The sequence below is a fragment of the Centropristis striata genome, chromosome 11 (genome assembly GCF_030273125.1).
Source record: "Centropristis striata isolate RG_2023a ecotype Rhode Island chromosome 11, C.striata_1.0, whole genome shotgun sequence".
Taxonomy (NCBI): Eukaryota; Metazoa; Chordata; class Actinopteri; order Perciformes; family Serranidae; genus Centropristis; species Centropristis striata.
Window position 1 is genome coordinate 32,283,167 of NC_081527.1, and position 237,226 is coordinate 32,520,392.

General features: G+C 38.6%; 4 protein-coding genes across 4 annotated transcripts; 3 read left to right on the forward strand and 1 right to left on the reverse strand.

The window, feature by feature from the left end:
* The first annotated feature begins 11,713 nt into the window (after positions 1-11,713).
* On the forward strand, positions 11,714-120,611 carry LOC131980442 (piezo-type mechanosensitive ion channel component 2). The gene is made up of 53 exons (XM_059344684.1): positions 11,714-12,249; positions 20,513-20,608; positions 27,417-27,542; positions 36,562-36,604; positions 41,809-41,971; positions 44,943-45,207; positions 46,058-46,271; positions 53,473-53,647; positions 57,826-57,945; positions 60,827-60,947; positions 62,824-63,005; positions 63,683-63,913; positions 64,754-64,874; positions 66,056-66,249; positions 66,883-67,031; positions 69,183-69,356; positions 72,526-72,821; positions 75,396-75,556; positions 78,963-79,139; positions 79,242-79,361; positions 80,821-81,021; positions 81,101-81,305; positions 82,056-82,157; positions 82,951-83,116; positions 87,313-87,556; positions 88,520-88,622; positions 88,833-88,983; positions 90,750-90,839; positions 92,635-92,756; positions 94,628-94,696; positions 96,699-96,802; positions 97,023-97,121; positions 97,980-98,100; positions 98,200-98,274; positions 99,028-99,194; positions 100,691-100,881; positions 101,839-102,012; positions 103,306-104,046; positions 105,068-105,326; positions 105,429-105,611; positions 106,335-106,647; positions 108,248-108,380; positions 109,676-109,823; positions 109,906-110,117; positions 111,073-111,231; positions 111,939-112,086; positions 112,917-113,105; positions 114,109-114,201; positions 115,101-115,270; positions 115,700-115,834; positions 116,065-116,144; positions 116,412-116,598; positions 118,867-120,611. The coding sequence occupies exons 1-53, from the start codon at positions 12,186-12,188 to the stop codon at positions 119,117-119,119; spliced, it is 8,979 nt and encodes a 2,992-aa protein (XP_059200667.1). The 5' UTR covers positions 11,714-12,185; the 3' UTR covers positions 119,120-120,611.
* A 3,440-nt stretch (positions 120,612-124,051) lies between these two features.
* On the reverse strand, positions 124,052-132,009 carry napgb (N-ethylmaleimide-sensitive factor attachment protein, gamma b). The gene is made up of 12 exons (XM_059345250.1): positions 131,851-132,009; positions 131,519-131,586; positions 130,408-130,492; positions 130,310-130,327; positions 130,187-130,217; positions 129,983-130,092; positions 129,684-129,750; positions 129,507-129,577; positions 128,561-128,639; positions 126,386-126,465; positions 126,022-126,151; positions 124,052-125,269 (listed from the first exon to the last, which is right to left on the reverse strand). Exons 1-12 carry the CDS (start codon positions 131,904-131,906, stop codon positions 125,132-125,134), a joined length of 933 nt encoding a protein of 310 aa, XP_059201233.1. The 5' UTR covers positions 131,907-132,009; the 3' UTR covers positions 124,052-125,131.
* A 2,148-nt stretch (positions 132,010-134,157) lies between these two features.
* On the forward strand, positions 134,158-142,431 carry rab12 (RAB12, member RAS oncogene family). Its single transcript, XM_059345061.1, has 6 exons — positions 134,158-134,563; positions 135,558-135,618; positions 138,228-138,366; positions 139,514-139,603; positions 140,004-140,108; positions 140,259-142,431. Exons 1-6 carry the CDS (start codon positions 134,338-134,340, stop codon positions 140,364-140,366), a joined length of 729 nt encoding a protein of 242 aa, XP_059201044.1. The 5' UTR covers positions 134,158-134,337; the 3' UTR covers positions 140,367-142,431.
* Positions 142,432-142,937: 506 nt separating this feature from the next.
* LOC131980080 (microtubule cross-linking factor 1) lies at positions 142,938-231,884 on the forward strand. Its single transcript, XM_059344238.1, has 14 exons — positions 142,938-144,251; positions 149,176-149,400; positions 150,864-151,022; positions 184,973-185,032; positions 186,526-187,908; positions 198,195-198,296; positions 199,386-199,610; positions 203,103-203,273; positions 207,516-207,683; positions 213,680-213,952; positions 218,541-218,879; positions 220,091-220,167; positions 220,681-222,250; positions 230,559-231,884. The coding sequence occupies exons 1-14, from the start codon at positions 143,391-143,393 to the stop codon at positions 230,760-230,762; spliced, it is 5,817 nt and encodes a 1,938-aa protein (XP_059200221.1). The 5' UTR covers positions 142,938-143,390; the 3' UTR covers positions 230,763-231,884.
* Positions 231,885-237,226: the final 5,342 nt, after the last annotated feature.

Genomic DNA, 237,226 nt, shown 5'->3' on the forward strand with positions numbered 1-237,226 from the left:
AATTTTACACACTATATATCCAACAAATTTATATTTCTCTAATTTTTTAAATATTGAAAACAAAGGCATTTTTGCAAAATGGAACCAGAAACCTTGACTCATTTATTCTACCACTGTACCCAATCTATCAATTTCTGGACTCAACTTGAACAATATATAGTGTGTTAAATCAAGATAAACATCTTAATTGATTGTAGAAGTGTGATAATGTATTTTGTCAAGGGAGAAAATGACATCACTTTTATTACAAACCTATTCATTTTGTATTGCAAATTTCACATACACAAACACAAAATAAAGTTTTTGCATGAGTTTAAAGAGTACATGAAATCCCTTACACTAATTGACACTAAACAAAGCACGACGTCCACAGATATATATGAAAGGTTTTTATAAAGAAGAAGACTATAGGTACATTCTGTTCCCTTTTTTGTTGATTTTTCCTCCCTTTCCGGTCATTTTATTTATTTATTTATTTATGATCCTCCCTACTTTTTAAGTTTACTGGCATTACTAATAATAACCTAAATTTACTGTGATTTATTTATTATTTATTTATTTCTCATGATACATATAAATTGGAGCACCTGTCTGCTGTTCTATATACGACTGTTTGTATGTACAACCTGTTTTAATAAAGTTCATTAAATAAAATAAAAGAATGAACTGTCTTCATTATAAACTTGCTAATTTATAGTATAGTAAGGCCAGACATTACAGGCAAAAACATTTTATACACTGGTCAGTTTTAAGTTTTTGGGCTATTTTGCTTCTATAACATGTCTTCTTTCAGACAAGTGTAAAAGAAACATCCTAAAAAACACATTTAGGTGTGTTAGGGTTAGGTATTTTACTACACTTTGTCCATTTTCCTCTGTAGATTTCTCATAAATTCACCTAAAGTTGGGATTAAATATTAAATGTCAAGCATCATATTTCAACAAAACTTCTGAAAACTTGTAATACAAAATGAATTCTCTTAATGCAAGTTATCAACTAGGGAACTACCCGATTTACCTGTAGTGTCCTGCACAATTTATAGAATAGTATTTTTAAAGGCTTCTTAAAATTAGGTTTTTAATGATGTACTTTTTCAGAAATTGTAATACTAATTTTTAATATTTAAGTGTTTCTAAGTACACATACTCCAGTACTTTAACTACTACTGTATTTCAGTACTTAATAATAATCCATTCCTAGAATTAAAGAGTTAGCATCTACTTTTAATTTGTATTGTTTCAAGTAGTTTATTATTTCTACTTTTTTACATTTCTGTTGGTGCTTTATATTCTTATATTTCTTTGCATCTGCTGACTGAGATTTTTTGCTTTTCACCACACTGATCAATAAATAAATGTCTTCTGAATATAAACAGGTGTTGGCGCAGAGCAGGTTTTGCAGGGTCAGCAGGAAACTTTTAAATAACAGTTACAATCACATTACACCTAATGCAGGGCCTGATGATTGGTTGAGTTTTCAAGGATAATACGCAGCTCTTAACAAGGTTATTATATCACAGGAAGGAGCTCAACTTCAATCAGGGTCTGTTTTTGTGAGGGGGAGGCGCTGTTATTTGTGCTTTTAATGATTAAAAGTAGAATCAGATTAGATGTGCATTAGGCACCTAATGAACTCTCTGCAGGAGCAAGATAAATCACTCACCAGTTGTTGTTTGTTGTGTGATCCATCTGCAGATTGGGATGATGATGATGCTGAGCAGCTCGTGTAAAAGCTGCTGAGCGGTAAGAGGAGGTGCATGTGTTGATGTCAGTGTAAAATGGAGAGGATGGGCTCTAAAAATAAGAGATGGACGCAGTGATGGGAAAGTAGGGGCCTTCTCCACCTTCTAGCAGGTCCAATAGGTTGTTATCAGTTCATATGTCTGGTCCCTGTTTCCTTACATTTTACTTTCACTTCTGTTTAAGTTTAGGCACTGGAAAAAAGGCTACAAAAATACTTCTTAATTAAAGGTTAGAGCAAAAAAGTTCCTGGTTATAGGTTAGAAAAGATAGTTTAAAAACTACAATAAATGCACCTAAATGCCAAATTAACTGTCAGAATTTTGCCAAATGCCAAATTTTTATTCATTATTAAAAAGTAACCCAAAAAAAAAACGTAAAATTGCGATGTTTCTGTCAGAGTCACTTTATTCTACAGGCCTTATTAAAAATATAGCCAAAATCAAACCTTTTGGAATATTTAGATCCTGTTAAATACATTCAATTCTGTGCTCCTAAGTGACACAGTGAAGCCATGATTGATTCTGATTCAACTAACGGTCATGTGACAAAGATTTACTGAAAATTGGCCATACCTGCAGGCTGTTTACACAGAGCAGAGAGGAGAGGACAGGAGAGGTTGCAAGTAGAGTAAATTATTCAATATAGTATATAGCACTAGGAGACCTAATATATTTTTCCAATATTCATGAAACTTGTGGGCACTTGGAGAAGTGTTGTATATATAAATTCCATTTTATTCCAATTTAAAGAATATATCAGAGAAATTCAACTATTTTTGTTTGTTTGATTTTTGTTTTGTTATGACATATGGCATTACAACTGTGTTATACTGCACAAAAGGGACTTCTAGCCAGGACTTTTATATTTTATATATATTTTATATATTGCATTGAAATACAAGTCACAGTAAAACGTCCATTCAATAGTGTCATACTGACCAATGAAATCTAAGAAGCAACCACTGGCTTTTAGTGCGCCATTACTCTGCTCCTTCAAACTTCACATATAACCCAGCACTGACAACAAAACAATATATTCAGGCGGATGTTAAAGGTCATTCTGAGTCATCACCCACCCTCTGTCTCTCTCTCTCTCTCTCTCTCTCTGTCTCTCTCTCTCTCTCTCTCTCTGCAAGCCGCTGAGGTAAAGTAGGTATCATGAAAACATAAACAGCACTTCATCACACAGAAACACTGAATCATGACTCTGAACATCAGAAATGAAGATGTATGTGACAGTGAGGACGGGGAGGTTGACTGTTCCCAGAAGGAGTCGCTAACCTCAAATAATTTATTATTAGAGTCGGCATTTAAAGCTTATGAAATGTTTACCAAACAAACCTAACCCTGCACTGCTAGATGAAAAGGTAAGATAATAAAGTAAACAGCTACAATTCTTGGCTGAAAGGTCGGTAACCTCTGACTGAATCTTATAATTTTTATTATAAGATACAAGATAAGAAGATTTATTCTAATCTATTATTTGTAATCACAGAAACACTCGAAACGCTCCTCATCAAGTCTCTCACTGTGTTTTCTCTGAGAGCAGACGCCGCCTACTCCTCCTAAGAAGTCCATTGTGTTGCGAAACACAGAGGCTGTTGTCTGCAGCAGGACTGGAGGAATGAGCCCGATGACCTTTGACCCCTTAGGTCATCGCTGCTGCGTTAAAAGCCAAACTCTTGCCCTGCTTTGGGACTTCTTCAGACGCACAAACATTTCTTAATAATACATGACCTCACGGCAGAAGGCTACTCTTCAATTCTGAGTGCTGCAGCTCTAATGTGATGTTACAAACAACCCAGAGGTAATACAAGACATCTGCCAACATATCAGCTCTTTATGATGAGGCCCACTTCCTGTATATGTGCATTAACATGAGCATCTTCCTGCCTGCTAATGCCGAGATGATATAAGTCCTGATGACACCACTAAACAGACCTTCAGTCACCAGTTAATGAATGCCATTATCTTTCTTCAATTTAAAATATAAAATAGCTTCTAAGGCTGGTTTCTTACATCCAGACAGACATGCAGTTGTTGCAGATAAATAATTTCAGCTCTGTCCGCTTGTCGTCTTGTCTCTCTGAAAGTCTGGAATCACATGCTATTGATGCAGAGACTGCTCTTTGGGGTTGTAATGATTATCAAGGGAAGACGGTTTGATAGTGATAGTTGAAGCTTGAGTTTTTAACCTGGCCCGCTGAGGACTAGCTTCTTTTTCTAGAGGTCCGGCAGCCACACTCGCTGCTGGAGAGCTGTTGTTCCTTTTCTCATTTTCCTTCTTTCTTCTAGTTCTCTGTTTAAAAGTGTTTGTGAGGCTAAACACTTATTGGCAGACTGGCTGCATATTCCACTCAAAACTTTGCCAAATAAAATGACACTTTGGCCTAAAGGTGTTGTTATAGCAATCAATCAAATTTACGTTTTCTTCTTCCTACTTCTTTCTTATGTTTATCTGCTAAAATTGTTCGTGCAGCAGAAACTGTTGGTCAAAAAGTCAATTTGATTGCATTCTGCCCATTACTCAGGCACATAAAGTCACTAACTGGCCTCAAGGTGGCGCTATATAACGCTATAACAACCAAGTCTATGTTTTCTTCTCCATTAACCGTGTATGTGCAACAAAAATCATTAGACCAAAGTCAACAAAATTACACCATTTCACCATTTCAATCTTTTATATTTTATGCGTATTATGCTCTAAACATTTCAAATTTTGCAACATTTTCTCAATTTTCTCTTTTTCACCACTTATTGGAAATTATTGGGCCAGTCCTTTGCTGATATGAAGTTGTAAGAACTTTCAATGCGTCAATCCACTTAGATTTTTTACAAAGGTATCAATTAACTTTGATGAACTGAGAACACACTTTGAAAGGCTTCTAAGACGAAAACACACATGTCGCTGTGGTGGCAACCTGTCAATCCTAAAGTAGTCATGAGAAAATGTTAAACTAGCGATTGACACCATAAACTCATTCGAAAAATGTTTACTGAGGTAATAAATAAAGTGAGATGTAGAGTCATTTTCTCATGTACTTTCATACAATCAGACTGGAGGCTGCCACTTGGTTGAGACTTTGATGATACATGATTCTGTAACTTTTCATCTAGTGCCACGATGTGGTTAAGATTATAATTTGTTCAAAACTTTGAACAATTGACTGCAAAACTAATGCTGTCAGCCTTAGCTGTACTTTATATTTAGTGCTAAATGCATGCTTTACATTGCTCAGCATTGGCTAGTTGGCGTTGTTATTGTGAGTGTGTGTGCATGCCGATGTTAAAAATTAGCTTAAAAATAATGGCCGGGAAACCCCCAGTACAGTTTCAAACTGTCATGTTTTGAACAAATTATAAAAAGTGCCTGATTACCGTATGTTTATTATTAATGCATGCATACAGAGATCACAGAATAAACCAACAGGAGGTTCATTCACATGTGTGCAGCTTAAACCTGAACATCATCCAAACTGGAGTTACAAGGTTTTCATGTAGTCATATACAGTTTTTATCTGAATTCCAAAAGAGACAATCTTCCCGCAGCGACCACAGAAAGACACTAAAAAGCCCACTTAAGCAGAGGCACCTTTAGAGTGCATGGAAAGTGCATCCATGTAAATATTGAACACACACACAGTTTGGATTTCACTCGCGGATCAATATTGAAGCAATCTGGACGTTAATCTCATTTGCACTTCTGTTTTCTTCTTGGCAAAAGCTGCTGCAGACTGGCACTGTGGGGTCTCCAGTGAATTTACAACGAATTCAGCAAGATTCTCACAAAGTCACATGAATATTTTAGGCTGGCAGGGTTTCTGTGACGGAGTAGACAGACAGGACCATTTTTGAAACTCAATCTTCTTTTGAGGACTGTGTTACGTAGATGAAAGCTCCAGCAAAAGCAAATAGGTTGACCTTCAGCTGAGTGTTTTCTTGACTGTTGTTTTTTAAGGTAAAAAAATTATTTCTAAACTTTAAAGAATCACGTCTGTAAAAGTGCTGCTGTCTTTCATTGGCACCACCAATCTCTTTTAATAAAGGGCTATAATAATAATAATAATAATAATAATAACAACAACAACAACAACAACAACAATAACTAGAAAATTTCCTCTGGCGAAATTCTGAAAGGGCCACGGGGGCTACTGCCGGTGTGTGTACACTATGGTGAGATTCTTCAGAGATTTCAAACAATTAATACTAGTGATGTTATAATACCATATAATATACAAGGACCACACCTACAACAAGCATTCCTTTTCAAGTATTTATTTATACAGCAACCTATGGCCTTTAACCTCAAAATGTGTGTGTGTGTGTGTGTGTGTGTGTGTGTGTGAAACATGTGTATCTGGAGGAGTGTGCGCGCTTACGCGCATGTGTGTGTGCGTGCTTGTATCCGTAACTGTAATCACATCAAAGGATCAAAGGCGTTGGGGTCAGCCAATCAGAGCAGAGCAATCAACGGAAATTAACAGCTGCACAATGTGTGTGTGTGTGTGTGTGTGTGTGTGTGTGTATATATATATATGTATATATATATATATATATATATATATATATACATAACCACTATGTGTGAAAGCCTTGGAATCTAAGTGATTGATCCTGGGCCCAAAACCCCCTCAGTTACCCCAGAAAGCCTAAAAATGATACATGCTTTTCAACACAATGCCCCTTTGGAAGGCCTCAAAAGAATATATGAGCTACAAAGCAACACAAATAAATTCTGCAGCTGTTATATTGTGATATAAAACAACATTAATGAATCTTGCAGCTGTAATAATGTGATATAAAGCAACACAAATAACTCCTGTTGCTGTAATAATGTGATAATAAGCAACACAATAATTCTTGCAACAGTTATAATGTGATATAAAACAACATAAATAAATCCTGCAGCTGTTATAATGTGATGTAAAACAACATACATAATCCTGTAGCTGTTATAATGTGATATAAAACAACATAGATAATCCTGTAGCTGTTATAATGTGATATAAAACAACATAAATAATCCTGTAGCTGTTATAATGTGATATAAAACAACATAGATAATCCTGTAGCTGTTATAATGTGATATAAAACAACATAAATAATCCTGTAGCTGTTATAATGTGATATAAAACAACATAGATAATCCTGTAGCTGTTATAATGTGATATAAAACAACATAAATAATCCTGTAGCTGTTATAATGTGATATAAAACAACATAGATAATCCTGTAGCTGTTATAATGTGATATAAAACAACATAAATAATCCTGTAGCTGTTATAATGTGATATAAAACAACATAAATAATCCTGTAGCTGTTATAATGTGATATAAAACAACATAAAGTATCCTGTAGCTGTTATAATGTGATATAAAACAACATAAGTAAATCCTGCAGCTGTTATAATGTGATATAAAACAACATAGATAATCCTGTAGCTGTTATAATGTGATATAAAACAACATAAATAATCCTGTAGCTGTTATAATGTGATATAAAACAACATAAAGTATCCTGTAGCTGTTATAATGTGATATAAAACAACATAAATAATCCTGTAGCTGTTATAATGTGATATAAAGCACAACAAATCCTGTTGCTGTTAAAGCATAAAGCAGTCAGTAAGTCAGTCAGGACTGACTGACCTGAACCTTCTCTAAGCAAAACTGTTCGTCCATTTGGCCGATTTATCAATAACTCCCCTCTCAAGAATCAGATGAATAATGGATCAAAGATGAATGTTACTTAAGATTCGCATCCATCTGAGGGATTAGATCAGCAGGTCCGGACTTCAAACAGCAGAAACAAATCAAGGGCTGCCATGTTTTGAGGTTGGTTATTGATCATGGCTGGCTGCAGCTCAGGGCCTCGTGGGTGGCTCTCTGACTGCTCGCTCACACAGCATAGCATCCAAGCCGTCTGGGTTTCCAGGGAAAAGTGAAGCTTCGGGGCAGAGAGGTTGGCAGAAACTTAAGTAAATGATCTCTCAAAGTCAGCTTTTTCCCTCAGTGGCTGTTTATTTTTCTTATTTTCATAAACTGAATCCGTTTTGGTGATTTGGCCAAACGGTGATTCATCAAATCTCGAACAGGAACCTTAAAGTGCTCCGTGTTTCCAGCGTGGAGGTAGAGGAGGGTCATTTGGCCGGGTCCTGACTGCTCCCATCATGCCTTGCTCTTCTTCTGCCTAATGCACTTGAGAGGACGCAGAGGAAACGACATGGATCATTTCCTTGTCAATACAGTCATTAAACTTATCAAAGCATACAGGATGGATTGCTTTTAATCATATGTTAATGCTCCAGTTAATATTTGGCCACTCCTTGTTGTAGTACACACAACAAGTAAACATGAGGTCAGCGTTTCTCGGCTTGTTTTTGAATGCAGCTTCTTTTAATAGCCGGGATAAATAAGTGGAGTTCTACGTGTTTTAGATATCTGGGAAAGCTGCAAATGCAATGAGCAATGAAATATCAACATGATCAAAACATGATTTTTTTGGTCTTAATGAGATCATTTTTAAGTGGGAAGAATAATTTGTCTCCCGAGATAAAAATGAGCATAAAACACAGCTGTGATGTTATGGTAATAAAGAGCCTTGATTAAAAAATGACTTTAGAAAAGAGGAAACAGGCAGACAGAGAGATGGAGAGATATAGATAGATGCTTTATTGATCCAGAGGGACATTTAGACATCTAGCAGCTTAGACGACACAGACAAAACACAGCTACACACATCACACATTTAAGAATATTTAAACATAATATAAAAACATAAAGATGTTGCTATAATAAAGAGTTTTGCTAATAGAAGTTCGGGTGTGACAGCCTCTCTGCTCGTTTGCTGAATGCATCTGCTTTTCTGTGCTCTCTTGTTCTTGTAATCAAAGCGGGGGACACAGCGGGGCCCCGTGTACCTTAAAAACACACTCTAATATGACATTTTCCTTCATCCACACCCTACACTACTGACTCATCCACTTGCTGCTTTGTTTTGATGTGGAAATACTCATACTCGTAAAGTACATGTCAAAACTGTACAAGTTACATTCCACCACTGATGGAAAAATGCAGATTGTGCATAAGGATAACATAACCAGTAACTTAAAGCAGCAAGAGGTGATTAAGAATATAGATTACTGTGGGAAATAAAGAAGATTAATGCATACTGTGCAGGTGAGCATTCAATCAATTTCACCCCCGTCATCACTGGGAGGAGTTGAATATTCAAACTCTCTCAATAGTTTCTGTGTAAGTTGGAACATAATTCTTTCCATTTTTTTTTTAACACCGTGTAAATGTTATGTGAGTCAGCTCAAGTTCTCAGTGTACAGCAGAGCCGCCTGAGGCATCTTTCTTAATGGCATTTTACCACAGAATAAAATAAATAAATGAAATGACTCATTAATGACTCAAGAAGAGTCGCGGGATCACCACAAATGGTAGGATTCATTCTTCGGGGACGGTGAGCAACTGTGCAAAATTTTGTGCCAAAATAAATGTTGAGATATTTAACTTGTTAAGTGAAATATTGAACTTCTGGTGGTGATGCAAATGAGGGTATTTTGTGCAAAATGTAAGTATGTCTGAGTCTGTGTGGGTGAGCTGTAAATGGGAGTTTATGTTCTGTATATACATATGTATGGATGTCTGGGCATGTGTATTAATTTGAGAGTGGGTTTTCATCATGAAACAGGGAAAACTTTACTAAAGCAACAATGAATACAATATTTATTTGTGCTGTTTTAAACCGTTTGGATATTTTGCTTATATTTAGGATGAACATGACTACAGAGCTTAACAGTGAATCTCTGGAAGTGCAAATCCAGAAAAATCCAGTTAAAAAAAACATGAAACAATGGTATATATCCTTTGTTTATTCAGGGGAAATTGCCTGAGCATTGAGCTCTTTTACAGCAACGCCATGAGATCACACAGGCAGAAGAACAAATGACAGAAAACGCAAATAATGCTAGCAAAACTTAAAACAAATGAAAAGAACACGACTGACAGAATGATACAGTAGTGAAACAGTGAAAAAACATAAATAAAATATATAAATTGTCAAAAAAATATATCGCTAAAAGCACTAACAAAAACAAAAAAGTGTGCAATTAAATTAAAAATAATAAATACAACCCTGCCTAAGGATCAGTTAAAGCAGGAGATCAGATTAAAATGACCGACTCACTCATACCTGTTTTTTTTTCAATGCTTATTGTGCTTTGTCCCATTTGGTATCTGCTTCTGTAGAATCCAAAAGTTTTTCTGAATCGTCAGTAGCCGTGTTTCCATTAAAGACAAATCAAATTTTGAAGCGAAATGTTGAAATGTTGCATTAAAGAAAATGCAAATTAGGGAGGTTTCTATCAATATGTTCAGAGCGAATAAATAAAGCTGCATAAATGTATTTTGGTCAGAAGATGGCAGTGTAATGTATTACTGCAGGCTAATCCGTCAGTAAACAGGAGAAGAAGTAGAGATTGAGCAAGAAAGAAATAATTTTGAAAAAGGGTTGCTAATTGGACAACTTTGGCCAGTGATGAGAGAAAATAATAGTTTTTAGGAATTAGATTCAATCTGGCAATTTATAATTGTTCTTTCATGTCAGAGAGGAAACAGCTGATTAGTCATGTGAAATAAATGTTTCCATCTCCCATTTAGCACATTAACTATTTTCGAAAAAGACTAAACTCACCTCAAACAAGTGTTATAACTTTTATGTGCATTTTCGAACATATTTTTTCTCAGAATTTTGTCGTTTCCATCAAGCTTTACTCATGCAAATCTTCAAAATGCACAGAGAAATGTGTTGATGGAAACATGACTAGTCGAGAATGTGAATGGGAAATTAACTTACGTGACTGGAGACGGTCACTGTTGAGCTTATGGGCGGCCCTGTTGTCTAAAACTGGTTGCTTCTGCATGTCAACTGGCCCTTAGACTAACTGTTTTGTTTGGAAATCCAGTCTCACAATTTTCATTTGTTGGCTTTAATTCGCTATGAAAGTTTCCTATTGTTTTTCTTTTTTCTAATTTTATTATCCTTTTGGTCTTTGTCTGTTTATTGTGTTGTTTTATGGTTTCTATGGTTTTTGATTGCAGCACTTTGGTCAAGTGTTGTTTTTAAACACGCTTTATTTAATAAACTGGGATTGGATTCAGTTTCAGCAGCTGTCACAAAGATTAAACCTCGTTGCACGTTATCCTCGTTGACAACCAAACCCACAATGATACCAATCAACTTAACATGTCCCCAATATTTGGAAAAACACAAACCAGAACTGAGCTCTTTTGGGGGCTGACGTTTGAGTCATGATACATGTCTGTTTACACAGCATATAACTGGATTAAATGTCATCAGAGAAGATGTTTTTGCTACAATACTCTTAATTATTTCAAGAATTTTTTTTTTGGTAAAGCCATTTTTCCTGCCTGCGAGGAGAAATGTGACAGGCCTGTTCTGTGGCAACAAGGATTATATTAAAGTGGATCTGCTGTATGTGCAGAATGGTACTAAACCAGTAGGCGTCGCTGTTTCTCACTAATGAACAGCTGGACACGAGCTGAAAGGATGCAACGATAAGTGATAGTCTCAAGAGATTTATAAAGCATTCCTGATCGTGCTTATTTAATGTTTATATGTTTAAATATTTAGACAAAATACCAAAGTATGTTCACATGTTTTTGAGGAATAAAATAAGCTGTGTATTTGGGTTATCTTCTTCATACTTGGTGCTGGTATTTGCATCCATCTCCGCGTCCCACCTCTTGCTTCCAATTATCTCAGGGGGCTGGACCGGTCACCGGATAAAGACTTGTGATTGGCTGACCCAGGCTTCAATCCCAGGTTCGTCCTGTAGCCTCCTGTTGGCGGATTCAATCCACACCAGAAGTCAGAAAGTCAAAATTCACCAAGGGGACAGAAAAGGGGAAGGGTAAATTCATCCGGTAGTTCTGACTTCTCCTGCTTGGCTTCACAGAAAACAAGTGTGATTAGACTTTCTTTTATTGGGCGCGTTTCCTTTTTATGCGGTTTTGTTGTTAAAAAGGGAGGTTAATTGGACTTGAGGACTTGTTGGCTCCTTTCTCCGGTATTTCTACGCGCTGTGTCAGCCCAGCTGTTTGCGCACCTGAGTCCGCCGCACACTTTTGTGCAGCGTCAACATGACTTTCACGCATCTGAGCAGCTGAACTATCATGGTGACATTAGTGCTAACCGGTGGCATGCCCGCTGTGGTGAATCCTGCTAAATGCGCAATATTTCACTTTGGAATAAGCAGCGGAGTCCAGGTGTCATCAGGGAGAGCTGATGTGGCCGTTTGGAGGAGCGCACCACTCTGTGGGATTTGACAGAGCGCAGGAGTTTGGGATGCAAGAGAAACCTTAGAGAGACATTTCCCCCCTCAGCTACTTTTACCTGGATTGAACACGAGGAGCCATGGCCTCTCAGGTGGTGTGCGGGCTGGTCTTCAGGTTGCTGCTGCCACTGTGTCTTGCAGCTGGTGAGGTTTTTTCTTCTTTAATTCACACTTTTTAACATCCTGATTAACCTATAATGTTGTCTGTGCGCCATGTGCAATTGTGTGATCAAATAAACTAATAGTGCATCTGTTACTAAACCTATAAATTACTTTATTATTCTTAACTGTAACATTTAAGGAAAGCTGCACATTATGTTTAACATTGTGAGTCTGTTAATTGGCGAAATTCCACATTTTCACATAAACATGAGTGGCATTAAATCAAAATGTGAGGAATACTAGCACAAATCCGAAGTATTGAGTGTGCAAAAAATCTAATTTTGTGAGAATGTAATTGAGTTTTAGGATGATTTGTGATTGACCTCATGATGCTGGAGGTCACAGTTCATTTCTCATCACTGCTGAGGTCTGTGCCTTCTAAAAACTGAGTCTAAACAAAAGCAAAGGACAGAACACACCAGCTATTATATATAAAATATAAACCAGAGCACTGGTGCACCAGCACTGATCTTCACCTGGCTGTCACCTTTTATTGAATTTAAGGAAACAGCCGATAACAGAGCTCCCAGTAACTGCAGAAACAAATATATACTCGCATAAGTGCATGTGTTTTTTCTTTCAAAGTTTAAAATTATCAAATCACAAACCAGTTTATTCTTTTTAGAATAAAAACAAACTATTCTTTCTGTTGGGTTGCCTTTTTGGCTCAAACAGCTAATAAAATGGAAGTTAAACAGTTTTTTTTGTGTGTTTTAAAGCATTAGAAAGACATTTCTGTGGCTTTTTCTTGTGTGGTTTCTTACTTAATGTCTATTAATGACTCAATCAATCTTGTTATTGATTGTTTAGCAGCTGACTGGACATTTAGTCCATGCCTGTAGTGTTAATTAACACTTATACTGCCTTTATAGTGTTACATGTCTTGCATTATTTCACATTCCTTTGAGTTTAAGTCAGCGGTGGAGTTTTTTGGCTTGTTTACATCATTTGTAACTTTGTTAATAAAACCGCTCCACACAGATTAGTTATTGTTGCTGCATTAGTAAATGTTTTGTTTGATTCACTCTTTTGCTATGCTAGATTTAGCCGATGACTCACAGTCAAAGCTGTCAGTTTATTTGGATTTAAGAGTGAGTTTTAGCAGCTTTATGCAGACTGGAAAACCCTCAGATATTCTGAGTTTCACTGAAGAAGCAGGCCCACGTTAAAACACTGATTGTATAGATGAAGCTCGGGGCATGATCACACCTTGTGGACTCTATTAAATGCAGTTTACTTTGTGTTTTAAGCTGTAATTCTGTGGTAGGCCGCAAGTGAAAAATGATTAGCGTCAAGCTGCCTCTGAGGTTCCACTGTGGTAAGACTTATGAGGCCGGGGTACTTTTAAAGCTAACAGCATGCTTTCTATAGATAAGACCCACTCAGTACCACCATAATGCATCACTTGACAGCCCGACGGCCCCTTTATTTCCAAAAGCAATTGTGAGGCCATGCATTGTCTCCATTAATTCGTGGAAAGTCGTTTTAACAGTATGAATTAATAATGCGGCTGCGAGGGAGGGAAGAATTGCCTTTCCCTTTTATCGTAAACATACCTTTAATATTTTATGTTTTTTCAAAGTGCAAATGAGCACTTGTCATTCACTGCAGCTCTGCACAGAAACTTGACAGGGTAGAGGAAATGTAAAGTGGAAAGAAGGGTAGATGTACGGTCAACGCATGAAAGAAGGTTTTTCTGCCGTAAGCATCACTGTTTCTGTCAGACAGTCAGAGATCTCGTCTTAATTAAAGCTCAATCGATCTGGTGTAAATCAATACCCATCAACCCATCATCTATTGTTTTTTTCTTGATTATGTAACACTTGTGGCCGGGAGATAATTTTAGGTTTCGTTTCTTTTCTGTCTCTTGTTTTGGTCCACATTTTAGCCACAAGATAGGGTTTAAAAAGTATATCTCTTTAGGCCTCTCACTGCTGAATAAACAGAGAGGAACCACAGATGTTATCTGACTCCAAACACATACATTACCCTTCCTGCATATGTTCTGTAGTGTAATATATGTTGCACACGATCGCTTCTCCTCGTGAAAGACTTGTCTGCTGACGTTACATCGTCTGTGTTTCCTGCTGGCCATCTGACAGCACCTCTATTGAAAAGCACAGAACTGCTGGGCCCATGTGTACACAGTCTTCTCACACACACACACACACACACACACACACATACATTTGCACACACAGCTACAGTTTAGCTGATCAAACAGACCTCTGTTTATGTGTTTACTGGCAGAGTGTGAACATGATTATGAGCATGGACTTTTACCAAGTGTCTCATTTGGTAACAAACTTGCGGTGTGAAAGTAAAGGCGGAGATGCAGGTCAGATGTGTGGAGCAGGTTGCAGCAGAGGCACCATGATGTTTTAGGTTTTAATATCAACTTAAGAAGACAAAATTTATAAGTGCGTACAGAACAGTTTTCTATAGATGCTGATATTTTGTGTCACAAGTCTTGAGGTAGATGGAGAAGAGTTGGTGGTATAAAAGTGTTACCTTTATTATTACTTTACAATAATTGGAACTAAAAAGTGGAACTGGAGTGGAAATTGACTCTTTCTATGTGGATTGTGTACTGATTTTGCACTGATATGACCATACAAAGGTACACAAAAGATTTCTTACTTAAACATATTGCTTTCTTAAATATAACATCATACATTGACAACTATATCACTATCTTTGGAGATATATTCCTCCACGTTTCTCACTGTTCTATGTTACTTTTCAGTCATCTTTAAGTGATAGAGGTAGAGACATTAAATACGTGATGATGACACCATTTCTAAATTAACCCAAGCAGCTTTTTCTGCATTATAATTGTAAAAATGTATGTTGTTGCATATCAGACAGTACAGACTTTTTTGTGACCTGCAAATATCGGCTGATATATCGGTCTTTTAATATCTTTAATTAATGTAAATTGTAGTTTAATTTTGTCATAACAAACTTTTTAAATATCTAAGCAGGTAGCAACAAAACCACTCAACCAGAACTACATTAAAATCTGTGTAAATCAAGCAGAAAGAGAAAAGTTGCCTCTGAAAATGTGGCAGAAATTTAGTTCAGGTTAAATTTTTATCATTTAGAGAAAAACAAGCTTTTTGACTTCAGCTATATATTTTTTGGGTTCTGCCATCAGATGTGTGACTAGGGTGTGGCATATGTGTCCTAATAAGACTTTTACATTTTGAAGAAGGCCTAAGGGGTTGAAATGTCAATAAATTAATAAAGTGTGAGTGTGTGACACTTTCTTCTTACTTTAACCTCACTACAAACCTTGGTGTGTGTTTATGTGTGTGGTAATCTATTATTTAGCTATAGGCTAATCTTACCATTGTTTATCCTGAAAAGAATTAGGAAAAGCTGTCAAATGTGCTCCAAAAGAAATGGAAAATCAGTGGTAAAAAATCAAGACAAATAAAACCTTATATGAAGGGTTTTCAGGTTGTTTTAGCCATAATTTTAATAGTGATAGGTGGTTCATTCGAACTTTTCAGACATTTCAGTCCGTAAAACAATCAGGAGCGTAACTGTGCACACAAAAAATGTTAAAGAGGTTTGAAAAAAAATGTTATAAACATTGAAAAGAAGTGAGAAATGGACAATGTTACATTTAAAGTATAAGAATTGAGAGACATGAAAAAGAGAGTTGTAGGAAAATTCACAATTTTAAGAAAATGTTTGATAAAGAACTTTGAGATTAGTCATCTAAAATAAACTAACCACACTGTTCATTTTTGGCTGTTTGATAGCTCTACAGAAAGCTAGCTGGCTAATATATCAAAGCTACAGCCGTTTATTCAGTTACTGTTATTTTCTATTAAAGATGAAAGGTTGCATGAGCGAAATATAAAATACTTTTGCTTAACTCAGTACACTTGAATTATTTCTAAAACAGCCTAAGTTGTTCTGGTGTGACAAGAAGCTTATGCTAGCTAATGTTAGCTTAGTTAATGTGAGCAAACCTTAGTTGACTTTTCTTTTCTTGTGCTTTTGTTGCAAACATTTATACTACTGTAGCTTTTCACCATTACACAGAAATGCTACATGGCTAAAAATGCTATGCGATAACGTTCACATCACATTGGCGTTAGTTAGTTAGCTAGTAGATAGCTAGCATTTAATACTTGCTTTATCTATTAATCAGGTGACAGAAAATGATGATTTTTTTATCATTTAAATGTATTTTTTAGGCAAAAAAGTCAAATATTCAAAGCTTTTTTAACTCTTCTTTGATAGTAAACTTTCAATCAGCTGAAACAATGATTATACATAGTTTTCCCCTCGAATGTGAATATTTTCTATTTTTCTTTTTGCACTCAAGGAAAAGTGGGATTCGTACATTGCATTGCATTGTTCCCAGCAAACAATGTAATGGCTAGTAGTTTAATGTTTTTTGAGAATTTCAGTCTGGACGATTTGACAACATTGCCATTAGCCTTGTTTTTGAATTTTCACCTATTTGGCAAAGCTACTCAATTAGAAAAGCTTAAAACAGAAGAACTGTAAGGCCAAAATGCATGTATGCACATAGCTTAAACACCTAACTAACCTAACCTAACTAAATCAGTTCAAACATGGCTAAAAAAGAAAGTTATTTTGGCCCTTATCTATAATAAGTCATATTTGAATAACTCTGTTGTGTTTAAAACTTGGACAATATGCAACACAACATATCTTCTAAATCTTGTTACCTGTACTACACCTGTATGAAATTACAGAATTACCCAGAAATACAGAGGCCTACTTGTATGGGAGTGAGGGATTACTGTGTTTTTTGGTGTTACTGTGTTCCTGAACTTCTCCAGAACTATAGAATATTATATTATATTATATTAGAGTATTATTAAAGAGTTATGGACTAACTATATACAGTACCAGCTTGGATTTGCAGAAGATGAGGCAAATAGAGACACCAACTTGTACTCTGGAAACTTGTACTTTTTACAGTTTGATTATATTTTATATAATAAAGTGTAGTCAAGAAAATAATCAGTGGATTAATAATGAAAGAAGACTTCAGTTGAAGCCCTGAATGAAACAAGCGTTCCGTGAGGATGTGTTATTTTATCTGAAGAGCTTATTTTTTACCCAGTAAGCCGTTTCTGTTTGTTAAAATCAGTTTGTATCCTGGATGTGACATCCATCAACCACTTAGTTTCAAGTTTCTGATGAAAACAGAGCAGCTCTGCACAGAAGTGGTATAGACTTGATGTGGTGTGCTCTTTATTACGTTCTTCAGAGGGGTTTAAATTCCTCTGTTATCGCTCAGTGCTCGGCCTGGCCAGGCACCGCACCACCTTATCTTCTATCATGACATTTATGTTTTTTGGGCCCAAACTCTGCAGTCAGTTGGCTTCGAAGACTGGCCCGCTTCTCTTGTGTTTAGGCTTTGTGTGGCTGTAATAATAGCTTTTACTGGGAGAGACAAAAGCCTGATTCAGACTAAATGGGGAGTTTTTGCAGTAATCTGATGTCTGAAAACAACGGCAGTTTATTTTCATTCCCTGTGTAAAAATCCTCAGATGGTGAGTCATAGAGTGAGGCAAATGGTCAGGAAGACTGCGGTCAAGTGTCTGCAGGCCAGCAGTGGGAGCAGAGCCATGCAGATACAGTCAGATTATCTGTACAGATACACACGGACTCCTTTAGATTTGTAACTCTGAGCAGATGAATAACAGCAGCAGTAAGGTTCAGGCTACCAGCTGGGGTGGTTATGGAGCTTATTTAATGCTGCATTTAGCAAAGATAAAGTGGGTGTGGATATAAACAATGCAGTGTAAGACAAAAATTAAACATTGTGACGCATTTGCCCTAGAGGCTTTGTGGAAGAGGTTCGAAAAGGAAATAACAAACAATTTCAAAGTGCTTTTTTAATGTTGCCACTGGTGGTTGGACTGTCTGGCATATCAAGCAGTCTACATACTTGAAACTTAATCACATAATCTACACATGTCAGCGGTTTTCTCAAAGATGACAGGCCCCCCATAATATTATTAACTTTTGTTAGTTTTCATCGCTCTGTATCTGCGCACAGAGAAAACCAGGAGGTTTACTTACTGTCGAGCTCCAGCAAGGGAGAAGTCAGAGCCAAGTCAAATGTCAATGAATAGGTCCATTGAGTGCTCAAAGATAAATAAAAGCACCATTTTCAGCAGTTAAGTGTAATTTTTTCAGTAGTTCAAGACCAGTAGCTGCCCAGACGGGCCGATCTCCGTGACTGTAACTCACGCAGCTGACCTGGTTGTAAACTTTGTGCTTGTTGATTTAACCGCGAAGAGAAATTTGGGAGGTCAGACTGTGTGTCCACATTTTGTACAGGGTTACTGTGTACTTCCCTCCTGAAAATGTTCAAAGAAACTTAAGATGGAAGGGAGCTTATCACATACTTTATGTGAACCTGAAAAACTGTGGGTTGTAAATGTTGTAAGAAATGCTATTTGAGCTGATTTACAGCTATAAAAAATAAAAATCAGCATGTGTTTGATGCAAAGGCTTCAGAGGTAAAATGGGTGAGTGTTTGCATCAGTGTGGTTCATTTTGGACGTGTTAATTGACGTTCAGGCAGCAGGTTATGAGAGCCGTTTAACTGGTAAAAGCCCCCAATCAGGTCAGTCTGACTCTGGGAAATAAGGTGCATGACAAATCAATACGTCAATAAATGGTTTTTGGAAGTCACGTTTGCACTTAAGTGTTTTAACTTTCATCATGAGCTCAAAAGACTTCCTTCATGTGCCTCCACGGGGTTTGTATGTACTGTGTGTGTGTGTGTGTGTGTGTGTGTGTGTGTGTGTGTGTGGGTGGGGGGTGGGGGGGTAGTATTCGGGAAAGGGTGAGTGTGTGGAGTTACATAATTCAGTGTTGTGTAGTGACACATCCTAAAAACTGAAACACAGCAATAATGATTATTTTGTTGGTTAAACTGGTAATTTTTTTTAATTTGAAGATATGTCTTGATGGTTTGGGCATACAATTAACATATTAAGGTGAAATAAAAATAAGAGCAAAATAATGCAACAGTAAAAATTTACATTATATATATATATACAAATAAAATAAATAAAAATGTATTATATATAGAGACTAATATATATATATGTATTATATATATATATGTATTATATAATATAGTAAAAATAATATATATATATATATATAGATAAACAATAAAAATATGAAGAAAAAAATGGAAAAAATATACACAATATACTTAGAATACAAGAGCTGTACAGTTTACAGTATAAAAAATATTAATGAAGAGTTGTGCAAAAGTGCACAAGATAAAAAAATAATAATTTAATTTCCAAAATAGTTTCTAATTAATCATTTGATGAATCAACTAATCATAGCTCTAAAGGGAAAAAAATGTTTGTGTTTGTTTCAGTGTCTTTTATTCTTCTCAAAAATCAGCGTTGGTCATAAATACAAAAATTACAGTGTGAAAAAATGTTGAAAAGTGGTTAATCAACATTATCGTCAAATCTTATTTTTGTTTTCGATCAAAAAGACTAAAACATTTTTAGACACATTTCACACTCTTCACTCTCCATGTGGCTGTGTGTCCTTTAATGTTTAGGCAACCAAAAGTTGTTTTCCTGTCCAAACTCAGAGGTCCATCATGTGTTTTCAGGACATCTGGTGCGTGACACCACTCCATTGCAAAACTCTTTGCTCTTCTTTTTTTTTTCATAAAAAGGGATCCAGTTTCAATAATGCCCACAGTCCATGAAATGCTTTGAGATTGTTGCAAAGTGAATATCACATGTGATATAAAGCTGTTCTTCATGAGGCTCCGTGCAGCAGGCAGAGACAGAGTCAGTTAATTCTCTCTCTTAACACCCAAGGGTTACCGGGTGGTTATTGTACTTCAAAACAAACGTCAATTCCCCGAATGAATGACTGAATTAAGCTTGAGCTCTTTTTGTGATGCAGGCCAGATGAACAGATAATGAGGCTTGTGAGTGTAAAGTTTGGTTCGAGGAATGTTCTGGCTTTTTATGACTACGAGCAGCTTTTCTACATCAGGAACATTTTTAATGAGTTTCACCACATGTTTCTCTCAAATCAATGACAACTTCTGATCAGGCAGCTTGTAACCGCTGCCAGCTTCTTATCCACTGTTACGTAATGCACACAAAGCATAAAGACACTGCTGAATCAGTGGTGTTGATTTGTGTTTAAAGTGGATTTGCTGTTAAATCTGCCATGTGTGTCTTTGTTTCTGCAGCTTGCCTGTTCAGGTACAACGCCCTGTCCTTCATCTACCTCATCTATCTCCTGCTTCTCCCACTCTTCGCAGAGCCCACAAGCACAACAATGCAAGGTAAGGTCACAGCCTAACTCTCTTTTGATACTTCACACGTTTGATGGCTTTGGCTTCTCGCATCGCCTGGAGAATTCCGACTGTTTCCCCAAAAAGCCAGTTTGAATTGCAATATTGTTCTCTGTAATGTAAACCAGCCCTTCTCCAGGGGACTTGAGTTTCCTTGAGATGAGGATGGATCTGGCACACGGTTCAGCCCATGAAAGGTAATATCGGTTAGTGCGGGCAAGAGTCCATCTGTAATAATAAAAATGATCCACGGTGAGCCAGATCTGCGATAGAAAGACGCGATCCATCAGGGGCCAGATCTAACGTCCGCCTGATGAGAAGTTACATTTCAGGCTTGGTTTATTTGCTCAAATATAGTTGATAAAATTACTGAATGCACAAGCTATGCTGTTTGGGAAAAGAAACCCAAAACAGCCTGTAAAATATCCTTCAGAGGAAAAAAAGAAAAGAAAATTGAGATGAGGGCTGTTTTTGATAATGGCTTACCTCTTCAATTATCGAAGGGGGATATAAAAGTTGCTCCTAAGGCTCCACTGATTCCTTAGATGGGTTTTATTTTGTAATACCATGATCTGCGTGCATATGACAAGTGTTATTAGTTAATTCAGCCGACGTGAAGGTTGCTACTTAATCACTTTGGTATTTCGGTCTAGAAAAGAGTTCAGAAAATGAAAAACATTCTTAAAGTTGGTGAGCTTGCTTCCACATTGTCCTTAGACAGTTGCTTGACCTCTAAAAAAATGTAAATCACTCTGAGGCTGAGCGTTATGAGCCTGAGGTGACTCTTCTCCTTACGGGTGATGAATGTGGGATTGTGGTCAACAACTTCAGCCGTGCCTTTATGCACTCCATTCACCGCAAAACACCACACACAATATGGGTTTCTGTAGGAGACCACATGCAGTGTTTAATAATACATAAACCCATATTGGTGGAGGAAACAACTTCCAGTCCGACAGCCGTCTGTGCTCGTCTCCAGCTGAAATAACAATCAGGAAGTAAAGGAGGAAGAGAGGAGGAGGAGAGGAGGGAGCAGAGAAAGTGGACCACTTACACTCATCAATAGTTAAAGAGAAAAGTCTTCTAGTAAAGCTCAATGTTCATGGATCTGATGGCTGTTGCCTTCAAACATAGGGCAACACATGGCAGTTAAAGCTTTTTTTTAATAAATATGAAAAGTTTCCTGTATTATTTGGCTTTTTTCTCTCCAAAATGTAAAGGGTTCTTCTTTGGCTCTTGTTGCAGTGTTTCATCAAGTTTCATGAAAATCAGGCCAGAAGCTTTTCTCTAATCCTGCTGACAAACAAACTGATCCGATAACATAACCTCCTCGGCTAAGAAAAAATGGACATTTGTCTCAAGTGAACAGCTGAATACAGAGTAATAATTATAAAATATATAATTATAATTTTACACCACTAGTATTCTTTAAAAGATAAAACAAGTGAAATAAACTAGAAAAATGCTCCCAGTAGAGTGCAGATCTCTGCCATGAGGCAAACTCCATTCAGAAAACAAGCATTTTAAAAGTTGTTTGCTTATCATCATGCAGAAAGATCTGAAAAAGCATGAATTTAGACTTTTTCACATCTGCATCATGTATTTCGGTATTTCGATATTTCGGCATCATTTTGATCCATTTATAGGAATTAAATCAATTAATATTACGTACATACTTATGTAGTAGTGATATACAAACAGTCTCCGACCGGTCTCGAACCACGAACCTCTTGCGTCAGGCGCTGGGGGCGGGGTTATCGTGACCAACAAGACCAACTAAAATGTGCATCATTCATTCTATTTGATCTGTTTAACTGCAGTGTCATTGATACAAGGTAGAGCAGCACAAACGTCTTGTGCTAGTCTTTGGTCAAGTTTGGATGCCAATGTTGAGCAACATGTGACGATGTAGTCCACCATTGTTGTTGTTATTATGCTTCAAGTTGGTGCTAGTGATTCTCGGAAAGCTGAGACATATACAGATGATGGAGTTATGCACACAATGACTCTAATCCAGACAGTTTCAGATTAAGGCATTTTAGCAGTATGACAATATGAATAAATAAAAAAACTGTTTTTTTATATAAAAAATGATGAATCACCGCAACCATGAGACGTCTTTAGGCATACAGTCATTGTTATAAAAATTTGTATTAATCTGGGGTTTTTCCAACGTTTTAATCATACTAAGCAAATGTGATCCTGTCTGCTTTATGTAGAGGCACTGGCTTTGGGTTACATCAGACCAGTGTTTCTGCTAAAGGCTGGCAGGTTAGATAAGGTTAACTATATGTTTAGATAAAGGGAAGTACACATGACAGGGGGAGTCAGACACGGGTCAGACGTATTTCTGCTGACCGTACCTTTGACTTTGGGGAACTGAGAATAACAGCATCTGTGTCAGACAGGTCAACTAGGCGTTGGAAACCTCCCACTATAGGAGGCATATAAGCCAACAGTTTTGACTATCATGTGAGCCTTTTTCTCTGTAACCGTACTCGATGTGTTGCATGATTTAAACGCTCCTCTTGTACAAGACTTTAATTAAATTCAACTTAAACTTTGATACTCTGAATCCAACTGTCTTAATTGAAGGGTCACTCTGAAAAATTCTTATAACAGTCATGAATGTGCAAAACAAATCTAAAGGGAATTGGTGCAGTAGAATGAGAGGTTAGCGACAGACAGACAGACAGACAGACAGACAGACAGACAGACAGACAGACAGACAGACAGACAGACAGACAGACAAACAGACAGACAGACAGATCCACCTACACACTCACATAAGAGACCAAACATATGATCCCTCCAGGCTTCCTCCTGGCAGAGATGACAATAAAATCTCATTGAAGCGCTGAAGCTCATTTTGTCCACGACTAAAGTTGACAGCTCGTGTTTATGTAACCTTCCTCCGGGCATTGTTGTGTTTACTGTAAAGTGATCATGTACAGAAGCAAAAACACAAAAGAAGATAGTATTCTTCTAGTGCAACACCTGCCAGGGCATCTGTCTGCCTCAGCCGTCTGTCATCAGCGAGGCGAGCTGCCGGCTGAGAGAGCCGCGCTATGAGGAAGTTTCAGTGAGCAGGGTTTTAATAAAGGAGATTATTTTTGTCTGATTATGAAATGATTGGAAACTGTAATCATTGTAGGTAAATATTTGTTGGATTACTGAAGGAGAAAGGGATTTAGTTTGGGCGCCGCGCCAGTTTACAGCTGGTTGTGGTTGAGGCTGATTGTGATAGCACTGCCAACATTTATTTCTTCTGTTTAATTATCGGTTGTCCGTTTAACTTCAGACTGTATACATTTAGGATTAAAAGTGGTTTTAACGTAATTACTCCACTATGGTTTTAATTAAATTGTGACTATAATCTTAAACAGATAATCAGAAGTCACAACTTGACAGTCATCTCCTCTATCCTGGCATTTGAATCGTTCACTTAATTAATGTGTGAAATCCATCCAGAATACACTCTGACAAAAAAAAACCCATTTTGCAGAAAAGAGACTCGCTCTACATTTCTGATTGTTTTAGTCAAAGTTAGAGGAGAGGGATTGAGCTAAATTCAGTGCTTTGTTTTGATGGTCTGTTTCATTTTGTCTGTTGAATCTTAAAAGGACATGTGGCAGTTAAATCCGTAAAGTTAATTTAAACCAAATGTAAAACATGAATAATTCATTAGGTGTAATTTGCTTTAAAAAAAACACAGCAGTGCCCAAGGATATCTCCGTATACAAGACTCAAATCCTAACTGGAGACGAACAATATCTTATGCAACTTGTTGTTGTTGTTTGTGATTTACTCTCTTAACGTCGTAATTGCAGTTTTTGGCTCCACATCCCCTCGAAGGCATTCAACTCTCAGTGGAGGTGAACAAAACCTCAACTGTTGCTCTACAGTTACTTACAGTAGGTGCTATATGCCTTGGTGAACAGGCACCGACACGACAATTTCCCTTTGGGGAGTCTTTTAGTACTGTTGCATGAATTTGTATAAATATTTGATGTTATGGATGATTTATCAGGTTTATGTTTTAGCTAGTAGACTTCTAACAGAGGGTGTCTGGCTTTACACACACCTCTTACTTTAGCTTTTTTTTTTCCTTTCTAATGCATCTTTGTCATACTTTTTTGGGTCCTTTTTTTTAAAAAACTTTGTTGTCTGGCAGGCAGTGGTGGAAGAAGTACTCAGAACTTTAACTGAAGTAAAAGTAACCGTAGTGCAGAAATACTCTACAAGTAAAGTCCTGCATTCAAATTTTTCCCCATTTAAAATTGTATTCAAGTTGAACTTCAAAGACGACTTACAATATGCATGAACATTTTTCATTTTGTTAGACATTTGGCACATCAGACAAAGACCAAATGACAATAAAAAATATTTAAAAAGTAGACAAACGTAACACAGACGAACAAATAAAAAACAAGGTAAAATAAAAAGCACACAGGAGATCACAAAGGAAGTGTTTATAGGTAGAAGAATGAAGAAAGGGTCTTTGTATTATTTTACAATGTCCAAAATGTCTTGACGTATTTGTTGGTCCTCCTTATATTCCTCTATCAAGTTAGAGGCACCTTCCATGGAAATAGTCTCTAGAAATGTATGTAGCCATAAGTCATGATTCAGTTTCCCAGTTTATTTCCCAGTAAATATCTTACTGAATAAAAGTAAAGAAGTATTAGTATCAAAATACACTTTAAGTACTGATTTTGCAGAATGCAGGCTGTTTCAGACTATCACTGGTTTATAAATATTGAAGTGTAATTGTCACTAATATTGCAGCTGGTAAAGATTAAGCTAATGATATACTGCAGAATAGCTTGAACCATAATAATACATTATAATTTCTTTATTTATCCATGTCTTTTTTATTTTTAATCTATAATAAGCGTAGCTAAAATCAAGCTGCTGATCTCACATACTTCTTGACCAATCAGTCTCTATATTTTCTGACACAATGTTATTATTAAATATTTGACTCAAATATGTGTGTACAGGCAAGCAATATGCTCTGAATTCTGCATACAGCCACTTTAATAATCTGCAAAAGTAACCAGAAACTAATGTTGTCAAATAAATGTAGTGGAGTCAAAAGGACAATATTGGCTTTTAAAATGTAGAAGAAAAGTAGCCTAACATGGAAATATTCAAGAAATATATGTACAGCACTTGAGTAAATGTATTACATTTCACCACTTCAGGCAGGGAATTCATAAAAAGACCAAATGGTTGCATTAAAAACATTTCATTGGGCCTCTCTGACACTATGATGGTAAAATCGGGTCTTAATGTTGTCAAATGGATACGATTCTGTGATTGATTATTAGGGGGAAAAGCAGCTGCCGTTAAAACTGAACAATGCCCTCTGTTTGGGAAACCTTTAAAATGTACTCGAGGGAAGGTGCTTTGAGGCTGAATAATGAAGCAAAGTGAATTTAAGATGAGCAATGGCCGTCACACAGCAAAAATGCTGTTTTACAAATAGGAAAAAAGGGGGACGGAGCCAAGCTGTCCAGAGCCTTTGGACCCGTTTGGACACAGAATCTCTCCAACACTCCTCATACGTCTGTATTTACAAGCATTCTTTTCCCTCTTTGTGAAAGCCCAGGGAGTTACACTGGGAAATTAACACAAATTGTTTTCACTTTAACATTTAATTTGCCTGCCGTGGTCTGTTGGTGCACACATTTGATAAGGTTAGTTCTGGATCGCCCGAGGCTCAGCAGTAGCGCTTCACCTTTGCCAGGATATTGTGCAATACACTATAGTAAAACTCTAATGTGTTCCCCGCAAGGATGCAGTAAAGTTAATGAGATGGAGATGTTGCTCTGTGAGGAAACCAGCAGATCAAACTGGCGCGGATATGTGCGGGACAATTTAACCTCCCAGGGCTGATAAAAAGAAACATCACTGTCATTTCTTAATCAGAGAGGAGGTGACCCATGAAGCTTGCTCTTCCCTGAGGATGAACATTTTCATTCTCTCAAACAAGAGGGGGTCCGAGAAACCCTACTGTAGAGAATTATCACCATAACAACTACTGAAATTATCCCAAATACCTGTAGGTGCACTGTAAAATAGCCATGTGTTGAACAGCTGTGGCCGCTCCTCATACTGCTCTCATCCTTCCCTCCCAGGATCAGTAATGTCCTCTGACAGCTGTATTCTTTACCAGCATTGAAGGAAGACACCGGGTCAGTCCCTGTTGCTCTTATTGTCTCGGACAGCCAAGTTTTTTCTTTGCTTGCGAACATGAACGGAGCAAAACCAGCTTTTATAAGAGATTTCGACCAAAGCCAAGAAGCCGAAGAACCAAATCTGTTATAAAAGCTGGTTTTGCTCCGTCTACAATGCATTAGAGAGAATTAGAGGTCTTGTGGTCCACCAGAATGTTTATTTGACTTTTCAACAGAAATAAGCTCTGCTGTGTGGTAGTGTTGCCAGTTCTCAACCAGGATATGTATTATGATCCACAGAAAATCCCTCTTGGGTGCTCTGCCAGTCACCTCCACCTTTTTCACTAATTCATTCAAAACCGCTCCAGCTGATCACATGAATATGGATGGTTGTTCTCTTTGCTTTGCCCTGTGAGTTTAGAAATAAGAGGCACTTTTTAATGTTGCACAACTCAAGAAGTATTAAAATTTCACTGTTTTGTCAGACAAAGTTCTCTGTGGCTTTGAGAAAAATAACCATCAGCGACCTTTTCTGGGTTTTGGTGCATAAACAACATGTGGAAATCCTTAAACTGAGTGGTGTTAGTGAACTCACTGTAGCTGCTCTCCTCCTCCAGGCCACACAGGGCGTCTGCTGCAGTCCCTCTGCTTCACCAGTATGTCCTTCGTGCTGCTCCACATCATCTATCAGATTACCGTCAACAGCCTCTTGGCCGGGAACTCCATCACCTCTGACTTCAACTGTGAGTACAGTACACTACAGCCTTTATGGTCGAAGGCTCTAAAGGCAGAGATGCTTGTTTGTTGTGTATGTTGAAATCAAAGCGACCCGCAGGTCAGGAATGGATCTGATTGAAAAGGTTTGCAACAAACTGAAATCAAAGACATACAAAAATACACTAATATGTAATAGAAAAGCCTGAAGCTGGGGTTAAAAAAGGGAATGAATAAGACTTGATTGATAGTTCAAGGTCCAATTTCTCACATTTATTTTCATTAATGAACCCCTTTTTGTGATTTGAACAATGGCTCACGTCTGTTTCACGTCTGAATATGAGAAATATTCTGTTTAGCTGTCATATTTATGGTGTTTCATCACTGTGATAGAAAACAACAAGAAAGTTTGTCATGGAAATGTCTTTGATAGATGTTTGTTACAGAAAAAAAGGACGCTAACTGACCTCTTTTTGAACTGTTACCTTCACTCTTAACAGCATCAGAAATGTGAGAAAACACAAGCAGTCTGAACTGATAAAGACAGATCTTTGTAAATGCATTTCCTATTAGTCTATCATAGTCCAAGAGTGTGGTCACGTTTTTTACGAGGTGCACGGATGTAGCAGCTGTAGGTATGAACCTTAAACTCAACCATTAAAATACTAACCATGCCTTAGTTGCCATTACCGGATACTTTTGGAAACACAAATTAAAACCCGCTTGCAGTCCGTGTTTCACTGATATGTAGTATAAACTATAAGCAACCTTGCAGAAACATCCTTGAAATATATTTTCCCATTATGTAATTTTAAGAAGTATAATCCATGTGGCATTACATTTCATTTGTAGGAGAGAAAGTTGGTTTCAGGTGGTCCACACACAAATCAACCCACCCCGCTCTCTGACAAGTCACTCGCTCTGAGAACTCATGTAAGACCAAAACGATGAAATCTCTACTTGTTGGGCCACATGTTTATGACAGAGTGTGTGCACACGTGTGCCCCATCCATCACACAGACTGTTTTGTACTTAAACTCTGACCTGAGCTATTGATGCAGTGTCACAGAGTCGTAGATCGCCAGAGAAGGTGTAGAGGGAAAGTTTTCATCCAGAAAGTGAAGACATGCTCCATTTGCAGGAGAAGGTAAAATACGCTCTATTAACGATTCACAATTTCTAGAAATATCCTCGCTCTTATTGCATTTTGTCACATCATGAAGATTTATGAATCTAACACATTCCTCAATGTAATTAGCTTCCTCGTGCCATATGGCGACGTAGAGAAAAAAAGAGATTCTTGCTGCCAGTAAAGCAAACAGCGTAAGCTCCTGACTCAGTGTTGGGGAGGTGTTAATAGTTGGCCTTGGGCTTCTCATGAAACTCTGTATCAAACTGTAAAATTTGAATGCGTCTAGACGGGACAGACCTTGACCTTGTGTTCCAATGACTTGTTTCTTCTAATGGAGGCAACTTGCTTTCCAGCGTCAAAGACCAGCCAACTTTGCTCAGCAGGCAGAACGTACCTTATCGCCTCAGGCAGAAGCACACAGAGCCGTTCAGAGAAGGTAGACTAAATATTCACTCAAGGAAAACTTTATTACTAAAGGGCGGCTGTTTTTGGCAGATCAAACCCTGGCTATCTATCTGTCTGTTCATCTTTCCATTTATTTAGATACTAGCTACTTTCATAAAGCTTTAATTTATAGCAGTTATCCAATTGATTCATAGGGTGCGTCTATGATTTTTATGTGTAACGGGAAAAGGCTGCAGATGGCATAAAATTTCATACACCATTGTTTATATTTATCTTGGAAACAGTTGTGTTGGAGTTAATTGCTTTTTTAACAGTACCACTCCCTCTGACCCCAATCCCAATTTGGCCTGTACTGTAAAGCAGGTGACCACAGAACAGACTCTGCATGCTTCAGCTGCAACAATCTTCATTAACGTCTGATACATCCTCTTGTAATAGTTGAAATAAACCCCCAATACCGCTCTGCTGTTGTCAGTTCACTTGCCATTACAATATGTATAGATCGGGGAATGCAAAATCCAGTTAATAACTAGAAGGGCACTGTGAGAGCGTAAAACTCTGCCCAGACATGCCCCTATCTTACTTACATATCGCATGAATTTTCCCAAAGTTTTTCCCAAAATTTCCGACAACACATAAATGCAGCACAAATGAACCTACTTGCAACTTTAAGAAAAGTAACAAAAATACGCGTCTGTCTCAGCTTTACTTTGTTTTGGGGCAAATTAGCAGAATGTAAGGTGCGTATGGTGCATGTTAACATTGTCAGTGTGAGCATGTTAGCATGCACATGTTACCATTTAGCTCTAAGTTAGGTATTTTACGTAAATTATTTTGCGTATGTTAAAATAGCTCAGTGTTGTCCTTTGGTTGAACACAGAACACAAACAGTGCTCTTCTGTGTCTACTTCATCTGTCCATCCACCCTGCATTCTCCCTACGTGGGCTTTGTTGCTCTTTATACTACAACTAACTTCCTCATTTGCTCCTGTCATGATTACTATAACTACTAGAGGCCACCCTTAATGACACATAAATAATGATGTAAAAACGACCTATGTGGTTACTTTTTTGGGGGGAAGGAAAAAAATCTAGAATTTTACTAGAAAGACTAGGATAAAACCAGTCTAGACTCTGTCTTACCTGCCTATGGTTTCCTTAAAATCAAAGTATTAGGAGTTTGGTTTCTGACTATATATCATGAAGCTCCATTGGCACTTAATTGAATAACATCTTGAGTAATTATCTGCAACATTTAGCAGCAGAGTCCCTGTATAAGTGCTGTGCTGCGCAGAAATTACTTTAAAGTGAACAGCTGGTGGATGCTGCCTATCATTTGGTAATTAATGAGGCACAGGGTGGAGACACATAACGTCACGCACTCATGATGTACAGTGAAACTTCCTCAGGAGCTAAAGAGACGCTAAAGAATGTCATTAAAACACCTCATAATGCCAGTGTTGTGTTGTAGAGTACACATTTGTACAGCAAATTATTTTGTATGCACATTGTTGGATTTATACTTCCTGAAGTTAATGTCATCCTATTCCTATTTTTATTTTTTATGCAACAGGAAGTCAGACATTACTCTTTGTCGCCCTTGATCCGCCGCCTACATTCTCCATAAAAACCTTGTCTCAGATTTCTATATCTGGCGTCTGGCCCCTTGACACCCTTTTCCTTTTGGCAGCCGAGATTAAACAAGTCCTCCTTTGCGATGAGCCGGTTATCCTCCCTCCAGATAACTTCATATAATTTCATATATTCTTCGTGGCCAAATACACCATTAGAGCAGTAAACTGAGTTGAGTATGAATGAGAGAACCTTTCCAAGACAGCTAACACCTCCAGCTGTTAGAGCGGGTCAGCGACTGGTCGCCAGATGAGCCGGGCCGTCTTCCTTTGGAGTCATCCGTCATTCCTTTGTTTGTAAATGCATTTCCACCCATGTCGAGTCAGCGCAGTCACAAGCATTTGCACTAACCGTCAAAGAGCACCAGATACTTTCCTGTGATTGTCTAAACTCTTTGGCAGGCATTGTCCTTTTTGACAACCCCCACCCATCTGGCGATTTAAAAAGGTCGACACAAACCATTAAAAAAGGGATTTGCAAGTTTAATTTGAATCATATCTGATGCCATTGGATATTTCACCAGCTCATAAGGAGTAAACTGCCTGTTGAATAGCTGTTTTGTGACCAGTTCCTCGGGGATAGTCTTCATTAAGTCTCCATTGTTGACCTTTACCGCCCTCCGTATCCAGACATATCCTGCCCACCATTCCCCAAATGTGAGACATTTACAGAATTCTCCCTCCGCATACTGATTGTCTGATTACAGTCGTGACGTGCTGAAATGTTGACGCTGCATATCACCAGTCTCTGCGGAAAAGGCCAACCGGCATTAGGCCCTGGAGACAGAAGAGAGAGTGCAAAGAACTGCTGTGCTGAGAGGTTAACGGCCCAGCAAGTACAAAGGGTGTTTTATGATGTTCACATAAAGTCTGAGGACAGGTATTTTTGGTGCTCAGCTGGGGTGGAAAGCTGCCTCGCCTTGACGGGCAGAAAGTCTCACACTCTTTTCCAGAAGTCTCCATGCTGAGAGACTCTGTTAACACAATATTCCTCTCCTCATCTTATGGATCAGACTGACCTGACCTTACCTCTGGTATGATATCGGTTTCCCCTTACACCTGTGAGCTCAGTTTGGGCTGGGTGAAGTTAGCTGTTACAGATGTTTGGACAGGGAATCACTGAAGCAGACTCTGTTCACTGGGCTGACATTTTAAGCTGAAGAGTTTTTATTTGAAGATTTAAATGTGGCATTAAGTGATCTATGACCTTTATCCACCTTTTGTGGGTGATTATTAAGGATTACAACAACATTAGTGGACCTTATCTCCTGTTGTAAAAGTTTCTGGCATGCACCCCACACTGTTCACTTCAAGTTATTTGGCTTGTAAATGACCCAAGTAGCTTGTTAATTAGACCAGACGGCCCAAAACCGTAAAGTGAAGGGATAATATGCCACTGGCTGCTTGGGATTACATTTACTCACAATGACGCTTAAACCCTCTCCCACCAACCCAGTTTGTTTGTGTCATCGTGTTAAAGCTGTATTCTGCTCTTTTTGGCCACTAGAGGGCACAATGATCCCAAAACACTGTGAATTGCATACTATTTCCAGTGAAATATTTCAGCATGCAAACACTGGACTCTACACTGGCAAATATATCCCACAATGAAATATGACAGTGATGGTAACATTCATATCAGACAATAAATAGCGGACAGTAACCAAGGCATAATTTAAGTTATTTTAAGTTGTATTTGTTTATTTTCGCCATTCTTTGCCAGTTATTCCTCATCTTCCGCTGGATTTTAATGAATACTGTATTTAATGGCCAAAAGAATGATCGGGAATGGTGGACTTTAAAAGATGCAAAAACTGACATGACAAGAGCTCAGAAACACCTCACTTTGGGGCTACGCCAATTTGCTGTACTTTAACGTAGAAAGATGGTTAAAAGTTTAAACGGGTAAAGATATTCTTGACTTTATTGGGCCTAATTGGCATTTTGATTGCTTACACACTTTTCACGAAATCGCAGTTGATGTTTTCTGCTTTTTTTTTAGAGTTTATATGGGTGTGTAATGGATGGATGTTCAAAGCTAGAGTGAATGACATCACCGTTAGTTTGGAGAGAGGCTTTTTTGAAAATATTCCCATTGGGGAAAAAAGGCTTGAAAAATGATTTTATTTACATACCGGTGGCCCTGAAGAAAAGGTTTGGGAACTACTGAAACATCCAGAAAACACAGAGCAGTATTCAATTGGAATCCTATTTCTGGTGAACCTTCACCAAAAACATTTGCTCTAGCTACATATTTGACTTGCCTCTCCACCAGGTAGAATTTATTTGCTTTTCTGATATTGTTTACTGCCTATGGTTTAATATGGGGTTAAAGATTAATGAGATTGAACCATGTAGTCTGTGTACAAACTATAAAACCAAAACAAAGAGCTTTAAGCAGCAGTGTTTGTTTATTCTCAGCGGGCTTGCCATTACTAATTACTCTATAATATTACACAGACTCATTTGATTCAGTGTTAATATCAATTAATGAAGCTTTTAGCTTCAGCAAGAATTTCCTTTTTAGTTGTGTAGGGTAGAATTTGTTTTTCTCTCAAAACTGCAACTCTGGATCCAATTTAGTAAAACAGAAGACAACAGTTATATAGTAAGTATCCTAACCACTGGGACTACAAAATTCAATTCAATTCAATTCAACTTTATTTTGCCATGTATAGAGATACTAGGAATTTGAATTGGTCTTCTCCATGCAGGCAACACACAGTAAAACAGAAAGACAAAGACAAGAACACAATACAAGGACAAACAGTACCATTATGAGCAATAAATTAATAGGAATGGAGATGCAGTGTTAAATAAAATTAAAGTGCAATGAAGTCCAAGTTTAAGAGTTATTTAGAAGGGCTATTGCTTTGGGGAAAAACAGTGGAGATGGCGTTATGTTTTAAACATAAAAGGCCCGAGAACAGAGCATGCTTTTTTCATCTTATAATACTTTTATACTTTTTTTGTCATATCATATGTTGAAATCTAATGATGTGAAAAAATATCCAAATTTTCCAAGTTTTCAGCAAATAATTCAATAAAATCTAACTTATCAATATGCGATAGTGTATCATTCTGTGTTGAGTTTTTAAATTAAATTAATTAATTAAAGAATGTTAGAAATAATTATCCTTTATTTTTTTAAATGCAAAAACAATTTATTGTATTTTAGCAGTAAAGCAGCAGAGCTATGTAACTTTAATATCTGTCTATTAATAGCAAGGAATATCCATATTGCCATATTGTAGTTCTTATTTAGTCCTTCATTTGCACATAAACATTTAAAAAAAAAAAAGTTAATACAAATAAAATGCATGTGCAGGTGAGGTTGAAACCCACTACGGACTTATCTAAAAACCTCACCTAAAAGATATGAAAATATGTACATATAAATATTATATTTTCCTAATATCGTGCAGTCTGAAACCAAGGCTTATACACTTATCACTGAGGCACATTTGTCTAGTGATTGTGATCTCACCAACCTACAGAAAAATAACTGATTTGTATTTGTTGTGCAGATTTTTTTAGGCTTCCCAGTGTGTTGCAGTGAGTCTGTGGCGTCTGTCCTTTATCACAGAACTGTCTGAAATGGGAGTGGAGACGTGGAGGTGGACAGTCAGTGTCAGTGTGAGGACGGCTGTGGGGGAAGTGTTTGATGTCAGAGGTTATGTCAGGGGTTAGTCATGTGGGCTCCTCCCATCACATGTTTTGTTCATTTATTTTTTCATTTCCCTTACTCACTGACCTCCACAGTCGTTTCCTCTGCATCTTCCTCAACCCCACAACTCAGCACACAACATCTGTGATAGAGGAGCTATTTATTCACTGATGAGTAATAAAGAAACACCAGCGTTTGCACTGCCAGTCCATTACCGTTTTATTCACCTTGAGTGGAATTCAGAGTTTCCTGTTTCTGACAAAGTGCCTAACAGTGTGACTCATTCCTTTACTGGATACTTTGTGTGTGCGTGTCATTTAGGAGCAAAACCTTTTTATTGTTTATCTCTTTTCACTTTTAAAGTGACATTTGCTTTTTAAAAACTAACACCTACTGTTGCAAAAGATTCAAAGTACTTTTTTAACACTTTTTTTAAATGTATTAAAGTATATTTTTGTTCTTTTTACCATTCTTCCTTCTTTTCTTTTCTTTTCTTTTTCCTTTCCACTTTGGAAGAGAATATTTCAAATTCCAGTTTAAATGTATAATATGCAACTTTAAGCAATACAATATCTGAAATGTATATATATCTTTTGTTGAGTTGTTAACTTACATGCAAGTGTTTCCAACCAGAGGTTTCTGTTGTTTTATTGAAGCTAATGGTCATTTTCACGATACAGTTTTTAGTTCTTGGTAGTTTTTAGTGATATATTTTAACCAGATGAAGGATTTTAGTCTGATCTTAAGTACATTAGCAAACACCAGCTGCAGCTGCCCACCAAACTGCACCGGGAAAACAATTTAACGTGAAACTGCTTTATACAGCATTTTCACCATTTGTATTACCTTGAGTGTTTGTTTTGGAGCGGGGGAGAACTCTAAGAATAATTTGGCTCCCAGTAAAAACCTGATTGATGAGCATTGAAAAAAATCACAAGTGGGCAAAGCTGACTGCAATGACTAATGATGAAAACAACAACTCCCATAATCCCATGATATTTTACAAACTCTGTCATCTGTTAATACATTTTGTGCATTTTCAAGAATTGCTGAAAAAACATATTTTTAAGCTTAACAACCTCCTGAAAAGAGTTTGCTCACAGGTGACACGGCAGACAAAGTAACCGTGATGAAGCACTTTCTCTGCTGTCTGTTTAGAGTTACTGCCACTGAAGTGTGTTTTCACATCTTCACTCTCCTTGCTGCGCTCCATAAACCAGAACCTTTATAACCGCAGCAGTTCAGCACCTAATTAGTCGCCTAATACACCGACAAAACAGCCGGATGTATCGATATGTCACTGAGTCGAGATCCTCCAGTCACAGACTGATGTTTTGTTTTCTCTGGCAGTAGAACAAAGGCCAGTCAACCTTCAGCAGTTCTTCTCAGTGAGCCGCTTGAATACCTGGAAATCTGTCTTCGAACGCTGGAGTGACGTTCAGGAACACTTCAGCCAGTCCAAGCCGAGGAAACAAAGCTCCACATAAATGTTTTTATTATCTGCGTGAGCACAGGAAGATTGATTATTTCCCTTCATTTGAAAACAAAACATCAGCCAAAATAAAGGAATAAATAAATTCTGGCACTTACTTGTAATTTAAAGCAGTTGTTTTTAGGATTTAGTAATGGTTTTGTCAGAGGCTAAAAACGACATTTACAGACTAGTTCTTCATTATTTCTTTTATAATGATTATAGTAAATAATCAGCAGCTTTATATATACCAGGTACAGAACTGTGGTTGCAATATTAATCCAGGATTAGTCAAGGTGGAAACTTCCATGGGAATTATCAGGAATTTTCATGGAATAAACATGAAATAAGTGGAAAGAAATGAAAAGATAGCGGTTTTGCGTGCTTATTTATGCAAATGCTATTTAATGGGCTGCTAGCATTATATGTGCATGATGGTACATGGTTATAATTCAATTAAACGGGCAAACATTTAACCAAATCATGCCACACACAGACCTAATGTTGCTTTTTGAAAATGTCTAAGTTCATAATCATCATAATAATCATAGGTAAAAGCTACAATTTATATATTGAAATCATGCAAAGATTCACATAATTCCTGAGTTTAACTTCCCTTGGAAATCTGACTCTTTTCCACCCTCACACCTGTAACACCACCATTTGTTTTATTATATGAAAGTGTTTTATTTTTTGCCAAACAATATTAATATTCACTAACTGACTTTATCTTTTTGTCCAGGTTCCTCGTGGGAGAAATCTATCAGACAAATTGGATTTGAGAGGTAAGATAATGATGAATTCGGCTTTTTGACATTTTGACTACACATATATTTTGTTTTTGTTTCATTTTCAAATTAATATAGAAAGCTCATTGAGCTGAGAGAATACAAATCCCTACAGGTATCTGTCAAAAAGCTGTTTCTAAAATCACATTTCTCCTGACGATCATAACGCATAAAATATCATAAATATCATGCATCAAGTGTGGATTCTTTTTTCACTGAGCAGATTTTTTGACCAGTTGAACAATCTAGATGCCTTTTGTGGAAATTATAGGCTAATGAAAGAGAGAGTGAGTGATACGACAATGCGTATTTAAATTTTTAAAAACATTTTCATATATTTAATTTATATAATTGTATTTCAGACATAACTCAATACCAAAATAAAAATAAAAAGCACACAAAATTAAAAAAATACCCCCAACATTTTAATGAAATTTCTGAAAACAAGTAGGATGAAGTTAAACTGCACTACATATTTTTATTTTATCTTTTTCAACAGCAATAGCCTTTAAAATTATAATATTTCTCCCACCTGTCAAAGCTGAGACATGTGGCTCTCCTCCGCTGCAGAAGGTTGCATCATCTGTGCAAAGTGTCCTAAATATAGCAACCCCACAATAACATTAAACACCACTTTTTGCATTTAGCCACACCGGCCCCGTCATCTGACGAGGTTAATATGTGCTCCTAACTTGTCCCTGTGTGGATTCTTGATGAGCGCTAAACCCAGTTACCTCTGACGGTCAGTTGACAGGGTTATTTTTCAAAGCTTTCGCCGCTGTGTCTGACTCCTCACACCCCCCTGATCGTGTTAGATGTGGTTTCCTAAGTACGGGAATGTCCAAACTCAGCCACATCCTTTTTCCAGTACTCAACAGCCCTCGGCGGATCGTATACTGTAAGTGGCGGAAGTAGAGCCATAAACATTTTATCCCGCCTGCATTTACCTGTTTGTGTCGGGGATCATATACAGTATATATACAATATTTACAGCTGCATAGGCAGATGCTTTCTGCCTTTTACAGCCTGTGTGAAGGGAAAGTTTGATCTGTAGGAGTCTGAAGAGAATTCAGTCTTTTCACTCAGACAGATTCCTCAAACTTCACCTTTTCAAATGCTTAAAAAGACCAAATATTTATATTCAGTACCAGTGAAAAGTGACACACCTTCTTGTTCACTCTTTATTATATTTTCCATATTGTAGATTAATATTAAAAACATCAAAACTATGAAAGAACACATATGGGATTATGTAGTGAACAAAAAAGTGTTAAACAGATAAGAATAGAATATTTTATTTTATTGTTTGTTTTTTTTTCTATTTTTATTATCTTAATCTGTTTTACTCTGTACTTGTGCTGCTGCAACACATCAATAAAGGATTATCTTATCTTACATTAAGAAGGCAAGAAATTCAACAAATTCCACCAACAAAGAAAAAGGAGACTACTTTGAAGAGTCTAAAATGTAAAACATATTATTATAATTTTTAACTACATAATTCTGTATGTGTTCTTTCATTGTTTTGATGTCTTCAGTATTAATCTTTAATGTTGAAAAAGAGAAAGATAAAAACATTGAATGAGAGGATTTGTCTAAACTTTTGACTGGTACTGTAGTTTCAAGCATGCTTTGTGGTCTCCATATTTGTAGATTGTCAACGATTAATTATTGTAATATTAATTTTCCATTCGACAAAACCAGTCTGTGAGCAAAAAGTTGTTCACACAGAACAGACCTCACGCACACAATTGTAAAGTACTTCTTATCCTATTATCAGAATCAGAAATACTTATTATTTTATAAGAAATAGAAATAAGTAAGTCTGTAAATAAAATAAAGATTAAAAAGCGTGCAAAAAAATATATACTATATACAACACTTTCAAATAAAAAATGCAACAAGCAAAAAGTGATATGTACAAATAGAAATAAAATAGAAATATACACATACATTTGAAGTAAAAAGAGATGTATATATGTCACAACAGTGGGACAATTATTAATTAGAAATATTAGAATTATTGCACAGACTTATTTTATTATGAAGATAGTTATAAATTATGTGGTCGTAGCTGCTGACAGGTAAAATAAGTCCAGTTGCTAGTCTGTTGACTCAGGGTGTCTGACGCTCTGACAACTATATTTTTACTTCCAATTTATGAATAGAATACGTTTATTATGTTAATTTTATTTCGGTTCACTGTGCCTGTAATGTCTTTGTTGTAAAGCACTTAGTGCTGCATTTCATGTATGAAAGGTGCCAGTCAAAAGTTTGGACACACCTTCTCATTCAATGTTTTTTCTTTAGTTTTATTATTTTTCAACATTGCAGAATAGTACTGAAGATATCAAACCTAGGAGAGAACACATATGGAATTATGTAGAAACCAGTATATGTTTGAAATATTTCAGATTCTTTCACCGAAATTGTTTTGATTAACAGGTGCACCTCGTAAAGAGTTAATTTGTGGGATTTCTTGCCTTCTTAATCAGTTTGAGACCATCAAAGCAAAATGTGAAAAATCTAAAATCTAAAACATCTTCTGGTTTGTTTAACACTTTTTTATTTACCTCATATTTCTTTACACGTTCCTTCACATGTTTGATGTCTTTAGTATGAATCTACAATGATGAAAATAAAAAAAAATTAAGAAAAAACGTCTTAGGATGGTACTATCTATAGAACCTTTTATCCATGAAATGCAGCACAAAATGAATTACAACAAAGACCGCACAAAACATATTAAAACACATTAAAAAGCATTCAATTCATAAAATGGAAGTAATATATCTATATATACACTACTGGTCAAAAGTTTTAGAACACACCAACTTTTCCAGAATTTAATTGAAAATTATGCAGTTTAATGTCTCAGTGTACTCTGAAATTAATGCACATTTGCAACATTTAAAATTCTTTATTGAGCATGACAGTGTTTTGAAAGTAAAAAAAAAGATTCAAAATCACATTTTATGTTGGACTAAAGGACTAAAAAAAGACACAAAATGACAACAAAAGACACCAAAAGACACAAAATGACTTAAAAAAGACACAAAAAGACACAAAATGACTTACAAAGACATGAAAAGAATTCAAAATTGGACAAAATAGCCCAAGACTCCATAGAGTTAAGTTGTTAACCCATTTCTTGTTCCCTGAAAAAGGCCTTCTTGTATAATTCTGAAATGTACATTATTTTTAATTATTTTTTAATTACCTTACCTTTTTTTATTTACCTCTGGCAGTTCACCACTTACCTTTGTACCCTTTCAAGCTGTTCATTTGACTTGAACTGCTTGAATTTCAATAAAAAACTGGAAAAATTAGGGTGTTCTAAAACTTTTGACCGGTAGTGTATATATGATAAAAATAAACTGTATTGTAAATATAGTTTATTAATATTATGATTATTATTATTATTAGTAGTAGTAGTGATGGGCCCTGCAGCCTGATGCAGTGAGGACAGGTTTTGTTCATGCTATTGTAATGTTCTCACATGATGAACGGGGAAAGTAAGGCTCATAAAGTTGCAGGCTGGTCTGGCTCTGATGGTTTCCATCGTTTTCATCCATGTGAGGATGCACAAAGCCTCACAACAATAAAGCACATGGAAACAAACGTCCTTGATTAGATTAAACTCGCCAACAGCAGACAAAGGCCAAACTATTCATCTGTGTTTTCCATCGTGTTGATTAGCTCTCTCTCTCTTTTGAACTTGTTAAACTTAATAAGCTTTGTATCTATTCAAGGTTCTGTTTGAAATGACCACTTGCTTTACAACAAGATCCAAACAACACAACCCCCCCCCCCCCCCCCCCTCCCTTTACCCGCTATGTTTTGTTTATTGTAAACACTTTAATTACACTGGGAGCTCAGCATGAAATGTAAAGAGAACCCTTTTGGTGGCCAAACACAGGATGCGAGGGTGATTGCTGTAAAACTGAAATAGAAATTGGTTCAGATGATAAAAGTGAGTTTTAAAGCTTCTGAAACCTGCTAGTCATTTCAAGGACAGTTTTTATTTGCTTTAATTGTACATGCAATCATGACACCTCATAAAGCTTGTCCTCGGGCAGCAGGAATACATCTCACTGGATCATTTGAACTTTTCTGGAGCTGACATGGCAACAGTTGGCCGCCACTGTTTAGCTTCCTGTTTGAACAATCATTTTGGTATTTAGTTAGAGGTGAGCAGACTTATCAAATAAAAAAATGCAACAAAAGCTTTGTTTGCTCACAGCAGTATAACCACAAGACGTCAAACAATGTTATATTCCAGTCCATTAATGAAAAACTCAACGTGTGCACCAGAGCAAATATGATTTGTGTATCAATTATTATTATCTGCACACAGTGTTTGATGTGAGGAGGATTCAGATAATGTCAGTCGGCCTCATCATACCTTAAGTAACACATTAAACCTGGAAAATCCAAAGTAGTTTCACTTTATTTCATGCCGTTTAATGAGGAAAAAGAGAGCTTATTGCTCACACCGCCTTATTATGAACAAAGGATGCAATTTTCAAGGGAGTAAACATGTTTTTCACACATCAGTTAAAAAAAAGAAAGCCGCACTCTCTCATGGGCTTCTCGTCTGAATGGAATTTCACTCAATATGTTTTCAACCGGCAAGCCTGATTTCATTAAAGTGGGTGGTACTCCATATAAAAGCCGAAGAATTCAACACATATTAAAAGAACAGTTGAGTAATGGGGAAAAAATCCAGATTCCCATGCATTCATTCAAACAGGTTGGTGCTTTATGAAAGATATAATTGCTGCAATAATATCCGTTCTCAGGAGTGCAGGGGTGCAGGTCACAACGCTCACGTCTGCAAGCTTTTTTTTTCAGACTGTTAAGGCATTTTTTGAATAGCCCGAGAGATGAAAGATTAAGAGGTGACATGAGACAATAATCAGAGTCAAACACAGGGAAGTTATTTGTGGTTTGTGTCCAAGTGAACTAAACAAGCAACCACAAGTGCCTGGATCTCTTCAAAGAACTGTTTCGTATTAGAAGTGATCGGCCATGGAGAGTTAAGTTTGTTGTATTGTCACATTTTCCATCATTTGGTAGCGATCCTAGTCTGCAAGATTACTCTGGATCACACAAAGTTTTGGGAGATGCTGGTCCTCACTTTGAGGAAACGAGCGTCTGCTTTGTGTCAGCGTGGCTCTGTTCTCTCTGTTTGTCTCCAGCGTGATCGGTGCAGATGCAGGCAACGGCATCCGAGTGTTCATTCCCGACATCGGCATGTTCGTGGCCGGCCTCGCCATCTGGCTGCTGTGTCGCACTCTGGTCCAGAAGAGGCCGCCTGAGGACATGGCCCAGTACAACACCGACTTCGAAGCAGAGGAACAAGTGGGTTTCATTTGTGACGACATGCAGTGTCCTTTTTATTTTTTTTATTTTTTTTAACATTTGTTTATTGATTTTTTAGTGACATAACAAAATCAAGAGATGACTTTACGAGAGTCAAAACAGTGTCGAGTGTAACAAGTAAAATAATAATAATAATAATAAAAATAATACATAAAATAAAATGAAATCAGATAAGGAATAACTAATAGTAAGAAGAATTACCAAAAAATAAAAAATAAATAAAATAAATAAAAATGGAAGCGAACAACAAATACGACATGCAGTGTCCTAACATGGCGTTTGAATGCATCTATCCATCTGAATTAACTGATTCATCTATTTGTTATCATGTACAGTAAGCTCTATTTAAAGCAGAGCTGCAGCTATTTTTTTTTGTTAATAATTTTTTAGAATTAATTGTTTAAAAAATGTGGAAACATTGTGAAAAAAGTATTTTTTATCAATTCCTTCCAATTAGTCTGTGTGCTATTGGGCTACTAAAGTCAAAATAAAACATAAGATCGGTGGATGATGATTCACCACATAAAAACTATTAGCAACAGTTGCTTACATTAGCTTGACTTTTGAGTTACTGTTGACATTCTTGAAACCTTTATTCCAATACTTATGCATTGAAGCTGTAGCTAAAATAAGACAGACTTTATTTACACATCTATGAGGTTATAAAGAAAGATGACTCCCCACGTTTTATGTTTTCACTTTTCACTGTTCCTTTTCTGTTTGTCATACATTTGTTTAAAATGTGGCATTTTAAACAGAAGCTTATGTCTGTATGAAACTTTTGACATTAATGTAAGATTGTGATGAGAAATGCCAAAAAGCACGTGTGTTTTCTAGATGCAGAGCAGTCAGAAGTGACTGTCACATAAAGCGATTGAGGGAAACCAAAAGGAGGGGAGCCATGTTGAAACTAGAAGGGCACATGGAGAGTGCAGACACCTGCCAAGACCACACCTCATCTCATGATGTGAAACATGATTAATTAATCTGATAAATTAATCTGATTTGGATCCTAATTGCTATGGGATGTAAAATAATCCCTTCCAAGTTTAACTGAAAATCAGACCAGTAGTTTATCCGTAATCCTACAGAAAAACAAAAAACAAACTGTATTGAAAACACACTCTCCTTTGTGGAGGGAAAAAAAACCCAATTAATGAGAATGTTCTCATAAATATAAAGAGAAACTATGGCCACAAACCTCAGATGTCCTCAAATCCAAATGTAATCATCTTTACAAACCTTTTTTTAGATTCCTGGACCAGGAGGACATAGTCTTTCTTCAGACTATATTACACCTGAGTATTATCAGCCTGCCCCTCCTTCTCATAGGTCCAGAAGGACGTTGTCACATTAACTGCTACCTGCTGGCCTGTTGTGGTAATTAACACAGGTACAAAGTACGACATGATGTTATAATCACTTATATCACTAATTTATAGATATCAACATGAAACTTCCCCAGTTTGTTACTTACATTAAGACACTATTTTTCTGAAATTTTATATTTTTATATGCAAATTACTGTGTGAAAATTAAGCTTATTTGCAGATATTTCCAGGACTTAAATCTGACCATCAGATCAAGCAAATTACAAAGTTATTATTTTATTGTTTTGATATATTCGATTTTTTTTTTTTTTTACAGACGAATATCAAGATATTTCCTTTTATCATTTTAGAACTCAGAAAATACTGTCAAAAGCAATTTTAGGAACAAAGTGTTCTGTAAATCAGGGTAAGAATGATGTAGGGTATAGTTAGGAATAAAACTGGTAAGTTTTTTGTCAATTTGTAAGTGGAGCTGAAGTTGAGATTTATGGCTCAGAGCATGAGAAAAAAAACTATTTTTTTGAGAAAACGGCCTTCAAAGATTTCATACATTCTTAATGGAAATGACTATTTGATGACAACTTATTGAATCTAATTCACAGCAACAACAATATAGAAGATGTAAAACACATAAAATTGTGCAGGAGAGTGGGAGCTTTTTAAAGGTTTAGACTGCGTTCACAGTGCTATACGCTGCAAGAGAGAGCAAACTTTAAGGGAATTTGTGAGAAATCTACAGGCACAAATTAATTAAATACAGTAAAATATACACCTAATGATTTGCTTGGATGTTTTCTTTCCACTATTCTGAAAGATGAAACCTCAAAATTGACTAGAGCATGAAAAAACATGTTTTTGCCTGTAGTGTCTAAAGTGTCATTTTTATATCATGTATCAAGTGTCCCAAGGTACCTTAAGGTGTTTAATCTAAAATTTGGAGAAGCAGAGCTTGAGAGAGTTTAAATAGAGAGTTTCCTTTAAGTGTGGATGATTTGGAATACAGCCCCCATCCCCTGGCAAGCCCTCCCTCCTCTTTATGACTCAGTGTTAATTAAATCCACATTCACTTTCACTTGGACTGTGCTGCTCACGCTGGCACAGATGGCACCGCTCCCCATCACTGAGAAACACCAGGAATTCATCTGTAGCGCCTGCGTTGTGTTCAGGCTTTTATTTCCGTCAGTGAGCTTAAATTGTTGTTTGATTCAAAACAGGCTCTGTACCACCTGCTACTTTCTCTGTCTAGTGCCTTATGCGTTCTATATAAATCACAGTGAATGGCTCACTTGTTATTATGTCTCTATTTTATTGAGACTGTTGGAGAGGAGCGACACATAGTTGGTTAGATACGGCAGCCAAAGAAGAAGTGACTGGATTAGATCTCTGGCCAACATGTGGTCCCAGAGGGAAACATCTGCCACGGGTCGCTAATCATTTCTCTAGCAGCCAAACTGACCACATTATGTTTAAATATACTAAACTGAAGCATGCTCAGGGGTTATAATGCAAGTGTTACCTGTAGAAGAGTGTTTTTCAGCACCATGGAGAGCTCTTAGCTCTGCACCATTTGTCATTCAATACTGAAATGTCGCTATAATTCATCCCTACACCCCAAAAAGGAAGAAGAGGAGAAGCTGAGCCTGGAAGACAACATCCTGCTAGAGGAGGACTATGAAGCGGGGTACGAGGCTGAGGAGGACGAAGAGGAGGAGGAGCTGGATGAGGAGGAAGAGGAGGAGGAGGAGGAGGAGGAAGCAAAGGAGAGCACCAAGAGGAAGGTCCTGCGGATCGTGGCGGAGGTGGCATCCAAAGTGAAGGAGATTATCGGGAACTTGATCACCACCGCTGGGAAGGTGGTGGTCACCATCTTGTTGTGCATGACAGGTGAGCATGCTGGGAAGTGAAGCTGCGTCTTGATTTTACTGTAATTCCTTCTGAATATCTCAACATTACAGTGAAAACATTGTTAGATTACTATTTTTATTCTGTAGTATTTTACTGAAAGAAGAGAATTTAAAAAGTTTTCTGTCTTCTTACTTTTCATGTGGGTTTAATTTTCAGACTATAGTTGAGAAATATGGAAATATATATTTCACAATCTGTTGAACAGAACACAACATAACCTTCTCTCAGCAGCAAAGCTATGAAACAATAATTATGTAAAACAAAGTATTTTCTGTCAAATTTCTGACAAAAAAATATCATGCTTTAAGACAGTTGTTCAACTTAACACAAAAACATGATTTTGTCAACAAATAGATGAGTTAATTTAGTCGAAAGATGTGTAAAACTGGGTTTCTCCACAAAGAATGATAGAAAAGCACCACTTTAAATCCTGTGCTTATCAGAGATGTGCTCATACATTTCTTGGAAATAAGTCATTCAGCATGAAAAAGCATAGAATTACTAATTGACTAAAGAAATCTCAGTCTAATTTAACCAAAACGAGAGATTAGTTGGCTAATCAACTTAGAGCGGGCAGCCCAAAAAAGCATCTTAAACCCATTCCAAAAAAATCTGAGTCAAACCATTTTTCCAGATAATTCTTAACCATTGTTTGAACTTCTTGAACTAAATATCTTCTGTAAATATCCTTTTAACATTTCTAAGATTTAACAATTTACCTCCAGCAACCACCCAAGTGTTATGATCTATTTGGGTCGAATGGATCCTGATCAGATCCTGTCGGTCAGCCTCAGTCCTCTGACTTTGTCTTCACTCTTGGTGTTTGCAGGTATCATGCTGCCCTCGCTGACCTCGGCCGTCTACTTCTTCATCTTCCTGTTCCTGTGCACCTGGTGGTCCCTCTGCCGGACCATCGACACTCTCATCTTCAGCTGCATGTGCGTCCTGATGGCCATCTTCAGCGCGGGACACATCATCGTCCTCTACCTCTACCAGTTCCAGTTCTTCCAGGAGTCCATCCCGCCACACGATGGCTTCATCAGGTGAGACCCTAAACTGTATGAAATATGGATTTGATCTCTGTGACACACTTTGAGCTCAAACAAAGCTCAAAGTGGGTAGCACTAAAAGTGGACACGCCCCCTTAAGTATGCGTAACTTTAAGCCTTAGTATAAACTACACAAATGAGTTATTCAAAGATTAATTTCCTCTACAGTTGTCATGAAGGACAAATGTCCAAAATCCACTTTTAACCAGGCTGTAAACATGTTATTTCTGCTGTAAAGTTGGGCATTTTAACATAGGAGTCAATGACTCGCTTTTGGAGCCAGCTTCATGTGGCCACTCGAGGAATTGCAGTTTTTTGGCACTTCTGCATTAGCTTCACTTGTCATTGCTTCTTGTGTGCGACAAAGGTGAATTAAATATCCATAAAAACAGACTCAGAATCCAGTGAGACTGTTAAAATCCTGTATGTTACCTAGAAGGGTTGTCACGATCTGAGAATTTCAAACTTGATACGATACCCAGAAAAATACTCGATACTCAAGACCATTTATGATACCATTGTGGGGAAAAAGCCTAAAATAATAAGGCATAATAAAAAAATAAAAAAAAACCTTAGAACAATAAGAACAGTAACATCAATGACAATATATTCAGCAAAAAGAAAGAAAGTAACATAACTGTAACGTATGAGAAAAATATATAAAAAGGTAGTGCAAAAAAAAAAAGAAAAAAGAAAATAGCAACCAGCAACAAAGTCAACAATCATTTAAGGTTGACTGATGTAGTGTAAGACCTTTGTAAGACCTAAATGACCTCTAACAGACCACTAAAGTAAACAAGTCAGATAAAAATGACAGTAATATGAACTTTTACTTAATCTTTTCCTCTCTTAGTTACAGACGACAGGTGGAGGTGAAGACAGCACTTCCGGTATTGATACTGTAGCAAATATCTAATCCGATACAAATTTTTAGTATCAGAGTATCTAATTTTTTTGACAGCCCTATTACCTCGTTTGTTTGAACCTTGAACCCAGGAAAAAAATGACTGATTTAAAACACTGGACATTCTCATTTTTTCACCAGTCCTAATCAAAACATAGTATATTACAGGGCTGTTTATTTAAATTATTCTACTTTGCTAGCATGTTTGATTTCGTTTTCCATAGAAATTGATTAATAAACCTTGAGAATGAAAAACAAAGTGTCTCCAAAAGCAGCAGTGAGAGATGCATCAATCTGGAGAAGAAGTTCAATTTACCAGCACTAAATCTGCTGTCTCTTTGATGAATTGTTGAAGCGGTATTTCTCTAGTTAAACAGCTGAAGCCGTACTAATGCTGTCTGGCTACTTACTGATGTGAAAGTACACGACGGGATGACAGCGCTCAGCAGCCGGAGCACCTTTGATTCAAACATATTTATTGCGCCCGGGGCAAGTTTGTTTAAACGATAATAAATATTTACTATTGTTACAAACAAGAAGGCAAAGGAAGAGGCAAACCCAGCTGGAGGGAAGATATATCAAACTCCTACTCACTGCACATCAATATGAGAAGCAGAGCTTTTAGGCACTTCACTACGACCAGTGTTGTTTTATTATGCATGAGCCAGGAGACAATCAGCTGTCTGTGGCTGCAGCGGTGAGACGTTGTGGTGGGAGTAAAGCTACATCGCTACACATCTTGCCACCATACGTTAGTCACAGTTGTAATGAATACAAACTCTGTAGCAGAAAATACCTCCAGTCACTGAGCTCAATTTGTTTCACTGACAACCTGGAATGCAAAGAATGCTGTTTATTTACTAATTACTAAGAAACACACATCAAGGCTGCCACCCAAGATGTTTGACAAAAAACTGATTTTTTTTGCTACTGCAGGGAAAGAGAGATATTTAGCCAATTGAAAAGAATACATTTCTTATTAATACTGATATATTTTTTTCCAGTTGGGACACTATGTGAAAGTTGAATAAAAGGTTGGCATTAGATGGCACATACAAGTGGTGCACATCATCTGAAAGATGGGAACCTAAAGATTAATTTCAGAGTTTATAGTTTATAGTCATAAACCAGAAATAATAAAAAAAAAGAGTTAAATTAAAATTAAATTAATTAATGTTATTAGGACATGAGTATATAAAGCCCATAGAAGCCATTTTTATCATATTTTTTTTATTTAAAAAAAATGTTTTGGTAAATAGTATTTAACCTTAATTCAGCTAATCAGAAAATTATAATAACTGTAATTATAAATTCAAAGAAAAAACAAGTATTTCTTTTGTTAGATAAATTTAATTATTGTTTGTATATATTCTGCAAATATTTTGTTTATGGGTGGAGTTTTTTAATTATATAGGGCAGGATGCACAGGTGGGGTGACGAGGGAGTTTCATATTTCCTATTATTGAAGTTGGAACTACTACTTAAGTGACAGTTTTAACACTTTCTTGGAAATTACCACTACAAAGTGCATTCTCATGCTCTGTTATGTCTCTTAACTTCCTTCAACAATTTTTGGGATTATTTAATTTATTACACAGATTGGTGCTACATTTTAAAAAAAATTTTGCCCCTCAAGAATTGAAAGAAATTGTCAAAAATCCCAACAAAAATACCACATTAAAGCATTGAGACCATGAGGAACATCGTAGGAAAATATGTGCTGTCATGTAGTATCAAACTTTTTGACATTTTGGACATTTCTACAGTTTTCAAGTACTAAATAAACACTTCTTATCAATATAGTTGGGATAAGCTGGCCATCTCATGAATGCTCTAGGTCTCTAGTTTGTGATTATCCTAGAGGTCACAGCATCTCATTTTATACACCGAGGTCAATGTAAAAAAAAAAAAGCTCTTTCTGCAATAAAATGCTACTATGGAGACTATGTTTAGGGACCCCAGTGTGCAGAAATATTCGAACACAATAGGCGAAAATAAAATTTGTGCTGCTTGAGAAAAACTGCATGGTTTCTGTCTCAAACTTAATGGGATTATAATAAAGTTTGCTATCTGTAAAGGGGAGACCAGTGGTAATTTTCATCCAGATTTCATCCAGTTTTTCCATTTCTAACAACTAACTTTAGAGCATTATATAAAAAACTCATGACATGGTTGTTACCAACTGAGCCTGCTACAACCTCTGCAAGAAAAACTCCACCACGTCCACAAGCAGGCCGTCAACATGCGAAGAGATTAATAAAGATGTCCTTTGAACCTGACCAGCAGCACTATAGCTGTGGACTCCATGTGGCCGTTGTCTCAGTGTGGCCATTGTCTCCGTGCCCTTGGTTTTACAGGGTTTTATTGATCTCACGGTTTCTCATTTGAAAGCTGTGCTGCCGTGTGTCAGGACCGAGGCTATTTACAGCTATGTATAGATGAAGCTGCCTTGGACGAACCTTTTGTCCTCCCCATTCTTCTCCTGGTTCAGATGGCAGATAAGATGTGATTACTGCATTGATGCACTTCTTGTTAAAAAAAAAACTAATTAGAATGAATAGACTCGCCTCTCACACCATCTGCACAATCAGGTATAGTCTATTTAAACTGTGCATGCTGTAGTAACGATACAGTAGGAGTGCTGTAAATCAGTGGTTTACAGTCATGGGGTCAAGGTAAATCTGAGGGCCCTCCGAATGCTTAAAAGGATGAAAAATAAAGTTGTTGTTTTTTTTGCAGAAAATGTTAAAATATTTGCTGTTTTTTTGGAAATACTGAGTACTTTACCTTTAAGGTTGTAAAATACTGGATACTTTGTTCTCTTTGGGCCTCTAAAATACAGGAAAGTCATCTCCTCAAGCCTCTGAAATTGTTTAAAATGAGACAAAAACAAAGGAAAAATGTCTGCTCACTGCTAAACCATCACCACACTGACGCCATGACCTGCAATAAAGGGTCACACATGGACAAAGAGCAAAATGAACACTAAAGATTACTCTTTACTTCAATAATAGCTTGTTAAGTTGCTGTATTTATCTAGTTTATATGGTCGAGTGGGTGTAACTTTTGTTAAACAGTTCTTCATTTGTGCATTTGAAGTCCTAAATTTGGAAAGTTTACTGCGACTCTAATTCTTCTTTGATAGCTCTTTACACGAACAAGCCGTCTGTGTCATCATCTGCCGTCTCCTCGTGCGTTCTTGTTGACTTTCCACGGCGCTGAGGTATTTCTGTCTGCCGCCACGTGAAAACTGAGGCCCAATGTGATGATAAAAGTAACACGCTCTCCTCTGATCCGGCTTGTTTCCTCTCTGCACACCCATAGGGCGGTCAGAGGGGAACTCTGATGGTTGTAAATACGCGTAGCCTCTGTCGGACAATAGGCCACCTCGCTGCCTGCCCTAATTGTGCTTGTTGACAGTGAGTCGGCCTTGCCGTCGGCCCGGTGTTGAGTGAGACCGCTGAGAGGTCCTGGCTTCCACTCCACTTCCTGCCTCCCCTCCTTACAATGGAAGTCCCCAGTCATGTGACCAGTGGGCTTTCCCCCAGCTGCAACAAGAAACCATTCAGGAAGTGTGACAGGGTCATAGGGGGGCGTTCACTCCTCCACATGGCACAGACAGAAAGGACTCAGGAGGCATCTAAATCTGTGTGTGGCTGTCACTGGAATACGTCACTGCACTTCCTGTTGAGGAGATGATCTTTGTTCTGCTTGAGGAAGAGGAGTGAATCATATGGCATCCTTTGTGCTACAGAAAGGTTTTTCACCTCAGTGCATTTTTCAGATTCCAGAAGTTACAACATGAAAAGAAATCTGTCTTTTACAGGAAGGTCCTCGAACAGAACGTCAGAGAAGATATTTAATTTCTGAAGCAGTTTTTTGTGTTTTCATTAGTTTCCAGTATAACTTTCTTTCTACACTTATTTAGTTGTTTGACAGTGTCTGATATTTCCAGTGTACAGTGACTGTAGTTTGATCATGATAACATACAAAACTGTAAGAATTACACTTTGAATTCCAATGCATCATTTAGATGATAAAACACTGTACAATGAACTTTAGAAAAACTGGACTTACTTTTTGCTCCATCCCAATATATATTTCAATGACAATTTATTTATTTATTTGATCCCTTAGAATGAAGCTTATCTACTTGTCACATTTTTCCATCTTTGATTGTTTGACTTGAAGTCTCTTTATCGACCTGAAGAGGAGAATGTTACATTGTCATTTTTCAAGGAAAAAATAAATAAAATAAAAATACCTTTCAGGCACTTCTAAGTATGTAAAAATCCTATTTTTAACATTTTCGCACAAATAATACGGCTGGAATAACATCTGCTGTTCCTTCCTCGCTGAGAAATTCTGGATCTCGCCTCTGTCTCCCCAACAACGCTGCTCTTGATAAGGTTGACTGGTAAAAGAGCGGACCACTGAGCTCTGCAGCTCGCACATCTGGTCCATTTCTCCTTTAGAGGAAACATCAGTGAGCCTTCACACTCCAATGAGCAGTCTAAATCTAATTGAATCTCAGATTTTAACGCAAGTGCACAGGAATCTCCCCCTTCAGTAGAGGAATATGTTAAAAACATCTCTCTTGTGACGAATAAAAGTCGGTGTAGTCAAGGTCAGACATTTTAGGGGACATAAAAATAAGAAAAACACATTTTGAGTGGAACTTTACTCATCCTGGCAGTTCTCAGATGTTTCTTGGGACCTCTTCAGAGGTCCCGACCCACAGGTTGGGAACCAATGACTAGTAGCACTTTAAAGGCCAGTCAGCACCCACAGCATGACTCTGCAGTTCCTCCAGTCTCTTGTAATGTACGCATCACATCGTCCATCCTGGCTTTGTTTCTGGAATCGATAATGAGCTTTAAAGATGGAGAACCCAAGGCCTCCTACTCTGAATTAAATGTGATCAATTGAACAATACACTTATCTCAATGAGAACAGTCCAATCCACTGATAGATGACTTTGGACCAGGTCTCAAAAGGTTTAAGGATGAGAATTTATGCTTTTTTTTTTCTTCCTCGTGCAATCCATTTTTCTCAACTACAGTAGATATTAAAATGAGTTAAAGATAAGTTATTAATTTTCCTTCAATGAGGAATTAACAATCCTATTTTCTGTTAAGTATAATGCTAGTATCTCAATGAGAACAGTCCAATCCACTGATAGATGACTTTGGACCAGGTCTCAAAAGGTTTAAGGATGAGAATTTATGCTTTTTTTTTTCTTCCTCGTGCAATCCATTTTTCTCAACTACAGTAGATATTAAAATGAGTTAAAGATAAGTTATTAATTTTCCTTCAATGAGGAATTAACAATCCTATTTTCTGTTAAGTATAATGCCGAAATCAGTTTAATTACTTATTATAGAGAATGCAGCTGTATGAGACAGACTGAGTAGTGCTAGAACTAACATTTATTTTCATCATTGACTATTCTGCTAATTATTTATTTGATTGTTTGGCCTGCAAAATATCAGAAAATAATGACCAGTTTAATGTCTTCAAATAACCAACAGTCTAAACCCCACAAATATTTTTGATTTGTTATGATGTAAGACCAAGAGAGGCAGATAATTCTTACCTTTGACAACCTGGTACCAAAATATATTTGGCCTTCTTTTTTGTGTATTGTTTTTTTTTTTTACTAGCAGAAGAAAGACATAATTTGTTTCTGTACAAAACTCCAATTTTGACCTTCAGTTTGTTTAATAGATGTTCCACATGGGTCTTAAAGGCTAGTCTGTTATCCATCCAGAGTCTCAAATATTCATAACATTCAACCGTTTCATTTTCAGAATCTCATTTTTCAGAAAATTTCAACAGGCTGGGTGCATTTAAATGGCTAACAGAATAGCTTACATTTAGGTTTATTTGAGAAGAGCCAATGCTATTATTGTATATATATAAAATAGCTTTGTCTGCATAGTATGTACATGTGCATGCAAATTTGGGACGGCAGTGATGATGTTTATATACATTTTTTATAAAATAGGACCAAGAAAGACCCTTGTAGTAAATTTGCATGAAAAATTACAATTAAATATATTCTTGTAAATAGATTAATTTTGTGTCAATCGAATAACCGATTAACCCGCCGAATCATTACACATCTATAACAGCGGTCTATTGTCCGGGGATAAAGGTGTATAATCTGTTAGCCTCTGTGGTTTTTCTATAAAATGTAATCTCTCACAAGTTCCTGGTGTTTTAACTAAAATCCTGGCAAAAGTCCCTGTCCTCATATATACCTGTCTGTCTGATTGTCTGTCTCTGCAGTGCATTTGGCATTTCCCCCATCATTCAGAGCAACTGCTCCTACACATGGAAGCTCATGGTGCACCCGGAGCGTAAGTGGTACCACTTTGTCAGTCCCATCATGCTGCTGATTCTCTACTACACCCTGGCCACGCTCATCCGCCTCTGGCTGCAGGAACCCATCGACCAGCTGACGGTGAGGACAAACACACAGAAACACACTGAAAGCACATGAGAGTAGACTTTTTGGTCAACATATGTCAATATACCATACAGGTTCATTATATGAGGTCAATGAAATCAAGTGAATTTTATACCTTGAAATTCTACAGAAGGATAACTCGATAATTTAGTAGTTGGTCTTAAAGGGAAAATCACTTAAACTCAGCTGAACACACAAAGTTCACACTTATTTTCTGGGCACTATGCTTTATTTTGGAAAATGCAACAAAGCAATTAAGTATGTATGTTGAACAAAGACTAAATTACAGCTCTTAATCCCAAAATCGCAGCTAAAGTAAATGACAAAATTAAAGCATCTGAGGGGGATTTTATTTAATTACAGCCCTAAAGTGGAACAGAAAAGTTAAATGCTCCTAGATTATCGCCTCTAGATAAAATGAAATGCCTTTCTCCCCTCAAACAGTCTGTGATCTAGCTAACATTTGTGCTGTTAAACTTGAATGAGCTCCTGCGTAGAGACCTCGATTTGCAGTTAATGTAAAACTGGATGGATGCAGGCAGTCAGCGGGTGTCAAAGATAGAAAGATTAGTTGATTTGGGCACACCACGCCTCCGTATGGCAGTCAGAAAGTTCCAGACAGTGAACTGAAATAGAACCAGATTGAATTAAATGGGTAGCCAGGTGGCCTCGTGATCAGAGAAACTGTATTGATGGAAGATTCCAGCACGATCGATGGCTGGCTGGATGTGTCCGCCGTAGCTCAGGTGTTATCTGAGACACAGCGGTGGTCTAATTTTGACAAAGCATGAAGGGAGGGCCGAGCTAGCAGCATGTTCCAGTGTTTCAGAGCTCTATAGGGGTAAATGTAGCTGTTACATTATATAACTATTGATGACTTATTATGAAGCATTTTTCTTGTTATTTTTTAAGACAAGACACTACAGGTAAAAACATTTAAGGTTTTGGGCTATTTATGAGGTTACACGTCTTCTTTTTGAATAGTGGAAAGAAAACATCCAAAACAAACGTTTAGGTGTATAATTTAACGATATTTGATGCATTTGTTTCAATTAGATTTCTCCTAAATTCACTAAAAGTTAGTGTTGTATTGCAGCGTGAACCTAGTCTAAACTAAGCTAAGCTCCCATTCTCCTGCACAATATAATGTGTTTGACATGTTCTGTGTTGTTACTGTGAATACTTTTTCTTCTAATAGTCATTTCCATTAAGAATGTATTAAATCTTTAAAGGCTGTTTTCTTAGAATGAGTTTTTTCTCATGCTCTTAGCAATAAATCTCATGATGAAAATTGATATTTTTTATGGCCTTTGACAGCATTTTCTGATTTATGAAAGGCTATAAGGAGATATCACACTTTCCTTCTGTAAGAAACTTTAAATCTAAAATATTAACAAAGTAAAATAACTTTGACATTTGCGTTATCCAATCTTCAGATTCCTGTCTTGAAAATATATGTAAATTAGTGCATATTTAATGAGTTCACACCTCGTTTGCATATATAAACCTAACATTTCAGAAAACTTGTAATGCAAAAAAATATTGTTAATGTAAATAACAAACTGGGGAAGTTTCATGGTGATATTTATAAGTTTAAAAAGTTATGCTATTCACCTGTAGTGTCTCCCTTTAAGTTTTAGAGATGAAACTCACTGAAATGTGATCTCATATTTATTAATTTAATAAAACTAGTTTCAGTTACTGTAAAGTTTTACATTACAAATTCCTGTTGTGGCAATTTTGACAGCTGCCCTAAGTTAATGGGTGAGCTGGCCAAACAAGACGCACACAATATTCAGTTCTCCAGGTTTTATTAGCACATTCGTACTCCATACACCGCACAATCCCGAATGGCTATTTTACAGTACAACAAAGCCCCATACACCGCTCGACTTATATCTGTTGTATTTCCCAGCATTGATTCTTCAGCAAGTCTCAGTGTGGCCCTATCATCCTGCCCTATACAACACCTCAGGACAGACCCCACCTATTTTACACGTTCCCCTCTCACATGGTGCTATCACAGTTAAGTTCACAGTTTGAGTTCCCACAAGGCCTTGTGTCTTCAATATCAAGTAGGTGGCCCCCAATTATTGTACCACCATGACAGGGAGTACCAAATTTCCTTCACATTCCACTACTGAAGCAAAACGCCTGCAGTTCTCTATGAAATGTCATGTAATGTATGAAGCGTCCTGAAGACCCTTACTCCTGAATTCAACCTGTCCTGCTCCACCTCAGAGCTCGTGGCTAAGCTCCTCTGTCCTGTAATGGAGTTATAGATTAGTGTTTTTATAGAGGGGTCAATACTTCCCTGTAAACCTGCGGGGCTGTATGCATTATTGATCCCTCCACAGAGGGGTGTGTGTGTGTTTTCCCCTACTCTTACACTTTAGACGACGCTAATAATAAAGCATGATTACGGCATAAATCAGCAGCTGAAGGTTTGTTCGATAGTGGAGATGCCAGATTATGATGGATCTCATCGTCGCCAAAAAGACGAGAAAATCTGGAAGCACTGTTGCCATTTCTCAATTAATTTATTGCTTGATTTGTTGTTCGTCTTCTGTGTTTATTCAGCAGTCGTTCGCCAATGCACTAAAAACTGTGGACAGAAAATAATTCAACCCAACTTTCACAGAAGTATCCAAAGGACGGACACACAGAGAATCTATATCTGACTGCAGACTGAAAATGCATATCGCACAATACTTTCAGTATAATGATTCATTTATTTTATGCATTAGTCTTCATGTGGTTATATGAAGAAATTATGGTGTTGAACCCACAAATGTGTGGTTGCCATTTTTTTGTACAGCAACTACAAGGAACTTTAATTTTGTGCTGTTTTTGGCGTCACCTGTGGACAAAAGTGGTAGTGAGCGCCACAGCCTTGTGTCTGGCTCTGCATGCACTTGTTTAGGAAGCGAGTGAAAGAAAGATGCAGCTTATTTTTAATGATATTTCTGTTTGCAGAATGCATAGCAATGAGGTGATGTATCTATTTTTTGCTTTGCAAGATTAATAACTGTAGTAAGATATTGGTGAAACAAAGTAAACTTTGTTTTAGCCACGAGTGTTAAAAAAATATTGATATCTTGCAATGTATTTCATAAATAAAATAGACATATTACATAACTTAATATTCCAGTTCAGTATTAGTTTTGAATTCTTTCAATCTGTTGAATGATGCTCTATCACTGTCCCTTTTAGCTTTAGTTGTCCTCCATTTAATTATTTTATTTTATTTTTTTTGATTCTGCTCAATATCAGCCATAACCACAAAATATATAATGTCAGAAATAAAATGATCTAAAGAAAAATCTCCGTCCTTTTAACTGGCTAACGTACTACTCACTGCCCAACTGGGAAAATGTAAATCTAGGCTTCTCTGAGCTAAATCGTTTGCTTACTTTTACAGGGAATTGGACCTGGTGACAGGCATTATGGAGCTCATATAGAGGCATCAATATTAAATTGAGACTATTTCATAGCCTGTTAAAAACTCCTTGTTGTTGATCTAATCTTTAATGCTAGCTAACCTGTCCAGCTGTCCTGGAGATAGACAGTAAAAAATGGCAGCTTGAACCAAAAATGAAAGCTGGAGTTATTTTTTTCAGGCATTGGTGCTGCATGACATTCCAGTCAAGGTATATATAACCCAATTTTACCAAATCAAATTCAGATTTTTTCCCCAAAAGATAATTGTTTAATGCAGAAAATCAAGTGTGCATATAGTCTTTTTTCAAAGATACTGACACTCAAAGTTCATTAAACACAGAAATCAAGAACAAGTGGAATTCTCTTTAGAACTGTAAGGGGGAAATATGTCTGTAAGCCTAAAGCAAATATATTACTTTTTATGCAGATTTCTTCAGTATTCTTTGGTATTTGAGCCACTTGGCCTATGCCAAGATAATGCTATTTGTTGTAAATAAAATACAGAAAATCAATATTAAGAAATGCTCATAATTTACAGTAAAACTTCATCATTTCCTCTTCTAAAAGGTCATCCAACTCCCCCTCAGATGCAGCACTCCTACACTGTAAAAGCTGATTATCGCTGTGATTCTTGAGAGTATCATCTCTGCTGCTGCACAATACTGGCCTGAGCTCAAAGTGCAGCAGGGAAGATACATGACATCCAACCTGTCTTATCTTTGTTTTGTCAGGACGACAAGGACGGAGATATGTGCGAGGAGGAAGATCTGGATGGAAACAGAACGAATAACTCGGCCAACAGGAAGAGACAGATGTGGTGGGAATCACGCCAGGGCACAGATGAGAAAAATGTACGTCAGGGTTACACACACACACGCACACACACACGCACACACACACACACACACACACACACACACACACACACACACACACACACACACACCACACGACTGACAAAGTATTGATTATTGGACTAATCATGAAGTTATAATACCAATTGTATAACACATAAACAATACCCCATTGTAATAAATAACACAAATATGTGCTTAAGAAACACTTTTTTTCTATTACAAGATCTATTGAGAATATTTTTCTTCAATTTCTTTCAACAAATTTGGCTGCCAAAAACCAAAACAACACATTTCTTTTTTGTGTTATCACAGCTGTTAGTATTCAGATCCTTTTCTAACACCACATTGTGAAATTACTCCACTGCAAGTAAGGTCCTGCATTCAAAACTTACTGAAGTAAAAGTACAAACATATCATCATCAAAACGTACTTAAAGTATCAAAATTAAAAGTCTTAGTCATGCAGAATGGACCCACTCAGATTGTTTTATATATTCTAAAGATATTATTAGAATGTTTGTATTGATGCATTTATGTAAGCAGTGTCTTTTTAACTACTTAATATGCTGTTATGAGTTTTAATAAATTATTATTTTATGTTTCATTTTGACTTGAAACGTAACTAAAGCTGTCAGCTAAATGTAGTATGAGTAAAAAGTACAATATTTGCTTCTTAAAATGTAGTGAAGTAGAATTATAAAGTGACATAAAATGGAAACACTCAAGTAAAGTAAAGTAATGTACCTCAAAATTATACTCAAGTACAGTACTTGAGTAAATGTACTTAGTAACATTGTTGACCTGGAACAGTTTAATTCAGTTTAGCTTTGAAACAATTATAAGGTGGAACAGGAAATCCTGTAATATTTAAGCCTAACGACAGTATAAATAAAGATGAAATCGACTCCTTGTGAAGCTGTGAACTCAGCCTGTAGCTAGTGATTATGTTCACAAGATTACATCTTGTTTTACCTGAGCTTTTACCTTCATAATAGACTCATCCCTGGAAAGATATCAGCTGGAAATACACACACACACACACACACACACACACACACACACACACACACACACATTCTGACCTTGTTCCCATATCAAGGTCCGTAGTCTGTCTCCACCGGCCACCTCCTGAGGTTTAAAAGCTTTTAGGGTGTGCAGGCACAGATGAGTGATGGGCTCGATTTACAGAGTAGTGCTGCTCGACTTTGTTCCTGCTTATCAGCGACTATAAAGAACAAGGAGGCCTTTGACTTCAGCAGCTCATCGATAACACACCTTGCCTTGTATGCTCTTTTTTTCTCCTCCAAGCTCCTCTCCACCCAGGATGGCTTCAGTACTACTGAGGTGGGGGCTGCTCTGGATGTGTCTTAAATCTGTGCATCTTTCTCCTCTTTCACCCCTCAGTCTTGCTGCAAGAAAAGAAACCGCTGCAAAGTGCTTTTCACACTGCACCCTCATAGAACTGCCTCGTTATAAACCTTTTTTTCAAGTTTAACTTAAGTTGTAATCATAGAGCCAGTGTGCTCTAGTGCCTCTGAGGTTGAAACACAGAAGATGTCAGGAAGATAAAAGAAAAGTTGCTTGTGCTTTATTGTGGGAAATTTCTTCATCTTTATATGTTCTGCAACACAATAAAGCCGCAATCACACAGAGTGCTTTGTGCAGGTTGCAGAACACAAGGCCTGCTCTGTCTAATTGGGGCCTCAGGAAGAAAAAGTAAAAAGTAAGGCTGGGCGATATGGCCAAAATCAGGTTATATATGTTTATGTAATATCATGATCCAGTAGTTGTTCTGCAAATTCAATTAAGAAATGGTTTAAAATAACCATACCATACTTCATTAAATTTAATTTTCTCCTTTTATTTCAAACTTACATAAGGCCACAGACAAAAACAACTGATCTAATAACAAAAGAGTCAAAACAGTGAGACTAAAAACTAAAATCCTTCTTAAGAAGGAAACTTTAAGGTTCCTGAGATCTATTATTTTAAGTGTTTACAGGTTTTAAGATGACATTTTTACATAACTATGTCTCTTCTGGTAGTCACGTCGCACTCATAACTACTTCACGTCCGACATTTACGTAAACGTTAAACTGTCTGTTAACTGTCTGTTATAATGCCTTACCAGGACGTTTTTTTGCAGCCGTACGTGCTATTTCTGCAACACTCATACGGGTCGTTATGGTTTTTACAAACAACCTATTCTGTCATTTAAATTGGACATTTGTTGGTATTTACATCTTCACTTTCCAAATCCTATGTTTAAATCAAGTTATTTGCAGGCAGCAGGTTTCGCGAAAGTAACCAGACTGTGCAAGAATCACGAGACCATGTAAAATTATGAAAGAATCATGACATATATATATATATATATATATATATATATACAGACATATACATAATTTATGTAAATTAAAATTTTGTCCAAAGTACTCACTTCATGTAATAAGTCTTGTATTAACCATATTTCCAAAAGCACACAAATGTAGAGTAAATATCAAAATAACTCCCTTTGGATTTTTTTTTTTGTTAGAAACATGCTTGTTAACTCTGAGTTATAAGGCCGGTTGTGCTGTATGATAAAAAAAGTGCAGTGTGAAAAGTAGAAATAATCCTTTTACTGCCCTACAAAGACAAAGTGTGGTAACCAGGCTGCCAAACCAACTAACAGCAACAGAAAAACTCACATCTATAATCTACTACATGTATTTCGGGTGAAAAAAGCCTAATGTCTAGTTGGTGGATCATTTAATCTCGCAGCAGTTACTCGGTTTGTCTTTGTGCGGCAGGATGTAGTGCAGTAATGTGAAACCATAACAAACGTGTTCCTCAGCCACAGAAATGTGTTTGTAATTTGTGATGATGATCTTCAGGCTGTGCCCACCTCAAACGGGACGTCCTTCGATTTTGTCACTGCTGAGAATGGACCGGTCTGCGTGGACTATGTCTACTCCACCCCGCAGTATAAAATGGACCAGCCCAGTGACGGTACAGGTGAGCTGTTTACTGCCTGCATCTTCTCTCTAAATTTCTTTGAAAAGGTCAAATAAATGATTTTGTCATATAAAAATAATATAGTAAAAATAATGAAATTATTATACAATTATAAAAGTTACTAAAGCGGGTTTATGCAGCTTTTGTTTTATGTTTTTTGATATCTGAAAGAAAAAAAAACTACCATGTGGAAATGTTCTAATGCATCAATAATTGTTTTATGTATCAGTTTACTTTAAAAAGTTTTTTGTTGACTGAGAAAAACTCTTAGACTTTATGGTAGGGTCATTTTAAAGGTAGTATGTGGAATTTTCCGGAAATTATTTTTAATAATGTGACTTTTTACCCTGTCATCACCATACATAAATATACAACCAAATAAATAAATATACAATTACAATATATAACGTTGGGGAATATCCAATATTGTGTAACCTCATTATTACAATATGTTCACACATCAATCATGATTAGTATATGTTAATTCAGACTCATAAATACTTTACTGATCCCTGAAATAGAAATAGAAATAAGTAAGAAGGTAAATAAAATAAGATTTTATAAAAAAGCATGCTACACTTAATATACAACACCAATATCAGAGGTTGTACCTTAATAAAAAAAATCGAACAACTTCCACAGGCTATTAATTGCTTAGAATAAAAATATTAAATATAATAAAAAACAAACATTGCCTCTTGTTGTTGTTTTCTGACATAAAATAACAATGTATTTAAAAATAAATAAATAAATCTGAATTTGTCTGCCACAAATACTAAGACAGTCGCTCTCTTGATGGTACATTTGCTATCTTGACTCTTTCTTTGAACTTTTACTTTGCAGTTTGTAGCTGCTGAATTCACAGAATTATCTTAAAGGTGCACTTCACTGATTTAACTTGTCACAGTCAGTTTACTAGTCCTGGGGGGCCTAAACAGTCTGTGAATGCAGCTGGTAAATGTCTTACTGAGGGCGCTTTAGAGATACATAGACACATGTTTAGCCATGCTAGAAACTTCAGTCACACACAACTATGGTAAAGAACCTGAATGAATTGTCTTAAAGTTTATACATACATTTATGGTACCGTACCCTGGTGTATCAGGACATCTTGGCCTCTGCTGCACAGATTTTGATGAAAGCAATTGTCACTCAACCTCATAGAAGCTCAACACTAAGGCAAGGCAAGTTTATTTATATGGCACAATTCAGACACAAGGCCATTCAAAGTGCTTTACAGGGGCAAGATTAAAATACATAAAAATTAAAAAAAATTACAGGTTAAAATGGAAACAGAAAAGTCTTCAGACTTGATTTAAAAGAGCTGAGAGTTGCAGCAGACCTCAAGTTCTCTGGGAGTTTGTTCCAGAGATTTGGTGCATAAAAACTAAACGCTGCTTCTCCTTGTTTAGTCCTAACTCTGGGGACTGTAAGTAGACCTGTCCCAGACGACCTAAGGGCTCTGGACGGCTCATAACATATCAGTAGATCGGTAATATATTTTGGCCCTAGACCATTTAGGGCTTTATAAACCATCATTAATATTTTGAAATCAATTCTTTGAGTGACACGAAGCCAGTGTAAAGACCTCAGAACTGGGGTGATGTGATCCAATTTTTTGGTCCCGGTGAGTACTCGAGCAGCAGCGTTCTGAATTAGCTGAAGCTGTCTGATAGATTTTTTTTGGAAGCCCTGCAAGGACACTGTTACAGTAGTCAAGTCTACTAAAGATAAATGCATGGACAAGTTTTTCTAAATCTTGCTGAGACATAATTTTAGACATAACAAACCTCTAATTCACCAGAGTGTCTCTCTAAACTCAACAATGACACAATAACTATTCTCACAGTGAGTTTGTGTTTCTGTGTCCAACCAGAGAAGAAGGACGAGTGTGTGTATGAAGTGTGTCTGCCCCCGGAGGACTCTGCGTTGGAGGGAGGAGAGGAGAAGTCTGAGGAAGGAGAGGACGGCATCAAGAAAAAAGGAGTCAGTGCGATGGTGAAAATCTTCCACTTCATCATGAAACAGAGCTACATCTGTGCTCTCATAGCCATGATGGTGAGTAATGCAGCCCGCAGATAAACATGTATCTTTACTGGGTTGTAAATACACAAGAAACGTACATTAAAAAATACATGTTACCCTTTTTTATAATGGCGAGAACCATATGGAATACCATCTGTTCCCCCGCAACAAAAACATTTGAATAAATAAATAATAATAATTCAAAAAGAATAAAGGAGTGTATTGCAAATAGGGTGACTTATAGCCTCAGGAATCATTGCATTAACCTTCATTATTTCTTCATCTGCATTGGATTTAAACTCTCTGTGCTTTGTCCTCGTGCTGGCTTATACGAACAATGTATTTTATTGACAGACAATTCTATAAGTGATGGCTGAGAAATGAAAGAATAAATAGAAGTAAAATAAACATCATTACCGCAGTTTCAGTCAATTTGTGACTTTTTTCCCATATGTATTTTCATTTGGATGTTGATACAAAGAAAATGTTTCCATACAACATATTTACCCAGTTTTACTTCATCAAAAAAATATTATAGCATTTAAACTAGGCTAAGATAGAAAAAAATGAATGATTCAAATAAAGTCTGACTTTAAATATACATACATAATTGCTGACTATTCTAAAATAGCCTCAGGAATCATTGCATTAACCTTCATTATTTCTTCATCTGCATTGGATTTAAACTCTATGTGCTTTGTCCTCTTCAGGCGTGGAGCATCACATACGTCAGCTGGCTGACGTTCGTCTTCCTCATGTGGTCGTGCTGGCTGTGGATGGTGAGGGACCGGAGGCGCTACGCCATGCTGTCTTCTCCCTTCATGGTGGCCTACGGGAACCTGCTGATAGTCCTGCAGTACATCTGGACTTTTGAGATCATGGAAGAAGTCCCGGGGTTCTTTGTAAAGAAGAACAACCCCTTCCATTCACTTTCATCCAAGGTCTGGGACACAAAGGATTTTCTTGATTACCGTATATTTCTGTCTACAATAAATTCATTTAAACCAGGGGTGTCAAACATACAGCCAGATGGCCAATACTGGCCCACCAAAAGTCCCCAGAGTTTGGTTATTTGGTCTGCATCAGAATTCATTTACACCAGCAAAAAACAAATGGAAACGCAAAACGAATCAGAGTCAGTTTCAAGCAGACCAAACAGCTCAGTGTGAAGCCAGGAAAATGTGAAGTTTTTGTTATTATGCAATGGTTTCACTGGTTCGGTCCAGTTTTAGTTTGGCTGCAAATGAGTCTGACAGCCCTGATTTAAACTGACCTTTAGATTAAGTGACAACCTGTGATCTGAAAAACCAGATGTGATTCAATATACGCGAGGATTAGAAGTAATAACCTGTCAAGCTGTGTCTTTCTAATGGTCGATTCTTTAACCGAGAGAGGAGAGTCGTACAGGGTGCTGCTAAAGAGAGGGTCAGTGTTTTGACATGTTTTGGAAGGACTCAAAGACCTATCTGTGTCTAGAATGAGATTTTATACGCCAGTCGGTCACGGCAGACTCTCTGTGGTGTGTTTATTATCACTCATACACGGTGCATGTGAATGGATGCAATCATATTTCACACCTGGGTCAAACTGTAGTTTTAAAGTTTATTTAAAGTGCCAGATGAATGCTGAAAGTTTATACAATCCGATTCAAGTTTAGAAACTCAATTCTGATTTATGTCCACACCTATATTGTGCTCTCGGCGCGTTAAAGTAAATGCAAACGATTTATTAGCTCATCTTTTCTTTTGTGTTTGTCTAAACATTTTATTTATTGAGTGCAGGTCCTATGTCTGCTGAGCTTCTGGCTGCTGCTGAGACAAACGCTTACAGAGAAACGGGAAAAACAAAAAGAAGACAGTGCCGTTCTCTCAGATGTTCATGTGGAGGATCAGAAGAAGAAGGGTAAGCACCGGGCTCTTTCTTTGTTTAGATTATAGAGGAAGTAATATTGGTATATAATATAGTATACATAGTTTACAGTAGAAGTTCCCAGCACCACCTGTGCGTGAGAAAAGATACGAACTGAAGTGAGACAAATGAGGGAAATTATGAGGATGACTGGTGACTTCTTTCCACATGTGAAGAAGGTGGTTAGAAAAGACTGAGATGTCTTGCCTTTGTTTGGAAGCCCTCAGCTTTATTAGATTTTTTTTTTTCATGCAACACATATTAAAATCTTCAGTTTATTTTCACAGAGAAGAAAGAATGCTGAGGCTGGATTTATACACTTTTTCTTCACAAGATATAAAGGTTTTGGTTTCCACTCCTGCTGATTAATTCCAAGAACAAGTAAGATTTTGCCGAATAAAAAAGTACCCCAAACAGTTATTTATTCATATTCTATCAGGCAGTTTAAGCTTTTTCACCCTGAAGTATTTAATATTTTTGGTGGATAAACCTTTTTTATGTGGATTGTGCATTGTATTTTTACCTATAGAGCTACTTTCTCATACATAAAACTTTTTAAATAATATTTAAAATTGTTAAACATTGTTATACATTGTTATACATTATACGAACAATGTATTTTATTGACAATTCTATAAGTGATGACTGAAAAAATGAAAGAATAAATAGGAGTAAAATGAACATCATTACCACAGTTTCAGTCAATTTGTGACTTTTTCCCCACATGTATTTTTATTTGGATGTTGATACAAAGAAAAAAATGTTTCCATACAACATATTTACCCAGTTTTACTTCATCAAAAAATTATTATAGCATTTAAACTAGGCTAAGATAGAAAAAAAGGAATGATTCAAATAAAGTCTGACTTTAAATATACATACATAATTGCTGACTATTCAAAAATAAAAAAAATAAGAGTGTACATCATTTTTAAAACACCCAACCAACATTTTTCTGGAAAGTAATATTAGGTCGCACATGCACAAATGCGGAAGAAGAACCATTGGCGATGTTCTGCAAAGTCAAAGTTCACCAAAGTTAAATTCCAACGCAATGCAAAAGTTTTCTGTGTAAGTGAATGGGAGGCGAGTACGTCATTTTGCTCATGTGTGACCATGCCTGTAATCACTCAATCACAGTGCAGAGTTTTCTGATTGGCTGCTGTGTTTTATAGAGGAGGAGGAGTCTGAGGAGGGAGGGGACCAGGACATCATAAAGGTTCTGGGCAACATGGTCATGGCTATGCTGGTTAAATACTGGATCTACATCTGTGGTGGCATGTTCTTCTTCGTCAGCTTCGAGGGAACCATCGTCATGTACAAGATCATCTACATGATGATGTTCCTCTCCTGTGTGGCGGTCTACCAGGTAACAAAACACACTGCCGTTGTTTCACATATTTCCAAAGTCTCTCTTATATTTCCCCTCAGTTATATTCAGTGGTAAACATTTTTTCCACATTATTTAAATAAATGATACAACTTCTTGAACGATTGAAGACACACGATGATGTGATGTGTCAAATCTGTGCACATTTACAAATATACAGCACAAATTTAAAATGTTTGATCTTGAAAAACGAAATATAATACATTTCTCTTTAATTTTCACAAATCATCTGAGCAAAAAAGTTCCAGTTGCTTGTAAAAACCTTTAAAAAAGAAATTATTTTCATTTAAAGGCTGCTTACTAAGTGGTTCTGTTTGTGTATATTCTTGAACTTATCATATGAATAGGATGCTGTAAAGTTTCCAAATTCAATTTCCAAAAGACAGAAGGTGCTGACAATTTTATTATGTCATAAAGTTTGTGTACAGCAGGCTCATAATCCACAGTGTATTCTCGACTGTTTTATGACCCCCCACCACAGTAAAAACAGAGCAGTCACCCTAAATCCAGATGTCCTCTCTGCACCGTGATAAATTGGACGCATTGTAGCTCTTAATGTCAGCAGATTCATAACCCCGGGAACACAGTTATCACAAGTATTCTTTAATCTAGGTGCACTACGAGTGGTGGCGGAGGATCCTGAAGTACTTCTGGATGGCCGTGGTGGTCTACACCATGCTGGTCCTCACACTGGTCTACACCTTCCAGTTTAAAAGCTCGCTGAACGTCTGGTACAACATGACGAAGATGGAAAAAGAGAGGTGAGCTGCTCTTGAATAATCAGGGATACTAAACTGGATTTACCAGGAGGCCAAGGGGACCTTTTTTTGTTTGTTTTATGATAAACAAGCTTTATTTTATCCTTCTTCATGCAGTCTGGTACCTTATTTACACTAAAAATACAAAATAAATGGTAACACTTTACAACAACCAACTAAATAATGTTTATAGATGGTTTATAAAACAATTATTAACCATTTACAAAGTGCTTTACATATTTAATCGTTAAATGTTTTCAACCAATTTCTTAAAGGTATATGAATCATTTCAAAATCATTAACATTCTTAATATGGAGTTAAAAATATTAAAATGGGTGCAACTAAAACCATTTATAAACAATTAATTATAATTTAATTATTTGTTAATGGTAAAGTAACTATAAACTTACATTAATAGACATGTTTATAAATGAATATACATCTATTTGCCATTTATACATGATTAAGTTAGTTAAACATTAATAAATTATGTATTTACCATTCTAAATGGTCTATAAACAGTTTATAAATGATGATTAAACATTAATAAACTATCTGTTTACCGTTTATAAATGATGGTTATTGTAAAGTGTTACCAAATAAATTCCTACTTAATTTCATTGTAATTAGAAAATGGCCCACCTTGCCGTAAATTGAGCATCAGGTACCTACAATATATTATTGATGATGAAATTTCAAAGAGTTTGAAATACTGGTAGTTGCTCCGACCGTTTACTGATAATATCTTAAGTAATAATATTTGTATTAAATGTTTGACCTCAAGAAGGGAACAGTATACACAGTTTAATAAAAAAATGGACAAAAACTTGCATTATACAAGAGAGTGGTTGCAGGACTGAAATCACCCTGAAGGGGTTAATGTATATGTACGGGATAATGCCAGATGAAGTGACCATTAACAGCAATTAATGGATGATCGGGAGGCCTCTGCAGAGTGCATTCCTTCCTAAATTCTGGACCTCTCAATTGGCATTTACCTGTAATTGTCTGAGTTTTTCCCAGTTGGGGAGTCATTTTTCAGATCATTCTAACACCACATTAATGCAGCACAGATGCCATTTCTTACAATGGTAACTATCTGCCCCATGATTCACATCTGCTTCAAAATTGAATGGGTTCTTCTTTGGTCCATGCTTCAAACTTTCGCCAAGATTCATGAAAAATCAGGCTGGTAGTTTTTCTGTAATCCTGCTGACAAATTTACAAACCAACCAAAAACACATACATTGGTAACCATATTCATAAATTTTGGACATGCCCTAAACTAAAAGATTCTGGGATGAGGTTTTTGATGCACTTGGAAAAGTATTCCAGAAAAGTTTTAATAAAGATCCCAAGATGGTAATGTTTAGACTCATACCAAATTACATAACTGGAAGGGGGAAAAAATATCTTTTACAAATATTACTGATTTCAGCTCTTAAATGTATTACTGTTAAATGGTTAAAACCCGTCCCTCCAACATACAATATGTGGATTGAGAAGGTCTGGGAAATGTATCACATGGAACAAATAACTTATTCCTTGAGGCTTCAAAAATATATATTTGCTAACAGATGGAGACCTGCCATGACCATACTAATGCAATAATCTCATGATACCTTTATTTTATTTTACTTTATTTCACTTAATTTAATTTGATTTATTTCCATTAACACAGTTTATTATTTAATTACTTATTGTTTGTTTGTGTTACTTTGGTTTAACCATGTCATTTATACATATTTGACTTGATGTATATGCTTTAATGCTGTATTAAGCAGATCACAAATGAAAAACAGCAGACTAAATGTGAATTTGTATATATATGTTTGTATATGCTGCAAAAATTGAAATATAATTTAAGTTTAAAAAAAACAAAACAACCAAAAACAAAACCTCTTTGGCAGAGCTAAAAATTATATTACACACCCCCTAACTGTGAGCCTTCTCTCTTTGAAAGGATAGACTTTTATTCCATCTTTAAACTTTAATTATTCACCTAACTTTGACATTTGATTGCCCTTCTTTTATTCACCTTTTGTCATCAATCTTCTCTTCACTGAATCAGTTGTACACACAAGAGCTTCTTCACCTACAGGAACCTCAAAAAAAGAAATTCAAGTCTTGTGTTTTTCCTCTCTTCTCTTCAGCTTGGCGGACTTGGGTCTGGAGAGGTTTGACGTCCCCAAGCTGTTCACCAGGATTTTCATTCCCACATCCTTCTTGCTGGTGTGTATTCTCCACCTGCACTACTTCCACGACCGCTTCCTCCAGCTCACAGACCTGCAGGCTGTCGTGGCCAAAGAGCAGAGCACTATCTACAGGTGAGACACACCGAGTCCAAACCGCCAATGAAAATTTTTTTTATTACTTTTTTCCTTTTTTATTACTTTGTAACTTGTTTTGTATTTTGAACAAAAATAAGAAGGTGCAAACTGTTATTTACACATTTGATAGTATCAAAAGTACCAAAGCCATAAAAAAAACAGATTTATAAGCAGATTTTCAACCCAAGGCTGCACGGATGAAACAATGTGGAATAAAAAGATTTTTTAAACATTTTGCCATGGTATGAAAACAGGTATTGAGTAGAGAGGAACAGAGACATTATTATCTGTATTTGTATTTGGATAGAGGAACAGAAAATGGGCATGTTTTGTACCGGAGGTCTCGTTAAATCGCACCAGTGTTACATTTTCCAACATAATATTAATTAGCAATGCAAATTTTGTTCCTTTAAAACATCAAGTTGATTAATTATTGGCATATAACTAATTATGAAGTATATTTCCACACCTTTTTGTACATTTCATCGTTTCAAGAAACAATAACGAATAAAAACAGCCAATTTGGGATAGATCATTTAATCACATTGTTAGTGCTTTTACAGAAAAACTGATTTGGATTCTGATGCATCCCTAGTATTGTTTCAATCTTTCAAATTCTGCCATCTTGACAACCTTAACCCACCTGCAGGTTGTACACAGACAACCTGATCTTATTCCAGTTGCTATATTTTTCGCTTTGCATGATTTATCTCATGGGAAAACAGTGCACCTTCACTGCAGTCAAAGGCCACAGCATCTTTCAGGAAGACAGCTGCTTCCCTCTTTGAAATGAATGTAATAAAACATGAGAGGTGCAAACTGAATCACCACATGAATCCACTGTAAATTGATAAGAATAGTAACGGTGTGCATGTTAACAGACCTTAGTTGAGCATGAGGTGAAATCATTCATCCTTTTTCCTCTCACACTGTTCTATGTGATAATCACACTTTCTCACCCTGTTATAACCACTGTTCTCATCACCCATCTGTCATTGTGTGTTCGTTGTGTGTTATAACAGTCACATTCTGTAACTTCATGGTCGTGTTGTTGTGGGTTTTCCATCGTTTTGCTGCTGCTTGCTCAGCTCGTCTCTGCTCTGCTTCTCTCTGTGACCTGCTGCCGTCTCTCTCCTCTGCCACCCTGTTTTTTTCACACAGCCACACTAAAGTCAGTGGGCGTGTCTATCTGATCATGAATAGGTGGGTATCTGCTCGCTTTTTGTGGCATCCATCACCATCCCACTTCACCTCTGAGTCTCAGCTTCCTCTTCCTGTTGCAATACGTCGTGTTTCCTCCACACACTAACTCATCCCTGTAACCCTGTTTTTCCCAGTGATGATGCATTGATGAAATGAAATCTCTCCCTCCTGGAATTTAGGTGTTTTTATGACATGATTGGTGTTCATTTTCAGGTTTTGTATAATTTTGCCTGTAGCCTTCACTTTATGGGTTCTGTGTTGTCTTTCTGGATCTTTAACCCTTCTCCAAACCCAGCCCATTCTTTTCCCTTCGACTTTTCTCTCACAAAGTGTCAAACGAGCATGTTTGAATCTGAAAGAACTGTTCTTCCCTTCTAGTATTTTGCCACACACCCACTTCTCTGCACTGAATTACTCCCTTCCTGAAAAAGCTCGCCTACCCAAAACCACCGGAGCCAGTTTTTCATGCATTTTAATAAAACCACGTGGATATTTTTAAGTGATTTCAATGTCAGTTTTTGTCCTCACTGTTCATTTTGACTTCTGTGTAACTTTATTGTTCTGAGCAGCATCAAAGAAAAAATTCCCACTAAGAGCAAGTAAGTGAGACCACTGGATGACCAAATGCTTGCACTTGACATGCGGCCGGTTCATGCAAGCCAAACCCGACCTTTGACCTCGCTCCATTGCCTGAGAAGAATTTTTAAAGGGTTAATGCCTCCCTTCAGCTGCTACCATTATCCTGTTGCAAGAAGAAAAATCCCTCAGACAAGAAAAAAATATAATTCCCAAAATACTTGGAGTGTTTTACAGAATGCAGAAGGAATGTGCACTGCTTACTGATTACACTGCCTGATGAAACGCTGCTCTGCTGTTCAGAGCTGATGATTCCCATACAAACATTTGCATCGGAGCCTTTTGACAATCATCTGAACCGAGTGTCTGAGTGTGTGTTGTATTTATATACTTATGAGGACAGAATGTGAAGAAATTAAATATGATTACTTGTATAAATTAAATTTTAAATATATATATTTATTTAAAAAAAAAATGTAATGTTGAAAAGTGACTAGACATATGTTATATATTTCGTTGAATCATGCTCTTAAATTATGCCAAATGTTTCCAACAATTTTAAAAACAAAAGAAACCTCAAATTTTAATCAAGGACACTGTCCTTTTCATTTGGTCGCCTGTGCATGGCCTTTTTCCTTTGCGTTTTTAACTATAGTATAGTATATAGTATAGTAGAGTAATATTGGATGTCTGGATTTTATGTTATCAGAGAAACAAGCTGAGTAAACGTTACCTGCAGCTCAACTCCCAGACTCTCCCAGACACTGTTCTCTACCTAACAGCATCATAAAGAAATTTTTTTAACATGAAACTGCTTCATTCAGTTTTAATCACTGGGTCCGTTTCTTTATGAGAGGAGGGAAAAAAAATTCCTCCTCACTGAAAGAATCCTAACCGGGAGAAATTGACTGCAGTGACGACAGTGGTGGCAAAGACAACAACTCCCATGATCCCAGAGACCCCTAGTAGCAAATTATAACACATTGTGCATTCAAAATCAGATTCAGATTGCTTTTTAATGAGTTTACAGCTACTTGAGTTGGAGGACATGCATTTGAAATCAGAAGGATAAAGTACTAGGTGATGTTTTCACATGTAAAAATGAGCTTTGGAATAAAGGTGATGACCATGAACAGCAGCGTCCCTTTGTTGCAGAAAGTATAAAACTTGCAAAATAGAATAATTGTTGGCAGGGTCAGATGTTTTTAGACACTTGAAGCAACTAAGAGCAAAGAAATAAATAACCTTGAAAGTTAAAAAAAAGGACCACCCTCAGCACAAATGCTCCTAAAAAAATAAAAAAAGTCATGCAACGTCCTCATAAGTATAGAGATACAGAGTCTACATGCATGTGTCTGTTTGTAATAACTTCTTTGCATTTCTTCAGACTGGTGCACCCGGATGGCAGCCTGGCAGACCTCACCATGCTCAGTGCCAGCTCTGTGGCAGCATCGCTGTCCAGAGAGGAGCAGGAGAAGCAGGAGAAGCAGGAGGAGCAAGAGGAGCAGGGGGAGTGGGGGGCGGAGAAGGAGAAGGAGCAGCCCCTGGTGGTGGTGATCAATGACATTGACGTGAGTGGCGAGAAACCCAGAACCTTCTCCGACCAGCGGCAATCCAGCACGGAGGGGAGCCTGCAGTGCAGTTTGGGGACGGAACCAGAGCCGAGCACCGAGCAGAGCTCAGGTACTGAACAGCTGCGACACAGTAGGTCCACAAACTGCAGCAACACACTGACAGGTGCATGCAAAGAAGGATTAGGTCACTTTTGCAGCTGCTAAATCTGCACAAATAAAACAAAATATACTGTGTGACTCACCTGCAAAGGATGAAATGCACAGCTAACTGTGTTGCAATGGTATGAGAGTGTCATGGTTCAAATATCAAAGTTTATTGTATCACTCAGTTATTATGACTATTATAATAAGTAGGAGTAGTATTTAGTATTTTTTATTAGTTACAATCACCCTTGAAGAAATTAAAGCGGTAAGGTTGGATAAACAAATGCTTTGTCATAGTTTTGAAAATTAAAATAATGTAATAATAAATAAAATATATATTTCAATACCTGAGATCAGCAAATGTACCCTGTATGATAACCTTTCATTTTGACCCTACAGTGGACCTTGTGAACCAAGTTCACTTCCAGCATTTACATACATTTATTTACTGTTTCTCCTCTATATTACACCTTACCAAGTTGTCCTTTTTGGCCCAAAACCCTAGATCAGTGGTTTAGTAGCCTAAATTCAATGAAACTGCAGCTCTACATGTATGTATAATGACGTGTTTGCTATGTTTAGAACATGTTCTGAACCGCAAAACACAAAACCCTCATATAGGAGCTGTTCTGTCCTTAAGGTTGGAGATCTTGTTGCTAATGCCCTATATCTCAATGTTAACAAAAGTGAAAAATGATTAATGTATTCACCTCGTGATTCAGAGCCACTCTTTCACCAAGTTTCATGAAAATCAGGCAAGTAGTCTTTCTGTAATCAAGCTGACTAACAGACAAACCGCACCGCAAACATAACCCCCTCACGGAGGTAATAAAACTGCTCATCTATATACTGTGTGTGTCTGATCATGTTGCATCTCATGTGTTTTCCTTCCAAAGTATATGAAAGCTCCCCACACTGCGAGCCATGTTTACTCCTCTCACTTTGTTTACATCTGAGACTCAAATGCAGCCATGAGTGCAGAAACCTTTCCTCTCAGATCTCTCCCAGCCTGCCGCTCTTCAGTCTGCTCAGAAGACATATGTTGCACACAGTCTTTAAAGGCCAAAGCTCTCCAAGAGAAGCTCAGTCTGCTGCTGTCCAAGTATCTGCTGCCTGCACTCTCACCAGCCAGCCATTCATCATCCTGAGTAAAGCTGTAAAAATCCGTTGTATTGCAGATTTTTGGGTTCAGTGATTTACCTCCAGTTTTTCTGCTCTGACACAGAACGTTGCTCAAGTGCTCACTTTCACCCATTACACCGTCCCGCAAAAGCCGACAAATGCTGCACCTTTAGCATATTTACGCAGACAGTCGCACTGCTCTTAAATTAAAATGTTGTTTATATACACAGAAAATAAAATAGGTGATAAAACACAACTCTGCAGGGCCTCTCAGTTTATAATGAGCTGTGAGGCTATGTGAGCTATACACTATGCCCTCTCTTATCCAAACAATGAGGCCTCTATTAAAACCTGCGATAATATGTCTTTTGTAAAACCACACACACCCACCTCCAGACTGTGGCTGCAGTTTTTTATATCCTTTGTGAGAATATAAAACCAAATATTGAGTCTAAATTCTCAGGTGATTAAAACAACAGTTTGGAATTTGCTTGTTAAATGTGTTTCCTACACCTTAACATTCTGCATATGGGAAAAAATTACATAAACTTTTTACAGTTTTGGAATACTTGTAAAATATTTTTGGCTGTTATACAGACCCCAAAAAATAGTTCACATGTTGAAATTTCTCTCCCGACTATTTATTTGATTAAGTGATTAAATAAAACAATTACTCATTATCTTTTGGTGGATTTATTGATTAATTGTTATACAATTTATTGTTTCTTTAATCAAATGTTTCTGTGAAAACTCAACATGTAGTTTGGTAATTATTATTATGTATCTGGTATTTATTAAACACAACTTAACCCTCTGGAGTCACCGATCTCACCAGTGTGATGAAATCATGACTTCCTTATGACGTCACAGTGTAAAACGTCCCTCTAAAGTACTGGCTTGAAGTCTGTGCCAGACTTTTTTTGATGATGATAGGCTGAAAAAAATTCTAAATCACATTTTATGTTGTTTTTTTGTGTTTCCTGTGTTAAAAATGCTGACCCAGTAAGTCAAAGTGAAAAAAATAATTATCAGGTCATATAGGTTGTGCTGAAAAAAATGATACCAAAATGGTATGGTAAACATTTTTTTTTGACCAGATTTATGAAGCTCTTCTTTGTGGCATTCATTGTTGACCTGCTGTCTCGAATCAGAATGACAAAGGGTTAAATGAACAACAACAAACAAAAACAAATGAACAACAACAAACAAACTTTTTCCTGAACAGGTAAAGACAGAATCATATTATCAGTCTGTTCCAGCTTGAGCTGGTGTTTGAGAAGACACAAAAGTTAAATGCCAGCAGAGGAATGTTGGTGTTTAAACAGACATACGGACACACTGCTATAATTAAAAGGGGAAACCTGGAAACTTTCCATTAGCACCTCTTAAGTCTCGCTGTTTTTCCGTTCTTCTTTAGATCTGAAGAACAAATGGCACCTGGTGGTTGACCGTCTGACCGTGCTCTTCCTCAAGTTCCTGGAGTATTTCCACAAGCTGCAGCTGTTCATCTGGTGGTTACTGGAGATCCACATCATCAAGATCGTGGCCTGCTACATTGTCATGGTCTCTGTCACAGAGGTATGAAAGCGTGACATTACACCATGGAACAACAGGGGGACACACTGACTTATCGATCATGTTTGAGTTTGACTGTCTTCCTCCCAAGTGTTATACATGCAATATAATCAGTGGTGCACATAACTGGTGCGCAGGTGCACATGCGTGGTCAAAATAAATTATGCACGACTGATCATATGTACAAAAGCGCTTTCGCAGACCAACATACTCTCACAGACATTTTCGGAAATCAACAATGTATATATTGATTGATTTAATTCTCCACTCTCAGAGTGGCAGCGTTGATCAATGAACGTATATTTGGTTAACAAGCTCAAAACACACATATACAGTGGGATATTTGTGTCATTTAAACAGCTGTATGTGCACAAACCGATTCACCAAACGCGACAAAAAGCCTTGGTCTCCTCAACGTCATCTTGGTTATTACTGGGACACTCAGAAATAGGCTGAGGCTGGTCCACAGAGCTCTGGCTGGAGGTTTCCTCATCATCTGTATCAAAGTCAATGGACTGATAACTCAAAGAAGTACTCATCCCTTCCTGAAGGCTGATCTCCTGTGTCTTAACTGGATGAGTGGCCTCCAGTGTCTTGGCTGGCTCAGTGTCTTCCAGTGTCTTCACTGGCTCATTGGACTGGGAGATCAGCATTTTAGCTGCCTTAGTGATGGGCCTGTTGGTGGAGGAAGAAGAGGCACAGGAAGCAGGTCTTGTGCTCTCCTCTAACTTCATGGCAACTCTGGAGGTTGATCCGGTATGGCTGGTCCGGACACCATCTCCAAATTCATCTTCTCTGTCTCCAGATTCTCTGGATACAGGAAGCTTTGACCTATAATTGTAATCTCCTCATCAACGCTCTGATCAGATGATAAGATAATCTCTGAGATGTCTGAATCAGAGGAGGAACACCAAGAAGAGCTCATGGGTGAATGGAGCCAAGAGCAGGTGCCCTCCTCTAAAGGATCATGACAATTCATCAGATCAAGATGTGCAAGATTCTCATCAAGCAGTTCTGAGATCTCAGAGAATGCAGGAGAGCTGCAGATATCATCTCTGTTCTCTGCATCTTTCTCCGTGTTACTTGAATCAGACATCTGGTGAAGAAACAAATAACAAACAGTACATTCTACATGAGATAAATTCACATATGGAAACATAAGATTTATCACATTAAACAACATTCTTGCATGTAATCAGTTTACTTATAAGCATGCGTTTTAGAGAACATAAGAAAATAAATATTCACATGTGCTTGTAACTCAGTGGACCAGAGTGTCTTGACTGGCTCGGTTGCCTCCAGTGTCTTGACTAGTATCCTTACTTTTGGGAAGATATTACGGAAGAAGCGAGAGAAGGGGTTGCTCTGCTTTGCCTTGGTCTCCTCAACATTAACTTGGTTATTTCTGGGACACTCAAAGTCAAACTGAGACTGGTCCATAGAGCTCTGGCTGGGTGTCTCTTGAAAACAAAGAGATTCCTGTTTGCTGTCCCCAGTGCTCCGAGATTTCAAGTCAGCACTGGCTGACTGACTGAGTTCCCAATGTAACAAATGCATCATGATCTTTTACTAAACCAGTGATTTTGTTGCCTTAACTTTACCAAACTGCAATTATTATCTAATCTTTACTTTCAGTCCATTTATCATCACCAGCAATAACAATGTTGGATTTAGTAATGGACATGTTATATATAATATAAGACTTCCAAGTGGTCCTGCAGTTCAATTTGTTGGTCTTGAATCCACCGACTGGGTTTTTTTGATTCCCAAGTATCAGCAATCCAGCATCAGGCAGGCTACAAAGGTTTGTTTAGCACACCAGCGTTTCTTTTTAGATAAATGTTTCCTACGTTTTTTTTGGGGCTGAACGCATCCCCAAAAACTGGAGGTGCTGAAGTCGAGTTTTCTCTCAGGACACTTGAATTACATTATGCTTAAAGGTAATTATAGGATTTTTGACGCTAAAATAAAACTGCCTCAGTGGTGGAATGTAACTAAGTACATTTACTTAAGTACTGCACTTTGGCAAAGTACAAGTACCTTAAAATTTTACTTGAATATTTCCATTTTATGTAACTTTAAACTTCTTCTTCACTACATTTTAGAGGCTGATATTTTACTTTTTACTCCACTACATTCATCTGACAGCTTTGGTTACTTTTCAGGTCAAAATTTGCCATAAAAAATGTGACACATTTAAAGTGATTACGCATGTTTATATGTAGTATGCATCAAAAATAATAATCCAATAGTATGTCTGGAATTTAGGATGCCTCTTTTATGAATAAATTATACCTTGCACGGGGCGTCATATATGTAAAAAAGAAGGGCGTTATCATAAATGCTATCCCTCCCATAAGACAAATAACAAATATATATAGAATATATCAAACATCTGAGTGGGTCCATTCTGCTTAACAAGTACTTTAACTTTTGATACTTTAAGTTTGATACTGATATTTTTGTGCTTTTACTTAAATTTTGAATGCCTGACTTTTACTTGGAGTGGAGCAATTTCAAAGTGGTATTAGTACTATTACTGATGTAAGGGATCTGAATACCACCACAGGTCTGCCTGCCCCAGCCTTAAATCTACTTTTGAAAAATCTTGAAAGGAAAATCTTCAAGAGAAAGTTCACCATACTTCTGTTACAAAATGGAAGTTAAACATAACAAATAACTTGTGCCTTGATTACTTATATAAGGAGTTGCTTATTTCGCTCCTATGCTAAAGTTTTCTGGGCACATACTAGACTTAGTTGAATGGTAGATTAACGGTGTTTTAAAGAAAATTATTTAGAGTTGTTAAAAGTGGATTTCATGAGTGTTTTCACATCAGCTGGTTAACATTGTCCCACATGTTCCATTGCCAAGATGTATTTTATGTAAAATGAATGACAGTGGACCTGAGGCTAATGTTTGTTTGAGAGTATCATGTCACAACTTTCTAGAAGCACATTTGAGCCATTTAAAAAAAAAGGACTGCACTGCAGACTCGCCAGAAAATGGTGTGCGGGCATTTGGGTAATAGCTATTACAGTTTTAGGATGGAAACACAAATCTTGATCTGCATTTACTTGCCATCATTGGAACAAACTCACTGACAGATTTAGCCTGGTTAAGCTGATCTGCTGCTTTAAGATTCTTATTACTTTTATGGACTTAGATTTATGTAATGTAATAATCTTTTATTCATGGTTCTTGACCTTAAGTTTTATGTGTGTGTTTTATTGTTATTTTTTATTTGACGGACGTCATTCTTTACTTTTTCACCTGTTTTTTATTTAAAGTGTTGTGTAAGTTTTTTGAAACATGTAACACACATATGAAAATATAAAGGAGGAGGTGGAAAAAGGACTTATGTGAGCTGTCTTTTCCGTCCTCATCGCCTGTATTGTCTCCTGTGTAGGTGTCTTTGTTGAACTATGTGTTCCTGGCGTCCTGGGCCTTCGCTCTGCCCTACAGCCAGTATCGGCCCCTTGCCTCCAGTGTTTGCACTGTGTGGACGTGTGTCATCATCGTATGTAAAATGTTGTACCAGCTGAAGTCTATAGACCCTAAAACCTACTCCAAAAATTGCTCCATGGTGAGTATAATTGTTGTTTTCACTACTTACAGCTCAGCATTATCCTAACCATTGCACTTTGAATTTTACTAGATTTATATGATCATATATTTTTGTCCACAGCTTGAAAACTACACAAAGGAACAGGAAACTGAGCTAGAAAACTCTACACTGTATCAGAAAGTGGATCCAGCCAAATGGGTGGGCCTGGAGAAGTCTGATGACTTGCTGCGCTATCTCAGGGTGAGGAGTGGACGCATTTATCTGCTGAAAGCCATACACAGGATATCATCACAGCAAGGGAAGAACCACTTCTAAATGATAATTATGAAAATCAAATGATTAGTTAAAATTCCCCTTCACTGAAAAATTTGTTTTTCCAATGTTTGTGTCCCCTTAAGTGTACGGACTTAACCCTCTGAACCCCAACAAGCTGTTTCAGGGCATTTTTGCTCTTTACACATTTTATTCACTGTGGCCTTGTATTTCACTGCAATATATAGAATATATAATATGTGTCTCTTTGGAACTAGCACAATTGTCGCTAGAAGTGCCTGTTGTGCAGAATACCACAGTTATGATGACATAGTACATCATAAAAAGAAAAAAAAAAAAAAAAAGTTGAATTTTTCTGATTGTTTTTTTATTTGAATAAAATTGAATTTTTACATACATACAACATTCCCAAGTGTCCACAAGTGTTATGAATTTTGGGAAAAATATATAAAAAAAATAGTCTCCACATGCTATGTATATATTAAACTATTTGCATTATTACAACCTTTGCTTGCGACCTTTCCTGTCCTCTCCTCTCTGCTCTGTGCAAACAGCCTGCAGTTCTGTATGATTTCAGTGAATATTTATCATGTGACAGTTTGTCTCTGCAGGATTAATCAATTCTTCACAGTGTCGCCAAGGAGCGCATAATTTTATGTTTTTAACAGAATGTAGTTATTTTTGGCAACGTTTTAACTGAGACATGTAGAATGAAGTGATATTGACAGACATATCACAGTTTTAAGCTTTGTTTTGGTTACTTTTTCAAGGAGAAACTTTCATTACATATGATCTGTTCAAGGACTGACCGGCCGATAATGCCTGTTTTTACACTTTTTTTTTTACGATAAACAACATATTTTTGCCAATCTTTTAAAGAAAACAAACTTTCAGGGTTAAATATGAATTGTATCTGTGCAAATTTTGTCACAAGAGTTGTTTTCACGTGTTGTTTCACTCTACTTAAGGAGATGTTTGTGCTCTTTGCTAAAATCAACAAGGAAAGCTTAACAAAAGCCGTAAAAAAACCCCTGAAAACTCCTTGACTTGCAGTGTAAAGAGCAGAAACACACTGTTACATCATAGGAGTTATTATTGTATGTTTCACAATAAAAGTTCACTTTGTGGCCACCGGTGTCATTAAAAACAAGGATTTTATATTTTAAAAAATTCCACATAGTGCCTTTAACAGTAGCTTAAAGAGTATTTTCTTCATCAGAAGGGGCCTCAAAATTTCATAATAAAGTGACAAAGTTACCAGAAATTAAAGGAATAGGTTTAAAGTGGTTCTTAAGTCTTCAGTAAAAAAAATCTGAAATTATTGTTTTTATACCTATCATATACAGTTAATCAGGTATTTAAAGTCCAGGTTTATTTTGAATGAATGCATATTGAAAGATATTCTCTCGGTTCACCATCTGTGCAGAACAACCTCTTGATGCTGGCTCTGTTAGCGTTCGAGGTGACCATCTACCGCCATCAGCAATACTTCAGACTGAGGAACAAACTGCTGCCTCCAGCTGCCAGGATCATCTTCCACAACACCACACGGGAGCATCTGGACATCGGCATCATCAACTTCATCAAATACTTCATCAACTACTTCTTCTACAAGTTCGGACTTGAGGTAGAGACAAGCGAAAAGAGATAATAAAACGTTACCTCCATCTCTTTATGTGTATATAATCCTCTTGTGTTCCCCTCAGACGTGCCTGCTGCTGGTGGTTAATGTTATCGGGCAGCGTATGGACTTCTACGCCATGCTTCACGCCTTCGCCCTGATAGCTGTCATGTACAGACGCAGGAGGAAAGCCATCGCTGAGATCTGGCCCAAGTACTGCTTCTTCCTGGCCAGCATGCTGACTTTCCAGTATTTTATCTGCATCGGGATCCCACCAGCAGCCTGTAAAGGTAAGTCTGACTCGGCCAGATTGTACTTACACTGCTGCTGCAATTTCAGGCACCAATTGATGACTATTATAATATTATAACCAATTAATCTAGCATTTTTACAGTGAATTGAGGTATTATTTAATGATGAATGAAAAAAAAATTAAATGTTCATTATAAGTTCCCAAAGTTGTCTTTGAATTTCTTGTTTGTTTGACCAATAGTTCCAAACCTACAGTATTGAATTTATGATTAAAATAACAGAATAAAATTGATACATTTTTCAAGCTGACAATGTTTGATATTTGGTATATCATATATGGTATGTTGATTTCTGTCCATTAACTATTAATTAAGTATTACTATGTGTGTATTTACTGCTTATCGCCTTTACATTATGCTCCTTTTTGCCAATGCAGCTGAGCACGTTAATCATGTGTCAAGTTAATTAAGGATGTGTGTGTGTGTGTGTGTGTGTGTGTGTGTGTGTGTGTGTACAGTTACCGCCACACATTAGTCAAAGTGATGTTTGTGAGTGATTTGTTTTATTGAAAAATTCTACTCATTGTGCCTTTAAATTATGTCATAAGACCAATATTAGTTTATTTACTAAATGGAATGAAAGTTTTAAAATAATGTATCCATATTTTCACCTTGAATCAATGACATTGGATCATTGATCATCGAATCAACATAAATCAAACCAGATCAATGTATTCATGCACCCCTAATAATGCTTCTCTGATTGTAATGTGCATGTTGTCATTACAGAATACCCCTGGAGGTTTCCCAAACATATGACGAGCTCCAATGTGGTCAAGTGGCTCTATATTCCAGATTTCAACACCCAACCCAATCCATTGTTCCTCATCTGTATGTTTTTTTCTCATTTTGCAGTAATGTAACAGTAACTTTACTGTACTGTCATTGTCATTATTAGGAAGCTTTATTGTCATTGTACATGATACAATGAAATCTGGGGCACCAGAACAAAACAGACAGCTTTAAACATTTAGTGCTTCCATAATACACATATCATTCACACAGTACCCATGGTTTTAAAAAGAAGTAAAATATACATATAGTTTAACAAGCTGCTTAACAAATTTATTCGACTACCAGTTTGTGCCTCAGATGTCCTATGTTAACAGCATTAGTAATAACCAAAATCATTTTTATGTTTCTGTAATGGTTAATACAGCAGTAAGTAGAATCTCTTTAACCCAAATTATATTTTTAATGCTAGAATATAATTTTTGTTAATTTTTTCCATTCATTTTCAGATTTGCTGTTTTACAAAAAACTGTAAAAAATAGTAAAGCACATCATTATTTCTTTATTTACATTCCTGAACAGAAAAACGAGTTTTAGCGATTGAATGTTCTGTTTGATTAATTTCTGTCAGTTTGTTATTTGCCAAATAAATAAGAGTAAAATTTCTGTTTAAAACAAGCTTTTGAAAGATTTCTAAGATATTTATGTTTTCTTCTTTTTATGACAGGTGGTCTAATAAATGTGTTAAACACTGTATGTTTCTGTTCAAATTTAGACTGTGGCAGTGCAAGTAGTGTAGATAGACTGTATTTGGGTTTAGATACTTATTACTCAGGAATTGTTTTGGTTTGTAGCATAAGTTAGATCTGTCCTCTCTTCTCTTCTTTTCCAGATGACTTCATGGTGCTGCTGTGTGCCTCCATGCAGAGGCAGGTCTTTGAGGATGAGAACAAGGCGGCGGTCCGCCTCATGGCTGGAGACAACGTGGAGATCTGCAGAGACCTGGACGCAGCCTCTTTCAGCGTCCACAACCCCGTCCCCGACTTCATCCACTGCAGGTACGGCAGCTTATACTGATGCTGTGCTACATTTACACAAGTTTCTTTTTATTCCAATCAGGACAACAAGAATACAAAAGTGTATACAGCATATGGCACTGGATGTGAGATTTTACAGTATTGTTTTCGTTTTGGTGACAGTGGAGCTCAAATGAACTGGCAGTAACAGGGAGGACAACAAGATACAGAAATGGGAAGGAAGTGAAGTAGCCGGGTTAATTGATGCCTAATGATGTTAAACTGTTTATATTTGTATCATATATGGATTACATCCCACAGTATGGAGCAGCAGTTTGAATATTAGCATGAAGTGTAACGTGTTTATGCAGAGTTAAAACTTTGTTTCATTCCATCATTACCTTTAAAGCATTTCCATTGTTGTAATTCAGTCCTAACAATGCAGAAGTGCCTATGGTTTAGTACACTTGCATGAAGTTGTAATGTAGTGTAACACATTTTTTATTATTATTTTTGTTATTTCTATTTTATTTATAATGTAAGTTTCACAATGCACAAACAATATCCAAACATACAAACTTTATATATACACACACATTTGGGGCTTTTTCACCGCAGTTAAGTTATCAAATAGAGCTTTAATTTATCTTGCTGGAGCGGGCTGTTACAGATGCAGGTTAGAGTAAATTTAGAAACGTTTAAAAAGAGAGTATCATTCTCCTCAATTTCAGCAAAAACCACTGAGGTTCAGTTGAGTGAGACTTGCCTCTCCAGCTCAGTATAAAAACTGTTGTTGCACTTGGCTGCTAACTGTGTAACTGTAGAAATCTTAAGTGGAGTGGTGCTGAATAAGAACTCGCTCAGCAAATCGCTTCTCCCAGATAAATAAAGGTGAGACGGATGACAGTAGCTCATGTCAGTAGCTTAGTGAGAGATGTTATTTAATACCCACTGTATGCATAATTCAGAATTTTGGCTGTTGTCCTATATTTGAATTTAGAAGCTTGATACTGACTTTGCACATTGAAAAAAAAGAGGGAAGAGAGGGGTTTTGAGAGGCGGTGAAGTAGAGAGCGAGTTAGAAAGACAGCGAGAGCATCCTGACCTGTCCACAGTCATTGATTATGTGCTCTTCACATTCCACTGTTTTGATGCGCAAAGTGGACAAGTCTTTTATTAACGCACTCTGTGTCCATCAACAAGCCCTAGTAGAGAGAAAGAGAGCGGTACAGCCCGTCTGTCCACGCCACAGCAGCTCTGCACTTATTCCATCGTTTCCCTCCAGGATCGAATTACGGATACGGGGTGGGGGAGAAATCCATAATCCACAAAAACACTCTGTCCGTCACTGTGCGACTCAGACGCTTTTGCCCTGTACTCTAACTCAATAAATAGCTTTTAAGTATGGATAAGGTATTTTCTCCCCCTGATGAAGAAGGACACTCACTCAGCTATTCCGGCCCATCAACGCGTCGTCCGATCCAAACCCACTTCATCAGAGCTGCTTCCTAAACTGTGCAGCTGTTGTTGTGGTCCCATGTTTTCCCCAGGTCCATCCAATTAATGCACGTTGCTTCCTATGTTTTCACGCCACACATCATGTTAAAGGCCTCTCAGGTGACAACACAGGATCCACACACATGCTTTTAACATGTTAGACACACTCGGGTCATGCAGAAGTGTACATGTACCTGTGCTGAGTGACAGGAGTCAGGTTTCAGCTCTGGTTCTCGTTCATTGATCAGACTCTTACCGGTGTCCTGACGCTAAGTGATACACTAAGTGTGATTGATGGGTGGATTAAGCAGAAGAATGAGCTGAAATGTTGTTTTGACTTTTATTATGTGGTAAGCATGCATCCTTATTAGCTCAGCTGGCCGGGGGCCATGCTGTTTACGTCCAGCTTCATGTGACATTGTGCAATCTCAAATCTACGGAAGCCCGGAAAAACATTTTGTTGATCCATTTTCTCAGTCTCACCTAACTTGTTTCGTCTCCTGTGTTTATGGCTAAAGAATAGGTGAAAAAAAAGTTTAGTAAGAATAGAAAGCATCAAAATAAACTTTAATATTGAATGTAAAAAGTACTAATTTTGCAGAATAGCCCCTTTTTAGAATCATATATATCACATTCATTTTTATACTGTGGGGTTTTTCATCTATGATACTGGTTTAAGAAAGTTTTTACAAGGGACTTTTTTCTTCTTCTTTTTTTGTTTGTTGTTGTAATACTAACCCTAACCCTAAAATGCACCACTACCCCCATGTTCTCCCAAGATTAAAAGCATTAATACACTATATGGACAAAAGTATTCGGACGCCTGGCCATTATACCAACAGGGACTGTAATGACATTGTATTCAAATACATAAACTTTATTATGGAGTTGGTCCCCCTTTTGCACCTATAACAGCTTCCACTCTTCTTGGAAGACTTTCCACAAGATTCCGGAGTGTTTCTGTGGGAATTTGTGCCCATTCATTCTGTAGAGCATTTCAGAGGTCAGGCACTGATGTTGGATGAGAAGGCCTGGCTCGCCATCTCCATTCCAGTTTATCCCAAAGGTGCTCGGTGGGGTTGAAGTCATGGCTCTGTGCGGGCCAGTCAAGTTCTTCCACACTAAATCATCAAACCATCCGACTGCCTTTATGGACCTTGCTTTGTGCATTGGGGCACAGCCACGTTGGAACAGAAAAGGGCCTTCCCCAAACTGTTGGAACTGCTTCCACAAAGTTGGAAGCATAACATTGTCCCAAATGTCTTGTTTGGAGATAAGGGGCCTCGTACAAACCATGAAAAACAGCCCCAATACCATTATCCCTCCTCCACCAAACCTCACAGTTGGCACAATGCAGTCAGGCAGGTAACGTTCTCCCAGACCGCCAAACCCAGACTCAACCGCCCAAACAGAGAAGCGTGATTCGTCACCTCACAGAACGAGTTCCCACTGCTCCACAGTCCAGAGATGATGTGCTTTACACCACTCCATCTGACCGTTGTCATTGGACTTGGTGTGGACTTGGTTGCATGCAGCTGCTCAGCCATGGAGACCCCTTCCATGAAGCTCCCACCACACAGTTTTTGTGCTCACATTAATGACAGTGGAAGTTTAGAACTCTTCAGCCATGGAATCAGCGTTTGTGACTTTTACACACCATGAGCCTTAGCAGTCGTTGAATCGCTCTGTGATTTTACGTGGTCTTCTGCTTCATGCCTGAGTTGCTGTTGTTACTAAACGCTTCCATTTTTTAATAATATCACTTACAGCTGATCGTGAAATATCTAGCAGAGAGGAAATTTCCCAAACCGTCTTATTGCAGAGGTGGCGTCCTATCACAGCACCACGCTTGAAGTCACTGAGCTCTTCAGAACGACCCATTTTGCATCACAAATGTTTGTAAATGGAGACTGCGTGGCTAGGTGCTTGACTTTATACACCTGTGGCAAGGGGTCTGATCCAAACAACTGAATTCTGTAATTAACAGGTGTGGCCAAATACCTTTGTCCATATAGTGTATTTTATACTTACAGGTGAGTTTTCATTTCTCCATGCACTCTTAACACAAGATTGATGGCTGTTACAAGACGTAACAATAATTTGACATTACTTGCTCACCTTGTGTATATGTACCCTTATGTTTAGATTGCATGGAGAAATATTAAACATTTCCACTTAGAAAGCACTTACTCAGACTGCAAACTGAAGCCAGAGCACTTCTTCAGATACCAAAACATTGTGTTGTTGCCTACAGATTCTGCATTTGAATGCATTCATTCTCATATGCTGATATCTGTTTATAGTGTTTATTGTTAAGGTTATGAGTTCATCAACGGGGTGGAAGAAGCTGTTCAAGTTAGCTGGGAAATCTGGAAATGTCTGATTTCTTTTGGGGAAAAAAATACAGATTTGTTACAGTAACATCTCTGGCAAACATATTTATTTATGCCAGTATTAATACCAGCAATGCAGCTAAATAACATACACAGATATAAATGATTAAATATAATAATAAAATCAGTCAATTTAGTGTTTCCGTGCATGTGGTGTAATTACAGGGCTAGACATTTGAGTAACACTTCCCTTTCTGTTGATTTGGCCTGAATTCAGTTTGATATCAGATCACATCTTCATATTTATATTCACTTTTTTGTGAAAGTAACCTTTCTCTGACATTTGGAGCTGCAGAAGTATCCAAAAACATTTTTGAATTAGACATTTGTTTCACCTCTGTGCACTAGGTCCTACCTGGACATGCTGAAGGTCATCATGTTCAGCTACATGTTCTGGTTTGTCCTCACCATCATCTTCTTTACGGGGACCACGCGCATCAGCGTCTTCTGTATGGGCTACCTGGTGGCGTGCTTCTACTTCCTGCTCTTTGGCGGCGAGTTGTTGCTCAAACCAATTAAAAAGATCCTCCGCTACTGGGACTTTCTGATCGCCTACAACATCTTTGTCATCACCATGAAGAACGTTTTGTCTGTGAGTTGTTTATCTTACATATATCAAGATCAAATCCATAAAATCATAACATATAAGGCAATATTTTTACATTTTAAAACGTCTCTGCATGAATGTAGAAGTAAAACATTGACATTAAGTGCTGTATTATAGGATATACATTCTGAATCAACACTGCCTGTGTGTTTGGTGGAATCTCAGGTGTTAAAAAAATACTTAAAGGGATAGTTATAGTTATATTTTTTGAAGTGGGTTGCATCCATGCTGCATTACTACAGTAGATGGCCCCAGATTGGAGAAGCTGCTAAATGTTCTTCAGACACCTCAATGTTAGTGTAGACTATATTTACAATATTTTCACCACTTTACAGCCCATTCAAACAGGGAACTCTTCAAAACCACCAGACTCCACTGACAAAAAAGTATTTTTCCCAAGCAGAACACAGGAGTTGCTGCTCTATCTCTGCCTCGATCGATGAGTTATTTTGTGTTGTTGTGTGACTTTGTTGAATCCAAACTAACCCTTTAAAACAATAAAGTCAAACGATAACACAAACTAATAGATCGTGGCAGTGATAGACCAGTATTTCTTCTGCAGGGTAACGTTTATGTTTTTGTCAATGTAGTCTGGTGGCTTTGACAAGAGTGTAGATATTGGCTTCAGTTCTCCCACGTCAACCTTAAACAGGGCTGTCTGACGGCAAGGTAAAGTGGTGACAGTATTATAAATACAGTCTACACTTAAACTGATATAGATTTTCATAGGTGAATTAGATACGTTCCACAGCACTACATTACTTAGCTTCCATATCTTGGTGACCAACATCTACTGTAGAGTCAGTAATACAGCGTATATGGATAAGTGCCTCATATAATCCCACTTCAAAAACCAAACTATCCTTTTTAAGGTACAATATATTTTGTATATGTATATAAAATATGTTATTGTATTGAAGTATAAATAAAGTTTGTTCTTGTTCTTAGCTCCTGGCTTGTGGCTACTTCAAGTCTATGGCTGCAAACAGTTGCTGGTTGGTCCAGTTGTTCAGTCTGGCTTGCACCATCCAGGGATACGAATTACATAAAGGTTAGTGGATTCAACATTTCAATTATTTTTGCATCTTATTATTGCCATTAAATTCCACAAGAAGGTCAGATACCCACTTATATTATATTAGGAGCACAAATCTTCATTTTGGCTACAACTGCTCATCACACACAGCATGTCGGTGTTATCCGCCGCTTCAGATTGTGTTTCCTTAAGAATTTAAACTCTTACATTTCCACCTGTCATTAGATCCTAATTGTGACTTGCCAAAAAACGAGGCCGGGATCATCTGGGACAGCATCTGTTTCGCCTTCCTGCTGCTGCAGAGACGAGTATTCATGAGCTACTACTTCCTACACGTGGTTGCTGATATCAGAGCGTCGCAGATCCTCGCGTGCAGGTACGTAGATGAGGCCGGGCCGGCCTGCTGCATAGAGACAGTCCCTCCCTTGGCCAGATTACACACTAGGGAGGGAGTACTATAGTAGTTGGACTCGAAGGGACACGTGACTCGACTCAGACTTGCACTCAGACTTGAACTCTGGTTATGATGACTCGACTCTGACTCGCACTGTGGTAACTGGGACTCAAACACTGGGGACTCGAGACTGACTCTGACTTGAGAATTGGTGACTCGACTACAACACTGGCCCACACACACACACACACACACACACACATCCTTGTACTTCTATCTTTGTGAGGGCCCTCATTGGAATAGTGAGTTCCCTAGCTCCTTACCCTGACCTACACCATCTCAACTAAATGCCCAACCCTAACCCTAACATGAACCTGATTGTAACTTTAACCCTAAAACACAGTCTGAACTCTCAAACTCTTTAAAGAAGTGAGGACCAGGCTAAATGTCCTCACTTCACAAAAATGTGTTCCAGTCCTCATTATATAGGAATTACAAGAACACGAACACACACACACACACACACACACACACACACACACACACACACACACACACACACACACACACTAAAAAAGTTCTGGGTTGAACTCAGAGGTCTGGCTAAACTATCTTAATTCAAATAAACAGATCAAATACTCGGATATTACATTTTGAATTTATTTCTCACGCTGAACAATTTCAACAACTTTATATAATAAAATACATAATTTAAATTGATGAAATGCCGTTAAACTAATCAAGTGCAGACGACAATGAAGCATGAGTTAACATGTGATCGCTATTTTCTAATGTGTCTTCAGTTTCTAAATGTGTAATTGTATTTTATCTATGACTTAATACTAAATCTAGTTTAATATTCCCCGAGTTACCTACAGAATGAGGTATAATCAGTGTTGCCAACTTAGCGACTTTTCAGACCCCTATTTTTCAAAAAAGCGACTCGCAACAAACCTATTGACTTTTTGCTGTTGTTGGAGACTTTTGGAGACTCGTTCTTACTCTTCTCAACGAGCTGCGGGGGCTGCCGGCTGCCCCTCCCTCGCCCCAAAGCACTTACAAGCGGCACAGTCCTCCCGCAGGAGTCTCTCCCAGCTGCAGTCACAGAGCCAGAGGGGATGTTAACCCCTTAGCGTCCAGTCTGCAAATCACACATGTGCGAAGTCGCCGCTGGCTGGTTTACAGTCAGTGTCTCTTTTGGGTCACGAGGCCGGATAAAGGAGGAGGGATGGAATTCTGGCAGTACTCTTGCACTTCTAAACGTATTTAGGGTGTTTTTACTTTTTGTCTTTCCCACAACGTTATTCCTTTCTCCTACAGCGTCCATTACAAGTACATGCACATGGTAAATTATGCAAATTAGGCGATGATGTCATTTAGCGACTTCTAGCGACTTTTTGGACAGCCAATACACTGGGTATAACCCAGACAGGAGAGATATAGTCTGGTCTAGCCCTTCAAATCCATGTCAGTTGATCCTCACTAAAAGTTTGCTAAAAGTTGAACTTTTTTATTTAACATAAACTAAAGAGAAACATGTAAAATGTACTTAAATACCATTGTCATGAACCACATGTTTTAAAAAAAATCAACTTGGCTCCTTTCAGATTTTGAATCAACGAGCCGTTTTTTGTAAATTTGTTTCAAATTCCAAAGGGAGGGCATTAACTTTTGATCATTAAAAAGGTAAAGCAGACTAAAACCTTCACACTCTGACACTTGGGTGTTTCAAACATTTTGTGTTTCAGAGGGGCGGAGCTCTTCCAGGCCACGATAGTGAAGGCGGTGAGAGCCAGACTGGAGGAGGAGCGCAAATCTGTGGAGCAGCTGAAGAGACAGTGAGACTCCAAATATTTAACTCACTCCATGTGGTGAAATGCTGTGATTCTGTGTTTTTCTGTACAATATACAATAACTAGGGGACGTTTTGACATTGATATTAGATGAGGTATTACCCAAGACATAAAATTACCTTTTATATATGACATACAAATTAAAATGCTCTAGTCTTCCTCTGAACTAGTTGAAAGATTTTATTAGAAATAATCCAGAATTAAGATACAAAGAGCACGCGCAAAAAAAATGTGATTTTATATCTTCCTATACGGAAGAGAATTAGGTTCAAGTAGGAGAAAAAAAAAAATTTCACTTGGAGAAAGAAGTTGAAATGTCGAGAATAAAGTCAACTTTTTGAGTTCAGTAAAGTAGACTGCAAGCTACAACCTTGTTTTTTACTCAATGCATCTAAAAATTCACATAAATTACATAAAAGCAGATTTTCCCTAAACAATAGTTGTAGTAGCCTACTACCAAGAACAGCTGATTTATGTGTAGGGTGATCTTAGTTCTACTACATTCCTTTTTTTTGGCCATCTTTGGGCTTTTTTGATGGAGACAGAGGGGAAGACAGGCAGGAAAGGGCTCCGAGTCAGATTCGAACCCGGGCTGCCTGCCAACGAGGACAATGCCTCTATGGTATGCGCTTGAATATTGTGCTGATTGCTCATTTTATGACATAACTTGCAGTCTACCTAACTGTTTGAATAGACGCACAGTTTTTCTAAAACAATGTTCCTGTTTTGGATATCTTTCCAACTTTACCAAACTCAAAAGTTTATTCTCTTATTCCTAAACATTATTCTTGACATTTCAACTCTCAAAAATCTCAAACTGCAGATTGAAAAAAGTGTCCTTTTCCTCTAATTATTTTTTTCTACCTGGCCCTAATCCTCTTCTACTTTCTACACACATTGGAAGACACTTTTCATCACATTTTCAGTATTGGGGAAATTATTATAAGTAATAATTGATCAGGTTTACAGTGCTTAACAAATTTATTAGACCACCAGTTTGTGACACAGCTGTCCTAAATTAACAGCATTAGTAATTACCAAAATCATTTTTATGTTTCTGTATTGGTTAATACAGCAGTATGTAGAAGCTCTTTAACCAAAATGATATTTTTAATGCTAAAATATAATAATAATTATTATTATCCATGAATTTTCAAATGTACTGTTTTACAAAAAATAAAAATAGTAAAGCATGTTATTATTTATTGATTAAGATGTTAAATTATAGTTATTTACTTGCATTCTTGAACAGAAAAAAACCCCCAGTGAGCCAGCTCACATCTGGCTATAAAAAGGTGAATTCAGTTTGTTAATTGACAAATAAATAACAATAACATTTCAGTTTTTAACAAGCTTTTGAAAGGTTTCTAAAATATTTCTCACTTTCATGACAGGTAGTCTAATAAATTTGTTAAGCACTGTATATACGTAGCACTTTTAGAGATACTCAACATTGCTTTAACGAAAAAGCAAGATTCCACCAAACAAAAATGACACTCATCCTCCTGGCCGAGTCTTTACTTTTTCCAGGAAGCCATCAGTCAGTATATCATGCTACATTAAGTCAATGTATTTCCACCACTTACAGTTACTTCAGGAGTTACTCATGAGCTCTGATAATATCCACTCCCCCGCTCTAATGAGCACTCCCCTGCTTCAGAACGTACACTTATTTCCATATGAAGCCTGGAGATGTTTATGGTCGGCCTGTGCAGGCCGTCAGTGATGTTGCTGCGTGTCGATACTTCGTGTCTCTTCACTGCCTCTCTGATCTAATCAGGATGGAGCGCATTAAGGTGAGGCAGCAAAAGTTTAAGAGGGGCAAGGAGAAGATGCTGAGCCTGGCGCAGGAGTCTGGAGAAGGACAGACCCTCGTGCAGCCCGAGGAGGATGATGATGATGGTATGGTGAAGGCTGCCGTGGCCTCTGTCTCTGTGCAGCATGTTAGAAATTTTTGTGTAGAGCTTATTTGTTTGTTAATGCCGAAGTCATTAATATTTGTTGTGAAATGATGCATTAGTGTTTTATCTAAAAGAGTAGGTTAAAGGGAAAATGTGTGATCTTTTATATGGGTGTCCATTCAGTCTTGATGGTTAATGTACTTGATTGAAGCAATAAAACTCTTTGTGACCGAGAAAGCTGAATCCTCCTGCACGTTTAGCTGAGTTGCAGTAATACTTGTGCAGATAATACAATAAAAACATGGAAGCTCCACAGTTTGAACCAGCCTGAATCAAGACAACTCTTTAATTACCACCTTGTCTTTGACATTACAGCTTTTCCCCTTTCACAATAAAAGCCCAGCTTAAATTGTTATAGCATTTTGCAAAGAGGCAACTCAACAAAACAGCATTAGGTAACAATATAACTTACTCAGTGGTCATCTAGCCTTTCAGACCTGCTGGTCTTGGTTCTCTTTGCCAGTTTATCTTCCTGATAAAGGCGTCCAGTGCACCTTTGTCCTAATAAGGAGTAAAACGTAGGCTCTTATTTTATTTTATTTATTTATCTGATGATTGCTGTATTGGCCTGTCAATAATTATAATATCGACTTATCATGCTCAGCAAAAAGTAATCGAGGTCATGTTGGTCGAAATCGCCTGTTGTGTTTACGTGCATGATTATTTACATAAAAATGCCAACAACATTTTAGCCAACAGCAGGGTTTTCCTGACCTTATGTAAGACTTTGGTGCAGTGCCGAAGCCAAATGCACAGTAAGAAAAAAAGCTATGCTGAGACACTTTCTGATCAGGCTGCTTCCATCCTCTCATCTTGTATCCGAGTGTCACACACAATTAAAGTTCAGTACACTTTAAAAAGGTGTGTTATATTATCATATCATTCATGCTGTCATTTATTATCCTTAACCGCTTATCCAAAATCATGTTTGCAGGGAAGTTGAGGACAAGAGGCGGGCTACACCCTGAACAGTCACCGATCTATTACAGAACATCATTATATCAGCAGCATTAAATTGTTTTAAAATGACAATAATTCCCTTTTTTGCAATTATTTGTGGAACAATATGTCATACAACAAAATGCTGATAATGTGACAGGCCTGTTGCTGTACGGCACATGATTACTTTTCAATATAAATGTATCTCATTCTCTGGGACAGTATTTAACAAAAACTGCTCACACAAAAATTCATCACAGCAGAATAATTCTGATTCTGTTGCAGCGGAGAACAATTTGAGCGAAAGCACCACCAGTCTGTGTTTGCTGTCAGCAGCTCAGCTTCTGGAGGGTTCTGTTGGTGTTATCGTACCTGCTGCTCCCACTGCCTCCGCCTCTCTCCGCTGCATTTCTCCAGCCTCATACTTTGGCTCCAATAAATACATCTGAATATCAGAGCCAGCCAAAACACTGCAAAATCCATCTTATCCATTCATGCACTCATGTTTTGGGCTGCCATTCTGCTCTTGGAGACGTAGCTTTGGAAAACAAGAGAAGATAACAAGAACGTTTTTCAGCAGCATCTAGAGTTTCCCAGAAAAATCCAGGCTGAAGTAGCCCAAAGTTCTTCCTTACCTCTAACTAAATCACTGTCACATCCAATTAAGGCACCTGATGCAGGAAGAACAACAGATTTTGCACTTTTCTCGGTCAATATAGCACACACTTGCTCCAATCGACTAAATTTACAATCAACACTGATTGGAGATCCACATAAAAGTTGGCAAATTTCTCTTTTAATCAGATAAAAAAAAGTATGCCTTGAATTCATTTTCTTATGAACTGTTGCCTTGATGTATTTGTGAAATTTTAGGAGCACAGCGAGCGAAAGCCAAGACCAAAAAAAAGCAGTGGTGGAGGCCGTGGGTTGACCATGCTTCCAGTAGGTTGACCCCCCACAAACCCTCTTTTTTCTCTTCCTCCACTCTGATCGGCCCTTGTGTCCTTGACCAGAACGCTGAGGATTCCCATACTGCCTTTGGGCTCTGAAGGCACCAACACACAGTAGCTTTGCTCCGTCCAGACTTCGGTTGTTTTCTGTCTCTATTTAAGGGCCCTTGTTATCTGTAGCCATCGTGTACACTGTGTGGAGAGGCTCTTCAGCTTCAAGATGATATATAAAATGGTGCAGAGCAGGGTTGCCTTAAATAGACACGATGAAGAACGAGAAAATGACTAATGTCTGGAGGTTTGCACTTGACATTGTTTAAAGCGTAATCCTCGGCCTCACCTACAGAGCCCACAGTAGAGAATCACTCTGTTGTAAAACATTTTCATGCAAAGATATGAAGTCGACTCGCCTTTATTCTCAGTACTGGAATAAAGGATGAAGGGTTTGTTCATTCTTTGCCTGCAGACATGATCACCAAACAGGAGAAAAGAAAAAAAACAGCAGGAACAATTGAACCAGTGGTCGAATATTTAAAATCACGACCTTTAACGTCTCTTTGGGCTGAATAGAAAAATCTTTCCGAGTCGATACGGAGGTCGCCTGTTTGGTTTGAATTCATGTCTCAGTTCATACTCCACCCCCACATGACATTTTCAAATTATTTCTCTATTTTATCTCTTTGTCATTTGATGTTTCATCTCCATATCCCAGCATCCTCCCTCACCTCCCGCCCACTGCGGTTCTGTTCAAGGACATAAGTCAGCCTTGTCTATCCCATTGCTTCTAACACTCATCTACTGTAGACAGGAGTCACCTTCTCTGTCGAGCAGCTAAAAGGCAACTGGAATAAGTCTTAAATCGACTCCCTTCATTGTGCTTTGTGCTCATAGTTATATCAGTCATCCTAGCTTATTTTTGATGTGTGTTTTCTGTTTCATCCTTTCACGTCTCTGATGTTTTTAAAGCAACTACAAGGAGTTTTTACGGGTTATGAAACAGTCTCTGTTTAAGACTGATGCCTCTATATAACTACATAAGCAAAGAAATGCATAAGCAAGAAGATTGGTTATTATAGTGATCACTATCCCCTGTCACCGGGTCTAATTTCCCGCAAAATTATAGGAAATAATTTGTACTGGGCCTACATTTTAATTTGTAAATTAGCTGAGGCTATAAATGCTGTGGCGTATGGCTTTGGTTAATGCTACATACCTGCCTCAATACAAATAAACATGAAATGAATAAATATATATTTTCCCAGGCGAGGTTAGATTGTGAGTGGTATGTTAGCCATTAAAATAAAGCAGGAATCGATTTCTCTTCAAATAATTTTGTTTTTGACATAATATTTTGTGGTTGTGGCTGATACTGGTGCATGATCAGCGAAGACACACAGAAAAAAGTTAACAGAAGAACAGAAAAGGGTAAAATAGATAATGATAGAGGGTGGGTGAAGTCAATATATCGTGAGATGTGGTTTCATGTAAATATCTGAATTTACGTTGGTGGCTAAAAACCAAGTTTAGTTAGTTTCACCAATCGTCATATTACAGTTATTAATCTTGCATGAACACAAAAAGAAACATTAACATCTTGCAAACAGCTACAGTGTTTATTTTTAGTATTTTAAGTTGCATTTTACTTTCACAAAACAAATGCACGTGCAGCTAGACCAAGATCTCTACAACACAAGGCGGTTGAACTCATAGAAATGCAACCGCTTTTCTCCACAGGGGGCGCCAAAACCAACACAATTGAAATGAAAGTTCCTTATAGTTGCTTTAAACGTGACTTTATCATGACTTACTGTAGACTCAGCTAAATGTTTAATATGTTGGGAATTACATAGTATTTAATGGTAAGTGGTTTGTTTTTCCCTTCAGTGATGGAACTATCTCTGAACTGCACTTTAACATTGTTTATAAAAGACGATGAATGCCTTCAACCTCTGTTTTGACTGAATGTAATTACACTTCGCCCTCTGCCTCTTCAGTGGTTAGAAGTGGAGACTATTACTTGTTTGAAACTGACAGTGAGGAGGAAGAGGAGGAGGAGGAGAAAAAGGAGGAGGAACAGCCAAAGAAGTCGGCGTTTCAGGTGCAACTTTTCACAGATTCTTTGAATTATATTGCTATTTTTTTACAACTCACTAATGATTTTGAATACTAACAATGAGGAGAATTCATGTGTTTTCCCCTGTTCAGTATCTTGGAGTGCTCTCTTATTCTCTGCCTCCTCACACAGTTAACCTTTGATGTTTCTAATAATATGAAATTATTTTCTACTAATCCTCTTCCACTCTGTTGTCTCTCTGTAGCGAGCTATTGGGAAGTTTGTCTCTGCTGTTCTGGCTTTGCCCAAGTCTCTCATTAAGCTGCCTAGAACTATTCTGCAGTATGTAATGAAGGCAGGCAAGGTACTCACCACAACTAACTGACTAACACAGCTGCTTTCTGTACCAACATCTGTCAGTCACAAAGTCACTGCCTTTCCAGCTCATGTTTGGTGTTCTGCCTCAGCAGAAATAATCAAACATTAAACAGATTCACAGTGAGACATGAGTTTATCCATATTGCAAGTAAACACAAATTTGGCATAAATAATCAAAAATAAACTGGAAAGGAAATGCTTTGACCTTTGCTCTTTTGCATGTAAATAATTGTCTTGAAGTCGGTTGTATGAACTGGAGTTTTATTTTGAAATGATGTTGGTTATGTTTGGTGTTTCCTGTCTGGTTTGATGTTTTAATTTGGTCTACTGCTGCTGAACAGTATTTGCAGTTAATATTTGCAGTTAATCTCATAGTTAATCTCTGATTTTTGTGTTACAGAGGTGATTCTGCACGTTTTAGTGCATTAAAAAGTGTTAATTCTTTACAATACTTCCATCTATATTCCTGTTCATGCTCTAAATTTTAAGATTACTCCATATGCAAAAGATCACCAAGAATATTAGTTTATCTTTGCTGTTTTATTCTGTTTTACTGAACTTTTGAATTAAAAAGCTTTCTTGTGGTGCGTTCAAGGAAGCTGTGTAAGTGTCTGCTGCTCAGAAGTATTAATTTCATGATCTACATATTAAAAATATGTTGCAGAAAGTTAAGATATTGTTTCCAAAATGATCTCTAGCAATATAAAGATTTTTAAATTGCAAAACCACGTCAAATTGGTGTTTATTTCTTTTTGCTATTGTTACTTGTGCATTATTGACCTCAGTGCCTCCTCTTTTTAGCAGCCTTTCATCCATACTAAACTCCTCCGTCTCTGTTCTGCAGTTTCTTTATCACGCCTGGATCACAGACCCTAAAGCCGCCCTGAGGGCCCGAGGCAAAGAGAAACGCAAGTTTTGGAAAAAATACACCAAAGTAATAAGAAAGAAAAAAAGCAAGAAAAGTAGTAAGTGGCTTTTTTTAAAGATGCATTAAACTCACATGAAACAACGGATTTCACATTTATTCGAACGTAAATAACGGCGTCTTCACTGTTCTTCTGCAGGTCATGTGACCATCGAGGTTGGTGAGCTCTCAGACGCAGAAAAAGGAGATGAGAACAAGAAGGCTGAAGGTCCAGGTTGGTTTCTTCTTAACCATTGTTTTCATGGTGACTTGATTTTGTGCTTTTACAGAAAAACTCTTTTAACCTCCTTAAAAGAGTTACTTGAATTCTTCAAAACTTGATTTTTCAAATTGAAGTAAATGGGGGCTATTCTATATTCTATATGAAAACATCTGTTCACACAACTCATGCAGTATAATCCAAGTATTTATTTATATGTTTACTACCTTCATACAGTGTTGTTTTCTGTTGTTTGTTTATATATATATATATATATGTGTGTGTGTGTGTGTGTAAAAGATCACTGACTTAGTTATTATCCGCAGAGATGAAATTCATTTCTATTTTCCCTGTTTTTGACTCAATTTGTTTTGAGTTTTGCCTGTTTTTCCCCGTTTATATCATTGGTGGTCTTTTTTCTCCAGGCAGATCGGTAGAATAAAGATTATATTGTTTTTGAAGTTTGATAATGTCAGTTTGCACTATTTCCCCATGTTACAAATCAATTGTTTCTTACAGCTATTACATATAAATATCAAAAATGTAAATCCTTTAATCAGATATGTTACTCACTGTGCAATATAAATACTTTTCTTGTTGTAATACTGCAATTTCCAGCTGTCTATATTGTATATGTTGTTCCTAATTTTGCTTGTTTCTGTTTTTTATATACACATTTTGCTGCTGTTACACTGAAAATGTCCCCGTTGTAGGACTAACAAAGGAATATCTTATATATATTAATGTGATCGTTTTGTGTCATGTCAGACAACGTCATCAAGCGAGTGTTCAACATCATAAAGTTCACCTGGGTGCTGTTCCAGACGACGGTGGACAGCTTCACCAAATGGATGAATGACATGTGCAGAGAGTACATCGACATCTCCACGGTGCTGCGAATAGAGCGCTGCATGCTCACCAGAGAGGTCAAAAAGGTATGTTTCTATTAAAGACTGTATAAGAAATGGACGTAGTGACTGTGACGTCACCCGTTGGTTTGTGGACTGCCCGTTGGAAGCCTCGAGTTCAGCGTTACACTTTTCGCCGTCTTGTGTCGCCATCTTGTTTCCGATACGGGGAACAGACCATTGCTGTGTTCCAATACCCATACTTACCGTACTCACTGTACTTAGCTTGAGTACGCAGGGTGTTCCGATTCCGATCGCGGTGAAAAGAAGTGTACCTAAAGGACCCGGATGTTGTACTCATAACGGTCAAAACGCTGAGTGTGGAACGATGTACACTATACGCACTCAACGGCTGCCATCTTGTCTACGTAGCGGAAGAGGCGGAGCCAGTCAGAGCCGCTCAGCTCGAAAAAAATGTTTGTAATGGCGGCCGACGACGCCGGCGCATTTTCCACATTTGCTGCGTTAATGGAGCCATATTGCCGGATTGTAGAAGTAAAGATTAAACAACACAAAGGATATTTTTTTCGCCGTTTAAAGCCGGAAGTTTTTCGCGGGTGACGAGCCGCGGCGGCCGTCGCGAGCGTCATTTCCGGTAAGTGCATCACGGAGTATTAGATTTGGAACAACACTCACCTGCTGAAATCTGTGTACCTTGTGAGTGCGGATAGTGTACTGCATTTAAGTGTACTCATGGAAGTATGGGTATTGGAACACAGCACATATCTGGACTGTGGAAGAGCGCGAGGGATCTGATCACTGACTACAGCCTCTCTACACCTCAACCTGACTGAGAGAAGCTGCTGCTAATTCATGTTAGCATTAACTGGGATGTTAGTTTTGGCTAGCAAAAAAACAAAAAAAAATGTATGTTCCGAAAACTAAACAGCGACTCCTTGGATTCTATTATTGAGTCTATTAGTCCAACCAAACGCTGAACAAGACATTTTTAATGAACAAAACGTTCAAATAAACTGTCATTGTGAAGTGAAAATATAGTGTGAAAGGGTCAAAGTTAAAAGACCAAACCGGTTTTGACACGTTGCCGTGTATATGCATTGTGTTGCTTCTCTCCTGATGACGGCTCGCCTTGTTAGTGACCTGTCAATCAAAGGTAGCCACGCCCCAAATCATACGATTCTTTATCTTCTATTTTCTTCTAAATTGGGCCATTATTAGAACTATTGACATCAAATTGTCTTGAAGAAGATGTTTTACTTGCGATTGAGACCATAGTGTTGTCCTAAAAAATGTTTCTGAGGTGATAAATCAAGTGAGAAGTTTTCTCATTTTGCATCGAAATGGATGGACGGAAATGTTTTTGCAGCCAAGTTTAGCGCCCCCTGCTGGAATTTTCAGTAGAATGCAGCTTAAGGCACTTCCTGGTTTGCCTCCAAGCTCAGACCCGGAGGTTGCCGCCTGTTTTTTTTACAGGAATGTATCTCTATTTACTCTATCTCTATTAACTTCAGGACTTTTTCATCAGAAAACCAGTGACTGACTAAGTCCTCTCCTCCCACCAGGGCAATGTGCCGTCCAGAGAGAGCATCCATGTCTACTATCAGAAGGCCATGAGGCTCAACATGTCCAGGCAGGCCAGCATGGATCCGCTCAGTGAGGACGAGTCGGCCTCAGGCTCCAGCAGGCGAAGAAGGCGAGCACGCTACCCGATGGAGAGCCAGGACTCCACAGCCTCCAGAGACAGCTGCTCCAGGTACACAGAGCCTCAGCAATGAGACACGGGAGATCAAGTGTGTCCCCATCCTGAAATATTTGTGTGGGAAAACAATAGATTTTAGCTTCATAACATCTACCTTCCTGATCTTTCGGCCTCCTTTTAGTTAGTAAGTTTAAAAAACTAACCTTTCACTTCACAGGAATGAGACATAAAGTGTTTTTTAGGGTCTTAAGGGTAAGCAAATGTGAACAAAGCAGTTTAAACCCATGAACTTTAACACTTCGTAGCAAGAAACTGTTTTTTATTAACAGGACATGCAACATGTGTATGCTCTCTCCAGCCATGCATTAATTTGTTAGTTTTCCTGCATCACAATTCCTCAGATTCATGTTTTTTAATTGAGGTATTGTGCATAATCGAGTAACAAGTGATAAAAAACATAATCTGTGTACGTTTATGATCATGTGGATATGACATAGGTGTTTCTGAATAAATCCACATGAAGCATCGTGATCGACTCATGACAAGGTTGGTTCACTTAAAGTGTCTTTATGCGCAAACACAATTTATGAGTGGTCATAATCCTGTATAATTACTAGTATTAGTATAAGTGGGAGGAAGTTAAAATGCTCTTGGAACCCAATATCCCATTCTCTTCTTTTATACTGAAGGCAAAAATTCTCAAAGACAGAAATACAAACCCTTGGCCAATAAAACCAAAACTATCTGCATGGCTAGATAACAGGATAAGAAGATGCAAATGCTTTTTGGGTGAACCAACCTTTTCAGGCAGCCACTGATGTTAGTGAGGTCGTTCAGTAACATCGCATCAGTCCATGTCATCCTCATTCTTTGCTGCATCTCATGTTTCTGACACAGGCATCTTATTCCTGCTCATTTTTCCGGACAAATGTTTTTTATTACACATAGTGTCTGTGTAACCTAACATGGATCTCATCTCATCCTTCTCATCACTAATCATTCCACTCCCAGCGCCTTCACCGAGGCTACCACTCTGTTTTCTCGCCAATCCACCCTGGAAGACCTTGATGGAATGCCCGAGTGCATTCCCAAAACCAGCGAGCGTGCCAGGCCCAAGCTGCGTAAGATGTGCGGCATGGACGTGTCCAATTCATCAATGGACAGCTGCAGCAGCTTCGTGTCCAGGTGCCTGGCCTTTGCATCACCCATACACACACCTGAACAGGATCATCTCACCTCCTGACTCCTGTTTTATCAGAAGATTTCTTCCAATCCTTTTTTTGTTTATTTTTAATTTAATGCTTATCATTGCATGACTTTTCCATAACCCGTCTTGTTTATTACATCCTGCCAGAAACCCAAGATAAATGCATGTGGTTTTCTCATCTTGAAAGGCACGTCTTTCACCCAATAACCGTGATATGAAAAGCAATTTTACAGAGTTTGGTCTGTTCCTCCTCAGTAACGGCCTTTAAGGCTTGAAGTAAACATCACTTTTCTTGTTTCACTCTTCACTGAGATCCTTCATTATACAGGGCTCGGACTTTACTTTTTTCCACCACCGTCTTAAACCATCTTAAAATATGATTTATGTAAACTGTCCTGAAATAAGGCTGACCATCCCAATCATGAAATTATTGTTACAAAAATATTATTTCCATAATTAAAAGTGATGCGTGGGATAAATATTACACCATGGAATTTATAAAATTATAAATTAGCTCACATTTTATGAAAACATTTGTTAGATAAATATCCGTTAATTTATTCATATTACATGCATTATACTTCAGTAACAGTACTAATACCACACTGTGAAATTACTCCACTACAAGTGAAAGTCCTCCAAAACTTACTGAAGTAACAAAAGTAAAAGTACTCTTTATGCAGAATGGACACACTCAGATTGTTTTATATATTTTCAATGTATTATTAGATTTTCATTATTGATGCATTTATGTGAGCAGGATTTTACTGTCATCAAGGTAGGGGTCATTTCAATGACTTAATATACTTAAAATACTACACGTATACTGTTATGTCGTTTAATTTTAAAGGGGTAATCATTTCAAATTGATCATCTTTTTTTTATGTGAAATCTTCACCTGAAAAGTAACTAAAGCTCGCAGCAAAATGTAGTGTAGTAAAAAGTTAAATATTTGCCTCTAAATGTAGTGGAGTAGAACTATAAAGTTACATAAATGGATATACTCATATAAAGTACACATACCTCAAAATTGTACTTAAGTACAGTACTTGATTAAATGTACTTAGTTACATTCCACCACTGTTGAGGTCCTACTTTTTTATTGTCCGTAATATAGAAATTCACCAGGATCAACTTAATTTGAGTGTTTTTTAACTTGATTTGCGATGGAATCGTTGATCGTCCCAGCTCCGTTCTGAATAATCTGAGAGATTTTATTTCAAACATTTAATTTCCCTGCTCACAATCTCTGCTGTTTTTGTCCCCTACAGTGAAGCAACCCAGTGTGTCACGCTCTACTCCAGACAGGGCACCACAGACACCATAGAAGAAGTGGAGGATGAGCAGGATCAAGGGGAAGACAAGCAGCAGCAGCAGCAGCAGCAGCAGCAGCAGCAGCAGCAGCAGCAGCAGCAGCAGCAGGTTCCCTGGGAGTCCCAGGAGCTAGATGAGAGTGAGGGGGCCGAGGCTGCTGGCTGGAGTGACGGAGAACCGAGGGAGAGAGAGGAGCAAGAGGAGGAGGAGAAGGAGGTAGGGGAGGAGGTTGAGGGGGATGTGGACCCGGAGGAGCTGGAGGGTCAGGAGGGAGCAGAGGTACCACAAGACCAGGAGAGAGAGGAGAGAGAAGAGGCTCCCTGGGACTCCTTCGGCCCAGACGAGGGCCCCTCCCTCAGGCCGCAGGAGGCAGAGTCTGCTCCTTCTGCCCAGGAGAAAGACTTCACCACTGGGAGCGAGGACGATGGAGGACAGCAGGACTTCATGCAGACAGAGGGGCGAGTAGGATTGCTCTACACCCCCGATACAGATGCTTCTAAAACGTCCGACGCCGACGTGCCTCCCAGCTACAGCAAGGCCGTCAGCTTCGACCGCCTGGAAGTGAGCGATGACGAGAGCGACATGGACAGGAAGAGGCGCATGATCATGACCTCTGACAGCCGCTCAGACAGCAGGTCGGACATCATGCTGCCCTCTATGACCACTGAGCTGACCGCCAGCGAACTGCTGCTCAACAAGTACGTCCAAAGAATCTGTTTAACATAAAGCCTCACAGGTTCAATCATAAATATTCGTTTCAGACACTTTGCTGCAGATTCATCGGGATAATTTTTTTAGCTTTAAGTTGTGAAATGTAAGTTTGTGCCTGAAAAGCTGCTAATTCTTATAATAAATTTAAAATAAATATAATAAATAATAAATGAATACATTCTTTTTTACTATCAGATATTACCTGAATCATAAAGTTTTAAAATAATGTTATGCTTCATTTATGGTTGAAACATATGAGTTGATGAGTTCGAAAGGCACATTTACTAAATTAATAAAAATGGTTTTGTTGTACGGCATTGTTCTCAATTCAAGGTATTCATATCCAAAAGTATGGTTTAAATTATGGAACCATCATTTTTGTATTGGAACTGGTATCAGGAGATGTTGTGCTTATGGACTATAAATGCCTCAAATTCATTGTAGAGCAAATAAAACAAACAAACAAAAAAAACAAAAAAAACCTCCGCCAAGGCCATGCCCTGTCTCATGATGTTAATGAAAATGAAAAATAATTTGTAAATCCACCTTGTGATTTGGATCAGCTCTAAAACTTAAGGGTTCTTCCTTGAACCATGCTTCACCTTTTCTCCAAGTTTCATGCAAACCATGCCAGTAGTTTTTCTGTGTTTTAAAGTCAGTGACTGTATTCAGAATACCAAAAATTAAAATTGTAACTCAGACAAATAATTTTCTTTTTTTTTTAAATTCACCCCCCTGTGTTTTTGTGTATGCAGGTGGGGCGCTTTCCACAGAACTGAAATGGAGTGACAAAACACGTCTTAGTTCAGTTTCTTTTAGCTTGCTTTCTTTCGCGATTGTAAATAAAACCACAAAGTTTAAACCTAACCTCTAGGAAAATCTTTTACTGTTTCTCAGATCCGTCAGTGTCAGATTGTCCTGTAAAATCGGAGTTCTCATTTCTGTCTTGTTTTGGAAATATAAAAATAGTCGAACACCAAATCAGTCCTTCTCTTTGTGTCTGTGCAGGATGTTTTATGATGAGGAGCTGGAGCAGTCAGATAAATTCTACCAGAAGCAGCCTCTGATCCTCCAGCTCAGCTACGCCCTCTACAACATGCTGGTGGCCCACTCAGAGATGGTCTGCTACCTGGTCATCATCATCAACCACATGGTGTCAGCCTCCTGCGCCACCCTGGTGCTTCCCACCACCATCTTCCTCTGGGCCATGCTGTCAGTGCCCCGGCCCAGCAAGCGCTACTGGATGACCGCCATCGTCTATACCGAGGTACGGCCAAAACATCAACTTTTTAAAGCATTTATCGAAAAAAGAAAGTCAAATCCACAGGTGGTTACAGTCATGATGATGTTGCTGCTGGCTTCCCTCCAGGTCACCATCGTCATCAAGTACTTCTTCCAGTTCGGCTTCTTCCCCTTCAACCAGAGCCAGGCCTTAAATAAAAATAAGCCGTATCATCCTCCAAACATCATCGGAGTGGAGAAGAAGGAAGGCTACGTCCACTACGACCTGGTCCAGTTACTGGCTCTCTTCTTCCACAGATCCATTCTGAAGGTTCCTGCAAAAATACAATAATAATAAAAAAGACATCATGAAATTAAAATAACAATGCAGTTTATTAAATACACCAGCTTTTTAAATATTTGTGTGTTTTAAGTGGTAACATTTAATTGTAAAAGTATTCACACATGTATGTATGTGTGTGTGTGTGTGTGTGTGTGTCTTTGTGTGTATATATATATATATATATATATATATATTTTTTTTTTTATATATGCTTGCACTGCTTTTGGCATAGCACTAGTGAATGTAATGTCTTTGTTGTTGCTTGTTTGTATCTTATAGTTCTAATTTTTATTTTATTTTATAATTATTTCCCCCCATAAGGATCAATAAAGGAATATCTTCGTATCTCATCTTTAGGACTTTAGGATTTAATTGATAGACAAAAAAAGGCCAAAATTTGAGAAGAAATTATTGATTATGTATCTGTGGTTATGGAAGAATCCCTGGTTTTTTGGCTTTTAGCAGCACAAGTTGGCTGATATTCAGTGTTGAATAAAATGCTGATATTATAGATAGAAATAGAGATATTACCTTGTTTAATACAAACATTTCTATCCATCCGTTTCTTGCAGTTTTTCTTCTCAATTTATGAAAAAACGAAATTGTGCACAACTTTATGGGCCGAACACTTTGACTGTTATTGTTTGGGATGCACTGTACAATGTTTGACTGTAGCTACTTATCCTTCTTTTCATTTTTCTCCACTTCCAGTGCCATGGTCTTTGGGACGAGGACGACACCAAAGAGAAAGAGAAGAGAGAGCCCTCTCGTCAGAGTGAGTCCGAGGACGAGGGGAAGGAGAAGGAGGAGAGTGAGAAGGGGTCTGAGCACGCCTCCTCAGTGATCAGTGAGGGGAGAAGCTCCACTCACACCTTGAGGTCCATAAACTTTGGGACTTCTATTGATTCAGGACACGTCCAGGTGCACTACCCGCAGCAGCAGACCTACCAACGCCGCAAGAGCTCCAGCGGAGCCTCGCACATCTCTCACAGATCTCTACACTCTTCAGCGAGGTCCAAGAGAGGTGAAGATCCCCGTCTAATGTCTGTTTACTACTAATAACTACATAACAGGTTCTACAAAAATACACAACAGGTTCAAACATGAAACTGAATGTAGGGAAGTCAACAATTAACACTCTTATAAAACATTACTCTTCCTAACAGTAATAAGCATAACTACAATAATAAATAGGAATCGTCTGTGGGGCACTGAAAGTAAATGTTGGTTCAAATTGTCTTGCTGATTTATTTTGAATATCTTCTTAATTTTCCTCACATTTGAGACAGAAATGAATATAAAACAACAAGTTCTATGGAATGTCAACAATATATATATATATATATATATATATATATTTGTATATAGTAGTGATAGTGATAATATACTTTTGAACACACCCCTTTCAACTAATTGCCCAATTGCACAGCCTTAAGAGCGTGCATATCACAAATGCTGTAGCATGTAGCAATAAAAAATATACTAAAAACCTGGATTAATCTGGTTAGTCACATTGGACTGCTATTATTTTGAACACTGCTGTACAAAGATGGCATTTCAGCCGTGACATACAAAGTACAATGATGTGTGCGATTTCCAAGGCCAGTAATGAAACGCACAGTCCAACTTCTACAGGCTCTTATTAGTTGCAATAATAAAATGAGATCACCATAGTCCAGTAGGGGCTAGAATGTTGCAGATATCAAATATTTTCTTGACTTTTTTGCAATCCAATGCCTGGATAAAATCATTCACCACTTTTAAAGCTGCAGATGATGTACTGTGCTGTTTTCTAAAACCTGATTGATTGTGTGATAAAATACTGTCTTGTGTCTTTAAGTTGCTCACTTACCAGTTTCTCTAGAAGTTTTACTAAAACACATAATTTAGAGATTGGCCTATAATTGTTGAAAACAATGGGGTCACCTCCTTTCAGCAAAGAAAAAACAAAGGCTGATTTCCAAATAATAGGGATCTCATTATTGGAGAGAGTAAGATTAAAGTCAGTGGGTCTGCAATAAAATCTGCAGCAATCCCGAGGAAATATTGGTCTATCATATCAGGACCAGTAGATTTGGAAGGATCCAGTTGCTTTAAAACTCTGCGGACTTACACCACATCCAGAGGGATAAAATTAAATGGCTGATCAATGTTAAATGTTAATTTCAATATTAAAATGTAATACTTAACATTTAGATTAAATATTTTTTTATTTATTTTTAATATTTAAATTCATGTTTGGATCTGACATTTCACATTCAGATTAAACATTTAATTTTAACATTTAGTTTTATTATTAAGATATTGATTTAACATATAGATTTAACATCTACATTTTTTTTTTTACATATAAACATATAGTTAGATATATCTTGCTGTTTTACCTGCATTTCTGTCTCAAATGTGTAAAAAGTGAGCTAAATATTTTTTTTTAAATCAACCAGAAAACTTTAACTTAAGTTTTTACGTTGAGCGCCACAGTTTGTATCACAAAAAACTTGTCTTCTGTCCTCTAACCTTCACCCTTGATTTCAGCCTTTGTGTTTGTGGATCTCAGCCTTTATCTGTGACTCAACGCCCTGTCACGGTGCATTTACAGCTCAAAATGTAAATTGTTTCCACAGGAAGTACCACTTCCCACAACAGCAGCCACAAGGACGGCAGCGAAGCCAGCGTCCATCAGAAGACACGCAAACAGATGATCATGGAGAAGCTGAGGGAGCAGCTCCTCAAAGGAAAAGCTTTCATCATTAAGCGGTACAATGAAGCAAATCTGGCTCATAAAAGTTTTATTTTTGTCCCTGGCCACCAAGTGTGTAACCTTATGAGGGAAGTGATGAGAACTGAAAGTGGAAAATGACATCAGTGATACAACAGCTAAAACCTTTCAAATTCTAAATTTAGCCCTTTAATTACAGCATTCCCGTTAGACCAGTCATTGTCATTTTTGTAAGTGCTGCAACAGACAACAAAACATGTTATTGTTCTAAATTTAATCACAGCGGAACAAGTGGTTTCTGAAATATTACGTCTACACACAGAAAAAGATAATTCAGTCGTTTCCATTTTCTCTCAAAATAGGATCAGCGACAATAACAATAAGTTACAGACAAACAACATTAGAAGAAAAATGCAATAAAATCCTCATCAACTGAAATGAAATTATATAACCACAGATAGCATTTCTTATACAAAGATTTAATCCTCAAAACAACCAAAAGGCTGTTGTAATCTCGCCACATAACTAATGCCAGGGGTTAAATTAGACTGCTGCTCAAAGACCTACGCTTTTATTTCATCAAGGCACTCTTAAATAAGTACATTTTCACCAATGTATAAACAGTATTTTGACACTTATCAGTCGAATTAATTCAAACTAAACTAGAACGCGTTTTCTTTGTACAACCACTGATTCCACAAAATTTGTGATGCTGTGTAAAACATAAATAAAAACATCCTTTAATTCAAACATTCATTATCCATAACTGCTTATAATAGGATTTATAGGAGTCCTTAAACCAGGAAGTAAGTTAGCATGTTAGCACCCTGGGGTCTGTCCTCCCAAACTCCGAACACGAACGAGAACTCTCTAAATGGTCCGCCCCACAGCCTCTAGTCGTCTTTTCCAGAGCCCTTTAAACTCTTGTAGATTGTAGATTAGGTTAATAAGTAATTTATTAGGCTACGGATTCACTAGCTTGTTAAACTCATTCAACACTCTCTGACAAGCTAACCAGCTACGGTAGTGGCGTTCGAGTCATGCGACTGTGGTGTAGATTATCTTGCTGAACAAAATGTGTTAGCATCAGAAACATGTGTTTGCCACTGAGGTTATTTTCTGCAGTGATCCAAAATCCAATGCAAAAATGCCATAGGAGAATTCTCTTTAGACCCCATGGAGATGCTACTTCTGGGTTGGCCTACAAAAAAATCCATTTAGTTTTCTCTCTATGTATGAATGGTTTAAGTGAGAGATGACAGCAACAGGACCTATTTACCTATTTTCATTAGTTTCTTTGTTCATAATAACGTTTCTTTTTCTTTCTTTCTAGATTCCTGGGGATCTACCTTCCCATGAGGCAGTTCTTTTACAACTTGATCCACCCAGAGTACAGCGCCGTCACAGACGTCTACGTGCTAATGTTCCTGGCAGACACAGTCGACTTCATCATCATCGTGTTTGGATTCTGGGCCTTTGGCGTAAGTTTTTAAAATGTTTAAATTCATAAAAGCAAAATCCCTTCCGACAGAGTTAACATCTATTTACAATCCCTTTTGTTAGAAACACTCAGCTGCAGACATCACGTCGTCCCTGTCGGAGGATCAGGTGCCGGGACCTTTCCTGGTCATGGTTCTGATCCAGTTTGGGACCATGGTGGTGGACCGGGCCCTCTACCTTAGAAAGTCTGTCCTGGGCAAAGTCATCTTCCAGGTCATCCTGGTTTTTGGCATCCACTTCTGGATGTTCTTCATCCTGCCAGGAATGACAGAAAAGTAAGAATATTAAATCTCATCTCAGATATGTTTCGCGCTTACTGTAAAGCTTTAATTAAAAGCAGAGCCCCAATGAGACAATGAGTCTCTTTTTCTGGATTCACTGAGTCAATTTTACTTGATTCTTAATTAATAATAATTAAGTCATTTTCATACTGGTTAAAAAAACCTTTTTATTTTCCATCTTTTTTTAAATTAGTTTTATACAAAAGGAATTAAACACCCATCCCATATAAATGCGTGTCCCATATATATGCTATTTAAATTAATATTTTATTTTTTTAAGTACTTTATTTATGGAAATTTCCCTTTTTTTCATCATGGAAAAACAAACCAGCAATCATGAAAAACAGTACAAAGAAAGCCACTTCTTCTAACCATGCCACTTTATGGAGAGAGTGCATATACAATTCACTCTATACAGCAACTATAATGTCAACAAGTGAGATAATAAGTCAGAAATGTGAAGTGGAAGGAAATCTAAAATTATTGCCAATAAAATAAAAAATAAAAAAAGGACAGCACAAAAAAAGAAAGATTGATAAACTTAAATTCCGGGTGAAACTATGGCTTTTCAGTTAAGTAGGCTATTAATTAATTTTTTCATTGTAATTGAAGTCATTGAATGTCCTAATTTATTTGATTTAAGCTCAATATTTTAGGTGCCCTGATTCTAGCATTATCCTGGGTTTTAAGTATGGTTTTGTGCCTTTAATCTTGCTCTTCTTTCTGTTACTATTCAAATCAAGAAAAAGATGATCAAACGATCTTGTGCATCTTAAAATGTTTGATTATGAACTTTTTTTTTACAGCTGAAAAGAATTTGTCCATTCTTACTTTTCTTTGCAGTCAAAAAAAAACCCCAGAATATTTGAAATTCTTGGTTCTGTGCATAAATGAAAAACTATTTAATCCTTAAATTTTACAAATTGTCTCACTTCTCTTCTCTTCGTAGGCGTTTCAGCGAGAACACCGTTGCTCAGATGTGGTATTTTGTCAAGTGCATCTACTTCGGACTGTCGGCCTATCAGATCCGCTGTGGCTACCCCACCCGTGTTTTGGGAAACTTCCTCACCAAGAGCTACAATTATGTCAACCTCTTCCTGTTTCAAGGGTGAGTTACGCTGGGAAAGTCTCATTTCTTCCAGCTGGGCAAACAGGTCCAAGGCTCTGGTCACGTCGGGGGTCGACAAGGAGCTTCTGGTGCAAGAAGGGAAGGAGACACCTTGAGTTATTGTTTCAAAACTGTGGAAACTGGATATTTATTAAGGGTCTTTTGTGGATCTCTGTTTGTATACGTCAGTATTTAGTTCTAAGGTAGAGTCTCGTGCTCAAATAAATATTTGATTAAACATGTAGGTAATTAGTTGAGCAAATGCACTGAAAATTTGCTGTTTCCAGTTTCTCGATAGATGAAACTAGATGACTATATAAATAGAATAAATAAATAAAATGAAATAAAATAAAAATACGGCAAGGAAAGACTAACTGCAGCAAACTGAAATAATACAAGATCAGACATTAAATCCTTTCTAGAAACAAGTCCAGTGGGACGGAAAATAAAGACAAACTGGGATAAAAGTCTTTAACTTGTCAAAAAACATATCTACCCCCCAGTTGGCAATATAGTCATTATTATAAAATAATATATCACTGTGTGAAAGCATATATAGCATTTTTCTGTTTGCCCTTCCCTTGGATAAAATGAACAAATTCCTGAGCATGTTTTTCTGAATGAAGATACTCAATCTCATTGTATTTCAGTCTCGTATTCTGCCAGAATAACAGAATAATAAATAAAGATTTGTCTGTTTTTTGTAGTTTCCGCCTGGTGCCGTTCCTGACGGAGCTGCGAGCTGTGATGGACTGGGTTTGGACGGACACCTCGCTGTCTCTGTCCAGCTGGATCTGTGTGGAGGACATCTACGCTCACATCTTCATCCTCAAATGCTGGAGAGAGTCTGAGAAGGTGTTTATCATTGTGGCATCGGTCTAGTGTGAGAAGAAGAATCGCTCTCAGAGCCAAAGTCTGTCATGTTGGAATCCGTGCTGAAATTTACTTTTGTGGTTTGTTGAAGTGAAAAATGGAAGATTAGCTGGGCTCTCAGTTTCTGCAATGAGCTGTATATTAGATATAATAAGGATATACAATATAGAGGACAAAAGCTGCCAAAATCAAAAATAAATAAATACTAGACTTGATAAAAACATTATCATGCCAATAGATGTACCACAAAATAATATTAAAAATAAATACATTTATAAAAATGGGACATAAATTCATATTTGTCATAATTTTTTCATTTTTTTAACTTTTGTATTATTTACCCTATTTGTTACCTTTCCTGTTTAGTTTTTTTTTCTTTTATACATTTGATTATTTTTTAAATTTTTTGTATTTATTTATTTTAAAATGTATTTTAGTTATCAAGACACGTTTGGCAGCTTCCGTCTGTGTCTTCCCAAAAGTGGATTAAATATTCTAATAAAGTAATAACTATAATGATAATAATAATGATAATATTAAGAAGAAGTTATAACTAACTAACTATGGTAAATAATGCCCTCTTGCAGACTTTCCTGTGTTAGTCCGCAAGGAACTCCTGTCCTGAAAGTTTTTGTTTCATCTTATTTTTATAATCCTGGTCCAATTAATTACCTAAACTCAATAGATTTACTAAATAATTAATAGAATAGCAAAATAAACATTTATCCACTATCACTGAGAATTTGCACTGTGCAAAACAACAGCTGTTTTTCCCTGCAGGTCTAATAATCCTTTATCTCATCTTTCTGCAGAGGTATCCCCAGCCGCGAGGCCAGAAGAAGAAGAAGGTGGTGAAGTACGGGATGGGAGGCATGATTGTAATGCTGCTGATCTGTATCGTCTGGTTCCCGCTGCTCTTCATGTCCCTCGTTAAGTCTGTAGCTGGAGTCATCAACACGCCGCTGGATGTGTCGTTTACAATCACCCTGGCTGGCTTTCAGGTGTGGACACAGCTTCTTTTATTCAATCCTTTGAGCCAAAACGAGCTTCTCGAGTGCTTTACTGGGAAACTGTGCCCAAAACCAAATCCTTTGGAAATGAAATGAAATCCTGCCTTCTTTGAGTTCAAGTAGATCACGATGAAGTAAATAAATCTGTGACTCATTGTGAGGTAAGTAAGGTAAAGCCAGATATTTATTCAAATGCACTGAAGTGGGAAGAGAGAAGCCAGAGGATTGGGATTGTATTTTGTAGGTTGTGTGATTATTCTGGGTGCAGGGTTTAAAATGTTTTTTTTGAAGTGTGGTTGTATTTATACTTATTTAGTCAGTGTATTACCTACAGTAGATGGTGGTTCACATGCACCCAGTTTGGAGAAGCAGGCAGGAGTGCACGGAAGCTAAATAATGTACTGCAGACACTTTATTTTTTTATTTAAGCCACTTAAAAAATCTATTTCAGTTTGCTTTTTGGCTATATTTACAATATTTTCACTGCTTTACCTAAGCCAGCAGACTCCTTTGATTAAAATATTAATTTTACCTTGCAGAACTTTAGACTTGCTGGTCGAGTGCTGCCTCAATCGGTTAGTTTGTTTGTGTTATTGTCTGACTTTGGTTTTTTAAAGAGTTAGTTTGGATTCACTAAAGTCACACAACAGCACAAACAAACTAGCCGAACGAGGCAGTGCTAGAGCATCAAATCCACTTTTTATTCAAGGTAAAATTACTGTTTTTCTCAATAGATTCTTGTGGCTTTGAAGGTAGTATAAATAACAGCCAGCAAGTTAAAATAACCTGGCATGAATTTAAACTGATATGATTTTTTTAGGTGTGTAAAATACATTTACTGTCCACACGGTAAATTGCTTTAGCTAACATATGCGTCGGTACTCCTGCCTGTTTCGTCAAACGAGGGAATCCAAACTATCCTTTTAATGTTTAGTTCTGCATATAGGAAATCCTCATTGCTGTTACTGACACAAACAATGCCCTCTCCTCACAGCCCATCTTCACCATGAGCGCTCAGCAAAAACAACTGCATAACGTGACAGAAGTGGATTTAAAAAAATTTCTAGCGTTATACAAAGATGATGATGTAAGTACAAAACAATATAAATACAAGATGTCGCTTGTTCTCTTCATAATGTATTAAAAATATCCAGGTTGCTTTTTCTAAAAGTTGCTTTGTTAGCCACCTGTCAATCAAAGGTAGCCACGCCCCAAATCATGCGATTCTTTATCTTCTGTTTTCTTCTAAATTGGACCATTATTTACACAATTAACATCATGTTGTCTTGAAGAAGATTTTTTACTAGTGGTTTAGACCATAGTGTTGTCATGAGAATTTTTTCTGACTTGAATCAAGTGGGAAGTCGTCTCATTTTGTATCGAGATAGATAGGACCAAAATGCTTCTGCAACCGCCGTCAGCGACCCCTGTTGGAATCTTTGGTAGAATGCAGCTTAAGGCACTTCCTGGTTTGCGTCACTGCTCAGACCCGGGGATTGCTGCCTGGGTACAACACATGCACATTGGAGTGGTGCTGTTGGAGGGTCACAGCAGATAACGCCAGAAATAAAAGGATTGTTTCCATCAAGCTGCTCTATGATTGTGTGCCACCTGTTGAGCCTTTCAGCAGCTGCAGGTCAGATGTGTTGTACCCCAAGGACTGGACATTATTTAACCCTATGTTTTCTCCTCTGTCGACACTTCTTGATGTGAAAAGAGAGGAAAAGGGGTTGAATGCCGTAGTTTTCTCCTAACAAAATGATTAAATGTTTTATTGATTTTATTGATTAAAATAGTTTACGTACATTTTTTCTGTCATTCATCTACTCATTTAATCAATTAATTTATTTTACTCAAAGGAAACAAAGAGTTTGACTTATTGATCTGATTCTGACAAAGTTATTACCATTCAGGAACATAAAGGTATCTACACAGTACAAAACTGTGCCTTTTTAATAATCTTACTACTTTTTGTGGCATGGTTAGACAGCCTTGGAGTGGCTGGAGGGCTACACGGCTCCAGACCTTACCATTGCAGAGCTGAAGGGCAGCTCTAACTCTCTGTGGACCATCAGTCCACCCAGCAGAGAAAACCTGATATCGATGTTGAAAAGCGATGAGGATTTCCCCATCACTGTGTCCTGGTCCGTGCAAAGGTAAACCTCCCTCATATTGTCCACTCATATTGTTTATAGAGGGCGGAAGCTGCTAAAATAAATAATAATGATATTTAAAATGAATGTGACATAAATTGATAACTCTGTTTTAATTTGCTTCTTTATTTGTTTTTGTATTCCTCTATTTATTTGTTTATTTATTTCTGTTGAAATATTTCATTTTATTAGAATTTTCTTATTTTTCTCATGCATTTATTTTGTATCTATTATTTTAAATTGATTTATCTTCATTTCTGCAGAACTTTGTTAATAAAAGGCTGCTCGCAAAGACTGGTGTACGGCCATATTAATTAATTATATACAAATAAATTAGTTAATTTTTCAAATTGAAAATGTATGCTTACAAACAGCTGCAAAAAAATCCTTCAAATTAATTTCTGCATGTTTCTGCTCTTGTTGTGATCACAGAAACCTCACTTTTGGTGCCAAGGCTGAAATAGCATCAGGAAAAAAAGTTAAAAATCTAGTAAGCGAAACAAAGGAAGAGCTCATAAGGATTCTCAGCCCTGAAAAACATGAACAAAATGAAAAACAATCACACGTGTGAGTATATCAGCTGCTTACTTTTCTACTTTACCGCTGAGATGTGATATGTAGGTATCAGTCAGTCACAAGCAAGGTACTTTCTTCCTCTTTAAAGTTTACCATCCCATTATATAAAAGTCAAAAACAAAATTAAAGACATATTTTTTTAAGGTTGCACTCCAACATATTGAAAAACTAAGTAGCATAATGTGTGTTTTGCTGCAGTTACAGCCTCTCTTTCTCTGCAGGATCCTTCATGAAATTTTCCCTCGTTATATTCGAGCCCCCAGTGACTCAGATTCCAAGCCTGTTGACCAACTTTATAAAGGTGAACATCCTTAACTGTATGGATTGGAGTGACTGTGACTTTTACTAACTTTATTGAATGGTTTGTACTGTCAAATACATTTAAAAAAATTAAACTTATTCTTAAAGTGTTTGTCATCTGTGTACAAGCCACTATGTTTAAAATGTTTAGTTTCCTCTTTGCTGATGGTGGGGATGGGAGATACGATTTTTGTAAATATTTAGAAGTTAGTTACTTATTAGTTTTACTCTGATTAAATGTAATTTTATTTATTTTATTTTTTTTTAGATGAAAAGATGTTTAACATAGAGTTGAAGTTAGAACGACATGGGAACGGCACGGAGCGCCAGGAATGGTGGACCGTTAATCAGACGCAGGGGGCCCCGATAAAACCGACCACAGAAGCAGTCCTGCAGCTCTTCGTATTCAGCGACCAAGTCAGCCCACCCAGCTTGGGTTTTCTGGCTGGATATGGGTATGTGGTGATAAGTGGTGATTTGCAAAAAAAAAGATTTGTCCAACGTTATTGTTTCAGTGAAAGGACTGTGTTTACATTCAGTAGATGTTTTACATTTCGATCATTATCCAAAGCTGTAGTAGCCTGGCTAACACCAGACAAATCTCAAATGAGATTTGGTCTGGAAACCAACCGTTCATTTCTCCGTAGAGGAGGTGTGGTTTACGATCCTCCGGAGCCGTTTATTGGACGCTTAGAATGTCTATCAAAGCGTCTGTAGGTAGCTCTTAGCCAATCAGATCAGTTATACCAGATGACGTAGTAGAGCAACAGAAATGGATGTTTGTTGTGTGTGTGTCTGTGAGAGAGTGTTGCTTGCTGCGTTGCTTCTCCTGTTCTCACTTTCTGCAAGATTATTTATTTTCACGCTTTATTCCCCCTCATGTCATTCAGCCACACACATCCACTGATTTTATGGGCAATAAACAAGCTGCTGCGGGTCTCTCGGCGGCTCCGCTGTCCCCCGGCTCGTAGCCAGACCGCCGGCCGGCGCTACGAGCCGGCGCTACCGGGGATCTCGCTACGAGCCGGGGGACAGCGGAGCCGCCGAGAGACCTTTCGCCTTTCAACTTTCGCTCTAAACTATTTAAAACACCATCTACAGCTAAAGAGAGTTTCGCGTCTGCAGCAGCCATGTTGGATCCGCAAGAAAACTACAGCTTCCAAGTGCCGAGTAGTACACGTCATCGTCTTGCCGTTCCTCCCCGCTCTGTGATTGGATCCCTAAAACAGGGCTAAGAAATGGCTCTGGTTGCCAGACTGGATGGAGGTTCGAAATTAAATTAGAGCGTGCAAGGCAGTATGGGTATACCCAGGCTAAAGCTGTAGCACATACATCTAGTGATTATTCACTGCATTTTCATGGTGATTTGAGCTTTCACAAGTGATCCCGACCATTTGGTCGCATGGTGATTTAAAACGTAGGAAAGCAGCAAAATAAAATTGTTTTAATTTTTATTGTCAAGCTCATTTTAAGCAAACTCTTGAAATATTGCAAAAAATAAATGAACATAAACTTATTATGTGGATGTTTACTTATAAATCAAGTGAGAAGTAGGGTCATATTTCTGTTCTTTCTGCAACCGATGGTGTTGCCCCCTGCTGGCTATTCAATAGAATGCAGATTAAAGGCACTTCTGTATTGGTTTCAACCGTCAATGAATATACAAAAGCATCATTGTCCGTTCATATTGAAAGTACAGATAACTTTAACGATATGCTTTCAGCTTGGCAGCAGTATAAGGTATGGATTCTCCACAAGATTTAAGTTTATGTAGGCCTAGCTATACATCACTAAAATAAAGCCCCAACAGGGACATAGCTTAGCCATTAAAGTGGAGGAAATCAACTCTGCAACTAGCTGGCTAACTAAGTGTGCTGATTAACTCCTTCATCCGAATATAGTAACTTTCACCACTGCTCATTTTTGAAAGGTCACTTTTTTAGACAGTTAGTGACATTAAATTTAGATGTTTTTTTCTGACTGTTAGCATTAATTAGCACATTAGCGAGCCTTAAATTCCTGCTTCTTTACAAGTGTTATGGAGAACCAATTTAAACGTACATTACATAAACAAAGAACAAAGTTTTTAGCAGTCCCCTTTCTAAAATAAGCTGTTGTTGAAGTTATTATATTCTGTTATTGAACGGAGTTGATCAGCAGATAGTGGGAGCTAGTTAAAAATTCCACATTAATGACTGAAATAATCACACATGCCTAAGACCTGCAGCTCATCTTAGTTTAGTTAGTTTAGTAGTTTAGTTTAGTTTTTCTTAAATTTGTCAAGCTTGTGCGGCTCTATGGAGTCCCTAGTGTTAGCAGCGGGTGTTTTTCCGTCCATGGTTTTTCACATCATTTAGCTAGAAAAAATGTACTCAAATGTCTTAGAACAACTTGTAATGTATTGAATGTATTGCAATGCAATGTATTGTCGATGCTGATCGGGTAAAACCTCACCAAACAAGAGAAAACTACCGCAAAGCCTGTTTTACACCATTTTGAGGAAACGTATTGAGCAACCTAAAATCTGTAGCATAACGATCACACTATTTTTAAGACTGAATGTTTAATGCTGTCCAGAGACAAAGAGAATGAATATGTTATCCAATTGAGGAAGTTTTATTGAATTTTGCAGTGTGTGTATATGTGATATTTCAAAATGCATACAAAGTATGTTAATAGAAATGTGTCTGCTGTCTAATTTTCTTTCTTTTCCTTCCGTCTAGCATCATGGGCTTGTACGCCTCTGTGGTTCTGGTCATCGGTAAGTTTGTGCGTGAGTTTTTCAGCGGCATTTCCCACACCATCATGTTCGAGGAGCTGCCCAACGTGGACCGCATCCTCAAGCTGTGCACCGACATCTTCCTGGTCCGAGAGACGGGGGAGCTAGACCTTGAGGAGGACATGTACGCCAAACTCATCTTCCTCTACCGCTCGCCAGAGACTATGATCAAGTGGACCAGAGAGAAAACTGAGTGAAAGCTCAGCGACGGGATGTTGAATAATGAAGGTCGGAGCTTTTCGGACAGGAGCCGATCTGATGGTGTGTGCAGCTATTTCAGCCGATTCACCTGCTGAGGGCCAACATGTCCTCTTCACCTGAGCTCTGGTGGCAGTGATAAAGTGTATGCTCCACACTTGAACACTTGCTTGAGTTATAAACTGGTATTTTCTACTATTTACTGATGGAAAAACAACATTTACAACGGAGGAAAGACTTGCAGGTACTGTATTTATCTCTGGCTCACTTCGATTTTCAGTGGATAAAATAAGCAGCTGGTGTCCAGTTGGAGACGGAGAAATCTTTTAAGACAATTTTCCTAATTTATTTAAAGTTTTATCCCGAAAATAAATGTAGGTTTTTAAACACAAATGCCCAGAACCTTCATCACTCTTCACGCCTGCCTCTTAACATTTTCACTATGGCACAGTAGGAGGAGGAGGAGGAGGAGGAGAGAAACTGGCTGCAACATTAATCTTTAAGGGCTTCCCACCAACAAATAAGTGCACAACAACGACCACATGAGCACAATCTGTTATTTTCTCGCAACTTGGAACGCTTGGACTGTGGGACTGTGCAATATTGAGCTCTCGTTCGTCCAAGTTTTTGAAGGATGTGGATGGAGAGAGAAGGCCGGTTCTGACTGAGAAACATGAATATAAAGTTTTCTTTTTTTTAAAAAAAGGTCAGAGGCCACATGGGAGCCTCCTGACGGAGAAAACATTATGAGACAATCTTTACTTGCCTTATTTTGTTTGTATGAGAAGAACTGTTATCAACTACATACATATCTTTCTCAGGAAGAGCTGTTTTCACAGATATTCATTGTATGAGTTATATGTTACAATATGTAGGCTTTGATGGATCTAAAAGAATGTAGAAAAGATGAAAATATTTAAATGGCATGAAATTTAATGTGGATATTGTTTAGATGGACTGATACAGAGTATGTTTACTGCACAGGGAAACAGTTTAACGCTGTATTAAGAAAGTAAAATATGACTGTTTTCCTCACAGAGATTAATTGCCAATTCATCCATGTTCTGAATCATCTACAGGTTGGCGAGAGTCGAGACCAGCAGAGGGCTGTTTCTGAATCAGGGTAACGTGCATTAGGTGGTGGATTCTTGCACACACTTGTGAAACTCTCGCTGTTTTTAACATTCACACCCATGAACACTGTGGTGCATTGTGTGCGTTCAGCCATCAAGGGAAGAAACGAGCAGACACCAAAAAAAAGATTCCTCACATGAAGGGCTGAAACACGAAGCCCTTTGGTCCAAACTATGCATTAGAGGACATTGTAGCATGATAGAAAAAAACTTCATTATTGCCATGACTAATTTTCATTACATGTACATACAAGTTTAAAGGGGGGGACAGGTTACGGTGGAATGAAATGTGAAATTGTACCTGTATGTTTAAGGCAATGTTAAGGTATGATAGAGGTCCAGAGATCTGCAAATAAAACATCTGGAAAGGTTTCAAGTTTTGCATTCAGCTGATGTTGGCTTGTGAAGGAACAGGGGGAGAATCTGTGTGTTGGTCAACAGTGTTTCAACAGGATTTAAATGGAGAGCAGCTGCAGCTGACTGAACCTGAGACCTTCTGGTTTCAAGATGGCCTCCATCACCGACCAAACCCCCTGCATCGTCCCTATTTCTTGAACATGTGCTTTATTTTAAGTTTGTTTGTGTAACTTTTTGACTTGTTATTGTGTCTTGAATCTGAACTAAGCCTTATAAACACCAAAGTCACACAATAACACATAGAAACTAACCAGTTGAGGCAGCAGAAGAGCAGCGACTCTGTGTTCTGTGAGGTAAAATTACTGTTTTTGTCAATGGAGTCTTGTGACTTTGAAGAGAGCTTCAGTTTCGCCCATGTAAACTTAAACAGGCCGGTCTGAGGGCAAGGTAAATTAGTGAAAATATTCTAAATATTGTGCTCACTTGAAATGATTTTTGCCCACAGCAGTATATTGCTTAGATCTGTCCTGGTACTCCTGCTTGCTTCTTTAAACTTGGGGCGTGCGGACTGCTTTCTACTGTAGGTAATACATTGACTATGGATAAGTATCTCATACAACCACATTTTAAAAAATCCAAACTATGTCTTCAACATATCAGTTTCTTTCTCTTTGTTTCCATGCAACTGTTATTACATTATATTACAATAAGCGTTAATTTTGCACCTAATATGGTTCAAATTTTAGACATTTTAAGTAGTAACACAACTGCAATTTACGACAAGAAAAAAACAGCAATTTTTCACAATGTAGGAAGCTGAAATCATGTAATGTTTCAGGCATTTTTGCATGACATAACATCAATCAACAATTAAAATCTGTTCAAACTTAGTCAAAAACAACTTTTCACTTTTTGTACAACTCATCATGTTGTAAAAGTTCTTTTGATTTGTCAAATCTTAATTTGTAAATTAACTAAAGGTGTCAAATAAATACATTACAATAATAAAAAGTACAATATTTAGTCCTGAGGGGGAAAATAATTTCAATTTCCTCATCACTAAAAAAAAAGCGTAGACAGAAGAGGCTCAATTCTCTATACACAAAACTCAAAGAATTACAAAAAGACCATCATGCTAGACCTGGGACCAAAGAAGTATCAATTAAAAAACTGCAAAACGAGATAGACGACATAGTCACAGAAGAGGTAAAAAAGAAACTGGTATTTCTAAAACGGGTACTATGAGGCTGGTAGCAAGGCAATGAAACTGTTATCATATAAAAACTGAGGAAACAACAGGCAGACGCCACTATTAATAAGATAAGATGCCCTCAAACTAAGAAAATACAGCATAAATCAGAACAAATTCAATGAAGTTTTGAAAATTACTATAAGGAACTATATTCACAGCCAAGACTAGATAATGAAGACGAGATGAAGAGTTTTTCTAAATCTTCTCACAATCACACATAACAAAATAAAGCCTTAGTTGTGGATATCACCGAAATAGAAGTCAAGGCAGCAATATCAAGACTTAAACCACATAAGAGTCCAGGTTCAGACGGCTTCACAGCTGAATGGTATAAGTCTTTCAAGGAACAGTTGATTCCAAAACTGTGCCAGATATGTAATAGAGCACTCAAAAAGGGAGAGATCCCCCCCTCATGGAAGCAAGCTATAATCTCGATAATACCAAAGGAAGGCAAAGATTCTTAGATTGTAAACAATTTCGACCCATCTCAGTCATTTAGATTTATCCATGAGAGACAGACTGAGACAGCTTGAGGAGGACGCTACATATTATGTGGCATATCCAGCAAAATAAGACACAAGCTATGTTAATGGGATTGGATGCAGAAAAGGCGGTTGATTCAGTAAGATCGACTTTTTTGTATAAGGTGTTAGATTTATTTTGGTTTTCACCACACTCTTATAGAAGCTTCCAAAGCTCTATATAATAATCCAATAGCAAGAATTAAAATAAATGGCAGCCTCTCAAAATCTTTTGTTTTGGAGCGTTCTCGTAGGCAGGGTTGCCCCTGTTCACCACTTCTCTTTTCCCTTTTTATAGAACCTCTCAGTCAATATATTCGGCAAAACAAGCAAATCAAGCAAATCAATGGTATAAATATAGCAGGAGAGGAACACAAAATATCCTTGTTTGCGGATGACGTGTTAATATTTTTATCACAACTATCAACATCCCTAACAACTTTAATGCCATTGATGGATATGTTTGGTAAATCATCAGGCTATCAGATAAATCCCAAGAAAACCCAAGTTATGACCTTAATTTTAACCCATCAGGTGATTTGCTAACTAAATACAGCCTAAGTTGTAACAAAAAATCAATGAAGTAACTGGGAATTACTCTTACCCAAGACATTACAAAATTATTTGAAGCCAACTATATTCCTCTCAACTTTAAAATTAAGTCTGACAGCTCCAGATGGGATCACTTACCCTTCAGTCTAACTTCAAGGATTGAATCAGTGTGATTGGTGGTGATTTTGCCCTGCATGTTGTATCTTTTCCTATCACTACCAATTGAAATAAGTGATCGACAGTGAATCTAAATCTCTTTTAGTGAAATCTAAAATTGCAATCGGAGAAATTTAAAAGTTGGTGGTCAAGGTGGATCAGTTATATAAGATCAGGGAGACCTGAACTACTTAAAGTATGAATGTGGGGTCTGTTGTTGGGTTTTTCTATTTTGTGCATTGTAGAATGAGAGAGAGAGTAATAGCTTGGTGAATATGTTAGCACGATTGTTGAAGTACATGATTGTTGAGGTACATGGTTTTGTTTAGCTCTGTATGTGTGTAATGGTGCTGAAATGACTTTCTATGTTTCTCCCTGATAAAAAAAAAAGTACAATATTTATCTCTGGGATTTAGTGGAGTAGAAGTACCAAGTGTCATGTAACAGAAATACTTAAGAACAGATGACTCTAATTTGTATTGAGGTAAAGTATTTAAGTAAATGTAGTTAATTACTCTCCACCATTAGTAAGAATGTAATAGGAAGCAGACCTCAGTAAATATATTAGAAACCATTATTAAGTACTGAACTGCTGTACAATGTCAGCTCACACATAGCCAGATCTAAGGCAGTCTGTTCACATGACTAAGCTACACTTTGTGTTAATAACCCACAGGAGGAACACTTGAGTCCAGTTTTGATGTGACTAATGCAGATGCACCGCAGATGATGAGAGAGCATCACAAAAGTAGCATGAGTGTGTGTGTGCATTAAATATCGCTTAACAGGGAGAGAGCATTAGCCTCATCAAAGATAAATAGGTCTTAGAAAGCTACACAGTCATTACATGTCTGTCAGAGGCCATTTTGGTGCAGACATCTGCAGCCGCCGCTGTCAGTTTCACTGATGTGGAAAATCTGTCTACTAACCCGTTTAAGAAAATGCACAGAGACCGTAAAGTGCCACACAATGGAAATGTTTATTGATGCATGTGCAAAGTTTGGAGATATGCTTTTGAGGAATATATAAGAAGTGGGCAACACCACGAATAAAATAAAAAAAATGTAAACAATCCCTTTATAACTGTGTTAGTTGTGTTGTACCAGAACAATTTTAATTGGCATGAAAATATTTTTTCCCCATCAAAGTGAGCCTCTAAGACAAAACACAAAGACACAAATCCAGCTTCTAAGAGGAAATCAGTGGGGAGAATACACTGAAAACATCACTGCAGGGTCCCTTTTTCATGTTTTTGTCACTTTAATTCGACAATTGTACTGCGGAAATGAGGAATAAAGACACAGCCGTAACTATTTTTTAAATAAGGTGTAAGATATCACACACACCTTGAAAACAGTCTATAGTTGGCAACAAGCTGCACCATTATAACTGATCTTTTTATAAGTTGAATAAGCGCTAATGTTAAAGACAATAGGGTCAATCCATTTTTAAACCTTAATATTCACATTTATTTGATTTACTGTTGCATTATTCCAAACATGCATTAACAAACTTATTGCATATTGTTCCAGTAATATTTCTCAACAGGCTGCAGCCGTAAAATACTGAATAATTTAACTCTGTACAAATAAACACCTATACACTGATCAACTCAATATTTAGAGTGTTTCTGATTTTAATATACTTATAGCGATCTCAAGACTCTACTCACAAACGATAAGAGCAAAATGTACAGCTTCACAGAGACGAAAAAACAAGAGAACTTTTACAAACACCAGGCTTTCATACATTATTGAACATTGACGATTTTTCATCATGACACTGAGGATCCACCTCAAAGAAACACAAATTAAAAAGGGGCTGCTTAAACTCGACTCCTCTGCAACACCAACTGCAACTGTTGTTTTTTTTTTTTTAAATTGCTTTTTTTCTTAATATCTTGCACAATAAAGATTAAAGAGCCACACGTGTGGGCTTCAGAGCTGAAAGGATTTGTCAAGGTTTTTAACTCGTACACACAGAGGGTGTCTTCGTGGTGGAGCAGCAGATGGGTACAGTCGGCACTCTGGAGGCTGAAGGCTAACACAGCCCGCCCTCGTAATCATCCTCATCCTCTGCGGCAGCTGGCGCCCCGCTAGCGCCGCCTTGTGGAGCAGCAGCCTTCTTCTTCTTTCCTCCTCCTCCGGGTACCCTCAGAGAAATAGCCAGCTTGGCGTACTGTGAGGCACCAGGGAAGTAAAATGAGTCATTAAAACTGAGCTTTTAAAAGACTGTGAAAACTGTTTTCACTTCTTCTTGCTTTGATTGATGCACATGAACACATTTTCTGCATAAGTGGGAACAAATTTGGCTATTCCATGTGAGAGATTTCTGCATTTCTGCTCTTCTCTGTGCTTTTGACAGTGGTTTAAAAATAGTCCAGGCTCTGCTGGAGGAAGAAGGTGTCATATTTTTGCACACCAATCAAGTCACCAGGCAACATTTGAATCAAAATGTGATCACAGTGGAGGGGTTGTTCATGTTATGGCTGGAGATATACTTAGTTTTTAAGAACTCTTAATTGTTCACGTAAATGCTTATGTAAAACGTGTTACTGGAGGATTCCACTAGAGGGCACACCACAGAAGTGAGATAAGATTTGCAGGATGTAAATGACAAACATTGCAACAGTCCAGGAAGTTACAATATTGTTAATTATAACAGTGAAGCAGTTGTAGATGATGATGAGGCCCTCAAATCAAGCACATTGCTGTGCACATAGGAGTAGTCCTCTCTATTGTCACAAACACCTGAAAGGGCCACAAGATACACAAAGCAGCCATTATGCATATGCAAATGTGTAGTTAACAGTAACTACATCTTCGGCCTGTGTCCTGATGAAACTGATTAGATGAGTTTTTTAAACCCTTGACCCTCTGAATCCCACAACCAAACACATTTGTTTGTGATTATATGTCAACAGTACTCACATCATTGTCCATGTACTTCAGTAAAGGTGAGTTGCAGACACGGTAGACCTGGTCCTCGTCCTGCTCGTCGTAGCCCTGCAGTAGTGTCTCCATGGCAACGCTATCTTCACTTCCACTGTACCCGGGCAGACTGGAGGAGACCAAACAGCACTTCATGTTAGGATAAGTGGCAGAAGTGTTACAAACTAACTCCAAAGAGCGTCTCTTTATACGATCAACTTCTGGCTGTGAAGAAGGAATGTTTCCTGTTTGATTGCACAAGATAAACTGTCAGTTTTAATGCCTTGCTCGAGGAAACTTTGGCTCCCTGTAATCTGCACAAGCCACAGATCACAGAAATGAGGGAACTTGATAAAAAACGTACCTGTAACTTTCTCTGACACATTTATCAGCAGCGACGTAGTCCCCTCTATGAAGATGAACCAGCACTTGAGCAGTTGTTTTCTACAGATTGAAAAGCACAGACCGAGTTATGAGAAATATGCACAGAACAAATCATATGTTGTTATTTCATTATGATGAGTTTCCATTCTGAAGAGGTCAGGGTGAGCTGCAGAACAGCCTCCTAAACATCTGGGGTATGTTCCAAAAAATCGATCCAGTAAACAGGGCTTATTTCCATTTCCGTTTGACTTGATTACAATCAAGCTCAGTTAATATGGCAACTCTTGGGACTCAGTCAGTTGAAGATTAGTCAGATTAATTCAAATAAATTGGCTTATTTGGTAAACTCACTATGGAACAGGCCTCTGGTAGAACATCAACTTGGTAGAACATCAACTTGCTGCTCATTTTCTTCCTTTTTACGTTTATATATGTCCCTTATGAGACCAAACCAACAATGAATATACAGTACAGGCCAAAAGTTTGGACACACCTTCTCATTCAATGCGTTTCCTTTATTTTCATGACTATTTACATTGTAGATTCATCAAAACTATTAATAAACACGTGGAATTATGTACTTAACAAAAAAGTGTGAAATAACTGAAAACATGTCTTATATTCTAGTAAGCAAAGGGTGGTTACTTTGAGGAATCTCAAATACAAGACATGTTTTCAGTTATTTCACACTTTTTTGTTAAGTACATAATTCCACATGTGTTCATTCATAGTTTTGATGCCTTCAGTGAGAATCTACAATGTAAATAGTCATGAAAATAAAGAAAACGCATTGAATGAGAAGGTGTGTGTCCAAACTTTTGGCCTGTACTGTATCTTACTAACAGCCACGGACACAGAACTCCATAATCCTCCTAAAACTAATATATATATATAATATATATATATATATATATGGTATATTGAGAGAAATACACTCCACTTAAATGTGCTTCATTATGTACAGGTGCATCTCAATACATTAGAATATGATGGAAAAGTATAATTCTAGTAGTTCATTCAAGTCAAATAGCCCCAACCAAGTATTGAGTGATATAGATGGACATACTTTTCAGAGGCATATTAAACACACTTTTTAAAATTGGTCTTTTGTAATATTACATTTCTTTGAGACACTGAATTTTAGGTCTTCATTAAATGTAAGCCATAATCATTATAATAATTAATTAAATAAATTAAGGCATTAAATGTTTCATTCTGTGTGTAATTGACCTATATAATGTGTTATTTCCACTTTTTGAATTGTATTACAGACATAAATATGATATTCTAATTTATTGAGATGCACCTGTACACCTGTCCAACTGCTCATTAATGCAAATCTCTAATCAACCAATCACATGGCAGCAACTCAATACATTTAAACCTGTAGACGTGGTGAAGACGAGCTGCTGAAGTTCAAATTGAGCATCAGAAAGGTGCTTTAAGTGACTTTGAATGTGGCATGGTTGTTGGTGCCAGACGGGCTGGTCTGAGCGTTTCACAAACTGCTGATCTAACAAGCATCTCTAAGATTTACAGAGAATGGTCAGAAAAAGAGAAAATATCCAGTGAGCTTCAGTTCTGTGGTCAGAGAAGAGCGGCCAGACTGGTTCAATATGATAGAAAGGCAACAGTAACTCAAATAACAACTCGTAACAAGGTATGCAGAAGACCATCTCTGCATGTACAACACACCCAGCCCTGAGGCAGATGGGCTACAGCAGAAGAAAACCACACCAGGTATCACTCCTGTCAGCTAAGAAAAGGAGACAGAGGCTACAGTTTGCACAGGCCAGGTGCCAGGTCTGATAAGTCTCTATTGCTGCTGCGTCATTCAGGTGGTAGGGAGTAAAGCTGCCAAATCTGCAGCAACTGCACTATGCTATTGTGCCAATACGGACCAAAATCCCTTAGGAATGTTTCCAGCATCTTCTTGAATCTGTGCATCAAAAAATGAAGGCAGTTCTGATGGCAAAAGAGGGTCCAACCAGGACTGGCAAGGTTTACCTAATAAAGGAGCCTGTGACTAAATATACCCTGCCGAGATGACACAACATTGCCTCGCTGGAAATAAAATTCCAGCTGAATGTGATAATATATTAAGTCTGATTAAGGTACTTAATGAATTTAATGAAATAAAAAAAAGTTAACCAACCTTGAAGCACATGGGGAAGTTCTCAATCTCTTTGTACATGTTCTTCTCTTTCTGCAGAGCGACTGATGCTTCATCCAACCTGGTAAGAAAGACGATAACACAGAGAGGAATGATGAGGAGCAGAAACAGTAGCTTAACATTTATAAAGACAGAGAAACGGCTTTGGGGCTGTTGTCTTCATTGGGCACAGGGGCAGATTAATATTTGATATTAGATCTAAGTAAGTTTTGTGAAACAGAAGTTCCCTTTCAACTTGCTTCATTGATTTCTTAATCAGCATATGGTAAAACAGCACAATGGACAGTTATAACTGATCCTGTGTTTTATTAAAAAAAATCATCACATACTATTTAGCCATTTTCCTTCCTGATAACAATTATGTTACTAAAACTATCAGCTTATATTGAGTGCCATTCCAATACTAGTGCATTTAAAAAACAAACAAAACTAATTTAACAGCTGTATATTACTAACCCTGTATGCATGTATTATTATTCTTTTGTGGTCAGGCTCATGTCAAACCCTTTGTAAAACAAGAACAAATGCATACACAGATCAATGTCACAGAACCTATTTTTATTATCTAGTTTCTGAAACTGGAAACTGAAAAAAGGCCACACTTTGGTAAAATAACAGGACAGTATTGGTAGAAAACGCTACTTTATGCATTTTACAGTTTAAAGTTTTGCCAAATTGGTGACATTTTGCTAGATGACAAAGAAGAGAGATGGCTCCCTCATTAGTAACTTCCATGATCGATTTTGGACACTGAACTTCTTTCTGGAGCTGATGAAGCAGCAAGCGAACCATCTTGCTTCTTTCTCATCTAACTTGTTAGCTGCACAGAGTACAGATCGGTGTATCTGCAGAATTTCTAATACTAGTATTGGTATCCGAAAAACTCTGGTCATTTATATCCTCTCCACCTTGTCTTTATGTAATTTACCTTCTTAACCGGACCAGAAGTCTGGAGGCTTTCCCCAGCAGTTCAACTGCCTGACGCAGGCGGTCCTCATTCTACAGAGAGAGAATAAACATGGATGCATATAAGTGCAAAGAAATAAAATCATCAATCAGCATCAGTTAAATGATTCATTGAGGTTTGTGGGAAGCTCAATTTCACCTCAAACACGCCAGCTGCCTTCTGATACAGGTCCACAGCTTTCTCTAGGTTTATAGGCTCGATCAGTCTGGTGAACAACAAAAGACAGTGATGTTAGATGAAAGAAAGGAAAAGACTCTTTTTGGTCCCTGCACACATCAGTATTCCCTTTTTTAGTGGCAGGATTTTTTTATTAAAACTAAAAAGGTACAGTGTCAGATAATAACAAGACTAACAGCTAACAGATGGGAAATTTGAATTAAATCTAAGGTCAAACATCAAACTTGCTTTCAGGTTGATAAATAAGGAGGTGTTTTTACTTTCCAGCCCGGTCCAGAGCCATGGCAGCAGTGTCAGGAGTCCCATTCTCCATGTACATCATACAGGCTTTCTCTATGTACTGGATGGCCTCGGGCATCTTCTTTTGCTCCTGTTGCAATGCAAATACAGCAGAGTTATGATTCTGCTGCAGAAGCTTTACCCACATCTACCTGCTAATGACTCAGTGTTTATTCTACACTCACCTTCATCATCATACCTGCCTGTTCAATAGCCCTGAGGAAAAGGAACAGAGTTTTAACAAAAAGGGTTTTTTTTATTATTTGCTGCATACTCAATATGTCAGGATGATAACACAAGATACTTACTTTGCAGCATGGAAAAGCCTGGACAACAAGTTAAGGAAACTACAAAACAAACAGCAGCTTAATGTCATGCAACTGTGGGCAGAGCAAAGAGAGGATACGTCTTGTTTTCTGTGTGATATTCAGCTTCTTTCAGGTAAGCATCTTTTGCTTGATCATACTGCTTTGCATTCTTGAAGCACACGGCTAAAGGAAAAGGACAAATGTTTTTTGTTAGTGTAAAAACATGGGATATTTGGTAAAATGATTAGTAGAGAATGGAGTTGGTAGGAAAACATTTCACTCTCTGCTGCATTTTGCTTGCATCATTTAGTTTAGAATATCATAACAAGCAGGTGGGTTAAGGTTTCAGCTCACTGTTTTAATGCATAGAAATGTTTTTAAAATAAGGTGATTTATGATTCAATTCGTGTTGTGTGTTTGTACCAATGAGCTCCATCAATATAGCATTGTTAAAACAATGCAAAAAAGCAAATAATATAAACCATTTTGCTGTTGAATGCAAACACGAATCAGATCAACATGAACATTTAAATCAATATCTGTCATTATAAACAAATAAAAAAAGAACATATAAGCAATTCACAAGTGTGAATGTCTAATTACATTCAAAATAATAATAATTAACAAACATTGTTTTAAATCTCTTAATATACGCAAACAAAATATACAGTAACTGAATATTAACAGTGTTGTTTTTATACTATCATTAAAAAAATGCTGTATTTGAATTAAATATGTGAATGCAGCACTATAAAGCTAATAAAACCCCATGACGATGCAGTTTGTACAATGCACATTGTCCCTATAATGCAACAATCATTATTTAGTTTTAAAATGCACAGCCATTAACTTAGAATAGGTCTGCTGTTATTTCTAGTCGGTCTCTCCTTTTCTGTTTCTGTGTGCCAACAAACCTGCTTTCGGATATTAAATCAAAATATAGCCGATTCATGTTTTAATTAACTAGAAATATCACAGTTCTAATATCACTTAGCTTTAATACGTTTATTCGGCACTGCATTTTAACTTTCAATACAATAAAACTGAGATGATACAAATAAAAAAAATCTGCAAATATCAGATGCTTTAAATGGGTACATGTCAATAAAACAAACGTTTTTATGTTACAAAGGAGCAGAAATAGATGTTTCCCAACCAACCCCGGTCTCTCTTTCTTCATATAAATGTGTGACAACAATGTAACGTTACCTGCTTTGGCGTATTCTGAAGCAGCACTGTCAAAATCAGGCTTCCACTTTGTCAGACTCGTCTTTAAGCTACAAAAACATGATGATCAGCAAATTATGAACGACTGGAGCAGAGCAGAATCAGCAGTTTATTATCTATTACAGAAGAAGACATGATTGTAGTTCATGTACGCACTATTAAATCCACATATGGTGACATGACGATGCAGAAATTGTGTGAATTTATGTGGAATAGCCCCTGATGGAAATGCCACAGTGGCCTTTACAGCTAGCTAAAATCAGTAGTAAAACAAACAGAGCAGGAAATAAACGACATTATTCATCGAAACTCACCATTTTTCAGCTTTAGCCATATGCTCATGAGCTTCGTTTATCTTCTGAGCTGCCATGCTGTTGGGTAACTCGATGAGGTTTGATGAATTCGGTATCGATAAATGTCTGTGGATGTTATTTCGTCGATGTTTGGATTAACAGGAACTCCTCCTCGGGCGCAACGTCACCCGATGGCGCAGGCTACGGGTGCCGCATGGTGCCGCCGCGAACACACTAATACGAAACCCAGGCTGCAGTGACTGGTGATTTTAGAATGAATACATTATTGACACAAATTAATTATTTACAATGTGATAGACTTATGACACAGTTTCAAGGCAAAGTGGGCGACTAGAACTGTGTCAGTGTCTGCTGATCATTAGTAGAAGAAGTGAAGAAGATATTTTAAATAGCAACCAATCATATTTCTTAAACATATACAGTGGTGGAATGTAAATAGGTCCATTTACTCAATACTGTACTTAAGTACAACTTTGATGAACCCCTATACTATACTCTGTTTGTGTGTGTGTGTGTGTGTGTGTGTGTGTGTGTGTGTGTGTGTGTGTCAAATCCTAAAGTGCAATATCTGTGACATACAAAATACTCTCAGGGAAAAAACACACAATAACAACAAGACATCAAAACCCTATGTGCAATATTGATATAGCAGCCATGTAAGTATTTTATGTATATAAGGTGTATATAATATATGTATATGTTTTATTTTTATTCTTTATTTTGTTTATATATTTTTGTAAACTCACGTCCATATCTTGAGCTTCTGTGACAACTATATTTCTCCACTGCGGGACAAAAAAAGTCTTCTTATCTTTACTTGAGTATTTCCATTTAAATTAACTTTATATGTCTTTTTAAGCAAATATTGTAGTTTTTATTCCACTAAAGTTGGCTCACAGCTTTAGTTACTATTTAGGTCAAGATTTAACATGTGATTGATTAAAAATGATTACGCATTTTTATAAATTAAACTGCATTGTAGAGTATGTTCAATTAGCCATACCTTGAGAACATTAAAATTCTGCTGACACAAAGCATTACTAATTATACGCCAATATTGTATATAGAACATAAAGAACATTCTAAGTGGGGGAATTCTTCCTAATGAGTACTTTTAATACTTTGAGTGCAATTCTGTGGTTATACTTTTGTATTTTTACTGAAGTACGGTTTTGAATGCAAGACTTTAACTTGTAGTGGAGTATTTTCACAGTGTACTGTTACTTAAGTAAGGGTTCTGTATATACTACTTGTCCACCTCTGCCTATATATTAATTTTAGTTTGTTGATTTCCAATCTTTGTGGCTGAACACTTGAAATAAATCAAAGTCTGTGTCCCAATTATGTTTAAATCTAAGAGATCTTAGTATGAAGTTCTAACTTAATTTGCTAACTTTAATAAAAACAGTATACTATATAGATAAGTGTTTGTTTACAGTATATACACAGTGGTGTAATGTAACTAAGTATATTTACTAAAGTATAATTGTGATACTTTTGTACTTTTAATTGAGTAAGCTTTTGAATGCAGGGCTTTTAATTCAGTGGAGTGATTTCACATTGTGGTATTATTACTTCTGAATACTTCTTCCACCACTGTGTATGTGTTTAGTGTGTGGTGCAGAATTGGGAGATCTGAAATGTGTGTTCTTGGGACCCTTTACCACAGATTGTTGATTGGGACTGTGCACCTAAGGTAAAATATTGGTCAATGAACAACTGAACATATTTATAATTATTTGTCTCATTAATAGAGTAAATATTTTGAGTATGTAATCTACAGGAGTGATGTGCAGCAATTTAGGAAGTTTTGTGTTACATTGTTCCTGACAGCTGATTTGTTCTCAAATCACAGCAAACCACGAACCCTTTAGAAAAAATATATAATTTAGGAAAATATCGTCACCCTGTTAAAATTCAAAGTGTCATTAATGTTCATGACACATCCCATGTCATGAGGCTCATGTCACTCTTATGTAGACACCTTCAAAATAAAGTGTTACCATATCTTGCTTAAGTCACAAAGGCATGTTCAAGAATTTGCCTAAGTCACATTTTATTTTGACTAAATAATAAATAAATAAATCCACTTAAGTCACACACTTGACATAGGCCATTATCTTAAAGGGGTAAAATCACAATCAATGATCTGATCAACTGAGGATGTATGCACTTTTACCGTCATGAGGAGATGATTAAGGCAAAAAAACTCAATTTTGACAAAAAATGAATTAGGCGACTATTTTAACAGTGTGACGATATAAAGAAGCAACGGAAACGGAAGTGTGACGTAATGTGGTCAATGACGTCATGACGGCTCCGGTCTCTAATGGCTGAACAACAACAACTGTCGGCGAGTGACAAACTTTCACAAACTTCTACTGAAACAAAAGAAAGTTGGAAACAGCGGATTGTTTGGACTGTGTAGCAGTTTAGGCGTGTTTGTTTGTTTAGTTTTCCCCTGTAATTACAAATGTGGAATTACTGATGGAGTCGAGATATGACATACCGCGGAGGGCCGCCGGTGGCGGCGGGGGTTCCGCGAACTCGTCCCCCGCTCTGGGGGCTCAGTCGCGCCGCAGGAAGATGCCTCCCAGACCCGCTGATTTCAAACTTCAAATAATCATTATTGGCTCCCGTGGTGTCGGTAAAACCAGCATCATGGAGAGATTTACCGACGACACTTTCTGCGAAGCTTGCAAGTCGACCGTAGGTGAGGACAGGAGGACCTGTTTTTGTCAAGTTTTTATTGACAGCATTTAGCAGGGCTCTGTCTACTTACTGGAGGGAACACACTTAAACCATCATTGTCTGGATGTTCTAAACATATATTTGTCATAAGAACTGTGTTATAGGACTGAACAGGGGTTACACTACTGTGTGGAGCTAGCTAACTTAAGCTAACGGTAACAGCCCTGTTTTAAGCTAACAAAACTGTGTTAGCTGTTAAACTGTTGCAATGAAGCAAGTAGACACACGTTTAAAGCTTGGAATGGTGTTTCAGGTGGTTTTTGCCTTCTTTTTTTGAAGTTGTTGGTATGTCTAGCATGGATTCTGGAGTAGTAAGAGAGGCTTAATAACTTGTTACTTGGATAGCATCTGCAGCTGTTCAGTAATTACTTAACTTAATTTACTGCTGGTGAGCCTGTTTTGTTTATCTAAATAGGGGTATAGTCTTGTCCATTTAATGCCATCTTAATTTCTGATCAGTAATTTTTCATATTTCTTTATCAACAGTCCACACATTCTATATTTCTACATAAAATCACTTTTAACTGAGTGTTTTTGTTTTGTTTTTTAAAGCAGGAGTGTGTTGTGGCAAAGTGCTGTGCCATGGTTGTAGATGCTACCAGCTCAAAATACACTGAACCCTACATACAGTTTGTGCAATTGGGTAAACAGTCCTGTGACCAAAACAACAGTCAGTCACAGTGTCCAGTCCCAAAATAGTCACGCACAAGCAGCTGCTATGGGAGAGCTCCATTTTGTGCCCTGTCATTCCTGTGACACAGCTTGTCACTATTATTATTATGTGTCTTTTGATCACAAATTTCCATTAAATAAAAATAGTTGTAACCAGACATAAACCAAAATACAAATGAGGGAAGTCAACTGGTTTTTTTTAAGTCAATGAACAAAAAATCAAACCCACAGGAAATGCTGTTACTTGTACGTGTCCACACATGTGTTTCTATTTCCTCTCATAGGAGTTGACTTCAAGATCAAGACAGTGGAGCTGAGAGGGAAGAAGATCAGACTACAGATATGGTGAGTAATTGGACAGAAGTCTCCAGTTCCTTTACATCTCTGCATGGTGCACTTCCTGTGTCTGTCCTGCCATTCTGCAGACTGCTCTAACAAAAACTGCTGGCTTACTGCAGTAGGTAATGCATGTGCAAGGACTTACTAATATTGAAATCATTAAATTTTTGTCAACCAGTATCATGAAATTTGGTATTTTTTTATGCAAAGCCCCATATCAACAAATCCTGTGACTCTGGTGGGGATATAGATGTATGATGAGGGGCAGGTATTCTCACCATGTTGTTGTCTGAAGTTGGCAATCACTTTCTTCTAGGTTACAGGTACCGTTATATTAAGCATTCTCCTTATTTGTATCAATGACATACAAGCAGACACATATGTTTGAGAGTAAGAGATCATGTCCTTGTTGCTGGTCTAGCAACAGCAACTGGTTGGTCAGGACAACTTGTACCTTTTGTATGTGATATGCCTACTAATGAAGCTCTGTATGACAGTAATAGCAGGCCAGGATCCTCTTATCTATATGTGTACACACAGGGTCCAAAATATGCACCCACCACTCAGTTCAGTTGAATGACCATGTTTTGTTTTACATCACTGTGCACACTCTTGGTGGCACGACACGTACGGACATCAGTAATTGTATCGCAATTCTTTGATGAACCATCATTGTCCACAATCGCTAATGGATGTTTTATAGAAATTGATATGGTGCCACTGCTCAGCATTGCAGCTAATTATTTCCAGTGGCCACTTGTGGTATTACAGCAAAAAAAATGCTGCTGCAGTGCCAAGGAAAAATTAACAGCATGGTGGAAGTATGGTTAAAAGAAAATTAACATGGAACTCAACAAATTGGACCCGACATTTTGTTCATTTGTTTATTGTTTTTAACTTTATGTTGTTGAAAAATATTTCTTTTCTTTTTTTTCAATCTGTCAGGCGTAACAGAAAAGTTTATTTTGGCCCCTGTTTACATCCAAATTGTAATATGTGCATTTTTTATAAACAACACTGGACACTAAATCCAATCTTGAAGTGATATTTTCTGTGATTTTCCCCTCTATACTTCTGACACATCTGCAGAATAGATTGTCTCAGTCTAAGAAGTACTAATAAGTGGTAGTAATTGGATTTCACTTTGTCACATTTCTGCAAAATGTCTTGCTATAATACTGATAAAAAGGTACAATAAGAAAAAATATCACATTTTGTTTCAGTACCCTTATTCCATTCAGGATTCATGCTTTTTGGGTGATTAGTCAGTTGTTTAGAAATTGGCAGCTGGACACATTGTTATTGTAGCTTTAACATGAAACTAAATTGCCTTTTTGTTTCATTTCATTATTCCAATATACTATATGAATTGTAAAATCAGATATGGGCAGTGATTCAGATAGCTTGAACCAGCATTGCTCAAACAGACCACCAGTGACAGGGAGGATGTTATATCAGTGGTTTGATTCAATTATGCCTGTGCTTGTGTCTTGTGACTTTAACTAGGCCTTAATTACATTTTCAAAACATCTTGTGTTTCCGTCCAAACAACCAAAAAAAACTCTTACTTGCCAACTTACTTACTTAAAAAACGTACTTGCCACAACCTACAGTCAGGGAAGCTTTTATACTGATCGATTACATGACTGCATTGATTGTTTTGGGCTAAAATGTGGGAACTCCATCGCTTATTTCACTAACTGTCCTGTTCACTAACACCCCCTCCACCCTCCCATCTCCACGTCACATCTATCCTTTTCCACGTCCCGTTTTATCCCCATTCCTTTGCCCACCCTGCAACCTTTCCATTCAAGATGGCCGTCCTCAGTGTGTCTTGTCTGTCACGTTGAACTGCTCACATCAAGCTCCATCATTGCCACGTCCGGCCTTACCTAACCGCCCCTGCCATTGTGCTGCTGTTTCTCTGTCCGCTCTCCTGCTCATAAGCCTGACTGTGACTCACAATGGGAACAGAGAGAGACTAGCTGGCTGAAGGTACAGTAACACTGCACTGTGAGTGCAGCTCAATCTGCTTAACATGCTGCTGCTAAACCAGATTCAGAAGATGAGCTGAATCATAACATAACCTAAAATTAATCTGCACATGTATTTGTAGATTGTTAGTTCACCAGCCTTCACTTATGGGCGCCCACAGGAGGAGTTCTAGTTGTTGATAAATACCTTAATAAACACTTATATGTGCTGGGGATATAGTTTATTGTAAACCATTTATACAATGTTATATACTGCTTATAAATGCTAAATTTGGGAGGAAGTGTTGCAGTTAGCAGTCATTTCCCAACTGTTTTTATTTTCTTCAAATCATAGATGCCTCATTTTGGAACAAAACTCTTCAGATGTCTATTTGGTTTTAGTTAGATACCAGATGATAATGTGCATATCAGATTTGACCCACACAATGTGGGATTCTGCTATTTTGATCTCAGTTTTTTCTTTTTTTAACATTGGTTTATACTCTATCGTCATCTTTAATAAATGAAAAATGCCTTTGGTGGAATCAGTCATTTAGCTGTTTGGTATTCAGAGAGGTCTTGGTGACCTTGCACTGACTGCACAGACTTTAAATTATATATGGTTTTATTCATGTCATTCAGGGACACTGCTGGCCAGGAGAGGTTCAACAGCATCACATCAGCCTACTACAGAGGCGCCAAGGGAATAGTGCTAGTGTACGACATTACCAAGCAGGAGACCTTTGAGGACCTGCCCAAATGGATGAAAATGATAGACAAGGTAAACAAACTCTCAGACGATTGTAATACAATGAAATGTGCTTTTTCTCTGTTTTCCTTTGGGGTGTTCCTTTGCTATTGTTACATTACAGACATCAGAAAATGTGTCACAACATCAAACTTTTCTCTTGCACTGAAGACTTGCATAAGAATTTAAATAAATCCAAGAACATTGCCAAACCAGCCAAACCTCCTCTGATGTTTACCCTTCAGTTCTACCTTTGTCTTTAACCTCATGTACTCTGGCAGTAGTTACATGAGTGAGAGGTGTTTTATAAGGTGTCACTTTGCAGAAACACTTTCAGTTATAGTCTGACTGATACTGATGATTTAGGAATTTTAATTTTCTTTACACAATCCAAAATATAAATTAACATTTTTGATAGTTTTTGGGATAAAAATTATAATAATAATTATAATAATTATTATTATTAAGTATACTGAGAGGGACATTCTACTGTTGAAAAATAAACTTATCTCTTCTCTTTGGTGGACAAACTAAAGAGTGGTGACACAAATTTCTCTAGTCCAGTGTCATGTTGCCATGCTGTTAAAAATGATTTTCCCCTTCCGATTTCTTTTTTTTTTTTTCACATTTCTCACACTTAAATGATTATGATTCAATTATTGTCATCACTAAAATCAGCTCATTCCAGTTTTCTGTTTGCTGCCACCAATTGCAACCAAATGCTAAGATTTTGCTGCCAATTTATCAACCCGGCAACTGTTGTTGTCGAGTCATGTCCTGTCTAGTTTCGGTTAGCAGAAATTGTAACAAGTAGCTTGAGGTTATTTATTTTAAGAGGTGACATGTGATGACTCTTGACTCTGTAACACCCATTTTTATGTTTGCATTAATATTCAGTTTTCTTCGCAACTCCCAACTTGACATCACACAGAAATGGATCAAAGCACTAAGTGATATCCTCATATATTTTTAATTGCTATATATTTAAATTGACCTGAATTTAGTTTTTTTAACAGCAAATTAAATGTCTAGTTATTGCAAAATGTTCCTTAGTAGAACCAGCGTTCATGGTGACAGTATGTTGAATGCATTTCATTGCAGTAATCTGGTATGACTTTTATGAAATGTGAAGCTGATGATGTCCTGACGTGTCTCCTCTCTGCTGTCTGTTTTATTTCAGTACGCCTCCGAGGAAGCAGAGCTCCTCCTGGTCGGAAACAAGCTCGACTGTGAGAGTGATCGTATCATCTCCAGACAGCAGGGAGAGAGGGTGGGTCCCACACACAAGTCCTCCCATTCACCATCATATGACAAAACCACATTCTCTGTTTCTTTTAAATTGAACGGATTAAAATGTCAAAGAGAAGATACAGTAGTGCAAACAAAGTCACAAGATATTGCAAAAAAAACAAAACCCTAAATAATGCAGATGACTGTAGGGCAGATGCTGGATTTTCTTTGTCTTTGGACTTTGTGTACTTTAAAGACACACTGATAGTACTGATGTCCTCCTCAAGAAACTGATATAACAGGTAGCATAGCAACAGGCTTAACCAACCAACCTCAAGGAGAGTTTTACATCAAGTTTCCACTTGTGTTTAGCTGAATTTCTGCTCCTGTGGAATGATTCAGTTGTTCTTTGATCTAATTTCAATCTTTTTGTGTTGCAGTTTTCCTCTCGAATAAGTGGAATGCGCTTCTGCGAAGCTAGTGCCAAGGATAATTTCAATGTCGATGAGATCTTCCTGAAGCTTGTTGATGACATCCTTAGCAAGGTCAGTAGAGCCTGTTCAAATATCTTATATTGATAATTAGGCAACTCATTTCTTTTTTTTTTTTTCACATAAATGTATATTAGGCAGTTGCACACTGCCTTAGTATTCAGTGCATTTAACCCTGTGTTTCCTGACTTCCTGATCCAACAGATGCCTCTGGAAGTTCCCAACAAGGAGCTTTCCAACAGCGTCCTGTCTCTGCAGCCTGAACCGGAAGTGCCTCCGGAGTTGCCGCCTCCCCGCATGCGCTGTTGCTGAGAGTCGGAGTGGTCCCCCCCCATTCTACACACACACACACACACACACACACACACACACACACACAGCCCACATGCAGAGTACCAATCTGGCCACCAGGGGACAGCAAACAGCAGCAGTTTGGAGTTACTGACTGCTGATGTAAGATGCATGGACTCTGTCAGTATTATCTTCCCCTGTTTCTTCTCCTGTTTTGTAACTGTACACTATGACTTGTACTACACTAACACTTTAGCCTGGTGAATCACCCACACTTCCTACCACCCCTTCTGTCTACACTTGACCCAGACTACCTCATTCCTCGGACCGTTAGGCTAGCTGTGCCCCACAGGTGCCTTCGAGGTAGAGAGCCCTCTGGTAGCAGTTGCACATTTTTAAAATGAGGGTGATTACTGAGGGCCTTACAGCTTCATCACACATACTGTACACTAAGTTTGACATTGTCCGAGTTGCCCCGACGGTCTGGTATCTTTGCATCATCTAGCTTACAGAAAAGGGATAACAATATGTTAAATCTCTTCAGCTTAGTTTAATTCTGGATCTAGGTACAGTAGTTTTATATTCTTATTAATATTACCAAGTGACGAGTTGACTTGAGGTTAAACAAAAGCACATGATGTAAATATGGCGTGTTGCTGTAATGACTGGACAAGGTGCAGATTTTTGTTGCCAGCAGTAGGCGGTTGTGTGGTGGTGGATCATATCAGTTTGTATTCCTTTGCCTTAAAGTGTTAAAGTGGCTGGAAAATGCGGCTCATTTCACATTTGTATAAATTGTAATGTTTTGCACTACAATCCATCTTACCTATCTAAGCTGACATGCATAAAAAAAGGAAAGACTCTTAGTTTAGTGAAGGTCAGTGTTGCCTCGGTAGTGGCCGCTCTGAACTCCTCCACACCCTGTTGAAGTGGGACGGAGATGCAAGGAGAGATGGGTAATGTAGTCTTTGAGGGACTGGTGTTTTCACAGGGGCATTCTCTGTGTGTGTTACTGGCTTTTTAGAGAGGACGCAGCCAGTAGACATGCATGGTTTTTAGCCTTTGTTTCGTTACTAATATTGTATTTTTTTGTTTTTCTTCTGAATTCAGAAAATGGCTTAGAGAAGAATGTTTGAGTCTCCATTTTTGGGGCAGATCAGCTCATATCTGCTCATTTTGACTTGATTTGAGTTTCTTAACAAATTGATAAAGAATCATATTCATTTCAGATCCTGCTTGAAGGGAATATTTGTGTTTTGAAAAAAGAGGTCAGCAGTTTTTAAATCATAATTTGGCAGTTTGTTACAGATCAGTATGGATGTACCACATTGCTTGTACATTTTCAAAAATACTAGGCTGTGCATGTGAAGCCCTCCTCCTCCTTTATAGATATTAATAAACATTCAATTCTTCCGTCTTTATTTGTTAAATTAATGCAGTATTGTAGCACTGTGAGTTTTTCTGTTTTGTTTCTACATGTTGAAGGAAAACTCTGAGACCGAGGAAGGACGAGCCCATTCAAAGGACCTGATTTAAAATTACCTAAACTGACTTGCTTTTAGTTCATTTGATTTTTTGTTGTTGAAGTTTTATATTGAAGTCAAGCTTCTGTGGACTTAAACTGACACATTATATGTTCTATCAAATGGATAGTTTCATACCAAAACAAAAAATTGTGAGACCTTTGCTAACCAAAAGGTCACAAGCACATTTTGCAATAAGATTATCAGCCAGCAAACAACCACACAAATTATCCCGCGACTTTATCACGTTTGGAAACTTCTTTTTGATATCGTTTTGTGGAATGAAACCTTTCATTTGTCCCCCGCCCTGACTTTTAGCATTCGGCACTAACCCTGTGGTCTTTCTTTTAATAGCCAAGCCTTATACTACTCAGTGTTTTAAAATATACATTTTAAGAAATGCTTTTATTTGAAATGTGTATCATTAAAGATGGAAGACTCTACTTTGTATGTTACAAGTCTTTGAAAAGTTTTGGCATGTTTAAAGCAGATTTGTGGTATTTATAACTTGTGGCATTCTTGAACTAATGAAATGCAATTAAAGATATCTATATTTATTACCAGATTATGGTTTTGATTTTATTCTGTGACTGTGTGTTTCCAAAATCTGGATGTCCCAGGGGTCCTTGAGTGGATTCTAGGATGACAGAAATTATAATTTGCTCAGTCTGAAATTCATTTCTTCCCCCTCAGAAGTTCACATCATTGAAATATGCTGTGAAAATGATGTTTTACTTCATAGTAGAGATAGAGTCTTTGAAATTGGGCTCTTTAGGGGTAAAACCATTGATTTGGGGATTTGATTTTGGGGTTATTGAGTGTAAGGTTTCCCACAGGCAGAGGTGAGTATTGGTGCCTCTTAATCCATCTTTATGCCTCATGTGTAGGTGTTCAATAGCCAATAGAGTGTGTGTCATTAGGGCATGCGCACCAAAGCGTGTCAGACCTGGTCCCGCCTGGTCCCAGAGAAAACAAGGGGTGTGCTCGGGCGCTTGTGAGACAGCAGCGCATGCGCCCCGCAGAAAATCACGGGCGTCGAGCCTCACACCGCAGCGATTGCAGATCTTACATGTCAGATAGGAAGGAGTGGGAAGGGGTACGAGACACGGGGGGCCCAACACTCACAGCCCGGCGTAACAGAGGGATGGAGAGCAGGTCTGCAGGAGAAGAAGAGGGCTGATGTGACTCCGACTCACTCTGTTCTTTCTTACTTGAGCCTTACGAGCCCTGTCTGCAGATGCAACCTGTCTGTCATCCCATCCGTCCCAGTAATCCCTTTTTTGTTGCAGCGTTTCCTCCAAGGAGGCTCCAGCAGGCAGAGGGGACTACAATGACAACCTGGTGAATGCAGCCGAGATGGAGTAACACAGCAAGCACAACGCAGGATGCGCATCCCCGGCCCGACAAGGAAGAAGGTAGAGCAACCTGGCTGTTTTTCTGCTGTCGCATGTCAGAGATTTTCCGCGGTGCTGTGGATTGATCGTTTCCTTCATCGCCCTCCTGCTGCCGGTGTCGGTGTATAATGGAGAGCTCCAATGGCTCTGGCAGCGACACCAAACCGCAGAACCACCAGTTGGAGAAGAAGAGACTGAACCGAGCGCCTTCCCCGGCCAGACCTTTCCTCAAGGATGTGCACTCTCGCTCCACCAAACCACCTGCCATCGTACCCAAATCCCCCAAACTCAATAAGCAGCAGCAGTCTGCCTCAGTGCCCTTGGCCCATCCGAACCGCAGCTCCAGGCGCAACACAACCGGGGCGAAAGAGAAACCAGCCACGGCAAAAAGTAACGTAAAGTCCTCTGGTCCGAAAAAGCCCACAAAGGTTCCCCAGCATGCAGCAGCCGAGCCCAAAGCAGCTAGCATCAAACCGGACAGCACCAGCAGTCCGATCCTCGCCAAAGGCAAGAAGGCGAAACCAGCCTCGGGGTCCCCGGGCCCTCTCAGCCATGGATCCCCGATCCGGGTACCGACCGCAGCGCTTCTCGGCCGGGTCAGCCAGACCGACAGCAGCTCAGACCTGTCAGACTGCCCGTCCGAGCCGATGTCGGACGAGCAGAGGCTGGCACCGGCCGCTAGTAGCGACGCCGAGTCCGGTACCGGCTCCAGTGACCGGGATCAGGTGGGAGGCGATAATCCGCTGCGGGCAGAAGCGACCGGAGCGGCTGCTGCTGCTGCTGCTGCTCCGTTGCGCACAACCGACGCTTCCTCCGCCAAGGGAAGCATGTCTCAGGCTCAGCCCGCTCCGGGGGCGCACGGAGCGAAACACAAGCAGGAGAAACCCTCATCAGGCGCACAATTCAGACTGCCAGGCACCAGGGATGTAACTGAGGAGGACCTGCAGCGGGAGGTGGAAGATTTGAGATCCGAAAACGACTACCTCAAGGTATGGCGATGATTTCTCAACAAGTTACACGACAGGCTGCTATGCTTATTTATTATGTTGCATTTCTTTTATAAAACCAACCTGTTTAAAACCTACATCTAAAAAGACACCATTTTCCCCTGACTCAGTTAATCTCTAGTCCACAGGCAGCTGTTTCCCAAAGAGGACCCAAAACTGTCCCTTTACAGGAGAGTCCCGGTTCAATCCCCAACATCACCTGTTTTTATGTCCTTGAGCATCTCCCACCTGCTCACTAATTAAAACCATAATCTAAATGTATAAATTATTCAAATCTAAACCCTTTTCCTATAATGCCCAGCTGTCATCCCCATGATGTCCCTCTGTCCGCTCTCCATCCATCATGTCGTCTTTTTTACCCTTCCCGGGCTTCCCTGTGGGTTTGACCTTTATTGATGGGAGTTTTATTGATAATGGCTTCACCCTGGTGCGTCCTTAGACTTTACTTTCTGTAATATTGTTGCTGTCAAATTGCCAAAGTCTATTTTGACAGAAATACTCAATTTTTTCCCTTCTTGTTGCATCTGGGACACCAAGAGTAACATCATCTCCTGCAATGATTGTACTCAGGGATGCATGCACAGTAGTTTTTTTTTAAATCACAGTTTGTTGCCAGCGTTGTATTTTACATATTGCATGAAGATCCTGCTTGAAGACTTCATGCAGGATCCTCCTCCCCCCCATCTTTAAGTAGGCTATCCCCCATAAGTTGGGGAGGGGAGGCAAACAGATAATGCGGCAAACAATCTTGCAGTTTTTTTTGTTTTGTTTTTAGCTGGGAGACGGGTTATTTGCATGTCAGTCTGAGTATTATTTCAAACTTGATCACGCATGTCTATGTCTCTCTCTCTCTCTCTGGCTCAGTGCAAACACAAGAGAGTTAATCAGCTTTTCTGGCTCGGGCTGTAATGGCTTTATCCCACAGGACTTGATAACAGTCAGATGTCCCATGTGTGTGGGGTTCAAACGCCCTCCTGCCTGGCTGTCAGTCTGCCAGCTGGGACTCTGAGGTGAACTCTTCTACCTCTCCCCTCCCCCCATGCCCCAAAATGTCTGGGAGTCCCCGCCACTGCTACATCACTGCTGCAAAACATGTTTATCGCATTTACTTTATTTTGATCTCTCGGTTTTATTATAGATTATATTTTAGATGTTTTTGCATCCTTTGCATGAAGCAAAAAGCAAAAGAAAATATGTGGCCATGAGGGATTCCAGCTTGTCTTATTGTGTCTACATAATTTGCACATTTTTCACAACATCAAGATTTTTAAGGCTGCCACTATCCATTTCTTTTCAAGCTCCAATTGATTGAGTAGTCCATTGACAGAAAATTAACCTGCAACTATTCTAGCAATCAGTTCATCAATTTAAGTCATTGCTCAAGCAAAAATGTAAAACCATTTGCTGCCAGCTTCTCAAATGTAAAAGATTTACTGCTTGTCTTGATTCAGTATAAATGTAAATGTTTTATCTTTGGGTTTTGGACTTTAGTCTAGACAAAACAAAATTATTTGACAGTGTCACACTCAGATCCGGGTGTATTTTTAACTGTTGTTCTTTATGTTTTAATAGAGGAAACGATGAATCAAGATGAATTTGTCGAGTTAATTGATAAGGAAAATAATCTTTAGTGGCAGTCCGAATTATTTTCTCTTAATCTACTAAATACTTTTCTATTGTCAGAAAAATTGTGAAAACGTCTCCTGCAAGTTTCATGCGCCTAAGATGACATCTTCAAAACACTTTGCTACAGGGTATTTAAAAGTCAGATTGCAGAGAGGATGAACAATATGGATTGGTGGAGAGTTTCACAAGCAGTAAAACACAACAACACCCTGATAGAAATAGAGAGAATTCACTGCTGGACTGTTGGTTTGTTGGTTTTTCTTGGGTCGTGAGCAACTTTTCCACAATTTGTTTGACATTTCCCAAAGTAATATATTGATCAATGAATCTAGAAAATAATTACAGAAGCCACTCAGTCAAGATATCCTCACTTAATAAGTACTCAGTATACACACCCCTCATAAACATCAGTGACGTTCTCTAAATATACCTTCTCCCCGGACGCTGCTCTGTTCTCTGCTTTTAACCTGCTCATCGATTGGGCCGACCCTGCAAGAGGTCATTAGCTCCTTCCTCCAGGGCCCTCCTCACATAACAATGGGCTCTGTGCTTTTCCAAATGAGGATAGATTTAGTTTTCATTAATTGACACACTCCTCCTCCTCTCCCCCCCCCCCCCCCCCCCCCTTCAGCATATTGTCTTTTCATCAGGTGCCAGTCAGACCCTTTGAATATCCGTCCCAGGGGAAATCTACTGAGCAAACAGGCTCCTCCGGATGGAGACAAACAGATACCCCTCCAGGTTACCGGACAAACTATCGTAGTACTACACAGATAAATCTTTCCCTCTTTACCTGCTTCAAGGCCGCGTGTTTCATGTTGATGGATGAATGTGAATGCATCCAGTCCAAGAGATAAAGATGCTTAGAGCCAAATAATGATGTAACATCGTCAGCACTGAGAGCACTTGTGTTACTGGATGTAATAATGTGAAAGTATATCCACAAAGGTATATTATATTGCATCTCTCAAAACAGATTTATGCCTAAAGTGCTTAAAAGTTATATTGTTTATTTATGTATATTGTTGAATTGGACTATTTGACATTGTCCCTCTGCTGTTATTGAAAATGTGTTTATCAGTGTTTAAAGGCACACATTTAAACTCCTCCCCCGGCTCAATATTACCCCTTTTCCACTAAGGCAGTTCCGGGGCCGGTTCGGAGCCGGTTCCTACACTTGAACCAGTTCTTCGTGCTTCAACAGCCGAAGAACCGCCTCTTGACCAGGAAAACTGGTTCCAACTCTTTGCTGGTCTTGAACCACAAACCGCTTACGTCATGGGGCTGAGGGGCGGGATTATCGTGACCAATAAGACCAGCTAAAACATGTATCATTCATTTTATTTGATTTCTTTAGTTGCAGTTTGATCCATACGGGCTATCATTAGCTTACAACAAAGGCCAACATCAACATCGTACGTTCAGTGTTAATAAGGATGTAATTGTACTGCCGATAAAGACCAGCAGCACAAATGTGTCGTACCAGTCGTGTTTAGATGCTAATATAGGCTCACGAAGCCAGGAGCAACATTTGTAAAGAGACGATGTAGTCCGCCATTGTTGTTGTTATGTTTGCGGAGAGCAGAGATATTTCCAGACGTATACAGTGACATAATGGCTTCGCTCTCTTGCCTGTGGAAAAGCAAACAGGTTCACAAAGCTGGTTCAACCTGAACCTGCATCAGCACCAGCCCAGCACTAGAACTAGGTTTGTGTTGGTTGAAAAGGTGTGTAAAAGTGAAAGCAAACCCAAATCACTCTGGTTTTGGAATGAGCTTTGTTCGCTTGTTGTTTTACCTTTCTATATTTGTGTGTTTTCGGTGCTGTCTTTGTATAAACATATATTCAATATATTTTAAAATGATAAACTCTGTTATTATATCAGTTGTCTGTTCTTTCAACAGCAAAATGTACTAAAATCTTTTTTTTTTTTTTACCCCAACGACTCTCTGTCAGCTCAGACTTTCCTTAATAAACTCCTTTCACATGACACCAAAAAACTGATGGATTTCCCGCCTGGATTTGTACGGAGGAAATATATTTTATTATATTATTTAATTATATAATGAGTACATTCTTACTCCCCAGAAGCTGAACAGTTTAAACACTCCAACATAAAATATATATGTTTTTAAAATGCATATTAAATACACAAGTACAAAGACACAATATCAAGAGCTAAAAATATTATAGTTTAATATGTGGATGCAGATAACTTTCTCATCTTTTATCCCTTTTGATGTCTATGATCCTGTGGCCTTTTCTCTCTGGAAAATCTTAACTCCTTTTGACCCACTTCTGGTTAGATTAAATGTTTTTTTTGAAACTCAAACTGCTTCACAAATTCAAAGATTTTGATGAGTGTTTCTCTTGCCTACCAACTGAAGTGTTATTGCTATAGAAAAGAAAAGTACATCCATCTCACTAATAGCAGTTAATATTTCATGTAAAGTCAAACCCAAGCCATTACCTTTGACATTTACATGTAGAAAACCTAAATCATAGACGAGAAGCAGAATAATAACAGCATAAACACACTCAAAAAAATAACTTGTTCCCAGAACAAAATAAAATTATGGAAATAATTTCCACCTAAATAAAATGCATTAATTTAGCGAGAAACAGTTTTGTTGAGTGAACAAAATCTAAATATGTCGGGTCAACATGATGTGTTTGCGTTGCTGTTAATTAATTACCAGGGGTCAGTCCAACTAGATTTGTAAGGGTAATTGTAACATACGAACATAATTTTCTTGGGCCATTTAAACGTGTATGACATTATTAAGAGTTACTTTATTTAATAGGGTAGCTACCACTACTTTTTAAAATAGTGCAGGACATGAATTAATTGTGCTGAGCCAACAAAACAAAGTTAGGTTGAAGTGGTTTAGCCTAAAAGATTACCTTTATCATATGAAAATGAACATAATAGTAATTATTCAGGAAATAAATACTTTTTAAAGAATATTATATTCAGCAATTTAATTAGGTTGTTTTCACATAAAGTATTCTCGTACATTTTAAAGTGTTGCATTTTATGCTAAAACTACATGTTTTAAAACTGTTCAACCACAAAACATAATTTTATTTAGTAGAAGCTACATGTTAGACTAAGGAGAAGGTAACAGTCACCCAGTTTGCTTTTTTTGAGTGCATGAGAGTCAGCACTGTTTGCAGCACAGAACACCAACTTTCATTGGTGTGAAAAAGTGTTTTTGATGATCGTATTGTGGAGGAGGTACGCAGGTTTCAGCTCTGTATTCCTCTGTGTGTCTCTCAGGATGAAGTGGACGAGCTGCGAGCAGAGATGGAGGAGGTGCGAGACAGCTACCTGGAGGAGGAGGTCTACCAGCTGCAGGAGCTGCGCAGGGAACTGGACCGCTCCAACAAGAACTGCCGCATCCTGCAGTACCGCCTGCGGAAGGCCGAGCAGAAGAGCCTGCGGGTCGCACAGACCGGACACGTGGACGGAGAGCTGCTCCGTAGTCTGGAGCAGGACCTGAAGGTGTGTGACACTGACTGGACTTTTGTGTCTGCCAGCAACTTACTCTGCTTTTATTTTATTCAGCATTTTTAAATTTATGCCAGAATATTAGAACTTTTCGGCAAAAATTTTAACATTGCAATTTTATAACCGCATCTTAAACACATTAAAGCTCTCCACTGAGCCTGACTAATGAAATATAGTTGTTTTAAATGGGCTAGAGGTTTATTAAAATAATGGCTTGCAGCACCCTTTAGTGTTGGAGAAACTATGGGCTTTAAGTGAATCATTTTTCAAATATATTCAAGTAGTAATAATAATAATTTTTAAAATGATTTTTAAAATGCTGAGATAACTGTTTTCGTGCTGCACCTTACAATTATTTCCCTTTTGATTGACCTGTTAATGATTTTTCAGCGATTTAAATGTCAAAAATAATGAAGATTGTCAAAAAGTCCCAAGGTGACGTCTCTCAGTTACATGTTTTGCTTGATTAACAATCCAAATCCCAAAGATACTTAATTAACAATAATTAACTAATCATTTAAAGATTACACCATTTTAATGTGGTAGTCAAATTATCTGGCAGGACTTTAGATGTTTTATTTAATTATTTTTTAACACAGGTTCAGTGTTTTTACTAAGATTGTGGAAGACTGGAAGGTATGCATATTTTGTGCGGCATTTGGGGAATGACATTGATAATTCACTTTATTTAGGACCATTGTTATAACCATATATGTGTAAAAAAGAGCTAGAGCAGATAATAAACAACACCTAAAATGCTTAAAAACTAAACTTAAAGTTTGCAGATATAATTATTAGATTTGGGGAAAGTCATTTAGTTGGTTTTGATACGCTGCACATTGATTTTACTTTCTTTTGGCTTTTATGGTGCCCAAAATGGTCTTTGGTGCTGCACATAACCTTGATAATAAACGGGAAAATCCTAAAATATCCACTTGATGTATTGATCCAGCCCTGCCATGCTTGAATGTGTGCTGGTTTTTAGATATCTGCCCATATATACAGGTAAAAAGTATGTAGGATTGCAAAGAGGTGGTAAAATTTCCAGAAATGTTCCACCTATTCCTGTTTATTCCCGTTAATTCCCATGGAAGGTTACCGTCTTTGAAAATTCCCGGAATATTGCAACCCTAATTGTGACCTCACAAAACACTTTTTGGGCCATAACTCAAGAATTTATACATTAATTGTGACGAAAATTGATGATGTCACACCTTTTCAGACATTTCTTTCATAATGTTGTACTTTTTGTGAACACCGAAATAACCAAAATAGTTGTGCGAGAGAAACAGAGACCCTGAGTGAGAAGATTTAATAGTTTCTCTTTTGTTATGGCAGGTCAGTAGATATAACAAGAAAATGTGTGTTTGAGGATATTCAGCGTATTCATTCATCCTGTATTATCTGTTTGAACCGTATGTGTTTGTCCTTCAACACTTCTGTCCCTGTGATCTCAGGTGGCCAAAGATGTGTCGGTGCGTTTGCACAACGAGCTGGAGAGCGTGGAGGACAAACGCAGCAGGGCCGAGGATGAGAACGAGCTGCTCAGACAGAAGATCATCGAGGTGGAGATCTCCAAACAGGCGCTGCACAACGAGCTGGAGAGGACCAAAGAGGTGAGAGGACGAGAGAAACTGTGGCAGGTCATGGGAAAACATTTGCTGCTATGTGAAAAAAACAAAGCTATGTTTTTTTCTGCGTAGACGCTGGTCGTCCGTTAACAAAAATCCCAAGAATTCTCAGATACACACGGAAAAAAACATTGATAGTGTGATGTTTTAGGCCTTCAGAAAAGCAGAGAAAATGACAACTGAAACAAAGGGATCAATGTCAATCACAGGCTGATCAGGAGGGTCACTGCAGTGAATTAATTTCATCCATCACTGAAACGCTCCTCGACAGCAGTTTCCTAACAACGGTTCTGTGCAGCGATGCATCCAACAATATGAGCGTGTCCTTTTTTATTATTCACAGCTTAATTCTGGTAGAATAACTGCAGAAGAAATGAGGGGTTGAGATGTTTACACACTTAGAAGTACATCATGACCTTATACTACCTGACGCTGCTCAGCTGAGGTGTGTTTACGAGCTAACCTTCAGGCCTGAAAAGAAGTCTGTTCCCATAAACGTCTAAGCAGTTCAACAACTCCTCCTGCAGCCAAGACTCTTTCCTCCTCTTTAACTCAGCAATTAAAGAGTTCACAAATCCTTTGTGAATCCAGCCAGTCAAAGCCAGGTCTCTTACTCTTATTTGTTTTTGCAGTGTAAACAGTAATCTGTGGTTGTGTGTCCTATGGCCATGCCAGTACATGTATTAGCTTAGCATGTTATACATTGGTATTCGGAGTCCAAAAATGGATATTGTTGACCTGTTGGTGCTGTATGTTGTCAGAAATGGAAGATACAACATTTGTAAAGCTCTTGATTTAGCAGTTTGTTAATTATTATTCTTATTAGTAAGAATACAATAAGAAAACAGTTAAAGAATTGGCACTGGTGCTGTGCGTCTTCCAGCACTGAAGAGGCGAAGAGAGATAATTGTTGATAATTGATAATTGAGATAAAGTTGTTGTTTCGGGTGGATTTTGATTGGCTGTCAGTGTTTCTAATGTTCATCAGATTACTCTGAAAGTGATCCTAGTGATATTGCTACAGTTGTGGTCTGGACTTAGAATTATTTTTAAAAATATAATATACATATATATATATATATATATATATATATATATATATATATATATATATATATGTAATTTATAGTTCATTATAGCTATTGATCTTGCCTTTCAGGCTACTCAGAAATCGATAATCAGTTATTAATTGGTATGTAAGTGATAAAATACATGATTGAGGGCACTTTTAATGAAAAAAGATATATGTAGTTTAAAAGCTTTCAACACACAGCAAAAGAAAATGTAATGGGTAGAAGAGAAAGTCACCGTGTGAGGGATATAACAACTATTTTGATCCTTAGTAACATCAAAATTCATATATATCATGTACTATGTCACTTTTATTTTCTTTTTAATTTCCAATTTTGATGAATATGTTTTAAGTTAGATACACCTGTGGTGCATTTTAGCTGCGACCAGCATCTCAACAGCTTACTCTGTTGGTGTTTGTGAACTTCTGTGTGTGTGAATGCATGAACATGTGGCTGTAAATGTGGTCGTATTGGGAATTAGTGCGTTTATTTGTTTACATTTTGGTTAATCTTCTTAAGGCACTATGAGTTGCACTGTAAATATGGATGCGCCATCACAGTGTTTTTACTCAGTCAAACATTTCAGATTAATTCAGTTGGCAATACAAACTTGAATAAATGTACTTTGAGCTACTGATGATATTCATACTCCTTTTTTACAGTGCAGTTGTAGAATTCAGACTTTTCTGATGTTGCTCAGTGAGTATATGAAGCAGGGTCTTCCTGCAGGTAATGAGATGAGCGGAGGCTATTCTCAGTGCTGCCAGGGTTCAGCTGCTTAGAATAAATTGATTTTGACATCAGCAGGTAACATGCCGTCTGGCAGCAAAGAGAAAGTAGGCTAATACCAGACAAGCCAGTATGGAGACGAGGCTTACTTTAACTGGAGACTCTGTTTATTTTTAAGTGTTGTTACATGTGCTGCAGGTTTAATTGACTCAGTGACTCCATGACCTCTCGCCAAAATAGGTCTTCCCTGGAAAATCCATATTCTCAGGCAGTTTATGACCTTAACTATCAGTGTTTGCAACATTGTTCTTCTCAGATGCAACTAAGCTGCACGTGCTCGCACACAGACAGAAAATCCATGTCTAGTCCGGATGTGCTAATGCAGCAAATGCAGGCTCCAGTTTTTTGTTGCCGTCGCTTGACACTGGTAACCTTTTAGAAGAAAGTGATTGGTGAACAGTAAGGCTAAAAGGGGAGGATGCTCCACATGAGGAGTTTTTTAATGTGCACAGCAGTTGCAGTATTGCGATAGAAAGGACCACAGGATGACACAGACTCTCTTGTACACAGAGAAGCAGGCGAGGGTGGGAGAGAGGCTGCTCCAAATGATTGCAGTTTTTTTGTGTTCCTCTGAGGTTTGTCCCAGAAAAACACAAGCCGTCTCTGAATCTGCACCTCGACATCACCACGTCTCTTCCCCCTCTTCCTTACAATGCAGCACCCCCATGTTTTCCTTGTGTTGCATTGAAATGCAGTGTCTTTGTCCAGGATTTTAATCACCATGTTCTCATTTTGAAAGTCTCTAATTCCCATGAAATCCATAATGCACAGCGGGTGACCCACTTGTTCTTTTTACTGTTGATAGCAGGGGTTGATAAAGAGTATTTACAAACATTTAGTTCAGGATGCATTTTAATGATGAATCTAAGAATCTGCCCTGTGTGCTCTTGGAGTTGCTCCGTCACGAAGATAAACCTGAGGGCAGAGAGAGGAGGAGCACGTTTACTGATAAGAATGTGGTTTAACTGGACTGAGAGGTTGTTCCTTCCCTTTCTGATTTAATAAGGCCATGTAAATTGTGACCCAGGTGTAATGTAATGCAGTGAAAGGCAGAAAACCAGCCACACTCCTTTTGGATTTTTACTTGTTCTTAGAGTTGCACTGGAGGCACCCTTGTCTTTTTCCATTTAGATATTTAAGAGATCTTTTGAAGTTCTTCTACCACTAAAGTTTGGTGGTAGCACGTTTTAAGGATACAAAAAGCTTCGTAAGTTTCTTTTACTGTCCAACTTTTTCATCACAGTGGTTAAATAGCAACTGATGCCAGACCTAGTTTACATCATCCTCACCCCCAAAAAAAACAATTGTCTGTGCAAGCAGCTTATTTGGATCCATATTTACGTGTATTGCAAGGCATGACCTCTAGTGGCCATAGTCTATATGACAGGAGAAAAGAGGGAAGTCAGGTGACGTAGTATAAAGAGGAGGGCGGAGAGGATGGATGAATCAAACACACACACACACACAGGGGGCTAGGGTTGGATCTGTGTAAAAATGTTCAAATTGGTTTCTTAGTAAGCCAAACACCAGACTGGACTGGTATACCAAGTTTTACCACTAGGTGTCAGAATGAGTGAGAGTCCAGCGACTCCAGTTCACTTGGAGGTGGTAACACACTTCAAAGACCTAACTGGTAATAAACAGAAGAAGAAGCAGTGAATGAGGATCACCCCATTTGTCCAAAATGTTTTCATATTGCCCCAGTTTTAGCTTATTATAGCCGTTTACCTACTTTCAAAAGTGCCGTAACAATCTCCGCCAATAATTCTGCTGAGGACTTTGATACTGATTCTGAAACGGTGTAATTGGCATCCTGCATCGCAGAACACATGCAATGTGGAAGGAGATGGTGGTTACGTGTAACAGAGCAGTGGCAGTACTTGAACAATAAGTACAGTAAATGGTACATGGACTGCACTTATGTAGCGCTTTTATCTAAAGCGCTTTACACTACAGACTGCACTCATTCACCCGTTCACACACACATTCATACTGGTGGCAGAGGCTATCTTAAACGGTGCCACCTGCCATCATCGGGAATTCATCACACACCGATGAACACAGCATCGGTGGGCCATTTGGGGCTCAGTATCTCGCTCAAGGATACTTCAACATGTAGGCTGCCATGGTCAGGGATCGAACCACTGACCTTCCAATCAGTGGGTGGCCGCTCTACCAACTGAGCCACAGCCGCCCCATAAGTGATGGCAGCAATGACAATTCAAAACAATGAAGGTGGAAGAACTGCCCGTTGTACTGTTTCTCTTTTTAGAGATTTTACACACTCAAGCAAAGTTGTTCTCATTATTCAATTACTGTCTGACTCAAGAGTGGCGTGTTTCTGTTGATACGTCCACTTCCTTTCTTATTTCCTGAGTGTTGGTCGGGCAAATAACGTACGTCATATTTTTTCTGTCTTGCCAGCTCCACCTATTCATATTGATCCCATCTCAAACAGTCTCGCCAATTTAACGCCTCTGAACGCCTCTGAAGGCGGTTCAGAATCATAATATACCATGGCGGCCCACCCAAGTGTATCTGTGTGTTGGAACCACTGTCAAGTTATTTAGTTAGTTTAAGCTTATACACCAGACCAGCATAACCACAAATCGGCCCAACTCTATTCAGGAGACCGTTGTGAAACCAAGAGTCAATGTTGAGTTATTTTAACTTTCATTTGTAACAATGTTGGAATATATCTATATCCCATATCTATTTGAATACAGATCATGTTATTTTCTTAACCTAGCCAAGTAGTTCTGTTTCACAAGTTAACTACATGTTAAAAACTGTGAGCGTGGAAAAAACGCAAAGTTAAATAGAAGGGGATATGCCATTTTGAGAGTAACTGGTAAACAGCCTAGTCTGTCGTTTAGGTATGAGCAGGTGTCTCTGGCCTTTAAAGCCCATCTCCTCCTTGTCCCTGTGCCCGTCCTCTGCTATCAGAGGCTACACAGTGTGACTCTGGCTCAGAGATTGGCACCCCTGCATGGATTAATCCAACAAGAAGGCCTGTTATAAAACAGCCTGGCGTGTTTGGGTACACTCTGATGGGAGGGGAGAGCGGTAGAGAAAAAGACAAAGAGGCAGAGTGGCAGAGAATGGCTGTAATCAGATGGCTGTAGGCTCTGTCTGCCTGCGATACGACCACAGCTCCACAGCTTACAGAGCTGATATTAAACAGTTAGCAGGGCCGGTTGACAGGACCCTCTGTTGTTACAGTATCGCCCCAGAGGAGCAAATTGCTGCCGCTGCTTCTGTGTGGTCAATATGCAGGCGAACAGCGATTGGTGGAGAGATTTTTCATTGCTCTGACATTTGAAGAAAGGCCCACTGATACGTGTAATGAAATGGAACTAATGAAATGTCAATGTGCATAACACGAGCATCAGGTGATTTATTAGGTGCTCTCTGTCTCCTGATAAGTTCATCTTTCATTAACGGCAAAATCATAATCCTTTGTGCTGTGCTTGTTGACATACAGAAGCACCGATGTGACATCAGATGTCATGAGGACAAGCACAATAAAAAGACAAAATCGACATATTTTATAACACATTTTGGTCGGACTCCCCCGCAGTGGAGGCATAGGGATATTTTATTGTGCTCAGTAAGATTACGCTCCTCTTTAAAGCAGCTGGAATGACATTATTACATATGCAGTACTCTCATTTTGGTGGCTTTCGTTTCATTTTGTTGAAAAGGACTATTCAGAATTCAGAGTTTATATTTACAAACACAAATGTTTATTAGTTTGAACATTCACCTCTTAAAACCTACCTGTCCAGGTTGGTTTTGGGGTCGAGGAAGGTTTAGGATTAAAACAAAAAATTTTTAGCCAATGCTTGTAACAGAATAACTGTAAAGCCAAAAGCCAGGAAAGAGGCTTCATTTAAAATGTAACATATTTCGTGCTTGCCAACCTTTTTCCGTTCAGAAGTTGGCAAGATAATCCTGAACGCAGCAGTGTGTCTGGTCTTTAACCAGCCCCAAGGAGCACACATCACTCCATTACTCATCTCTCTCCCAGTTGCTGCTTGCATCAAATTTAAAACCCTGTCTCTTGCCTACAAAACTGCAACAGGCACACAGTGCATCTCAAACTAGACTATGGGTGGTGGAACGAACTTCCAAACTCCAACTGATCTGCTGAGTCCCTCTCAGTCTTTAAGAAGAGATTAAAGACCCAGCTCTTCACTGAACACCTTCACACATGATCAACATTGAAGAAAAAAAAGCAGTATTTGTACTACCTGATAGCACCTACGTTCTAATGCACTCAACTTAACCCATGGCACTTACTCATGTGCTGTCTTCTGAATTGATCTTTGCTCTGGTTGTATGAACTCTCAAATGTACGTCTCTTTGAATACATTTAATTGTAACATGGAGCACGTAGCAGGGAAGAACAGTGTAAAATAACCATCCTCTAAGTGTCTGAGACATCAACTCGTACTGTTGTGTTAATCACAGTGGAGGCATTTGCATTTTTTTCACACATGTAAAAATAGAAATGGAGGGTATCTCCAAGAGTTGCCCCAACCTTCAGTCTTGTTTTGGTGTGTCTCACTACTACAAAGCTGCAAGAGGGGAATGCCTGCATTCTTCATAAGTCGCATCAACAATGCCTGAGTGAGAGTCACTGCAGACATGATGTGTTTCATGTCTGAGCGCTTCTTTCTCTCACAAGATCTCAGCAGAAGAAGTGTCGGCTTTGAAGAAGATTGTGCTCTTCTCATCTCTGCATCTCTCCCTCTCCTCCTCTCTGCTGAGCTTCCCTGTTGGAAAAGTGTGAAGGAATCTCATTGACCTAGTTAATATCTTGTGTCTGACTCCACCAATGGGAAGAAGGAGCAGGCGTGAGGAGAGGAGTAGCGTAGGGACTCTGCTGTAAGTCGAAATCTGCTGCAGTGACACGCATCCATATAAAGCTTCTCGTCACACAGCCGCTGTGCTGTAAAATCTACGGTTACACAACGGACAAGAGAAGGTGTTTACTTAGATAAGATGTGACTGGTTTTCAGGTGATTTTTTATGCTTAAAAATGCTCAAATTTTAAGTCTTAAATGTCAGCCGTGGGTTATGAAAATATTACATCCTCCTTACATTTTTTTAAACGTGACAACAGTAATATATATGTTTATCTCAAATTTAATGACATATGAAATAGGTTAAACCTGTCAGATGTGTCGCAAAGCGTTTTAGTCACCCGAAGGGAAAACTATCATCGACACAAAGCAAATGGGGAAATCATCAATTCTGCATGAAACCCCGGAGTGATGCGTTATAATCTGAAGCGCCGTCCTTTGAAGTTTAAAAGCCATGAAAAATGAAATTCCTCCTCCATATGAACATGTTTTGAGAGTATTTTAATCTACAGGAGTATCAAAGCTGACACTTTCTAATCATCAGACATCCCGAAGCATTCAATGTAGCAGCAATCAAAGTGTCTTTAAAATATCCTCAGACGCATCAAGGGACATTTTAAAGCAATTTCAAAAACACATTTGAAGTCATCTTAAACACAATCTTCACAATCTTTGACTCTGTTTCACATTTAATTTAGATTTAATGCACCAGTTAAAGTATCAAAGCTGGCAAAACATCCATTTGAATCTTTATAGAAAGCCAGTCAAGATATTGGGTAAAAAAAACATTACCTCATTATCCTGCAGTACGTTTCTCAGCTAACCTAGATCTGAAAACAGCAGAAGATACCCGGTGCCCACCCCACCTCGATTTTCTTGGATGCTTCTCTTCTGCACTGTAACAAATGGTATTAGCAGTTATATTTATGGAGGTCGACAGCAGCTTGGCAGGCTGTAAGTCGGGCTGAGTCATTGTGTTTCTCACCTCTCCTCCAAACAAAACGAACAGACAGGCCATCAGAAAAAATAGAGCTCCCAATAGCATGTTTCTGAGCTGTAGCCTTGAGTGAAATATGGTTCTCAACAAAACAGTTTGTGGCCTCGCCAAAGGTTGGACGGAGTGAAGACGATGTCTGATGTGATCGGAGTTGTGCAGCTGAGTCATGAGGAAAGATTTTGGAATCACTTTCGGTTACCTGCTGAGAAATAATATCCATATAAAACTCTATTATTGATATTTTTCAATTAAATAATGTATCAAAGGTGTAATGTAAAAAAATATTTAGCAGCTTGCGAAATAAAATAATGGAGCGTTAAGCAGCTAAAGAGCAAAATAGTGTTTTCACTTGTTGAATATTGGACTCATATTGAGGGTCAAAGGACAGAAGGTGTTGTACCATGTACAGTCTATGAAGCCCTTTGAGGCAAATCTGTGATTAAAATAAAATAAAATAAAATAAAATAAAGTAAATTTGAATTTAAAATTGAATTGAATTGAACTGAATTGAATAAAATGGACAGAAATCTGACTCTCAATAGTCAGTCTGCTGCTTCTAGTGACCATTATCCAACTAGAAAGCCACTCAAAGATTGTGGACATCTGCCATAGCAAATGGCGCGTTCTTGTGACCCAAGGATAGTCCCATTTTCTGAGTTTGGAAGTCATGCTTCTAAAACTTTGCAAATGAAGTTGCATTTTATTGCTCAGGGTGTTTAAATCACACATTGATAACTGCTTTCAGTAATTGCATGAAAGCAAAGAGCAGAATAAAAAGATCAGGTGAGCCATTAAATATGAGCGGGAACTAAGTTTTCTGATTATTCCAACAACGCACAAATGCAGCATAAGTGCCCTGTCTGGAAATGTTAACAAAAGTAAAAAGTTTTTTGTCTGTGCATGATTTGGATCCCCCTCCCTAATGTTACGGCTCTCTCCTTGGCTCATGCTACATCCTTCCACTAAGTTTCATCAAAATCAGGCCAGGAGTTTTTCCACAATCCTGCTGACAAAAGACAAACCGCACGGAAAACATGGCACACTTAATAATCTGCTGAAAAGTTAGACTATTAATTGAATGATTGGTTATTCTTTAAAAAGTCAGAATGGAAACAGATATGCTGAGAGAAGAGCCAAAGATAACTTCTTTAAATTATGTTTTTTTGTGCATTTATTTGCATTTGAGAGGCTGCAAACTGCACTTTTCATTTTCTTGAAAAACTTAAATGAAACTTAATTTCTTCTCTTGTAAGTAATGTATGTCAGATGCATTGATGACCAAGCATTTGATCTTGTCAGGTGTCAACTATGATGACGCAAGCCTCATTTGTTACATCTCCAGATAATCCAGGCCTGGTCACATGTTCAGTGTCAGTCCACATCTTCTCTGTGTCAGAAACTGTGTGTACCCCTGTTTATAGATGAGGCCGCTGGGTGTGTGTGGGGTCAGTGAGGTCTGCTGGAGTCTGATGGACTAAAAGAGTTCATCTGATCTGGCAGGGGGTCAGAGGGTCTCTGAGTCACAGAGCTTTGTCACCATGTTCTGGCCAACAGCAGCTGGGTGATACAGAGATGTGTAGTTAAAGTTAAACTAAAGGGGAATTCTACAGGCTGTCAACTGCAGAAGAAACATTCTGTGTTATTAATAAGACATGGAAATCGTACACTTTTTAGTCCAGAATGAAATGTGTCTGAAAGCTGCCAATCATCAGGTAGAACATGCACATTCATCAGCTGTTCTGCAGGTTTTGGTTGAGAAAATATCTCCACAGAAAGACATAAAAAACACCCATGGTACCACTGCTTTCTCACTTCAAAGATGTTCAGAAAGTTGGTGTTTATGGCTTCTATATATACATTTCTTCTTAGTTTGATGGCAGTTTTGGAGTAAGATGTAGCTATAGGGGTGATAACAGTACTCCATGTCCAAGATTCAATTTTAAGGTCATGATTCGATTGAGTTTTTGGTTTCAACGTTTTACAAGATACTACAGATATGCTACATCATATCAAGATCCTGCTTTTGAATTTGAGAATCTAAATCTAAAGTTGCAATCATGCTGCCTCTAGATTTAGCCAATTTCAGACTGTATCATGGTTAGGCAAAGTTCTTATACAGTGTCTTCTTTTGTTAAACCTGCATTTATTTTTTTTGGGCCAGTTGTGGACAGAGCAACTAACTCACGACATGTCACGGAGCAACATGAGTGCTCATTTGGAGTCTTCCAGTATTTACTTTCCTCTGTTTTGGTCTCCACCAACTCCTGGTAATTTTGGGACTGGACAGGTAGTTTGCAGTTGATTTTGAATAACCTTTTTTTGTTGAAATGAGAGTGGTGAGAGTGCAGTTGAAGCCAACACAATGAGCTCAAAAACACCAAAATGCTCAGCAGAACTGAGGGGAGCTGCTGAGAAAGTAATTGATATGTACTGACACGTCACTGTAAATGACACCTTTCACATAAACATAGTAATTTGTCCCTATAAAAATATATCTGCAAATCAATGCAGAGTCTGTAGGCAAAGGGACAAGATTTTGGTAGTGTTCGAGTTTCCGTTTGAAGTCTATTTGTATTTATCTGCATTTATGTACAGATAAATAGTTGCAAAGAGTTGTCTCAAGTTGCAAATCAGACTGTAAATAATGACCCGGAAAAAGGAATTCTTGGCCTGGATATCGGTTATCCAGATATTCTCTGACTGTGCTGGAACACCAGAAATGTTGGCCGTGGCCCCCACGTACTGATTAGTGCAAGTTTAAATGGGAAAGATCATGGTTACATTCCTAAAAGTGGATTAATGATACTGAAACTGTGATCTGGTATCGGCACAAGCATTGAATCTAAAACTATAATCAGCTCTACACACAATAACATTTTTAAAGCATTTTTGAAAGTCTAACCATGTTAACAATTTACCAAGCAGAACTCCCTTATTATTTTCAACAACAACTCGCAGTTCTTTTAACTTCCTTACAATCTAAGAGCACATAAGCTCCCTGAGAAAGTACAGAGCTGTGTTTGGTCAAGCCTGCAGTATCCCTCTGAGTCCTCTATCATATTCAAAGTGCTCTATTTTGGGCAATATACTGGCCCTGGAAGCAGCTCGAGGTAAAAATCCCCTGAGCTTTTTCTCCATAGAAGTAAATGTAACAGCATGTATTTGAGCACTGTGGAAGCATATAGACTCGTGCCTTCCTTTTGAAGTGAAGCATGCTCGTTATGGCAGAAGTGGAAGATGGAGGGAGGCAGACAGACGCTGGCACACCCAGCTTGCCGGGTCGTATGTTGCATGCAGTCATTATTAAATGATGACTTCAGCAGTAAAGAGAGAGACCTGCCTACACTGCTTTTCTCACTCCGAGGCAAGACTTCATCAAAGCGGTGACATCTTAGAGAATCTCATTTCTCCTCCTTTTGAAAAAGAATCCTCTTTTCTTGTCTGTCTCGCCTTTATTCTATTATAAAAAACATTTCTTATGTAAAGGATCATTCATGGGTCACATAGGAATAAGGACTGTATGATTTTGATTCCATAAGGAGAAGAAAACCACATAATTGCAACAAAAGAAATTCAATTCTGCTGCATCTTATTATGCAGACATGTAAAACAGGCTGAAATGAATATTTAAACTTTATTGTTTTATGTTTTGCAGACGTAAGCCCTGTCCCGATTTTTCTGTTATCATCACCAGTTTTTCAATAATAGAATAGAATAGAATATCTGTGTAATCCCTGCTCTGAGTAATAATAAATGTCAGAATGCTGCAAAAATATAGATAAATCATGATACAGAGTTACGAGTTTGAGGTTTGCTTGTCAAACTGCATCGACAGAGAAACTGATAAATTGTTTAAACACCTCATAACTTTATAGATTCATTCATATTAGAGACTGTTTATCTATTAATGGTCAAACACCTGAATACTAAGAAATGTCAATCATTATTATAGTAAATTGAAATATTTAGCGGAAGTAGCTTTATAGTTTAGTGATTTTATACACATGAATCCATATGTCGTACCCCTCCTGTCTCTGTCTCTCTGTCTCAGATACTAAAGAAATTATCTTTAATCTCTAGTGCTGTACCCGTATATTACAGAGAGTCAAAACCTTGGCACATATCCATAAATAATTGGCTCTTTTTATTGAAATTCTTGTATAGTATGAACTATTTAAAAATGCTAATTTTTGTGGGAGATGTGGAGAGAGAGGACAGAATAGTTATTAAAAAAAGATTAAACATTTTTGCAAAAAAATATATATTTTTTTCTAGTTAAAAATAAAACAAGTTCTAAAAAGCGAAACCTAAAAATGTGGCTTAATACTTAATAGCTTGTTTAAAATGATGGATTTCTGTGGGTTGGAAAATTGCTGGAAACATTTGGGTTCAAGTACACAACTCTATAACGTAGAGTCACGGAAAAAAATATTGTTTTCTTCAACTTCTTGTTCATTTAATCCCTGGTACAACTTAAGGTACATTTGTTTGGACAAATATAATGGTAACAACAAAAACAGATCATAAGAGTTTAATTTAAGAGCTGATATCTAGACATTTTTCGGGTTTTCTTGATAATAACCAAAATCATTATCAAGAAAACCATGAAAAAATGTCTAGATATTTTTGTTATCATTATGTTTGTCCAAACAGATGTACCTTTAGTTGTACCAGGCATTAAAATGAACAAATAACTGAAGAAAACAAGGGTGGTCTAATAATTTTTCCATGACTGTAGGTTGAAGGATTTTGAGACATTTTAGTGCAGAAAGGTCCCATATTTCACCATTAAGTTTGACTATCTTCTTCTGTCATCATCCACTGAACTGAGAAAATCTCTGAGCTCTTGATGTTGGATACTTCAAGCAAGAGGGTCAAACGTGGCTGCGGTCTCCTTTACGCCTGTCATTCCTTTCATAGAGAAATCCAGTACAGCCAAGAGAGGAAATCTTCAGAAACTCCACTTTAGCTGGTAGCTGTTGCACCTTCAGACACCAACTCTCAGATATTAACCTCCATGTGGGCTGATAACAAGTCCAGGTAACGACCCTCTAGATTACTGTGGGCCTCTGCTGCCGCCTGAGCTCGTAGTTCGTTATCTTTTACAACGCTGTGCTGTGGCTCGGTGGTCCTCGGGGCTTTGGTAATAACGCACAGTATTTCAAATCCTTTATTGGTTCCCCTCCTACCATTTTAAAGCCACAAAGGACGGCATGTGTGCAGAGTTGAGGGTCCCTCCCTCTTATTACCAACCTATTGTGAACCTTTTGACACACACAAGGGGACAGTGGAGTACTGGGGTGGCGGAAAGTGGTGTGGGGGTGAGGACGGCCTCATTATCAGCCAGCTGGACTGCCCCGCCGTCCACTCATACCCCCCTTTTAACCCTCATCCCCCCTCCCACACCCTCCTCCAAGCCTCCTCCCATCCCAGCTCCTGTCGCTGCAGAGAATAACGCTCTGTTGTCTGGTTCCCATTAATGAGCACAAGAAACATGGCTGGAGCCCAGAGGGAGGATGCAGGCTACCTCTGCAGAGTCCCACACAGACTGATAGAAGTTTATGATCATACGGTTAGAAGGTTTTATTTATCCGAGCCTTATTACCATAGACACGTACTTAACGATCACAGAACGAAGACTCCAGACTCTTGAAAAACATCTTGACTCGTGCTAATTATAAATGGTAGATGATCTAAGAAATGGCTGCAGTCCCTAGCTAGATGCTAATCACAGGCTGAAGGATAATAAGCTGCAGATAAAGACTTAATTAAAGCCCGGCAGCCATCTTGGGGAAGGCTGTTTACAGAAACAATCAGATATAGAACAGACTAAATAGGCTTATTGTGTTTTCCACTGTTCCACTTGGGTGAGATTTGATCCAGTGAATTCAATTGTAAGAACTTTCTGATTCTATCGAGGTATTTTCTATTTTCATGTTATCTATGATCACAACCCCTGACAAACCTGCTTCAGATGTCTGAAGGTCTAATGCTGCACAGACAAGCTTCTGATCCTTTAATGGGAGTTTTGAGCAGTAAGAAAAAGATAATATCAGCCTTATCCTTTATACTGAGAGGTGATTCAGATGTGTTTTAATGGTCATGTTACTGTAAGGCAGATGCATTTTACAAAGTCTTGGCATTATTTGATTTTTTTTCTTTCTATGGTGTTGAATCCATAATGTTTTCACACCTTACTGACTGGGATGTACAAGACTCTCCAATCACTTTTATCATAAACTTTAACTCTCAATTAAAAATAAAAAGGCAAACGCTTATTTTAGCTCACGCTTCACCTCATACTGCATTGACTAGTGGTGTGGACTTGAGTCATATGACTTGAACTCAAATCAGACTGGAGTCACAAATTAGATGACTTTACACTTGACTTGACAAAATCGTCAAGAAGACTTGCAACTTTACTTGAACTTTAGCACAAATCACTCGTAACTTGACTTGGAGTTAAAAACCAATGACTCGTGACGTTACTTGGACTTTTACACCAGTGACTCATGACTTGATTTTAGACTTTAACACTCGTGACTCGTGACTTTACCTGGACTTTAACACCAATGACTCGTGACTTTACTTGGATTCAAACACCAGTGACTCGTGACTTGACTTGGACTTTAACACCAATGACTCGTGACTTTACCTGGACTTTAACACCAATGACTCGTGACTTTACCTGGACTTTAACACCAATGACTTGGGACTTTACTTGGATTCAAACACCAGTGACTCGTGACTTGACTTGGACTTTAACACCAATGACTCGTGACTTTACCTGGACTTTAACACCAATGACTTGGGACTTTACTTGGACTTTAACACCAATGACTCGTGACTTTACTTGGATTCAAACACCAGTGACTCGTGACTTGACTTGGACTTTAACACCAATGACTTGTGACTTTACCTTGACTTAAACACCAATAACTTGGGACTTTACTTGGACTTTAACACCAATGACTCGTGACTTGATTTAGACTTTAACACTCCTGACTCGGAACTTGATTTAGACTTTAACACTCGTGATTCGGAACTTGATTCAGACTTTAACACCAATGACTCGTGACTTTACCTGGACTTTAACACCAATGACTTGGGATTTTACTTGGACTTTAACACCAATGACTCGTGACTTTGTTTGGATCTTACACCAGTGAGTCAGGACTTGACTTGGACTTTAACACCAATGTCTCGTGACTTTACCTGGACTTTAACACCAATGACTTGGGACTTTACTTGGACTTTAACACCAATGACTCGTGACTTTACTTGGATTCAAACACCAGTGACTCGTGACTTGATTTAGACTTTAACACCAATGACTCGTGACTTTGCTTGGTATACACCAGTGAGTCAGGACTTGACTTGGACTTTACCTGGACTTTAACACCAATAACTTGGGACTTTACTTGGACTTTAACACCAATGACTCGTGACTTGATTTAGACTTTAACACCAATGACTTGGGACTTTACTTGGACTTTAACACCAATGACTTGGGACTTTACTTGGATTCAAACACCAGTGACTCGTGACTTTCCTTAGACTTTAACACCAATGACTCATATCTTCACTCTGACTTGAGCCTTTTGACTTGATGGACTTGACTGCAATGACTTGAGACTTGTGACTTGCAAAACAATTACACGGTGCATTTTACCATCAGCACAGCTGATATGATGATTTGGATTCTACCATATTGCTCTAATATTTCATTTTAGATTGATAGCTTAAATTTTGAAGAAAATGTGTCAGCTCTAACAGACATTTTGTCAGTAGAATAAAATCAATTTTGTGAGATTTGTTGATAGTAACAAAGAGATTCATTTGTGCTTATCTTTGGATAAATTGCCTGCCACATGAAATAATAATTTGAAAGATAGAATAAAACCAACTCTATCCTTTAAGTCTCCTTTGAAATAGAAATTCCTCATCTCAGCTGCACCAACCGGTTCAGGGCTGGTTGCATTACAGAAAGAGTTGATCCTTGTTCTTTACATGTCTGAGCCGTGATATTTGCTCTGATAGGAGCAGCACGGGAAATGTAATATCTCTTTCCACTTGTGATTTGTCAGCATTATTTTTGCCTGGGGGCTCCAGTGAAGTGTAACCCTCCGATCTTATCCGTCTCCGCTGTACGTCATGATGAGAGCGAAGCGACATTCGGCCTCGCCACATGGCTCTCTCTATCTCTGCACATTACACATCACTGGCACGCTGCCAGCCTGCCTTCCCAGAATACTCGGCGGACCTGCTGAGGAGTTTGCCGGCAGATGACATGGCAGCTCTCTCCTCCTCCTGGCCTGTCTGAGCCACAGTGTCATTTATAGCTCTTAGTGTTGCTCCACAAACAGGACGACTCTTGTGACACATAGAAATTTTTTTTTATAGCCTCCACTTAGAGTCATGGGTGTGAACTGTTGTTAGGAGAGTGCAGGCCGTTTTAGATCGGATGTGCTTTAGATGACCTCCAGACAGACAGAGCAGTGGAGTTAGTGTCTTTTAGATATATTTATGGGTCCTTTTTGTCACCTGGGTCTCCTTCGGGAAACGTTCTGCTGCGTCAGCATGCTCCTTTTAAGTGCTGTCCTGCAGCTCATTCATAGTTACACACATTCCCACCTGGGAGCTGTCTGTACAGTCTCCTGGCTGAACTAGGGGCTATGTGGTGCCTGTGCAGGGGGAAGTGGGCTGCTTATTGATTTTTCTTGGTTTAAGAGTTGATTTTATCATTCACTTCCTTTTAGTGTAATGCTGCCAACTGCACTTTGCTTTCAGTTTGGTTATCCTCTTTTTTTTAAAAGGTACAGTGTGTAACAATTCATTTAACGCTTTGTATTCTCAATGTGTGAACTGTTTGTTACTAAACTTAATGAGTGAAACGTTCCCCGACTTTCTTGGTTGTCTATAACAGCCTGTGGTCTGATTTATATGTAAAGGACTGGAGATGATTTTACTGGAAAAATCCAAGGGTAGTGATATTAATGTATGCCAACAGTTTGCAACCCAGAGGCATTTAAAAAATAACTGGATACAGTGTTGGTGGTGGGGCCCTGTTCATTCTTATGAAAGTTGCTGATCGATGCATGAAGCCAAAAAGGCACAAAGATATCTGGATCTTTTCCCTGAGGTTATTAAAGTATTTTTTGTCCCTAATCCCGAAACCTAACCGAACTGTGACTGTTTAGAGGGCGTGTCCTGTAGTGGGCGTGTTCTGTTGTACTGTGCACCTGCAAGTAGATCTACTTGTCTGTTTTTAGTCTTTATGCTAAGCTAGCCTTTATAATTGAGAAATGGATACAGTCTACAGTGCCACAGAGCCAATGACAATCAGGTGGTTTTTGGTAGCTGAAAGTGATTGTTTTTATCTGATTCTGTACTCAATCTCTATATATCTATATAGACAGAAATGTGGTATCCATCTTGTAATTTGACTTTTGGCAAGAAAGTTCCCAATATGTTGAACACGTTCTTTGATTAAAAATAATTACGTCAGCCAGGCCAGGTTGTCCACTGCCAAAATGTTTAAACTATGGGAACAATTTTTCCAGAAATACTGTAGCTCAGGGGTGTCGGTCTATAAAACATGTTTCCACCTCCAAATCCAACCTAAGGACAGTAGTTTTGGTTTCACATTGTCTACAGTCATTGCTGTTACAGATGCTTTTCAGTCCTGTAAATAACAGCATTCTAAGGGGAACACATATTGCCTTGAAATTATTTTAATGTATTAAATTAGCACAAAAACATTTAAGTTTTAAGTTTAAATAAAAAAAGAGGGTTATTTATGGCAGATACCCATATAAATCAATTTATACAGCAGTTTTTTGATGATGTATTTTAGATCTAGTAGTATTTAGTCTGATTTTAACAAGCTGCTAAGAAATATAAGACACAGTTTAACAGTAAAAAGGTTGAACAAAGATTCAAAAGTGTTTCCATTTGGAAATACTTCTTATCTGAGAGATGGAAATCTGTTCAAAATGTTCTTATTCGCTGATGTCGGTTCATCCCTCCTGACCGTCTCCTCACGTCTCTTTTGTAACAGAAATATCAATCACCACTTCCCCCTTCTGGCCTCTAGCAGTCGGGGACCTGTCTCCCTGTTAGACTCCACCACCGGCTCCCTCACAGAGCCACAGGGGGAGGTTGCCAGTTCTGCCCTTGTCAACCCTCCACATCAGCGAGAGGGCTAAATCAGGCCCAGCCCTCTGTTTATCACGGCTGCATCTTAGTCTATCTGTTTGTTCTTTAAAACACAGTGTTCAATGGAAATTTTAAGGGGTAAAATATTGCATTCAGTTAAGAAAATAACTAATGACGGCACAGAAAGTGACAAATTAGAGTGGTTTGTAGTTACATTGCTGCAGTAGTGAGCACAATTTACCATCTGATTGGATGAGACAACATAACATAGTCATGCTTGAGTGAAAAAAAACCAGAATGAGAGTGTAAAGAATGGATTAAACAAACTGTTAACTGTTTTAACATAAGCTGCAGTAATAAGCATGTCAGGCTAATTTGCTTACTGCAGACCGTAAAAGAATTAATCCAAGGCCAAGGAGCTCATCGCTAACTGCCTCCATTAGTTTGTGGGGTTACAGGTTACATTAAAGAAAGCCCAGGCCATGATTTGTCCTGCTCTTGGTTGTATTTTGGGGAGTTAATGATTCAGCAAACAAAATAGAGTTATGTTTGAGAGACACAGTTAGTCTTCACCCTAAAAGAAAAAAATCCACTGTTTGCATGTAAGTTTGGAATTATGGACATGTGGGTGAAATTTTCAAAAGTCAGCTCACTCCAGCTCATCCTTAGCTCTGATACTAACACCATCCATTGTATGCCATTGACTAAACAGACTGTTTAGGGACCAAAGTATGCAAAAATATTAAAATCCATAATTTAAAAAAATGTAAAAGCCATTATTTGCCAAGATTTTGGGCCAGAAATTCTTCCATTTTCTCTGTGCTCTTTCACTTTCTTGTTCCCTCTGTAGCCTGGCTGTTATTTTTTTGAGCCACTGATTTTTGGTGGGACATTTTAACTTATCCAGTCAGACTGCAGTTTGGTTTACATCTTTACATTAGCGGCATATGTTTGTTCAGCACTTTGACCCCTGTAGTTTCCCAAACGTTTAAAAGTTTTTTGCCATGAAGATACAGATACATGTAACTTGTACTGTCAGTGATACAAATTAGTAATTAAATTGTCATCCTATCTAAGGAACAGCCAAAGACCTTTGCATGCCAAATTTTGTCTAGCATTAGGAATAAGATTTATTGTTTCGAAAATGACTGAGAAATTAAATTTAAATTTGAAATCTGCCATTGTTTTCTTTGTAAACAGCTGTGCAACAATGGAAAGCTCGACAGGCTTAGCTTTAATTAATTTTGATCTATCAAATGGCAAACTGTGACAATCACTTTTTATTTTGTGAAATTGGTTGTTTGTAGTTCATTTTTTACTCCCTCTGAAGAGACAACATCTGTTAATCAGACAGTGCCAGAGCAACAATATCTTTGTTCTTCAGATTTTCTGCTTTGAGTTGATTACTTTGTCTGATAATCAACAGTTATTCCTTCTGTTCAGTACAAACACATTAATGATGCTGCTGCAAGTGTTAATCCAGGCGGCAACATCTCGGTCTGAGCAGTGAAGAACTTTCCAAAGAACTCCGGTCCTATCTATCTCAACACAAAACGACACGACTTCTCACTTGATTTATTACTTCAGTTAAAATGTTCGTGGCAAGGTTATGATCTCAATCGCTAGTTTCAAGTTGTTTAATGAATGAATGTTTTTCTTAGAGATGTAGAAGTCTACTGACTTAGTGTTACAGCGCACACGTCACAAACAGAAGAAAAAGCAAAGAAACAAGTAAACGATAGTGAGCAAATGTCAGCTTGATTCACTACCTCAGTGAAAATGCTCATGGCAAGTTTATGGTCCCAATCGCTAGTTTTAAGTCATTTTTAATACAATATTATGTTAATTGTGTAAATAATGGTCCCATTTAATAGAAAAGACATGATAAAGCAGTTCCTCGCGTTCCTCTTCAGTCTAAATATATATACGAAAACAAAATGGCAACAGACGTAAAGCAAAATGGCAATGGCCGTAACACCAAAGTAAATACTTCAAACGGGCAGTCCAAGAACCGGTGGGTGATGTCACGTCACGTTTATATACAGTCTGTGGTTAAAACCTTCAGCTGGCAAATAACTAGAGCCTGATAGATATATCAGTTTCTGTTCTGTTATATCGGCTGATATTGGCCTATCAAAGGCATATCGGTATCAGTGTATATGCTGTGATGGAAACTTTCTTTACAAAATATAAATTGCAGAAAATCTTGCTTACCATTATTTAAAAATTGTGTTTTTTATTCTTTTTTTAGTCAGCAATTGACTGGAACGGAACAGTTGTGATGTTTATTTAGCTATTATTTTATTCCTATTTATTCTATATTTTCTCAGTTATTATTTATATAATTGGCTGACAATGGTGGTGAAAAATCAGTGCACAAAAAGGTATATTTTCAGTCCAGCTCAAAAATGACTATGTCAGCTACCATATCAGTTATCAATGTATTTTCCCCTCAAAAATAAGTATCGGCATTGGTGTCAAAAATACCATATCGTTCTGGCCGAAGTAATAACACCCGCCTGTCACAGCCTCTCTAGAATGTCAAGAGCCTCAAATGTTAAAGTCATTGTAATACTTTATTTAACTGTATCAATTCCACTGAATCAATTTCTCAGTTCTCTGTGTTAAAGAAAGCCCCGGCTCTCAGTCTCAGTCTGTCTACTCTCAGGTCAGATTTCTCGATTTCTCTCCTTCAAACAATCCATTACCAAGGCAGCCAGTGATGGGCAGCCCAGCCAGGCGATTGGTCATTAATTACTGTGAGAAGATTTCCCGACTTTACTACTGTTCACAGGGCAACCGACCAGTGTAGCTTCTGGCTGTGAGCCTGCAGAGACATCTTTACCGTTAATGATCACAAGTTCAGAGGCATTTGTGTTTAATGAATGCATGTTTTTCTTCGAGCTGCAGCAGCCTACATGCTCGGTATTAGAGCATGCACGTCTTCCAGTAAGTGCTGACAGAAGAAGCCAAGAAACAAGTAACGCTGGTGAGCAAATGTCAGCTTGTCTGCTTCCAGACTTCAGGGTTGGTAGCCCTCCAAGAGGCCACAAGATAAACCTGAAGGGTCTCACTGTGATTTACAGGATAGAAAGGACGACAAAACATGCTCTTGTTACAGAAAAGTCTATTTTTTTCAGACTTTTATCCAATACTTCTTGTGAAAAACAGGATGCCTTGACCTCTTCAGGCGTCTAAAAAGTATTCAAATGAAACACTGACAAGAAAATAGTCATAACTACTGACTCTAAAGCAGAGGATTATAAGATTACTAGTTTTTTAGGAGTGAATTATTCATTGGTGTTGGCAGCAGAAACAGCTGCTTCTGCACACACTTCTTTTCCTTATTAGTGCAGGAAGATGTGTGTGTGCAGGTTGCACACCTCTGAGGCTGTAATAAGAGGCCTCTACATGCCCGCCCTCTTATCTGTCTCCACCTGGTCTAATATGCTGTTATCTTGACAGAGATAACACATCGTCTCTGCCTCTCTCTTTGCTTTATTTAATCTCTTTTTTTTCCCGACTACTTATCATTAAAGCTGGGGTAGGCAGAATTTGAAAACACAGCCCTCCTCCTGCAGCTTTGCCCTCTCTGTCCTAAGCCCTCCTACCAGACAAACACGGGCAAATTTTCATAAAATAATTTCTGAATCACGGTTAGCAACATTTTCTGCATTATAATTTGTGTAAAAATATAATAACATAACAGCACATATTGGGCAGCATATACACCATACTGATAATATCAACTGATATATTTGTCGGGCTCTGAACTTTAAATGTTTACATTTTGCTGCAGGTTTAGCTCGCTAACTTTGTTAATTTGTATAATTTCATTAGTTGAACAGTGTAAAGAAATGATATGTTGTTGTATGTAGTTATTATAATGGTTCACATGGTTCACAACCAATTAGATTGCTTGATTTGAGCTAACCATGTTTCTTAACAGCTTGTCAGAATGACCTGACCTGAGGCGGGGAGTGCCGGTGACTCACTGCTAGAGCTCACTAAAGGTGACTCCTTGAGGCACGGACCGGGGTTTGAATCCGTCCCGAGGTCCCTTTGCTGCAAGTCTCCCCCTTCCATTTTCTTTGTCTCAAGTTTTCCCTCAGACCAGTTGAATTACAATATGCTGAAAAGTTATTATGAGATTTTTGGCCAATATCAAACAAAAATCTGCCTATCCAAGCTTTAAATAGCCCCAAGTATATCACTAAAGCACTGATAGTTTTTCTATCCTCATCATTCATTACTTAAATGCAGAATCTGCAGATAACTGCTGCACACACTGGGCCGCTTTAGTTAAAACGACAGAATTAAAATGAATTTGTCTGTCATGGAGGGACCTTGAGGTGGAGCTTGTTGTAATTATACATTACAGAGAAGCTAAACCTGCTAATGGGAGCACTCACCCAAGTGTAGCCTCTCCTCTCTCCCTCCCTCCTGCCCCCTCCTTACCGTGGGATCTGCCGATTCAGCACTGCACACTCGAGGCATCTGAGAACCAGTTTCCCTGCAAGTTAATGTATCATGTTTGCGACACACACTCACACACACAGTGACTAATCACAAGGCTGGTCTTGTGTTATGCTGTTAAACCTGATTCACTGTTGAGGGAAACACTAAATTGTTTAGTCCTTATCCTCTAATCAAGATAATTATTATTAGCAGCTAATTACCGTATCCTGTTGCTTCATTTCGAATCAGCATGAGCAACAACACTGCTCTGTTCTGTACGAGGGATTAGCAGGGAAAACTCCTGGTGAATTTCTTACTATTTCAACTAAACATTGTCTCAGTCTTGTGTCTTTGGTTTGGGCCAGTTGGCACCATGGCGGCGTGTGTTTTTTTTCTTACGCAGCATGCCAAACTGTCGGGTTGTTGAGGGAGATTTGCAAAGCGTGAGTGAAAGCGCGAGTGACACGCCCCATAAAAGCTCCATTGTGCTGCTATTTAATGCATGTCGGGTCTCAGGCTGAGGTCAGGGACGGCTTAGTGGAGAAGAACAGTATGGGAGTGACCCCTCCGCTGCTCACACGCACCCTCCCGCACACACACACGTACACAAACATACATGCATGTTGCAGCACAGGGTGATGTATGACCCGTGCACGTCAGCAATCGGTCGCTATAGCTGCCATTGTCGATTCCTGAGAGAATTAATGCTTTCTCAATCTGCTATAGGACCCGCAGGTCTCTGGTGGGTAATCAACAATAGCAGCACTGTTGACACCTCATACAACAGCTGTTAATTGCCACAGGTTTATTGCAAAAGCAGCAACAAGCTTTTTGTATACGACAATGAAATTTTTTTTATGTCCATAAAAAAGCACATTTTAGAATAGGTGTGGGGTTTTTCACATCCATTTGTCTGTAATCAAGATATTTTATAATTGAGTTGGTTTGAATTATGGTAGGAAGATAGTTCCTATTAAAAAAGTCAGTTAATTCGATTTATGTGATGATACAGATCAAGGATTTCCCGTATTATGTAATTATCACATTTCAGCCATAAATAGTATGATGCATTCAAGGACTTAAAGGATTGTCAGACATCTAGGACTTCTTAATCAGCAGCTTAATATAATTTAATTCCAAAACAAATTTATTTGATCAAAAACTTAACTTGAAAATACCAAGATTTCAAACTTAAACACAGTACTACTATTAAAACACAGTGTACCTCTTTTGATATCAAGGTATAAAAAACAAAAAAACAAATCAGGAACTCAAAATAAGAAGATTTTTACTCCTTTTTTTCTTGTTGCTGGAGAGAAAGCTGCAGTTATTTTTCTCCCCAGTGCTTCATCTGTAGTGACTTGTGCTGAAAATCTGATTGTATTTTTATAGCTTCTGTACTCTTTAATCCTGTTTAATGTATATTTAATGGAGTTTGTATCGTTTAAAACATGTGGGGCTGAAAAAATATTGAAGTATTGATACTTTTGAAAACCTTAACCCAAACAAAACATGAGCAAATTGTCCCGACAGAGTGTGCTTTAAAGATGCATTAAGTTTTCTAAAAGAATAAAAACTGTCTTAAAAGACTCATAGCAGCACATTCACCATGGTTGGAAACACTCTCCACACTCTGCTGTTGAGAAATTGAATTTGTAAATAGATGGTTGAGTGTAGGCAGAGTTAGTTTCATGGTCTACCTACTGAATGATGTTTTTCACTGTTCCCACTCGACTCCTTGAAAAGTATTTATTTGACAGAAATTAAATAACACTGTGACGGTTTTTGAAAATAAATGGCTTTGAAAATAGAATAAATTAACCAAAGTTATAAAATGCTTCAACATTCTGCTGTCTCACTCAAATGAGCACTTCAGATCCTTATATGGCAGCAGTTCAAATTTAGCATGATGTCTTTGCTTTAAGCAGCATCAATGGGTGTTTATTGCCACTTTTAGTTTCAACAGGGCTGCTCATAATATTATCCTCCTGATCTGCAATTACCTTCTTAATAGTTCCTGTTTGAAGCTACGATTAATAATTAGTTATTGAATAATTATGGACATATGCACAAGCTACGTTCAAAAACATAAGTTTGTAGTATGTATTTTAAGTATTTTAGTTTCGAGTTGTCAGTATTTTTATAGTATTATATATATTTTTTAAATGAAAACAGAAATATTTTTGTGATTCCTCTGCATACGACATGAAGGAACGGATCATAGTTTACTTATTTACACAACAAACAGACACGGAGCAATATTGTTATTTATTTAGAGTTGTGTGTATCTCTCCACCTGACAAATATGAGTCTGATATTCACTTTGTCTGACTGCTGTTTGACAAGGAAAGTTCAGTGGGTTGATCTGAGACTTTTCACTTAAAACGGACAAAACAAGACAAGGATAAGAGTGGTGAACATGAACAAAATGATAAAATTGCAGGTCAGAAAACCAAAACAATGAGCTGAGAAATGCTAAAAAGCTTCATAGACTCCTCTCACATTACATACAGTCTTTTGATCCATATTATTAATGTAAAATAATTGATTAGTTTATCAAATGATAGTCTCCATTTATTGAATATGTAAAGGAATTGATGTCTTCTCCAGCCTATTGCTACTATAACTATATATCTATGCACTGAATTTCCTGAAAATAAATAAATAGAAGCACATTCACAATTAATAGCTACAATATTTATTTATTTTTTTGGGGGGGGGCGGCTCAAAGAGATGAGTTTTTAATATGTATGTTTATTTAAATGCAAAACTCCTTAAATAAAGTTATATAAAAATTATAATAATTTATTAGTGCAGATCATCAACCGGCTGTGTGCTTTTTGCAAAAGCCCATTTGCAATTTCCACAAATTTGTAATATCCTTACATTTTTTTGTGGAAAGTTTGACGTGCAGTCCCATCCTCTCTAGAGCTCCTGCATTCATAATCATAAGTCATTCTCTGGGTTCTAACAATAAGGATTTCACATTCACCACAGAGGTGGAAAGCAATCTCTGGACAACTATTGATGTCAAGATGCGGGGGCGACAGAGAGGCCGGAGTCTGTTTACAAGATGCTCACATCCGCCGGGATGGCCTGACATTGGAGTGACCTCGGAGAGTGCTGCATTCAGCCTGTCTCACTGCCAAACATATGCACACACTGGCAGATGTATATAAGCCTCAGACAGGCCACAGAGCCTGCAGCACACATGCAGCAGGACTGTAAAGCAGGTCCACAATGACAGAAGCATAAAAACACGCACCCACACGTTGTTGGACGCATGTGGGAGACTGATGACTGCAGATATACACGCGTGTGCACTCAGACACACGTGTGCACACCGGCTGAGCAGCGCACTCTACTGGATTACTCTAATTCAGTTAGCTTTGATTGGTTTAAAGCTTTTTGAAATATCACTGCCGAGGCTATTCGCGGTAGCTTCACTGAGGCCAGTGTGGGGGGTTTGTGCATCATTTTCAACATCAAATTGAATTCCAATGGGTAGCATGGTTCATATTTGGCTGATGGAGCATATCCAGATGCAGTATATTTAGCCTGCACGGGCTTACTGCAGGTGCTGCAGGCCAAAGATTGATCATCCTTTATAAAAATAACCCATGGCTGTAAATCATGGTGGAGCAGGAGCTTTAATAGAAAACACTTGTGGGTCTGAATGTGTCCTTGCGTGAAGAAAAATTGAATTAAATGATATAAATTAGAGCATGTGACACTTATAGGCGTTCATTCAAGTGTGTGTGCAGTATTAATTAATTTATTGAAACGGATTACAGTCCAGATTGAGCGCTCATTCATCCAGATCTCACTAATATAATCTGCCTCTAAACATTTCATAGCGACTTATCTCTCTGAGCTCTCCCGCCGGGTGAGCAATATTTATTCTGTTGTGCTGGAGTCTTAGGCTCCTCTGTCAGGGCTGAGAAGGGGTTTATCTGCATCCAGCGGCCCCCGTCGCAGCTCCTTTTGTGCTCCACTCCCCCACCCGCCCCCCTCCATCCCGCCCCCTTTCACTGGTCACACCACACTTCCTGTTAAATCCCATTACCAGAGCCAGACGCTGCTCTCCGCACTGTGTTACGGTCTTTGAGCAAAATCATAAATAGGCCAAGCTGTTGAGTACAGATGCTGCCGAAAATACACTCGCTGTGTTCCCATTCTTACTCATCCTCCTCCCCCAAAAATATTTTTTCCTCCCTACACTGGGGTTTTTCTGGTGATGTCACTGCACGATGTCATCCAGCACTCTTTCCAAAAAAATGTCTCTTACGCAAACAGGCGTGTCAGAAAACACAATATTCTCCTTTTCCCTCGTGAACACACCAGGGTTTCCAAGTAGTAAGATTGTAGCAGCAGCATATCTGCTGAATGATGTGCTTTTACTCATCTGTTGAATATATTCGACTGAGTGACACTAATGGACACCAGAATCAGTCGCACACACCGTAATGGCGACTTGTGACACTTTACTAATTGTAGTGCAGAGTGAAGTAGTGCTGGAGATAACTGTTGAACATAAACAACACATCATGCTCATTTCTGATGTCTTCATCTACACACACACACACACACACACACACTGACATGGAGACATGCACATACATTTGTGTAACTGACATTGTCAAACCTGAACCCTCATCCTGCAATACCTTAACTCAGTTCTTATTAATTCTGAACCTAAACCCATCTCTACTAAGCTCTTTTTCTAAAGGGAGTCTGGCAGCTGCAGATACAACACAAGGAGGTGGTGCTTATGGAAACGCTATCGTCTATGGGGGTCGCCAAAATCAACCTTTAACCCTTTAAACCAGAAGTCTAACTTTGCTCAACTGTTGAGCAATTTGGTATTCTTATCTTAACACTTATCACAAAACTTTTTCATTTTGTCTGTTTTACATACTCTTCATTCTGCCTGTATATACCACTTAAAAAAAAATTGCCACATCCTCACCTATATGATCTGATAATTATATTTTTCATTGTGACTTACTGGATCAACATTTTGATCCCAAAAGAAACAAGAAAAAATATAAACATAAATAAGAGGATAACATGTAGTGCTATATTTTCCCGTATCATATTTTACTCGGCATATCATCATCAAACTAAATCTGGCATGGAGGTTCAATTCAGTACTTTAGAGGGAAGCTGACAGCAGGGCTGCATGCTGCTTCATTTTTACGTTGTGTCGTCATGGAAAAGTAACGCGCCGGCGCTTTCGATGACTCCAGAGGGTTTAAACTCACCCTCACTTTATAATTTTAATTTATACAGGTTTTTCAAACAATATAGTTTGAGAATAATTAAATAAACAATTCATTAGTTTAAAAACAATGGCATGTGACTCTTACAACAGGTCTGGACAACTCTTACATTGTGTTTGTGCCTCAGAGAACATTCAAAATATGAGGACGTTTGTGAACCTTTCTTAAATCACTTGTATGAGCCACTTAAGAACAAATCTGTTCATACGAGTGGTTCTTTTGGTGCATGAGGCCCAATATTATCCAGGAATGCACTGCACAAGAATGTAATTCAGCTTGTTACTTTACAAATGTCAAAATGGAAGATAAAGACAGTACCAAAGAATACAACGAGACAGGTTTTTAAAGCTCTGTGGCACAGTTTTAGTCCTATCAGTTTTGCATTGATCAACCTCAGTCAAGCTCTGCATCCTTGATTGCATTTCCACTTTTCCTGTAGCTTCCCATACCTGTAGCAACGAGCCTCCATCATGCAGTCAGTTGAATGTTTTTGCGCCCTTTTGTACCTTGTTATTAGCCGACAGTAGAGAGATGAAAGGAAATGAGTGGAAGGAGTTGCAGTGCTATTTTTAGTCTGACCCCTAAACAAACCTACATTTTGCTATTTAATGCCTGCACTTTATCCTTATCCCGTCCTAAACCTCACCCTAACTCCAGCCTGCATATTTAAACCAAATCAAAAGCTTAAATCTACCTCAACTTCAAACTTAGTCGTATCTTTATTCTCATCCTAACCCTCAACCATAATCCTCACCATGGATGAGGCCTTTGAAGATGTTTCAATGACGTCACTTATTCGACTAACTCTCAGAGGGATCGAGCCACACGCTTCATTGCCATTTCAGATTTCCGTCACGGGTCACATGTTAATGGGGATGTGGAAGAACGGAGAGAAATAAAAGGAGGAGGGAGTGAAGGAGGGGGTCCAGGCGGCAGGTAGAGGAGAAGTCCAGAGAAAAACAGACTGTCAGTCAGTCAGTCGCCGCTTCATTCAGTCCCAGCAGGGTAACCACTGTATAACTACAATCTGCTAATCCCGCAGGCTGGCAGGGACCCAGGGGAGTAAAACCAGCCGCACCAGTACTACAGGCAGCTCCCACACCAGCTGGAGCTGCCTGCCAGCCTGCATGACTGCATGACTGACTGCCACTAACCCGTGCTAACAGGCTTGTGAGAGCGGTGCATTCAGATGATGATGAAGAGGGATGTTTGTGCCTCTCTGCTCCCTCTGTGCATGAGTGCAATTGTGTGTTAAAGTGGAAGAAATACAGTCGCACAAAGCGCAGGGAAATGTGTGTGTCTGTGTGTGCGCGCTGTTTTTATGGCGTACAACAGACACTCAAAGGCAAAAATATCCTCAGTTGTTGAGGCAAATTTCTTGTTTTGCTTGTGGAGCGGTGGTCATACACAGTATGTGTTAGTACTTTGCAATTTGTGCTGTGACTAGGGTTATTTTCATTATTGATTAAGCCACTTATTTATTTATTTATTTTTACACATTATTTGGTCTGTAAAATGTAAAAAAAAAAGAAAAAAAAAGGGAGAAATGCCCAACACAATTTCCGCTGGAAGAAGTGAATTATTGACATTTTTTAAATTGAATTTTCTCAAAATAAAAATATCAAAAAGCACATAAATCATGTTGACAATTAAATACTAACCAAAGAGAAAAACAGTTTATTGCATTTCAGTTTATTCACCATATTGTGATATACTTGACAGATGTTTTTTTATTTATTTTGTAATGTTGATCCTTGGAAACTCTGATTCTACACATCATAGATCTTGGGCCGTGCATATCTGAAAAAAATAGTATCAAGTCTTTTGTTTGAGCTGTGTGAAGTCTCATAAATAACTAACCCAATAACAGATGGCATTCAGTTCTGAATTCAGAGACTGTATTTACAAAAACAAAAGTTCACAAGTTTGAACATAATATATATATATATATATATATATATATATATATATATATATATATATATATATATATATATATATATATATATATATATATATTGTCTTTGTACAGTCAAAAAAGTAGAGTAAATTATGGAATTCTGTTTTATCTCTGTTTCAATTTAAAAAAATATATTTATGTATACATATGTTGGTGTAGAGTTAGAAAGAAGTAAGCTGGGCCAGGATGGTGTTATCAACAGTTCAGGGTCTATGTCATGTTTAGCAGCTTCATCACAATCATCACATGGTGACAGCTTTCAATGTTTTTTATTAAATGCAGTGAGGGAGTTAGGTCAGACTAAGGTTTACACCATTTGATCAGTCTTCTTTGCTCTCTGATCACAGGGTCTCTTCTCTGAGCCTCAGACTGACTTCTGTATACAGTAAACAGGGATCCCTGGTTTAGGAGGTCTGGGATCTTTGCCGTCTAATCCGCTGTCTCCCCAGAGAGATTAGCTCTGTCACTAGGGCTGGGAATTAAACCACAACTGGTGTTGGAGATAGTGACACAGACACAAAGCTGAGACGGGACCAGGAGGGGAGGGGCGGGCTGGGACGGGTAAATAAATAACTGGAGTAAAGCATGAATTACAGTCTGTCATCTAATGAAAACAATTATAGTCCTGGAAAGGGTTCCTGAGGTTGGACTGAGTTATATGAATCTGTGCATTGGTCCAGTGTGCCGTTTTATATGTTTATTATTCTGGACACCCTAAAAAATTGAATGTGACAGGTTAAATATGGGAATTAACAAATCTGTTTACTTTCCTTTGAAGGGGAAAGCAGACAGTTTGAGCCCAGTCGAGATGCTCGGCAAGGGTCACGCCAAAAAAACACCAAGTATTTTAAAACCTATCTGCATTCAGCTCACAGGATGCACCAGCACAGAGGTAAAGTTTGGATCAGACACAGAAACTTCAAAAGCGACTGAAGGCAACAAGAGTGCAGACAAGAAAGGCTTGAAATCATGTGCTTTCTTCAGTTACCTGCAGATGAAAGGCCAAATATTGAACACCTCAGCAGGGAAATAAAGTCTTCTGAGCAGCAAAAGAAACGTCAGCCTCTCTAAATTAATTACTCTGATATAGTAGATTTGATTCACTGCTTTAGGAAATGCTTGATCACATGTCACAGAGCTGTAACTATGACCGCCCACAGTACGGTTGTGCTCATGTTTTGGTGCTGTTTCTAAGTGGGCGCTCCCTTCCTGTGGCAGCGCCAGAGACTGAGTCAAGGTTCGTTCCCGCTGCGGGCAAAACAGGTTCACCCTCACACTTTCCATCTGTCTGGCCATGAATGATTCACACTGTCCTACTGGTCTATTTTGGCTGGCAACAGAGCCTGTATGTACAGTGAAGAGTTCACTGCACACTAAGAAAAAAGACCATTGTATCCTTGAACTGCAGCAGCTGAAACACTGACTAAAGTCTTGGTTTAATTGTCAGTTCTATTTAAAATACTTAATTCATCCATTAATTGGCAGTTTAAAAAGTCACGATGGCATCTTACCAGGTCAAATCATCTACATTTCTTAGCAGTTTAAACACGACACAAGGCTGAAATGAATAATTTTAACAGATCGGCACATTGATTGTTTTTGCATATTGTGTGCGAACCAATCACAGTGTGATAATCATATGTCCTATTTTGAGGACCTGTTTGTTATGAATCCCAAGTAGTTTTAGGGCTTTTTTTTTTTTTTTTTTACTCCTGTGACATTTGACTCACTGTGGCCTCATTTTTCACTGCAGTATATCAGCCCTGCACCTGAAACAGAACAGCCATGGTTAGAAGTAAGGAGTTCACAAAAATGTCTTTTGTGCAATATAACACATATATGTCTTGCAATACACAAGAAAAAAGTTTTTTTTTTAAATGCAACATTCCCACAAGTGTTGCCAATATTGGACAAAAGAACTGTATTATTATCACATGTATTATATGTAACTGTTTACATTTTTACAACATCTCTTGTCCTCTCCTCTCAGCTCTGTTAAAACAGCCTGCAGTCCAGTCTGAGATTTACTGAATTTTTGTAATGTGACTGTTTGTGTCAATGAAGTCATTTATGGCTTTTCAGTTTTGTTTTCTACAGGATCTGCTTGGTGCAGACATTTTTTTTTTTAGCAAAATTTGAAATAAGACATGTAGAATAAAGTGAGTTTGATAAAAAAAATATTATTTTAAGCTGAGATTTGGTTACTTTTTACTGATGGAAGCGTTCATCACACATGGTTCATTCAACTGTCAGAAGGTTGGGGGGTGATGCATAGCCTGCAACATGCCTCTGTTATAGAAAACTGCTGCTTCTTTTTTAAAAACTTTTTGAAACAGATGCTTATCTGTGACACTCGTGACACATCTGTCTTTACAGCATGTCGCTGAAAGTTCCTTAACAGGAGAGTTAAGGCTAATAGATGGTATCAGATAACACTTTTTCCCCCCTGATACCTGATCCATTGATTTTGACCAGTATCAGACCAACACAGGATTGGACGACGTCACTTGAGACAAATTTTTTTGGCGTTTTATACTGTAGAAAAGGCAATAAGTCAAAAAGATTAGATCAAGAATAATCATTCGCTGCAGCCTCATGCTAAATGATCACAAATGATTTGTAGAGTATGCTGAAATATGATTGAGACCCTGAGATCGGAAATATTAATATGAAGTTATGCTTCCTAGAAAGGAGCTCGGCTTAACTGATCATCAGAACCTTTAAATAACTCTGCCAGGGCAGCAATCTGTTCCTGGAAAAAGGTTCACACTTGAAAGCTCTGCACTCTGCACATTTATAGAGGGGGATTTCTTCCTCTCTCTCCCCCTTCTCCTCCCTTCATTTCCTCCCTCCTTTCCTTTCTCTCATCTTGTCTCTATCTTCTGGAGCGGCAGCCGATGGTGGGAGAAAGTGCACAGACTTGATAAAAATGAATGATTTTATTAGTCGCTAAGACTAAGCTGGCGTGCAGAGGACCCTGTTTTATCCGGGCTTTGCGTGCGATGCCGAGTACAGTATTAGCTACAGGGCAGATTTCCCCACTGGACAGGCAGATGCTTTCCCCTCCGAGCGTTGTGGAAGCGCCATGTGTCACTGAATCTGAGCCGGGATAAGACGTCTGTCACACTGAGCTCTGAATGGGATCTAAAGCACCCTGGTGCATCATACATACAAAAAGACACGACAGAGCATCCTCATCATCGCAAGTTTTTCCACTTTAACACTGAGCAGAATTTTCTAAAGTGACAATTTATTTTACAGCATGTAAATCACGCATGCACTCCGCCCTTTCACTCACCCCGCAGTATGACTGACATGGTAACCAGATGTTGGCTTTTGATACCAGCTATTACCATTACTACATGCATGAATCAGACAGTAATTATGTCATGTGGTCTGCAATCTGCATTAGAGTAAATACTTCCTTATTTGACTTGGCTTTGACCTGATGATGGAAATGTTATGTAAGATATCCACGTAGATTAATGTTATTCTGGCCTTTTGCAGAGTTTGCTTCACATTCAGGGAGCTGGCGTACATGTTAGCAGTGGTGGAAGAAGTATTCAGATCCTTTACTTAAGTAAAAGTCCTGCATTCAAAACTTACTGAAGTAAAAGTACACAAGTATCACCATCAAAATGTACTTAGAGTATCAAAAGTAAAAGTACTCGTTATGCAGAATAGACCCACTCAGATTGTTTTATATATTCTAAATATGTTACTGGAATATAGTAACATACATATTTATTAATTAATATTATTCTTATTGATGCATTTTTGTAAGCAGCATTAAATTAATATTTTTACTTAATATACTGTTATGCTATTAAAAAAATGTAATCACTTAAAATGTAACATGTTTTTTTATGTTAAATCTTGACCTGAAAAGTAACTGAATCTATCAGCTAAATAGTGGAGTAAAAAGTACAATATTTGCCTTAAGATGTAGTGAAGTAGAAGTATGAAGTTATATTAAATGGAATTCTCAAGTAAAGTACCTGAAAATTCAAGTAGTTGAGTAAATGTACTTAGTTACATTCCACCGCAGGACGATAGCAAGCAAGTTTGTTCCCCTGCACTGGTGTTATGCATCACCATCAATACTATGTCATTGTTATTGTGCATTTGTGTATAAACACTGGCATCATGATGTATGGAAATATCAATAGCATCTTAGAACTGCAGAGCTCGTCACTATTGAATTCTTTCATCACTTTTATCGGCGTGCTGTGTGTTGGTTTATGTAATTTCCTGTTTACCCCTGTTGAAGCAGCAGCACTGAATGAATATTTTCATAACTGTGTATATATGATTACATGCTTTACATCCTTCTTCCTCCTTCTTTTACAGACTGCACTGAGGAGACGAGGGAGCAGGGAAACATTTAAAGACAAGAAATCCACAAGTCAGGTAAAAAAAAACAAAAATCAAAAAATATTATTCCACTTTTCTCTGAATCCAATATCATTAAATATTTCATGGTATATTCCAGGCATTAAAGGATGAGCTTGTTGATATTCTATATTTTTCTTGCTGGCAATAAATCCCACGAAACACCAAAAAATCCCATTCTCCACCAACAAAAGGAAGCGACTCTATTTACAAAATCAAAGCCACAAGCAGCACTGAGTGGGTTTCAGGCTTCACAAAGCTGAGTAAAGGCACTTCAGCTGCTTCATTTAGTCTAAAAAAAGGAGTGAGACCAATCACACACTTTCATCATTACAATGGATGCATAATTCTTGCCCCGCTTTTATCGGAGATTAACAGAGCGTCAGGACGTAGAGCTGGATATCCCCACTGGGTTTAATTAGGATTGATCAGAGACAACTTGAGTTATGGCCTATTTTCTCCTAGACCCCGCCCCCATTGCAAAGACCTCTTGATTGATGGCAGCCATGTTCTTCGACCAGTCATGCTAATTTATAGTAGAAATGTGCAACTCAGTCCAGCAGTGCAGTATACCAAATTTGGTGCTGATATAGTCAAAATCCAAAAAGTAAATGTTACATAAGTGTTTTTTAAGATTATGCAAATGCATTGTGGCCTCTACTGCCCAGGAGACTTTGTGTTCTAGATGTGTTTCAAATTTCAAGTTAGTTGGATGAAACCTAGGCTATCTTTTTTTGTCTCTTTCTCATAGCAGCACTGTCAGGCCTGATTGGGATCTAATTTTATATGAAGCATTTCAAGTTTCATGTCTGCACCTTGTTTAATCTCACAGCAAATCAAGCAAAGGCATAATATATCATATAATGTTTTGGAGGCCACGCCCACAAGCATCAATCAAAATTACACTTCTGATCTTGGTAAATACTTACCCTCAGAGAATTATAACCAAATTTGGAGATGTATTTTCAACCAGGTTGTGAGGTTCACATTTATGGTTTCTGTGCCTAAAAATGCTTAGGTAGGCCTAATTTCCTGCTGAGCCCCACACATGGAGGCCATGTTTTTCGGCCAATATTGTTAATTTATATTAGAAATGTGTTCATTTTTCATACAAGTATGTATACCAATTTTTGGTTAATTCCTCTTTTGGGGTTTATACTAATAAGTATCCCTGCCATAGAGTTCCAATGTTGTTAAGAAACTATTAAAAGCACATCAGTGAGCCAGAATGGGTCACATGCCCCCTCATTACCATAAACACACACTGTTGTTTATTTTGACTCAATGCCACATACACCATCCTGCTGCTGTAAATTCTCACTCGAGCACCAAATGTGAATTAATCTACCGCTTAAAATAGTCCCCAACAAATGCACCATTTAGTCCTGTTTTTAAAAAAAACATTTTCTAAAATCTAAAGTGCCCAGCTGTTTGTTGAAAGTAACAGAAGTATAGAATATCATCAGCATCATCACTGAAAGTTTTTCATGTGATCCTTATCTCTCTGCCAGGAGGACAGTGCAGACCTCAGGTGCCAGCTCCAGTTTGCCAAAGAGGAGTCCGGTCTGATGAGGAAAAAGATGGCGAAGCTGGGCCGGGAGAAGGATGAACTGGAGCAAGAGTTGCAGAAGTACAAGTCAGTTTACGGGGACGTGGACAGTCCCCTTCCCCTGGCCGAGTGCTCTGGCGGCGGTCCTCACACCACCCGAGAGGCTGAGCTGCGATTGAGGCTCAAGCTGGTGGAGGAGGAGGCCAACATCCTGGGCAGGAAGATCGTGGAGCTGGAAGTGGAGAACCGCAGCCTGCGAGCAGAAAACGAAGACATTCGCTGTCAGTATGAAAGAGACTGCTTCGGGCGGGAACCCTTCTCCAGCATGCCCTCCTCGCCATACGGTGGGGATGCGCTTGATTCTGCAAGTGAGCTACGCCGCCATCTGCAGTTTGTGGAGGAGGAGGCTGAGCTGCTGCGCCGCTCCATCTCAGAGATCGAGGACCACAACCGGCAGCTGACGTCTGAACTCAACCGCTTCAAGTTCGGCCCCAGCAGCAGCTCCGTTGGCGAGGACGGCAGTGAGGGAGGATTGTTCAAACCTGGAAATGGAGGGAACGGGAATGGCTCCAGCAGCGGGATGATGATGGAGGAGCTTAAATCAGCCAGGATGCAGATCAACGAGCTGAGTGGGAAGGTGATGAAGCTGCAGTACGAGAACCGGGTCCTCATGTCCAACGTCCAGCGATGCGACCTGGCTGCACACCTGGGCCTGCGCACCGGCAGCCCTCGAGACAGCGACGCCGAGAGCGACGCAGGCCGGCGGGAAGCTGCTGAAGAAGAGGAAGCGGGCCGACTTCTTCTCCTCCAGCCCAAGAGGGAGGGCCCTATTGGGGGCGAGAGCGATTCTGAAGACCTGTTTGAGAAAACGACAACCACCTCAGGGTTCGGAAGCATCAAACCCTCAGATGGCAGCGAGCTCAGCGCCACTGAACTGGCCAACCGCAGGAGGGAAGAGCGGGAGTCGTTCAGCAACGTGAAACGTGAGGCGGACAGGCTCGGGAAGACGGTGGACCGTCTGATCACGGACACCGACAGTCTGATCTTTGAGGGCAGGCTGCTGGTGACGACAGGAGAGAGCCTGGAAGGAGGGGCGGCGCCTGGATCCAAACCAGACACCCAGGTCCTGGACACCATCAACACTCGCATGAAGGCTTTCCGCACCGAGCTACACATCTTCATGGAGAAGCTGGACCATGTTGGGGAGGGGCTGAGAGAAAGGACAGACGATCTGTCACCCATGCCAAACCTCACTGAGTCCAGCAGCTTCCTGTCCACAGTCACATCCATGTCCCGGGACTCTCCCATTGGCACCTTTGGAAGAGACCTGGTGACGGACTTCCAGGTGAGTTCAATGGATAAATTTCCACTTTTCTACTGTTTTAAAGATGCCATCTCTCAGTACATTTAGATGTTTTCTTCTTGTGTCTGCTTGGTTCTTTTGCAAAGAAATATCAATAATAAGGGAAAAGGCCTGTCAGCCATGAAATCAATACTTTAGATTTCCTGAGGACCTATGCAAACAAGATGTTCTTTCAAACTCTTGCATAAGAACATTGATTAGCATCCAACCTCAAAAGCATCCCAACTGCTTGTCTGGACGATATCAGGTTGCAAGAAATAAAACAAGACAAGCTCACACCAGATGGCTTCATTGCCTTAAAACAGCAGTTAAAACAGCCCGTCACATAGCAGATAGCCATGAGAAAACCCACCGGTGTTTTTATAAATGTGAGAATTCATTTCGGTTTGATTTAAATGGTCCTTAGTGTGCAGTCATTAGTCGACCATTTAAGGCCAAAATAAACCAAATGAGATCCTAAGTCAGCACTGTGTGCAAAAACTCAGCTCTAATTAAAGACGGTCGCAGCATCGTACATCTTTAGCAGAACACATACAACCCACAGCCATGCCTGTCGATGGGAGTCTCATTAAGTTGAAGGTAAATGTGGCCTTTAGGATAGGTTCGGATTTTTTCAAGTCTATCTTGTATTCAACAATATTCACCAGCCTGTATGAATGTTAAGAGAGTTATAGTTCACCGCAATCATTCCTTCTCTCTATAGTAGCATTAGTGCAACTCCACTGCAAGAAATAAAGGGAGAAAAATCACAATGTTGTTTTAGTGCAAAGACATATGAAGTGTGCTGATTTTACCCATCACAGTCTGTTGGGGAGTAGTAATGCATATGTGTAATAAGTTGACTTTTGTGGCACATGAGAGAACTGTGTGAGGTACGATCAGTTCGGTTAAGCTGAAGACTATAGTTTAGGAATTTAAAAAAAACTGGGGGTGTGGAGTTGAGATTACCAAACCTCTGTAGCTTCTTATCTCTGCTCAGGAGTACCTAGCATACCTGCAACTGTTTGAGGTTGAGTTGCTTTGTAGGTAATGTAGGTGCCAGGTTTTGACAAGGAAGAACACATGCAGTAAAAAAAGACAATATTTCTGCTGCATTAGTTTAAATCTTCTTTTTTGCTAGTTTTAAACTGTTTATTCCAAGTCTGGCAGTGTTGCAGGAGTCAAATGCTAAATCAGAGATGACCTCTAAAGTCTAATGTGAGACTTTAGTTATCTGAGTTGGCCAAATTAAGTGTTAGTTTTTTTTCCCTAAAGCTTTTTTTTGTACAGAATTTAGAATCTTGATCTGAGACTTAATTTGGGTAACACAGACTGCTGGAGCCTCACATGAGCCTTGGCGACAGTAACAATCTCGTAGAGCTCTGTTTTGATCTCTTTGGTGACACCTATGGCAATAAGTGCAGATTTTATTTTTCAGTCAGTTTTCTCATCTGAAGTCATCGCTATTTGGTTGTTTGTCTATAGTAACTGTTTTTGTGCAATGCTAGCATGTTTTGTTAGCTCCTCCTATCAACCACTGCTGGGTGATGGAAAATAACAGTGCACCGCTGGTGATCGTTCCCAGGATATGTCGCCACAGACACCCAGTTTGTGTTCGTAACACTGAAAATGCAAAGGCTTTCATCAGAGGTTCAGTCACCATTATGTTGCCTCATTCAGTGATAGATTGTGACTTTACAATGACATTTATTTAACTGAAAATCTTCAAGATTATGACTTTAAGAATGCATTTTTTTGCACAAAGTGAGGACAGTGGATTTCTTTCAGCTGACTTATTACAGTGGAGTTGCACTACAACAGGTGGGGAGGTGTAGCAAATAAGTCAAGTTCAGGGACAGAAACCTCTCGTGGAGGAGAAAAACTATGGACCATAAATTCAGAGTCTCATGATCCTTTAGATTAGATGCAGGAGGTGGGCTGGGTATCAAAACCCCTTTAAACTTTTAAAGTGTCGGCTATTCAATCCTTTTGAACCCAGATCTTGAAAAAAATGTAGCATACAACAAATCACTGCAAGCATTTTTGATTTAATATGATAACTCCTGCAGGAACCCAAACAGTCTGTGGTGAAGTTGAGGGCGTTGTATTTCACACAGCTGGCAGTCCAGCATGTTGACATGCTACCAATATATTCAAAAGTATAACTGTATGGTGATATTTTATGCGACTGAATGCTTCTGTTTACATGGTGGATGGACAGATGATAGATAGATAGATAGATAGATAGATAGATAGATAGATAGATAGATAGATAGATAGATAGATAGATAGATAGATAGATTGATTGATTGATTGATTGATTGATTGATTGATTGATTGATTGTGTGGCTCTTCCTGTCTTTGTAGAGCAGAATTCAGCATAAGTTAGCTTTATGGTCACTCACTTTTAGAGAAAGTAAGTTGGGATTAATCCCATCGCGAGACAGGTTAGATAGACTTGAAAAACTCAAACCTATCATGTAAAAGCTCAAGAAAAGCTCTTGAGACTCAAGAAAAGCTCTTGAGACTTCCACTGCCAGCACAGGGTGACACAGCAGGACCCCCCGCTCCGACACGAGCCACCCAGCTCTACCACACCGGCACCACTGCCACCAGCACCGCCACCAGCACCGCCACCCTTCCCCTGACGCACCGCCACCACCATTGCTTCCTGCTGCTGCTGCTGCCCCATTCACATCTGCATCTCCATGCACATCCTCATAGCCAGCAGCCCTGCCTGCCTCCTTCTCCCTGCACTCACTGTCTGCAGCTGCCCTGCTTCCAGCCAGCCAGGGCCAAGCCAGGGTGCTTAGGAGGGTGCTTGAGAGGGTGCTTGGTATGAATGGAGTAAGTACTAACGTAGTGACGGCAGCTTCTTCCATTCGGCTCGATTCAAAGCTTTTCTCGACGTAGTGAACTGTTGCATGATGAAGCTTAGTCGATACTTTTCTCTCTACAGCTTCGCTACACCATGCTATCATCTGTGTGACTCATTACGACACACAAATGGTGTAGCTGTTATGTTTGCACTACATATCATCACGCAGACACACGTGGGATCGGTTACTCCATGGTGTTTCCAAGGAGACCAACCATAAAAATGTGTGCACACTGTCTAAAATAACCTCTGTTGAATGAAAACAGCGTTGCATGGCTCCGTGTGGAAGAACCTCGCTGGCTGGCATCCTGCTTTCTGTCCTTTGTTTTACTGCAGCTTAGTGTAAGTCAACATGTCAACATATACTGTGTACTCTTCCAAAGCAGGTTCATTATCTCTGTGCTGCATGATCAGGCAGACATCTTGGGTGTGTTTTCTAATCAGCCAGACTGTCGTATGGAGTAAAACAAACAGCTCTTCAAACATTTGTCACTTCAAGAAGCCCAATCTGCTTTGTAGAGATAATGGAGTGAAGCTGCCTCCATGCTCTTTCTATCCCAAGACTTGTTTCTGCTTTGCTCCTCCGCCTCTGGTTAGTCTGGGTGAAGCTGGGTGGTTTACTAGCTAACCACTGCACTAACAACTCACACCTGCTCAAAGCAATAAGGACTCCGCCCATTGTTGATTGTTGTAGAATCATGGGGTTTTAATGTGTAGATTACAAAGCAAAAATAGACACTGCAGCAGCAAAAAGTAGCAATTTAGTACATTTTTAAGAAGTAAAATATACACAGAAGTGCATTCAGCAGAGGAGAAATAAATAGAGATGTTTTCTCACAATATCATTTTATTTTATTTATCTCATAATAACAAGAGCCGTAATTAATTGAGAATGTGGAGAATTTGTATGGTATGCTACAAAATATGACCAGTTACTGTTTTAAACACATGGTTTACATTCTGAAACAGATTTGTTTTTATGTTAGATTTATGTACCAAAACTACTTTGTTATAGGACAGGACTTACAGAAAATGACTTGCATACATAACTTCCTCTGGGACACAAACATCGCTCTCCTGGTTTGTTTGATCCATCTAGCAGCCCCACCCGTCCAGCCTTTATGGACCATGTCGTTTTATGTTACAATATTTCACTAGAAAATTTTTTGCAGAAAAGCTGTCTAATTTTAGTGCATAACTTTTGATTGGAAATCACGTGAACCGTTCATGAGAGCAGCCTGTTTAATTACAAGAAAAACTATTTATTACTATAATATATACACTTTATTTCCTTTTTATATTACATTATTGCTTTATTACTAATTGATGGAAATTATATTTGTAAGTATGACTTTCATATCAAGATAAGAGTAAAAAATATTAGATGTAATTTCTCATTTCTTCTCATTTCTTCTAATCTCTTTTTATCACAATATTTGTTTTTGAATGATCTTGTTAAGTGTTGGGAAATGTTTTTTTCTTTATTATGACTTTTGACCACATTATTGTGGCAAAATTTGTTGCAGAATTAAATATAAACAGAATTTAAAAAAATGTAAGAAAAGTATTGTACACATTACCTACAAGATTCTTATTTATCTTGTATAGTATTAGAAATGTTTTCTAGCAATTCTAATGCTTGCTGAACACATTTTTATTATCTTTCATTATTATAACATTTAGATCCTGAGATAATCTGGTAAAATTCAAGGGTGCAGCTCTTGTAATTATGAGATTTTAATAGATAATTACAAGATCAAAATATTATAAATGCAAGACAAAAGTTTCAAGGTATGGAAATCATGAAAATGGGAAAATGTCTCAATTTTTCTTTTCCTTAAGCAAATGCTACACACTTCCTATTTGTCACAATAGCATAATGTTCCCGCCAGCTAGAAAGAATAAAATGAATAATAATATAATAATATGTAATGTATGTAATAAGCTGGACTGCAGCCTTGGATGCCCTCAGTGTGTTTAAAATGCTGAAATGTGTGAAAAACAATGTGCATCATGCAGCCTCAAGATGCAACCTCCCTTAGCTGACTGCTGCTACAACACACACGGCTGTGCTCAGGCATGTGTTGGAAACCTTTAGCGTGCTCGCTCTCGCTCTGCAGTTTGCCGTGGTATCTCTCAGCTGTTGGTTTGGACTCATGTATCCCTCATTGCATGCGCTTCATAACAAGTGTTTTGCATTCTTTTCCCCCCCGATTCCCTCTCTTTGTTCCTCTTTGTGTTCCCGCCAGATGTTTCAGCCCATGATTTTGTTCATCCTCATTCTCGTTCTCTTCTCATCTCTCTCATACGCCGTCATCTTTAAGTTGGTCTTTCTCTTTGCGCTTTTCTTCGTACTCTAGTCCGTTTGTTCTTCCACACCGTGTAGTCTGTTAGTTAATTTCCCCCCCTCTGCTTATATTCTTTACCCATCTTCTGTTTTATTTTTGTTTGTTTTCCCCCCCGCCCGCTTTCTTTCCTCGTCCCCTCACCCCGTTTGTTGTCTTCTGTCTGTTTTGTCCACAATTCACCTCACACATCTCCCCCACCACCGCCGCCACCACCACCACCACCACTACCTGCACCCCTGTATCCTGCACCTGTCACCCATCCCCCTAACCCCGAACACCCTCCGTCCACCCCACCCTACCCCCACCCTCCTTTCCTCCCCTTCCCCACCCCACGTCACTCACAGTCCGGTCAGAGGGATGAGCTGGAGTGGCGTCTAGGACAGGAGCGAGGCGTGGAGCCCCAGAGCCAGAGCCAGGGTGGGGGCCAGGCCCAGAGCAGGGGAGCCACAGGACTCACTAGGTACCACAGGCCCCTGGCTTTAAGAGCAGAGGTCAGTGCCTCCTCCCTCCTCCATCTCCCTTCCACCTGTAGGACTGAGTTGACACTGGCTCCACTACGAGCCCCGAAACTTCTGTAGACCTGGACTCTATTTTATAATACTATTGATTCAAACACAAATCTGGTTTTGTTTCTTTTCTGTGGAACAATGGCTCTTTTCTTTCCCATGGTGAACTGTTGTGAAATACATCTCTGCAGAGCCTGTAGATGCCCAACTAAAGCATGCAATTTTTCAATTTAATTCAATTTTAATTCAAATTGTCTGTCTTGAAACACTCTATAGTCACGCTTTTGCAAAAGGCATTTTTAAAATGTAAGATCGCGGTCACACCTTAAAATTAAATGCAGCAAATGTCTGTAAAGAATGAGGGTCATTATGCTGAAAAAAACCGTCTGGGTGCGCCTGGGGTTTGTTTTTTGAATGTTGGCTTGAGAAGCAGTGCACCATGGTGAGAAAGACTTTACCCCACACTGAAGTCATCGCAAGTAGATCGCATTTAAAGTAGGGATGCATGATATTAATATGTAGTATAAGGAAATTATAGCCTATACATTATAGTCCAGCAATACAAATAGCTTTCATTATCTTCATTAACTTAAAAAGTGCTGCATCAACGCTCAGATGCAGTAAGTGTAGGTATTTAATACACTGACATGTCTTATTTAACAGATTATGTCAAAGCATTTAACTTGAATTATTTGGCAAAATGCTCTGTGAAAGCCAAACTATGTTTTTTTAATGTTTTTGATGCACTTTAAGAGAAAAGATTTCTTCGTTCTTTCAGATTCGTTCTTTTTTTCCACAAGATATCATGCAAAAGCACCGCTTAAAATCTTGCTTTAAGCCTCTGGGGAGTCATTCAGCAAGAAAAAAATAATATACTAAATAAAATACTATAATAAACTAAAGAAATCTTCGTCAAGTGAGACCAAGTCAGTTAGATTTGGTTTGTTCAGAGCTGTTAAATATAAAATACTCCATCTTTGCTCACTACATCTTAGCCTTTTTTACCCTCAGCTGTACAAAGACTAGAGGTTATGAAAACATTTTTTAAATACAAAAATTATACAAAATTTTCTTATCAGCATCAGCCATGAGAAGCAAGTCATTTTCGACTGGATATTGTTATTGTTTGAAAACAGAAATCCATATTGTGCATCCCTAATTTAAACGCAAAGGTCAATTCTGAGGAGTTACACAGAAGTGTAACAAGTTTATGTCTCCTACTTCCACATGTATCCTTTGAGCTATAAGGAGACTTCTTGCATCTCAACCTAAATATACAAAGGGTCTCTGAGCATTGAAAACTATAAATAAATCTGGCTGATTTTGAATTACAGGGGTTAATTATGATCAGAAGGCGCTCAGTCCAGCATGTCTAGTGACACTCCAGCCACAGTCACTTACTTCTTTTGATGCTGAACACGATTTCACTTCATTCACTTTCACACTAAATATCCACTCCTACAGCCACTGATCTTTATTTGTTTATTTTAACACTTTTTTTGGTTTCACATTTTCTTATTGCTTTTTCAATCCACACCATGTTCCCCTGGACAGTTTGTGACCGGGTTTTGAAATTTTAGAGCATTTATTGCACCAAATGTTTCGTTATGTGTTTGTTAAAGTATATATATCTGCTGGTGGACAGTTTGTTGCCCTCTAAAACAGTGTGAGACAGCAGCCACACACAGCTACAGCATATCGACTTGTTAGGCGTATGTATGCACTCAGTGTATCACAGCTGAGTCTGCAACTTCTCTGGTTCATCACTACTGGCTGCACCGTCATGACTCCACTCAGCAAATTAAAACGTATGTAAAAGTGCAGCTCACACAGAAGTTTCACTCAAAAACTCAGAGAGTCAAAGAGGCGAGCAGTAGCGTTGCTGCAGCACACATCAGCTCAGATCTCTTAAAGCCTTCAGTGACTCGGCTGTTTAATAAACCGGCTGTGTAATCGCTGGACGCTGTGATTCATAATCGCTGCCTCATGCTTGTGTTCATAGAGGAATCGCCCGCGGTTATGTAATGCAGAGCACTGGCAGCGGCGATGTGACACATTACTATCACAGTTACAGTTATTGCACATTCGTGTGGATTTCTCTGTGTCCCTGTGCTTTCTGCCGCAGTGTAATCTGCGAGGTGGAATGAATGAATGGGGGGAAAGCGGTTCGGATATGACAGGATTAGCGCTGCACTGTAGGCCTGTGTGATTTGCATTTGACATTGGGCTGACAGGGAGGTGATCCAGGGTCAGCAAACACTGAACAGCTCAACTTACTGTCGGAGTGAGCGGTGGACACCCGCACGCAGGATAGAAGGAAGGAATCGCATTAAAAACACACTGCATTTTCCAATTTGTCAAAGTCTGCACTTGGAGTTAGGACAGACACGGTGAAGAATCATTACATTCAAAACCATAAACATGAGCATCTCATTCCCTACGAGCATTTTCTCACCTGTAGTAAATCAAAAAACTAACCTAATGTGCATTCAGTTCCTATTCCTATAAAAATATATGATTTATTGGGTTCTTTTTTGGAAATAATACTTGGACAAGGCTAGAGCCTGACTGATATGGGATTTTTGAGACTGATTCAAAGGAGAATAATTAATCCATAACTGATATGGTGGTCGATATAGTAATTTTTTGAGCTGAAATAAAAATGTTAATTTATTTGTATAGCACCTTTTGAAACAAGGTTACAAGGTGCTGGACAGTAAAACCAAAGACAGATGTATTAAAAATACATAATGAAAACTATTTTAAATTAGTAGAAGATCAAGAAAAGGCAATACGATAAAAGTGAGTTTTAACTTTTTTATATGGATTGTGCACCAATTATTTTTTGCCAATCTGCAAATGTACCCAGAGAGCTACTTTCTAAAATATAAAACTTTATTTAATTAATAAAGTATTTCTGATCTAAAAAGCTAAATAAATCGATTGCTGAATAATTAAAAGCGAACACCATTTCTAACTCGAGTCAAGCAACATTTTCTGTATTACATATTGTGTAAAAAAAGTTTTTATAACTGAACATATCGGACAGCATATACACAGATACTGGTAAGCCAATATCGGCCGGTAATATCTGTCAACCGATATATCTGTCAGGTTGAGGTGAAGAACTGAAGGTCTGATTCACAAAAGATTTTTAAAGATTAAATTTTTTTTTTTTTTTAAGTTTTGCAGCTGAGGGCTGACAGCTGCTTTTTGTGCCTGATTTCATTATTTATGTGGCAAGTATAAATGTAGCTTTTGTGTCTAGAACACAGACGATAAAAAGAAGAACATTTTCAGTCCTTGAGCTACAGGTTCTGAAACCGTATTTGGGATTTAAATTTAATATCCCGGTCTGTCGGTGCTGTTATTAATATGCTTCAGTTCAGTTTGGTTGCATGTGGCAGTTAGCGCTACACTTCATGATTTGGTCTGTTTTTGCAATGAGGCTCATTTGCATAGAAAGTGGCCTAATTTGGGTCAAATGTATCTATATGACCTGTTTTTAAATACATGCAAATAGCACAGGAGCCCTGAGAGGCTATTTGCTTTGTCAGCTTGTTCAGCCTTTGCCCGTGCTTTCTTTCTTTTCGTCTTGTTTTTGCAGGTTAAGCGGCTGTAAAGGCCAAGCAATCCTTTGTGAATTGGCCTGTCAGTGTGTTAATATAAAGTTTTATAAAGTATCATTTTAAATATCACAAGTTTAAGTCACTAGTCTGTTAAGCCTAAAGTAACTTTTTAAAGTAAAATAGGTTGCTAATGAGTTAGAAATAGTTTTGACACTTACTTGTTCTTTTGCTTAGAGTTTAGTGAGCAGTATCACGGCCATATGGTACGGTAAATTTGAAGCTGGAAGTTGGTTAGCTTAGCTTAGCATAAAGACTGGAAATGGGGGAAAATGCTAGCCTGACTCTGTCTGAAGATAACTAAATCCACCTACTAACACCTCTGAAACTCAGTTGTTTGTTTAATCTGTACAAATATCAAAGTGAAAAAAGACAAGATGCAGTCTTATGGGGGTTATGTGCAAATTTGTTTTGTAATTTTTGCTACCTTTAGACAGAGCCAGGCTAACGGGTCCCCTCTATTTCCAGTCTGTATGCTAAGCTAAGCTAAGCTAACCTAACCAACTGCTGGTTTCATAATTTAGCTGAGTGACGTAAGACCGCTAACGAGCGTGTCAGACTATTTCTTTAAGATTTTTCTTTAAGGTTTGATCAAAACACTCTGAAGTTCCTAGATGAAGAAATATCAGGAAATGTGCAGCATTAGATTAAAATCAGTTCCTGAAACATTGCAGAAGATGTGATGGGTCAGATTTAATTTGAATGTTTTCAGTCCTGCTCAGTGGATTTTAGTTCTGCAGTGGAAACTGATAGAAACAAATACAATCAAGCGTTTTTCATCTCATAACACAAATCCTTGTGATTTTGTTTGACTGTTAAATAAAGCTTTGAAGAGAGACAAACAGAACGAGTGTAAGATATCAGTATGAGATGTGCTAATCCAAAGTGATGGTACAGTGAGTGACTGTGTGCTGTGCTGTTGTGGGTCCAGCTCCGGGACACGCCGGCTTCTGACATCCAGTTTCGTCTGGATCACGAACGCAGGCTGAGAGCGTCGACGGAGGAGCGGGAGGCTGTCTTGTCTCTGCCTCAGGTACAGTGATGCAGCCCGTCATGTTTCAATGCATTTAGATTATGAACAAGAGCATAAAAGATCCAGTATCACACTTCACCTGTTCTGCTATCTCTGCTTTAACACAACTTTTTAATTAAGTTTCACCAGTGGAGAGGCAAGAAAGTTTCATTTTTTCAGCCTTAATATTCATACCTGCAGTTTGTTTTAGACTAAGATTGATGTCACACATAATTCAATATGTGGCATGGAATTTATATTAAATTATTATTTATTTTTTTATACTTGTAACATTTTGTACTCGCAAAAAGATTCTTTCGATCAAAGTTTTTTTTTTAAAGAATGAAAGAAATAGCATGTAGAAGTGTAAATCTATGTTTAAAATATAAATGTTTTGTCATTGTAAGTTCAGTTCAAAGACTGTCGGAAATCTGAAAATCAGAGATTATTTTCTATTTTTCCAGTCTCTGGCTATGATAAACAAGTAATTTTTGTTATGATTTTGTTAAAATATAAACCATCTGGTCGGCTGTTAAAGCCAAAATGCCACAAATTTTCTGATTCATACCTTAAATATAAATATATTTTAGTTGTTTTAATCTTCTTTTTTGTAATTATGTTTTTATTGACTTTTAGAGACATAATGAGCAAAACTACTTAAACAATATTGACACCACATGAACATCAAGACCTTTCCAGCATGAAAAAAGATTTAAAAAAATAAAATGGAAATATACATTAATTAACTAGAATTCATATTAAATAAAAAAGTATAATTCTATCAGTAAATACAGATATACATATTTGTTTTTTTTATGGTTGGTCGGACAAAAAGGCCAGTTCAATATATCAACTTGGGCATTTTCTGCTTCCTGGATCAAAAATGATCATAAAATATATTTTGTTTTAAAACTGATAAGATAAAGTCCCTCTCAAACCAATAGACCTATTCTGTGCGGCCACATATCGAAATTTACAGAGAAAAATTACTTGATACGTGACTACATACTTGATACATACTTGGTACATACATTCACAGTCACTGACATGCTTAACTAACCTTTAAAAAGTATTTGAAATGAACCCTCTCTCCCCTGGTCCCCTCCGCAGCAGGAAGACGAGCGTCTGCGTCTGGAGGCCCAGCGTGGAGCTCTGGAGCTGCAGGGACTTCAGACTCACGAGGTGCCCTGGCCTCAGGAGAGAGCCATGCTGCAGCAAGAGGTCCGCCTCTTCAGACGCAACACCATCATCTTCTACATGAAGCTCAGGTGGATCCTGGTGCACTGGAGGCTCGGACGCAAGGTCGACACCGGAGAGGAGCCAACGAACCCGGAGGTGAGTCAGAGCTTCAGAGGTTTATCTTTCTTTCTTTCTTTCTTTCTTTCTTTCTTGCTTTCTTGCTTTCTTTCTTTCTTGCTTTCTTTCTTGCTGTCTCTCTTGCTGTCTCTCTTGGTTTCTTTCTTTCTTTCTTTCTTGCTGTCTCTCTTGGTTTCTTTCTTTCTTCCCTCTTTCTTTCTTTCTTTCTTTCCTCTCTCTTGCTTTCTGATTATTTTATTTCATTTAAAAAATATAATAAGTAATAAAAAAATATAATAAATAAATATAATAGTTTGTGCGGAAAGTAATTGGTAATCGTCATGTTTTTAGGAACAAAATGTTCTATAAATCAGGGCATGATTGATATATAGACAAACCCCTCAGTAAATCCCTTCAGGTTATAGTTAGGAATAAAACAGCTAAGGTTGGTGTCTGTTAGTGGAGCTGAAGTTGAGATTTATGGCTCAGAGCATGAAAAGAAGTTAATTTTATGAAGACAGCCTTTAAAGATTTAATACATTCTTAATGGAAATTACTATTTGAAGACAAAATATTTAATCTAATTCACAGCCACACAGCTTTCTAACGTAGTTGTGATAGACTACGCTCGCGGTACTACACACTGCAATAAAATGCTAAGTTTAAGTGAATTTAGGAGAAATCTACAGGTGCAAATGGATCAAAAATAGTAAAATATACACCAGAATGTTTGTTTTGGATGTTTTTTTCCCCACTATTCTGAAAGACAACAAAAAAAACTCAAAAATGACCAATGCATGAAAGTTGCCTGTAGTGTCTTGCCTTAAAGTACAGTTTAAAGTACACCAGGCCGTGATTTGAGTCAATTGTGAAGAATAAAAGTGACACATCCTGATCCATGATCAGTCCTGTACCTCCCACTGGGCTGCAGGACTGATTGATACTCTGGTTAATTGTTCGTCCCGCTCCATTAGTTGTGCAGCTTGTTGGTTCAGCGGTCAATACTTTACTTTTTCTTGTTATCGTCTTGAGTTTCTGGTTGATTTAACCTTGTAATTTGTGAGATTCGTACTGCTTTTGTTTTGCTTTCCAGGAATGTTCACATAATAATTATTCATAGCTCTGCACTGCGCTTCCCCAGAGAGCACAGAGCGGTTTGGTCTGCACTGTGAAGTCTTTTTACCCTGAATCTTCCATTGACTGAGATACTCTGTCCTCCCAGTCCCTCTTAGTACTAAACAAACCCATTTTCTGGCTGCAGCTTAGAAACTATTACACTCTTCATGTAATTCTACAACACTTAATTTCAGATGAATTTGATTTCTCTTGATTCTGTCCTGACTCATCGTTTTGTTCCATGCAGCATCTTGTCGTGAAACCTAATTTGCGGCTGCAGATGGTGCAGCAGTGAGGAGCCCACGTGTACCTTGCGGGATGTTTACTACCCGCCCTTGACTTGACATTGAATCCCAACAGAACATTTTCTCAAGTCAAGTTTATTTTTAAACCCCTTAATCATCCTTAGAGTTTCAAGGCACTTCACAGTGCTCTCATTTAGAAACAGCAGAATAAATCAATGTTTTATAAATGAGATGAAAATGAAAAAGAAAAGCCCAGTTTAAATGTCTTTTCTTATGGACTCACAGAATTTGAAGCTGGTTCCGAATTAATCTGTAAGAGTTCAGGTGTGTCCCTCTCTGTAATGGACTTTTTAAACTTTCTTCAAACATGCTGTAAGTTTGCAACTCTGCCAACTTTCTTAGAGGAATTATCAAAAGGTTCTGATCAATGAAAAAGAGGAAAAACTGCAGAGAACAAGTACTTTGGTGGTCTAATGAGAGCAGCTCACTGCACGCAACACAATTAAAGTAAAACTTCCAGCTATTAGAAAACACTAAAGCTTAAACAACTGCAAATAAAAGATAAGAGTCAAATGGTGAAATGTTAAAAAGGAAGCAATAAAACCCTCATTAAATTTAACTGAAACACAAATTAACTCAGCAAAATAAATGCAGGTAATTTAACTTCAATTTTCTGCTGCATCAGAGTGGAAAAAAACATTTTAATACATTGTCGGAGCTGTCTTACCATACAGTGCGTTTACATGACACTTGAAAAAACTGAATTATTGCCTTAATCTGACTATAACTGGACAACTGAAGTGCATGTAAACGTGTTAGTCCGACTAATGTCGGAGTTCTTCAGCTCCGATTAGGACACCCAGATAATGCAATTGGAATAGGATTTTCTCTGGCATGTATGACAAGACAGCGCATGTGCACATGCTCCGCATGCTCCACCCCCACGCTGGCGTATAACCCCAGAACAAAAACATCCAAGAAAGCCGGTTGCATTAGTCGGCCAGTATCGACGCCACAAAGTGTCGATCCGAAGACAGGCTTCTATTGTAGCCCTCCAACAGCATCCGGCGTTCTTGTCTGCCTCTCAAAATCACCATCCATCTTGTTTTTCTTGTTGTTTGCAAATGCCAGTTTCCCACCTTTCTCCACTTGTTTATTATGACGTAATCGGTCAACCAGAAGGGGGGCCGTATTAACCCGCTGAAACGACGCATATCGCCACCTAGTGTTGAGGAGGAGGACACGTTCCCGTCAGTTATTCGATTTTCTCGGTTGCATCTAAACTGGGACAAGGACAGAAGTCCAATTAGACGCCAAAATCAAATTTAAAGCAAAGCTTGATTAAACTGTGCGTGTAAACGCACTAAGTGGCTAACCAGTATCTTTTAAAAGCATGCTGTGCAAGGTTTAAATCTTTCATTGTTCTTGGTGTGGACGGCCCTTCAAACCTGTGATGAGCTTCTTTCAGACTGCTGTTTCAAGCTGCTATATTTACACCTCTGTTACGTTTCGCCTTCAGTCTGAACGTCTCAGAGGTGTAATGAGGGACCAAGTGATCCCGGCTTTGTACCGCCTTTGGAGGAAGTAACAGAAGCATTAAACTGGCGAGGCTGTTCAAGACGGGATCAATGTGAACCAGGGAGCAGACAAGGCGGAAAATATGTGATATACATTATTTTGTAATAAGAAAGGAAGTGGACGTATCATCAGAAACACGCCTCTCGCTTGAGTCCGACATTAATCGAATCATATTCAGCAAAATGCTGAAAAACTAAGCTTGAGTCTGAATCTCTACAGTGAGAAACAGCCCAACGTGCGGTTCTTCCACCATTATTGTTTTGAATACACTCGCCGCTGCTGACTCTTATTGTACACGTACTGCTGCTGCTCTGTTACACGTCACAACGGTCTCTTCCTACTTTGTTCCACGATGCCGGATTGCAATGTGAATGCACACCAATATTAAGCCGTTGCAGAATCAGTATGAATGTCCTGAGTCGAAAGAGCGGCAAATCTTGTTATGGCACTTTTGCAGAAAGGTAGTCTGAAAGTGCTGTGGACGGGTGAAAGACTCATCCAGGATGTTTTTCTGCCTTCTCATGCCCGTTACATGCTGGTGCAGAAAAAATGAATTAAAACACAGGCTTTATGGCTGTATCATCTGTTCCAGTTTGAGAAGTTGGAGGGCATCCCAGAGTTGGGAGTGATAATGGAGCAGACGGAGGGGGAGGCGGATCGAGACGACAGACTGCGTTTATCACAAACTCCGGGGGACGTCCCCGACCACGGGCCCATCATCCCTCTGCCCTCACCTGACCGACACCTGCAGCATCAAAGACAGGTACTCACACACCTACAGCTCCTCCTCTGGGTCTAATGGAATATATTAAAGACAAAATTAGGTTAAAAAAAACTGGGCAACTCCAGTTTCTCCACTGTTTGCTTTTGTTTGGTGACTGAAGAAATAGATTTTCAGTAAATCAATAAGACCTTCATTAAACTTGATGTAGGTAGATGTGTATGTAATGTAAAATTGACTAATTGAGGGTGAATATATGTTGATAGTTTTATATTAGCATAATGTTTGAAGCAAATAGGAAACAATAAGACATCAGATGTACAAGTTGATAAAATAAACTTCATTTTACTCATTTCATTTCAATGTTTTTGGAGTTTTTTTTTTTTTCATCATTATTTTGGTATTGTGTCATGTCTGAAATAAATGTAAATATACAACTTTGAGTCTTTTACTGGATTGGATTTGATCAAATTATATAATTGGAACTCCAGTGACTTTTGTTTTTTACATTTTGGAAGATCAGACATTGTCTCGTGATAAGAGACATCAAATTCAATCAAAAAATACTTAATATTACATTTGATTTCAAAGACAAGTTCTCTAAAAGTAGTGTTACAGCAGCTAAGAGCATTCAAGGTTGATTATTAAGGTTTAAGCGTTATAGAGCTTTATTAATTTCACAGTGCAGGATTGCATAATTTAATTTAATTTAACCTATCCATTCTACATACAAAAAATCAATAACAGAAAAAAAAAGTGAAAATAGTAAAAATCCATAGAAACACTTCAGTTGCAAGAAAGAATATTATACTGTATATACACACATCATTAATAATATGACTGTAAAGTTGGAGTGCAATTAATGAAGGAGGAGCAATTCATATTTTCTCTGGCACATTGCTGTATTAAGTGAGTTTTCAGCTTGGCCTTCAATTATTTCTCTCGTTCATTCTGATTGTGTTCAAATGAATGTTTGGCAGCCGTTCACTGGAGCAGTTTGGCATGATATGCAGATGAGAATTTTGGCCTAAATAACTAGTTAGAGGCAGTAATTATTTCTCGAGTACACCCAGTTTTGTGCTTATTGTTCAAACACACATGGACTCTCAGTTACATGCAAAGGACACAAAAGGAGCTTCTGTTCTTCGTGTTGCTGAATGTTTCAGAGGAGATTTCACTCAGACATTGCGTGTGTTGAGATCTGCTTTCAGTACGTCTGGCTGCCACTCTGTGCCTCAGTAAAACTGGAGAAAGCACGTAAGCATTTTGGGCCAGATGCATTATTTAGCAGCCCTAAGTGCTCTACTTTGTTTCTGCATTTTGATTTTTCCACAACATCATAAAAAATAGTTTGTACGGTGATCTGACATTGTTACTGTACTCTGTGAGCAGATTTTTCAGTTTTAACAAGCAATGCCCGGTAGACTATATTAAGCTTTATGCACGAGAGCAGAAATACAGACTTGCTTTAGTAAGCACTTGCACACATGGCTACTACAGCAGGGCAGATGATAATTCCTGCAGCCGGAGTGAGATAATAGTATGTTAAGCCGTAGAGAGGTCATTGGAAGTTTTTCAGTGAAGACTTAGATTTGATTTAGTCAGTTTGGCAGCTTGGCGAGGGAAAAATCCTGACTCATTCCTCCTGGTGCTGCTGATGTATGACACTGTTGGAAGTGCTTGAGTTTGTGTAATACTGTAAATAATGTAGATAAGATGTTTTTCCCACAGTGGTTGTGAACCTTCATCTTATTTAGTGCAGGGACCTCGATGCATTAGCATATATGTAAAACTATTAATGCTTAAACAAGGACTTGCCGATGATAAATCTGGACTAAAACAACACTTTCAACAGCTGAATTTATCTGGGACTGCTAACACATGTTGGTGTCTTCCCAAATAAAATAAAAACATGTGAATTATTGTATTATAAATACTCTTTCGTCATTGCAACTTGGCCCAGCTCCCAATGGCTGATCCTAAAGGGGATGAATGCAGAGGATGAATTTCCCCATGTAGAAAGATAAAGAATAACATAAAACCTATGCATGGAGTTGATGTTATGTTCATGTGATTAGAGTTTCCTCTAATGGTGTTAGAGAAACAAGACAATCCCTATAAAAATTTGCTCAATCTCAAATTAACAAAGAATGGATGCAGCCGCTGATAGCAGCATGAATTGCGCTTGCAACCAATATCTGTCCCGTCTCAAGGTCCGATTTACAAAACATTCTGCCCTAATGATATTGCAGCACAAACACAGCCATGAAGTGCAATTTTACCTTTTTTTACTTTTGGATCTACCAAAGTAGCAAAGTGTTAATGTTGCCCTTATGCTAAGAACACAGTAGAACAACAACAGACAGTAAAAGAAAAAATAATTCTTAGACCATGAGCTACAGCTCCTGACCAACAACAAGTGCAGAGGTGATCCTCACAACCATATTTGGGATTTAATATCCCAGTCAGTGGTGCTTAATTACCAAAATTCTTTGAAGACGCTAATAATTTCACTGTAACTGTGTGTGGCTGTTAGCTCTGATGTTGTTTCAATGAAAGTCATTTGCATAAAAAAGTGCCTCATTTTCCACCAAATGTATGCATATGACCTAATTTAAATGTGGCACCAAGATGTTGTTTGCTTGGCAACACATTTAGGGGGGCACTTCACTCACTCTCACTTTGAGAATTACACAGCTTCTTTTTGTGTTGTTTGTGCAGGTTTAGCAGCTGTGCAATCCCTTTATTTATTTACCTCTCCCTGTGTTGCACTGAGTCCAATCATTGGGTCGGATCCATCGAAGTGAGGGCAGTACTAGCATTTTTTGCTGCCTTTTTGATGCTACCACTGAGATACAAAAGTTGGAAAAAATCTTACTAGTAGTCAGACAGGTACTAAGTAGACAGTTTGACCATTTGTGGCGCTAATGAACTATTTTTAAGTTCAGTTCTTCCTCTTTTTTGTAAAATTAAGACTAAATTCCTTTGCTACGGCAAACATGGATGTACACATTCAAAGATTAGGGTTTAAAGTATTTAAAGTATTTTAAAGTATTTAAAGTATTAGAAAAATCTGCTTTGCAAATTATTAATTAAGAAGGAAAACTTTTTAATATGTTTGTTGGACCTCAAGGATACACACTGAATAACACTGATGTAAGCATACCGTACCTGTGACAATTTACAAGAAAACTCCACAACTTTCATTTATGATACGCAAGTTAGCTTGTAAGCTAGCTAGCTAGCTACCAAGCTGCACTTCTGGTTGCAAACTGGTAGCTGGCAGACCTGCTACAACTACAATTAAAAAAAAGAAGCTGGGATGCTGTGGAAAACAAAATAAAGAAAGAATGCAATGATCTGCAGTCTGTAAATACAGTTTTTTCACAGCATCCCAACTTCACTTTGAAATCTGGGTCGTAGTTATTTTCCTTTGACTTCTAAATGAGGATCTGAATGTACTTTCATCTGATTATCCGTTAAATGAAAAAAATGTGTTTCTGAGGCTCACATTTAGATACTGAACAGTAGAAAAAGAAGAAAAACAAAGTCTGTTTTGGTTGTATCTGCCCTTAAGAGAAATTATTCATGGAGGTTCCCCTTTTCCGGGTTTTTCTGGATTGAAGCGCACTGGCCTTTTAGCACCTGAGCTCATATCGTGTTCTAAGCCAAGGCTGGTGAGCCGGCGGCGCTGCACTGATACCTCGAGGTGATGTTTTACTCACAGACTCCTTTGTGCCTCACTGCCTCCTGCTGAGACCTGAAGACTCCCCACAGCAGGAGCACCAGAGGCAAACATCTCTCCACACACCTCTCAGAGCAAGAAAAACATGCTGTTCTCTTCATCGCCTCACACCTCCCAACAACATAATTGGACTAAAATAAATCCAACAGGTTTTTGCTTTTGCAGCTTTAATTACTGCACTACTCCAAGGTTCCTGGGGGATTTATCTTAGTTTCAAGTTAGGATTTTTGAGTGCAATGTTATATTCACACACATCCATGGGTGCATATTTTAGTGCTTTAATATCAGGGGGCAAGGGAGGATAGATGGGAAAGGACAAGGATATGAAAGAAGAAACAGGATGGAGAGGTTCAAGTCAAATTGATTTAAAAAGCACTTAAAAACAGGTCTAAAAGTGCTTTAAAGAGAAAACAAAGGACGGATAAAAAGAAGAATCACAATGAGGACAGAACCTGCTGAACTTGCCATGTTCATGTGTGTTTTGTGTGTTAATTTAACCTCCCCTAAATGATTGCTTTGTCTGAATCCTCTCCGTGCAGTTTGGGGAGAACCGGCAGGTGCTGCAGGCCCTGCGGACGCTGCTGGAGGAGTTTCGGGAGGAGCTGCGGGAGGAGGAGGCGCGGCGGTGCCAACTGCAGCAGTCCTACGCCAATGACAAAGCCGCCTGGGAGGTCAAGTGGGCAGAGATGAAGTGCCAGTTCGCACAGGTACAGATGGCGTCTCAGCGCCCACCTTAAAGGGACAGGACACAATCTGGTGTAGAGAACTAGCGGTGCGTTCAGGACGCAGCGAGGTGACAGTAAACATGTTGCCTTCTCCACGGATGAGACACACTCAGGGCAAAGCGGTAACAAGACAACAAAAAATCCTTTTTTTTGTTTTTTTAACTGCCTCTAGTCATGTCTTAATCCATATCACAAGTGATAAACAAATAGACAGAATCCAATTAATGATCACCCCTCAACAATCACATTAAGAGAGAAAGGACAGCTTCCAATAAGACAAGAAAACAATGATGAATCACCTGCCTGGCTCTGTGTTGTGAGAATATTCTGTCACTGAGCAAACTAATTAAATCAGCATTGTTCTTAATTGTTGGATCTGCCTCTAAGCAGTTCTCAGTGAACTTATGACAGCTGTTAAAGCGTTTCTTTTATTCCTAATGGGAGTGTAAATACTTTCAAGAACAGACTATCTGTATCTCAACCTGTTATCACGACATGAAAGATGATGTCAGTTAATTTTTTACGGAGGCTGCTCATTTTGTGTCAATTTGAAATAATTTTTAAATTTGCAATTAGAATAGAGGCCTTCAAAATTACATTTTTTCTTCATTTATCCTGAAATGTTAAACAGTATTTGCAACATTATGAGACACTTCAAACAGGAAAGAGCTGCATAAGAGAGAGATGAGTAGATCAGATTATATGTTTTGCATATTAGAGTGTTGTTTTGCAACATTATGGGACACTAAAACTTATCACTGACACCACGAAAATATGTGTTTCAGTACATAGAATTTACTCTGCTGGTATGAAGGGAGGTGAGAGACTCTATTGCGGTCCCACAAATGTCCCGCACTATGAAAGGGGCTCTGTTTGCTTGGTGCCCGAGGATAGTGAGAGTTGATGGACAATGTTTCCCTGAAGTCAAATTTTTTTGTAGTCACCAACCATATTAACTGCCAAGAAGATTCACCAGTGTTTTTGTCGCTGATGTTTATATTTATCCTAACGCAAACTACAATACACTGCAGGGATGCACTACTGCTTCTGTTTTTTATACTTTATTATATATTGCAGCGGTGTTACACAATGACAATTTAAAGAAAAAAAAGATGAAAAATGACTAAAACTACCGTTTAACCCATTGAAAACCATAAAAATCACAGGGGCTCTGAGATGATGAGTAACAGTTGTGGAAAAAGTTTTCAGATCTCTAACCTTAAGTAAAAGTACTAACACCACACTGTGAAACTACTCCACTACAAGTAAAAGTCCTGCATTCAAAAATTACGGAAGTAAAAGTAAAAAAGTATCGGCAACAAAATGAACTTAAAGTATCAAAAGTAAAAGTACTCGTTATGCAGAATGGACCCACTCAGATTGTTTTATATATTCTAAATGTATTATTAGATTATTTGTATTGATGCATTTATGTGAGCAGCATTTTAATTTTGTAAAGATAGGGCTCATTTGAACTACTTAATATACTGTTATGAGGTTTCATTGAAAAAAAAAAGAATCACTTTAAATTGATCATGTTTTTATGTTAAATCTCGACCGGAAAAGTAACGAAAGCTGTCAGCTAAATGTAGTAGAGTGAAATGGAAATACTCAAGTAAGGTGCAAATGCCTCAAAATTATCGAAACGCTCCACAGCTATTTATAATATTGTGCAACAGGGTTTAATTACTTTGTATAAAATAATCTAATGTATTTCTTCAGCAGTATACTGAAAGCAGAGGAACATTTTAATAATCTAGTTATTTTATTGTGATCTCAGTTTTCAACAGCAAATTTTCCTCATATGGTGCAGCCCTTTGGTGCTCTCTTTCCTTCAACAGAGTCTGTTATATTGCTACTTTCATAAGTAAAAGATTTGACCGCTTCTTCCACCACAGCTGGACAATATCAGTTGTTAAACGCTCAGTTTCCAAAAGGCCCAAGGCTGAGAAAATACTGTTTGGATTGTGTTTGAATTTCATAGTAGAAGAAAAGATCAGTGGCATGTTTGCAGTGAGAGAAACTGCATTTGGAGGAGAGGAACAACAGTGTGCCACAGAGGGACGCTGAATCGATGATGTTTCTGTTGGAGCCTCATTGTCTGCTGCGTCTGATTTCATCTCAAGATTTTCTTCCCCCTTTGAGAGGAAGAGCTCGATCAGAGCAGGTGGCCGACAATGTGGACAATAAAACAAAAGCTAAAATCAGTTTGAGGTTATTGAACGAGTTGTTTGTTGACCACAGTTTTGGGAGATAGAATTTGAAACCAACAGAGTCTTTCCACAGCCATATCTGATAAAAAGTAAACTGCAGCTTTGGGAAACCAATTAAGCAGTTTGATTTATAGGAAGAAGATTATCTTTTTGACTCTTAATCTGAACAGCTTTTACATGGTTCATATCCTTCCACAGAGCGGAGGTCGCTGAGTGCCTCATTCACTTAGTTTCCTCTGATAACAGAGTGTTGAGTTCTTTTCTCTTGCTCCACTGTGCTTCATCCTGATTAAGACTTCAGAAATATGCCCCCAAACTGCTGTTTTTTTATTCATGATTATTACACAGCCCAGCAGAGCAGAGAAGAAGTGGAAGCTACCCCTCACCTGTGTATTTATATGTGAGTGTGAGATTATTTTTGGAGATATTAATATCAGGCTGGCTCGTGTTTCTGACTCTGATTTGTTCTCTGGCACCGTGTCAAGCCTCCTCAATTAACTGCCTATATTTGTAATGTCCAACATCCTGGCTCTGAGCATTCAGTCAGCAGCTATTACTGTACACACAGCTCCAATATAAAACTGTACAAGACAAACATTTGTGAATGGGAGTTATGTAAGCTGCTGTTTCAAGGCAGCCTTGACTTGTTCTTCACACGGCCCCAGCACTGCAGACTCTGGTTTGTACCATTATGTTGAGAAATCAAAGCCCGTCTGAAGATTACAGAGCTCTGTTCTTCCAGAGCTGCTTCCCTCTGTCGCTCTGCGGCTTTGAAGATTTCTGCAGTACATCTGAATCCTCGGTTCATGTCCTTCCACCAGCGAGTGGTTTGAAATATAAATTTGGGAGGGCAGACCTCGCTCAAGTTACTCTGTCTTTCTGTCGGCTCCAAAACAACTACCGCTACTTTGTTTAACTTCTCCTAATCTCATTCGGTTTCTTTGTAAGAAATAATAAAAGGAGCAATGTTATTTACTGTGCTGCTAGAGAACAGGACGATTACCTCTTAACAGGTGTCGGTAAGTCTAGGGTTAAGGGTTAACTCATTTTGCTAGGTTACTGTACAGGCTTGCCCATAAAGTTGTATTAATTCCTCTGTTAATTGTGGTTTAATTTACATTGTGATATGTTTGAAAGAGATTTTGAGAAGACCTACAATTTATCTGTCAAGAATAAATTACATTGTCACAAGCATTTCATGGAAAGAAGTAAAAAAATATATTATTCCAACTTTATGGGTGACCGTGTAGGTTTAATCGCGTAGTTAAGTTAATTTTTTGTTTAATAAACAGCTTTGAATGCTACAGTTGCGTTTTGTTAGCTTATTCCAAAAAGATTCCAATTCAGCCACACGACACTGAAGCAAGACATAAGGAACCGTGCTGACCAATCCTAGTATCGCAGGGTGTGACTTGTTCAGAACTGCAGTGGGATCCATAATAACGCCTGCTTGGAGCTTTATCAAGAATTGCTCATTCAAAGAACTTCAAGCATGACATGTGCCTTTTCTTTTCACGTGAGTTCAACATTTCTGTTCACTCTATGTGACAGTCTGGCCTTTCCCACCGTTTCACCTCATTTCAAGAAATCAAAATATTCCCCGGCCAATCAAGGACCATGCAATAGATGACAATATCTGCATTGTAAATGATGATGTAACATGCAGGCTGCTGCTCACCAAACAGTGATACCTGCTCCCAGAGGAACCAGTAGGTGGTTTATTTGCAACTAGGACTCTCATGAAAAATTACAATACAGACTTATTGTTTGATATATGGACATAACCACGATCATTTTGGCTGACCTTGATATTGCCTGCTGTGTTTAAATTCAACATGATGTTTGACAAACAGCACAGTTCACCAACTATTACAAGAGAGTGGAACAGAAATTTAAAAAAAAATACAAGACATTCTACTATAATTTCTGGTTTGTTGTTTTATCTATTGAGGATATTTTAATTTTTTTATTCACATTAATGTGTGAAATCTCTTAAGTTCAACCTCAGTTGACCAAAGTGCTGTAAAGTTATTAAAATAGAATAAATCACACACAAATATGTATAAATAAAAACAATAAAACAATAAAATACTAAAAACAGTAAAACAATAAAATAGTAATAAAAACTCAATCCAAAACAGAGTCAGAGATAAAAAAGACAAATAAAAGGGTAAAAAAAAAGTAAAAAGAAAGCCAAGGATTCTTGCCTAGCTGGGACTGAACGCCAAGGAGAATAAATAGGTTTTTAATAATGTTTTAAAGTGCTCAACAGACTGTGCAGCTCTGACCTGGAGAGGTAGGCTGTTCCACAGCTTTGGGGCCGCCACAGAGAAGGCTCTGTCCCCACGAGTACAGAGTCTGGACTGCGGTACGACCAGGAGCATTATCATTACATTATCATTTATTGCAATGCTTTATTGGACAATATATCGCCTAAAAAAACAGTAATAGTGACAGGCCTCTTAGCAGCAGACTCGACAAAAAGTCGAAATTACAAACCTGTCTGTTGTTTCAGCACCACGGACAGCTGCATGGATTTATAAACCCGCAACCGGGTATGCTGATATTTCCTAGCCGCGGTCGGGTCATAGATTCTAACCTCAGTCAGATAAAGGATCAGTTATTCAGGGAGTCTAGACTAACACGATCAACTAAACAAACTCTTTGGAGAGGGGGGAGGCAGCTGATGCATTTTGGTCATTTTTCTGACAAGGTGCTGCCATCCCTCCTCAGCTGGCCCACTGGTTGCAGAAAAAGTTGCGGCAAGTTAAAATATGCTAGATGACCTTGCATTGCCACTCCTGCTGCAGCGCTGGATTAGTCTCATTAAAATGAATGGGAGGCTGCGTTTCTTTCACACAGGGCAGAAGTAGGTCTGAATGCAGGCTTAGTGTTACCATTTGTTCCCTTTAAGTCTGTAAAATAAACAGCACCACTTCATCATTAGCTTCTCCATCAACTGTGTTAGTTCGAGAAGGTCGACACAATAATTAGATACATGTTTTCTGTCATTACTTTAATCTGCTTTGACACTGATTTATTATTTTGTATCGCTGCAAGCACTTGATTTATTCTGTTTTCATTTTTTTGTTCTATTGAACTTAAAGGCCAAAAAACAGACTTCAGGATCAAAAAGTAAAGATCAAAAGAGCTTAAAGATTGTTTGTCAGTATGACAGGTACAATATCTCAGACATTACTGTTGGATTTGTACAAAATTTTGAGAAATGATGCAACTCACCACATCAAAGGCATGTTGATCCATAAGCGGGGGCAAATAAAATCAGGTCAAAACAAGTTTAGTAGAGGCTTTATCGTCTTTGGGAAATGTTCAACAGCATAGGTTCCCCTTAAAAAACTTCTTTTATCACTTACCTGCAGTATTATGCAGATAGTTTTGGTTTTATTTATGCAGGAGAAAATTTCAGCTCCACAACGATGGAATTAAGAAAAAAATGCATTAAAAGATTTAACAGCAGCATCCTTCTCCAGAAACGGTGTCCTAGAAACTGTGTATAATGACCAAATCTTACCACAGAGGAACTATTCCTGCCAATGAAATAATTCAAATAAAAACTGTAATTTGGGTGAATCACCATCCTTTGTGTAGTGGAACAATGTTCATTAATTGTGGTATTTCTGAATAGCACTCCCTCTTCTGTGTCTTCTTTATGTCTTCAAAAAATGAACAGAATTAATCATTTATATTTAAATTAATACTTGAGAAATCAACCTAACATCACTGTGTTTTTGCCCCTTTGACCAGCTGGAGGAGGAGGCACGAGGAAACGTGCGTGGCGAAGCTCAGGGAGGCGAAGGGGAGTTGGCGGAGGACCCCGAGTGGGCCCTGAAGCTGGAGCGCGAGGAGCACCAGCGTCTGCTGGCTGACAGCCACAGCACCTCCCTGGACCTCCGCTGGAAGCTGCAGCACGGAGAGAAGAGGTGGAGCCGCGAGAGGGTCGAGCTGCTGGAGCACTTCGACCGGGAGCGGCAGGAGTGGGACGGCAGCATGAGGGAGCTCCACCGCAAGATGGAGAGGGTGAGAGACGGGAGGAGGAGAAGGAGGAGGAGGAAAGGGTTAAAGGAGAAAGGAATGAGAGACAGAGGTTAACAGGGGAAAAAAGAAAGAATGAGAGGATCAAAGTCAAGTCAGGCTCACTCAGTAAAGGCTTGATTGGTCAGTCAAAGAAAATTAATTTACAGTTTTTTACAAAACAGTTTCACCACAGGGTCCATTTAATTCCTGTTCTGGAGTCTTTGATCATATCTTCCTCAGCAGATGGAGTTGGTCAAGTTGTTGAATAGTTGTTGAATAGTTGTAAATGTTAAATTTTCCATTTTTAAGGCTTTTGAATACTTATTTTACATATTGGCTTAGCCTCGGCAGGTGAACTCTGACATCTTTCAGAGGTTGTAGCAGGTTTAGCTTTAGCGCTACAGGTCTTGGTGTCTGAATGTGGTATTCTGGAGGGATTTTTGATGATTTTTATCAGTTCTCGTGTGGTAAAAAAAAAGGTAAATTTTAGTACCAAATGTGTGTTACAAATGGTATTCACTGAAAAATGACTGCAACAGCTTATGTGAAATATAAGCATTACTTACTTCATATGCTTCAGTCACAATGTTTAAATGTCAATGTCAAACCTCAAGGTTTGTTTAGTAGCAATAATGAAGCTTTTAGTCGGATCACACATCTGTTTCAAAGGGCAAAAATGAACTTCTTTTTAAAGTAAAAGCATTTCTTCATGGTCCTCATTGTGTCTAAAACCTAAAGATTTTACAATCAAATACAAGATAGAAAAGCAGCCTTTAAAAAGCTGAAAGCTTGTTTTGCTCTATAAGGCTAACAGAAAATTATTTATGGATTATAAATCACTTTTTTTGACAACTGTCTAATCGTTTCAGCCCTACATTCGCAGAATTTCTGTGTTTAACATAATTTATCATGTATATTTTTTGCATTGTCGATGAGACAAAACAAGTGATTAAAAGACATGACTTTATGTTGTTTAATGACTTTGTAATGAGCTTTCTCGCCACTTTTTTCACATTTTACTGACATTTTTTCACAAAAACTATTTTCACATTTTGTTGACGAGTGAGGAATAGAAAGATATACAAAAAACAGATGATTGAAACTAGAAACTGGAAACACACCAGAAATGTGTGTGTGTGTGTGTGTGTGTGTGTGTCTGTGTGTGTCTGTGTGTGTGTGTGTGTGTGTGTGTGTGTGTCTGTCTGTGTGTGTGTCTGTCTGTGTGTCTGTGTGTCTGTGTGTCTGTGTGTGTGTGTGTGTCTGTGTGTCTGTGTGTGTGTGTGTGTGTGTGTGTCTGTGTGTGTGTGTGTGTGTGTGTCTGTGTGTCTGTGTCTGTGTCTGTGTGTGTCTGTGTGTCTGTGTCTGTGTCTGTGTGTGTGTGTGTGTGTGTGTGTGTGTGTGTGTGTGTGTGTGTGTGTGTGGAGTGAGACAACGAAGAAAAGTGACAAAGCACCCGAGGCAATTATCTCCTCTGTTGTTTGAGACTTTAGAATAGTCAAGGCTCGGTACAACAAATACTCAGGATTCCTGAATAATTGATGTCCTTTGTGAGATTTAATTAGAAGAACTGCGGCTTCTCACCTCGCCCGTGTGTGATGTTGGGAGCAGGATATAGGAGCGTGAGCTGGTTAATATGATATGAGTGTGAGGGTATTAACATATAAAGCAGAGGCTGGAATAATAAGAACAGCAACAACAAAGAAGAAACTGCTGATGCACCGCTGAATGTAGAGACACGGATCGGGAAGCGGAGATGCATTATTCAGCATCGATATAAAGCGCAGGTCACCAGCTGAACCGCTCAGACCTGCAGGGTGAAAGTAAACGAGTGTTGTGGCTGTTCCCCTTTAACCTCGAGCCAGAAGCAAAACACTTGACCTCGAGTGCTGCACGTGGATTCTGCAGCAGCTTGGCAGTCGAAGAATAACGTTTTTTTAAAGGAAAGCAAGGTGTTCATTAGCCTGGGTATACCCATACTGCCTTGCGCGCTCAAATTTAATTTCGAACCTCCATCCAGTCTGGCAACCAGAGCAGTTTCTTAGCCCTGTTTTAGGGATCCAATCACAGAACGGGGAGGGACGGCAAGACGATGACGTGTACTACTCGGCACTTGGAAGCTTGTGGTTTTCTTACGGATCCAACATGGCTGCTGCAGACGCGAAACTCTCTTTAGCTGTAGATGGTGTTTTAAATAGTTTAGAGCGAAAGTCGCCTCTGGGCGGCTCCGCTGTCCCCCGGCTCGTAGCGAGATCACCGGTAGCGGGACTATTAGCCGCTAGCGGCGCTAATCTCCGGCGCTACCGTAACGCCGGTGATCTCGCTACGAGCCGGGGGACAGCGGAGCCCCCAGAGACCCGCAGCAGCTTGTTTATTGCCCATAAAATCAGTGGATGTGTGTGGCTGAATGACATGAGGGGGAATAAAGCGTGAAAATAAATAATCTTGCAGAAAGCGAGAACTGGAGAAGCAACGCAGCAAACAACACTCTCTCACAGACACACACACAACAAACATCCATTTCTGTTGCTCTACTACGTCATCTGGTATAACTGAGCTGATTGGCTAAGAGCTACCTACAGACGCTTATGATAGACATTCTAAGCGCCCAATAAACGGCTCTGGAGGATCGTAAACCACGCCTCCTCTACGGAGAAATGAACGGCTGGTTCCCAGACTACATCTCATTTGAGATTAGTCTGGTGTTAGCCAGGCTAGGTGTTCATATGACTGCTGTAACAATCTATATACTGGCCTCCAAAAAAACATTTGAAACATTTGATCTCTGTTGGATTTTAAAGTTCAAGAGTAAATGTATCTGTTTGTACTTGTGAATGTGTGTAGGTGTCTTAATATTTTCAACATTTTAATGTATTTATTCTGTGTTTTCTTGTGATTATTGTTGTTTTCTGTAACTTTTAAAGCAGGCCTCGCTTCTAAAAGAGATAATTAATCTCAACAGGACTGACCTGCTTCAATGTGGGTTAAATAAAAACAAAAAATTAGAATGCTGCCGCTAGGGTTTTGAAATAAACTAAAATGAGAGATCATATAACTCCTGTTTAATGCAACATGCATTTTTTCTCCTAGTTTTTAAGACACTAAATGACTATTTAGGCGATGGCTATCGTTTTATGATCCTCCAGGAGCCCTAACATCCTCCACAGCTGCTCCTTTAACTTAACTGTTCCCAAGGTCACTACAAAAACCTTTTTGGGATGCTACTTTTAGCCACTATGCCCAAAAAATATGGAGCACTCTGCCTTTAAAATTTGGAATTGCTGACTCACTGGACAGTTTTAAACAAAACTCAAAATTTGTCTTCTTAATTTAGCTTATGCTTTTATTTTTTATGATTATCTTATTTTTAGATAATAGTCTCTATTTCTTTCTCCATTCCTCCTTGTGTATCTGTACAGTTTAAGACATATATATATAAATGCAAGAATAATTCACATTCTCACAATCATTATACGGAAAGTGGTTTATTCCAACTTTATGAGCGACTATTTATATGCTTACATATATTGAGTCAGCTAAAACTTAAACATAATGTATTACGATTGAAAGAGAATGAAAAGTAGTTAGCAAGTGAGCCGAAGTCAGCTAAAACTAATGTTTAAATACTTAAAAAGTAGCTAAAATAATTGATATACAAATAGTTACCTAACTAAAAGTAATGTATAAATGTCTGAAAGAGCAAACTAAAAGCTGTTGAAATAGCTAAACATCTAGCTTCTGCGAGTAGTAGTACAAATAAAAGCCTAACCAAGCAAACCTAAACACTGACAGTTTAACTGTAAAAATTGTAAGAAAAAATACTGTTAATAGTGTTGATTATTATCCAGTTAACCCTCTATGGTACGCATTATGATGGAGTTAGGAAAAAAATGTTTGGAGTGTTTTTTGGTCTTAAAATAGACTTAATAAACGTTGTACCATAACGGTGCACAAGTATAAAAGAGAGTTTTTAAAATTAATTTCAACATCATTTATTTAATTAACAACAAGCTTCGACAGGGTACAATACACAACATTTTAAATTTAAAAACATTATAAAATTAACATTTTTAACCGGTTTCTTATCTGAATGTTGCCTGTAGATGAATGTCTTGAACAGTCTAAGTGTATGAAACTATCAAAAATGAAGGTTTATTCATCCATCAGTAGCTTTTCCAGATGGAAAAGGGCCAGGAAATTACGTTTTGAGTGATTTTTTTTGTCGCAAAATAGGATTTCAATATGGCCTCCTGGAGGTCATGTGACAAATTAAAGCATTACAATTGGTTCCCTATACTCTTCCCTCTTTTTTAAAGTGTTGCATCACTCAAAAACATGCATTGTAGAAATTTGACAGGCCAAAAATGGGTATGTTGTCTCAGGGCAACACCGTACCATAGAGGGTTAATGACGACTTCAGATAAACACATCTCAACCTGATGGGTGGTGCTGATGAAGGGGGACCATTAACAACCTTTTTAGATCTTTTTATGCCTTTAGGTGTAAACTCCAGTCTTGTTCTTTGAAGAGAAAAATACACATGGGAACTTAAGCTGAGGAGTTAATTTTTTCTCATTTCTGTCATTCTCTGCAGATGCAGAGAGAGCTGAACAGCCGGCGAGGAGAAGGCATCGACGTTAAAGACGGCTCAGACCTCAGAGGTGTGTTCTCTCCCCAGGACAGTCCCTGCAACGCCCCCCGGTCCCCGCGATCCCCACGCTCCCCCTGTACGTCCACGCCCATCCCTGCCCCTCCCATGCGCTCCCACTCCGACTCAGAGGCCATGCTGGAGGAGCAGGGCGCCGCCATGAGGCTGAAGGGCCCGACGGAGAACCTGTTCCTGGACGCGCTCTCTCTGGACCCCCTCAGCGGCCTGGAGGTCCCTCCACCCTCCAGACTGGAGAGTGAGAAGAGGTTCCCATGCATGAAGGAGGTAACACATGCATCAGTCAAATCAAGACAAGCCACTTAACTTATGCACATAAAACTAGTTTGTACTGGAAGCAAAGGCCTGGGTCAAAGTTTAAAACATTACTTTAAGCTCTTAAGCCATTATGTAAAGGATGTTTTTCACAATTTTGTGATATTTTTTATGGACAAAATGGTAAATTAATTATTTGAGAACAGATAAGACAATTTCATTATGCAGCCTGAGTACAAACCACTCAGTAAAATGATGCTCAAATGGCTTATCATTTGTTTTGATTTTGTTTCATCATCGTTCTTCTTAATAGAAAGTTTCCCTGTTTTCAAATGACAGATATTTAATCTTTTTTTACCTGACATTATCATCTGTAAATCATCTTACACTGAAAGCTTTTCTACATGATTTAATGTTATGATCTTGTAGATCTCAGTTTCATTTGTTTTTGGTAGCACCAATGCGTTTATGTTTATTAATGTGTTTAATCATTATCACTCTTTTCTTTGTTTGTTTGTCCATTCGGGTTGGGCGATGTTTAATTGGCATATCACAAAATCCAGTCAAATGTTGCAACAGACATTGTTGTTTGTATACTCTCTTCTATAGTCTTTATAATGATGTATGTTGGATATGAATTAGTTGTTTTATTTGCACTTTGGAGCCTATTCCCCGCCCATACTCACCTACTTAACCAGTCTTTTGTTAGACTTTTCCTCCCTATTAGTGATGGACGAGTCAGGGTTTTTTAAACCCTCCCACTCAACCATTTATGGAAGCCAATCAGCAAAAATATGCATTAATCAACCACCAGAACTGAACCGCAAACCGGCAACTTTATGCAGATTTTTATGCAGATTCCCAAACAAGTTGGGAAAAAAACTATGTAAACCTAAACAGAATGTGTCAAATTCAGAATTCAGAGAGTATATTTACAAAAACAAAAGTTTATCTGTTTTAACATAATATAAAATGTTAATATAAAATAAAATCTAAAATGAATATAAAAATTACATTATCTTTGTACAGTTGTCAATTGAACATGTGTCACAGAAGATTAGCAAATGATTGCATACTGTGTTATTTACATTTTATAGAAACTTTTGGGGGTTGTGAGTCATTATGTTAACATTCATCAGCGGGTCTTAGCCTCAATCTCCATTAGATAGTGACTTAAAAAGTGAAAATATTTAACTTTAACTCTTGTATCTGCTGTGTTTCAGGCCCTGAATGAGCTTTCAGAGAGAGAAGGTGATCCTGAGGACCCAGATGACGAGATGGGCGGTGGGAGTCTGCTCAGGTAAACCTCATAAAAAAAGCTTCAAGTCAAACTGAGTTCAAAGAGACTTTCGACTGTTCTGTAAAAAATAAGTTGCTGCATTTTAATAGATGTCAACAGTAAAAACATCACAGAGAGCTGGTGTGACTGGCTGCAGATTATTCAGCCTCCTGCAGCATTTCTGTTGCTCATACATACACATCGATCCCTGGAGAGATCGGCTGTTGATTCTATTAACTGTTACTTGAAGTGACAGTGAGTTTCTCCCCCTGGAGATTTTTCTGTGAAAGTTTCTGTTATGGCAGTAGTGATGCAGCTCACTGTGCTGTTAAATAATTCAGACAGGTTTTAAAACATTGAAAAGCATTAAGCTGTTTTTTAAAAAACATAAACGCATATTTAGGAGTTGTTTTCTGCAGTGGGAATATAAAGGAGATGAGATCATGGTTGGGTTGGGGTGTTTGTTTGGCTCAAGTGCTCCAGCTGAAGTTGATGTTAATGAACTGTGTGTGTGTATGTGTGTGTTCTGTCCAGAGCCAAGTCCGTGTGCTCCATGAGCGACTTCCAGCGGTTAATGGACAGCTCGCCGTTCCTCCCCGACAAGACTCGCCACGGTGATCTGGGCCAAGACGACGTCACCCCGCCTCTGTCCCCAGACGACCTCAAGTACATTGAGGAGTTCAACAATAAGGGCTGGGTCTTCCCGTCATCCGCCTCTGGCCCCGATCCCGCCCGGGAAGTATGGACGGACAAACCTCCCGAGGCCCGGGGAGGGGAGCTCCTTCTCGAACCATTCCAGCCAGCCTCCTGGTTCCTCACCACCAGCGCCACCCTGACCACCAGCACCCTGAGCAGCCCCGAGCACTGCCACAAGTCCCCACTGAGGGGCAACGGAGCAGGGGCAGGGGGGGTGGGAGTGGAGCACTTTGCTCACATGCTCCACAGCCCCACCAGAACTGGGGCAGCTGAGCGCCCCACTGCCCAAGACCCGGACTTCCTGTACGCCAAAGGGACCAAAGCCAGGGGCGGAGGAGAGGCTGGGGTGGGAGCCAGCGGGTCAGACGAGGTGTTCAGCAGCGGGCGGTGGGCGTGTGGGCTCCTGGAGGGTGCAGGGTTGAGGACTTCTCCAAGTCAGTCTCCTATCTGCCCCACTGTGGGCTACACCTCCTCTCTGGAGCTTCAGCTCGCCAGAAACATGAGTGATGACATGAAGGAGGTGGCCATCTCTGTGAGGAACGCCATCCGTTCACCGCCAGGGCCCGTGGTACGGGACACCGCCTGCCAGACCAACGGGTTCACCACGAGAGGCACTCAGACGACCCAGACCATCAGTGTGGGTCTACAAACAGACCTGTTGAGGAACCTGACCAGCAGCCCCCACCGCTGCCTTACCCCGAAAGGTGGCGGCACGCCTATTTCTTCCCCGTCACGCAGCATGAGGAAGGTCCAGTACTCGCCTGTCGTTCAGAGTAAGTTTGAGCGACCCTGCTGTTCACCAAAGTACGGCTCACCCAAGCTCCAGCGCAAACTGTCCACCTCCAACAAGGCTGAGCTCCCCAACACCAGCCGCGCTCCCACTCCCACCACGCCACAGAAGGGCAACAGCGAGTCGGCGTGGGCTCGCTCCACCACCACCCGCGACAGCCCCGTCCACACCACCATCAACGACGGCCTCTCCAGCCTCTTCAACATCATCGACCACACCCCCGTGGGCTACGAGGCCATGCAAAAGTTCAACAAGTCCCCGAGTCGCTCTCGCCCCACGCCTCCCTCCACCACAGAGCCCAGCCCCGCCCACGTGGCTCTCGCCACAGACCCCAGGAGCGAGTGCTTGCGTATTGCACGCGGCCGCTCGCCCAGCCCCGTGCAGCTGATAGTGGAGACGCAGGGGGACAAAAACCCAGAGGTGGTGAGCATACGGCAGGACCTGTCGGCCCCGCCGGGCTACACGCTGGCTGAAAACACGGCCCGCATCCTTAATAAGAAGCTGCAGGAGCAGAGCTTTAGAGAGGAGAGGAGGCTGCAGGCCGGAGCACAGAGCGGCCACAGCAGAGACAGCAGCAGGCAGGCCGACTCAGACAGAGGACAGTCTGGATGTATGGAGGTAAATATACAGACGCACTGGATCCATCGCTTCATCATTCATTTGATCTGGGGCCCATGTTTTATGACGCAAAAATATTTATGACTTTGCCTTGGATTTTCCTTGTAATGGTTGAAGACAAACTTTAAGGCATCTGTGATTAATCAGAGAAAAAAAAGCTTTATAATATCACTAAAATGTTGCTTTTTTCTCAGATCGAAAGCACTGACTGATGCAATGGTAATGTCAAAATATTTGACCCTCTTCAAAAATACTGAACTTTCCTTCATGGCTGTATGTAGACGCTCTTTAAGGTTTCTTCTTCTTCTTGTACTTTCCTCTTCACTGTAAGGACTTTCCTGTTTTGGGGCTTTTTATTTCTGTGCTGTCACTTTTTTTTACCGAGGCCCGACCGAAACCTGATTTATGTGTCTGATGAGTGGAAAAGTGGAATAAATGATCTCACAGTAATGATCTGAGTGAGATCACACTTGCAAAGTTACACAATGAATCATTATCAGCCACTCTCCTATTAAATGCCCAAACAGAATTTTAAGTGGTTGCAGCTTTTGAAGCATTTTGATTTTCCCTAAAATCAAACCAAGAAAAGTGATAATTTAATGAGATAAAATCAGCGCTCTGACACGTCGGTCGGGTACTCTTCACCACCCATTCACCCGACCTGTTGGAAAAATAAATAACAGACAGAAAAACAACTTTCTTATCATGTTCAAATGATGAAACAGGTTGAAAATGTGTGCACTGGCGCGCCTCTATAGACAGATATTAGAAAAATAGGTCATGCTGTATTAAAGCTGCACATTAAAACAATGTACCTCTTTATATTTGAAACCATAACATGAACAACATAATCCCACACATGGTGATTAATATGTCCACTAACATGAAGGACTGAGCAGCTGCCAGCTGATCTGCAGACAGACAGGGTAAGATTAGAGTCTGATATGTGATTTAGTGGACGACAGTGTTCATTAAGTGATGGTGGTCACAGCTCCAACAGAGCACAGAAATGGATTGTGATGGTTTTTAAGCATGCAATGTGTCAATATCATAATATAGAGTAGTGCAGGGAAAGGGAAATATCACTGAAGATCCCTTTTCAAAATATTAAAAATTTCCACCAGTAAACCTAATGCAATATTGCGATACTTATATGTGTCGTGAAACAGATAATTTACTGGAAAAACGAGTTTACAGTAGTTTTTTCTACTTGTGTGACCAAAAACTTCAAATTATGATTATTTGCAATTCATTTGTGCAATAGTTTAATCTATAAAATGTCAGAAAATAGTGGAAAATGCCATCACAGTCTTGTACAGCTTAATTTTGTTTAATCAAGAATGGAAAGATATTCAGTAATTTAAAACAGACAAGCAGCAAATCATCAAATGTAAAATCTGGAGCCAGCAGTCTTTTTCTGTATTGAATTACTTGGACGGATGAGTAGTTTTTGAAATTTTTATCCACCAATTTTCTGTTAATCAAGTCATTGTTTTAGCTTCAAAGGAAATATAATCAAAGGTTGTCATTGAAAACCAAATCACATTCATATTGAATGTTTTTGTGATAAATAGAAATTCTGAAAATAAACTGTTATAAGATGAACTAACCCAGTGAATTTACAGCTGCAGGGATTATATCAGTCCGTTAATTGTCCAATATACAGTGATACAGTATAAATCCAAGAAAAACAACAAATTCTCACATTTTAGAAGCTGAAATCAGCATCTTTGCTGTAATAAATGACGTGATAAGTCTCAAAATTGTCAATAAATATTTCAGCAATACAGGCCCTGTCTACACTTGTTCCAATATTTTTGAAAACAGATATTTTCCCCATCCATTTTAAAATTATTATAAAATAATTATATTATTGGTTATCTCCAAAACTATCTGACTGTATGTAGGTCAACGAAACTGTCCCAGTTGTTTTTCTCCCAGATCTAAAGTGAATGGGTGTGTGTTTAATGCTTTCTAGGGAAGCCAAGAACAGCTGTGCTTGCATTTAGTTTTTTTCGTGCTGTTATCTCAAGGTGGCGATTTATTTGTAATGTCAAAAAAACAAAATTAATCTTTAGCAGCTTTCATCTGCTAGAAAATAAATGTTTCATGTCTTCAGTGGGTGTGATCCGTTTTCATTTGAGTACACGACATCACCATAAACAAACTACGCCATAGATATGGGGTCACAGTCAACAGATGTCTGTATGAGATGCTGTGGGGGTCACTGTGTAAGAAACTGGATAGTCTTTCTTGCCTCTGCCATTATCATGTTTTTTTCAGTATCAACTATAAAATTAGATTGTTTGCGCTAATAAGACGTAACTGCAGCAAACAAAACTATAAATTAAAGCTGGAGATACTTGCTTTAAACTGCATTAACTGCATTTGCATGGTGGCTCCCTGATGTATCCTGCATCTGTTGGGAGCATTTAAACTTCTTTATTATTAACGCTAAAGACATGAACAGCAAATTTGGGCGCAAAACTTTGACTTAAGGGCTTAGGAATCATGCACGATGGCACCTTTGCTACTTTTCTTATTAACTTACAATATAGTAATCTTTTTCCTGGGGTGTTGTCATATTTTTTGTTCACAACTTGCCAATCTTGGAGTTCTGTACAGTCCAACTTCTCCAGTGTCCTCCAGAAAAAGTAGCACACGGGCAAGTTTGTGAACAATAACTGTTCACAATGCAGCCGGTTGTTTATGCCAGCATGTGGTAAAAAGCAAGAATATCTCCGGCCTTATCTCTAACATTTTTAGTTATCAAGTCTCACCTACAGTCATGAAAGTTATCTAACGGCTGAAAATCTGGTGTGATCCAATGAACCAGACCCTCATTTCGAGTTGTCCATACTTATTTCTGTGATCCCAAGAAAACAAACGTCATTTTCTTGTGGTGAATGTTCTTTTGTTTTCTCAAGAATCAACATAAATCAGCTCATTTTCATTAGAAAACAAGCCTTGTGATGTTGAGATGATGGCATTATAAAAACATTGATGCAAGCACGGCTGTTCTCAGCTTCCGTTATCTTTCTATGTGGTCAGCACAGCCACCTTATTTCTACTGGTAAAGCTCTCTGCCTTTCTTGATATGCCAGAATTTTCAGAATTCCTTTTTGCCCGATTTTACCGATTAACATTTCCCTGCTCTATCTTCCCTCCTCTCCCCTCTCTCCTCCCCTCTGGGCTTTATCTCTCCCTCCTCCTCCTCCCTGTCCGCTGTGCTCTGATCCAGAACCACACTGTCATACTAACAACTCCTTGGGGACTCTAACTCTGCTTGTCTCCGTGATGTAAGTTCCTCTTCCTCATCCTCTTCCTCTACGAACCTTTGGGTGGTGGGTTCACCAGCCACACGGACCTCTCTCACCTCACACCCCGCAGGCCCTTCTCCTCCTCCTCCTCCTCCTCCTCACTCTCTTCATTAGGCCCTTCTCCTCCTCCTCCTCCTCCTCCTCCTCCTCACTCTCTTCATTAATGCATGCTTCACAGGACAGCAGTGACAGTGTGTGAAGCCATCGGAGTGGTGTCAAAAGTTGTGCGACGGCCATGCATCTGTTTCTTCGTGTTAATGCACGCATGCTCACTTTCTTTGTTATAGATCATCTGTTTTTTTAAAGGACCATAATGGTGTTTTATGCATGTTTTAGTCCATTAACCACATAAATCACATCTACTGTTTTCCAGTGTCATACCACACATTATAAAAGTATTACATTTAAATCAAATTTACTGCCAGTATGATATATATTCATTGAGCTGATTTGTTTTGGTGAGGAAAATAATCTGATAAATCTTCTTACTGGAAGCACAACTTCTTAAACTATGTTTACAGGTAGTTGAGGATATCAGCCGTGTCTGAAATCATTAACTCACCTTTCGCTGCTCACAATTCAGGATGGGCTAGAGTTAAAAATAAAATAAAAACATTGCTGAATTTGAAATAAGCCAGCATATGTGAGCCGAACTGACTAGTTCAATTGTGTGTGCACATTTTTTTGCACTGTGGACCTGCAAAGCTTTGACGTCATGAACTGGAAATTTCAACTAAACTCTGACCTCAACAGTGACTGGAACATAGCATAAGTTAGCAGCTAGTGCTAGCTAGCTAGCTTAGTTAGCAAGGTGCAGAATGAACAGTCGACAATTGAAAGCTAAATGAGACATATTAGGTGGCTAAAATGTTACTATTACCTTAATGAACTGAAAAAACACTCAAAGGGTCACAAGGCCCTAAAGCATATTCGGATTAACTGTCTGTTTATTCTAAACGGGTCAGTAATTTACAAATGAACATCTTGAAGAGGACTATTAAGAAGTACAATTAGGGAACGTTTACTGAGGTAATAAATCAAGTGAGAAGTAGGGTGATTTTCTTATAGATCTATTAACAGTCTGACTTATTTTTTGCAACCAGTGGAGTCGCCCCCTGCTGCCCATTATAAAGAATGCAGGTTTTAGGCACTTCCACATTGGCTTCACTTTCCAGACCTGGAGATTGCTTCTTGTTATTACTAGTACTGGTATAATCTTACAACAATAATTGGAGTTTCTTATAATGAAAACTCTTACATGGATTCCTCCATGGGCACTACAACTTGTCATACCACAGAGGAAAAAATGAGACAAAGTTGGGTGGCAATGTAAAATATATGATTTAGATCCTGCTAAACCACCAGTATGGTCCTTTAAAGCAAACTCAGTCTATGTGACTCAAAGAGTCTTCAGGTTGTGTCTTGACTACTGATCAGATCGCCCAACATGTGAACCAGTAAACATGATACAAAGAAGACTTTTTTTATGGATGTTTCACTCACACATTCCTCAGTGCAGGTGATTTTGGGGCCCATACAGCCTCGATTATATAATATCTGGATTATTCTAACACTGTGTTTCAGGTGCTCCTCTTTTTGTCACTCTGTGTGACTGGATAGACTGATGTGATGTTTTCTTGTGATGTTTTGCTTTTTTCACTCTTTTTTTCCATACAGTGTTGACTTCCCTCTTACAGTTCCCCTCCAGCCATTTCCCCCCACACTAACAAGGCCTTTCAAAGATTAACTGAAGAAGACCGCTGCTAACTCTCATCACTTTCTGCACTCTGCCACCTGTTGGGGTTGTGTTTGATGCCTGGTGGATATTAACTGCTTACTCTGGTCCGTTTTGCATGCTTAAAGGGAAAATCCACCATCAAATACTCTTACGCTGTTATACAAATTGTTATCAGCCTGTCAGAGCGTGAGTCACCTCCCTCCCCCTACTTGTAGATAAGTTGATTTCCTGCATTATGCAAAATATCTTTAAAAACAAAAAAAGATGACTGAAGATCTGTTAACTTATAATAACTCCTCTTAATGATGAGTTCAAGTGCTCTGAAGTAGCTTTGAGATATCAGAGTCGGCTGTTAAAAGATATTTCTTAAAGTTGGGAGGAAGACAAACGATATGAAAATGTAGATATTTCTACACGGATGATGTGAATTTAGGACATTACATTTTTGTGTTTAAAATATTGCAGACTATTTCTGGACAAAAAAGTCACTTCAGCATAGAAGAAGTGAGCGTGGTCTCCATGTCTGTGAGGGAAGCTGGTAGGAGAAGTGCCTTCAATCTGCATTCTTTCTGATGGCCAGCAGGGGGCGACTCCACTGCTTGCAAAAATAAATGAAATGACCCTACTACTCACTTAATTTATGACCTCGGTACACAATCTCATAATGAGTTTATTGTCTCAATTGTTTGTTTGAAGTCCTCTTCAATACAGCATGATGTTCATTTTGTAAATTATGGTCCCATTTAGAGTAAAATAGACAATAAAGCAGAGTATTTACTTAAGTACGGTACTTGAGAATTGGTAATGAGATCACAGCAGAAAAAGAAGTGTCAGCAAGTATTAGTTCTTTTAAAATGTTCTGTTATTGTTCTGACATTTGTTCAGAGTCTGCAGTGCAAGCAATCTCTTGTTCTCTGTTTATAAAAACCTGACATTTAAAAGAAACTTTTTTTTAAAGAGATGTTTTTAAGGCATTTTCTGCTTTATTTTTGATAAGATTAAACAGAAAGGGGAGATATGGGGCCCTGGGCTAGACTTGAGCCACTGCAGTAAAGACTCAGACCCCTTAGAGGTACTAGTCAACAAGGGAGAGACTCATGGACAATGCTCCCTTATGAAAAGAAGGGAAAAAAACACCAAAACTAACGTAATATCCCAATGTTTTAACAAAAGCACAATATTTTAGCTGCAAAGTCTACAAGTATTCATGGTGACAAAAAAAAACCATGTCCATAGATGCAGCCACATTATGTTTTAACTGTGTCAAAGTGTTTTACGGTGGATTTCTCCTTTAAGGTCGAAGCATCGACTGAGAAGTCAGAGCTGACGTGTAGCTGTTCACGTTGCAAAAACTCCTGTGCACTGACTTCCTGTTCACATTACTGGTGCATGATCTGTAGCGTCGTGTGATCTGATGTATTTGCATCACATGGGAACTCTTGTATTAACCCACAAGCCGCTCATTAAACAACAAACTTGTCTGTATTTTCCCGGTGTGCAATCCATCAGTTTCTATTCATGAATTTTTTATTGGTGGAGACGCCATCCGCCCGTCTCTGACTTCTTCATCAGGACTGGTTCTTTTCATCCATCTGACTTATTTTTTCCTTCAGTTCGTCCTCTCACGCCACCACAGCCTCACTGCCCTGTATTTTTAGCAGAACTAGATTGTTGCTTTGCGGGCTCGATGTCCCCCATCCTTCAGCCGAAATCTAACGCCTGGAGATGAGTTATTTATAAATCAGGCCAGTGGTGTGATGTCCCGGTGTGATCACTCACCCAATCACACTCTGACATCATTCTGACGGAGTGAAGAGACTCAACCACGCCTCCGTCTGTCTTCTTATCGGCCTCTTTTCTCACTTTTTTAGTTCTCATCCAGGGAAAAGATGTGCAAAAGTAATCTCATCACCATAAATCTCTATATACAACAGCAGACAATATGCAAACACATCTTGAACCAGATTTATAAAACCATGTGTTTGCATTTTTCTGTCATACATCTCAGTCATCCCAACATTGTGCCTACGTGCATTATACATAAATAGAAGTGAACACACTACATCCATGTCTGAACATAAACCAAGGACAGTCTGTCCTTCACCTGACTCCAGCAGTGTCCTTTTAGCAGCACTAAAGCATTTTCCCACCAGTACAAAGTGAAAATGTGGTGGAATATGGAATACAGTGGAATATATGAACAGAAATACAGAAAAACTACAGCACATGGCTTGAGCTCACCCAACAGCTGGGATTCAGTGGTAATGTAGCTGATAATGGACACAAACATTGTTGGGGAAAGTCACTTTTAACTAGTTACTCTTTATTAAAACTAACTAATAAAGTACTTTTAAAATTACATATTTAAATGCTTTTGAAATATGCTGTTTGGTGTGTTGTCACTTCTATTGTAAAGAAATACCCACACTACCAACTGGTATCAAGAGAAAACATGGAGAGCATAACATCTTCAATCGAATGTATTTATTTATTTATTGATCATACAAACCATGACCACAACATATGAAACATGTTTCTTATCTGCCCAATGTAAATTGCGCATGATGATATAAAACAAGACTAGGTCAAAACCGTCAAAACCTCATATATGGCTGAGTGCTAACAGTTGGTACTAACGGTGAGCGTATTGTGTAACTTGGAGTTTCTGTATATTCGTAGTGTCTGTTTGCTGCTCTCGCTAAATACTCATTATACACATTAGTGCTATATTAGTCAATAGCAGATGACTGTCTGCTTTACTAACACTTACACTAGTTTTGTTCTTATAGCACTTATTTCTCTCTGTTTATACATTATTCAGTTCTGTTAGCTACTTAGCCTAGCAGCTAGCGATAGCTCCTCTTTCCTGCTCAGTGTGTCAACAGCATATTATAGCACTATGTCAAGTAGCATTTAGCACCAACTTCTGATGAATCTACTCTTCGCTGCATAGTTTATTCGGTCCAAACCAGTTGTTGGAAACATATCTAATTTGCATTTATTTTTTGTGACATTTCAAAAGTTTATGTTTAAGCTTACATTCCATCATTTCTTCTTCTTTTGACCCATTTATTAGTCCTTTTTTTTTTGTTTAAATTGGAAGATTAATCATTTCTGTTTTGTAAACATTATTTATACATCTTTTCCTGCTCATTCTTTTCTTTTCTTTTTTCATTTATGCTTCTTAAATCTTCCTGTTTCGCTCGCCTCGCCGCTCCCCCCCTCACTGACAGCTCCTTGTCATTGGCAGGACCTGCCTCGCTCTCCGGTGGCTCCACCCCTGGACTCCTGCTTCCTGAGACCGGCTCGCCCTGCCAACCGCCGCCCACCATCACGCTGGGCCGCCCGCTCCCCCTCCTCCTCCCCAAAGTGGAGCGAGGGCACGAAGAGGAGGTTCACCTTCCCGCCGCCGGGACACCGGAAGACCATCCTGGAGGGCGAGGAGCCAGCGTGAGGCCGTCCTCTACCTCCTCTCACCCTCCTCCACCTCAGCCTAAAAGACCCAGTACCTCAGAGACCCCCCTCCTGAATCTAGAGACTCCTCAGAGACAGAGCGTGAAGCGGGGGGGTCGGGATCCACCAGTAGCACCAGCTGACCATCGAGGAACCAGAACTTCTCTTTAGAAGAACCTGGAATGTACTGTAATATCATGAAAAAAAAAAGATTTAAAAACTACATTTCCATAAGAGGTGCCTGCACACACTTGAGTTAATCATCACCCCACATGTGTCTATATGTATTTAATACATATATTTATATTTTAGCCACAAATCTGAACCTTTTTCCAGGTGAAAACTGTAGGTCAGCTGTTGCATTTATATAAAGTTTACACCATTTGTTTCTCATCTGTTTACACTTTTCTTTCTTTTTTTACGCTTATCCTGCATCAATTCATGTTCAAACTATTATTTTTAATAATCTTCTGTTTTTTTCTTTCTTTTTTTTCTGTTGCCAGCATTTTAAGCTTAACTTTTCTGTTTTAATTTCAAGGAGAGAAACGACACAAGCAAACAAACAAACAAAAAACTACTTCTGCTTCATCGGGTCCGAAGCGGAGACACATGATGTCATTTCTGATGCTAATGTATTTATTTTTAGGTGGGGATGAATGTTTGGGCTCTGTAAACGTGTAGAAGAAGGGCGACCAACAAACTAAATAACCTTATGCATATTTTGGAAGGCAGTTGTACGAATATCAGTCCAATATTTGCATGCCTTTTGAACACTAGCACTTTAGTGCATGTACATACGAGCTCTAGTCATTTGTGATCACTCGGCTCCGCTGCGGAGGAAAAAGAAAACACTTGTCGTGATGGGATGATGTTTTTTGTTGTCACATGATTTGCATTGACTAAAATAAGAAGAATTTTTAAGTGAATTATTGTACCTACCAGGCTGTCTTTGTACAGTTGTTACTATTGGATATGAATAACTTTTTCTTTTGACAAGAAAAAGGGATTGTGGAAAAAAAATATGAATGTTTTAAATGAAAAAGTCTATGTCAAAAAAAGTCTAACGATCTATAGTCTTATGTAAATACTAAATGGTAATAAACATGAATGTGTATTTACAAGACCTGCTCGTCCTCTGTGTGTGTATGTGTGTGTGTGTGTGTGTGTGTGTGTGTGTGTGTGTGTGTGTGTATGTTTTATATACTCATCGCTCCATCATAAAGGTTAGATACAGCTCATGATAGATTATACGCTCTTTCATTAGACCTGAGTTTGTGTTCTTGGCAGAGACTGATCCTGGATCGTGTGTGTGTGTGTCTGGATTACAGTGCAGACCACAGGATTACGGTGGGTCAGGACACACACACACACACACACACACACACACAGTGAATGTGAATAAGAAGATTGTGTCCTCCCAGAAGTCAAATCCTGTTGCATCACGGTCATACATGTGCCACCTTACTCATGTTACTCAGCTTGTCACGCAAGTTAAAGAGCAGTAATATAAACCTAAACAACGTTATTTAAACATGCCCACAGTTATGTTCATATATAACACTATTTTATGTAATGTTTTTTGTGATATATGCCAACTGCTAACTTTAGGGTATCTGTATATAAAACTTGCAAACATTTTGCATGAGAAAAAGCCCAGGTATTACAATAACAAATTATTTTTCTGTTAGATTAAAGTGTCTCCGTAAGTCATGATGGTGTGACTACTGCTGCAAGAGAAGAGTCCTTATAACCCCCCTCTTTTGTGGGATTCATGTTACCTTCTACGGCAGCTGGATTTTCCCGAAATGACAACAATCGCAGGAACTCAAGATTGATATTCCATCTTGTTTGAGTAGCACAACCAGCGGTTCGGCCAATCAGCGTCCTGTGAGGATCGACTGACAGCTACATGTTTGAGAGGTGACTGTTTGTTCAAAACGACAATGGAAGCAGCTCCTAAAGATTGTTATTGTGTCAGAACCGGAGAGTATTTCTTCAGTAAAAGAAAAGCAGAGAACAGCACTGAAGGCTTTTGGTTTCAGCACAAATGATGTGTGACAGTGATAGATGGATGGTTCATTCAATCACCTGCCAATTTTTTGAAAAGTGTTTGCCCTTTTCCACACCATTTTAAATGACGGCTTCTCAGATCATTCTGTGTAAAGTTGGAGACACACTACACAACTTCCACAGTCTTTACACTACTATGACTGGTTTTAGCAGGTTTTGTATGATGATTGAAAGACACACACTTAACTGCCTGATGAGAGATCACAGACTACATGATTTGTCAAACTGACTAAAGCAAAGGAACGAATCAAACTCAGTAATCAGTTCACACTACCCGATTGCGTCCAGATTAGGCTCAAAAAATGAAAACATGTTTGATTGACTGCGATTGAGATCGGGTCTGGTCTGTTCCTCTCAAACACTAACAGATTTTTGTGACAACTAGCCATGCCCACTGTCAGACTGGTGCAGACTTTGCCCAGCTAGATCGTGGGTAAAATGTGACAAAAAATCTTATAGTGTGTCCTCAGCTTTACAAACACAGGTTGTGATGTGCTTGCTGACATTTTCAGAAATAACAGAAGTTAATTTTTAGTGGATATATCGTAGTTTTTGTCAAATTTTCTTACTAATATTATAATATGACTTAATAAAAATGCTGATATTTCCCGCAGAGTTTTCATTTTCTGCATTACCTTACCTGCTTCCTCACTTACTACATCATTAGCCTTTAGTAGTCTTTTGGCAATGATTGCAGTGCGTCGTTGTAAGGATTTTAAAGCCAAGCATACCGTGTACACAACTCCTGAGTTTAACTTGGAGGCAGAAAGAGACCTAGCGTGAACAGTAATAGGACCCTGAAGCTGAAGGAGCTAAATGGAATTCAGGCTCTTAAATTTCATTATTTACACCAGTGATTTTTTTACTATGGTGTGTCAAAGTGTCTGCTGCTGACACATGAGTATACTCAGTAATTTATTTATTTAAAAATAATTTAAGTCTAATAAATTGTTGGGAGGATTCTGTAAAGTCAGGAAAAAGAAACCAAAAGGCACAGAGCTGAGGTGTGTGAGGAGAGGAGATCTGCAGAGGAGCAGCAGCTGTTTGAGGCTGACCAGGTGTGTCCAATGTCACTGATTACCTGCAACAGGTCTGTAACCCTGAAGACAGAACGAAAGTCCATCCATTCTGAGGCCCCATTTACACGAGGACGCTTGCAGGTAAAAACGACAAAATATTTTATCGGAAGTGCCTTTCGTTTAGACGGTGACAGCGTTTTTGGGGCTTAAAAACGCAAAAATCTGAAACCACCCTCCAAAGTGGAAAAGTTAAATACGCTCCTCCGTAGCGTGTCCGTCTACACTGACAAGACGCAAAACTCTGCTCAGATCTGCTCACGTCACGTATGTGTTTACGTCACATACATGCACCAGTACAGGAAAATAAACAAACGTGGGATTATGCTGCTCTGGCAGCTCTAATAAACTTACAGGAGTCTTTCCACCAAATGTACAGGATATGTACAGATAGTATTAGTGAACAGAGAAGGATCTGGAATTACCTCTATCACATTTTGGATGCAGCAATTCGTTGGAGGCGAGCCAGACGGCTGTGAACGAGACCTAGGAGATCTAGTGATGGTGGATAACTTTGTGGAAGGAGTAGCTGATGAAAATGTGTGGCGTGAAAACTTCTGCATGCCCAAAGATGCTCTTATGGCTTTAAGTGATGCCGCCTGGCATGCATACTATCGAATTTCACACACTTTTGCGTCACCGTGTGCACGCAGATTTCCTCCCGAAAATGCTCGTCTAAACGAGGAATAAAAAGTGAAGACGCGACGCCACTTTTGCGCCTTCTGTTCAGACCGTCCTCGTGTAAACGTAGCCTGAGGCCTGAACTGACAAAAATATCAGCATTGCTACACAATACTCGAGGTAAGTGAACTTTAAGGTTTGTCCATAATCTGATCATTTAAAAAAGTATAAATTTTGTAAATAAATGTCATTACTGTGCATGACAGTTTTGGATTGGTTTTAACCGTGTCCGTTAGTTCTACAGGACTGTATTTGACAGCAATTCATGCTGCAAACTAAAAAGTTGCTACAGTCAACAACCCGGAGTAGATTTGGTTTGAATCAACTTGCAGGAAATGAAAAGAGAGTGGGATAAAAATGTTCAGAAGCATCCTTTAGTACGGTGGCCCTGAAGTGCAAACACACCAGCAATTCACACAACACGCCAACAATTCACACAACACGCCAGCAATTTGCCACAACACGCCAGCAATGGGCCACAACTCACCAGCAATTCATTATCCTTCTCCACTTATCCGGACTCGGGCCGCGGGGGGCTGGAGCCGATCCCAGCTGACGTTGGGTGAGAAGCGGGGTCCACCCTGAGCAGGAGCCGCTGAACTGGCGAACCTCTTGCTGTGAGGCAAGAGTGCTAACCACTACACCATCGTGTAGCCCAGTAAATTATACATTATATTAAAAAATAATCTGTTTCCAATCAATAATTCCAGTCTAATACCAGAGGACCTCGGGTATGTTCTCACTCACAAACTCACAGAACGTGTCACTGTGGAATATCAGAATAAAATGCCCTTTGACATTTACTGTACAGTTATTATCCAAGCGCATTTTATTATGAATTTACCATAAATATCACAATACGGGTGCACTACATATATATGGGTTTGACTATGGAGAAGCGAATGACGGCAGGAACCAATCAGGAGGAGGACCAGTGTCCAATACGTACCTACCCTTTCCGTTTTGATGAATTGCTGGCGCGTTGTGGCGAATTGCTGGTGTGTTGTGGCGAATTGCTGCCATGTTGTGTGAGTTGCTGGTGTGGTTTGCACTTCAGGGCCACTGTACTTTAGACAAAAAAAAAAACCCAGTTACTGCACGTGTCAGCGTACAGTACATGTCAATACTTCAACAAATCACACCCAAACCACTGCAAGTAAATTCAAGTTATTTAGGTGAACTAGCCCTTTAATGAAAAAGAAAATGTCTGTGCATTTCTGCTTAAGGTGCAGCAGCCTCTGGAGTGTGATGTAGCTGCCAGATAATAAATACAAATATCACAATCTTTCTTTATTTTGCAAATTTTCATCTTTTTTATGGCCGAGCGGGACATACGGCACCAGAATTAAATCTGTAAATTTGAAACTGTTGGCGTTTACTGGAGATCTCAAAGCTTTTATTGGCTCTCAGGGAGAGGAAGCTGATTGTTGCGGAGAAGGAAACAGGGAGTGATAAAGAGGCAGAGAGCTGAGGGCCTCCGGACCGTATACCTTTCAGTATAGTTCTAACGATGAATAATTAATGCGGCACAGCTGCACTCTGGGAGCTGCTGATGGCACCGAGCGGGTCAGCGAAGAAGATGCTCTGCTTTTACTTCCATCCGCCCTGAGAGAAACCCACCGCTGCTGAATAATTTAGCCCTGAAGTCCCTACACACACACACACACAGTCTCTGCTGGGCTCTAAACACTGGACTCTGCTTTAATGTCTGGTGTCGGCTGCAGGAAGAAGGGTGTGACCTCTGCGAAATAGAAGTCACGCTCAAATACTGTACATGTCCCAAAGCAAATATGCCGAAATATTAAGCCACTTGAAATTTAATGTGTGACATTTTCAGACATTAAAGTTTCTGCAGGTGGAAGTACAACCTCTGCTGCTGTTTGTGAACTTAAACCTTTGAAGCTTTTAGCTTTCAGTCTTTGAGGTGTTGAAACAGTTGGCTGGAGAACCTGAGGGGAGCAGAAAGGTTGTATATATTTTTTGTCTTTTGTTGGTTGTGATCTGTTCAAAGAAAAGGCTGGAACGTTCTATATTTTTCTCATAGTCAACAAATCCTGTAAAAAAGACCAAACAAATCAAAGAATGAAGGAGTCCTGTTAATTCTTAATACTGTGGAGCTTTGCTCCTGTGTCTGTGGTCCTTGCATTTCTGCAAACCACAGATGGTTGAATATCTACATTTTTTAACCAAAAAAGGCATTAACTATGAACCCATTTTCACTTTTACAGTGACTTTTTTAGTTGTTACTTAAACCATGCTGCATACACTTAAACTGTAAACTGTATCAAAACTACTGGTTTAAAGTGAGGTGAATAATAACAGGGCTACGCTTTAAAAAACATTATTTCAGACATGGCTCCCAACAACAGGACACAAGACCAAATACTGGGCATGAACTGGCCTCCTGCCTCATAAACCCAGACATTATTCAAAGACGCCAGACTAAATTCACAAAAACAGTAATTTTACTCTGCAGAACACTTACGTTGCTTTTAAATCTGATCAAATTCCACCAACTTATTATTTTGTGCAGCTGTTTGATCATTGTCTCCTCAAAGTTATTTCATACTGTATTTGCTGTTTGATTAAAGGATAAATGCAAAATAAAACCCTGAACATCCCATCTTTGCTGAACTGA

Coding starts and splice junctions, on each gene's coding strand:
- LOC131980080 (XM_059344238.1), top strand. CDS start 143,391: ATGGAGAGCTCCAATGGCTCTGGCAGCGACACCAAACCGCAGAACCAC. Junction 187,909..198,194: donor ACCTGGTGACGGACTTCCAG/GTGAGTTCAATG, acceptor TTGTGGGTCCAG/CTCCGGGACACGCCGGCTTC. Junction 203,274..207,515: donor ACCTGCAGCATCAAAGACAG/GTACTCACACAC, acceptor CTCTCCGTGCAG/TTTGGGGAGAACCGGCAGGT.
- napgb (XM_059345250.1), bottom strand. CDS start 131,906: ATGGCAGCTCAGAAGATAAACGAAGCTCATGAGCATATGGCTAAAGCT. Junction 131,587..131,850: donor ATGGCTAAAGCTGAAAAATG/GTGAGTTTCGAT, acceptor ATGTTTTTGTAG/CTTAAAGACGAGTCTGACAA. Junction 130,493..131,518: donor TTCAGAATACGCCAAAGCAG/GTAACGTTACAT, acceptor CTTTTCCTTTAG/CCGTGTGCTTCAAGAATGCA.
- LOC131980442 (XM_059344684.1), top strand. CDS start 12,186: ATGGCCTCTCAGGTGGTGTGCGGGCTGGTCTTCAGGTTGCTGCTGCCA. Junction 20,609..27,416: donor CACAAGCACAACAATGCAAG/GTAAGGTCACAG, acceptor CTCCTCCTCCAG/GCCACACAGGGCGTCTGCTG. Junction 116,599..118,866: donor GGTTTTCTGGCTGGATATGG/GTATGTGGTGAT, acceptor CCTTCCGTCTAG/CATCATGGGCTTGTACGCCT.
- rab12 (XM_059345061.1), top strand. CDS start 134,338: ATGGAGTCGAGATATGACATACCGCGGAGGGCCGCCGGTGGCGGCGGG. Junction 134,564..135,557: donor AGCTTGCAAGTCGACCGTAG/GTGAGGACAGGA, acceptor TTCCTCTCATAG/GAGTTGACTTCAAGATCAAG. Junction 140,109..140,258: donor TTGATGACATCCTTAGCAAG/GTCAGTAGAGCC, acceptor CTGATCCAACAG/ATGCCTCTGGAAGTTCCCAA.